The 285,751-nt window shown below is 34.0% G+C and overlaps 7 protein-coding genes across 11 annotated transcripts; 2 read left to right on the top strand and 5 right to left on the bottom strand.

Annotated features, from left to right (window-relative positions):
* Positions 1-54,345: 54,345 nt before the first annotated feature.
* Positions 54,346-238,952, bottom strand: LOC143346032 (arginine kinase). Of its 3 annotated transcripts, none has more exons than XM_076773753.1 (5): positions 238,581-238,952; positions 90,570-91,137; positions 86,058-86,223; positions 67,025-67,326; positions 54,346-54,922 (listed from the first exon to the last, which is right to left on the bottom strand). In XM_076773753.1, exons 2-5 carry the CDS (start codon positions 91,083-91,085, stop codon positions 54,758-54,760), a joined length of 1,149 nt encoding a protein of 382 aa, XP_076629868.1. In that variant the 5' UTR covers positions 91,086-91,137; positions 238,581-238,952; the 3' UTR covers positions 54,346-54,757. The 3 variants fall into 3 exon arrangements, with proteins under 3 accessions (XP_076629868.1, XP_076629866.1, XP_076629867.1); XM_076773751.1 differs by lacking the exon at positions 238,581-238,952 and adding an exon at positions 95,796-96,298; XM_076773752.1 differs by lacking the exon at positions 238,581-238,952 and adding an exon at positions 95,761-95,797.
* Positions 107,021-129,306, top strand: LOC143346034 (uncharacterized). The gene is made up of 7 exons (XM_076773755.1): positions 107,021-107,080; positions 107,156-107,278; positions 110,604-110,666; positions 114,128-114,190; positions 114,337-114,378; positions 114,454-114,528; positions 129,232-129,306. Exons 1-7 carry the CDS (start codon positions 107,021-107,023, stop codon positions 129,304-129,306), a joined length of 501 nt encoding a protein of 166 aa, XP_076629870.1.
* On the bottom strand, positions 200,363-201,892 carry LOC143347185 (uncharacterized). Its single transcript, XM_076776158.1, has one exon. It carries the CDS (start codon positions 201,890-201,892, stop codon positions 200,363-200,365), a length of 1,530 nt encoding a protein of 509 aa, XP_076632273.1.
* Positions 238,944-241,428, bottom strand: LOC143346030 (leucine-rich repeat, immunoglobulin-like domain and transmembrane domain-containing protein 2). The gene has a single exon (XM_076773749.1). The coding sequence runs from the start codon at positions 241,227-241,229 to the stop codon at positions 239,229-239,231; it is 2,001 nt and encodes a 666-aa protein (XP_076629864.1). The 5' UTR covers positions 241,230-241,428; the 3' UTR covers positions 238,944-239,228.
* A 9,869-nt stretch (positions 241,429-251,297) lies between these two features.
* On the bottom strand, positions 251,298-259,934 carry Me31b (ATP-dependent RNA helicase me31b). The gene is made up of 8 exons (XM_076774274.1): positions 259,634-259,934; positions 258,410-258,578; positions 258,059-258,265; positions 257,797-257,968; positions 257,560-257,710; positions 257,273-257,468; positions 256,999-257,169; positions 251,298-256,468 (listed from the first exon to the last, which is right to left on the bottom strand). Exons 2-8 carry the CDS (start codon positions 258,548-258,550, stop codon positions 256,172-256,174), a joined length of 1,335 nt encoding a protein of 444 aa, XP_076630389.1. The 5' UTR covers positions 258,551-258,578; positions 259,634-259,934; the 3' UTR covers positions 251,298-256,171.
* Positions 259,935-260,469: 535 nt separating this feature from the next.
* On the bottom strand, positions 260,470-262,816 carry LOC143346502 (uncharacterized). The gene is made up of 3 exons (XM_076774641.1): positions 262,659-262,816; positions 260,927-261,581; positions 260,470-260,749 (listed from the first exon to the last, which is right to left on the bottom strand). Exons 1-3 carry the CDS (start codon positions 262,717-262,719, stop codon positions 260,584-260,586), a joined length of 882 nt encoding a protein of 293 aa, XP_076630756.1. The 5' UTR covers positions 262,720-262,816; the 3' UTR covers positions 260,470-260,583.
* A 2,175-nt stretch (positions 262,817-264,991) lies between these two features.
* Yl (Putative vitellogenin receptor yl) lies at positions 264,992-278,955 on the top strand. 3 transcript variants are annotated; one of them, XM_076776327.1, is made up of 32 exons: positions 264,992-265,180; positions 265,704-265,770; positions 265,851-265,981; positions 266,878-267,015; positions 267,751-267,856; positions 267,934-268,083; positions 268,207-268,323; positions 268,466-268,588; positions 268,798-269,013; positions 269,133-269,304; positions 269,566-269,767; positions 269,845-270,036; positions 270,116-270,236; positions 270,335-270,475; positions 270,744-270,999; positions 271,133-271,335; positions 271,532-271,684; positions 271,772-271,899; positions 272,032-272,156; positions 272,249-272,451; positions 273,141-273,316; positions 273,970-274,214; positions 274,648-274,955; positions 275,098-275,337; positions 275,406-275,558; positions 275,936-276,081; positions 276,169-276,260; positions 276,409-276,646; positions 276,875-277,056; positions 277,776-278,063; positions 278,153-278,264; positions 278,338-278,955. In XM_076776327.1, exons 2-32 carry the CDS (start codon positions 265,707-265,709, stop codon positions 278,449-278,451), a joined length of 5,235 nt encoding a protein of 1,744 aa, XP_076632442.1. In that variant the 5' UTR covers positions 264,992-265,180; positions 265,704-265,706; the 3' UTR covers positions 278,452-278,955. The 3 variants fall into 3 exon arrangements, with proteins under 3 accessions (XP_076632442.1, XP_076632440.1, XP_076632441.1); XM_076776325.1 differs by having other exon boundaries at positions 278,332-278,955; XM_076776326.1 differs by having other exon boundaries at positions 264,993-265,180; positions 276,875-277,052; positions 277,772-278,063; positions 278,332-278,955.
* The last annotated feature ends 6,796 nt before the right edge of the window (positions 278,956-285,751 follow it).

Genomic DNA, 285,751 nt, shown 5'->3' with positions numbered 1-285,751 from the left:
TCTCGAGGTTCTTATAATATAATCGCGTATTTATACAATGCATATTGGTAGAAGGCGACAAGAATGCTTTCGTTTATCGAAATTTTAACGAAAATAACGATGTCGTGATGTGTATATTGGATATACATATACATATATCGCGGCAAAGGGCGGATACTGCATTAACGATGACTATCGCTGTGTGAACTACCAGCTACGAAACTCGTGAATATGATGACGCTCGTTAGCGACATTTGTACCAATCGCGTCAACCATCTATTTTGATATTATTTGTTGAAGTTCTTTCCCCCCAATTATGGTCACCAACACCTGATCTATTCGTAACTCTGTTATTTGTTATCTTCTTTCTGTCATTTCTACAAAATAGTATTATAGTTCGAGTTTACTAAATTCTCAAGCTTAAGAAACGAGTAAAATTTTGAATTACCAGTAAAATATTTTTACAATTTATTTCTTTAAAATTGTTCTCTGGACAATTTCAATTAGTATTACTTCCTTGTATCGTCGACACAAAAATGTGAGAATATTGATACTTAATGCAATATTTACAATATATAAAATTCTCAATTCTATTCTGTCGGTTTATATTTTGATGCTATCAAATTTATATTTTGAATTTATTCAGTACTAATTGAATGATGTAAAATGTAAAAGGTCTTCATAAAATATTATTACGATTTATTTAATTAAAATCATCCTTCTATTTATTATTGACCAGCTTCAATTCTTCCTCTCGATATTTTAATTTATGCACTTTGTGCTTTGTGTGAATCATTTGAAAATAACATTTTAATACCAAATTGCATTATGCGTTTCCGTTTACTGTAAAAAGTATTTCAAAGTTATGTAAAATGTAGAGTATTGACGTTACGATACGTTATTCATAAAATATTATTACAATCCATTTTAAATGATCCTTTTACCGATTCACGTAAATATCCATTGTCCCTCGATATTTCAATTAGCACGTTCATTGCATCGTATGCAAGCAACAATATTTCTTCATATCGTCGTTATGAAAATTTGGGTTTATTGACATTTTAAAATCAAGCTACGTTCTGCGTGTTTATTTGTTTTCGTGAACGTTCTCGAATCGCGTAAACGTTTACAAAATATTTCATATTCGCAATACTGTTGTTTCAAAAATATTTCTTTACAAATTGTGCACACCAATATTTTTCAGACTGATTTGTCCACTTAAGCGATAACTGATCGTTGCAACCCTTTATTCTGAGGCTAAATAATAGCAAAACAAAGAAAAGAATTCAACTGTTTTTCGTCGACTATTATAAGTGTGCCAATAATTTTCTTACGTCAATCGATGTTTAGAATCGTTTCGTTTCATCAACTATAAGCGATAATAATATTATGGTTTATGGTTTTTGGTTAATGGTCAATGGTCAATGGTCAATGGTCAATGACCAATAGTCAAAGGCCAATGGCCAATGTTCAATGATTAATGGTCAAAGGCCAATGATCAATGGCCAGTGGGCAATGGCCAGTAATCAATGGTCAATGGTCAATGGTTGAACGTTATACTTTTTAAATAACAAGAGAAAATAACGTTTTATCTTACATCAATCGGCGCATAAAATCGTTTCGTTTCATCAACTATAAACGGTAATATTATTAATTTTACAATATCATTATATAAGTTGATGATATCAACTATATATTTTTTAAATAACAAGCGAAAACGACCTTTTATCCTTTCGTTTATCTTTCATATTTCTATCGCTTCTTGCGCGTGCCGATAATTCTGTAACTCAGTAACTTGCAACGTAATAACAATGCCGCGAAACATAACATGGAGACAATGTAAACAAGGTATGGTAACATGCGTTTTGATAGCAATGCCCGATTCTGTTTAACGATACAGTTGATAATTATAGTACGGTTCGTAATTATTGCACGGTTCGTGATAATGTTCGGTTCATTAAATATTGGAAAGTATAATTCATTACCAGTTCCATAAAATTTGTTTAGGATTTACTATTAACCCTTCAAACATTAACAAACTTGTTCTCAAGTAGAGATTTGGTATAAATCGTGTTTGCTATTATTAACAGGAATATACATGCAACAAACGAACATTACAGACATACTGTACACAATGTAGACTATGTTAAACGATTTTTTAAAATTGTCAATAGTACTTCAGTTCAACGAATAGTATTTACTGAATTTTTATCTTTAATAATACTTCGTCCATAATCTGTTAGTTTTAAAAATTGTTCGAATAGGTCTTGATACAATGTGCTCGATAAAAATTCGAACAGATATATCACCATCCTTCTGTAATATTTTCATGAATAACAATACTACAATTTCCAGTAAATACCGAGAAATCTATGTTAGTAATTTGTCCAACGAAGAAGATAATTAAGAAATACAAGCAGCTTTATAAAAGGGAGAAATGATAATGTAACTGAAAAATATTGCACTAACTCCTGATTATCGTGATAATCGATTTCGCTGTGCTCGTAGGGCAATAAAATTGATTTATTCGTTCGATTCAAACTTTAATTACCACAATTGAAACTTTAACGCAAAGAGAGAGAGCGATACGGACTTCGCGTTTGAAATGATTTTAAAGCACAGCAAAATGAAAGAATACTAAATGAATGTTCAGAGCCGGGGTGAAGCACATCGCGTGATTGGTGCGCGCCGCGCTCTTTTATTTGTATTCGCTCGATCAACGTTAATGTAGGAGGAAAGTGAGAAGAAACCTTTCGATTAAATGCCATTAGGTCAATTGTTCTCCGCTGTTATCGCTAATTTCTCTTTAATCCGAGCTTTCGTATGGGTTTTCGAACTTCTCTGTGATTTTCGGAGCCGATCATTTTTTTTTAAATCCGCGTACCCGAAGCGGTCAACGTATTTTTAGAGATTTATTTTCCCATGGATTCTGAATTCAGCAAGAAACTGTTCGGGATATCGAACAGAGCCCCAAACAGTGATAACGAAAATAAAGAAAAATTATTGGGCAAATTTAATTTTTCGACTGAAATTATAAGTGACCGAAATTTGTTTTTGCAATTAAATTCAATTACACTCATTGGTCACTGCATACATTTGTTTTAACATTTTGTTTGTAGATTTGGTCGAACGAATCTAGGAATTTTCCTGAAAAGGCAGAATTAAATATTTGATATTTAAACTTCTATAACAATTTATTCTCAAATCGCGACTATATTAATTCCTCGAAACCCATAGATACGTACATTCAAATTCTGCGAAATAAGGAAAGGCTTTAATAAATAGTCGTGATTGCGCAGAAAAGGAAATATCTTTTCAAAGATCACACCATTTTATAAAACGAACACGAAGGAACCATTTACGCGTGCGTTTGGTTTTTATGTTATTTTAAATAGCTTAAAAAAATTCTAATTAAATTTGAATTAAATTTTACGTTAATAAAACATGGAAAATTATAAGCGAGAAGGTTTTCTATCGAGCTTTCTCCATCGAAAAATCCACACGTTCCTACAACTGATCTTGCAGAGCGTAAACTTCTAATACGTTTGGGATCTGGAAAATATAAAGGAACAAATTACTATCTAGCAGTTCTCGTGGCACTGACCTATAAACAAAAAATTCAAATTTCTAAAGAATGCAAAGCTTTACAAATCTACCGTTGCAATAAATGGCACGCTTCTTAAAACCACTATGGAAGGAATCTTTAAAAGAAAGAAAGACATTCTTTCCATTTCTTTGCGTCGAAACAACGTTTAAAAGGATTTCCGTAGCACATGTATGGAATTTTGCTGTAACGTAACAATATCAAACCAGATACCACACGTACCGCCGCAAGAACCATTACGAAGTTGAATTTCACCTACCCCGTCCGCCATTCCGTTCCGATTGGACGTCATGCGACTTTAAATTGAAAGAATGCTTTCACGGTGGGTGTAAAAAGTATTTGTACAGCAATGAATTTCAGTAACTGTTCAATAAGTGTATATAACTTTTATTGCGAAATTATTAAAGTTGCGTTCAGAAAAATAAAATGATGTGTGAAGCAAATATTGGGGCAAGATGTTATTGAGATGAATTGATGTTGCTTACGAATTCTTTCTCAATGAAAAGCAAAGAGAAGAAGGAGAGATAAGAAAAGACGAAGAAAAAGGAAATAAATTCAAAGAAACGGGAAAATATTTCTGAACGATTATTGTAAAAAACAATGTAAATGCCAAAGTTGGAAAATTTTATTTTTTCGGTTTATGTCTTGGGATCCATTCTTTGTTATGTGTGACATATTATATCGAACGCTTCAGTTTAACGTATAATAATAAATTACAAATAAAATTAGTCAACGATTATGTCACGTTGGGTGTACCGGTTTTCGTCCGAGTTCTCGTCCGTCCTCCAACGGTGGTGCGTCGGTTTCTCGTCGAGTTTTAAGCAAACGAGCTGTATTAGGCGTGTATAGAGTGTATTATAGCACAAAATAAGATAATTACCTCATAGTAAGAGTCGCTTGCATAAGTGTAGTAGTGAAGTGGTGTACAATTCGGAAAATTTAGGGATTCTAGATTATTATAGAATCCCTAACCTCAAAGTCGCGCAACGCGTCATCAAATCCAGATCTTGGACAGAACCACAGCAGTACGAAGCCGCAAGGTGAAAACAGCCAAAGGAGTCCCCCCGTATACGGGGAAGATGGACAAACAGATTTCACCACAATTGTAGGACATTCATTAAAAAGAAAGTGGACCGTAAACGCGGACGAAATGCACGCTTCAAAAAAAGCAAGCATGCCATCTATCACCACTGCGAATAGATTTGCTATTCTGCAAAATGAAAATATAATGGATACAGAAAAGGAGAACAAGCAGAAGCAATCAACCACAGCCGCACAAGTCGTAAATAAGACAATTAAGAAGCTGCCACCGCTAGTTATGCATGGTAATGTGAAAGACCATTAGACATTCATTTCACTGATAAAAAATATAGCAAGGAATAGATTCCATGTGAAATATCAGGGAGACACAGTCAGCGTATTCCTACAAAATACGGAAGATCGCGATAACCTAAAAAGAATTTGGAGGGAAAAAGGTTTAAATTTTCACACTTTCACCAGGAAAGAAGAGAGAAAAAGAGTGTACGTCTTGAATGACCTGTACGGAGAAATCACACCAGCAGAAATTAAGCAAGAACTCCTTCAACTAGGGATAGATGCAGACAGCGTCACAAAAATGAAAGGAACCGTGAGGCCCTTATACATGATCTCAGTTTCAGGTGCAACTAATTTGAGGCACTTGCAAACAAAAGTGCTCTACGTATACTACACTAAAATTACGTGGAGCATTTACATAGGAAAGCGTAGAATAACGCAGTGTCATAATTGCCAGGTCAGCGGCAAACAAGACAGACAAGCACAAGAGGAAACACGCAGGCAATGGACATAAGGAGTAAGGAACAATTTCCGGAACTAAGGGAGCACAGGAGAACCGATAGCAAGGACAAGGTAGTCAGATAGAACCCTTGGAAACCCATTGAATCGCACAATGACAAGCATCAAGCGCCAGCTGGAAGTCAAGATCAAATACCACAACTAGCATAACTAACAGAGTAGATAAATAGACTGAACAAAACAATAAATATCACGCAAATGCTAAGTGCAGTCAAGCAGCTCAATATAAAACTAGCAAACTGCCGTACGGGCATGGAAAAATTTGAACAGTTTGTCCTATTCTGCCAACAAATAGACTAATGGCGCCGTTAAAAATTTGTAGCTGGAATGCCAATGGGATCAGAGGCAAAACAGGAGAACTGATTCACTATCTAAATAAACATAAGGTAGATATAATGCTCCTTAGTGAAATTAGGATTAAGCAAACAGATAGTTTAAAGATTAGGAATTATACTGCATTAAAGAAGTGCATGCAAAATGCCACAGGAGGGTGGCTATGCTCGTTAAGAACAATCGGCCGTTTAAAGTAAACTCGATAGCAGGGGTCTCTATTGAGCACATACATATCACATTGGCTAATAACATTGACGTGGTAGCAGTGTACAATAGCCCCAGAAATAATTTTAAGGATAGCGATCTCACTAGGTTATTAAGCAATAATAAAGTAATATTAATGGGAGATCTAAATGCTAGGCATAGCGGATGGAACTGCCATGTTAATAATGCCAATGGTAAGACACTGCATAAATACATTCAGAATAATAATTGCATCCCGCTATATCCAAATGAACCGACACATTACCCAATAAATAATATGACGCCTACAACCATAGATATTGCAATAGTAAAAAACATACAAAACATATCCCAGATAAGAGTGAGTAATGAGCTGAATTCAGACCACAGGCCAGTTTGATATGAACAGGCAACCAAATCAGTATATACATATAGAAAAGCCAACTGGAACGAATTTCGCAGGATACTGGATATCACGATGCAAATTAATAATAAAATAACTACCCCTGCAGAGCTAGAAGAAAACGTGAAAGCTTACACTAGTAATATTAAGAAATGCATGGACAAAGTACTAAAAAAGAAGAAATTAAACTCAATCAAGGAAGAACTACCCACTGAAATCCTAAACCTTATCAAGGAAAGGAATAGAACTCGCAGAATCTGGCAACGCACGAGACAGCGGGAATACAAACTACAATTCACAGCCCAAACAAGACTAATACGCACAGAGATAAATAAACATATCAACAAAAGATGGAATGATGAACTTAATAGCTTAAAAGTCACAAATAATACGTTGTGGAAAGTGACAAAAAAACTGAAGAAAAAATACAATCCAATACCAACGCTCACATGTGGCAATAACGTCGTGTTCGTCGATAAGCATAAAGCAGAAATGCTTGCTGCACAGTTGGAGGAGGTACACGAAATAGATGTCACAAACAACACATATGAACAAGAGAACATTATAGAACAGGTCTTAGATTACAAGTGGAAGAACAACGTAGTAATAACAAAGGCGTAATAATTACACCAAAAGAAATCATGAAAATAAACAAGCAACTTCCGCCGCTAAAAGCTCCGGGGCTCGATGGCATTCAAAATATAGTATTGAAAAACTTAAGTACCAAGACTATTGTTCAACTCATGTATATCATGAACGCAATGTTTAAACTCAGCTATTTCCCCTCCACGTGGAAAAGTGCAGACATAATACCTATACAAAAACCTGGTAAATGTGGAGCAAGTCCAAGCAGCTACAGACCCATAAGCCTGCTGCCATGAATAACAAAGCTTAGAAAAAGTAATACTGGTAAGAATGAAGAAACACGAAAGAAATAATAGGTTAACAATAGACGAACAATTCGGATTTAGGGAAAAACATAATACCACGCAGCAGGTTCTGAGAATCACTAACGACATCATCAGAAATTACAATAACGACAAAGTATCGGTAATGCTCTTGTTGGACATAGAGAAGGCCTTTGATAAGATTTGGTGTTTAGCGTAGAATACAAATTTCGATTGTAAAGCCATTTCATTAGTGCCCTTAAGGCAATGGACCCCCTAAAGCCATTAACGACACTAAGTGACCGCGCGGCCTGACATCACCGTTGGGTCAGGGTTTTTCCGTCGGTACCTGAGACGTGCCGACCACCGTCTTGGGTGCAAAAATCAAAAGTAACAGCGCACCAATCAGGAAAAGGAAATTTTTTGATTGGCTAGCAGCTGACACCTCAAGTCACATTTAAACCGCCGCATTTTGTAATCTAAGGTCAGATGTACAACAGACGTATGAGTAATTGGAACTTTGGCAGCACACAACGTGCAACGCATCAATCGAACTTTGGCAGCACATAACGTGCAACGCTGGTCCTTCGAGCAAAGTCAGCACTTGACGTGCAAGTTCACCAAAGGCTTGAAGATCTCACGATCACCGCAAGCCCCAATATTTGGATTGATGGATTAATATACAAACTTATACAGCACCGATATCCTTGTGCAATAATCAAACTCATTTGCTCATACTTGAAGAACAGAAATTTTAGGGTAACAGTTAATAACAAAAAATCAGCACTAAAACAGATAGCAGCAGGCGTACCACAGTGATCAATCCTGGGTCCGCTATTATTCAATATCTACCTGAATGACATACCAAAGTTCCAGAAAACCCAGCTAGCAATGTATGCAGATGACACGGCTATCTACACTCATTCGTTCAATGTAATAGTAGCGGCAAAGCAGGTATAAATACATGTAAATATGCTGGAATCATTCTACAAGAAGTGGAGGATTTCAATCAACACTGGCAAAACCGAAGCAAAAATTTTTACAAGGAAACGTGCGGGTACAAAAATTATGCTGCGAATTAAGGTATTCGGCAGTAATATAGACGTAAAACAATAAGTTAAGTATTTAGGTGTAACAATGGACTCAAAGCTGACATATAGACTTCATATTAAGGCAATAATCAAAAAAGGGTATGCGGCCTGCAAAAATCTTCATTCAATACTAGCACAAAATTCAAAGTTAAGCTGCCATAACAAAATGATCTACTAATAAGTATGATGATCTACAAAATGTTAATCAGACCCATATTATTATATGCGGCACCAGTGTGGAGAAGCGCAGCCGCTAGTAATCTAATACCAGTTCAAAGATTCCAAAATAAGTGCCTTAGATTAATCCTAAGCTTAGATAGATATGCTAGAATAGTAGAAATGCATAATCTTGCAAACATAGAATACATAGATGAGCATATTAAGCAAAACTCCATAAAATTCTATAGTACGCAATTAAATATAAGTAAAATTACCAAAAGTATTATTAAAGATTACTTAGACTACATAGCAGTTAAGAGAGTAAAATACAAATTCCCATTTCAAGACATTATAGCAGATGTTAATTTAGATTAAAACAATAGAAGAGTCGTAGACATAAATCCAGGTTCCTACGCTGTACCTGCACTATGTAAAAGTAGGTTTTTTATTACATATTTTTCCTACAAGTAAATACAAATCTCTTTGATAACCTCAACAGAAAAATGTACAAATACCGTAAGTCTAAACACTCTATTGTGATGCTAGTTATTATATGCGTGGTATAGTGTAGCATTAGTAGGAGTAACGAAGGCAATCGAGTAGGTTAAGCTTCTTGTAAGTAGGGACTACTAAAGACTGTACACGAGAATTTATTGCAAACTTGTTATCTAGTTATATATATTTTGTAATAACTGTTATGTGTGTAAATAAACAAACTTAAGAGAGAGAGAGGTTTTCGTCCCATCACCGAAGTGAAGCTGCGTTCGCCGCAACCAGTACTAAGATGGGTGACCGCTTTTTTAAAATAAAATTGAAATGCAATAAATTAAAGTAAAATAAATTAAATAAAAAACAAAAAAAGACTACTCCGTAAATAGAGAAGTAACTACAGTTGTAGTAAATCAATATTTGGTAAAAATAAATAGAAAGATTCCACTTATAGTGAATCACAATTATATTGTGCGAATACGAGTGGGCGTAACTGTATATTAAATGTTATAAATGTTCGAATATATCGTCTGATCCCATTTTCTCCTAGCATTCGATTTTAAAGAACGAGGGTCTGATCTCTCCCTTCGATCCAAAATCACTAGCCTTTCCGTCACATAAAGGGTGTCCCATCGAGCCCATAAAAAACTGTCAAAGTATTTCATCGTTAGCTTTAATAGTATCGGAGAAGGCAGCTTGTAGCGCTTTAGGTAGAAACGCCCTATATAAAACGCGAGAAACACGGTCGAATATAAAGCACTAGGAATAGTTTGGGGTACACAAGAATACCCTACTTTTTGTCCGAGCAAAACAATCGAACAAAGCACGCGCCGGTGGGAAAATTTAAAGTCCAATCGAGAAGAATATTTTCTCGCCCGGGTTCTAAACTATATAGCACGCGAACCCTTGATGGACTTCAAAAAAAGTGGCCACTTCCTCTGGCGCACGTCAAAGCGAATTCGATGAAGCAGCATATCAAAGCTACGTCTGAAGAAAGTGCCCGCTTCAAGCACCTTACCACTAAATCCGAAAGCACTTCGCGCGAAAGGCTTAAAGGCGGTATTTTAATTGGATTTGAAACTCGCAGACCGATGACAGAAGTTTCAAGAACCGCGAATCCGGCATTCGGAAGACAAGGGCGTATCGATTCGAAACGCTTTGTCGAAAACCTTTGATTACCACTGGAACGTTTATACCGCCATAATATTTACCGCATTTTCTTTGAACTCTGGTTTATCGTGCACTCGTTTAACTTCATTTAGGAGCAAACATCTCCAATAATTATTCACTTCGATGAAACTGAGTATCCAGAATTAGAATTTCTCTATTTATTTCAGTTCTATTTTTTGAATTGTGTTTTTCTAGCTACTGTTTTCGATAAAATAATTGTATCGAATATAAAACTTGGAGACAATTTTTAGTTTAAGATTAGGTTCCAAGCAGAAAGCTCGAATTAAAGAATTAATGTACAAATATTCTATGTTTTATGCATGTACAAACCAAGATTCTAGATTCATATAAATACAAAGACTGAAAAGAAAGAAACAATTTTAAAAGACCAATCGCGATAAAAATATCAGTCGTTGTTTGTTTAAAATGCAATCAGCTTCGGAGCACGTGGAAAATGAAAAGGTAACCGTAAGTGCTCGAATAAAATGTCATCGGGTACTAAACCGGAACGAAACTCGAGCGAACCAACAATGATCGGCGTTTCGTATTCGTCGCTCATCGAAGGAGTAAATTGTATTCGATAAATTGAACAAACGACGCGGGCTGGATCGACGAGGCTTCAAATTACCGGCGTTTTATCAGGCTCCCATTTCCATTCCGACGATTTCAAAGCGTCACCGATAAGTCGAATTATCCTAACGCTCGTAGCATTTTCGATTTCTCGATTTTGTAATATGAGCGCCATGCCGTTGCTACGGAACACGCGAAATTTCAGCAATATTATTTATTTGTATACGAAAATCACCATTATAATTAGTTAAAGATATACAATATCGTTCAAAGTTTAAAGCGAAATTTCTCAAAACCAAAAGTCCACTTTAACAAGTGTTAGCTATATGTATACTAAACAATAATTTCAAATTTTATCCTAAAAGCGATTTGGATACTATTTGTAAGTTAAAACTAAAAATCCAGAGATGAAAAAGTCAGCGGTGCTACCTAGTTAAGGAGACAGTAAAATTTATGAAGTAATAAGAATATGAACAGTGAAAATGTTAAAGAATTAAACAAAGTATTTCTGCAAAGTGATACAAGAATTTGAAAAATAATATAGAAATAAATATCTTATTCTAATTAGTATATCATCAGAATTCATAAAATACTATGGAAACAAAAATGGTATACAAATCAACACAATATTTCGTTATGTATCGAAGCAGACATAGCAATTCAGAAAATATTGCGAATGTAGACATAGAGAAAGAAGACATATAATGATAATTAAATAACACCAGATAGACAGATAAAGTTGAATCAAGACCAAACAATCAAATATAATGAACAGGTAAATTTTGTATTAATAATATAGATGAGTAGAGTGGACTTACTACTTGTTGTCAGCAAATTGAAGAGGAAAGGAGAGTTTTAAATAGTTCTTACCACTGGTTACCATTGGCCCAGGAATGGTCAGTAGTGATCAGCTTTGGTCGCCGTTTGTCCACAAAGGTCAATATAGTGGCCAACAATCCACGAATGGTTACAAGCTCGCGAGACTCGATCCCCCTGAAGGTTCCAGGAGTACTGAAGCATTTCTGCATTAGCAGTTCTACTTACAATCCTTTGTGGAAAGACGAAAGTGTGGGGAGATACAACGTAAAAGTCGGCAATTTGATCTACGGAAGAACTATTTCGGTTGGTCCTATTTCTTGGCCATTCCTGAACCTTCACGCTGACCCCTTGGTGCAAATTTAATTATTGACCATTGATGTCCATAAGCTGACAACTTTTGACCATTGAATAATCAATGGCCAATTTATGCCATCACGAATATGACGATTAAAGCTTCCTTTTTGTAACATAAAAATCCTCTGAAAGAGGCGTTAATCTTTGACTTTGTGGTGACTTTAATTGGTCACTGGTTAATCAATGGCCAACAATGATCATCAATGGTCAACAATGGTCACCGATGATAACAGTGATCAATAATAGTCAACATTTGGGTTGGCACTAAAGTGTCAATTGCCCAGTGAAGGTCCAAGAATCGCCAAGAGTTAACTTTGAAGTTTTTGAAAAATGACTTATCGCAGTTAACACCGAGATAATGGTCGTGAATTTAGAAATATTGTTTAAGATATAAGAGAAAATGTAAATTGTTGTAAATTTTAAGAATACATAGAACTCTTATATATTTAATTATAAACTTCTATCGTAAACATTATAAAAAATAAATAGCCTATTTTGATAGTGCGAGCTTCTTTACAATTTTAGTGCAATATAAATTACTGTTAATTTCTTTCTAATAATAAAATAGTATCTGCTATTTGAAAATGTGTTTCGCACAAATCTTCTCCCCTCTTTTCCCTCATGGTTTAAAAAAAGGTTGGAAAGCACAGCTCTAACGGACTAATTGAAATGGAACTAAAGTTTTACGTCGCGTTGGTAAAACCAATTCGCAAATGCAACGATGTTCAAGGAAAGGGTTGTTATTCATAAAAGTAAGCCAAATTATCTTGTCGAGAGCAATTTTAATTTCTCATTTTTTGCAGTTCGATGTTCCGGGTATCGGATGCGTCAAACTCGAACGCGCCGATCTGGACGAAAAGGACATCGAAACGATCCTCCATTGGCATAATTTTTATCGCAACACCATAGCAAACGGAGACGAACACCGAGGAAAGCCGGGTCCTCAACCGCCTGCGAAATACATGATGGAAATGGTACCACCTCCCCCAAATTTCCCGGAATTCTGTTTTGTAATATTCACTTTACCTATTTTTTTTTAACAATTTTTTCCCAAAGAATTACGGCGTTTATTGAGAAGTGGTGACAGATGTCTTATATCTTTAAACTGTTGCAATAATTGGTATTACGAATTAAAAATTCAACAGAAATCACTGTTGAAAAATACCAACTTTATTGAAAACACGCAAAAATAAATATTTAAGTAGGTTCTAAGTTATTAAGTATGGTTACTTGTATGCACACAATGTATTCCAATACTTTTGCAGCTCGTTGAACTTAAATTGAAAATATGCAAGAAATAAAAATTTGACTAGGTCCTAGGTTATTTGCTATGGTTATTTGTATACACACAGTGCATTTCAACACTATTGGACCTCGCTGAACATAAAATATAGATAACGGGTGTGTGACTTAAGAGTTGTACCGAGTTTCAGAGGGTTACCGTAAGTCACCGGATATTTCGTTCGTCCGCCTTGAAAAATGCAAATGAAGGTAGACACAATTTTCTGAAGCGGTCTTATTGAAAATATACAGTGAAATTTTCATCAATGAATGCTTCGTTTTCAAGAAAATTGATTTTGAAAATTATACGCACATACTAACGAAGACCTGGTGACCATGTCTAACGATTATTGGGCATTTCTACTTGAAATATAAATTATTCTTAAATATTAATTGTTTTTTAAAATGATTTTCTCGTTTTATACTTGAAATAAACTATATCGTAGCAACATTGGTGCTTACAAATACCAAAACAATAGTAAACAAGTGAGTAGATTGATATAAACTCCGAACGCAAGTAGAAATAACAAGTATTGGTTCGACCCAATCAATTTTCAACATCAATTATCTACGTACGCAACACTCGCATAAAAAAACTTTATTCTATATTTTCGATTCAATTTTCATTTAGAACGATCACAATCCTGCTATTTTCATGTTCATTAAAAAATTTGTAAAAATTTATTTTCATGGTATGTCAAATTCTGACCCAAAGTTCATTTATCTCTTTGATAAATCGTCGATGATATAAACAATCTACGAACAAAGAATAGAATACAAACGAAGATTAACCCACTTTCGTTCAGATTCGAATTCTACAAATATTTTATTAAAAAAAAAAACATATTCTTTTTCGACGAGAGAAGATTATATTGCAACTCTGTTTCCGGATTTGTGTTCGGGACAAGATACTCTACGAGCACCACACCCCAGTGGATATTGCGAAACAGACAAAAGCTTTTTATTTGTTGGACAGCGTATTTAATCATTCGTATCCGGACCCGAATCTGACAGCGATATTTGTTTCGACAGATCTGGGATGACGAACTCGCTCACATCGCGGACCGATGGGCGTTGCAGTGTAACCTCTTCGAGAAAGATCAGTGCCGAGACGTTGGCAAGTAACTCCCTCGGATATATCCCATTTTTCACTACCCTTACTCGTCCCTATCATTTTTCAATATCCAGTATATACGTTCGAACGTGAGATTGTTCCACCCGGCAACGCTGCACGTCGGAACGGCCCATGTCTGCGCTCTTTTCTTTTTGTTTATCGTTCCTTTATCTTTTCCGGCTACCCCGTCTCGTCTTGGTTTGCAATTGCAAACTCTGCGACATCCTCTCGCTTTTCGTTTAATGCCTCACGCGCTGGTTATTGACTGCTGCACATGTTCGATTTTTAACTATCGTTTGCACGAGGTGCAATTCTTTTTGGTACATACAGCAGTGGACAGTGAATTATTATGAAAGTGGTCTGGGCCACGAAACCAACATAAAAATTGAGATTTTCGTTTAGTATTACGTCGTATTAACTACATTTCATTGTTATGAATTTTTGTCAACCTCGAAATGGGAAATATAGGGTGTTCCGCATTTTTCCGTACACACTTCACAGTGTATTCTACAAGTAAAAATAAGACTAAAGTGTTGTATAACAAGACATTCATAAATACTTTGTTAAGAAGTTATAACAAAAATATGAAATGTGACGTGTTTTTCGTTATTAAACAAACAAGTTTATTAAAATTTTGTTTAAAGAGAGCAACTGCTAGTTGAGGCACGAAAAAATATTTTTAACATGGAATTATGTGGATAACTTAAACATTTCTTTATCAGAGTTTAGTTTCTATCATTTAGCTTGTGTGCTGATGTATTCTGTCTTCGATGATAACTTTTTGTTGTCATAAAATTTTGAACTATTGTTCAAGTTTATGTTCAGTTTGCAAAGAAACTGACTATATCTAATGCTTGCAAAAGATTGATTTTATTTTATTATATATTTTTTCTTATTTTAACGTCTTGAATTTTAACCGAGTTTCACAGTTCATATTTTTGTTATGACTCCTTAATAAAGTGTTTTTTGTTATACAGGGTATTCGGCCACCCTTGGGAAAAATTGTAATGGGAGATTCTAGAGGCCAAAATAGGACGAAAATCAAGAATACCAATTTGTTGATGGAGGCTTCGTTAAAAAGTTATTAACGTTTAAAGTTCTGCCCGTACTGAATTTTTTTCTAGAAAATGCGCAGAATTTTGGGGGTATGTCTATACACCAAAAGTGATTATAATTGATCCCCGCAACCGAAAATAATTTTTCCAGAACGATATGAAATTATTTTTTTTTCGCCGAAAAATTTCAGCAGCTACGACCCTGTCGATTCTTCTTAAAAATTCGTTTTTCATGTTTACTGATTTTGTTTGACGCCCTATAGATAAGTTGTTTAATACTTTTTTGTAGGTACCTATGATCTCTACTTCTGAAGAAAGTTTCATTGAAATATATTCACTGTTGTAGGAGTTATGGTTGTTTGCAAATTGGACCATTGTTATGGAGTTTTTCTCATTTTGCGGGGTCAAAGAATAACTTTTCGAATATTTTTGGAATGTCCATATATTCCTCATCAAAATACGCGTTGTTTGCATTTTGAAACATTAAAATTGTCCAATCCGTTCAGAAGTTATGACATTTTAAAGACTCGCATGAAGTTTCAGGGAAGCATTCTGGCCTCAGATTTTTGCTAAGGAATTTTTTTCTCGAAAGTACGTAGGAATTCGGGGATATGTCTATTCACCAAAAATGATTATAATTGACCCTTGCAACCGAAAATAATTTTTTTAGAACGATTTGAAAAATTTCAGCACCTACTCGAATTTTTTTCTTGAAATTGGGTAGGATTTTGGGGGTATGAAGAAGAATTTGATAAGAAATTGATATTCTTGATATTCGTCTTATTTTGGCCTCTAAAATCTCCCATTAAAATTTGTTCCAGTGGTGGCTGAACACCCTATATAACATTGTAGTCTTACAATTAGTTTTACTTGTAAAACATACTGCTGAAGTGTGCACGGAAAAATGTGGAACACCCTGTCTATGACTTAAGTCACTTACACAGTAAATGTATTACATAGTAAATAAATTTTATCTTATATTCAATTCTTTGTGGCTTGCCTAAGATAGAAATTCTATCATAGGCCAATATAATACCATCAAACGTATCTTCCTTGAAAAATATCGTACTCGTCTTGCACCCCTCTCGCATCCGCCATATTTGAAACGTTTCCGCGAACTGTTGAAACGCGCAAGGAAACAGTTTTTCCCTTTAATTAAAATAAAAGTAATTCCAGTAAGTTAGGGAATAACAAAGTTTCAAAAGTACGGCGTTTGTAGAAACTATTCGTCGCGTTACGGTTCGTACCCGAGATAATAAAAGTACCGACAACTTGCGGGTAACCTTTCTATTTTTTCCTCCTCTTTTTCGCCGTCCCGGTTAAACAGCAGACTTTGTCAGTTAACTGGAAAAAAACGCCGCCGAAATTTAAACGTTTTCGTGCCCTTTGAGCCCTCCCGGAAGCGTCCCCGATAAAATAAGCGTTCTCGTCTTTGGCCCCGTGTTACGCTCACGGATTCAAAGCGGATCGATAGCCTCGCAGAAAAATCGCGGCCGGAACGTTTCAGCCGCCGGTCTAGTTTCGCCCACGGTGCATGAAACGAACGATCGATCTGACTGATGAATTTAGTCTATGTCTATGTACTAGGTACCGTACAAACTGTCGCTCGTGTGCCCGTGAACGATCTGTGCTGTTCTTTTGCAGAACGATTCGGAGTATGGCAGAACGTGCACGTGCTCGATGTGAACAGCATGGGAAACAGCATATCCGTCGCGAGACTTCGCGTTCATATTCAATCGTGGTACGATGAAGTGGAAGTCTTCGATTCCGCGGAATTTGGGTAAGCTCACTGTACACACTTTCACGCGAGCTTTAAAGCTGCGACGCTTTCCGGGGCTCGTTGTTTTTCCACCGGCCGTGCGAGGATTAATTTAATACCGGGATTTGCTAGACCTTTCACAGTCAAAATATAAAGTCCCCGGAGCAAACGGATGACCAGTTTAACTGTCTAAATATTTGTCCATCGAAATATGAAAATGAATATGTATGCGATGTTTAAGCAAGCAACGAAGAAAACGATTTTCGAACAATTTCTCCCGCTTTTCATTTTACTCCATTCAACGATTTTATTGCGACGATGAAACATTGTCAAATCTTGTATGAATTAATTTTGGGAGAACAGCGAGCGTTTAGCCCTCAATTTGATTTAATATTCGGGAAAAAATGAAATAACATGAATAGAAACTGTATGAAAGGGAAAAGAAATACTATTTGTCAATCTTTCTTTTTTTTAAGTGAAATCAAAGAAATTTTCACCGATCACAAATTCTTTCAGCAGTCATACCACATAATAATCATAATAGAAAATTCAGATAACAACAGTTCATATAACGAAGGTTCTGCTGTATTAAATTATGAACTAAATTTCAGCACTGTTTTCAATAGCTTTAATAGAAAAAAGAAATACTGTTTGTCAATCTTTCTTTTTTTTTAATGAAATCAAAGAAATTATTTTCGTCGATCACAAATTCTTTTAGCAGCCATATCGCATAATAGAAAATTCAGATAATAACAGTTCATATAATGGAGGTTCTACTGTATTAAATTACTGTTTTCAATACCTGATGAGTTAGAGATGAAATAAAAAACAAAGTCAATTAAGCTTAAAAGTATCTGAACCAATATGAGGTGGGGAATATTTAATTTTGAATAAATTTACTATTGTAATTTAACTTAATTATCCCAACACTAGGATATATTCGTCATTCAATTCAACCATTTTTCTTCTGCATTTTTTGAGATAACATACACAACTATAGCATCGCTAAAATTTTTCAATGATTTGGACATTTGAATAGTAATTGAAGAAAATTTATTATATAAGCTGCAAGAGCATTATGAATAATTTCTTCCATGCAAATCTCATTGAAGTTACTTTTATTTAAAAAGTGGCGTCAGTATTTTTATTTTGTCTACATAAATTCATGAAATTAACATTGTGTTGCTCCTGTCAAAGGTTGTTTTATTACCCAAACATGCAATGAATAGAAAATTATTGAGTCCTATGTATTAGGTGTACCATAAATTAATAAAATTCGTAACACAGTAGAAAGAAGAAATAAATTTGTCCGCTTAGAGAATTTCTACAATTTTAACCATATTAATATCAACAATTTATAGACATTTGAAACAAAGAGAGATTCTATCAAAACTCAAAATGTTAGCTTACAAAACGAAACTTTCTTTATCATATGACTGCATGAATATTTTTATTTGCATATAATAAAACCTTTCTTAAATCATTTAATAACTGGAGATTAGAAATGAATTTTATTCAATTCTCAGACTCTTCGGTAAGTAAACAATTTGAAAATGTTAATATACTAAAGAACAGCATTGAAAAACATTAAAAAAAAAAATTAAAGTAGTTTTATAATGGCAATATAACGAAGAAAAGGGGTTACTATTTTTCATAAAATTCTATATTTGAAATATTGCTTTAAGTTCTAGTATAAAACTTGGTTTACACTTATGGGATGACCTAATAAAAATTGTCTCTTGAAAAATTTCCTATGACTACCTAAAACTCAAATTATGTTCAGTTTCTGAAAAAGAGTTATATAATAATGCAATAATAATGACATATAAATCGAAAGGTTTGTTTGTGTAACTAATCGAATTACTTACATGCAGACTGTAGTGAATAATCGAAAAAGCGAAATGTAATCTGATTACTTATTTATGAATATGATTTCAAAGTAATCCCATGACAATTACACTGTAACGATGGGTAATAATTATAAATCATCGAGTTGTGTAACTGCCATGTAATACAGTGTAATTAACATGCAATTACCGTGTAATTACGCATGACTACTTCGAAATCATAATCGTAATCAGGTGACATTTTACCCAACTCTGACTGGAACTAATAGCTCTTTAATCTCTTTGTTTGATCTATAGCTTTGACCATTTTTGCCATTTTGATCGATAGAAACTGTTCATTTTATGATCATTAAAAGTTTTGGTTTTTATTTAACGACAATAATAATAGTACGTACATGAATTTCTAAAAATAAACGGTAATAATAAACAAAGAAGTTACAAATGCAATACAAAAATATTAAAGAATTGCGAGAAAAAGTATATTGTTACTATTTGTCAACTAATTTTTCTTTGCACTTTTGATTAGAAATACATTTTTAAAACTCCACTGCTTTATTTTGTATTCTTATTTATTTTATGTGTCATCCTAATATCTTTGTTGCCTTCATAGTTACTGTAATTTTAAGAAAAATTTTCATTTGAAAAATTAAAAAAGAATTACATATGCTTCTTGAATTTTATGCATGCAAAAGACACTGACAAGTCGATGGAACCGAAGATAGAATTTATTGAATTTTCCTTTCTCTCCGCGAAATCAAAGCGGCAATATAGTACATGGCTCGGAATTATTGATATAGAATGGTCCCCGAAGGACTATTCAGTTCGCGGGAAGCTAAGAATTCCTAAGTTTGAAAATTGATACATAAGTTATACTACGTACAACTTCGAATGTAAGTACAATTGATTTCCTCTCCAACGTTTGGCTATTAAATTGTTGTGAATTACGCATACACAAATACTATTCATGTTCTTTGCAAATTTATAACACGTATAACAGACGATTTTAAACAGAAGGTAAGTCACAATCATATAATAAAATTTATGTAATATGGATGTAATGTACAAAATATTGTTGAGGTCACTTTTATACAATTTTAAGGTTTTCGATGTTTTGTTAAAGAAAATTATATTCTTTCTTGTACCATTTTATACAGAATAAATCAATAAATTATAAATTCATTAGCCTGCAATCATGTACAATTTCATTTCTATTCATCATGTATATTTCATTCCTATTATACTTCTTTATTATTAAAACGAACCGTAAACCAGTTAGTAAAAGTAACTTTAACTGTTTATTATTAAAATTGCAGTTTTCAACATTTACTTTAGTAGACGTAGATAAATTGTCAACAGACTAAAAATATTTTCTAAAATATAAAAAATATGTTAGAATATAAAATGATGTGATTTTAACCAATTATATACAACTTCAACACATTCTAATAAAATTTAAATATGTTAAGATTAAATAGTACAAATGGAATGTTCGACAAAAAGATGAAAACAACGTATGATTTAATATAAAAAAAGTATCAGTGGCCTTAAAATTTTGAAACAAATATCTTTCATTTTTTTCCATCATTTTCACGAACTGCCTTGCATATTAATTCTGTACTGAAAGATGAACTTTCCGCATTGTCGCTCGTATAATGTAAAATGATTTTGAAAAACGCGTTCGACGCTCTTCTTTCGTTGAAACCTATAAAATGTTAACATTCTCTGTCCTGATGTTTACGTTTTCATAAAATTGTAAAATATGCACAAGTGACAAATTAACGAGCACGAATGATATGTCAGGCAAAAAGAGCATGTTTTTATACAACGAACTCCGGTGGAACAAACGAAACAGTTAATGAATATAAACAGTTTCATTATGTCGTAAATCTATGTTTACAATTAACAGTATTTTACAATAGAGAGAAGAGAATATAAAATACGCGTCGTTTTATGATGTCATTGTAGTTTGCGCATGGTATTTAGTTTTGAATTGTCGAATGCAACGAAGTATTGAAAACTACAAAAGCATGGAAAATAAAAGCACGCGGAGTGAAGAATATTTTTTATATTTTGTTTGTTTTTTCTTCAGTAATTTTTAGTATTGTGGTAAATCTCAGTATGCTGTATTGTATATAACAAAGGGAACATACGTTGTTTTCTCAAACGACTGTGCAAAGTTTTTTTCTGCAACGTTTACCGTCGTACGCGGAGATTTATTTACTTATGAAAATAAAAATACAAGAAAAGAATATCGTGGCGTTGCAACTTATGTTTGTCGATGATGGAATGTTTAAATAAAATTTGAAACACGAAATTTTCCCTTGAATGTATAGATCGTATAACGTTGATTAAGTATTATTAGAAAGGAAAAGAAAAAATTAAAAAATTTGTAATTTTGTAACAAAGGATTTATAAAGTAAATTTTATATAATATTTTTTTGTCTTTTGGCCTGTAGGAGACGTATTTAACACATATTAATAACAAAAGAATGACTGAAATATTAAGTTTGTAATACTTCTTGAAATACTTAGTAAAAAGGAATCTAGATTATATTTTATGAGTTGAGAGTGGATTTCCCTGTGTGCAATTCCATTTAATTATAAAGGACCATCAATAAACAGGAACAGTTCCAAGGGAGTTGAAAGGTACAAGATCTTCCGTTCAACACGTATTGTCATTCCGTGCAGCATGCAATACCCTAAGTTGAATTGATCGAAACGACTCTTATGTGCCAAGGCTTTCACTTTGTGAATAGGACTGTTCGATCTGTCGTGTGTAGACACTGCTAACTCACCTCAGAATTTAGGGTGAGGTTTACCAGTATCTCTTTCTCTTTCCACCCACACCTCTTTTCTTTAACTTTTCTCTCTGTCTCGGGTTCCCATCCATCTACGCGACAGACACGTGTCAACAAAGCGATCCGACTGCTTCAGGAAATAACAAAAGACCGATTGTGCTGAAGTTCCGTGACAACGAAAATCCTATATTCTCTTAGTGGATTGAAAATTTCGACTACCATTGTACGTAAACGCTTTGTAAATTGCTTTGCTCTGAAAGCTCGTCTACTCGCGTAATATAATCCAATAAACCCCCTTTGATTGTCGCAACTCGATCGACGAGCGTCCAATTCTTCCTTTTTACAATATTTCAATTAACTCTTTCATTGTTGATCTTGTCTGTATCAAACGTCAACCATTATATACCAGTCACCCCCACTCGTATTCGTACACTACCATGGTGTAAATGAAAAGAAACTACTGGGTATTTCTTATGAAATTTTTCCATTTATTTTTACCAAATATTTTTATTACTGTTATATACTTCTATTTAAAAAGTACTTTTTTTCTCTTTTTTTAGTATTAACGAGCTTTAATATTAAGTAATGTCCAATTACAAAACCGATAGAGAAATATAATATAAAGAGTATATAATAATAATAATGCCAACGATATATGATATTTTTGAGAGGTCACCCATCCTAGTCTGGTTGTGGCGTACATAGCTTAACATCGGTGATCGAACGAGAACCTTTTTTTTCAACAACGATTTATTAACAATATATGTACAGTTGTACATGTATAGACTTAACCTAAGTCTACCTTATACAGTCTTTTCGCATATCTGATGTTTGAAAGTCACTGCCTCTCTTTGTGGCTTTACCTTTCATTTTAGAACAGTATAGACATAGTATCTATTTTTCTTTTAAAGTTATCTCAATGTGATGTCTAAAAATATTCATTTTCTATTGAAAGAGTATTAAAAAAGTGTATTAAAAACCTGTTTTTGGAAATTGCAAAACGAGAACCAGTGTTTACAGAATGACAAGATCATTGACTAATTTTATTTTTAATGTATTAGTATATGTTAAACTGAAGTATTTGATATAATATGGAATGCACACATATAACAAGGAATGGATCCTAAAAAAATTTTCCAACTTTGGTATTTACATTGTTTTATAAGAAACAATTTTTTTTTTTAATTTGTAGTGAATTACCATTATAGTGTATGTGCGATCCGTGGTCGAGTGTTGCTCGTTTCGGAAATTGTAAATTTGCACGTGGTGTGCCGACTACTATACACAGATGACTTGACGGCTAGGCACGCTGATTGGCCGTAGCGTAATAGCGACGCCCGTCCTCACATGCATTATCGTTATTGGCTGGGCCGCTCACAATTACAATTCCATCGCGTAACAAAGGACGTGAACAAAACGTATAGAGACAAAGTAGGATAGGACAAGACTGAGTGACATTGGTGTAACCGTACGCTTAAAATACTAACCGTGAATAGGACAAAAATGTATCTCTCGTGGTTATGGAGACCCTACTACCTCCAGTAGAGCCTCTCCAGTGGGTATAAAGCGGCGCGAAGACCTTCTCTCCTTGTCCTTGCCCCGTTTAGTTTGTAGGTGCCTAGCCAACAAGTCATCACTGGATAGTAGATACAATTCGAAGGACCACCTTCTCTGAAGGAAACTAATATTCCGTATTCGGTGTTTATTAATTTCAACAAGTGATACAGTGACGTTTCCAACTATAATTTTGTTGCTAATCTCACAAGTTTTTCCGATGCTCTTCTTATATACTAAAGTTGCCGTTGAGGCGTAACGAAACTGACTAATCGGCCGACGTCCCTGGTCGAGGGTTGGATTTCCGAAATGCGCCTAGTCCAGGTTGCCGCCCATCAGTCGGGGTGCAAACTGGACCCCCCCCCCCCCAAATGGATATTTCCCAACACCCGACCGGGGACCGTGTCCAGGTACCAAGGCCGTTAATCGACCACGCGACTAGTTGGAAGGTTTATGACACGTCAATCGCTATTGAGAACGATGGAGCAGGGCCCTGGTATACAGAGTGGTCCACGCAATTGTTTCAAGTCATAATTCCGTTATTATTGCATTTACGAAAAAATGCCAAAGGAGAAAGATAAATGGTTCGAAGAGCACTATATCTGTAGGTCTTTAAATTTTTTTTAGATGCAGCAGTACATGTGCAATTAACAATTGCATCATTTCTTTAAATAGAAATGCATATTTTTTTACACAGATCGATTCTTCTGTTCATTCTACGTAAAAAATGATTAGAGTACCATAGCAAAAAAATTATTAGATCTCGAGATATTTTCAAAAAATGTCTTTATTGAAGAAGATGCTCAAACGCTTCTCCATTACATTCTAAACATTTCTGATAACGTTTTTTTATTGTTTGCATAACTGCGTTTAAATTATCTGCAGTTATTGCTGCACATTCCAGTACGATTCTTTCTCTCAGATTCTCTACAGAATCTATGGGATCTGAATAAATTCTATCTTTCAAATAACCCCACAGAAAAAAGTCAAGGGGACTTAAATCAGGTGAATGGGCTAGCCAACGTATTGATGTATTTGTTGCGATAACGTTATTGCAAAACTTATTTTTTAAAAATCGCATGGCCACTTGTGAGTTGTGTGTCGGTGCACCGTCTTGTTGAAAGTATTTACAATTTAGCCTGTCTCAGAGAGGAATGTCGTCGAGAAGAGATGACAATTCAAATTCCAAAAAGTGCCGACATTTTTCTCCGTTTAGGGCACCATCGATATAGTATGGACCAATAATATTGGTATTTAAAATCCCACACCATACATTAATAGTGTACCTTATTTAGTGATGTATGTTCCTCTTAAGGAATGGATTTCTTCTTGTCCATGTATGTTCACTATGACGATTAAAAATACCATTGTTGGTGAACGTACATTCATTCGTCCACAAAATCTGCAGCGGGAAATCTTCGTTCATCTGAATTTGGTTTAAAACAAATTGACAAAATTGCATACGTCTTATTGAATCTCCAGCATGCAAGGCATGCCTAACACTAAATCGATACGGATGAAGTTTCTCTGATTTTAAAATTCGTTTCACACTACCGAGGCTCACATTGCATTCTCTCGATATTTCTCGTGTAGATGCTTGTGGTTTCCACTGTAAATAAGCGAGTATGTTCACTTTGTTGTTTTCATTTCCTACTACTGGTTTTGGAACTTCTCTTTTGGGTTTGGTAAATGCACCATAGTGTTGCAAACTGTTATTCAATTTGAAAAACAATTGTCGCGATGGTTGTCGACGGTTTGGATATTTTTCCTGGTACAGTCTTGCGGCGGCATTCGTATTTTTGTCACAACACAAAAGTGTCGTACATATCTTGTTTCTCACTGTTAGCAAAATACATTTTCTTGTATTTAGTGAAATACAGTTACACTTTTTCAAATTTTTAGTTTTCGTACTCGAGTTACAATATGTGAATTGCTACTGAATGATGAAATGCTTACTCGTACAAATCAGTTTCTGTTATGATAACAATGTCGAAAGGGTGTTTACCTTTACAACATAGTCATGACGTGTTTGAGTATCTTCTTCAATAAAGACATTTTTAGAAAATATCTCGAAATCTAATAATTTTTTTGCCATGGAATTCTAATCATTTTTTACGTAGAATGAACAGAAGAATCGATCTGTGTAAAAAAATATGCATTTCTATTTAAAGAAATGATGCAATTGTTAATTGCACATGCACTGCTACATCTAAAAAAAATTTAAAGACCTACAGATGTAGTGCTCTTCGAACCATTTATCTTTTTCCTTTGGCATTTTTTCGTAAATACAATAATAACGGAGTTATGACTTGAAACAATTGCGTGGACCACCCCGTCTACGAGTTCCTAATTGCTTCAATTTTGTAATGATTCTTTAGGGTCCTAACTCCTTAGTTTAGCTGTAACTATTAACAAGCGAATTGAAATTAGCTATCCTCAAAAATAGCGGTATTTACAAGCGACCGTATCGTAAACCTCGCCAAGTTCCTAACAGTGTACGACTACGAGGGAAAGTAATTGGTATATATTTCTATAGTTTACACATTTCTTTTTGGAAATAGTCTGCTATAAAAATAGCACATGTAATAACATTTTATTTAATCAACATGCAATCGCTGATATACATCTGATATTAAATTGCTTAATTAAAATGTAATTGGTAATATAAATCTATCGAAACCTATTTCATATATTGTTTAAATTATTACGTTGTTTAATTAAAATTTAATCGGTAATATAAATCTTTCGAAACCATATATTATTTAAATTGTTGCGTTAATAAAAAAAAGATACAAAATGTCTCGAAAGAATATTTATTTTTCTTTTATGAAGAAACTAATGTATAATAAAGCTGCGTCTCCACTGCGTCGGCACGGCCGGGCCGTGCCACTGCTATGCACGTCTACGTGACAAAACTATTTCTTTCTCATTCGATTAATAGTGAAACGCAAAATCTCTTTCATAAACGATGTTGATTTTTCTCATTATAACAATTTTTTTATTCAATAAAAAATTAAGATCACCGTGATTTTTTTTAGTAAAATTGAATTATTTGTTTTTTTTCATAAACCGATGCATCTTTGTATCCTTTTGAAAAAAGTATTAGAGGCTTTAGGTCGAAAATTGAATAGTTTAAGAGTTATTAGTTTAGTCCCGAACTCCCATATACAGGATGTTCGGCCACCTCTGAATGAAATTTTAATGGGAGATTCTAGAGGTTAAAATGAGTCAAAAATCAAGAATACCAATTTGTTGATGGAGGCTTTGTTAAAAAGTTATTAACATTTAAAGTTTCGCCCGTATTGAATTTTTTTCTCGAAAATGCGCAAGATTTCGAGGGTATGTCTATTCACCAAAAATGATTGTAATTAACCCCTGCAATCGAAAATAATTTTTTCAGAACGATTTGAAACTTTTCAATTTCGCCGAAAAATTTAGGCACCTACCTTGTTGATTTTTCTTAAAAATTCGTTTTGATTTTTAATATTTTTGTTTGACTCCTTACAAAAAAGTTGTCTAATACTTTTTTTGTAGATACCCATGGGCTCTACTTCAGAAAAAAATTTCAATGAAATACACGTATTATTGTGGGAGTTACGGTCGTTTGAAAATTGGACCATTTTTATGGGGTTTTCTCACTTTACGAGGTTAAGGAATAACTTTTCGAACATTTTTGGAATTTCTACATATTTTTCGCCAAAATACGCGTTGTTTGCCTTTCGAAACATTAAAATCCTCCAATCCGTTCAGAAATTATGATGTTTTAAAGGCACGCATGAAATTACAGGGAAGCATTTCTGGCTTCGCATTAGATTTTCGGTAAGGAATTTTTTTTCTTGAATATGCGTAGGATTTCGGAAGTATGTGTAATGATCAAAAATGATTGTAATCGACTCCTGCAAACGAAAATAATTTTCTTAGAACGATTTAAAATTTTTTAATTTAATTGTTTAATAACTTTTTAACGAAGCTTCAGTCAAGAAATTGATATTCTTGATTTTCGTCTTATTTTGGTCTCTAGAATCTCCCTTTAAAATTTTTCCCAAGGTTAGCCGAACACCCTGTACATATAGTCCGGGCTACGATATAGCGAGGTCGAAAACTCGAATAGGTGTCAATGTTTACATGTTTCAGCTTCCGAAACAAGGGAATTGACAGAAATACGAGTAGCTAAGGTCCTTCGTCTATGATCAGGGCTTAATTTGGTCAGGTCAGAAATTAATTTGTTTTTGAATTTAAGCAACTGCAATTTCTTGTCGATTAGATACTGACTAACTTCAATAGGAAACATTTTTTTTGTCAGTTCATCGAAAGGAGCTGGAAAATCATGGGGACTAGTTCGTATGCCTCACCCTGTATAATAATAGATGAATCGCGTTTTCAATCAGATACGAATACTGACTCTGATTCAGATGTAGGCATAATATAATATATAATTGATTTAAAAAATATATTTAATGAAAAAATTCAAATAACTGTTAATTTTTTATTCTTTAACCCTATATTCTATGTACTCCAGTGATTAATTCGATTTTTTCAAGAATTCTCGATAAACTAACAAAAAATTTTCCAATAAAAGTTACTCAGTAATTATGTGACAACAAATGGTAAACGAAAAAATTGGGAAAAATCTTTTTATTCAATAAAGAATTAAGATCACCTTAATTTTTGTAATAAAATTGTATCTTTGTATCTCGATGATGGTTTTGGAACGAAATTGACATGAATCTCTGTACGTTAAGGACTCAACAGACTACTTGACTGATGCACTCTGCATTTTTTTGATTGTATTTTGGAAATACAGCAGCAACAAAAGTTAATTGCCGGTCTTGGCACGATCTTTTTTGATGGTTACCGACATCGTGCCGATCGGCTGGTCGGCATGTCGTTCGGCTTTTCAAGCTATGCTATCCGAGACGATGCAGGTCTTTAGAGTGTTTGGCTTTGCCGAGAAGTATATACTTAGGGTGCCGATCGGCCGTGCTAGATGACAAATGCCGACGCAGTGGAGACGCAGCTTAACAGAATCTGAAAATCATTTATTTTAATAAATATTACATAATTCTCTGTATATGATTTTTCTGGTGTCAACAAGAACAGATTTATAGCGTTTCTCCGATTGCTAAGAGCAGATTAATATTCCTTAAGAATAAATGACTCATATTACTATGCCCAATATACATTGTTTGGCCAAGATTCTTTATGTGCCCAAGGATCGATCTATCAATTGGGCTACTCGACAGATTCTTCTCCTCTAAACCTAATATTTGAAAATGGCGTCTGTAACAACACGTCCTTAAGAGACGTTAAGTGTGAGAATCGATTCATCAAATGTTAAGAACCGAGCTTTATGCGTATTGCTATCGTAACACTCGAATTGTTATTGTTTCTGAGCGTCACTTGTCGTCCAACGTCCAATAAGACCTTATTTTCTCTCAAAACAGGTAACCAATTATGTCGAAAAAAATATAAGGTCGGTTTAACGTCCACCATTTAGGCTACAACGTACTATGAATAAATATTCACGAGTATTGTTCCAAGCACTGCTATGAAATCATTTTATTTAAACGTTACGAGCATTATTTCTTTTGTGACCCACTAGAAGAACAAAATAGTACGATTTTATAATCCAAAATGATTTAACATATTTTTGTTAATTGGTGGGTAATTAAATTAACAGTAATTTTACTATTGATAAACGAAAAAAAACATTTGAAACGTTTTTAAATATTTTTAAATTATTTAAAACAAAAATTTGTATAAATAAACCCGTGTGCCGTTATAAATAAGTAAACCCGAGTCGGAACATTCCCGATATCTCTTTTCAAAATTTTTGAATAGCTGCAAACATTGTACAATATCTCTCTATCTTACAAGAAGACGCAATCTGGATGAAAGCTTTCAGAAGAGAACTGGGCTAAAGTTGTAGGCTCCACTTTCTAACAAATCTATTGATCCTAAAACGATAGCACTCGACGAAGAGTTTCCGTAGATTTTATCCGTTGAATGCCTATAACAAAAATGTTACTACTTGTCGATTACAAATAATCAAAAATTAGTTTATAGTGTACAAAATTTTTCAAAAAAGTTTATCTTTGGGAAACTATTTTCAACGTTAAAAACCCTTCGACCAAATATCTTAATTCTTATAACCGGCAGTGTGCATCAATCCGAATAAAAATCATGACTTTAAAACTAATCAATTTTTGACCTAAGAATACCAATACTTTTGTAAAAGTATACAAAGATATATCAATTGATGTATAGAAAAGTGTACTTATTTAAAAGTATCAATATTTACAAATATTATTTTATTTTCGTTAAAAAAATTCAAGTAACCTTGATATTTTATTGAATAGAGAATATTTTGCTAATTTTTACTGTTGCAGATTCTTGTCAACTGATTACTGACTGACTTTTATTCGAAAAGGTTTTCTTTTTGATTTAGCGTAATAATGAAATATCGTAGCAATAATTTGAGTACAAAACTTAACTTTCCATCTATGTAACATTTCTTCTGTAATTTAAAAAATAAAATATAATATATGTGAGAAAAAGAAATTCTTATCTCTTGAATATATTTAAAAAAACATTGTTTGTAATATTAATTTTTACGTCTTAATAAGCAAATTTGAGTAACTAAAATTTGTGTTAAATTAAAGGGTTAATATACCCTAAATTAATATTCAGAAAATTACGGAGGTATTTTTTGGTATTTTTATCTAAACTCAATTCAAAACTGATAAACATTTAACATGAAAAAAATTGGTACAAATTATTAATATTATAAAAAAATTATTTTGCGCTTTAAAAGATACTATAGTACTAAACATAACATTACAAAATAAAACATTCAAATGGAAAGTGTTTAAAAAAATGCACCGAAAATTGCAATAAATTTCTGGCATCATTTCCTACAACAAACTAGCAAATTCAGTAAAAATGATCGTTAATAAAATTTACGTTCCTTTTTTATATATTTTAAGATACAGGAATTTATAAAACATAGACTTCCATTTCTTGACTTTTAAAATAGTAAATGAATTATCGTACGTATTTTTTTGCAGTTTCCAAATGTAGTAACGTGACAAGGGAAAATCTGAAATCGACACTTTCGAGTCCACGATTCTCCGTTTCAGATTGGTGAACTTCACAGCTCGGAGCAACCTGTCGTACATCGCGTTCGCCTCGGCAACAATTAGCCAAGTCGGCTGCGGCCGTGCAATTTACACGGCCAGGCTAGACGAACCGACGAATCGAGGAGAGTTCACGACGATCGTGCATACAATACCCGACGGAATCGAGGTTCGAGTCGAGACCCTCGTGTGCAATTACGGGCCTCTCGATCGGAAGACACCGAGGGAACTCTACGAAGACGGTGTGCCAGCTCTTTGTCCGCAAGGGACCAACCATAGCTCGCAATACAGAGCTCTATGTCGTAAGTGTTTCCACCCCCGCCTTCCTTTCCTCGTTCATCTGTGTGTCCAGTTGCGCGTGATTGTTGTCACTTCCTCGCCACGGTCGTTACCGCTTCCTTGGCTACGCGGGGAAGTTACGAGCGACGAATTTTCGGTTACGAGCAACGGGAGAATCGTTGCTGCATGAGCTTTCGAATTCCTCGTCTCACGAGAGGCCACGCTGTTCTTGTAATACAGCGACACTCGGATAACTGCCAGTTGCTTTCGATCGGATAACTCCACTCACCGATTTTAATGATATTTTGCTGGCTTGTAGATTCGTATGTACGAGGGTCGTTCAATAAGTCCTTAGAAAAAGATAGAAAAACAAATTATTTTAGGTAGATTTTTTTTGTATTTTTCAACATAATCTCCTTTCAACTCTATACACTTTTCCAAGCGTTTCTCCAACTTTTTTAAGCCATCTAAAAAGTAAGATTTCGGAAGGTCCACAGAATAGGTATCTGTTTGGGCGGTGACCTCCTCGTTCGACGTGAACCGTTGTACACCGAGCAATTTTTTTAAGTTTGGAAATAAAAAAGGTCACTGGGAGCCAAATCCGGTGAATACGGTGGATGTTGTAATAATTCGAACTTTAATTCCATGATTTTGGCCATCGAAACAGCACAGGTGCGCACCCGTGCATTGTCTTATTGCAAGAGGAAACCATGTGGTGGATATAACTGAGACTTTGACAGTTGTCTAGTGAGTCATGATGCTTAATAAAAACAAACCATTTTCGATGCTACGAGCACCAGGTCTTGGAATTTCTAAGGGCTTATTGAGCGACCCTCGTATGATAATCGTATCCGGAATTATAGCTATGGATGGCCAGTTAATTACGGGGGAAAATAAGTGTGAAATTTGGAAAAATCACTTAAGTATATTTTAGTGATAGATCACTTTGTTCTAGGATGGTCGTAATGGCAAATATAGGAGTTTTGTGACGATTAAAATTCTTTTTTCATTTTTCCTACTCGGTACAATCATATATGTATACAGGGTGTTCGGCCACTCCTGGGAACAATTTTGATCGGAGATTCTAGAGGCCAAAATAAGACGAAAATCAAGAATACTAATTTGTTAAATGAGGCTTCGTTAAAAAGTTATTAACATTTAGAGTTCCGCTTCTAGTACCACATAGTTTCGGTAAAGAATTTTTTTTTCAAAAGTGCGTAGGAATGCGATGGTATGTCTATTCACCAAAAATCATTGTACTTGACCCCTGTAAATAAAAATAATTTCTCCAAACCGATTTAAAAATTTTTTCTCCCGCCGAAAAATTGCGATACATACCCCCTTGTCGATTTTTCTTAAAAATTCGTTTTTTATTTCTAATAAATTTGTTTGACGCTGTACAGAAATGTCCAATACTATTTTGTAGGTACGCATGAGCGCTACTTCAGAAAAAAATTTCATTGAAATATATTCACTATTGTAGGAGTTATAGCTATTTGAAAATTGGACCATTTTTATGGGGTCTTCTCACTTTACGGGGTTATGGAACAAGTTTCCGAACATCTTTGGAATTTCTATATATTCTTCACCGAAATACGCGTAGTTTGCATTTTGAAACATTAAAATCGTCCAATCCATTCAGGAGCTATGATGTTTTAAACATTCGCATGAAATTTCGGGGTAACATTTCTGGCCACTCATTATATTTTCGGTAAGGAATTTTTTTCTTGAAATTGCGTAGAGATTCGGGGATATGTCTATTCACTAAAAATGATTATAATTGGTCCTTGTAACTAAAGATAATTTTTCCAAAACGATTTGTAAATTTTTTTCCCCCCCCCGAAAATTGAGGCATCTGCCCCCTGTTAATTTGTCGTTAAAAATCTGTTTTTCATTTTTAATAAATTTGTTTGATGCTCTATAGAAAAGTTGTCTGACATTTTTTTGTTGGTACCCATGGGCTCTACTTCCAGACTAAATTTTCAATGAAATACACCTATTATTATGGGAGTTATGGTCGTTTGAAAATTGGACCATTTTTATGGGGTTTTCTCACTTTACGAGGTTAAGGAATAACTTTTCGAACATTTTTGGAATTTCTACATATTTTTCGCCAAAATACGCGTTGTTTGCCTTTTGAAACATTAAAATCCTCCAATCCGTTCAGGAATTATGATGTTTTAAAGGCACGCATGAAATTACAGGGAAGCATTTCTGGCTTCGCATTAGATTTTCGGTAAGGAATTTTTTTTTCAAAAGTGCGTAGGACTGCGATGGTATGTCTATTCACCAAAAATCATTGTAATTGATCCCCACAACCAAAAATAATTTTTTCAAGATATTTGAAGTTTTGTAATTTAATTTTTGAATAACTTCTTAACGAAGTCACAATGAAGAAATTGACATTCTTAATTTTCGACTTATTTTGGCCTCTAGAATCTCTCATTAAAATAGTTCCCCAGAGGTGGCCGAACACCCTATATATTATTAACAAAATTCTTGATACTATAAATATGCACGACTTTATCATATACGAATGATACAATTATTTGCCTGAAGAAAAATTCAAATCCAAATGCATTTTTATGCACATAATTATTTTAACGTTATTATTTTATTGTAATATGTTTTCCTAAATTGTGAAGGACTATTTTGCGAAGGAATCACAGTTAGTGAAGTTTATCGATTGAAGAATAGCCGGGACTCGTGAAGTATAGGAGTGTCTCGCTTTAGGCGTCAATCTGTGGTCCGGATACTTGCAACGGAATCATCTCCACCACTGTTTACGTTTCTCTAGCTCCACCGCCCACTCGAGTAACCGTGTATAGTAGAACGATTCTTACTTTTTAATCTCAAAATATCTCTCTACTCACCAATCACTATGATTCTAACAAATAAAATAGTGATCCCTGTAAAATTTTAACTCTTAAAGTTTAATGACTTTTGAAGTAATTCGAAAGCGCAGTCCTGATTTTTATTTTTAAATTAGTGTTTGATAAGATATATTGTTAATTAATCGTGTAAGAACGATGGGTTTCTAGATTGCTTGTTAAAGAGGATTTACCATTTTAAATAATTCTTAACTGAAACAATATAAACATATATTTTTTGTATTTTTTTAAATTTCTTCAATTCTATGTGGGATATAATATTAGTCAAATGTATTCGATTCGTCGAAAATGTTTAGTTCGATAAGAATAATGTGGCCCCGTTTGGTGGTTCACCGTGAAGTACATAACCGATTATGATACAGATTACGTTAACTAGGACGAAAGTTTCGTATGTTCGTTTCAAATGATACAGCTGACTGCGAAGTCACGATACACACGGATCCGAAGAAACGTACACGTAAAGTTAGAAAATTGGTGTCCAATGAACCACCTTCATGGCATAGAGCTATAAACGAGAATTCTAATTTCTAAAACATGAACAGCTATATCCGTTGGCTTTATGACTTTACTGTTGCGATGCAACAGGTTAAACCTTAATTGGTAGAGCGAGGTCAGAATGAATCATATTATTCCTTTGACGTTCCACCCGATTTCTTGCGTTGAACATAGTCTCAATAACTGTTATTCTAACAACTGTGTCTAAGTTAAATTGTTTGAAACTTCTCTTACTGTAAAGTAAACGGTATAATGATTTTTTAATTATATTCATATGAATGTTAAAAGACTTCCTATTCCCACTGCTCTAATAAATCAATGGACAAAAGTATATCTGTGGGCTTGTAACTTTCCACTTCAAAATCTACTTTAAGATAAGGATTATTTGCTTTCATTCTTACTCAAGAAGTTCTTGTAAGCTGAATCAGCGAAGTTTTAAAAATAAGATAATACGTTTAAAAAAAATTTGGTCTTAACTAGCACTGATATTTCTCATGCACACTGAAGTCTTCCATGTCCTCCATTGATTACAACTTTGTATTGTTGATCTAGCTTATATTACGTTATTACATTTACTTAAGTTATACATATTAGTACCAAATTTTTTTAAAACAGAATTATAAAATAAACCATTTTTTATTCATTCATAAAAGAAGAAGATTAACGTATTAATATTAATATTAAATCATTAAATTATTTTTTTTACATAGCTTAAAAATGTGATGCGACTTTAAAAAAACACAAGATGGGTCTTGCTCTTTTTTATGAAATATACTTGTGATACCAATGAATACTTGGTTAAAAATATTGATTTCTAAGCATTAGAATTAGATGAAATATTTTGACTTGCCCCATCTAACCTCTAACATAAACTGACTGGATACTGGTTCAACTCTACCCCTAAAATTTAGCTTTAAATTTTCTCTCGCCGTACTCTCTCTACGCTCTAAACCCCACTAAACTCTCACAACACACAGGCCATCCTTAAGAACTTATTCAACCCCTCGCACACACCTACAAACACGCACATCCCCTAACATTATTATCCTACTCACCCAGCTATTACGCATATATTTGAATTACTTTCAAAGAACTTCCTCGCACTTACAGCTGTAGTAACTTTATTTATTGTTTATTGGCGCCACCGTACGTTGATTTTCCAACGTTAAAAGATAAAAACCGGATGCAAGAGTGAAAATTAATTCTTTCAGGTTCATTCTGACACGGATACTTCATTTATATTACAATTTGTAATTATACCAATTAATATATAATTTGGTCAAAGAAGTAAATTTTTCAAATATACAAAAAAAAGAAACGTTCCTATATTACTCAAAATTAAATGAATTATATTGGTAAAAAATTCCTTACTCGTATTTCTTTTTATTGATTTAAAGATTTTTGTTTTTTTATTGTTGATTTATATTGAAAATGTTTTCTATGTGAATAGAAAGAAAGTCAAGGTAACTTGCTTGTCAACAACCTCGATAGTTAATTGCAAGTAACAAAAATCATGAAATTCTGGATGGCAACGAGCCTGATGGAAATTCTACTGCATTGCCAAACTTCGTTAAATTAGTAGACTGAAATAAATGTTCGAAAGCCCATATAAGCATTAATTTTATCAAAAGAAATGCAATAAACGTATATGACATATACAGTATGTTTTGACATATATTTTTAAGGACCTCTAGTGATGAAATAAACTTTTATCTATTTCCTAGAAACATGCATTTGCATAAACATCCGCAGTCTAGTGATCATACATCACTTGAACACGCATTCAATTCAATATCCTTCATTACTATTTTCTTGAACTAGAAAATTATCAAAAAAGTTTAGACGTAGGATTCTAAACACATATTTTTCAAATTAAAAATTAATTTTATTTGTTGACTTCTCGAAAGACAAAAACAAACGTAGAATAGAAAAAAGTATTTAATTTGTTTCTTTTCACAATCGCCATTATAATTTCGTCGGATCGTTTTACAGAATACTCTCAACGGGTTTTCTGATTTGTAATCCTCAAAGTCAAAACGGGAAACGAATATTTCGATCGAATAATCCGACGTTCATCCGATTCCGCGAAACTAACGGTCAAAGTTTAATTAATAACGGGATATATTGATTCATTAGCGTGGAAACGCGAATAGATCTTATCAAATCACCATTTGCGCGGTTAACATAATTCTTTGCCTGTCAAGCGACGCAAACTGTTTTTGAACGGTAAGAAACTAACCGGGATGACGAATGGATTAATTTTGTACGCAAGAAACTTAGCAGTCGTTCCGCGAGAGTTTCGGTTCTTCTTTTTCAGGAATACGCAATTAACCGGGAAACGACCGTCTAATTTCGAAAAATAGTCGATCGTTAACGCGCTCACGATTATTCTGCGAACCTATCGATTTTAATCCGTATTATTATTCCCTCGAATATGAATCGTTTCGCGACGAGAAGCGAGACAACGTTCGATAGGAAAATATTTACACTGTATAGAGCGAGTCACGTAATATGATTCTAGTAAAAAAAAAGTGGCGAAGGAAAAATTGAATATGGTTTTTCTTTTCCAACATTTCTAAATTCCTATTAAAGCACACGATATTTTTATTCTTCTTTTCTATTTAAATAATCTGTTTTGAAGTTTAACAATTTGATAAGGTGCTGTACTATTCTTTAATTTCGAGTAAAATTTTCGTTGTACAGTTTTGTTTTTGTACACAGTTTAATTTTCGAGTTAGGTATCTCGGTAATCATGGATTAATTATAGAATTTTATCGCGTTTTCAACTATGCGTTCATCAGAATCAACATCGTTATCTGAAATTTCCAATGGCATAAAACTGCAGTTGGAAGTTCCCAGTTTGTTCTTCTGCCAGAATGTTCGAAATTCCTAAAGTATTAGTCAAACAATTACTCTTTAACCGACAACTACTGCAAATGTACTCAACCAACTCAAAGTTTAGACACTTTGTGTCTGGGTATTGCAAAAGGATTTTACCTCTTCGCGGACGACGCCTGCATATAGGAAGGATCTGTTGCCATTGTACCAAATTAGCCAAAAATGAATTTCCTGGAAACGTATGCAACGTTTCGTTAAATTAAAATAGAACTTAATTGAAGTAGAATTTAAAATCGAATTTAAAATAATTTTCTTATATTTCTCTGACGTTTACGCTCCAAAATGGCTGCAATTATAACACTAACAAGTATTAGGTCCTCCCATAAGTTCGTAGCGAGTTTTGTACTAGAACTTCAAGCATTGTTTCAAACATTGAATGAAATTTTACGAAAATCAGTAAATCTTTGTTCGATAAAACATAGACTTTACATTCGAAATTTTCGTATTATGTACTCGCTATAAGATTTAAAAAAGATAAAATCTAATTATTGAGTGGTTTTCAGAAAAAAATGAAAAAATGTTTAGATTGCAACGGATTTTGTTTTTCTTATTTAACTTATGGAACGACTTAATAGAAAACAACGAGTGAAATATTCGTAATATATCGTCGATGTTTAACACGTTGACTACCGCGCGCATTTTACGTGGTTTTCCCATGGTGCCAATAAGAATTATTTATTATGCGATGCATATTATGTTGAAATATTATTTACAGCAGGTAAGGTGAGTTGTATAATCATGTTTAATGCATTTTTCGTGGTGGGGGTCACCGGTGACCTCCGAGACGCTGTAGACTGTTTTTGAGATTATCAGTTTTTTCAAAGTGTTATGCTCCAGTTACTAAGCAGCTACTCTGATTATTTAGTCTTGTTTAAAGTTAACGATGTATTTAGTGAAATGTTCTGTCGATGAAGTTTGCATTTCATCAAGCAATTGCGTACAGAAGAAACCTCGTCACAAATTTTAAAAAATACCGGAAAATGCACGAAATGTAAGACGATTTTACAAAGTGTGCTACGAAAAGAGTTCAAAGCAGCTAGGGAGAATAAAAGCAAAGAATTGTTCTGGTAATCACCTTTTCTTTGCCTAGAGTGTTTTAATATAACTCATCGCAATATGCACAGATAATATGTATATTTTTTATGTATTAATAAAATTATTTTTGTATGTTCTATATGGCATTAATTTCTTCAAACCATTATAGTAACAATAGTATTATTGAAAAATGTATCAGTATCGATATTTAGTTTTGTTTAATAATTATGTATTTTTACTATTGGTCGTGTCGCCGGTCACTGGTGACCCCCATCGCGCTGTAGTCAAGTCGAGTGCCGGTCACCGGTGACCCCCACGGTAGTTAACGTGTTAAATAAGAAAGAAAATTTTCTGTGCTTCCCTAAAATTCATTGCTTGCAGCTGTCGAATGCGAAGAGAGCAAATGGTTTCTATATCAACCTAAAGCCATATCTAGAGGAACATGGCTCTGGAAGATTAAACAGACGCTGTCCAATCGACCTCGGATGAGGTTTTGGAGGTTTCTCTCACTGGAGGAAGCCTAATCGCGCCATCCGAGGACTCTATCAACCCCTTACGCTCGAATATTTTTCAAACTTACAATCCTAAATGTACAAAGTTTTTTTTTGCATAAACGATTATTTTAAGTATTTCAGCCAGAATAGAGATCGATTCTGTAAAAGAATTTCTCGTGTAATAGTATTGATATACTAGATGGACTATCTAACATAATCAACTTTGTTGAAAGCCTTTTTTTGTGATCGAAGTAGTCAAATTATTCTAAAGTGAATTTTGCAATTCGAATATGAGTGGAATGTTGTTGAACTTGTCCATAAAGCCAATTAAAACGCACGATGGCTGCCAATTTGAAAACGTGTTGTTTATCCAAATAGTCAGCCCCTCCGGAGGCGATAATTTTGCCTCAAGCAACATAACATTATTGGCAGCCGATCTAAAGCTAGACGTATGAACCAGCAGCTGTTTGCAACTTTTCCAACGTACGAAGAGCTCGCTTGGGCCAAGTAACTGCTAAACAATATTCTAATCTCGATCCTTTGTAGATTGCAAGAACCAGGTTACTCGAGGTATAATGTTTAGCAATTTATCTGACGACGAGAGCACTCGCTCTCCGCCACACTGTGAAACGCATCTATGGTTGTACAGTCGTGCTTGCGTTTCGCATTCACAGATTCTATCGCGCCACAAAATGCTCGCGCAGCCGTTGCTCGATCGAAGGTATTGTCCGGGCGCCTTATAAGCTGTCCAGTCGGGCATCCAGTTGAAATACAGCTAGAGATACACGGGTTTTCGATAAGGGCGATACAACTTTCAATTGTCATAATCGACACGCTTGTTATTCGCCTGACGTTCGTAATTAAATTATTTAAATTATCTAAATTCTAGCTCGATTCGAACCAATGTTTCCTACGTTCGATTCGTAGTCGATGGAATCAATAGAGCTTGTGAATCATCACAAAACAGAGCAAACTCATCGTTTATGGTAAAATACTTTGCTTGGAGTATGAGAATAATTTTTGATAAAAATTGTTTTGAATTTCTACTAGTTTAGAATCGTGATTTAATTCATACAGTACACCATGTCTGAGATGTTCATGTTTGTTAACTTGTTAACCGAAAGTTATTGACCATAGATTTAGTATCAGCATGGAAGACTTCACAGTAATTCAAAAGAAAAAACTTACGAACGTATGGATACTTTGCTAATGGTCGAACAGTGGTGGGGATAATTGCGTTTCAGTTATCCAGGTCAGAGTTATTACAGTTATCCGAACAGTACGCTAAGAATAACATTTAAAATAATTCTTTCGCGTTTCAAGAAAAAATCCTTCAATGCTTTGGAACTATAACAATTAATTCTCAAATTGAAATGTTAAAGGAAATAAATTTCAAAAAGGATTCGTGAACTTTAACCGAGTTACGAAAAAAGTACTAATTTTAAGTTATATAGTTTACGATTGTCTAAAATCAAAGTTTTGGCCAGGCAAAGTGTTAAATTTCTCAATAGCAACAAAATATTTTTGTTCCCAAGAGCACGTAGAAGCTATGAAAAAATTTATTTATTTCATTTTTAATTTTACGCTATCAAAATTCCACCGAAGAACGCTATGACGTCGCCTTAGTGTTTCACTAAACCATCCAAGAAGTCACGAAACCGCGCATGGATCTCTGTTATTTTTCCAATTTATGTCGACAGAGTTCGCGGGCGAGATTTTAACGAGATTATACCAGACGCTCTTTAAAGTTTTCCATGAGATAAAAAAAAAAGAAAAAATTGACGATTGTATTAGAAAAGTTGGAGGAGTGGTCGTCGCGAAGGGTGCACCGAGGGACTCAACAAACCGAAGAGAAAAACGCGGTGCAGACGATGACCAGCGGCACATTCCCGAGTAAGCGAGCAGTTTATCTTGTTCAGCTGGCGTTATTATTACTGGCACGCTTGTCGACATGATCGCCCGTTATCGTGCATCGCCCGTTAAATGTCGCCTGCTATAACGCTATCAATAAAACTCGTTTTCCCCCCTCCAGGTAAATGCTTTTTATTGTTTCCATGCGTACAAGTTCGATATATGTTATTAAAAATTTATTTAGTATCGTCAAAACGATTCGCCTCGTAGCGTAAAAAAATAATTGAGTTTAACCGTTAAATTGCTCGACTCTATTCGGTCGTCTTGTTTCAGTAAATAATTATGCTTGCCAGCACGTGTTATTTTGCGCTCCCTTCGACCGCGATATATTATTTCACGCAATAATTGTTAGTACCGCTCGATTTGTTAACGAATGTATCGAACGAAACGTTTTCTGCGTTCAGAAACGCACAGACAGATAATATTTTTTGTTCTTCCGTAAAAACATTCGCAATAACTTTAACATGCTTCGCTAAAATATTTATTATTAAATGAGGAGAATTATTTTATGGCTTTGTTCGATAACGCTGAATTTTTTGTTAATACATCTGAAGAATGTTCTAGTATACAGGGTGTTCGGCCACCCCTGGGAAAAATTGTAATCGGGGATTCTAGAGGCCAAAATACGGTGAAAAGCAAGAATACCAATTTGTTGATTGAGGCTTCGTTAAAAAGTTATTAACGTTTAAAGTTGCGCCTGTAGATAGGCAACCTGCGTACAGCTGCGTGCGTGCGATAGTGGTTCTCACTCAACATGAGCAACTCTACTTACAATTAGTGACGTATCGACAACCTTATAGTTTTCTGATATTTTTATATTTTTAATATTTTTAATATTGTTTATATCAAAAGTAATAATTATATTTTTATTATTCAAAAGAATTTTTTTTAATCATTTTAGCTCTCTAGACCGCCATTTTTTGAACGTCTTTGCATCGATTTAAAATCTGTATGGAGAAATAATGATTCCACTATTACTATTAGAAAAGAGTTTCTGTTTACCTTTTTAACCCTCCAAATCTTCATTTTCTTTACGTCTTTGCATCGATTTAAAATTTGTATCAAAAATAATAATTACATTTTTACTATTAGGGAAGAGTTTTTTTTAACTCAGATCACCATTTTTTGGAACGTCTTTGCATCGAGAAATAATAATTCCACTATTACTATTAGAAAAGAGTTTCTTTTTACCTTTTTAACCCTCCAAATTTTCATTTTTTAAACATCTTTATGTCGATTTAAAATTTATATCAGAAATAATAATTACATTTTTACTATTAGAGAAGAGTTTATTTTTAACCCAGATCACCATTTTTTGGAACGTCTTTGCATCGATTTGCGTTCTACTTTGCTTAGTGCAATTAAATGGCCGCGACGAAGGGGGTAAAAATTGATCCGACAGATCGTCCGATAATCGAAACAATCAAGCCAAAAAAGAGAGTCGAACGCGACCGTTAATAAATCAATATTCATTGCGGCGAAGATTCGCGAAGAATTGCAAGGTGGAAAAGAGGGAATCGGGTTGGTGGTTGCCGCGAAGGGTGAGAAGCGTGAAGAACGTGTCGCGGTCGTGGTTGTCGTCTTGCGCGAGGAAATCGACGTTTTGTAGAGCAAACAGCCAACCTGACGTTATTTTCTTGTTTGCTCGACGTCAAAACGTTCGTAACGTGTTTCCTCGCGCGTTCCGAAGCACTGTGTCAATTGGTCGACGGTCGACGGGCATCAATAGTTCCCAACTTTCTCCGACGAAAATATACGACGGCGATTTGCGCTTGCACGTGAGAGGATTAGCGATGACACTGACACGATGTTAGTCGATGATGCTCCGAATCTCTATCAAAAGTACTTGAAACATTACGGGATTAAGATCAAACGATGAGTAAAACGTTCTTCGGCCATTTTGTTTTAACCCCTCGCTGGTAATTTGGGGTATTCTTTGTATTTAAGCTATTTCAATCTCCATTGAAATTATTTTGCATTATACCTAAATATAAATCAGCTAGTAAGAAATTTAATCAAATATTGTGGTTGAAAATATTTAATTTTGAATAAATTTTCTATCGTAAATAAACATAAAACCAGCTTTTTAGTTTCTTTGACTTTGTTAATATATACAGTTTTTTTAACATGAAAAATTACAGCACATGATGGAAACAAATAACAGTATATAATATCATAGAGAAAACCAATAAACAGTTATATTTAAAATTTTTAATAATAATGAAAAATAAAAAGTATCTGAATCTTTGGATCGATTGAAAAATGACAGAAAATAACGATTTTGTTAAAATATACATTTTAGTTTCTTTAAGTCTGATAATATATACAGTGTCTTTAAGATAAAAAATTACAGCACAGAGTATGAAATAAATAAAGCTATATAATATCATAAGGAAACCAATGAATTTTTATATTTAAAATTAGTGACAATGAAAAATAAAAAGTATCTGTTAATATCGTTAATGAAATAAAAATTAAATAAATAAGTAGATATCAAAATGTTCTTTTTGGACACTATAGCAATGTACCTGTAACGTTTCATGCTATATAGGAAGATATAAGGTTAGTAAATACACATGAAAATGAACAAAAACGAAGAAAACTCAAACGTTATTGAATATTTACAATCGCTAAGCGAGTGACACGATTCTCGTGCGTGTCACGGATGTGTCGGTGATTATGAAATTGGCCTAAGTCAATATTTGTTAACATTTCTTCTCCTATAGTATTATAACGTCGATCGATGTAACACAGAACGAGTGATAAATTTCATTTCTATAGATCTTTCGCATAGCATACTTTTGTAATTGCTGGCACAAGAACAATGTAAAATAAAAAAGAGACCATTAATTTTTTTTAGATACGAGTATAATTAAGCAAAATCGATGGAAAAATAATTTTTCTTTACTTCGAAAAATATTTGCAACTACTCGAAATGAGTGAAATATAATAAATAACGCGTTAATAGTGTAACCCATGGAAATTTACGAAAATTATACAAAAATTAAAATTATCAAACGTGTAAAAATCTGGAGTATTTGTAATATATTTTTAATAGATACTTTTAATATAAAAATATTGCAAATGTGTCAAACATGATAAAAATAACGATGTGTGATAAAGAACTGGCGGTTCCAGAAATCTTTTAATGCGTGTAAATTTGTAATTTGAAAGTTTCCTAATAAATATAAATCCGGAATTTTCGAAACGGCGACAATTAATATCGCGATAATATTAATAATACACAATGTCCCCTGTAATTAATACGTATTGATTCTTTTGTGTGGATATTAAATAGACCTTTGCTTTAATACTCACATAATTAAAACGGTTTTGATATAGAGTGATACTTTATTCACTGGTATCGTTATTATTAATTCGATATTGTACAAGAATACACGAAGCATTACGTATAACAATGAAGCTGTTCAAATTGATTTAAAAATAGTTGAATGCTTTGATATTCATTAATAATGTTAAGTACACAAGTGTTGTTTAAACAAATTTCTGAAACAACACTTTGTAATTTAATTCGTTCGAAAATGAGCTTGGGTAAGAGATTTTGTTTAAAATGTTCGAATCATTTTACACTCTGTTCTATAATAAAATTAGAAGAAACGCGTTAGCTATACTTCGTCCTCATATTATTTTACACATTTATCTTATGTGTACACTTTCACGTGTCTGTGCAATCGTTAACGAAATAAATTAGATTAATTTAACAAACGTTCTTCGTTATTTTATTTAGTAACTATATTTTTAATCTTGTACACAGGATTAAAACTAAAATAAACGTAATAAAAAATAAAAAATAAACAAAATTAAATTAACAAACGTCGTTATTTTATTTAATATTTTTAATACTGTTCACATGATTAAAGCTAAACTTATTTACTAGGCAATCGAAATACGAAATGGTTGATAAATTATTTCTTTTCCTTTAGCCTTGTGATTACGAAATGCATTAAAGAAGATTCGAGGAATTCGGGGATACACGACAAATCATATTTTTTTGCTACCAATTACGAACAAAGAAATTGTCGAGTAATTCGAGTAATTTACTTGCCACGGCATATCGTGAATTCCGTCTTTCCGTGACGAGTTACAAATGTAGTTTCAGCAGTTCCCTTATACTTTGGTCAATGTTAGGCGACATTGAGATCGGACTTTCGGTGAAAAATGGTTGGAACGAGGTGGCCCCAGACAGTATGGCCTCTTTGCTCTCTTAACCTAGATCCTTTGAACTTTTCTTTATGGGGATGCTTAAAGAGTCCCGTGTACCTTTCTTTCGCAAATGATTTAGTGAACTTAACTGCGCAGGATAACTGTCGACCGAACCGAATGGAGCCAGAAAATGTTGAAAGTGCGCTTAATTCAATGTCGGTATTTCATGAATGGGATATGCAGCGTTAAAGGGATGAAATAACACATAAGACATGCTTTGCAGATACAGGGTTAACGAGCACGCACAAAAAATACTCTTGACGAACATTAACACTTTAATATTACACTACGTCGCAATGCGTATCTTGAGTCGTTTCGAAACGGGAAGACGAATAATGAAAAGTTTCATAACTTCGAGGTCTTTATTGCATTATATATCAGGAATGTAAATCTTATTCTAGTCTAGGCGTCAATTTTTTACGCGCTTCTTGGAATTTAAAACGAGTAAAACACATTTTTGTATCGAATTTCGTCGCATAATTTTGACCTATATTTAAGAATGCTTTTTTCGTATAAAAAGATTTTGAGTTGGAGATACGATTTCTGCTTATTTAAAATAAACAACTCGGAAACCAAAATTGTGCAAAAATATTAAAAAATAAAATTTTGACAGTACAAAATGTAAAGTATCGTTTGTATCGTATTATGTAATAAATACTGACTGTTTAAAGATTAAAGTAATGAGTCCTCGAATTCCATTATATTTATTGTAAATTATAATAATTTTAATACGTTCTGAATTTTTTAAATTTGTTTAAATTATGTAACTGTTGAAAATATTTTTAAAAGAAAATTAGGGTCAAAAGGTTGGTCTCGTCAGGAGAGAATGATTTAACACGTTGACAATCGGCCACCGTCTTATGGTCGACTTCCAATTTAGTATGAACACGGTGAACTAGAAGGCAGCTCATTTTGCGAAAGAAGGGCTTGGAGTCTCATTAAATTATTCCACGACATTTCCAGTGATAAGTAATATTAGTCTGATATTCGTTTCTCGTGACATTAAACAATTTTTCGGGTCGATCTTTAGCAACCTCGAAAGTCCAGAAAAATGGCTTCCGTTCTTTTTCACCATTCTCGTTTTTTACCTGATTTTCTTTGCTCGTTATATGGGATTTAACAAAACGAAATATTGCCTTTTATAAAACACAGGTGAAAATAGATGAACGTTCTAATTATAACCATATTTTTGGACAATAGTCTCTCTGAAAGTTCATTATTTTTTTCTACATTATAGTATAAGAAGATAAATCAATTGTATAAATATCTTTTAATTTTTTTTTTCGGGTCATTAGCGACGACTTGGTGCTGGATTCTCTTCCTTTAATGTGGTTACATTTTATGGTAGGTGTTGGTTTCTTTTAGATATTTCAGAGTATTTTCTATATGTTTCTGTGACATGAAGGTTATAGGTAATGTTATCTTGTATATTTGTCTTTGGACATAGCATCTTCTACATTCGTATAGTAGATGGTTGCATAGGTTACAGGTTGGTGGTTCATTTTTTTCCATTATGTTTCAATTATATTTAAGAGGAGTCACTTTCTATTTCCGATTACCAGTTTGTGTTTTGTTTTCTTTGTGAGTCTTGAGTTAACTTATTTTGCAGTCAATTTCTCCTGTTTTTTAGGCTGCGCTCTTTGAATAGAGGGCGAACTTTTTATAGCATTTGTGCCAAGGCTAGAGTATTCTTTTGACATTTCTATTAGGTTTGGTGCTCCGATAGCATTTTCTAGAAAACTTTTAATTTGGAGGTAGTTGCGTTCTTGGTCTTCTATATACATTTTGGCTGGTTCGAGCATATCATCAATTTTGTTAAGGGTGAAGGCGAGGGATGGAGGTCGTTTTGGTTCCTTGATGGTTTGTTCAGTGGGTTTAAGGAGTTTTTTCGTTGGTTTTAAATCTGTAGTCTTGAAATTTAAATCACTTAATTTGTTTCGTGCTGTCTTCTGATGTTGTGGATAACGATCGTTTGTTTCCTGTTTTGTTTACGTTCGAGTCTACTATTTCTATTTCTCTCTGTTCGGTTATGTTAGAGACCTCTTATGTTCCTGGTTTTGGGCATTCTATTGTATTTAAGGTATTTATTTTTATTTTTTTGAGGTGGTTGTTGATATGGGGTGGAGTTTGAATTGGATTTGAATTGACCTATATACTAGCTTTGTTTAGATTTGCGTTATGTGGTACAAGACTGCTTTTAATTTTTTAATAAACGTCATAGTTAATTCTATATTAAAATTTTTAAGGAACGTGTCACAAATGTCCCAGTAGTTGATAATGTCCATTTTAACATTTGTAAAATTAAAAACAAATTAAAATAATAATACCTTGTATTCACAGTTTGTACATGTGCATGGAGTTGGGCATATTTTATTCACGAATAACGAATACAAATTTTATATTAACTCATAAATTTCTACTTGCATTACATTAATAAATTCATTGATAAATTTATGAATCTATCAACGAATTGTTTAGATCGTTCAAATGAAGAATAAAATGAGAATAAAATTTGTCCAACTCTACATATGCATATATTGTATAATTCAAAGATTTAATTTTAAACATCGAATCGTGCAAATTTCTTCAGTGAACTCGTACAATTCGCAAAACCAATTTTTATTTTAACTGTATAATTTTAATCCATGTTAATTTAACAGAAACCAATATTATATCTTGAAAATTTTTTTTGCCTTTTCCTTGGTAACACCGTATTTATTTCAACTATATTTTATAAATTTATTACTTAACTCCCCATACGATCCAGTAATCAGATGCTTAGCAAAGTTTTTCCTTAATATTAAGAGAACAGGTTGCACCTGACGTTATCTGTGAACTTTATGGGACAATATAAAATTATTAATTTCACATGTGATCACTACTTTCGAACATTTTCAACGCTGATAGCGTAAGTGCCTCAGTGTAAAACGCGTTATCGTAAGTGAAGAATAATTGCTTGCGACGTTTAGCAATAAGGTTAGCAACAACTTTTATAGTTTCGTAGCTTTAATTTAATTTTTATCTAAATGAGTTACCAAAACCATACGTTCCCTTTACACTTGCAGGGACTGTTCTTTGTTATATTATTCAAGACACTTTTTGTCCATCGATTCTTAATTCTTTGTTGAAATTAAATGTTATTTGTAATTAAATCTACGTTTCTACTTTTCACATTTCTGTATGTCAATCATATTCTAAAATTACTACAGATATGATAATTCCAAATTAACTACAGGCCGTAGAAATCACGTCTGACAGTTGTGATTTAATCTATTTATTTTCTTAAGAAATTTTCTCGTTCGTTTCATTTAATTGTTACAGAAGAGACATATGGAAACAATTTTCTTGAATTTCGATGATCACTGCTAATTAACTTAACGGATCGTTTAATGTCTCGAAACACGAACGTCAAACGTTCCTTATTCTGCGCGAATAGCTAATGCAGTGTACATTAAACGCTACCTAGTTACAAAGTAGCTGGCGACCACGTGCAATTACGTTGCTTTAATTGGAAGTGTCAAGTGTTTGCGCATCCCTAAGGAATTATCGTTTACTGAGTGAATTAGTTCCCCTGTGTTTCTTATGGGTAGAAAGCCAGAAAGGGATCGAATCTGGAACAGGCTTGAATAAAATCAAGAGACACACGCGAACGATATCGTTTAATTCGTGCATTCGTTTCCGAGTTATGACCGTATCGAGTCAACAAATTCCAATTTATTTTTCGATGGGCTATCAATTTCATTTATGTTTTTCACGATTTTCCAATAAAATTTGCCATAGATAATTCTACATTTACGAATATTCTGGGGCTTGTAGAAAGATTAGTAAAATTTTAGGTACTTAAAGTTGCAAATTTGATTCTTTGTGAAGTTTAAAACATCCTTATTGTAATGTAGTGCGTTATTGTTATTACACACTCAAACCAGATTCTCCATCATCGATTCATAATATTCTCGAGAAAACGTGATTGTCACAGTTATTCTTTTGTGAATTTCGAAACATGGTTATTGTAATGAAATACGTTATTATTATTACACTAACAAACACACATACACACACACACCAGATTTTTCAACATCGATTCATAATATTTTTAAGAAATCGTGTGATTGTCACAGTTATTCTTTTGTGAAGTTCGAAACATGGTTATTGTAATGAAGTATGTTAATGTTATTACACAAACAAACACACATACACACACAACAGATTCTTCAACATCAATTCATAATATTCTCAAAAAAACGTGTGATTATCAAGGTTATTCTTTTTTGAAATTCGAAATATGGTTATTGCGTTGAAGTACGTTATTGTTATTATACAAACAAACACACATACACACACACCAGATTTTTCAACATCGATTCATAATATTCTTAAGAAATCGTGTGATTGTCACAGTTATTCTTTTGTGAAGTTCGAAACATGGTTATTGTAATGAAGTATGATATTGCTATTATAAATAAAAACACACATATACACACGTCTTTGAACATGTCTCAGCATTCCTTCGATGTCGGGAGTAACAACTTCTCAGAATTAAATAACAGGAAAGTTGTCGACCAACTCAAGGTCCGAAGGTGTATCGGCAATAGAAAGAAGTTAAAAGAAAGGGATCGTGGTCTGGGGGATTTCTTCTCTTTCAAACTGCAGATAAAAGAAAAGAAGAATACACCATGGAGGTTACAGTGGTTAAAGGAAACTTCCGAATGGAACGCGCGCGGCAATCAACCGTTGGATATAATATAACTGGAATTGCTACTCTTACAAACCGTATTCTGCTTCGAATATAACTATGAAGTGGATATTAAAAGAATGAACATAATTCACATGATAATTAGTATCGTTGAAGAATATTTTGCAGCAGTAAAACGATTGTTTCTATTTCTTAAAGCAGAAAACATATTTTGTATTTAGTTTTATAAGATTCTGCTTTTTTTTAAACGAGGCAAATTATATTTAATAAAAAACTTTGTGTTTATAGAAACGTTTTTTCTATTTAATTTTGCAAGATACTGCTTTTTTAAACAATAAACCTACCACGATCGGTTGAATTACCGTTTTCAAAATTTCGTTTAGAATTTGTAATGTACAATGTTATTTTAGCATCATTTAATTTCACGACTTTTCTTATAATATACGTACAACGAATTTTTCATCATTCACTTCTATTCTTATTGTTTATTTTCAGAGAAAAATATTTCTGACAACACATTTTAATCAGAGAAATCTGGAGAAAACTACGAAGAATAAAATTTTGTATGTCGTATAATTATTTTCTTTGCCATAACGGTATTTTTCAATTCTATAAAAAATACGCTACTCTACACATGTAATTTGCACTGTTGGATCTCAAATCTTACTAAAGCTAAACGTGCATTAGTGTAGAATTGTAGTGATTAATGTTTTGATTCCGAAAAAGTTTAATTTAGAAATTTTTCGAATACGCATGCGATTGCACATGATTTTCCTGTTGCGTCTGACCAATACTCGATATTTCTACTTGCTATGTCGCACTCTATTTCGTGCGTACTACTGCACCTAACATTCAAAGTCAACTTTTAAACAAACAGCCATTTTCGTACGAGTTCCAAGTGACTCAGTATCAGTCATTCTAAAATTCATGAGATTTTACGCGTTTCTAAGTTGTAAAATGCAAAAACTTTCATTACTGGATTTTCTTACGAACTCTACTAAAGCTTTGTATGTAACCCAAAGTTACGACCTGCTTGGATTAGGGTCGAGAGAGTCGACAAATATAAAATTCTTTACCATGATCAATGTCAATAAACCTTGCATACGTATAATGACATTCGCGTAATATACGCGACATACTACACTGTTGGTTGGATCACTCGTGTAACTTGATACTGAAAATCCCTATTTCATGAAAGTGCTGACTCATCAGGCTCCAATATAGAAAATCGTGGAATAGTCAGATTCGTTACAGTCATCCACAAACTCCGGAGAACATGATATGGAAACGTGAGACTCTTTGGATACGATATCGATCACTCCTAATTCGCAAAATTGAACACAGGCCACCTTAGACTAGATGCTGCTATTGATAATATTGAAACATTATCGAATATACAAAATGTATATTAAACCTGACTTCGAATAAAGAGTGTTTTAAATAATTTTAAAAAATAGATATTATGGCTCTAAACCATAACATAAACATATATAATAATAACAAAATAATAATGACACTAAATCTAAACTATTTGTAATTATTCATATATATTCACTGTAAGACTTAGGGAATAAATAAAAATAGTTAAACTGTGCATGGACTTATTGAAATAAAATATTAAAAGTGTTTTAAGCTACAAAGGGTTAACGATCACGAACATACAGGACTCGTTACGGATAATTCTAAAACACTAAATGGCTACAAATCGAGGTCAGTGTAAATAAAGATTTTAACTCTCGGACATAACACAACAAGTACCAGGAACAAACGCTACGACACCAAGTGCAATTCTCTAAGTCCCTGAACCTTCTAGGACCCTCTTGGAATGTCTAAATCCGCTGGAAGCTCCTGAGTTTCCTCGCGCACTCGAAACCATTGAATCCAGCAATGACCCTAAAATCGCCGAAATTATCGAAACCTCTTAATACTCCCGGAACCCCCAAAATCACTAGAATCTCCCAAGATCCGCGAAACTCCCGAAACCATCGAAAGTTCTCAAGATCCCCAAAAACGGCTGAAACTCTCTACAATCTTAGGAATTTTCCGAGATACCTGGATCTCCCAAACTACGAAAAGACATTTGCATTTTGGGTGCCTTCGAAACCCATAAAATCACCTTCGACTCACGGTGCAATAAACAATCAGAAACTAATCATATTTCTAATAAAATTTTCTCGTTCGAAAATCAGATTTCCGATTTATAATTAAACTATAGGTCTCAGTATCGATTCTATTTTGTTCTATGCGTATTTCTGTATTTATAATACTTATAAGTACTGCTCTCTACCTCAACTGTAGGTCCAGATGCCTTAATATGGAATACTTTTTTTTTATACACATGTTTCACTTATTTGCAGAACTTTTATAAAAACTTAAATATTATGATTTTATAGGAAATTTTATGCTCTTTTGACTGTTACCAGTCAAATTTAAAATATAATAACGGTTTAGGAAATGTTTACTTTTTTATATTAAATATATTTATATTTATATTTGAAGAAATAATCGAGCTAATACAAAGCTGATGCACGTACCTTATTATGTATAATATTAGGTCACCTTGGAACAATTCAAATTACGATATTTTCTTCAATATTCTTTTACGAACACGTGTTGCTTTGGAATTCGGGCATATGCACGCTAGTTGCAACAAATGACAATCGTAATCGACTGCATTCATCGCCAATAGATGGCAAAATCACGATTCTTTAATGTTGCGGTGTTCCATATTAGGAACATATTCCATATTAGGGCAACTAACCCTATAAGTATCATTATATTTTCTCTTGTACACTAATAGGTTTTTACGTTATTAAATACAATATATCAAATAAATAAATATTTCTACACTCTTCATAACATTAAAACAAAAGGTAAAGAAACCGTTGCGTGTTTATAAACAAAACTTTTCTTTTTTGAAAATCTGAACAAAATAGAATTCTCTTAAAATTGAGATTGATATTAATATTAATTATTTTTGGCTTAGTATTTAGTGGATTCTCTCGTGTTTCTTTTGTTATTCTCACTATGATGATCTATTACGTATTAATTGTGTTCTGTATTTAGACAAATTTAATAAACGCGATTGTCATATATAATCACTTACAGACACGCGTGAATGCAATTACTGTGGATTATAATCACATACAAATACAGACAAACACGATTACTGCCACTTATAATCCTACACAGGCACACGTAAAAGTCATTATTGTCACTGATAATCCTGGATAAATACGCGAACGCGATTACTGTCATTCACATTCAAGTGCAAACGTACGTGAACACGAGTATTGTCGCTGATAGTCGCATTCAAACACAAATGAACGCGACTGTTGTCACTTGTAATCCATATACACACACGTAAACACGATTATTGTCACCCAGAATCTCATTCAAACGCATGTAATCATTTAAGGACACACACGAATGCAATTACTGTTGCTTGTAATCCCATACAAACACAGACAAACACGATTATTGCCACTTATAATCATGCACAGACATACGTAAACGTCATTATCGTCACAGATAAACACGAAACAAACCGCAAATGCGATTATTGTCATTTACAATCAAACGCAGATGTACATAAATACGATTATTACCACTGATAATCGCATTTAAACGCAGATAGGCTTGCACAAGCGCATAGATAACGCGCGTCTCGGATCGTTCGTGTCAAATCAACCTGACACGTATCAAATCTCACTGTTTCGTGCCGTCTATATCGAATTAGTATCAGGATCAGTAATTACCGATATAGACTATCGTTTATTCAAACTTCGCTATACCGAATCCCTCGGAACGTTCGACGTCGCTTTATTTTATTTCAGTTTTTTCATTTCATTTAACAATTTCATTTACCAAATAAAAACGAAAAATGCAAAATGTACATACAGTAACCGTATTGAACGGGGCGAAAGGTTTGGGAAAATAAAGTTGTTTTACAACCTAACCCAAATTATTGGATTCTACCAGTTTCGAGTACTCTAGTTTAGTATTACTGTCAGATCACACGAATCCGCTATTATCTGCGTCGCGTATCACAAGTTTGGTGTTGTTTGCATCGCATGTCATCCCGATTTAGTTCCTGTTGCGCGGAAATAATCCCTCAAGTCGTCTCTAAGAGAACAAGTCCCACGTATTTGGCGTCATCTGTGCCAGTTATTACGGTTCCGGTGTCGTCTGACGAGCTCTGGATCGCGTTGTCTGTGCCGTATCATCCACATCCCATGTATTCTGTATTGAGTTACACTAGTGACTTACCTGGCGGAGAAAACATCGCTCATACACGACGCTACGGGCTTCGAAATCATCTCTTTCTCATTTGCAGCGTTTCAGTTGAAGCTAAGCATGCGTCCAAGCTCTTTGAAGACGTGAAAATAGACCTTCGTTCGGAGTAAGAAAGAGAAACACTGAATGTAAGTTTACATAAAAAAATTTAATGTAATAATTGCAACTTTAGGCACAGTGTTTGTTAGAAAACTTTATACCTAAATATATTTATTTTTTATTTCTTGAATATTTTATCAGTATATTAAAGTGTCTTCTTTTTCCTTGTAAAATGATTCCTAATAAAGTTGATCTTCGAATGAACTTGAATATGCTGAATAAATAAAAAGCAAATAGAAATGAAAATATTTTCGAGATATTTACCACCCCTAACCCTAATTCCTATTAAGATGTGACTCTATTATTCAAAAATGTTGGACAATCACCAGTACTTTAATATTCCTATTTATAATTTTTAGAACTGGAATTTTCGAATATTTTATTTTTTTTATCAGTCCCCCTTCTCTTTAATTCTAATTCATCATTGACTCTACTTAGATATTTTATACACTATTACGTTACAAAATAAACAAAATGAAATTTCTATGTAAATTTACCCCACAGTAACTTAAAAAGGGTTATTTGAGAACAAAGAATAACGAAATCGTTCGAAGCTTCCGAAAAGTGGCACGTACAATCAAAACTACCTGCTTATTTTAATTATTATAACGAGTATATTTATTCGTTGAATAATTTCGTACACGTAACAATGGGCGCGAAACGCAATCGTTTTTCATATTACAACAAACATCGAACACCGTGAACTCCGTAACAACAATATCCAGGGAACAATAACAAATTGATATTTCTTTGGTCCGAGTTCGAGGGAGAAAATGTGGTGGATGTTTCGAGCATCGGAATGAATGAGCATCGGTTTAACTTGTCGATAACTGCGCTTCGAAACAGCCCGCGTTCTCCCTGGTCTCGTAACGGCAACATGTTGACGGCGCACAGAAACATTAATCGATAAACTTTCAGACGTTGCGATTCGCAAGAATTACAAGAACAATGGTATTGAATCTAATATAATCGATGAAACGTTTTGCAGGCAGACGTTACGAACACTTTGCCCCGACACCGAGCATTACGACTCGCTTTCTTCCAGTTGTTTCTCCTGTTTGATCAACTCGAGTACGCCGTTTCTCATCTCGAAAACCACTTCTCGCTCGGTCAGACCCAGCCGTCGTTTGTTGCTGATATCGTACACCCCTCCTTCGCTCTCGGTGTGCTCGCCCCTGGTGCCTCGAATCTGAATATTTTATGCACGGTGAATTTTCGCTCGGTTATTTTTAACTAGTACTCGGTAGATTAATAGAGAAAAGAATTCCCACGCTCGAAACACAGCGGTGGACAACAAGTACAAACGCCAGAGCTATTGGAATCAATTTCTGGCGTGCAGGGTAAACTACCCTTAATCGTGACAACCCTTCAATTATTAACACCGATTTAAGAGTGACTAAAATGTAAGAGTACTTCTAGGAACTAAAACTGAAATTGTAATCAATATTTTCGTAATTTACAGATTTTTATATTGATTTTGTTCAATCTTGAACATACAAGACCAATCGTGATGAGTGTCTTTGTAACTTGCTGATTTTTATATTGATTTTGTTCAAACAAACAAGAACAATTATGATGACTGTTTACTACCTTGCAGATTTTTATATCGATTATTATTGATTATTATTTTTATATTGAACTACCTTAAATCGTGACAATCCTTTAATTATTATCATCGATTTAAGAATGACTAAAATGTAAGAGTACTTTTAGGATCTAAAATTGAAATTGTGATCAATGTTTTCGTAATTTACAGATTTTTATATTGATTTTGTTCAATCTTGAACATACAAGACCAATCGTGATGAGTGTTTTTGTAATTTGCTGATTTTTATATTGATTTTGTTCAATCAAACAAGAACAATTATGATGACTGTTTACTACCTTGCAGATTTTTATATTGATTATTATTGGTTATTATTTTTATATTGAACTACCTTAAATCGTGACAATCCTTTAATTATTATCATCGATTTAAGAATGACTAAAATGTAAGATTACTTCTAGGATCTAAAATTGAAATTGTGATCAATGTTTTCGTAACTTACAGATTTTTATATTGATTTTGTTCAATCTTGAATATACAAGACCAATTGTGATGAGTGTCTTTGTAACTTGCTGATTTTTATATTGATTTTGTTCAATCAAACAAGAACAATTATGATGACTGTTTACTACCTTGCAGATTTTTATATTGATTATTATTGATTATTATTTTTATATTGAACTATCTTAAATCGTGACAATCCTTTAATTATTATCATCGATTTAAGAAAGACTAAAATATAAGAATGCTTGCAGATGTAAAGCTAAAATTGTGATCAATGTTTTTGTAAGTTACAGATTTCTATATTGATTTTGTTCAAACAAACAAGAACAATTATGAATAATATAAAGGAAAACAATTGTAATGAATGTTTCTGTAACTTATATAGATTGTTATATTGATTTTGTCCAAATTTGTATTAAAAATGTTCTTGTAATTCTTATTGGTAAAACTTACGATTGTTAAATAATTCAAATACAAGAAATATAAAAATAATTATGTTTGTATACATTGAATTCATGTGACAAAAATCGCGACAAAATTAGGAAAATCAATGTCAATAATGGGCAAACAGTTGTATTCATAAAAATCAATTTGAAATTACAAAATAAGATTATAATGTTTAATTTTTAGAATTTTACTAGATGGATAATATAAAATTTTAAAAATCGAAAACTCGAATCTGATCACTTCTTTTATGCGACTTTTAGTTATGATGATACACTAAAGTGTTAGTAATTAGGTAGTTTACACTATGTTTATTTACAGTTGAGGAGCTCATTGAGAAAGTGGTACAATTATATTTTTTCCAAAAACAAGCTAAATACAAAAAATGATTTATGTAATGCTATTTTACATTGAATTTATTCTTTGCACTTTGTACTTCCTTTAAGTATTTTATTTTTAGTAATATAATCTGTATCATATTATTACTTATTCCTTCAATTTATTAATTAAAATTATTACAAAATTCATATTTATCTAGAAAAAAAACAATATAAATATTTTTAATAACAGTGGCATTAACTGTGCCAGTTATATTAATCAGAAAAGAACATTATTATTTGAAAGATATATGTATAATATGAGAAGAAATTATTATTTTGTATTTTCCGGTCATCCGGTTCGAAGGACCAATGTTACGGTTTGAAAGGAACTGAGAATTCCACTAGTAGGACCCCTTTTTTAAGGGGCGATACTCGAGGAAGCCGGCTTTCGGATTGAGTGAAGAAATGAAGTTTTTATCACTTTTAATTATGTATTTACAATGTACACTAAAATACTTAAATATACAATTTTACACACACTGAACGAAAGAACTTTGATTTGATGTCGATTTGAACAATACACGAATGACACAGAGGTCGGTTTGGTTTGGAGGTTATTGCTTGGCTGTTCGAAACGAATCTGAATGTTACAACGGCCTCATGAGCCGCGTGTTCGAGCTCGCGACTTGTAAGTCAATATTTTGGCACAAGAGTCCGCGTATGTCGATTTACAAAAGACGCGGTTCATTCGAAACAACATTAATTAAAAAGACACAAAATTACGTGTATAATAGTGGTGGATTTTCATAATTTTACTGACATAGAAAATCAATTTTAATAAAAAAAAATTCAAACAGTAATGATTATCCAGAACAAGTAATTTTTCCAATAAGAGATCTACTAAAAATTTTGATGGAGTGTTTTTGTTTCACATTAAAAATAGGAACGTTATATGCATGTATAGGAGTTCCAATCATTTAGTATCATTTTTGTGGAAAGAAAAATGTAATAGCAGTCCCGTTTCGGCATTCGACGCGATCGGACGTGTTATTAAATACTTCGTACCGCTGACGAGTGAACATACAAGTGACGACGCCAAGCTGTGTTGGTGAGACCAACAAACCGGGTATACATACGTGACGTGTGTGCGCGTGTGTGTGCCACCATGTCGCTGAATAAGATTCACCGCAAAGAAGAATCCGCTACCCGCGAAGATTGCCACCAAAGTGATAGAAACCCATGTACTCCAATGGATAAAAACCATAACATTTCAAACAACTCCACCGATTCAAAAGTATCATACACAAACATCATGAAACAAGAATACATCTCAACCCAAGACCATGCCATAATACTACAGTCAGTTGATGGCATTACAATAAAAGAATACGCTCGAGCCATTGGAAACATAGTAGAACCTAAAGCAATCAAATTCCTATCAAGAATATCCAACAGTAGAATTTGCATGTACTTGGATAGTAAACACATGGTTACAAACCTAACACATAAACATAAATCGGTAAACATAAACAATATAAATGTTGACATCAGACCGATGGTGCTACCGGCCCAACGAATTATACTATCTAACGTTGCACCTATAATTCCCAATCCTCAAATCGAGAACATCTTTAAAAACAACAATATTAAACTTCTTTCGAAAATTACTCCGCTAAAAGCAGGAATTACCGATCCAGACCTGTCTCAGATTCTAAGCTTTAGGAGCAGGTTTATGTCGACCCGGAAGAAGCCAAACGTATACCGAGCTCCTTCACAATTACACTAGATAACAACACGTATAGAATATTTTCCACAACAGAAAAACAGACATGCTTCAATTGTCAACAAGAAGGACACATTGCAAAAAAATGTACAAACACGACAAACACTAACAAATCAGATTCATACATCCATTTACACACAATTTCGAATCTATCCCCATACTCGCCTCCTACCGACCACGCACCTGAAATTGAAATGCAAACTGAAACAGACATTACTAATGAAACCGCACCACCAACACAAAATATCCCTGAAATAGTCGAACCCAGGAATGAAGAAACAGAAGGTCCAATAGAAAATAAGACAGGAAACAAGAGATCACTATCCTCAACGTCCGAAGAAAGCATAATAAACCCAGTAAAATTAAGTGATCTCAACCTGGATACCAATGGCCCAACTCGGCAAATAATGGAAAAACGTCTTAAGGCCCCCGAACCAATCTTCAAAAAACCCAAAGCCCCCAGTCGCCTGCCTTCTCGATAGATAGAATTTACGAGATGCTCGAACCAGCAAAAGAGTATATCGACGACAAGAAAAATAACCAAGTTTTGGATTACCTCCAATTGAAAAGCTTTCTGGAAAATGCAATAGGGGCACACAACCCGAAGGAAATTTCCAAACAGTACACCAGCAACATGCCAGCCTTAGCTGAATTAATAATTAGAATCCACCCCCTACTCAAAGAACGGTCAATCAAAATTAGAATACGCAAGTTGCACCAGAAAATGGTTTGGAACCCATCTGAGCAATCACAACTCAACTGGTCATCGGAGGTAGAAGATGATCTATCAAGCTAGGTAACAACTAATTATTACCAAGTAGCCTACTAATCAACAGCCAGTCACACTATGAAAACAATTATTCAGTGGAATATAAACGGATATCACGCTCACTTCGAGCAACTTGAAATTATTGTCAAACAGCACAATCCAGATATCCTATATCTTCAGGAAACAAATTTCAAAAAAAACCATAATCCATCACTGAAAAATTACAGCCTCCTTGTCAAAAACAGAGAAAACAGCAACTTCGCCAGCGGTGGAGTAGCTATTGCAATTTCCAACAAATACTCAATAACTGAAATTCCGCTAAAAACAAATCTGGAAGCAATTGCAACGACCATCCACTTTCTGAATAAAATCAATGTTTGTAATGTTTATTTACCAAATAGCCAACCTCTTCATCTCCAAGATATACAAAATTTAATAGAATAAATACCTCCACCTATAATTTTAACCGGCGATTTCAACAGCCACAACCCTCTGTAGGGATCATCTAGATTTGACGCCCGTGGAAAGATAATTGAGAAGTTACTGCAAGACCCAAAACTAATTTTACTTAACACAGGGCATTCCACACACTTTAAAGCAAGCAATGGTTCCTTCACTGCAATCGACTTAACCATCTGCGATTCCAAACTGGCTCAACGCATAGAATGGAGTGTGATAGAAGACCTACACGATAGCGATCATTTTTCACTCACTGTAACCTATGATGACAATACCACCTACTGTCAACCGTCGCAAACTCCTAAGTGGAATTTGAACAAAATTGACTGGGAAATATACCGAAACCAAATCAATAAATCTCTTACGCCAATAATCAATAACACAATTAACCCTACTAAAATTAACGATATCGTTAGTGATTTGGAATCAATTATTACTAATGCAGCAAAAGTGGCCACCGGTTTCACTGTAATAAAAGTTCCAAAAATACGCAAAAAACGTTTGACTCCCTGGTGGAACAAAGAATGCGAAAGTGCGTTAAAGAACAGTCATCACGCCTTCAACAGGGTCAAGAAGAATCCTTCTACCGAAAACCTAATAGAGTAGAAAAAACACCGTGCCAAATTCCATAGGGTAATCAAAGAAAGTAAGAAACAATCTTGGAATGTATATGTTTCATCTATAACAAACCAAACTCCCCCTAAACAAGTGTAGCAAAAGATCAAACAAATAAATGGGAACAACCCTTACTTCGGAATTCAATACCTCAAAACGGACCAAAATCAAATGGTGACTAGCGCAAAGGAAATTGCCAACACCCTCGCCGAGAAATTTAAATCAAACTCTAGTAGTAATAACTACCCCACAGCCTTTCTTTCAAACATTACTGAACGAGAGAACGAAGTAAAGGAGAAGCTTCGCCGTAGGGACAAAAAGGCAATAGACCCAGTAATAAACTCCGATATATCTATGAAAGAATTAACCATCTGCCTTCAATTATCGAAAGACTCATCGTCTGGCCCAGACAACATTCCTAACAGACTACTGAAAAATCTCCCCATGAGTGCGAAAAGCTATCTGCTTCAAATACACAACTGCATATGGTCACATGAAGTCTTCCCTGATAACTGGAAGAAAGTCATTATAGTCCCAATCCTCAAACCTACGAAAAACAAACACGAACCTGAGAGCTACCGCCCAATTGCACTAACTAATAATATGTGCAAACTATTTGAAAAAATTATCAATAGAAGGTTCTGCTGGTTCCTTGAAAGTAACAATCTTCTATCTCCAACTGAATGTGGATTTCGCGAATATCGCTCCACAATGGATGTACTCACCAGTGTGCATACAAATATATGTGACGCCTTTCAAAATAACGAAGCTTTAATTGCAGTATGCATGGATATTGAGAAGGCATACGACATGGTCTGGAAACCAAAAATCATAAACTCTCTCATCGAACTAAACATCAACGGTCCCATGCTATCCTTCATCATTAATTTCTTATCGAATAGGTCAATCCAAGTAAGAATCAATAGCACGCTATCAGATCCGATGGAAGTCGAAAACGGTGTACCCCAAGGTTCGGTGCTCAGTGTCACGCTATTTTTGCTTGGAATCAACGTCATAACAAACGGCGTAAAACCACCCGTAAATGCTGATTTATTTGCGGACGACCTCACACTAACGTGCAGGGGGAAAAATATACAAACCCTAAAAGAAATCCTACAAACATCAATCGACAACCTACAAGAATGGTCCCATAGGCCTGGTCTCAAATTTTCTCCGCAGAAAACCCAATGCATATTGTTTTTCAACAAACCCCATCGAGAAACGCCAACCTTAACTGTAGGGAATAATGAAATCAATTTTGTTGACAGCATCAGACTCCTTGGACTAATTTTTGATAGACGACTATCCTGGATCTCCCATATAAAACACCTAAAATATTCCTGCCTAAAAAGGTTAAACATCATCAAAATTCTGGTCAGTCACAACTGGAACTTCGACTAAGAAATCCTACTCAAAGCATATCAAGGTTTAATCAGGTTCAAGATTGATTATGGCTGTATCGTATACAATTCAGCGAAACCGCATATTTAAAAAATGATTGACCCCATTCATAACGCGGTACTGCGATTGTCTATGGGACTATACCGCACATGTCCTATCAGTGGTGTGCTATTTGAAACTGGTGAGATGTCACTGGAGCAGAGAAGAAAATTCTTAAGTATAAAATACGCACTGAAAATGTCATCTACTCCCAGCAACCCCACCTACCACTATATATTCGACAATAGATATTATGAGTTATACGAAAAAAAAACAAATTTGCCATCACTACTGTATGTTACAATTAAAAAATACCTCCCTTCAATTACGATACAAAAAACAAGTACTATAGAACGGAAGCAAGACAAAATCCCTCCCTGGCGGACCAAAACCCCGGAAATAGACACTACTCTAGCCGACTGCAACAAGAACCTTAGATTAAGCCTCGAACATAAGACCAGGTTCCTAGAACTAGAAAGAAAATACGCATCTTGCAAAAAATTCTTCACCGATGCATCCAAAACTAAACAAGGAGTAGGATACGCCATCATTACAGAAGATAACGTTATCAAGAGACGTCTACCTACTCAAACATCTATTTTTATCGCTGAAGCCTACACAGTACACGACGCACTTATACATATACACGCCTCCGATTCTCAAAACCACGCAATTTACACTGATTCCATGAGCGTAGCCCAAGCCTTAACGAACACCGCCAAAAGAAACCAAAACGAAATCATTAAAAATAGCTTAATGCTATATACGGAACTCGTCTCTTCCAAGAAAAAGATATCCATCATATGGGTCCCCTCACACCAAGGAATAACTGGCAACACACAAGCTGATTCGAGGGCCAAAGAAGCAGTCATCCTCCAAATGGAACAACACCCAATCCCTATCTCACTTCAAGAAATTATTCATCACGAAAAAGGAAAAATTAAAGATGAATGGAACAACACCCAATCCCTATCCCACTTCAAGAAATTATTCATCACGAAAAAGGAAAAATTAAAGATGAATGGAACAACATATGGAAATCGAAGCCATCAAAAATCCATAGTCTAGTTACAAATTTTTTTCAAGATATCCCCCGCAGCCACATGAGCAGAAAAGAAAGAATAGTACTCTCTCGTTTGAGAACTAGTCATTGCAAGATAACACATGAATTTCTTATAAAGAAAACCGACTCTCCCTTCTGTTGCGAAGTTCCACTTACAGTACACCACCTTTTATATAACTGCCAAAAACTTTCTACTCAGCGACTCAAATATAAAATCAATCCTAACACGGCCCTTACGTCCGAAGAGCATATAAGAAACACCATAGAATTTCTTAAAGAAACCAACCTCTTCCACAAAATCTAAAACCAACACAGAAACCCGTCGCTAATGACCACGATGTTGATGCGACGTAAAACTTTATATAAAAAAAAAAAAAATGTAATAGTTGTATATTAATCATTAAAGCAAGATGTCGTTGAGAATTGAATTCACCACTTGCGTTCATTAAACAGCAGAGTTTTCGCGGTGATCTGATAATGTTGGTTTAATGTATTTGTTATCGTGAACGTGGCGCGTCGAAAATTCACACAAATTAAATATAGGGAAATTATTATCGAGGGAACACGAGAAATTCCGCGTTTTGCCGTGCGTTTAACGCACAATTGACTAATTATATATTCCCTTCGGACGGTCAGAACTTTATTCTTCGAACCGAGAATGAAAATTTTGTAATCGACAGCTCGATTATTATTTGAAAATCAGTTAAAAATGAGGGGGAACAATTTCAATCTAATTACACGTTTGAATACCAGAATATTTCATTCAGAATATGATTTTCGTTACGTTCGTAAACGATGAAAACAATTGACCGGATTTCTATAGGTATTCACGCGTTCGATCGATATTGACGATTTAGTAAGGAAGTTTTCTTTTAATTCGTTCAAAAAATATTCGTTTCACGATCAAACCTTCCACCGGGAATTGAAATAGATGCGATGAACCAAATAATTCTGATCTCGATGCTTTCGAGAGTTCATACTTTATTCAATACTAACTATTACCTGCGGCTTCGTTCGCGTTCAGATCGTTTCTACCAACAGTTTCCCCCCTCCCCTCCAATTGTGTTTGTCGAAAATTTATATACAACGAAAACACTTTTTAAATTTAATTGCCAACAAATTATGTCGTCAATGCTTTTGCTACGTAAGCAAATTTAAACAGGATATCGTACATTTTATAGTTGGTATTTTAAGTTGGTCCACTTTGGGTTGTTTTCCCGTAACTCTATAACAAACAGACACAACTAACTTTTATTTATAATTCAGTATTTATTCGGAGTGAAACTCTATCAAGAGATATTTAAATTTTTAACTTTTCTTTATTTATAAACCTGGGGCATTGATAAAAATCTCATACAATGGATAAAAATAACCAAAGAATACATGTATATTTAGGTCTTTTGAACGTATGAAATTAATTAAAATTACTAAAAAAATAGAGTTACTCGATCATATTTTAAAAAAATATTTTATAAGAATTAAAAATGGTAATAAACATGGACGTACAATTTATCCTGTTCCAAAACCTGAATAAATTATTTCTTTTAATAATAAAATCACAACAAAAATGTTACATTTACAGACAGGATATTTTATTTACACGAGATTGAAGTCACAATTTTAACATTTATTTCTTTTTTTCGACGAGTTAAACAAATTTTAAACGATTCGACAATTCCGACAAGAATTGCGGAACATTTCGAAACGAATTTTCTCATGATCATTAATATTTTCTGATGTTAAAAACTTGAATCGCGAGAATTCGTTCCAATTAAATCAAATCAATGTCATTAACCGTGCCCGGGAATAATTTTAATTTTCAAACTTGATCGATGTGAATCAAATACGATTTTAATTCGAGTTTATGCCAAACTATGGGAACACGCATGTTTTAAGCGCTCGTGTGCGCTTGTATGCCTATATCGCGAAGAGAAATTCGTCGACGCGCAACATTTTTTTCTTTTTTTTTTATTTCACAGTATTTAGTGTACAGTGTCAACTATATTTTTGTCGCTCGAAATCCCATTATAATTCTGCGCAGAGTGACGATAAAATTCGATAAAAACACGCCGCGGCCGGTGGAAAAAAGTTCACGCACGCGCGAAAATAAAATTGTATATTTTAGTTTTATGTGTTTTGTCCACAAGCAACGTAGATCCAGTTCAAATATTTTCCTTGCAAGCAAATTATTCATTGTTAGCGATTTATATACGCCCGATTCGTAACGATAGTTTATAATGTGTACGCTTGGGATTTGTAAATGCATTAACGACGCGTTCAGTCAATAATACGAAGATATAGACGTTTAATACAGGCAGTTAATATTAATTTCGTTTTCGAACTTGTTGCGCACGATGCGTTAAGTTTTCAACGGCCGACAGTGTTTTGACATCGACGACACGAAAACTGAAAGCCACGTGATATGATTTATTAATATTCGTCGATCGTGCACGCTTTACATCATTTCAAATCATTTAAATTTCATTTGAACTTTTTAATTGTTTCAAATTTGTATTTTATAATGATTTGGAAAAATGAATTTCGGGAATTTTGATTTCTTAAATTGAACGAATTTCGAGATACTAAATGTTACTAATTAACAGGATTCGAATGGATCGATGCGGTATCATTTTACATTCGACATGCGCGCTTTAATTTGAGATAATGTGTGTGCATAATCAGTTTAGAATTGATGTATGCAGTTTTAAACGGTATATATTAAATGTTAATTATTGGTAATGTAAACAATAGTCACCGATGCCTAATTATACGCTTTAACTTTGAATTGCTCGAAATGAACAGAATATCCTACTTGTTAAAACGAACATACTATGTTGCGAAAATTACTTTCATCCGAATTCGTTGGGCAATAAATTCTACGGATTTAAATAAAATTGAAAATATGGGAAAAATGTGAAAACCATTTCACGTTTTTAGTTTAGAATTTTGAAAATGTATGACGTGATATATTATTAACCGAAACTGAAACTATTTTACTTAAACAAACAAAATTTAATGTTACCCATTGATACCAGTACATTTAAAAAAACATTATTTTGTGTAGACAATATCTTCGATTAATATAGTATAAAAATGGTTTCACGAAACGTATTACGACGTATTCGTCTCTGTTCATTTTTCTTTGTTCGATGAAATCCACAAACCACAGACGGAATGTTTTCATTATTATCATATATCCACTGCACAAGAATAGACGAACAAAGATACGACACACGTTTTAATAGTACCCCAAATGATTATTTTCGTATAAAAAGGGCCATAGGACTAAAACAACGACACATTAATTGAAAAGACGTATCATATTTCGCTAGTGTAATCGCCAAATTTTACATTAATTCGTGTACCCTTTCCTGAAATTTGATTTCACATTTTTCATCATTTGTAATTAGCGTGTACCGATATATTTGAGAAGTAAACATTGTTTGCGTGATTCACAGTAGTCGAACGACGAAGGTCGTGGGGGCGATGTGGATTCTAAAGGTTGAAGAGCATCGTGAAAGCACAATTTTATGGACAATAGAGAGCTGAACGACTATGGAGTAGAAAGTTTCAGAACCAACGTTTAGGGACAAGATGATCTCCTGGACAGCGTGCTGAACACGAACGTAAGAAAATGTACCGTGCACTTTGTCATCGTTGCATTATTTTTAATACCGTTACAAAATATTATACTAAACTCTTAGAAGTGGAAGGTGTAGTCAGTTTTTATTATTTGTATATCTACCATACGTGTCTTTTTTTATTTTGTTGATATTTAATGTCTCTGCTGCAGGAGAAAAAATAATACGACTCTCAAAATCTCTATTTTTGTTTACAAATCGTATAATTAAGAAAAAACAGAGTGAAAGATGTTACTCTCATCCCTAATCCAATTACTGCCATTCGAACAATCAATTATGACTTCGTTCCATTGTTTTTACTATTTTAAGACATTTATTTATTTACAACATGTGTGTCTTTTTTTTTATTGATACTTAATATCTCTGTTGCAGTATTGTAGCTCACATTTCCGTTTATAAATTAGAAAAAAACAGAGTGAAAGATATTATTATCAACCCTAATTTAATCACCGACACCGCAATTAACGTCGTCTGATCAAATACTGTCAAAATAAAATCCCCTGGCCGTCGAATTCCAGTATCGACGAACAATATTTGACGATACTTTCTGTTCACGGAGAATTGCAAATAAAAACCAGAGTTGTAAATTATAAATTATGTAGTAAATATTTATCGCGAGGGGGTTGTTTTGGGGCCACGATCGTGTACGCCGAATACGTTCATCTCGTGAACGAATAAAAAAAAAATTCGCCAATTTCGTTTCTCACCTGGAGGTTGTACATGCCAGCGATTTCTTCGAATTTCGGATAATCCGCGCTCAATTTCGGCAGACGAGCGTGAACGGAGGCTCTGATGGTCGTTCCTAGGTTGGTCGGGCAGAAGGTGAGGAAGCCGAGCCTTTGGTGCCGCGAGAATTTCAGTTTCTTCCCGACTTCGGTAACCGCTTTAACAAGTCTCGCGTACACGGACGACAGGTTTCCACCCTTCTCCATCGATATCAGACGCATGTGATCCTCCTCGTTGCACCAGACGAGAAAAGTTTTCGCCTCGTTAAAATATATTCCTCTGCCTGGAAAATCGATACAGTGAGGGGAAGAAAGAAAGAGACGGCGGTACGCAGAAAGTTATTTCTTTTCGTTAAACTTTCAGAAAACGGGACGCAACCCGCCGCTTCGGAACGCGAACGTTCGTTACATATTCAATATGTCGTCGCGTTCTGCGTTTCGAACCGATCCTTGTCCCCTCCTAGACGTCGCAAAATCAGAATTTACTTAATACGCGTCCACGTTTTCGTCGTCGAACTTATATTCCATTCGGAGCCGAAGAAAAATTATTATTTGTTTGTAAGCATTCGATGAACTATTACTTGGTCTGAATTAATAAACGTACTGGGAACCTTGGTTTCGTAAAAGACAACAAGTATATGTATATACATATGTATACTTTTCTTTTATTTTCTTTTATTCCTAAATCAAACCTTTATTTACCTTTACTTCTAAAATCTAATGTATAAAATCTCTCTCTAAATATACAGAGTGTTGGGCCACCCTTGGGAGAAATTTTAATGGGAGATTCTAGAAACCAAAATAAGACGAAAATCAATAATCAAGTATTACATCGAGGAAAAGTTTGTTACAAAAATCATCTTACTTGTTAGATAAATGCAAATTTTATCCAAGTCTTAAAATTTACTTGCAGTAATAAGTTTGTTTATTTAATAAAAGTGTAACTTCTGGAGTCGCAACCAAGGTAGCCATATTTCACACACGAAACAATAGATCCATTTCCACCCCCCCTTTTTGGCTACAAAAGAAAAATAGAATTAGTAAAGAAAACGTATTTGTAACCTTGTGGAATCGTAGTTGACCAAACAAAGAACCCAACAACAATGGAAATCCATTATTCGTGAGATGTCAATTATCTTTATTTGCAAAGATTAATTTTAAATTGCGTCCAGAATTTCAATTTCATCCAGAGCCGTTCCATATTTTATTTCAATGCTTCTTTTCTTTATATCTAAATCTTTAGTTTTATTTCCTATAGTTTCCATCGAAGCTGTATTTATAAATTTCCAATTTTCTATGTTTATGCAATGCAACCGTGCGTGAAAATGATTTCCGATCTGGGCTTATACTAGGGAACTCATGAGTAAGGCAATTCTAGCAGACCCTGCCTTATACGCTAGAACATTGGATAGTCGATCGAGGAGTGTATACAGGGTGTTCGGCTAACCATGAGAAAAATTTTAATAGGAGATTCTAGAGGCCAGAATAAGACGAAAATCAAGAATATTAATTTGATGATTGAGGCTTCGGTAAAAAGTTATTAACTTTTAAAATTCTGCCTGCAGAACAGCAATCTGCGAACAGCTACGTGCGCGGGATAATAGTTCTTACCACAGATGAGGTATACGAGTAGACCATACATCCAATGTATTTTTTCACTATTTGAATTTTGAATCGTTAAAATCCTTCAGTCCGACCGGAAATTATGATTTTTTAAACATACGCATGAAATTTCGGGGAAAGATTTCTGGCCACACAGTATATTTTCGGTAAAGAATTTTTCTCTCGACAGTACGTAGGATTTCCGAGGTATGTGTATTCACTAAAAATGATTGTAATTGACCCCCGCAACCAAAAATAATTTTTCCAGAATGATTTGAAACTTTTCAATTTCGCCGAAAAATTTAAGCACTTACCGCCGTCGAATTTTCTTAAAAATTCGTTTTTGATTATTAATAATTTTGTTTGACGCCCTACAGAAAAGTTGTCTAATACTTTTTTGTAGGTACCTATGAGTTCTACTTCCAGACTACATTTTAATGAGATACACCTACTATTGTAGGAGTTATGGCTGTTTGAAAATTGAAGACCATTTTTCTCGGGTTTTTGTCACTTTACAAGGTTAAGGAACAACTTTTCGAATATTCTTAGAATTTCTACATATTCTTCACCAAAATACGCGTTGTTTGCCGTTCGAAACATTAAAATCCTTCAGTCCGTTCAGAAGTTATGGCATTTTAAAGATTCGCATGCAACATTTCTGACTATAAATTACATTTTCGATTAGGAATTTTTTTCTTGGAAATGCGTAGGATTTCGGGGATGTGCCTATTGAGCAAAAATGATTGTAATTGACCCTCGCAACTAAAAATAATTTTTCCAGAATGATTTGAAAAATTTTTTTTTTGCCAAAAAATTTCAGCACCTACCCGAATTTTTTTCGCGAAAGTCGATAGGATTTTTGGGTGCATGTGTATTCGCAGAAAATGATAAATGGGTAATTAACCCCCTCAATCAAAAATAATTTTTCTATCGACTCTCCTTAAACATTCGTTTCTAATTTTAGTAATTTTGTTTGACGCTCTACAGAATAGTTGTCTAATACTCTTTTATAGGTACCCATGAGCTCTACTTCAGAAAAAAGTTTCATTGGAATATATTCACTATTGTAGGAGTTATGGCCGTCTGAAAATTGGACCACTTTTATGGGGTTTATCGCACTTTACGGGGTTAAGGGACAACTTTTCGAACATTTTTAGAATCTCTACATATTCCTCAGCAAAATAGACGTAGCTTGCATTCCAAAACATTAAAATCCTCCAGTCCGTTCAGGAGTTTTGATGTTTTAAACATTCGCATGAAATTTCGGGGTAACATTTCCGGCCACTCATTATATTTTCGGTAAGGAATTTTTTTCTTGAAAGTGCGTAGGGATTCGGGGATATGTCTATTCACCAAAAATGATTATAATTGATCCTTGTAACTAAAAATAATTTTTCCAAAACGATTTGTAAATTTTTTTCCCCCCCGAAAATTAAAGCATCTGCCCCCTATCAATTTGTCGTTAAAAATCTGTTTTTCATTTTTAATAAATTTGTTTGACGCTCTATAGAAAAGTTGTCTAACATTTTTTTGTTGGTACCCATGGGCTCTACTTCCAGACTAAATTTCAATGAAATACACCTATTATTGTGGGAGTTACGGTCGTTTGAAAATTGGACCATTTTTATGGGGTTTTCTCACTTTACGAGGTTAAGGAATAACTTTTCGAACATTTTTGGAATTTCTACATATTTTTCGCCAAAATACGCGTTGTTTGCCTTTTGAAATATTAAAATCCTCCAATTCGTTCAGGAATTATGATGTTTTAAACATTCGCATGAAATTTCGGGGTAACATTTCTGACCAGTCATTATATTTTTGGTAAGGAATTTTTTTTTCAAAAGTGCGTAGGACTGCGATGGTATGTCTATTCACCAAAAATCATTGTAATTGATCCCCACAACCAAAAATAATTTTTTCAAGATATTTGAAGTTTTGTAATTTAATTTTTGAATAACTTTTTAACGAAGTCACAATGAAGAAATTGACATTCTTGATTTTCGACTTATTTTGGCCTCTAGAATCTCTCATTAAAATAGTTCCCCAGAGGTGGCCGAACACCCTATATATTATTAACAAAATTCTTGATACTATAAATATGCACGACTTTATCATATACGAATGATACAATTATTTGCCTGAAGAAAAATTCAAATCCAAATGCATTTTTATGCACATAATTATTTTAACGTTATTATTTTATTGTAATATGTTTTCCTAAATTGTGAAGGACTATTATGCGAAGGAATCACAGTTAGTGAAGTTTATCGATTGAAGAATAGCTGGGACTCGTGAAGTATAGTAGTGTCTCGCTTTAGGCGTCAATCTGTGGTCCGGATACTTGCAACGGAATCATCTCCACCACTGTTTACGTTTCTCGAGCTCCACCGCCCACTCGAGTAACCGTGTATAGTAGAACGATTCTTACTTTTTAATCTCAAAATATCTCTCTACTCACCAATCACTATGATTCTAACAAATAAAATAGTGATCCCTGTAAAATTGTAACTCTTAAAGTTTAATGACTTCTGAAATAATTCGAAAGCGCAGTCCTGGTTTTCATTTTTAAATTAGTGTTTGATAAGATATATTGTTAATTACTCGTGTAAGAACGATGGGTTTCTATATTGCTTGTTAAAGAGAATTTACCATTTTAAATGATTCTTAAATGAAACAATATAAACATATTTTTTGTATTTTTTTAAATCTCTCCAATTCTATGTGGGATGTAATATTAGTCAAATGTATTCGATTTGTCGAAAATGTTTAGTTCGATAAGAATAATGTGGCCCCTTTTGGTGGTTCACCGTGAAGTACATAACCGATTATGATACAGATTACGTTAACTAGGACGAAAGTTTCGTATGTTCGTTTCAAATGATACGGCTGATTTCGAGGGTATGTGTATTGGCCAAAAATGATTGTAATTGACCGCTGCAATCAAAAATAATTTTTTCAGAACGATTTGTAACTTTTTTTAAATTTTTTAATAACTTTTTAACGAAGCCTCAATGAAGAAATTGACATTCTTGATTTTCGTCTTATTTTGGCCTCAAGAATCTCCTATTAAAATTTTTTCCCGGGGGTGGCCGAACACCCTGTATATACAGAGTGTCCCGTAGCATGTGGAATCCACTTCAGGACTAGATTCTACACATGGAAACAATAAAAAAAAGTTCATATAAATATACGTCCTATTTGTCCTTGTTTTCAAGTTATGGTGAGTTTCTTTTTTAAGATACCGTATTTGCTCACCTTCACAACAAATGTTCGAAACGAGTTCCTTGCATCTGAACACAGACCTAAAGACGTTTTATCATTGACTGTCTTACCCTTTCCATTTGTCCTGAAATTGCTCGAATTTCATGGAAGCCTTAAACAATTCTTTCGCGTAACATTCCGACGTTATTAATAGGCACTTTGTACACAATGGATTTCAAATAGTTCCAAAGATTATACCAACATACAACTAGTCATAGCTCGAAATCAAGGTCGTATAGGACATATGTTTATAAGAATTTTTTTTATTGTTTTCATGTGTAAAATCTAGTACTGAAGTAGGCCCCACTCTGTATACTAGTATAAGTATAGTAAAAGTATAAACATACAAAATTATTGGCACTAATGAGAGGAGATTTGGTTACAGTGCGAATTAATAAACATACTAGGAACTTTAATTTTATAAATTGGGACATTAAAAAAGTATAAATACAGAAAATTAGATTTTAGAACTAAAAATAAATGAAAATTTGATTTTGGAATAAATGAAAATAAAAGAAACGTTTTTGCAGTTAAGCTAATACCTATAAATTAATCTATACAATTATAAAATTATTTAAAAATACAAATTTTAAATAATAAGTAATATAAATTTTTGGTAAAATATATTTAGACAATATCTCCTGAACGAACCCAAAAATTTACTTGTTTTATGGTTCTAAATTCATACCTCAAGTCTAACCATTTAAATCCGAAAAGTCTTCTCAATTTTGGCCACAAAGAATTCGTTTGGTTTTTTCAACTCAGTACTAATCATAATGTTTATACAATTATATTTTACGTATCACAGAAGATAGAAAATATACAAGGATTCGCGATTATTCTGGTTCTTAACATGTATAAGTGTATATTACGTTCTTACGTTTTTTACTCGTTTCGATCAAAAAAGCTTGCCAAACTCTGATTGTTGAGAATTCCAACATTTATTAACGGACCTCATTTAGTGAATATTAGTTAAATTACTTAATTACCAATTTAGCGTACGCCTTATTTAGTTTAATAGTAGTTTAAATTACTTAATCAGCAATTTGGCAACCTTTTGTACCTTATGATACAATGCAAATTGCCGTATTATAAAGCCGTAAAAGAACCATACTTGTCCCTTGGGACCGCGGACACCTACCCCTGCACCACCCTCAGTGAATAGGATTTCGAATGTCTGAGGACTAGCCCACGAGGGATGGGCAGGGGTTTGATTGACGACACCGAATCTCCACCTATTTTGGAATAGGTATAAAATCGCGGGGCATGAGATTTTAGATGTGAGAACACTATCAGAGCTCGATAAGAACAAGTAAGAACATTGAACACCGTAAGAACATCATTAGAATCGAACCACGAACATTAAAATTTAAACTGGTAACACATGTATATATTGTAAATAAATTCAATTATTGTAAATAATATTGGATTTCTATTTACTAAATAAAACGGCTCCACGAACATAGTAGGAGCCTACATTGATGTATACGACGGTTTGCGTTAGAGAAAACTTCAAGGTCTCCGTGGTGTTTCTTCGTTTCCGGTAAACGTACTCGCGAATGTCTCGCTACATCCGTACGTATGTTACAGCCAGAACGGGGCATTAATAATTCAATTTCGCGTTGCTCGAGGCAAACGGAAACACAGTCGGTATACCGCCTTTCGATTACATTTGTATCGGTATGGGATTTACTTATGCAATTTGTTACATAACGCGTATATCAAGAAACCAAAGAAGGGGGAATAACTGTATCGTTGTACGCCTTTACTATTTACAATGGCTAGAATATAAATAGAAACATTCTTTCTTCTTAAAATGATCCTACGTTTTTCGAAAGAAAAAAAAAATTGAATCCTATGATCTTTCAATTATTCGTTTTACATTATGAAAAACAATCGATGAAATATATAAACTATAAATATCTACTATTATCTTAAAAACTCATTATATAATATCTATTAATGTGGTTAAAAATATTTAATTTTGAACAAGTTTTCTTATATCGATGTCTATTGAATTTGTATTGTTTCCTAAATATCTAATCTAAAATATCTAATAAAAATAGTACTCGCGACGAACACTTAAATTTGAACATTTTAAAATAGCATTTTTGCCAAAAAAAAAGTAACTTCACTTCTTCAAAATATTCTAACATTAGATATTACTCAAAAGAATATTATAACTTGTCCAATAAAGTTATTTTTAAAATTTAACCTGCATAATAAATTTTATTTAATTTCATTAAAAATTAATTTTGAAGCAGATATACCTACAAAATTCTTTTTTTTTTTTTTTAGTATCGTTAATTTTAGACATTACATAAATTGGCTGTTTAGAAACAACTTCTTCCTTTTTCTAAAATTTAATGTTTTTTAGTCATCCTTTTTTTTATGGATGACTACTTTAAATTAGAGTGATTCGCAAAAGATGTTAAAAACATTTACTGACTATCCTCGTAAACATTTTCTACAGTTTAGTTCTAAATCTATTTCAAGTTTAACAATTGATACTAGTTCTGCAGACTGAATTTGAATATAAATAAAGGTTATGAAAATGTATTGACTAAAACAATTAGCGGACGTTTCCATGCAGTTCGAGGCAATGAACCAGGTATGTAATAAGAATGACAGAGATACGATGGATTTGATATATTAATATTTAACGTCAAAATCAATTAATAGTTGAAATCACCGCAACGAATGGTCCTCTAATTGATCAAGCAGTATGCATAATATAATATACATATACCAGCTATTTTTTAAATCAGTGGCCAAACATTAACAAATATATTCTAATCATTATACGAACAAACAAAATTTCATATAAACTTATATTAGAAAATAGATATTTTAATGGTATTTAATGAACGCATTCGATCGTGTATTTCGTTAAAAAGGAATCATGAAGATATTACATTTTTTTGTCAAATGTTATTAAAATATCGTGAATTAATTTATAATTAAAATACAATCAATTTATATTACAAGGGAGCAAATAATGGTTTCTAATAGTGCATTATTTAGCGAGTAATTATCTTATGTTTGTACAAAACAAGTATGAAGTCTTATTATTATATGTCCAAGAATATTTTCTCTTCAAATTGCAGATTTTAAAAATATAATTTTTATAAAATACAATGTGGATAATACAGGTTAATTATAATGTTAAAAATTATATATTAACAAAATGTAGAAACAATTTATCTAACTATAAAAAAATTACATTATTCTACAACGACGTTAAAATTATTGTTACATTTAAAGACACGGAATTTTTTTTACTTCTAGTTGTTTCTGAGGTTATGTATCTTTTAAAATCTTCAAGGAATAAAATTATAGTAACAGTAGAATCATTTAAAGAAAACGTCAGCTTCAGAAATTCTTGGTATCGTTACGCAAAGAATGAGCAGAAAAGAAGATTTAAATAAAGAAGATTCAAAGAACGAAGAACACAAAGTTAGTAACCCTTGGAAAAAGAATAGAATATTGAACAAGTGTTCTTCGCTTTTCAATATCGAGAAATATCTAAGGAAAAGAATCTTAGAAAATGTACAAATACGGAAGAGTTTCAATTATTCGCATTAACGAAGAGACAAGTTAATCCGATAATAGCATTTTCGATTATTTGAACTGTCAAAACATTCTATTATACAGGGTGTTCCACATTTTTCCGTATACACTTCAGCAGTGTGTTTTATAAGCAACAATAAGACTAAAGTGTTATATAATAAAAAATTCATAAATGCTTTGTTAAGAAGTTATGAAAATAATATGATATATGATGTTTTTTTATTTACTAAACAAACAATTTTTACTAAAATTTTGTTTAAAGAGAGCAACTGCTAGTTGAGGCACGAACAAATATTTTTAACGTAGAATTATGTGGATAACTTAAACATTTCTTTATCAGAGTTTAGTTTCTATCATTTATCTTGGTTGCCGAAGTATTCTTTCTTCGATGATAACTTTTTGTTGTCATAAAATTTTGAACTATTGTTCAAGTTTATGTTCAGTAAATTGCAAAGAAACTGACGATATCTAATGCTTGCAAAAGATTAATTTTATAAATTTGTTTTCTGATTTTAACGTCCTGAATTTTAACCGAGTTTCACAGTTCATATATTTGTTATAATTTCTTAACAAAGCATTTATGGATTTTTTGTTATATAACATTTTAGTCTTAGTTTTACTTGTAGAATACACTGCTGAAGTGTGTACGGAAAAATGCGGAACATCGTGTATAAGCGTTCCGTATAGTTCAATTATATGAACAGGAATTGTTGAAACTTCTTTGGGCACATAGCGTCAAAATAAATTCCAAAATAAACATTGAAAATAGCATAAATTATAGTAGTTGGTGCATTCTTCGAAGAGAGGATTAAATGCCCTTAAAAATGAAATTTGTTTCCAGTCGATAGCATAATTAGTTCCGGAGATATACCAAATTTTGTTTCGAATCAATAGGGTAGATGATTCCGGAGGTATAAGATTTCAAAGCATTTGTTTACTTTTTATTGACGCACGTCAAGGTCGTTGAGATTCTTAGAAATTAGAATTATTAGATTCGTAAAATTAAAAAAATTATCCTTTCCTTTACACGACGATATCTCCAAAACGGAAAGTTCGATCGACATAAAACAAAACCATTTCAAAAAGGATGCTTTTCCGCTTCCAATAGTGGCACAGTTACTAATAAAACATACCTGACTTCGAAACTGTACGCGTGTGAAATTTGAGTACTTTCAATACGCTTTGAAATAATTCTAATAAATGTTTTTGACGTTTACTGACTTGTTCCATGAAATTTCATGGAACTTAACAGTCTGCTTTGATAGTCTGTTAACCTCTATATAAAAAGATAAATACGATTTCAATTAAGCTGGTTAAATGAGCTGTCGAAATTTGGATTTGCAGTCAACGAGAGCTAAATCGGCTTTGTGGATGCAGACTGGTCACAAAATATGATCGATACAAAATCGAACACTGGTTTTGTGTTTCAACTTTTCGAGGAGACAATAAATTGGGGTTGCAAGAAACAAACAAGCGTTGCACTGTCATCGGAAAAGGCGATTCTTGTAGGAAGGCTTGCAGATACATTGTTTTTTAAAAAATTTCGAAAAAAGAATCCAGAAAGAATATTATTATGTACAAACACAACAAAAGCTGTTTGAATTTTGTAAGCATTAATGAATTCAGCAATAGAACGAATATAGATGCAAAACTTCACTTTGTGAGGGACTTAAAGGATCAAGAAATCATGGAAAAAGTGAAGCTGAAATACAGAGTGTTCGACCACCCCTGGGAAAAATGTTAACGGGAGATTCTAGAGGCCAAAATAAGACGAAAATCAAGAATACCAATTTGTTGATTGAGGCTTCGTTAAAAAGTTATTAACGTTTAAAGTTCCGCCTGTAGAACGGCAATCTGCGAACAGCTGCGTACGCGTGACAGTGATTCTCGCTCAAAAAACTATAAGGCTGTCGATACGTCACTAAGTAGAGTTTCTCATGCTGAGTGAGAATCACTATCGTGCGCACACAGCTGTACGCAGGTTGCCTATCTACAGACGCAACTTTAAACGTTAATAACTTTTTAACGAAGCCTCAATCAACAAATTGGTGTTCTTGATTTTCGTCCTATTTTGATCTCTAGAATTCCCCATTACAATTTTTCCCAGGAGTGGCTGAACACCCTGTATAAAGATATACATCGAACAATTAAAGAATGATTAATATTGCCGTTATCGTTGATCACACACTTTAAAAAGTTTAAATTTGTTGCACAACCGAATGGAGAAACTGAGAAATAGTAATTGAATAACCATAAACACGATCGATGTTTGAAACATTGAGTTTAAAAGTCCTTTTAGAATGCCTTTGAATTAAATTGTATTTAAATTCAAATTGTCTGCTTCTAATTGGCGATAAACACATTAAATTGCCTATTTCAGTGATATCTTTATTACAACTGTTTTTCGCGTTTAGTATACGTCTTTGAATTTTCAAATTATCAAGCTAAAGTTTCATATTCTCTTTAGTTCACGCTCGTGAACTCAAACAAAGGTCGCAGAAACATTAATTCATGGTTAGCCCAAATTCCAGCCGTCAACAGTTTATATTTAAACACAGACGAGTTCCATTTAGGTATGCATATCCTCTAAACGACCTTTGCAAGAATCTTCGTTGTTCAATATTTAAGCAACTATAAGCACCGTCGATTAAATTACTCTATTTAAACGTCCAACTTTTTAACAAAACTTTACTATTGAAATATTAAGTTCTTGCACATGAATTGACGTGGACGTTAGTATATTAAAATCAACATATTTTTACATTCTGTTCTTTTCTGTGAACGTTGCGTTAAATTACTTGAAATTAAATCGTACGTCAAGGAGTTAAACTGTCATAATTTAGTTGAAAATTAATTAAAGTCAATGGATTGCTCTCGAAAATAAAATTCTAACTATTCGAGACAGACAACTTTCCCTTCCTTGTTGATACATTATAGCAACAAAATAAACTAATTTTAAATTAGAAATAAAATAAGAGACCTCGTGCACCAATAGATCTATATTTATTCTTTTGCTTTTATTATATAATACAATCTGAAAAAAAGGAGTTGTCATTTCTGAACGACTAACGCAAAGTCTAACAGCTACCATTTTTACCTTTTTGGCAAAAATTTGAGTTTCTGGAACTATTGAATTTTTCAAATGTATTTTTAAATACTTTTTCTTTACTATAATATTACCATAATAAAGTACCTGAGACGTTTGAAGAAGAACAAAGAAAAAAAGAATAGGAAACCAAAGTTATTTTAAGTTAAAAGTTTAAATTAAAATCGTATTATGTATTTAAAAAAGTGCAATTAAATATACATTAGTACACCTTAGGCAACGTTAGAGAATTGTGTAAAAGACGATAATCTCATAGGTTTATACGAACGCCAAGCTCATTTAGCAGCTTACAAAAGTAGAAATTAATAAAGAATTATCTCTACCGTTTCTTTACAGAATGTTTTCTTTATCAAAAAATGGTTGAAGAAGATTTAATCGATTGGTGACAGTTTTAAGTTAAAGAAAAAGCTCTTTTGTTACGCGAAAGAAAATATATGAATGCTTCGGTTCAATGTGTACGTTTCTTCGTTAATACGTGGGAAACCCATTTATCTAATTGTTTCACTTTCCTAATGGATTCTAGATGCTGAGAAACTGTTGAAAAATGCACGCCCGGTTTCCCTGAAATGTCTCATACAATTTCTCGTATGCCAGTCTCAGACGAAACTTTCATTCATCGTAATCTACGATCACTTTGAATGTAACCCTACAAATCTGCCTAAACCTTTAATAAATACATATACTCAAATAATAAATCCTAAAACTTTCAGTATATAACACAAATTATTTTTAAATGATTTTCTTTTTAGTCTTTAAATTAATCCACATCCTGGTCAAATTGGGTTGGTCGAGATATTAAAATAATTATTTCTCTTACTCGAAAACGGTCAAAAAATATATTAAGTCTTTTAAACGTATCAAATCAAAATTGGTTAGAAAATAGAGGTACTAAATCATAATTTAAAAAAAAATGTTATATTTAAAATTTATATTTAAAAGAATTGTTAAATGAACACTTTAAGCAGTGTAATGTAATAATAATGGTGAATGGCACAATGTACATATCCTGTTCCATTACTCGAATAAATTATTCTCTTTAATAATAATAAATAAATGGTATAGCTCGAGTGAAAAGCTCATTCGTCTAACATCTCTAAATCAACGTTCCGTTGTCCGTCCATTTGCTTTCTCCAACTACTACATTAATGTTAGTATTATAATACAATCTAATACATTAACGTATCTCTGCTATAATATTTCCAAGTTTAAATTTAAACAAGGAAATTGCTCAAATCTTATACCGGGCCGTTGTCCGTTTTAATACATTTTTGACGAGATTAAACCTATTTCATTAACAAAACAAATAATGACGTAAAAACAATAAACCGCGCGAGTTAATTTAACGTACAACTGATGACATTTCCTGACGATCTTCGTTTATAAAATCACACGCGGAACATGTCAGTCTGCGAAATTCACCGCTTCGTGTGCAGTAACCTAATATCAAAATTTTGAATATTACATAATTACGTGTCGACTGATTTCGGTGAAATGTGAATTTACGTCGTAAATATGTTGGTCCTTGCGTTTCTTAATGACATCTACTAGTCGTTCTCATAGAAAAATATAATTGTATAATAATTTAATAGTGGATCCCAAACATTCAATAAATGATTTTAAAAATTTCTTTCAAAGAAGAAATATATCTTCTCGTTCTTGTTTATAAATATTCTATAATTATATCAATAAATAATTCTTAACGAAATGATACATCGGCTTAAAAGAAGTAATTTTTCCGTGTAAATTTTTCAATGTCTTCTACAGTTTGCTAAGCATGAAATAAAAACGAGAAATAATTTCGCCAGCAAAATAAAACTATTCAAATCACATTTTGAAGACGAAAAATTAATACCTGATCAATTTAGTTTTCGCAAAAAAAAAAGAAAATACAATATCTCGAAAGTATCTGAAAATAAAAAATATAGCACCGCGGTATTTTTTGTTGTTGAAAAAGCCTTCGACGAAGTGTTGCATGAAGGTTTGTTGTACAAACTAGCAAGAAACTTCCCTTCGAGCCATTATTTGCTTAAGTCCTACGTAACTGATGGAACTTTTGCAGTAAAAATTCCACGCGTAATCTCTGACACTTTTGTAATAAAAGCGGGACAAAGAAATCTATCAACATTCTCAAGCTATAAAAATACCCAATAATAGAATCTTAGATATAACATTTTCTGTAAATAAAAACTGTTGACACTAATAGCTGGAAACAAAAATTTTCTAACACTGTATAATTTGCTTGTTTAACAGAGACTGTTCTATAGTATTATGGGATGAAAGCAGAAGAAATTTTGATAATTAAAATGATTGTAACAAGTGGTATAAAACAATTTGTCTAAATTACAGGAGAAACATTTCGAGCAAATAACCCCTCGCAAGAATCTTAGCGAAAATTCTGTTGAAACGTTTAATGGAATGAAATGTTCGATTGAAATCAATCTAGCTAAGTAAAGAAAGATTAACGAGACAAAGCAACAATGAACGAAACGAAGTCTATGCCTTCGTAATTCAATTATCTGAAAACGGCCGACTAACGGAGAAAAATAATTTCGCCTAAGAGTACCGATCGTACGTAAATATTAGGTTGGTTTAAACGATTTCTTTTTGTATAAAACTTTATTTCAAATCAAAAAAAAAAAACAGCATCTTTCCTATATAAAATATAACATGTTTGTCATCAAACTTATTTATAATTTTTATTAAAAATAATTTACACGTCCTGAAGCTTTAAATTCTAGATCATCTCCAAATTCATTTTCTCAACATATAGCAGTTTAAATTTGACAGTGACTTATTAGGAGCTGCCATATACACGGTGTTCGGCCAACCTTGGGAATAATTTTAATGGGGGATTCTAGAGGTCAAAATAAGACGAAAATCAAAAATACCAAATTGTTGATGGAGGCTTCGTTAAGAAGTTATTAACAATTAAATTCCAAAATTTCAAATCGTTCTGAAAAAATTATTTTCGGTTGCAGGGGTCAATTATAATCATTTTTCGTGAATAGACACAACCTCGAATTCCTACCCACTTTCGAGAAAACAATTCGAGAAGGTGTGAAATTTTTCAACAAAATTAAAAAATTTCAAATCGTTCTGGAAAAATTATTTTCGGTTGCGGGGGTCAATTGCAATTATTTTTGGTCATTAGACATACCCCCGAAATCCTACGCACTTTCGAGAAAAAAATTCCTTACCGAAAATCTAATTAGGCGCCCTTTTTCGACGAAAAAAAATAATTTCAAATCGTTTTGAAAAAATTATTTTCGATTCCGGGGGTCAATTACAATCAGTTTTGGTGAATAGACATACCCCCGAAATCCTACCCACTTTCTAGAAAAAAATTCGAGAAGGTGTGAAATTTTTCGACGGAAAAAAAAAATTTCAAATCGTTTCGGAAAAATTATTTTCGGTTGCGGGGGTCAATTGCAATCATTATTGATGAATAGACATACCCTCGAAATCTTGCGCGTTTTCGAGAAAAAAATTCAGTACAGACAGAACTTTAAACGTTAATAAAATTTTAACGGAGCCTCCATCAACAAATTGGTATTCTTGATTTTCGTCATATTTTGGCCTCTAGAATACCCCATTAAAATTTTTCCCAGGGATGGCCAAACACCCTGTATGTATAACATTCGATGGAGCAAACTAATTTTGAACGTGCTATTTACAAATGATACGTGATATTTCGGTCAAATGTTTTCAATTTTCAAGTGAATTATGCCATTATTCGAAAAGTATCGATAACAAAGTTCGAAAAACCAGTGAATTTTAATTAGAACAATATCGTGGATTTTTGATATTGGAAAGACGTATTTCGAAATGAAAAAATATATCAAAGCTACCCGGTGGTTATTTCGACTAATCAAAATAATTTCGAACCTGTGTAGTTCGGTTTCCACTTTTATTTGACAAATACGAAAAACCTTTCGCAGCAACCAAATAACAAGCAATGGCAGCCAGTAACGAAAATCAACTGTTATTAGAGCAGATCAAAGAAACAAAATAGATAGTTTCCCGTACATAGCAATCGGAACCAGAGAACAAAATGTTCGATTACAATATATCTGTTTGACATAGTACGGAAAAACTAGCACGTAACTATTGTTTCTACAAAATTTTTGGAGGATTTGCAAAAGAATTCGAAATACCGCTATTGAAACCTTAAACAATAAATATACGTTAGATTTAAGCTCTGAGAGTAATTTTGTAACTACTATATTTGAAGAACAGAGATATAGTTAAAGAAAAACACATATTAAAAATTTTCCATAAGTCGAGCGTAACTAATGATTCCTGACTTAAATTTTATTCTTATATATTAGTAACTCTTTATATTTTTGAAAAGTTTTCTCTAACCATGCCTTTGTTATCCTCAACATCTCATATGTGTCAAACCGAATGTATTAAAGAAACGAATCAGAAGGTACTAATAAATTATGTAGAACAAATTAAAATCTCGATGAGAACTTGAAACAATAAGAAGCGGTAGAAGCCACAACTGTTGGCTAATATAGAGAAAATAATGACGAAGTACACCCACACACGGAAAGCGTGTATTAACATCGTAAACAAAGTCGCGGAAAGAGATTGAAACGCAAGAAAACGTGTATTATAGATCTTTTTGTTGATACTATGTTTTGGGATGAGGGACAAGGACAATGAGTCCTTCGGGTTACTATCGAAAATTCTCTTTGAATTGCTTTCTCTTGAATATGTGTCTTAAGCTGTTTAATATCCTTTAACCCTCTCGAGCAGTTTCAGCAAAGAGATTTCCCAAGGCCATCGTGATGAAAATCACTAATGCAAATTCACTTAATCACGTGACCCTTGGCTGGGGCTTTCTGGCATATTACGAAACCACAAGCCAGTCATTGGTCGCGACATTTTCGAGTTTGCATTTCGGTTGGAGTTTAGGGGAACCATACGCTTTTAGCACCGTAAGAAATCTGATCATTCTGAAAATGCAAAACACGTACACTTCTCTTATTCGTATTCATACACTGTAATGGTCATATGTGAAAACAAACTTGTCTCTTGTGAATTCTTTTTCCATTTATACTATAATAGTGTATAAGTAAACTATAATAGTGATTCACTATACGTAGAAAGAAACTTTTTTATGAATTCTTCCTATTTATTTTTACCAAATGTTATTTAACTATAACTGTGGTTACCTTTCTTTACTTACAAAGTAGTTTTATTTTGTTTTTCATTTAATTTAATTTAATTTATTTTACTTTTATTTTATTTTATTTAAAAAAAGCGGTCACCCATATCCTGTACTGATCGTGGCCAACGCAGCTTTACTTCAATGATCATACAAGAAGCAATCTTTACAACGTAGCACTACCGTTGATAAGTATTATTTTTATTTTGTACCAGTTTCAAAAACAACACAATTCATTAAGAAACAATTTTTCTAGCTTTGAACGACACGAAGCATTAAAAATGTCCCTTGAATAACTAAATTTTGTAAATTTTATTGTTCTCTATATTAGACGTCTAGAACTTTCAAACTTGAAGGTAACTTTAGAAGTAAAAATGTTCTTATTAGAAAGTCTGTACATTAATAAAGACATGGAACTATTTCTGTTTTTCAGGAACATAATTTGAACAAATGTTGAGAATATTCCAAGACATGAATAAATCAATGTTTTTGGTTGAACAAATTACTTGATCTTTAGCAACGAAAGTAAACTAATTTTTGCACTTGGTTGATCTCAAATGTTCATTTAACAATGAGAAAACAATTTAATATTTTAGCTACGCGTCTCAAAATTTGTTAAATTATATCCCACTAATAAAAACTATTACAGAAAGTATAAAACACTATACTTTGTAAAAATACCATTAAAAATCATTTTTTATGATCGAAGTATTGAATTTGTTCGATAAATGATTTAGAATTTTCGCTGATTTATATAGATAATTTCATTATTCTTTAATTTTGTTCTCAAAATGGCCACTTTCTAAAGCGATAAACTAGAATCTCGTTGAATTCGAAACACAGTGGTGCAAAAATCGGTGTTACAATCACAGCGCTCGTCAACTCACCATTTCACTAACCTGTCCTTCGCCGAATGTGCCTTAATCCTATAAACTTTCGGCTTAATCTTCGTTTAAACTTGAACCCCCAATTTCGACCGTTTAGCTTACCGGGGATTAATGTTTTCAAACGAGCTGAAGGAACTTCAAGCATTGTAATTGAATGTTTTACGCGAACTCTCGTCGAATAAAATAAGTTTAACTTGTTAGCTGTTGTACGACGAGTGTACGACTGCGTATGACGAAAAAAACTAATTGACATTTGCCATTTAAATTGAAATTGTACCGTAAACAAGATCACATTTTAGAATATATTCAGACAAGAACGAAATAAATAGAATCAAAATGATACGCTTGATAAATATTCCAATAATATTTTTGCATATTTTACGCATTGTTTAAATTCCTTTTTGCAGTACAAAAAGAATACTAGGAAATTATTACAGGGAAACACAATGATGTCAGCGAGATAATGAACTCGATAGAAAACGTAATGAAACTTATCCATTACAACTTGAAAGTAAAAGAATTCAAGTCTAAAATTCAAAACATTTGCTATCTTAAAATACCGAATAAAGAAACGCTGAAAATTTCTATTTTCCATACATTTTTTAAATCTCTGGATTTTTATAAGGTATATTTATCATTTTAAGATCTAAGCTGCTCAAGAACTTTTTTAGATTATTAACAATTTGTCTCAGCGATTTGAAAAGAATTAAAAATGACACGAGCAAGGCTAAGGGTCTTAATTGAAAGCATAATGACACGTATCAGTTTTTTAAAAGACATTAATATATGTATATAACATCTTAGCTGTTAATCAGACCTTAAATAAAATAAACCTAAGTTCATCGTGAATCTGTTAAAATAATTCTATAGCGTGGAAAAGAGAATCGATTTTGTTGAAAAAAATCATGCGTTAAGGAATTAAGCAAATGTCCACCGTTGCAAACTCGTCCATTCGTCTCTGTGAAATCCCTAACAAATACTTTTCCCTTATCCCTTACGAACGTGCCGGTTCTGCTGAAAAGAGTGGCAAATAATCCCGTTAGAGTTTCACGGATTTCCTGTTAATAATACATGATTCGTAAAAGCAAGAGCAAAGAGGGAGAAGAAGATAACTATAGTGCGATCGAAGCGTTCCAGTCGGTTTAAAGTAATTTCAAGTTTAAAGCTGACTTTTAAGTATAGATTAAGGTACTCGTACGAACAGTTTATAGTTATTTCGGATTCACGGTTGACTTTAATCTATAGTTTATGAAACACACACACCGCGCGGAACATTGCGATTGAAATCACTTTCAATTCGCCCTGGAAAATCCGTCAAATGATAAATTTCGAATAGTTTTAACGCCGGTGCCGACGATCAAACGGTTAAAGTTTCCGACGAAGTTAGCGACGAAAGAGAGGTTGATCATTACTCACCAGCTGGCCAGAACCTATTGGAGTTGGCCGCCTCCAGGAATCGATCGCCCTCTTTGAACAGAAAATGATCGTCTATGAGCTGTTGTTGTGTTTCTTTATCCATCGCGGCGAGCGTGTAATAACTTCCTTTCAGTTCGCCTTCTAATGAATTTAAAGCCTCTCGCACCTAAAAGTACGAAAGATTCACCGGCGTAAACAGATTAGAGAGGCCATTTCAGCAGTTTGTCGAGTATTTATATACTTTTCCCTGATCGTCGTAACCGGGTCGACAACGAGGCAGATAAAATGCGATTTAAAAAAGTAATTATCTTTCTTAACGAAACGGGGACCTTCCGAACCGGCAGAAAACAATCAGATGCTTACGAACACGCGAATAATTACACTTTCGTTGCCCCTATTATGTCGTAAAAATTGTAATTAATTTGCATTGTTTCTTATGTATTAGACTGTTGGAAATATGGCGGTCCTTTTTATACAATTCAAATTTACCGCTTTTAATGTACCTGATTCAAAATCATTTTAATTTATCATGGCAAAGAATTCAAATGATTTCCTTCTATTTCTAAAAATACTAGACCTTTTAGTTAATTAATCATGGCCAATAAAGTTAATACAAAACTAAACATACGAATATTCAAAATACATTTCTAATAAATCTGTATAGTGGCGTCACCTCCCATACTCGCCACCAGAGGCGTCGTGCTCTCACAAGCGCTCGATCGAGCCCTCCATTGCTACACAGGGTGGGGCGATAACTTTGTCCACCTTGAATATCTCAGTTATTTGTAATAATATGAAAAAATGTTACATACAAAACTTGCACGATACAGAGGGGGACAAATTGTGAAACAAACATTTTTTCATGTGGGTGGAGACATAGAGGAGATTTCAAGGTCATCTTCACTTTTTTAAATGGAATACTATATTTTTTTTATCGCGATGTGGTAGCGGGTGTTCAGACGACTTCATCCAGCTATCCTTGAAGGTCATGCAAGGTCAAATGTGGTAGTAAAACAAACTCTCTTACATTACAGTGCAAAATTGCAATTTTCGTATCGCTGCATCACGTGCCTGTCTTATCGTCTCTGAACTTATTCTAGCACATGCTGCAATTATCCGTTGTTTCATATTTTCTGGTATAGTGGGTACTTCTTGATAAACAACATTTTTCAATGCTCCTCAGAGAAAAAAATCTAATGAAGTTAAGTCTAGAGAGCGAGCTGGCCAAGAAACTAATCCCTCACGTCCTACCCATCGATTTGGATAAAGTTCAATAAGTGCATCTCTTACTCTCCGAGCATGATATGCTGGGTATCCGTCGTGCTGCAACCACATCAATTGGCGAATGTTTAATGGTACATTTTCTAATAAAATCCCCAATGTATTTCGTATAAAGTGTACATATCGTTCGCCAGTAAGATGTCCATTTATAAAATGTGGTCCGATTATTTGATCATCAACGATTCCGCACTACACATTAACTGACCACTGTCGTTGATGCTCAACTTGTCGTAACCAGCATGGATTATCGGGACTCCAATAATGCATATTATGCAAATTGAGATTTCCATGGTTAGTAAAGGTAGCTTCATCGGTGAACAGTATTAAAGAAATAAATGTTTCATTCCTTTGTATTTTTTGTAGAGCCCACTGACAAAATGTAACACGATTCATAAAATCCACACTGTTGATGGAGACTAATATGGTATAGATGAAATTTATGTCGTGCAAGGATTCGTAGTACGCTCCTTCAACTGATAGCCGATTCACGTTCAATCTGTCAGGAACTAATCTGCGGGTTTCGAGCTACAGTTGCAAGAACAGAAACTTCATTTCTTTCGACAGTTGCTCTTTTACGACGACTGCTCTTAGGGGTACCCAAACTTCCGGTTTCCTTTAATTTTTTGCACAATCTTTGAAATGTTCGGTGCGAAGGATGTGTACAGTTTGGATATCGTTCAGCATACAAGGCTGCAGCTCTTATCGAATTTTGTCGCATTTCTCCATAAATGAGGATCATATCCACTTAGTCTTCAAAAGAAATCTTCATTTTGATAATCACACTGTTACTTGATTTAACAATCCACTGAGACTGACTACCGATATTTCATGTCATTGTTACGAACTGCCGTAATGTTTACATTTCTAGCTACACGCGATGTATTGCCACAACATAAACAATGTTACAAGATCATTCGTTTTCATGAAAGTAAGGATTTATGAAGTACAGCATGTGCTAGAATAAGTTCAGAGACGATAAGACAGGCACGTGATGCAGCGATACGAAGACTGCAACTTTGTATTGACGCAAACAGTCACCATTTCGAACATCTTCTGTAATGTAAGAGAGTTTATTTTACTACCACATTTGACCTTGCATGACCTTCAAGGATAGCTTGATGAAGTCGTCTCAACACCCGCTATCACATCGCAATAAAAAAAATATAGCATTCCATTTAAAAAAATGAAGATGACCTTGAAATCTCCTCTATGCCTCCACCCACTCGAAAAATGTTTGTATCACAATGTGTCCCCCTCTGTACCGTGCAAGTTTTGTATGTAACATTTTTTCACATTATTACAAATAACGGAGATATTCAAAGTGGGCATAGTTATCGCCCCACCCTGAATATGTATACATTCATCGACCGACTTTCAAGATTCTACCACCAGCAAAGCAGCGCCACATGCTATTTAACATTTTGCCGATGAACGTGGGTCAATTTTGACCCATATTCTGTCTTTATAATCGTACGATTTATAAATTACTTATACAGTCGACGTTTTACCAAAGTATGAAGTTGAATCAAAAATAAGTTTGGACGAATTTGAAGGTGGTCCAATTTTAATCCGTATTCTGTCTCCATCGCCAGACAATTCATAAATTATTTATATTAACGCCGATTTACCACAGTATTACATAGAAATTCAGTGAAAATAAATTTTGAAGAGTTTAAACCTTTTTCTTTTATATTTAATAATATAAAATGTGAACCAATAAAAGTTGTGTGTTTTCTCTTTCTTTAACGGAAATAACTTCCCGGCACCACGGACTTCATTCAATTTACAATCGATCGTTCAATGTCCACCAATTTTCTCTTCCGCAGTAATTTTTCTCTCAATTTCTTCATTAATTTGTTTTATTAGTTCCGTTGTTGATGCTTTCCGTTCGTTCCATTATCGAAGAAATTAAATAAACAAAATGTTAACAAGATTCTTTGACTACTTTCCCCCAAGTTTATGCATCAAATCAACATTTTAATCGAATAAACTAACCATTGCAAATATTAGTGTGCGAAATATGATTCTAAAAATGCTTTTCGTGAGAATTCAGTCTTTCACGTTTCGTGTTCCTCTACAAATTCCTCCCTTTTTTCCACACCTTTTCCACATCTTTTACAATTCTGAAAAGCGTCAAAACTGAAAGGTCCTCATCTAAAGCTTGTAAGTAGAATGCCAATAAGACGTTCAAAAAGCTCTTTCAACGTTGCAACTTCTAAACGAGACTTTGGAACGACGAACTCCGCGGTACAACCACGCATTCAAAACAAATATAATTGGATCCTCGCGAACGTTGCGATCCAACATTCTCAAACTTCTTAAACTGTTCGATCAGATATTGCCAATGTTGTAAATTATATTTAGAAAATGGTAAAACAAGTGTAGAAGAAAGAAACGTTTGTTAAAAATGTTCTGTCTTTGAAAATATTAGTAAAATACAGATATAGTCAATTCTATCATCATTTAAATACAACTGAATGAGAGAAATGCTGAGCAAGCAAAAAATCATTTCTATTTTTGTATTTTACCTTCAAACGATTCTCTGGAATTTTTATTAATAGAAAAACATAAAATAAATTGTTAAAATTGAATTGACATAGAAAAAAAAGTAATTTTGAAGCTGAAATTGTTAATTCAAACAATTTCAAACAAGTTCGTATAATTTCATGCAAGCCATGAACATAAGGTATAAAGTTGGAGTACCAATATACTGAGATCCAGTTTCAGAATAAAACGATTTTACCTGAAATAGGTGAATCTTCTTTACTGATTATTTTTTAATTTTTCAATCAGATTTTGTATTCATAATTAATTTTTAATTTTCATTACTTTGATTCACTGATTCAACAATGTATATGTAGCATTCTTTCATTCAATTATAGTTACTATTGTTAACCCTTTAACTGTGAACAGTCTCGATCAGTTGACGGTGTGCGTTAAACGTTTACCAGACAGAACTCAGTGCTCGAGTGAAAAGGTCAACTGCTCATATTTTAGGCATCAATTTCTCTCATTGATAATCCTGTGGGATCTTACACAGCATAATAAATAAAAAAAAGAACAGAGGGATTAATGAAACACGCCGTTAAATTTTAACCAAAGGAAGGCCCCAGTCTGAAAAGATCCAACGATTTTTTTTACGACAACCATACAAGCGTTAAAATCGAATTCTATCCCGGTAGCATCGAATGCCCCGTTCATATTACAATCGGCTTTTCAATCTTTATATACCTTTCTCTCCAGTTCTATATAGTGAGCCTTAGTCATGGTGGGATTTAACGGATATCCTTCGACCGACCTGGCGCAACGGATCCTCGTCGAGATCACGTACTTTCCGTCGGGATCAAGATCACCGAGCTCCTCGGGCGTTCCCCAGTCTAGATCAGGATGAACGTCGTCGGACGCAAAGTTAACGTGATACTCCTCGATCACGGGATTAAACAAATCGCCGAAAACGTCGTAGGCCTGTTGATCCGCGGCGTAAATGCCGACGTGGGAGTCTGGATTCTTCAAACCGGACTGAATCACGTCCATCAAGGTGGATCCGTTGCTGGTCACGCGTGCCTTCAGGTTATCGAAAATCGCTTGGCTCAAGTGTTTCTTCAACAAAGACCCGCTATCGATCGTCGCGTACTCTGAGTAGGCATCCTCGAGAGCCTTCAGTCTCTCATCGTCTAGAGCCATGAAGCCGGGTATCGTCCGCGCCTTCTGTTTCTTTTCACAAGCGCACAAACGCTTGTCGCACATTTTGCTTACCACTCTTCTTTCCTGTCGTCTAGCTACACCCCCGATCCAGGTACTGGAAAAGCACAAAATAACGATCCTCGGTGAGGAAGTAATTTTTACGCACGGTTGCATTGCATGAACATAGAAAATCGGAAATTTATAAATGCAGCAATAAATGGAACTACAATTTGTCACTTTATATTTTCTGAGGTGGGTTAAATAGCCTAGTAATCCGAAAGTTTAAGAAGAAATAAAATGACATTTTTTCTCGTCTCCTTTTGATGTTTGGGGTCTTAAGAATTACTTTAAAATATTGAATTAAAATTTGCAAAGTTGACAAAGTTAGAGAAGTTTTGGTATACAGAGAAGTCGTAATATATGTATGTGACGACACCTTCTGCGCTCACCACCAGGGGGCTACACTCTTGTCTCTCTCGCAAGTACTCGACCGACCACCTACAAGTATATGTATACAGGGTGTTCGACCACCTCTGAGAAAAATTTTAATAGGAGAGTCTAGAGGCGAAAATAAGACGAAAATCAAGAATATTAATTTGTTGATTGAGGCTTCGTTAAAAAGTTATGAACGTTTAAAGTTCCGCCTGTAGAACGGCAATCTGCGAACAACTGCGTGCGCGCGATAGTAATTCTCACCACAGGCGAAATATACGAGAAGACCTTACATCCAACGTATTTTTTCGGCTCATTTTTATGGGGCTCTAGATATAGATCCCCAGATACGCATTGTTTGAATTTTGAATCATTAAAATCCTTTAACCCCTCCAAAAGTTATGATTTTTTAAACATACGCATGAACTTTTGGAGAACCATTTTTGGCCAAAAATTATATTTTCATATAAGTGTATTGATCAAAAATGATTGTAATTGACCCCTTCAACCAAAAATAATATTTTAGAACAATTTGAAATTTCTTAATTTCGTCGAAAAATTTCAGCACCTACTCGAATTTTTTTCTCTAAGGTGTGTACGATTTTGGGGGTTTGCCTATTCACCAAAAATGATTATAATTGACCCCCGTAACCGAAAATAATTTTTCCAGAATGATTCGAAATTTTTTAATAACTTTTTAACGAAACCTTAATCGAGAAATTGATATTCTTGATTTTCGTCTTATTTTAGCCTCTAGAATCTCCCATTAAAATTTTTCCCATGGGTAGCCGAACACCCTGTATACACTCCTCGATCGACCATCCAATGTTCTAGCGTATAAGGCAGGGTCTGCTAGAATTGCCTTACTCATGAGTCCCCTAGTATAAGCCCCGACCGGAAATCATTTTCACGCATAAACATAGAAAATTGAAAATTTATAAATACAGCTTCGATGGAGACTATAGGAAATAAAATTAAAGATTTAGATATAAAAAAAAGAAGCATTGAAATAAAATATGGAACGGCTCTGGATGAAATTGAAATTCTAGACGCAATTTAAAATTAATCTTTGCAAATAAAGATAATTGACATCTCACGAATAATGGATTTTCATTGTTGTTGGGTTCTTTGTTTGGTCAACTACGATTCCACGAGGTTACAAATACATTTTCTTTACTAATTCTATTTTTCTTTTGTAACCAAAAAGGGGGGAAAAATGGATCTATTGTTTCGTGTGTGAAATGTGGCTACCTTGGTTGTGACTCCAGAAGTTACACTTTTATTAAATAAACAAACTTATTACTGCAAGTAAATTTTAAGACTTGGATAAAATTTGCATTTATCTAACAAGTAAGATAATTTTTGTAAGAAACTTTTTCTGGATATAATACTTATAAAGCTTCAATTTTTTCAAGCATTTTATATTGTTTTGACTATGTGTATATTCTCCAAATTCTAATCTTTAGGCAATTTGGTACGGCGACATTCCCATTTGCGAAATTTCCCTCAAAACCGCTCGTTTAACTTTAGTAGATAACTTCGATGGCTTAACGGATCGTTTATTCTGTCCATAATTTTCAATTCCTTTCCATGGAAACTTCCTCTCGACATTTTGGGACCTCCTCAAAGAGTCCATAATTTGTCTTTGAGCATTTCCATCGTGTCTTAAATTCGGAATTCGTTTTTCCTCGATTCAAGAGAGTTCCTATTAATGTTAATAGCCCTTGTAACGAAAAAAACGATGATTTTTTAATTATTTCACAAAATATTGTAAACTCATTCTAAAGTCAGTCGAGAAAGTCTCTGTATACCGTATTAAAATTTACTTAACTTCATATTATTCTAATAAAAAACGTGAAAAAAATACATTTTTACGGTACTGTATTCGATAACATAAAATTTATTATTATCAAATAAATTCTTTATGCGAATTAAGAAATAGATAATTCTTACGTTAGTATATTCAATAACATAAAACTTGTTGTATAAATTCTTCAGAATAATTTTCGAATAAGAACTGCGAATGAAAGGAAGTTATTTGAATAAATCTACGAGTAAGAGTACCATATATCAACGTCATCAACAACAGTATCGATATATCGACATTGACACTCGATACGAACATACGTAGTGGCGAATGTGCTTTTGTAAATACATAATTGATCGATCACTAGATGTTTTTTTGACGACGAAAAGAAAAGTTATGGAAGGCCATCGACGGTATCAAAAACACGATATTTTTGTGTACAACCTCCGACTCTTGATTAACAACGTGGAAGGTTCTCCGGAAGGTGCCAGTGATGGCGTTTCAAGCGTTCGCGTGAACTATAATCATGTAGAAATACTGAGAGAATGAAATTGAAAAATTACATTCACAGACAGAAATTCAATCTGAACGGTCCTGATGGTTTGAATTATAAATATTATCGAAAATTCGTCAATAACTGGAGAATGAAAATGTAATAATTTGGGTCGGAATCAGGAATTCCGGTAAGATCGAAAATTATTTATCCATGGTAAGGTAAACAGCAGAAATTAATTAAATTTGATACAAAAACAAATTAATAAAGACGCAGAACGCATTTCCGAAAGTAGATCCATTTTCCATCAAAATGAAGCATCTATTCATGCAAGACTTGTCCAGGCTTATTCCAAAAATGAAAATATATATGTTTCGCCGTAACAATTTGCTCGAGCAATATACGATAACATTAACAAATTGAAACGATCTATCGTAACGGAATGGAGCAACTTAATACAAGATAATACTGTAAAAAACTTTTTAAATCACTGTCAAATCGTACGATCAAAATAACAGCAAATAAAAGAGGATGTACCTGATTGTTAAACAAATATTGGTTGATATGTTTACGTTAATATAACGTTAGACGTACGTTTATTACTTTGTGTTTTATTATTTTAAGGGTTGGGAAAATTACTCAGAAGGCGAGGACTTTTGGTATATGTAAAATATTAAGTGTAGATATTCAATAATTTTTTAAATATAGATAATTAAAGTTACATGCTTTAATACTGTATTTATTTTTTTTACAAAGAGAAAATTTCTTCTATACATGACTAATATATATTATAGTCACTAATAAATTTGCAATATTGAATATTTGCCAGTTTGATGTTTCTAGTAACATGTATGATACTTGTCATTCTTCGTTGTGTAGTACAATTAACACGTTGATTGTTAGACTAAAACTGCAAAATTTTTTACGATACCAAAGCTTTAATTTTTACACAATTGTAAATTACATAAATTAAAATTTGTTTCAGTACTCATTTTCATTACCTCGCTAAAATTTATGAATCCTATTCAAATTTATTTCATTTAACATTTCAGCTTGAGAATTAATTGTTTTAGTTCCAAAGTCAAAAATTTTGTCACCCATATATGAAATTAAAAAATGAAAGAAGTATATTCTGTATGAACAGATTCGATCTGGTGCCTCGAAGTTTATTGACTAAACTATATTTTTCCAGGGGTGGCCGAACACCCTGTATATAAAACAGAATCACTCTATCATTCTGCAAAAACACATAAAAATCGAAGTCGAACAGTTCGTGATCCCATGTCAGTATCCTACTTTTTTATTTGCTAATATTTTCTAAAATGTTCAAGATTGCAAAGAATTTTCAAGAATCCAGAATTATTTAAAAATTGTATTATCCAAAAACAGGAGGCATGGACATTTGAGCATGGTCGTCGAGAATTCTTGATACTATTCTTGTTTAAATTTTGTAAACAATATGTATTCGGGCCGTAGTTTGCCCAGCATTAACGTAGTCAGTTTTAATTATCTATATATTTATGATATTTATAGCGGCTGACTACCGGTAAAAATTACATTTTTGCATTTTCTTTTAAATCCTGAATGACTGTATTCTTAAAACAACTATAACAAATTTAAAAAATACAAACTCAAACGAATTCAGTGGTATAAGAAACGATTAGAAAATAATATATTGTGGCGACACTTCCCATACTTGCCACTAGAGGGCTACGCTCAACTTGTACCTTTCTCACCAGTACTTGATCGACCACTGAAACAGTCAATTTCCTCGTTGATCTCTTTAAATACTTTTCTGCAACATTAGTTCAAGTAAATGAAACTAATAATAATATAACGTCAACACTTCCTATTCTCTAAAAAAAAGGGGGGATGGAAATTTATCACGTCGAGAATCCTTGATACTATTATTAAAATTTTGTGAAAAATATGAGAATGGAAGGATCGAGAAGGGAAAGGGTTAAGTCTTTGGGCGAGACTGTTTCGAGACTTAACATCGTTATTACTTGAGATCTCGACTGCTGATTATTCCGCCTCTAACCTTTCGCTGGTCCCGTCGTCGTCTGGATGCCTCTATCGCTTCTTAGCCGTCTCGCTTTCGCCCCTTTTCGTTTTCCCTTTCCTCGTGTTCCCGGAGCATCCCCCGAAGCGTCGAGTTTTAATTACACATATTTTTTGTACGAGCCGCTCTCAAGACTCGCGGTATGCGCCAGAAGGGCTCTCACACGACGGCGACGTGAATATTCTGAATTTTGACGGACGCTCGACACTTCTGACATAGCCTTCTCGACGCCGAGCGGCCACGAAATCTCGTATCCCCGCTTGTCGCGAAAAAAAGTATTCGGTGCCTAGCTTCAAGTCTCCGTCATGCCTGGGACGCGACCGAAGTTTGTTTCGGTAAGCACGAGTTTCCGTCGCGATGGCTGCGAACGACGAGTTTCAAGTGCTGCCCCCGACTAGCGATGGGACCAATAGCAGACTCATTACCACTGTATTCTCGCTTCAAACGTCTTCTTCCGTCTGACTTTTACGATTTAATGTACCCTCCTCCAATTAAGGTTTATCAAATCATCGACATGATGATATCTATTCTTCTATTTAATTTTATTTAAGAAAAGTGGTGATCATACGAGAATTGGCGTTTCCAACGTGGCACGAACGTTGACAAATTATATGTATACATATATTTGAGAATGGTATGCGAGATTCGATGCATTTGACCGACGAGCGTAGCAAATCGTCGGTGACGATGCAAAACAAATGCCTAACGTTCGACGAAGGTTTCCGATGATCCGCGAAGAGTGCCGATCAACGGACAAAGAATGGAGTCGCGTGGTAACGTTCGAGGCGCGAACCACGTATTGGCTTTATGAATTTATGTTACGGTCGTGGTGCCGATTTAGTATATGTACTTTATATCTGTTCAGTGTGGTTTCTAATTTAAATATATATATGTATACATATATACGGGGTGTTCGGCCAACCCTGGGAAAAATTTTAATGAGAGATTCTAGAGGCCAAAATAACACGAAAATCAAGAATGCCAATTTGTTGATTGAGGCTTCGTTAAAAACTAATTAACGTTTAAAATTCTGCGTGTACTGAATTTTTTTCTCGAAAATGTGCAAGATCTCAGAGGTATGTCTATTCACCAAAAATGATTGTAATTGACCCCCGCAATCGAGAATAATTTTTCCAAAACGATATGAAATTTTTTTTTCTGTCGAAAAATTTCACACCTTCTCGAATTTTTTTCTAGAAAGTGAGTAGGATTTCGGGGATATGTCTATCCACCAAAACTGATTGTAATTGACCCCCGCAACCGAAAATAATTTTTCCAAAACGATATGAAATTTTTTTTTCTGTCGAAAAATTTAGACACCTAATTAGATTTTCAGTAAGGAATTTTTTTCTCGAAAGTGCGTTGGATTTCGGGGGTATGTGTAATTACCAAAAATGATTGTAATTGACCCCCGCAACCGAAAATAATTTTTTCAGAACGATTTGAAATTTTTGAATTTAATTGTTAATAACTTTTTAACGAAGCCTCCATCAACAAATTGGTATTCTTGATTTTTGTCTTATTTTGGCCTCTAGAATCTCCCATTAAAATTTTTCCCAGGGGTGGCCGAACACCCTGTATACATATGTATATGTACATATATCCATATTACGCGTCAGTGTTTGATTACGATTCCTGACTTTCCCGTAAGAGACTACTACATATATTTAATTTATTCAAATATTAACCCTTAAATATCTCAATGTTTGAAAAAATGGATTCATACCACTTTTTCTAATTTATAGTGAATCACTTAATAATGATTATAGTGTACGAATACGAGTAAGAGTTACTTTGCTTTTTCCTTTTCCCTGTTCACTTTTGTTTCCATAAAGAATAAATGTTATTTATTAAATGTTATTCCTCCAATTACGGTTTATTAAATCATCGACTTTCTCATTGGATTCGAACTACGTTTCGTAAGATTTATAATCAACAGAATTCACTATTTGTCTATTAAGAATCCTTTATTAATTTCGTATTCTCAAAAATTAAATTTCATGCAAATCAAATTCATCCTTTTGGAAATCAAGTTTCAATAGAATTTAAAAAATCTAACGTAAAGATGTTATTTCTAAACAAATATTATACTGTCTGTATGTTATAATATTTAAACAAAAAATAACATAAAACAGTTATCAAACTCTAATAGTATCAATTGGTCATCCTTTGTGTTTTAAATACAAATAAAATCACAGAAAATGACAAGATGTATTGCTTCACTTTTGAGTCACTTACAAAATGATTCCAAAACTTGATTTTTTATTTTAACAAGATCTTAATCAACAAATTTGATTTTAAAACGATTTTAAAATTTGTTTTGCAGTATAATAAATATAATTTACAGAAGGGTTAATTTTTAGTGCAATGATTTGTAGGATTAATTTACCACAAAATGATTCTGAAACTCGACTTTTTTATTTTAAAATGATTTTGAACAACAAATTTTATTTTAATATGATTTTAAAACTTGATTTACAATAAGATAAATATAATTTGCAGAAGGGATAATTTTTAGTGCAAAAAGGTAAATATGATTTGTGAAAGGATTAAATTGCAATGACGAAATGTCAATGTGATCTGTGAAAGGGTTAATTTGCAAAACTTATAAGAAATTTCATTCTGCAAAACTAAAATTTACTCCATTTATGATTTATATTTGGTCCGAGCGGTCATAATCGATGTTTTGTTAACTGCGTAATCCGAGTTAATTAAAACACCAGACTAGGTTTCGTTGCAATTGAAAGTTCGAAGAAAACACGTTCAAAGTAAAAATTGTGAGGATTCGAAAAATATTTAGAAAATACGAAACTCAATTTCTTTGGCGTATTTACATACACAGGTCAAGGATATAATAATATGACCTATATTCCTCTATTATCTGAGATGAATTCAATAATATTTCAACACGTGTACGAAACAATGGAATAATTTAATACATCCTCAAAGGTAGTAGCGACAACAATATTCGACATATTTAATTGCACGGGAGATAATTAAAATTAAACAAGTCTATAGAAAAAAACAAATTGAAATTCGCTTCTTCCATAATTAACAAACGCACGGATTATTAAATTCAAGCACGACTTGCACATTTTTATAATTGACTCCTGGTATACTATAACAATATCCCACGCAAAAATGTATAAAGAAATAAAATAAAATCGTGGCGTAAAACAAAACCTTATCGCGAGTACAATTGTTTACCATTTTACGAAATACCATATTTTACACAAACCGTATTTCACAAAAAGGACATAGATATTCTTATTACGTAAGATCCACGATTAACGGTAATCTTCGTGGCTGCAATATTTTTTCAAAAGTGCTACTTAACTTTCGTAATTAAAGTATACATGTAAACTGCGCATGCAATATAAATGAAAAAGTTATCTCCTGCGGTTTATTCGCCGCTCAGGTGGAACATGCTGTACGTTACGAGATTACTATCGTAAGTAATGCTGTAAGTCTCTGCACTCCATAGTAATAAAGCAACGTACGAGGGCATACACATTCGTGCATTTCGAAACGCGTTTCACACGAACGCCAAACAATAACGAATAAGTATTAACCTCCAAACACAGAACGTCGTGCATTTATTCGAGACTTTGACCGATTAAATTAAACATCCGCGTATCCCAGAAAAGATTTGCTTCTACGCGCAATCCAAGATAATTCGAGAGCTCACTGTACTTGAATTTAAACTCTATGCCATTGGATACAGCGCTGACCTCGTCTCCAGAATGTGTAATTTTGCAAAATCTCCAGAATTTTCTAGATCTACCACGTTTCAGACGGATCCAATCAAAATTTTATTGCATTATTCACACGGTGACAATACATAATGAACATAAGTGGTAATGTATGGTATTGTAATCTACTTGAGAAAAGTCGAATTTTAGTTGGATTGTGAAGCAGTTTCGCTGAAGGAATTACTTAATAAGGATAAAACGATATGTGCACTTTGCGATAAACCAATTTGTGAAAAATTTTTGAAACTATAAAATTTAGAAGTTTTTAAAATTTTTAATTTTGAAAGAAGGTACCCTTTAAACAAACCTATTTAGTAATATTTGTCTACATTGAAACAGTTCTAAGCTTGGAATAAAAACAGAAAAAATGGGAAACCGATGAATGAAAAATAATCGAAGTTGCCAGCGTAAATAATTTGTTGACGAATCCGATATAATAAATTCTGTAACTGTACCGGTTCAAAAATTTTATATATTTTCGGTAATCCGTCTATGTATTTGGTGGGAGTTTTTCGCAGAAAATATTTTTCAAAATTAGAAGAAGAACGTAACAGAATTTAAGCGACTTGTCAAATGCATTGTTTAAATTGGAAATCGGTGGTTATCGGGGGAAAAGCAAAACAATAACTGGGCCAAGTATCCATTCTTCACGATTTTTGTTATGTATCCCTCCCTGGGGCGCTTTTATTTATGGCGTTTGGAATTTGTTTTAATTTTATCCGACGAACCGGACTTCCGACATCGCCATTCCGATAGCGAACAACCATGAAATCCCCTTTCCGGCGCTAACTGTATGTCGCGAAAATATTTACCTGCTACCGTTGGTCAAGATTTTTCAAAAGAGAATAAATGTCACACGGTCGAACACGTGTACTTCGAAACGTATTTTCCCGCCTTTGTTTAACATATCAATCCACGAAAAGCATTTTTGTTTCCATAAAGAGATAAATGTCGTTTAAACGGGCATATACAGGGTGTTCGGTCATCCCTGGAAAAATTTTTATGGGAGATTCTAGAGGCCAAAATAAGACGAAAATCAAGAATACCAATTTGTTGATAGAGGCTTCGTTAAGAAGTTATTAACTGAAATGAATTTTTTTTCTCGAAAATGCGCAGGATTTCGGGGATATGTCTACTCACAAAAAATGATTGTAATTGACCCCCGTAAATGAAAATAATTTTTTCAGAACGATTTGAAAAAATTTTCTTTTGCCGAAAAATGTAAGCACTACCCCTGTTGACTCTTCTTAAAAATTCGTTTCTGATTTTTAATAATTTTGTTTGACGTTTTACAGAAAAGTTGTCTAATACTCTTTTATAGGTACCCATGAGCTCCACTTCAGAAAAAAGTTTCATTGAAATATATTCACTATTATCGGAGTTATGGCTGTTTGAAAATTGGACCATTATTCACGGCTTTTTGTCACTTTACGAGGTTAAGGAACAACTTTTCGAATATTCTTAGAATTTCTACATATTCTTTACCTAAATACGCGTTGTTTACTATTTGAAGCATTACAATCCTCCAATTCATTCAGAAGTTATAACATTTTAAAAATTCCCATGACATTTTCGGGCAACATTTCTGGCCATAAATTACATATTCGATTAGGCATTTTTTTCTCGAAAATGCATAGGATTTCGGGGATGTGTCTATTGACCAAAAATGATTGTAATTGACCTTCACAACTGAAAATAATTTTTTTAGAACGATCTGAAAAATTTTTTCTTCGTTAAAAAATTTCAGCACCTACTCGAATTTTTTTCTCAAAAGTCGATAGGATTTTTAGGGGTATTTGTATTTACCCAAAATGATTGTAATTGAACCCCGCAACCAAAAATAATTTTTTCAGAATAATTTGAAATTTTTTAATTTAATTTTTTAATAACTTCTTAACGAAGCCACAGTCAACAAATTTATATTCTTGATTTTCGTCTTATTTTGGTCTCTAGAATCTCCCATTAAAATTTTTCCCAGGGGTGGCCGAACACCCTGTATAGTATAAGTCACCAAAGAAGAATCATAGTATTTTAAATAGTAGTAGACTGGGTATTCTTCGTATTATACGAGGAAATTTCGAGCTATTTTAATTATCATTTGAAATTAAACGAAAAATTATTATAAAATTACTAACAAATTGTACTGGTTAGAATATAATCGTAAACCTCTAAATTCGACAAACTAATTAAGCTTTTCCGAAACTTTTGACTCATCTAATTTTAGTAATATTGAAACTTATAGTGATATTCGATGAAACTTGAACCCAAGAGAATTGGCGTCAATGATTGCTCTTATTAATTGACGTTTAATATTAGTAATTATGAATACTGGAATAAACAGTAGTAATAATATATTGCGGAATATAAATACATAATTATTCTCAAAGCACTTTCTCTACAGTCACGATTCAGTAAAAAATATTTACAACAGTAAATTACATTATATTCATACAATTTTTTTATCACGAATCCTTTAAAATTATATTCGAGTTCCATAAATACAAAATTAAAAATTTTGAATAAGCATGGAACCGAAACTATACATTTTATATCTGAGCACGAAAACAGGGATAGCCCGGTTGTTAAATAAGCGTGAAAATTTCGATTCCAAACAAAAGGATTACCGGAAAAATATTAACAGTTGGTTTTTCCCGGAAACTTCTAAAAACTTATCTTTACGTTCGACGTGCTCTAGTAAACAGAGCCCATTTTCCCTCGTTTCGTTCTAATATCCAAAACGAAAGAGTCATTTAAATTGCTAAGCTATAGCGACTCGACCTGTAAAATGATCAGAAAATAAAAGGCCAAGCGAAACTTTGCTGAAATTCGAAGTGCCAACCGTGCCGGTGAAATGTTCGCTGAAAAGCAAATACCGCTTCGTACCTTCAAAACATTTTCAATTTACGCCACAATTTACAGGGACGTCTTTTATACAGCTGCACTGTATTCCGCGGCACGGCTGATATCCTGACTTTCCATTGGAATGTTCAAACGTTGCCAACAAATAGTCATGAAATTCTATTTCCAACGCCATCGGCTTAATGCGAAACGGTAGGACGTTCAACGTAGGCGAGATTCGAAAGAACGTGATAAGCATCTGTTTACAGTTGCCTCGATGATCGTGTGCCTCGTCGGTTCGGTTTTGACGATTCGATTTTCTGCCGTTAACGCGCCTGAGCCGAGTCATTAAATATTTTCATCGTCATTGACAACCACGGGAGAAGAGGCTCGACTGGAAAACCCCGATGTGTCGATTTCTGTTTCCACTTGGACAATCGACCGGTCCATTCACTTTGGCATCGTCAACAATTCGGGGGAATCTCGAATGAAAAATCATAGTAGCTTGCTGAATCAATGCCAAAAATGTACAGTAACGGACAAAAAGTTTAAGACTATCTTCTCGATTATACATATATTATAGAGAGTCTTTTAGATTTAAAAGGGAATTCTAATTTAGAGTTTCATTTTTTTGGTCTTTTTAGGGATTTTTTTTTAGAAAAAGAGTATATGCTTCTTAATTTTGACATTTTGTGTACATATTTATTTATGTTTTAGGAATGTTCACAATTTTTGTCAAGTGAAAATAATTCAGACTGAATTATATGTAATTTCAAATTTTTTAGAAATACTCAATTCCTTTACTCCTTTTTATATTTATTTACTTTTTGTTTATAGTTCTTTTTATATATTGTTTATTCATGAAATTTCATGTTTTGCTTTGCATATATTTTATATTCATTTAATTAACTGTAATTTGTTTTGTCCCTTTTATATTGTTTCTGTACGTACATAGAAATAAACTGTTTTGTGACAATTTAGTCTCGCGATAGGCAAACTTTTTTGGGAGTGGAGCAATATAATTGATTATAAAAAGCAATGAATTCTTGTTTCAAAATCTTATTTCTATTTTCTTTCTTTGTAATTTAAATATAAAAACAAATAAGTATATTTTAATAATCTTATGCACGTTTATTAGGGCGAGTTTCATTTTATGCACATGTAAAAGTTTTTATAATCAATTTCTATATAAATTCTCACAACTATATTTTACATACGCGAAAAAGTATTTTTTCTATGGAAATTTTCGCATATGCAAAAAACGGAACACGCCCTTAAATCGGCCGGATAAAAACTCTAGGCGGACCGTAGTTTGCCCATCATTGACTAAGTTAATTTTAATTACCTACATATTCATGATATTTACAGTAACTGACTATCGATAAAAATGAGGTTTTTTATTATTTTTAAATATTTTAACTACAATTGACTACGTTATTAAAAGAACTATAATATGTTTCAAAAATGCAAACTCAAACGTATTCAATGGTATAAGAAACGTTTAGAGAATAATATATTGTGGCGACACTTCCCACACTCGCCACCAGAGAGCTACGCTCAACCTATACCTTACTCACAAGCACTTGATCAACCACTGAAACAGTCATTTTCCTCGTTGATCTTTTTAAATTCTTTTTTGGAACATTAATTAAAATAACTAAAACTAATAATAATATAACGTCAACACTTTGTCACCCGATATTTTCTAATGTAGGCAAGCTAGCCCAGGAATCCGAAAATTTAAGGAAAAATAAAATGACATTTTTGTTCACCTTTTTTTAATGTTTGTGATTTCAAGAATGACTTAAAGATAACATAGTTACAAAAATTTTAATAAACAAAAGAATCGTTATACGTGACAACACGTCTCGGCGCTCGCCACCAGAGGGCTACGCTCTAGTTACTCTCACAAGTGCTCGACCGACAACCTATTCGTATATACAGGGTGGTTTTAATGTTCAAACTTTATCAGTATATTCTATGGCATTAAATGAGAAACAAATGTTTATAAACATAGGTCATTTAAAGCTTTATTAGAAGTTACAACACAAATACAGAATACAAATGGAATAGTAATCAACTTGCTGCTACTTCGAGTATTGGCTCGAATAGATCAATGTATTTACTATCTGATATCGTCATCTCCAGAGTTAATTAATATTCTATGTCAAAATGTCCACCGTTCTTGACGATACATGATTGAGAGCGATCAAACATTGAATTTATAACTGTGCGAATTTCGCTCCTATATTCTGTATTTTCGATTCGTAAATACTTATGGCATTTCGATATGAAGTCCAATAACTAATAGATATTACTGGTGAAAAGTATTTTAAAAATCTTCGGCGACTTCGGATAGTAAACACAGCTTACATAAACACACGAAATGTAAATATTCCTGATCTATTCGAGCCAATGGTCGCAGTAACAGCAAATCGGTTACTATTTCACTTGTTTTCAGTATTTGAGTTATAACTTTTTAATAAAGCTTTAAATGACCTCCTTGAATGATTTCTTAACTTCAATATCCCGACGTTTAAGGCAGGGTCTGCTAGAATTACTGATAATTCCCCTAGTATAGTCACAGACGCAGAAAAACGTTCCCCTCTAATTAATATTAAGAATAAAACCATGTTGTAAGATGAATTTTCATGACGCCTTAAAAGGCCTTGATTACTGATGAAATTTTTACTCTTCATCAATTTCCACCAAACCAAAGTTCTAGAATGCTACACTTTCGTAACATATAATATTTAACACTAAACCTACCGGTACTTTATGTATACCCATTCGTACCATGGCCGGTCAAATGACCAGTCTTTCTTTTTCTCTTTTACGAGGCAATGTACTTCTAATTTTTCCATTATATCTATAGAAAGTTGTGTTTTGATGTTTATTCGTAAGATATCCTTCTCTTTTATGTCAAAAAATTTTTAAATTTTCATCGGATAGAAGATAAAACGCCCTTGAAAATGAATTTTGTTCCAAATCGATACCGTAGTTAGTTTTAGAGAAAACAATTATTTAAGAAAAAGTACTGGCTAGTAATTACGCAAACATCCTGTATTTAAATTAATCTTCAATTAAATAAATAATTTATGGTCCAGTTTTATCGTATACTAGTCGTACGATCAGTAAGAATTTCTGAAACTTCTTTGAGTATGTAGCGTCAAAGTAAATGTCAAAATAAACATAAAAGATAGAAAAAATTATAGTAGGTAATATGATCATTGAATAAAGGATGAAATGTCCTTTAAAACGAGCGTTCGAACAAGTCGGTAGGTTTATTAGTTCCGAAAATATAGCAATTTTAATTTCAAGTCGATGCGGTGGCTAGTTCCGGAAATACGAGGGTCCGAAACGTCTGTTTATGTTTCATTGAGATCAATGAACTCGCGCGCGTGAAAATATAATAGTAAACAGTGCGTAGTAAATTCTTGGAAATACTACGACTTCTTGGTCACGTGACTGTCTCGACTCACGCGCGACGGAGAGGTCCGACGCGACGCGACAGACGGAAACAGAGATAGCCAAATTAAGAAAAATACCCTTTTACATAAATTACGATATCTCGAACATGGAAAGTCCAATCGACAAAAACCGAAAACCATTTTAAAGGGAGGCTTTGCCGCTTCTAACGGTGGCTCAATTATGGATAAAATACTAGTAGTATCGTATCTGCACGCGTTTAAAGTTTAACTATTTTTAATACGCGTTCTTAGTCTTTGCTATACATATATTTCCTATTTATATCGGAAGTTAACCAGAATTTGGTACCAAATTTTGTCCAGTTTTTTTACAAAAAAATATAAATCATTAAACCGGTCATCTGACCGGTCGTGGTAGGCAAGACAGACTACATATTTTTTTTAGAAAGCAAATAATAAGAATAGAAGTGAATGTTGTAAAATTCATTGTACGTATACTATAAGAAAAGTCGTGAAGTTAAATGGCGCTAAAATAATATTGTCTGTTAGAAATTCTAAACGAAATTTAAAAAGCGGTCATTTGACCGGTCGCGGTAGATTTAGTGTTAATACTAACCTGTAGGTCCCAAAATTAAGTAAACGTCTTCACGATTATAACGAAAGAACGTGGTGATCGCCGTTGGGAATGGAGCAGCGTTCTCGTAGTCTGTACAAATATCAAAGTGAAAAGGGACCATAGAACGTTGGGGGAAGAGTGGTGTAAAATAGAACTCATGGATTCCATCGAACAAGTGTTGTGGGAGCCACACGGGATCGGTGGAAAAGATAATGTCGTTACGAGGGTGTCCGTTCTTGCCGTGGACCCAGTCCCCGGATTATCGTCATCGTCACCGACGTTGTTTGAATATGCCGCATCAATTTGTACCGTCGATGTTTACTGTTATCGCAGTCCGTGATCGATCACTACGTGGGTGGTCACTGCCGTCGGAGGGACGACGAGCCCCCGCGCGCGTCGAATTCGCCATTTTCTGTCAAACGGTCCGTCAAAGCTGTCAGTTTTTTTTTTTGTTCCATTTCGTTCGTTTTTTTTCTCTTTTCGCCCGGTTCAATTCACACGGAACAAAATTTACGCGATGCCCCGTGACAATCGCGACAAATTGTCAAGTTTACGACGCTAAGACGCACCATGGACGGCGCAAAATTCTACAAACACTATCGACCGAAGAGTTTCAGGCCCAGTTGGCTGGTCAATTATCTGTTATTTTTTTTATCCTCCAACGACTTTGTTTCGCGACGATTAAAAACGATTTTCTGCTTTCAGATCTATCGATTGTTGCTAGCTGACGCAAAACTGAGACGCGCGATTAATTTTGGCACGCACTGCGGGTTCGTCACGTGTCTCACCTGGGTTATGATCTTGATCGTCCTCGTCTTCTTGTTCGCGGTGAGTCGGGTAATCACTATTTTCCGTTCTAATCGAAGTTTCTCTTCCGGTAATTTTCGAGATCTCTCGTTTCACAGCTATTTTGATTGTTTCGTTATTTTTTCGAATTTATTTATCCGGGGACGATGGTGAATCGAGAACCACCGATACCATTTAGGTTAAATGCACATTGAACGCAGGATGATGCGGCGCAACGTGATCTCCGAGTAGCGCAACGTAGCATGCTGTGCATCGCAGGCCGCACGTTGCAACGCAATTTCTATTTCATTCGTCGTTTCATACATATTTCATAGTGTTTATCAGTGCTGTTCAACTTCAATTAAAATAATAAGTCGGGAAACGAGGTTGCTTTTGCAGCACGGTCTATAAATACACCGGCGTCGAAATTACTTAATGTTTTTTAGACTTTTCAGCGAAAATATAAAAAATCGAATTTTTGCGTATGAAATGTAGCGCTAATTAAACCGCCGTTGCTCTGAATTAAAAACTTCTACAGTAGGGAAATAATAGAAACAATTATACTATTCTAATTATATTCTAGTAAATTTAAACGAAAGAAATTGATCTGGATTTACTCTATCGTTGTCTATGTAGTTATTTATATATACAAAATTAAACTAAATATAAGTACAGACAGCCCTCCTACAACACGGCATCCTATAACACGGTTTCGCTTTAACACGATAAGAAAATTGCGAAAACCTTTATACAACACTGCACTCCTATAGCACTGGATAACATGATTTTTACTTAACATATTTAAAAACTAAATTACCTTAAAATAATGACGCGAAGGAATAATGAACTATAACGGCTTTACATGAAAAAATATAAACAAATTATAATTTATTAAAGTAAGGTTGCGTTAAGTTAAAATATTTTTTTTTTTGTGTTGTACATACATTTATAATTTCCATAAAAATGAAGTTGCTTATGTAGAATTAAAAAAAAATATTTGTTTTTAATAGGTTTTCGGAACATAACTCCCCTTTTTATACTGGTTCTGGGTCTCATATAACACGGTTTACCTGTAATTAATAATGACTGTATTTTTATTTAAAGAATATTTTGTTATAGCTTTGTTTCGTTTTCCATTTAAGCGAATATAAATATAGAAAACGTGTCTATTAACAAAACACAATCAACAGACCACCTATTTTTGTTTAATATATTCAATAAAATCCATTTACATACTGTAAACATATATTTTAATATTACATAAATTGAAAAATATTTAAAAATTTCATACAATCGATTCCCAGGGACATTGCATTTAACGTTTTAATTATTTTCAATATTAATGTTTTTACAAGTGAATTTATAGTTTTAATGGTTGCGAAAAACAATTGATACGATTATTATATCGACAAGATGTCGTTCCCTTAGTTACTAATTAAAACGAATCCCGAAGAAATATCGACTGCCGCGAATTTCGAAATGAATAAAGGCTCACGTCTTCGATTACTAACAGTGCATTCTTTCCTCTTAGATTTGGTAAACAATTATTACGGGCAGGAATAATTGTGATTATACATGAAATGACAGAAATATTTCCGTTCAACACTAATTTAATGGATCAAATAACCCTTTAGAATTTAATAGAAATCTTTATAAAATTTTATTTCATCCTTAATTTATAATTAAAGACTTAATAAGACTTATTATAATTCTATTTATTAATTTTATCATTATTATACAATTTATTATTTAAGAGATCCAGACAATTTTATTATAGCAAACACAACTAAACTTGAATATTTTTTAGTTACTTATTCCATACTTAGAGCAAGTCCCAATAAATTAGGTGTATTAATATTATTTATATCTATTTTAAGTTTTTATATAATATATGTATTAAAGCGTATGGGATACCTTACAGTTAAAAGAAAAGAAACTTGTTTCTTATGAATTTTTTCTGTATTTATTTTTATCAAATGTTGTTTAGTATAACTATGTTACTTCCCTATTTACGAACTAGTTTTGTTTTGTTTTTTATTTAATTTATTTTAATTTATTTTAATTTATTTTAATTTATTTTATTTTACTTCAATTTATTTTATTTCAATTTTATTTTGTTTTATGTTATTTTATTGTATTATTGTTTTAATGGATTCATACCACTTTTTTTAATTTATAGAGAATCACTTAACAGTAATCACTTAATAGTGATTATAGTGTACGAATACGAGTAAGAGTAACTTTGCTATTTCCTTTTCCCTTTTCACTTTTGTTTCCATAAAGAAGAATCATAGTCTTTTAAATAGCAATAGACTGGGCATTCTTCGTATTGCACGAGGAAATGCCGAGCTATTATAATTATCATTAGAAATTAAACGAATAATTGTTATGGAATTACTAACAAATTATACTGATTAGAAAATTTGACTAGAATCACTATTATAGTGTACGAATATGAGTAAGAGTAACTTTGCTATTTCCTTTTCCCTTTTCACTTTTGTTTCCATAAAGAATAAATGTTATTTAAACAGGCATATATATATAGTATGAATCACCAAAGAAAAATCATAGACTTTTAAATAGCAATAGACTGGGTATTCTTCGTATTGCACGAGGAAATGTTGAGCTATTGTAATTATCATTAGAAATTAAACGAATAATTATTTTTATAATTATAATTATAATGCACGAATATGAATAAGAGTAACTTTGCTTTTTCCTTTAAAATGACAAAATAACAAAAGGAGACTAAAATTACACTCAACAAGATTTAAGTCCACTCCTTTTTCGAAACCTAATCAAGAAAGATGATTTCTTACAAAAAGAATATCAATGAATGAATTATTATTATTTCGTTTCTTTTTGGAATGACAAATATTCGAAATTCAGTTTATGAACGTTCGATGTATCGCATATGTGGGCCTTAAGTCAGAAGAGAATACGCGGTGTCCAATTATTTCTCATCGTTAGGAAAATATTGCGCCGCGTCACCCTTGTACTCGACGCGCGTCTAGCCTCGAGTGTGTCGGTTTAAAGTACCCCTGTCAGGATCGTTCGCGCTCGTCGAGCCTTGTATTTCTTCGTGTTTCCTGAACTCTGGTCAACGACAGGATCGAAAGTTTCGCCCGACGTTTAACGACCGGAAAGGTTAATTCGATTGGACGCGAAGTTGTCGGCGCGACAAGTGTTCCGCTTTACTCGACTCGCGTTTGACCGAATTCGTCAAAGTGTCCTTTATTTTTAAACGCGAGCCAGCCTTGAGTCGCGCGACCGTGTTAAGGCCGATGAAAGCAAAGAACCGTGTACCCGTTCATTCTATTTACGAAACCCGTTTATTAATTCACCTCCCGTTCGATATCGATCTCAGGGTACAATGGCGACCGCCTCGATCGAAAAGGATTTTCTGACGCTGCAAAAGGAAACGGAGAAGGTATAAACGGTTGGACTACGAAAGATTGCTTTTGAATGGATTCAAACTGAGCGTTCGGAATTTTTTAGAAAAATTATTTCACTTAAAAACTGATCGAAATTAAAATATATGCAAGCAAATCGACGATTAATCCTAGAACAGTATTTCCCAAACGGGGGTAGTCACCCTTAAGATTACAATTTAAGGAAAAATGTACAATTTTTAATGTAGGAAAATGTGGATAAAGACATTTTGAACGCGTAAACAATTCTGTGAAAATTCATTGAAATACAAACGTAAATTAACGATTAATTCTAGAACAGTATTTTCCAAAGTGGGGGGGGGGGGGTGTCACTCTTAGGATTACAATTTAAGGAAAAATGTACAATTTTTAATGTAAGAAAGTATGGATGGGGACATGTAGAATGCATAAAGAATTCTGTAAAAATTCATTGGAATACATTTACATACATAGTTTAAATTGATAAAAACCGAATATTTAAAATAAGATCAGGGAATCTTTTTATTTGCAATTATCTCAGAGTAGCCAACATCAGTATTCTACAGAAAAAATTGTACTTAATGACATACATAGTGAATAATAAAAAATGGTTCTAAGGATTTATATAGAAAAGTTAAATTAAATTTATAAAATTTGTAATAAGAAATTAAATCTTTTCATTGTATTAGAAAAATTTTAATCAAACTAAAATTCTATATGCATATAAAATTATTGATTAAAAAATATTTACAACCATTCTATTTAAATTTAATTTTTTTTGTATATGACTCGAAGCGCCTAGAAAGAAGTAATAAAGTAAACTAAAATTATACTGATTTTGACGACCTTGCTAACTAAAACAATTATTATTTGTTTATTAAAGTACGTTTTAAAATTTCAGTGTCTACAGCTATAATACATTACTGCGTAAAAAATTAAATTTTTCTGCAGTAATATGTATGTCCAATGTACCTTTCTATTTACACAATAATTAATGCTGTATAATTGACACTAATTTATTTGACCTCTTATAACTTTGGTTCTCTATTTCGGTATTTTCATTACATATATCCACTTCCGACCCACATCATAATGCATCCACCATATTCGTTCAGCGACAGTTCAATAATTTTTCCAATTATTCTACGTCATATTGCTAATAATACTAATCTGACTCGTACCTTAATTTCTTGTACAATTTCTTCAACATACGTTAAACAATTTGAATACCGAGCCTTGCATCAAACTTAAACAAATTGTACTCATGACTGACGAATATATACTTTAAATTAATTCGTAAACTAACTTCCGTTGCGTTTCATTTGTAAATTCATTCGTAAATTAAAATCCATTAATGGATTTTTAAACTGACATTCAGCCAGTTTTCAAAACTAATTATAAACTTCATATTCGTTAGACAATGATAACATTTACACGATTCTGTCTGACACTATCTGATTCCATAGTTTGCTTTTCTATTGCAATTAAATTTGACATACACTATTGAACGTACAAAAGTTTGCAAAAATAACTTCACAAAGATATAATCCAACGAATACATCAAATTTTAAATAGATATGTTGAATTACACCTAAACTGTTAGAACCTTAAATCAAGCTCAGAACAGTATAAGACGTTCTGTTTGTAAATAAATCACAGAAAAAGTTAAAAATAAAGATTCAAGGAAATCAATAAAAAATTGACAAAGTCACAAAACTGTAACCAAGAGAATGAATGAAAAGTCAGCTGGTGAAAATAAAATGGATAGAACGGAATTCCACGAAATGGAAAGTAAAAATAGAGAGAAAAGATGAGAACGATAACTTTACTATGTCAAGAATATAGAAAGAAGGAGGTGGGGGTGGTTGTAGGGGAAGAAAAGACGGTGCATTGACAACATCTTTACTGTGCCAAGAATAAAGTAAGAAGAAGAAAGTTAGGGGTCACAGTGGTGATGCTTGAGGGATGGGAAATGATGGCGGGGAAGGTGCGTTGACATATTTACTATGTCAAGAATAAAGAAAGAAGAAGGAAGATGGAGGTTGACACAAGCTAAGCGTCACACCGGGGGGGGGGGGGGGGGGACCCCCCAGTGTTGCGAAGATAAACTAATTTAATTTGTACATTGTGTATAAAATTATTAACCCTTCTTCGTCGATCACACAATATTCAGTTAACGAGCGTGTAAATTATTAAACTCCACGCGAAATACATTATATGTTTGATATCTGTGAGAGTATATTTTGTTTGGATTATTTTAAACTTGCTACTAATCTAAAATACAGAAATTTTTTTATTTTTCAAGGGGTAGGGGTGTTCCAAAAAATTTGAAAATTATTGGTGAAGAGGCTCGTGAGGTTTCCATATTTTTTAACATATGGGGTTGAACGGAAAATACGAGTGTTTTTATTCTAAATAAATTCGACTGTATCGATTTACATAAAATGATTTAATCGATGACATAATTTTCATTAGTCTCTATTACTGTCTTCCACTGTTACACTAGATTTTAATCTCCATCATTCGTAAAATTTATGTTTTAACTTCTTCGTAATCGTGACAATTAACTATTCCGTTTCTAGTAAATTCGGTTTTATCAGTAAACAATACAACAAATAAAAAATGTCTATCTACGACAGACATCTACCGCAACGAAGTACAAAAGTTAACTCTCGGAGGAAAATCATCTTCGTTAAATGCCTGTACTCTCGGAACGTGGTAAGGATAAAGCAGTTGGGCTCTCAAAACTTTCCACACTGTCACGTGCCCGACGTTCTTCATTGCTGCTATAATTCGTGTAACGATGCCATCATTTTCTTCAACGTGGTTTAGGATTCTCTCTTCGAGATTAACAGTTTCGAAACACAATTCAGAGTACCTTTTTTCGAACGACGTCTGGGCCTTCTACCCTATCGACAACTGCTCCGAATCGTAAAATGGCGATCTTATTACTAAAAATTAATTTTCACGTATAGATACCCAATAAAAGAGTTTCTATGAAAAATGATAACTGGCATAGGATTTTAAAAAAACTATTTATTCATATTAACCTGAAATTATGCTTTAGTAAATATGTAATAATTGTGACTCAATTTTCTACTTTTATTAATTTTTTTAAATTTATTATTTTTTAATAACAGCGTCAAATATATGATAAAATATGTGCAAGATTGATTAGAATGAAATCAAATTTCCAATTAAAAATGATTCCCAAACGAGTTCTGAACTTTACCGCGATAATATAAACGATCTTATACGGAGATATAATCAGAATCGACCCACCTTCGTCGGAAAATTGTTAAAATTGTTAATCTTTCTAGGGTTAATCGCATTATTGTAACAAACATGCACTTTTTGGACGAAAATAAATGTTTCTTTCGTTCAGTGAACATCATTCGTGGGCAATCTTTATAGCAACTCGGCGTAAATTCGGCGAGATCGAGATAAAGCCGAAGTAATAACAATTAACGTTAATTTGCAGAAAATCCCGCGAAAGAAAAGCGTGACGGACATCAGACCAGCTTACAACTGCATTCAAAAGCACGTAAGTTTGTTGCGGACAGGGCCGAGCAAACCTTTCGCGCGAACCGAAAGTGCATTTCGTTGTTTTGCTCTTAGTTTCGCCTCGACTGCCGAGTCCTTTGCAACAATATGGTTAAAGTAAATGGTAAATTGCTTTCTGATTTCCAGCTGCAGCAGACCGACGTGTTTCAGGAGAAGACGAAGAAAATGGTGAGTCCGTTCACCGTTTAGAATAAATTTCCCGTTTGGCGACAAACTTAACAGAGAGATTCTTTATTTCGACAGATCTGCAAGGAACGTTTGGAGCTGGAAATCTTGAACAGCAGAATCAACTGTATCAACAAATTGTTAAAACCAGAGGTATGTAAAGAACTCGCTACCTTTTAATCTCCTTGTCTACAGAATACTAGTTTTCAGAACTGCGTGTGTCAAAAATTATCGAATTTAGTCTATCTTGATATACTGGGGTTTTAAAGATTTTCTGATCACGAATTTTGAATCGAAATTGAATAAGAATAAATTACACACAGTAGAGCAAATATTCAAAATTAATATTTTCAAACTCAAGATAATTCGTTCGAAAACACATTATTCCTCGTTTTAAATTCGTACCATCAGTTACAATTATGTGTAATAAATGTAAAAATCTTGTGATTAATAATTTTCCTAATCTTCTTCGAAAATTTTGATTCTACTAGAACACATGAGACGTTGTCAATCTTCAAACTGTTGCAGTTCCATAAAAATAAGTTGCATAATAATCTACCTTGATATACTGAGGTTTTCAAGATTTTCTGGTCACGAATTTTGAATTGAATAAAAATAAATGAGACACAGTAGAGCAAATATTCAAAATTAACATTCTCAAACTCAAGATAATTCATTCGAAAACACATTATTCCCCGTTTTAAATTCGTACCTTCAGTTAGAATTGTATGTAATAAATGTAAAAATCTTGTGATTAATAATTTTCCTAATCTTCTTCGAAAATTCTGGTTTTATTAGAACGTGTAAAACGTTGTCAATCTTCGAACTGTTGCAGCTTCGTAAAAATAAATCGCATAATAATCGTTTTGGAATTATTTTAGAGGTCGAACCCTCGACTTTCAAATCTTTAAATTGAATTTCCTCAAAATGAAAACGATTTTACTCTAAAACATTCTTTGAAGAATAAAATTTACTCTTTACAAGCACTCCTATAAAAGTTGATATTATAATTTTTCACGAAGCGTTAAAGTACTGCGAAATCAAGTTTGAGAGACACTGGCGTCGAGCATGATTTTCTGCTTTGGTGGTAGAGCACTATTGTCGCCTATAAATGGAAGTAATTGTCTACGTATAAGTTCCTATTGTGTGTCTCGTTCTGTTTTGAATTATGTTTCCATATAAGTCGATTGTTTAACCAGAGTCCTAGATAGGTACTTTGCTATCCTACTTTGTGTCTATCGCGTAGTTTCGAATTATAATGACGTTAATTTCGTTTCTGATTTACTGTCATTTGTCGTGAATTTTTAATTGGTGAAGTTCTCTGCGACTAGTTTGAATGAGTTTGAATGTGTTTAACTGCTCGTTTAATTCTCCACGAGATGGAGAATAAGACTGCGACACCTGTATATAGAGGGAGACGAGAATTAGGACTTCTTGGAATGTCATTAACGTATGTATCGAGAACAGAATTAGGCCAAGTATTACCACCCGTAGCGAGCATTGTTCTAGAAATTGAGGTACTGTTTTTAATGCAAACTTCGAGTTCTCGATGTATTTATTAATAATTTTGCTTATACAACTTGATATATCGATCTTCTGTTAACTTAAATATTAACCAAACTTATTTTATAAGTTCTAAGATACTGTAAATTCTGACTTAGAATGATCATTTCTAATATTCTGCATGATATGTTTTTTTATTTTGAAAAAAATAATTTTCCCATTTTTCCAAACTTGAAGAAAGTACCTACACACCTGCCAATGTCATTTCTTTCAGATCATCTATTGTAGTTTCAGGTGGCACATTTTTAACACTAAACCTACTACGACCGGTTGAAGGATTTATATTTTTCTATAAAATAAACCAGACAAAATTTGGTATCAAAATAAAAATGTACAGTAAAGATGAAAGGAGAGAATCTTCAGTTTCCACTGTCTTAGAACAGTCTAACAACGCGTATTAAAAATAGTTAAAGTTTACTACACACGTGCAGTTCCGAAACTACTAGTGTCTTCTCCATAATTGAACCACTCTTAGAAGTATCAAGGCCTCCACTTTAAAATTATTTTTATTTTATCCAACTTTCCGTTTTGGAGATATCGTAATTTAAATGAAGGGGCAATTTTTAAAATTCAACTATCTCTGTCTCCGTCTAACACGTCGGACCTCTTTCTCTCTCTCTTTAGCACGTGCGCCGAGACAACCGTGATCGAGTGACGTAGTATTTCAAAGAACTTACTATTTACTACGTGCACGTGCGGTCAATGACCTCGCGACGTAAACAATGAAAAGTAAACAAACGCTTCAAAGCCTTAGATCTCCGGAACTAACCACACTATCGACTTGAAACAAGTTTCATTTTAAAGGGGGTTTCATCCTCAACTCAACGAATATATCAACTATTATTATTTATGTTGTCTTCTATGTTTATTTTGAAATCTGCTTTGACTTTATGCGCCCAAAGAACTTTCAATAATTCCTATTGATTATACGACTGATGTGCGATAAAACTCGATTATAAATTATTTATTTAATTGAAAATGAATTTAAATTTGTATACAGGATGTTTACTAGCCAGCATTTTTACGTAAATAATTGTTTCCCTAGAACTAACTACATAAATTATTTTTATATCACTGGAATGTGATTAGAAAATGGATTCGTATGATTAGAAAGTATTTTGGGAATAATAAGAAAAATGTCGATACTGTAATATATGGATTGAAATAATAGTTATTATTACCTGTATGATAATTTGACATCTTTTCGTTCGCGTTGATATTAATATTATTCCACGTGGCGTGTATTAAAGTTGCCATCTATAATAAAATTTCCTAGAAAGTTAGCGATTGCATCTGAATTTTCTGTTGTGGTTCTGTTTCCTAAGATTGGAATAAGCTGCTTCAATTATTAGTTTACGTTCATTGTTAAACCTCGTAAATATTAATTCGATGTTTCCCGAATCGGATTGCTAAATAATCTCATGATTATAACTTTATGTACGAGGATTGTTACAGTGTTTTTCCGACTATTGGTACTATTCCTTTCCATTATACTATAGTTATTGATTCTGTGACAAACGTTAGGTTGCAGCCATTTTCCTAAGATTATTTTTGTATTATGCTATAGTTATTGATTCTGTAGTAGACGTTACATTGTAGTCATGTTTCTAAAACAATATCCACGTGTCCATTCGATGGGTTTCCAGAAAAAGTTGTAATTCTGAGTGTTCAAGTACAATAGTTAACGTTCGATTTTCCCGACCAACGTTTCATTCCCGGAATATTTTTATTTGTTACATAGTATCAAATAAATCATAAAATAAATACAACTAAAATAAAATGTAAATATTTTGTGAATTCAATTAAAAAAAAAATTTAACATGAAATAAAATTGTTATTATTATTCGTTCGAAGAAATATTTTTGAAAAAAATGTGCGAAATTCTGGAAACTGGAATCTTTTAAAATTCTTGGAATACTATAGATAATCAATAACAGTAATTTGTGGGATATATGATCTATTTTAATCTGTGTAGGTTTCTTCCAGAATTTATGTTGATTATCGTGAATCTGAATCAGTTTGATACAATAGGAAATAATATGAAATAAAAAGAAACGAACAAAAAGAAACATGTAGGTTTGTTGACAGAAGTAAATACGTAGATATATAAAAGAAATAGAATAATATGATCGAGAATACAAACAAAAAAATAAACGTTTTGCGTTATAATAATATAATCTAATTAGTAGAAATGGTACACTCCAGGACAAAAAGATAGCACATTTTATAATTTCTCCCGTTTGGTATTATAAACTGAAAAAAATGAATATTTTAATATGTTCACATTTATGGTCATGCTCATATGTATAATGTATTGAATATCATCCGCAGTATTTACTTCAACAGAATTCCAAGAATGAAAACCTAAATATTTTGGTCCGCAAGCGAGACGATATGATAGCACAAGTAGCAAATTTGCGCTTCTCAGTTATGTATAAGTTACTGAATATTTGATAATGTGTGTCCTACCGTTCTTCGTGCTTATTTGATAAAAAAAAGCGCAGTAAAGTTTTAAAAATGGGTCGTAGAAAAAAGCTAAATGAATGTGAAATACATACGGCATTGATGTTAAAGAAATAACAATATTCAATTGCACAAATATCGAAAGTTGTAAATAGAAATCGTAAGGTTATTATGATTTTATTAAAAAATCCCGAAAATTACTGTTGGGAATTCCAACACTTATTAGCAGACCTCTCATTTAGTTAATATTAGTTAAAATTACTTAATTAGCAATTTGGCAAGTGCCTTATGATACAATGCAAATTGCCGTACTATAAAGCCGTTAAGGCACCGTACTTTGGGACCATACCTGCCCCTTGGGACCGCGGACACCCACCCCTGCACCACCTTCAGTGGATGGGATTTCGAATGTCTAAAGACTGGCCCACGAGGGATGGGCAGGGGTTTGATTGGCGACACCGAATCTCCACCTATTTTGAAATAGGTATAAAATCGCGGGGCATAAGACTTTACGGGAGAACAAGTTATAACACAACAAGAACCGTTACAAATTAGAATCGAATCAAGAATTAGAATCAACCAAGAACATTGAAAATTAAACTGTTAACACCAATGTAAATATTGTAAATAAATTCAAGTGTTGTAAATAGTATCGAACCTTCTATTTACTAAATAAAACGGCTCCACGAACATAGTGGTAGCCTACAATTACGGAAAAAATAAGAGTTCTGGTCGCCCACGAAGTTTAAGTACTCGCAAAAGACGTGCAATATTGAGAATAGCATCAAATTCAAGGATGACTGCGAGACAAATTGCAGAAAGTGCTGGTGTAAACACTAATGTAAAGAATGTGCGTCGTGGTTTACAAAAATGTAAGCATTTGCAGAAGAAACCTTAGATGAAGAAAGAGCATAAAGCGTTCCGCTTACAATTTGCCGAAAAGTATTATAAATATGGCAACAAAGTGGAAAAGAGTCATATTTACCGACGAAAAAAGATTTAATTTGGATGGGCCAGACGGCTTAGGTTATTACTATCATGATTTGAGAAAAGAAAAGCAATTTTTAAGTCGTCGCCAAATGGGAGGCGGCAGCGTAATGATTTGGGTCGGTATTGGATACTACGGTAAAACCAAAATAAAATTTAGAAAAGAACATAAATATATTTTATAACAAGATAATGCCACAATTCATACAGCGAAAGCGGTAAAGAAATACTTTTCTTCGCAAAACATTCGTACTTTGAATTGGCCAGCAAGATCCCCCGACCTCAACATTATTGAAAATTGCTGGGGACATCTTGTCTGAGCCGTATACCAAAATGGCAGACAATTTCAAAATATTAACGATTTAAAACAGTACATTTTGGGCGAGTGGGAGACTATTAGCCAAAAAAGTATTAAACAATTGTATAAATCTTTACCAAACAGATTGATTGAAATTATTAAATGTAACGAAGGTTACAAAAGGTCTACAAAATATTAAGCATTAATTTTTATTCATTAATTGTTTTATGTTTAAAGTTTTTCGTTAAGTGTGCTATCATTTTGTTCCTCTATATCTTGTCAATAATTGTATTTCTTTAAATAAACGTAGATAGATTAAGGAAGGTTCATTTCATTTCATTCATATGTATCAACAAGGACAGCCTGAAAATATATGCATACAAAAAAAAAAGCTGAATTCGTAATGTTTAATGAACAGAAATTACAACAATTTGGAAGTGTGCTATATTTTTCCCCGGAGTGTATTAATGTCAGATGTGAACCTGTTCGTGGCGTTAAATTAACCTAATAAACGTTCAATATAAAATGCTAAAGAATTTATCACGTTACTAATATATTGTAAAATATCACGACACGTAACATGGCAGTTAATCGATCTGCACAAGAATAATAAGTAAACTATGATTCTGCATTTTGTCCAGAGATATTAATCGTAGCTGCAGAAGTAGGAGATTATAGTTGTGACATATTACTGACGTAGGGCCACTCAGTTTATAGGATATAAATCTAAGAAATTTCTACCGAATACGATTAATTAGAACAATGATGCTGTTAAAGCAACGACATCGGATAATTGAATAATGTTCACCATGCGAACTAGAGTGTTGTAGAAAAATTTTACTGTGGATATGTTTCTAAAGTGACGAGAAACGCGGATAATAAGACCAAAAACTTTAAGAACTTTCCTCATTATATCGTAGTAACACTCGTTAAATGAGAAAGATGAGGCAAATAAAATGTCGTGGCCTCTTATACTATTTACACTGGTTAAGGATACAGAGTACAAAATATAATTATAATGTATGATCTTACTCTTTTTAATTTGGAAAAGTGTATTATATTACGTTTCAAGAGGTTAAAGGAATATTCCCATTCGAAGCCATCGTTTTTAAAACGATCTTTGGTTCAAAATATTTGTCATATCTATGGAATAATAATCTCAAAACTTTACACACGTATTTGTACATATTTCGAAAAAGTGCTGTTAAATTTTCACAGTGTTATCTTTTTTAATTTCTGTAAAAATCAAAACTATACTATATCAACTCAAAGTATACGAGGTGGATCGTTAAAATGGAAACGTTTAAATATACCTGTTACTTATGGGCACGTGTAAGAACTGTTCAAAGGAACAAAGTTAAAGATAGAAAAAGAATTGGCATTAAAGTCTACTTTTTCAAGATTTAAAGGTCATCGATGTTTTATAAATGGAATTATATTCTGAAAGGTGTCGCTAAATGTCACATAGAATTACTCTACAGACGAATACGTTGTACACGATCGATTGATTCGTTGATATTAATCTTATCACCTTTATCGTATCATGCGAACTTGTTATGATGTCCTTCCAATGGTATTTTTTATTCATCAACCTATCTGTACATCAAGTGTTCTACTAGTTAACAGAATGTTTGAATATTTTTTCTAATTGTCAATACAGTGATTCGCATTAGACCACCTTTATGTATTGCAAAAATACTGCGTCTTTGGGAAATTATTTTTTTTCACAACAAAAACACATTTTTCGACAAAAGATCCAGCAAGATTAGTCTAACTATAAGGACCTGGTTCCTTTATATTATATACATTATATAAATTATATAAATAAAAAAATTGCATTATATAAATTCTGTTGTATTCCTCTTGACCACTCTTTATTACCGTCGGAATACTAACTTGTATGGACTAACGGCGTACAAAAACAATTAACTATTCTTAGATTTAGACTAAATTTTACTTGTTCATGAAACTGCCAAAAATGAGAATTTGCTTTTAGGGAAAAGCGCGGGATATATGTATATGTAGAGCTGGAAAAGTGGGAAAGGTGGGGAAGAAAGGGCGAAACAGAGAGCTTCCAAAAATAAGTCAGTGGTCAATGTTCGGGTGTGAGTCAGGATAAATGATGAAATCACCAAGGAAAGGAAGTTATATAAAAATGATACATTGAAATTAATAATGTAGAATTACGGTATTATACGTAATAATAATACATATATCTACTCGCCATTGCAATGCTTAAATCTTTGATCTTTCGTTGCTTCGTCTTATTCTTCGAAATAAATTTTATCTTGAGTTTCTGCACATTTTCTCAAAAATGTTTTCAATGTCACGAAACACTTTACGCACATTTCTAGCAGTTTAATTATTTTTTACACGCCTGTCTATAATGCACAAGAAATTAAGAATAAAAATACTGTAGCACTGATAATACACTTAAAATAATACTACTAATAACACACTAATGATAATAGCGTACATAATAACACTAATGAAAATGTCTCCACTCTGAATACTGAATACGAAAATGTTTGAAACAATTATACTATTCCAACAATAATAAACCATTAAACTTGTGCAATAAAATAAAATAAATGTAAACTCCCAGTAAAACTCGAAAGAAATTGGCGATCGCCCAAGATTGTGTACTCTATCGCTTCTAAGACTGTTCTGACCTCTGTAATTTATCCAACGATTTTCGAGAACCATCACCGCTCCCCAGACATGCAGTTAAGTATACAGGGTGTTCGGCTACTCCTGGGAAAAATTTTAATAGGGGATTCTAGAGGCCAAAATAAGACGAAAATCAAGAATATCAATTTCTTGACTGAGCGCTCGTTAAAAAGTTATTAAAAAATTTCAAATCATTCTGGAAAAATTATTTTCGGTTGCGGGGGTCAATTACAATCATTTTTGGTGAATACACATACCTCCGAAATTCTACCCACTTTCGAGAAAAAAAATCGGGTAGGTGTTGAAATTTTTCGGCGAAAAAAATATTTTTCAAATCGTTTTAAAAAAATTATTTTTAGTTACGGGGGTCAATTACAATCATTTTTGATGAATCGACATACCCCCGAAATCTTGCGTATTTTCGAGAAAAAAATTCAGTACGGGCAGAACTTTAAACGTTAATAACTTTTTAACAAAGCCTCCATCAACAAATTGGTATTCTTGATTTTCGTCTTATTTTGGCCTCTAGAACCCCCTATTAAAATTTTTCCCAGGAGTGGCCGAACACCCTGTATACCTGGCATAATCAGCAATGTCAGGCCCCTAAGCAAATCCAAGTCTCTACGTGTTTTCATTTAAAGTGTCCTCTATGATACCTTCATAAAATCATTTCCTTTATTTTCATTTTTCAAAAGTACATACATTTAAAATTGCACTGTTAAATTTTTAAAGAAAAATTGACTGCATGGAGAATGAAATGGTCAAGCATAAATAAGGAAAGGAAAGTTATCGATCAATAGCGTAATACTGAACTACGATGATTAAAGAGATATTCTACTCTGAAACCTTAAAAAATTAATTTTTTTTATTTCATTTTCCAAAAATGTATATCCTCTTAAATATTTCAGTCAATGTACACTACCGATTTCAGAAAAATAACGAAATTGCCCAATAATGTACAGTAATGATTCTTAAAATGAACTCCATATATGAAAGACGACATTTAACAAACGAAAGACAATGCTTTCTTCTCATTCACTCTCACTCGCTGTCCTTGGCTCAATGATATTGTTGTGTATAAAAATCTGCTGGTGTCGCATTTCGCCTCCGCTGTGCGAAAAATGAACCTACCAACTTCGGAGCGATGTTCATTTTACGAATTATTAAGATATCTTAAGTTCTAATGAACCGATTGTTAACAAAATTTCGGGGGATCTTTAGTACACGTGTTCCTGACACCTAAACAACGATTTTCCAAATACGTTGCTTTTTATTACTTTTTTCTGCACGTTAAATACAAAAAAAAAAAACACAGAAGATAGATTCTCTGCCTTTAAAGTATAGTCAAATGTCTATTTTTTAATATCTTTTTATTATTCTAGTTTCGGCTATAGTCACGTCCATACCGAACAATATGCCTTTTGATTTTTTCATTTTTTACGAACAGAACAATCGGAAATGTGGCAAACGTGGAGCCATCTTTTTTCTGAAGGACTTTTATTAAAATTACCGTAACTTATAAAATATTGAATATTTTTATACGAAAGCAATTGTGGATATTCTTCGAATATACATCTAAATACAGAGTGTTCGCGTTAAATTTGACCAGAATATTTTTCGTAAGAGGTAAGTATATGGAAAAAACGAAAAAGGGACAAGTTTTAATACTTTTTATGCATTTTTTAAATTGAATAATATACATTTTTTTTACTTGGCATGAAAGCGGTTGTCAATATGACCTTTAAGATCACACAAGGTCAGGAATGAAGAAAGTAAATTGAAGAATGCTGAGTATTGTGCTTTTACTGCTTTGTTGTATTGATGAAGCTAAATATCATGTTCAATGTAATTTCTATTGATTGTTTTGAGAGGGCTAGGGGGTAAAATAACAACCCAACAAGCTACCCCAGAATTATTAACTGTTTATTCGCAGGTGTGGGTTGCATGCAGCCACACGTAGGTTAAGGATCTAATAATTACAACAATGATATGAACTGTAACACGCGGCTATGTCTTCACCAGACTGCGCGTAACAACGTCTCTAACAGGACCGCTCAAGGTAACAACATCTTTACCAGACTGTCCTATGACACGGTCTCTTACGGACTGTACTATGACAACGTCTTTGCCATACTGCCTTTCTTTCTTAACGCTCTCCTCCCTATATACACAGCCTTACCCTAATAGCAAAGGGAGAGAAAGAGAGATAGGACAGAAAGACAGAAAAACGAAACTGGAAAATATTTAGTGTAGGAAAAGTTTAGCTAGAGTGAAAACGAGTAATAAAAGTCAAGAGGCTCGCCGGGCCCGGATCGAGGTGGTCCGAGGCCCAGGTGAAACCTTGAAGGAAAACAGGCGCCTCGTACAGTTCTAGTCGCCAAGTGTTTAACAGGACGACCAGGCTCGCACGAGACCCTTCGAAAATGGAAAAATAGAACGTTTAAAACTATCACATTCCATTCCCATTCATACTCTGGCAAGGGCGTAGTGGCTATACAATGGCCGCTACAGTTTCAATCTTTAGTTATTTTATCAGCTTTCATGTTGAGTAAAAAAATGTATACCATTCAATTTAAAAATTGAAAATCACCTTCGTTTCTCAAAAAACATTGCACATATAAAAATCGATATCATTCATCATATTATGCATAACAAATATTATAATTTTTCCCTCTTTGGATTTTTTCATATACTTACTATTTGCGGGAAAAATTCCGGTCTTTAACGCGAACGCCCTGTATGCAGGGTGTTACGTTTAAGTGCGAATAGTATTGAAGTGTTGGAAATTCCGACACTTTTCCCCTACACATGAGGCACGACGAGAGGCAAGGCGTCGCGCAGGCAAGCGGACCCCAGCGACGAGCGCCAGGCCCCGCCATAAACCACCCCCGAAGGCCCTTGAAAGGCCTTCGTCAAGAGGGCTGCATGGCGATTTGGGCGAGACCAGGAAACACACTTGCTATCGAGCAATTAACGGCGACGCATCGTGCGCAGCTCCGCAGCTTAGCAACGTTTTATTGTATTTTAGTATTGTTTCTTACAGAAAGTATCAAAAAAATATTGTTACAAAAGTTGTTTTATTTAAAGGGGCAAATTATGTGATATAAATAATTTTGGTATAAATGGAGTGATGGGGAAAATTTCAAGATCAAGCTAATTTGTTTAAATAGAACCATATATTTTTTTGTTCATAATATGATAGCGTTTATTAAGACAAATTCAACGACCTACTAGATGATATCATTACTTGTCATATCAACAGAAAGTACTAGTCGAACCCTACGTACTGCAGCGACTGACGCACCGAATATTCCCGATTCGATTCTATGGTATAAACAAATCGAGTTCTTTTTCCCCACTTTGGCTTCTAAGATTATACTTTCGGCTTCGAATAGTCACTTTAAAAAGTACCTTTTTAGAGAGTTAAGAAATCGAAAGAAAGAACATTTTAATTTATAATATTAACATTTTTATATTAGTTTTTTAGTGTTTTTAATTATACTTAGCATACTCAACGATGGTGGATATGTTGAAGAATAAGGTACATACAACGTCATTAATTGATTCTTATTATTACAAACTAGTGGTAAGTAAAAATTAAAAACAATTATTTATGACATCTGGAATGATTCAGAATTTCTCATATTAATTGTAGGATTAACATCTCTACAATCTCAGAAAAAACTGATTAAAAACTGAATGGACAAACAAATAGTATAGTCACGCAGGATTCATTTTAACCAACAACTCACAATTCGCTTTGATCTGACTGCTTTGCGTCTCAATAATTATGGCTCTATAGCAAAGAATGATGTCATGTAGTCGTTGAATTTGTCTTAACAAACGCTATCATATTATTAACAAAAAAATATATGGTTCCATTTAAAAAAATTAGCTTCCTAGCCACTCCACCTATATAAAAATTATTTATACCACATAATTTGCTCCGTCAAATAAAACAACTTTTGTAAGAACACTTTTTTGACACCTTCAATACCTCGTGAGACATTCCATCATTCGCACTTAAATGTAACACCCTGTATATATTCAAACTTGATACAAAAATATTTAACCTTTTCCTTAAAAAAATTCCAAAAAATTGCAGTCTAGAGTAGAATGCCTTAAGTCTCCCTCCGAGATCTTCTGCTGGTATTATGCTCCGTGATTTTAACAATAGATTCTCCTACAATTACAGCAGCGTCCGTAGAGTCGTTCATCATATTTTTAACAAAAGCATGGCACCGCTAATAGACATAATATATCATATAGATAGGACGTATGATGCTCATTCAGGGCAGAGATGGCGCCGAAACGTTGCGTGACAACTTAACTCGCTATTCACCGGCGCCCCGTTAAACGGAATTCATTGCGAGAAACGAACCGCCGGAGGAAAAATTGAGATTTTACAACGCGATAATCACGAAGTCTGAGGCAAAGGTACGGCAGCCGTGGCCCGAAATTGGATTAAAACAATTAAAAGTGGTCGCGCCGAATGGGACGCGATTCTCATCGTGTTAATTCGGATGAACTTGCGGAAATTCGCGGTGTTCGCGGGAGGGGTATATCGCGAAGCTCGAAGTATATCTTGCCGACGGGTTTAAAACAGTCTGAAAAGTTTTCTACGCCGACGACGGTACGCGAGTCTCGCAGAGATACAATATTACATTTCTAATTACGTTCTGTCGTGTCCGGGGTTGCCGCGGCGCTGATGAAAACGTGCAATTTATCAATTTTCTTCGTTCGACCGGCTGCAATAAGGAAAATATCCGCGCGGGAGTATTGAATTTTCAATTACCCGGATGACTGTGTTCGTCGAAATCGTCGCATTAAAATATAATTGCGACAGCATTCACGCGCTGTACTTGATTACGCTTGCAAATAAGCTACGATAACGAAACGAAACGGCCGAGATCTATAATCCGTGAAACAAAGAGGAAAGGGAGACATGAATGTCGATAAATGACACGCAATTTTTCCTCGAAACCTCAAATTCCATTCAACCCTTCGACGAATTCTTCTTTCAAAATTTCAAATGGAAAGCAAGCTTTATTTGACAGTGTATGTGTTAACCCTTCGACAAGATTTTCTTAAAAATATTCAAATAGAGAGCAAGCTTTTGTTTGACAGTGTTTGTTGCATGTTTATATTCGATTGCACGCTTTGATAGTTATTCCAGCGACTAACACTATACATAAAATATATCATTGTAAACAAATTTAAATAGAAAAATGTATTTTGTTACTCGACCATTTAATTAAAAATAAATTTTTTCTATTATTTAGTAATTTTTTTATGAATATAACAAATTTTCCCTCGAACCTCAAATTCCGTTTAACCCTTCGACGAATTCTTCTTTCAAAATTTCGAGTGGAAAGCAAGCTTTGTTTGATAGTGTTTCTGTTAACTGCGTATTTAGTTCGTGGAGTTGAATTATGGAGCAAACCAATTATTTTTGATTTGGAATAAGAATTTTATTCAATAACAAACAATAACAATAATAGACATGTAACAATGAAGGAATAATACTACTATTGTTGTCCGATCACTTGTAGGGTGATATTATTAATAAAGCCGAAAAATAGAAGAACGAGTTCTGACCTGAAAATGTTCGTGAAAAGTTATACAGGGTGTTCGACCACTTCTGGGATAAATTTTAAATCGTTCTGAAAAAATTATTTTCAGTTGCGGGGGTTAATTACAATAATTTTTGATGAATACACATATCACAGTTATGTGGTCAGAAATTTCATGCGTATGTTTAAAACATCATAACTTCTGAACAAATTGGAGGATTTTAATGTTTCAAAATGCAAACTATGCATGTTTTGGTGAAAAAATATGTAGAAATTCTAAGAATGTTGGAAAAGTAGCTCCGTAACACCGTAAAGTGAGAAAAATCACATAACAATGGTCCAATTTTCAAACGACCATAACTTCTACAATAGTGAATGGACTTCATTGAAATTTAGTCTGGAAGTAGAGCTCATGAATACCTACAAAAAAGTTATAAACAATTTTTCCGTACAGCGTCAACCAAATTTATTAAAAATCAAAAACGGATTTTTAGGAAAAATCAACAAGGGGTAAATGCCTAAATTTTTCGAAGAAATTGGAAAGTTTCAAATCATTCTAGAAAAATTATTTTTGGTTGTGGAGGTTAATTGCAATCATTTTTTGTGAAGACACATACCCCCGAAATCCTATGCACTTGCGAGAAAAAAATTCGTATACATGGACAAATTTTATTAATAACTTTTAACAATAATTTTGTTAATAACTTTATTCTAACTGTATTCTTGACTTTCGTCTTATTATGGGCTCTAGAATCTCTCATTATAATTTTTCCCAGGGGTGGCCAAACACCTTGTATATTTCTCGTTTGATAAGAAACCAATTTTTTGGTGTTCAATGTCCGTGAGAAACCAAGTTCTTCTAAAGAAGGTACAACGAATGTTCAATGTCTAATGTTCTGTCCTAGAGGAAGACTCCGGGTCTCCCTCTTGGTGCCTTCCTAGAGGCGTCGATGTCCGGATTTTGGACAGTTTTTGGATTGTGCAACCCCCACAGCCTGGTTTATTTCATCCAGCAAATCAAGGACTGGAAGACGTTGCACGTTGCAATTTATATTATTTGTATTATGTTTTGAGTTGTCCTTTTATATCGCGATAAAAAATAATACAATTTTTCTCATAATAAATTCTTAACTTTTTTTTTCAAAAAATCTAAACTGTGCTTGCAACTGCTACTTTGTTCGTTTGTTATTTAAATGTTATTATATGTCGTATGATATAATTTATAAATGTTCTATTCTTATTTTCAGAGAAACTTATACGTATGGATATTTTCATCCCCAACTGAACACGTACATGTTTCAGGCGCAGTCTGAATGGCGACGAAGCAAGTTACCGAAAGTGTATTATCGTCTCATTAACTCATCCACATCGAAGTAATGGCCAGCAGCGTAACATTGTAATTAACCAAACACGAATGCGTCCGGTAAATAATTGCATCGACTTATAACGCGCAGACGCGTCATCGTTTCGCCAATGTTCGCGCCAACGTTGCTATCGAACCATCGAATGTATTCGTTAACTACAAAAAATTTTTAAACAATCAATAACCACAATAAATATTTGCCCTTTATCGTAATTACTTAATCCACGTGTCTATCGACAACCAATTGTTCAATCAGGAATTATCAACTTTCCTCGTATTTGGTGTTAAATGATCTGAACGCAATTTAAAGAGAATATCTTCAATATCAATATTGAAATAATAAATCACTTACTTCCCACTTTCTGGCAATTCTCTCTGTTATACAAAGTCTCCAGTTCTTGGATATTAATTTTTGTTTAAGTTTCTATCGTAATTAACGATATTAACAAATCGAAAATCTGAAGGTAAGTTTGGATTTAAAATTCTTGTCGTGATATAGATCGAAGCATTTGATTTTAATATCGATTCCAATTCATTGTCGTGTTTCCAAAATATGTTCAGTGTCGATAATTACTTGTAACTTTTACAACTGTTAGACTAATAGTTTTACGATTGCGGAATGACAGCAGTCATATTTGTTAACCACCGACTTCAACGCTTGTATCGATTATTTTATCCTTGTCTTTCCGTTCATTCAATTAACTTACTTTTCCACAATTTAATTCCAACTTTAATCTCCGACCAATATACTCCAGACGTTCGTTATATTCGTCCAGTTATCCTGCAATAACTCCCGCAAATATTGTTTTGATCTTGAACAATACTATCAGATTGTCCTGGTTTCGTTGATCTCAGATCTAAAGCCTCCCGATGGAGCATCGAGAACTGATAATTGCGTCGACTCGTTCATTATTTCTACAAATCTTTATCTTCTCTCCTATGATTCACGACCGAAACTGTTTCACGCCCTATTTATCATTTTGCAAGCAATGTGTAGACAAAAGTAAATTGGAAATGCAAAATCAAATTTCCTCGCACGAGGCTTTATTTTCGAGCAAACGCAATTCAATTTGAAACTTCATAATATTTCTATACAAACTGTTTATAACATATCAAACGCCTCATTTAAAATGTTTGTGAAGAATCAAGCTACTTTAAACCATTTACAACTCATCCAAAAGAAAATTCGACGAGTATAGAATAGATTGGCTAGGAATCAAGTTGATCATTGCAAAGGTCGTGTTTCAACTGTTCGTGAGGATTCAAACTACTTCAAACCATGCATAACTCGAGACGTGATATTTTCAGTGCTTGAACTAACAATAAGTCAAATAATCGTGAAAGATCATTCAAAAGAAAATTCGACGAGTATGGAATAGATTGACTAGGAATCAAGTTGATCATTGCAAAGGTCGTGTTTCAACTGTTCGTGAGGAACCAAACTACTTCAAACCATATATAACTTGAGACGTGATATTTTCAGTGCTTGAACTAACAATAAGCCAAATAATCGTGAAAGATCATTCAAAAGAAAATTCGACGAGTATAGAATAAAGAGTAAAATATTTATCTCCGAAAATTTGACCGTGTTCTGTCATTTTGAGGATGTTTGATTACATTTGCGTCAGACTACGAACGTTCACGAAACGCAAACGTTGCGCCCGAATCTTTGATCGGCACTGTATGTCGTTAGCCTCGCGAATCAACTTCTGCGTTTACCGAGCGTGCATAATTCATTCGCGCGTTTGACGTATGTAATAATAGAAACAATGGAACAACAGGCCACGGTAACGCGACAGCAATAACTCATGGTTGTCCCTGCGTGCATAACTCCTCGGGCCGGCTATCTTTTGAGACACCGGCGCGTTGTATGTTGATTAATCAAACCGAATAATCTGGTCGAACTGAATTCAAATAATACGCTACACCCGCCGTTTCCCTCCGACAACGACAATTTCGGTCACCGCATCGTAAACATTAATAACAACTGACAACGGAGGCGATAGAACAATTCCGGCGAAACGATCGATTAGAAAAACTACCAAGCTGGTTAAAATATAAACGACGCCCGTTTTCGAAATTTATCGCGTAAATTTCAGAAGAATAATTTCAATAAATTTATCGCTACTGTTGTTATCGATGATAATTATGCGTTACAACAGTCGCGTCAAACACACGGCCCGGATTCGCGACAGGTTTGTACAAACATTATTCACCTCGTATCGCGTTTTCTATCTCCGCTATCACTTGTTTTTCAAGTTACCTTTTTACCTAACGTTTCAGTTAATCTTTACGTTGTTGTCTCATTTTTCTTTATATGTTAATGGATATTGCACGAAGTTTTGAAAGAATAAGAATTATAAATATTTAAATTACTACGAAATTTAATTAATATTTTGCCTCTGTCAATGGATATTGCAAACATTAAAAAAAAAATATTATTGTAAATACTTGCTCAGATAAAGAATTTTTGATCTTAGTTAATAAATATTTGTTTACTCTTCTTCTATTTAGTTCACAATTTATACACCTACTTAATTTTTAAATTATTATGGAATATAATTAATATTTTTTTCCTATCAAAAAATATTGCACAAATGTAAGAAGGATTATTATTGTAAATACTTGATCCCCTAAAGAACTTTTATACTTACTTTATCGGGCAATGAACTTATTTCTTGCGTCTAGACTTTGAATTATCCTAACACTGTAGAAACTTAATTAAGTGTTACCGATTATATATAATCGTTAAATTTACCGTTCGATAAATTATACATTCCCCATACTGGCGATTTATCATTTAACTCTATGTCTGAATATCCGTTTTCGTTGTCACAGATCTATTTTCGTCAAGTTTCGAGTGTTCGTTATTCAACTTGTCTGTCCAATGACAGCTGTCTATCGATGACGCTTGAGCGGAACATGCGATTTCCAACACTTCCATCATTCACTAAAACGGCATCTAATTTAATTCGTTGGGTCTATAATTGAATTTTATGCTTAAATTTGAATCATTGTACATACCGACTAGAGAGTGATATCTCACAAAAAAATGAATCAAAAAGAAAGAATAAAATTTTATTACAGAAAACTTCATTTTTGAGAAAATCGAGTATGAAAACTTGTCATATATGTATGATGTACCAAATATAGATTTCGAATTATTTCTGCTCGTATTTTTGCAGAAATAGTTCCTAATGGAAATCTCTGAGAATGCAGGAATATACAGGGTGTTCGGCCATCCCTGCGAAAAATTTTAATGGGAAATTCTACAAGCCAAAATAAGACGAAAATCAAGAATATCAATTTCTTGACTAAGGCTTCGTTAAAAAGTTATTAAAAAATTCAATTAAAAAATTTCAAATCGTTCTGAAAAAATTATTTTCGGTTGTGGGGGTTAATCACAATCATTTTTGGTCAATAGACGTAACCGCGAAATCCTACCCGCATCCGAGAAAAAAATTCCTTACCGAATATAATCTGAGGCTTAAAATGGTTCCCCGAAATTTCATGTGAATCTTTGGAACATCATAACTCCTGAACGGATTGGACGATTTTAATCTTTCAAATTGCAAACAACGCGTATTTTGGTGAAGAACATGTGGAAATTCCAAAAATATTCGGAAAGTTATTCCTTGACTCTGCAAAATGAGAAAAGCACCATGAAAATAGTCCAATTTTCAAACAGCCATAACTCCTACAATAGTGAATATATTTCATTGAAATTATGAGGGAAACTAGATTTCATGGATACCTATAAAAAAGTATTAAACAACAGTTCCGTAGAACGTCAGACAAATTTATTAAAAATGAGAAATAAATTTTTAAGAAAAATCGACAGGGAATAAATGTATAAATTTTTCGACGAAAAAAAAACTTTCAAACCGTTCTCGAAAAATTATTTTCGATTACGAGGGTCAATTACAATCATTTTTGATCAATAGACATACCCCCGAAATCCTACGGAGTTTCGAGAAAAAAATTCAGTACGGGTGGAACTTTAAACGTTAATAACTTTTTAACGAAGCCTCCATCAACAAATTGGTATTCTTGATTTTCGTCCTATTTGGGCCTCTAGAATTTCCCATTACAATTTTTCTCAGGGGTAGCCGAACACCCTGTATAAATATACTATCTTTGATATTTACGAAAATATTAACCAGCTATCATGATTAAATAAACTTGATACTTATATGTTTGTTTTATAATAAAACTATGTCGAGCTAATATTTAAATATTTATAAAATGTTTAATATAAAATTATCATGAAAATCGCCAAGACAGGTAACCGTCTTTATGCGAAATGTACAGCCATTAAAATGTCAATAAAAAGAAAAGAAAATAAAATGAAGTCGATATCCTCGTTGGTGTTTTTAGAAAATAATTTACTACAGTTTATTTCGATCTCACGGTACAATACAAACGCATATTACGTAAACAATTTTCTTTCTCGGCCAGTACTAAAATTTCTCGTCCTTTTCAAAGTCGATTTCCTTAAAACGGAACGCTTTTGTAAGAAAATTCTATTTCAGATTTTCGATTAATTTTTATGCGTGGAATCGGCCATTGTCCGATTATACCGAGCGTTCAAAAGTATCTTACATATTCTTTTAGTGAAACGACGACTGTAGCTATTGGATTCACGGCACAAAGGACGATCGCCTCGTCAAAATTATAAGCTCGATTTACCTTGTCCGACACGAATGTTTGCGACAATAATAAAAAATCGTATTTGCTCAGCTCGCGTAGAATTGTTCTTTGAATGTTTATCGCGCATTATTATTTATTATTCCTAACGAAATTACCGTATCCGCGGATAGTATGAAATTACTTGTTTGCGCAATTCATCTCGCTCACCGCGCTTTGTTTACCAGACCGGGACGAAAATATTTCACATAAGCCGGTCGGAGCTTAAAAAAGCATAGCAAAATGTGATTGAATAGAGACGTGAGCAATGTGGTAACCGAACGACCCGAATATTTCTAGACAATCTTGAATTTTCGCCCATTTTAAAGCAATCTTTCGATGGTTACGACTGCTAAATCGTTTCTTTATTCTTTGTTATACTTCACACAAGTAATCGCTAAACATTCTTTTTTCCAAACAATTTTGAAATCGATATTTTTCAGAAGCGTTCTGAAAAGTTTGCTTTAGGCTTTATCATTATTATCCTCGATTTAATGTACAATTTTTTTTTAATGATACTTTTTAGAGTAACTATTATTTTTGGACTGAAATTGAGCCTTTGTCGTTCATAAAAAAATTTCCACCATTTCGTCGGTTCATTGGAGGTACAATATCGTATGAACGATACATTTACCAAAAAGAATTCATAACGCAGGAAAAAATGTTAGAACGGACAAGTAATAAAATTTTGTCAGATCAAAGGCGGATTGAAATTATCTTTCATTTTAATATAACGATAAATTGCTTTTTCAATACATTTTAAAATTACCCCTTGTGAATAACATATCTACGGATATCAAGGTCCGACTTAAAACAAATACATTAAAGATGGTATTAATAAAAAAGGGGGTAAATTTTTTTAAACGAATGATGATACGAATTTTTTATTATTTGAATAGCTCTTATCGAACTGAGTAACGTTTATTTCAATTACTTTTTCTTATTATGAAATTTATATTACTTAAAAAATTAAAGAATATAACATTCAGATTGGAACTGTCGTTCTTTCAAATGTGAATAAATCACAAAAACAGGAATATTTTTCTCCTTGTTAATCTATAAGAGCAGTAGAAAAATATTGCAGATGTTTGTGCACATCTTTATTATTTTCATAATGTTTTACCTCTTTTTCTTGGGACAATAAGTGCATGCAGTGCTAAAGAAAAAGTATGGATTTTGCACATTTATTAGACATTACGAAGCGAAAAATAAAGCGTGAAAATATGCATAAAGTATGAAATAGAAAAATAACGATAGTGTGAGAAGTAAAGAATAAAAAATGTAAAGAAGAATACGAAGAATAAAACGTAATATAATGTGAAATTTTAGAACAGTAAAATATAAGATGAGAATTGAGAAAATAATTTTATATCCGCGAAGAAAATAAAGTAACATTAGTTAAGATACCGTTATCGTAGAACTGTTTTTGGATTCCTATTTGGAAAACCGTATATTGACATTGCAGAGTCTTATTTTTGTCAAATTATTTTTATATACGACCAAAGCATTAAGCTATAATGTATCACTATATTCTCGGTTACGATACTTTCTTCAACCTAAAGTCATAATTCAAAGGATAATAACATTACGTAATATCGATTTTTCGTGATTCTGCAAGTAAATTTGATTAAAGATTATTATTACAGCAAGTAGATATCTCCTTCTACCGCTATAAATAATATTGGTTGTTAAGAAAACTGTGCAACATTTTTCATTTTTCTTCACGAATAAAATTTCAGAATAACAGTTTATATTACTGCAATACAATTACTGAATAACATTTTCGAATATACAGGGTGGGGCGATAACTATGCCCACCTTGAATATCTCCGTTATTTGTAATAATATGAAAAAATGTTATATACAAAACTTGCATGGTACAGAGGGGGACATATTGTGATACAAACATTTTTCGTGTGGGTGGAGGCATAGAGGAGATTTCAAGGTCATCTTCATTTTTTTAAATGAAATGCTATATTTTTTTTATTGCGATGTGATAGCGGGTGTTGAGACGACTTCATCAAGCTATCCTTGGAGGCCATGCAAGGTCAAATGTGGTAGTAAAATAAATTTTCTTACATTACAGAAGATGTTCGAAATGGTGACTGTTTGCGTCAATGCAAATTTGCAGTCTTCGTATCGTTGCATCACGTGCCTGTCTTATCGTCTCTGAACAAGACGAATAGAGATCAGAACGTTCCTTTCTACGAAGCAATTAACGCCTACAATAATTAATAGGAATTGCTGAAATTTCATTGAGTGTGCAACGTCAAAGTTGATTCCAAATTAAACATAGAAGATAGCATAAATAATAATAGTTGGTATATTCGTCGGCTAGAGGATGAAAAGCTCTTTAAAATGAAATTTGTTTCAAAACAATAGTGTAATTAGTTCTGGAGATACAACGATTTTTGTTTTAAGTCGATCGTATGGTTAGTTCAGGAAATATAAGGCTTCGAAGAGTTTGTTTACTTTTCATTGTTTACGTCGCGAAGTCATTGACCGTACGTGTACGTAGTAAATAGTAAATAGTAATTTCTACTAAATAGAAATACTACGACTTCTGGTCATGACTGTCTCGACTCACGTGCGAGTGAGAGATCTAACGCGTTAGACTAAGACAGAGATAGTTGAATTTAAAAAATGACAAACTTTTTTTAAACACCCAGTAAATTGTATTGTTATTAGTATACAAGAGATTTAGTAACGTCAAAGATTACTATGGAAATTTAAGTTTTTTTGATCTTAGAAATTTTTATAATTTTTTTCAGAAATGTTCATCGTCAGTATGAGAAATGTTTAGTCAAAAACTCGTTAAATTTTATCCAAACTTTCTTAAAGTTTTGTTAATAGAAGTACTCGAAAACTTTGCTTCTAAACGGCCAAATTTTAATAAAAGTTTAATTGAAGACTATATGGAAACTACGAAAAGTAATGAAATTAGCGAGTCGAATAAGTTTGGAAAATTTAGAAATTAAAGCAGATACACAATATATAAAATTTTGTATTTTTCAAACGTGTGATAACGTTTGCAATGTTGATTCGATACAGTAAGAAATGCAATTATAATTTGTTGTCTTTAATATGGAATTTTTATGTTATTTATGTTATTTAGTAATAAACTTAATTTAGAATACTCTCTCATATAAATCTGGGCATATTTTTCGTTTATTTATTTGTTTTTCCGTACAATGTGAATGGAAATTTTGTTTAAATTACTGCGCTAGTGTAATTTTGTCTTACATAATCACCAATAATTTCTTTATTGTATTGACTTTACCCTATTATTTTTATACAAGAGAAAGTGTTTCATCGAGTAATACTCATTTTATCGAAAGAAATCTCCACTTATTCCAAACTTTGTCCCCCAGTTTTCGAACGAATTACAAAATGGAGTTCTGTCTGTGCAACTCTTTCATTTGCAATCAATGGTGCTTCCAACATTTTTAGTGTTTCCTAGTATGCAAACTGCATTCGATAAACATCGTACGCATCGAACCTGAATCAACCGCCGGATCATTCCGGCAGAATCGAACGATGTTCATAGAAACCAACCTTTTATTCGTTGTACTTACAGAGTACAATGAAACCTTTATTATTCGAAGTTCTGTTATCCGAATATTATACCGTCTGCGCATTATTCGAACATCCATTCAATCTTCTAGAACATCCCCCCTCTAAGCTCTCTAAGGACCCAAACTTATCCCAGTCATACTTTAAAACTCAAGTGTCTGCCTATCACCTTAAATAACGAAGATTTATTAGGATTTATTATAATTTTATTTATTAATTTTATTATTATTGTACAATTTATTATTTAAAAGATTTTATTACCTATAGCAAACCCAATAAGTACAAGTGAACATATTAAACCTGAATGATATCTTTTAGTTGCTTATTCTATTCTTTGAATAATCCCAAATAAATTAAGGGGTGTGTTAATATTATTTATATATACTTTAATTGTATTAAACATGCCCAACTAACATAAATTTCCCGTGTGGAATCATTCATTTTCCTTGCGGTCATCCACTTTACTATTGGTCGCAACCAACGCAGCTTAACTCCGATGATCGGACGAGAATCAGTGTTGTTCACTACGCTGTGTTGTTACTTCTATTTACAAAGTAGTTTTTTTGTTTTGCTTCTTTTTAATATTAACGGACTAGTAATACTCAATTTCAAAATCAATAGAGAGATATAATATAAATAATATATAATAATAATAATGTCAACAATACGCGGTGTTTCCAAACGGTCACCCATCCTAAGTACTACTAAACGCACCCAACGTTGCTTGACTTCGTTGATCAAACGAGAACCGGTGTTTTCAATGTGTCTCGATCGTTCATAACTTTTGTTCTCAATTCATTCAAATAATGTACCTAAAAATGGACTTGTGCCGATTTTAAAAACTTCCCTTTCATTTACAGCAAATCATCATTATGGTCTACGAGAGGAGCAACTGTAAATCCACAATTCCAGTAAAAATACCGTTTAACCGTACGTGGTGTATAACGTTTCTGTTGAAAACAATCGGTGTATAGTTTTTTACATCCTCCGTACTCCGGTCCACTCGCGCTGTTAACCGGAAACGTTCTCGATCACCGAAACGTGCGGTTAACGGTCGGCCAAATATTTCAAGAGCAGCCCGCGTTATTGATTAATAAGCTGGCCGCTTTTCATTCGTTGATGCATTAAAGTTACACGCGGTACCGATAGAAGAAGCCCGTGGGCAGCATCCTTCGGGCGGGAGGTGCAAAACGCTCGAAAGTTTCGTCCGTCTAGGGTGAACACAGAACCGTGATTTTCTCGTTGCGCATGCGCGACGCCCGGGAGTGGGGGGCGCTCCTTTCTTTTTGCACGTTTGCAGCTGGTCGCGGAATGTAGATGTCGCTACTAGTGCCATCGAAATCCTAACCCTCGCCACCGCCCCCTGTCCCCCTGTCGTCGTCTATTTTCATTCAGTCCCCTTCGCCCGCTACCACCCTCGTGCACACCCCCGCTCCCCCGACACACACCGGTCGCTGTTCGAGGCGGTTCGACCGCCTCTGGCGCAGAAATTGAACCACGGCTACGTGGTGCACGAGAACAGGGTCTTTGCTCCCGTTTAATATTTCAACCAGTACATTGGCTGCCTTGAGCATCGACATGCGCCTTGCCTTCAGCTCGCCTCCGTTCTCGTTACGTCAAAGCCCGATGCTCGAAATCCCAATGATAATCCACTTAGAGGGGCGGAGAGGAGGATGGCCTCGGCGTATCGATACACGGAAATACGAAAAATCGATTGGCCCACCGCCGGTGGTCACCCCTTGCACGCGTATCGGTTCTATGGGGGAGCCGATAGTTGGCCTAGGATATACGTACAGGATGCCCAAAAAGGTTAGGTCCGACCTCATATAGGGCTTTCCAATCAGAACGATTGAACTTTCGATCGCCGTGACCGCCATATGTCTTATTCGCTTATTCGAGTCACGAGTCGTAGCGACAGTTTACCATAGAAAAAGTCAAAATTTTCAACCGCGATATTTCATTGAAAATAAATTTTTTCTGTTATTTAGTAATGTTTTACGAAAATAAAACCATTTAATACTAATTATTGCTCAACGAAATTATTGAAAATTATCAAAACTGTTCGATTCGAGGTTCGTGGTCGCCAGGACCTCAGAATTCGTGGAGTAAATTTATAGTCACTGGTTCGGTTGTTGATCCACACGTACCAACGCATTAGGAGTATATTTCTACTGTGAAGAAAATTGGTATATCTGAAACGGTCGAATAAGGAATAATCTGAAAATCCTAATCATAACAGAAAAAATTATTGCACACACAACACGATGCATATGACGGAAAACCACTCTAACCAGATAATAGAAATTGTTGAAAAATTTTCAAATTTTATAAAAATTAAATATTCAACAACAGTATTTAATCTCAAGAAATAAATTGTTGTAGGCACACAAAATTTTTAAAATTTTACAATATACAGGGTGTTGGGCCAACCCTGAGAAAAATTTTAATGAAAGATTCTAAAGAGCAAAGTAAGACGAAAATCAAGAATATCAATTTGTTGACTGAGGCTTCGTTAAAAAGTTATTAACAAAATTATTGTTCAAAATTATTAATAAAATTTCTGCAATTACTAAATTTTTTTATCAAAACTCCGTAGGATTTTGGGGGGTATGTTTATTGATCAAAAATTATTGAAATTGACCCCCACAATTAAAAATAATTTTTCCAGAATGATTTAGAAACATTTTTTTCACCGAAAAATTTAGGCACCTACCCCCCTTTGTCGATTTTTCTTCAAAATTCGTTTTCGATTTTTAGTAATTTTGTTTGACGCCCAATAGAAAAGTTGTCTAATACTTTTTTGTAAATACCCATGAGCTCTACTTCAGAAAAAAATTTCATTGAAATATATTCACTATTGTAGGAGTTATAGCCGTTTGAAAATTCGACCACTTTTATGGGGTTTTTCTCACCTTAAAGGGTCAAGGAACAACTTTTTCAATATTTTTAGAATTTCTACGTATTCTTTACTAGAATACGCGATGTTTGCATTTTGAAACATTAAAATTTTCCAATCCGTTCAAAAGTTATGATATTTCAACGATTCACATGAAATTTCGAGGAACTATTTCAGGCTTCAGATTATATTTTCGGTAAGGAATTTTTTTCTCGAAAGTGGGTAGGATTTCGGAGGTAAGTCTATGGATCAAAAATGATTATAATGGACCCCTACAACCAAAAATAATTTTTTTAGAACGATTTGAAATTTTTTAATTTTGTCGAAAAATTTTTCGGTCATAACTTCGGTTCATTTTGGGTTAATAACTTTTTCAGGAAGCCTCAATCAACAAATTAGTATTCTTGATTTTCGTCTCATGTTGGCCTCTAGAATCTCCTATTCAAATTTTTCCCAGGGGTGGCCGAACACCCTGCATACTGTGTGGAATTCCAAGAAATCTTAAGAAAAGAAAACGTCCTATTCATCCCGTATGTACATAGAACAAAAAAACATTAACGACACAGATAGAAGCAAATATTCCTTTTTTAAATTTAACAATAACATTCGATATGTACCAAATACCCAGATCGCAAATTATACATCTAATCATTAATAAAATAACAGAAGAATTATTACGCATACCTCACATTATCTATGTAAACTTCACTTGTCATATGTATATATGATAAAAAAATAATTTGTCCTTTTATTATATTCTTAGAGTTTTAATAATACTTTTCTACTAATTGTATACATTTATATACAATTATATTGTTTCAATAAAGGCAACTATTCGTAAGTAACAATACATTTTTGTTTTATTCAACCCAGGATAATTTTTAAAAGCAGCAAAAGAACAAAAGTATTTATATTTATTCTTTCTCGGCTATTTTATGATTGCTGGAACACCTGGTATATGAGATGTCTCCACAGGTCACAGTAGTAAATTTGACAAGTGTTCTCTGCGACTTAAAATAAAACGGAAGTATCGTAAACATTGGCCAATAAATGCTTTATAAAAAAGTTATAACAAAGTGTGAAAGAAACGATAACAGTCTTACTGTATGATGCAGTAAAACTGTCCTATTAAGAGCCCCTTACCGATACTCTTTTACGACAGGTCGAATACTTCTAGCGCGAAAACCATAAACGAAACGTGTGGGCGAGTATTCCTCATTCGAAAATACATTTAGCATTTATAAGATCGTAAACTATAACTTCGCGGATCCGTTAAAAGTAAATTACTAGAAAAGTATATCGTCTGTAATCGTACTAAGCCATTTCGAAACAGTAAATGTAACTCGTGATAATAAATAACATAAACATTATTTGTATTCTTATCACTAAACTGTGAATGCTTATACGAGTAAGATATACACAAAATATATAACATGTTTGCACTCAAAATATGCTAAATATTCTATAAAATATTGTTAACATATATGACAGACTCGTTAAATAAAAGTTTACAAAAGAAGAGACATTGACCAATTTCTAATTTTGTTAAATCTAAGCACACAGGAGAAACATTAAAAAATATTAGACCCGTATCCTTTTAATCTAGAGATATTCCTGTCCAAAAGGTATAAACTACCCCCAATTTCGTGGATGAAATTTCTCTATAAATTAAACATTTCGAAAAATGGAGATAGGAAAGCTGTTGCAATATGCAAAAAGTTTGGTTTTTCACGAGCAATCACAGGGTGCGAATCAAAATTTCATCAAATCATAGCTGGTGCCACGCAACCAATCAGATCGTCTTTTTGTAAATATCTAATTGATTACGGCGCCGTCAACTACGATTCGGTGCAATTTTTACTCACGTATCATTTTTGTAGCCTGTATTATTATTTTACTTGGTCTAATTTTACAGTCTTCTTTAAATTACACTATGAACTAACTCAATACGTGTTGAAATTAAAAAGGAATTATTTTATAAGATAAAAAATGGTGAAAGTGTGACGAAATTGGCAAAAATATATAACACTGGCAGATCTAGTATTCGAAGTTTTAATGAACAGAAATATACAATCCAAAATCATTTAGATGTCTCGGCAAGTAAAATTGTAAAAAACAGAAAACTGAAGATCTGGACTTAGCTATATAAAATGCTCGTATTTTCACTAAAAAAATTAATCAGCTCTTAATCAGAAACTTTTTTTTATTTTTATTATTTGATTCCTTTTTCTTCAGTTAAAATTCTTTTCCTCGCTCTAATAATCAATATTAAATTTCTAAATATAATAATGTAAAAATTATTTATTTCCAACCTTTTGCATTTAAATTACACAACGTCGAGTAAACTGTAATACGACGTACAGACATTTTTATTTTCTCCTACCATTTGACATAACAAATGTAGGCTCTTATTACGATTTCCTTTAATGATACAATGTCGTGGCTTATTTATCTTGATAGTAAACAAATCATTGCTGCTTATTATGTAGAAAAAAATCGTATAATAGAGATCTATGACGAAATCAGTAACATCAAGTTGCAGTCAAGTGCACACGTACTCGATTAGGGTTGCAAAACAGCAATTCGTCGAACCTAGCTTTCCACCTCGCTTTCTCTACTGTGTGTCGTGTTTTCATATACTTGAACTTGTTACGGTGAATAAAATCGACGCAAAAGTTAATTTTCACAGCAACTTTCCAAAGTCTAAATAAATATTTTACAACCATCAAACGAACTTATGCGTGACCGATTTTTTGATCTTGTTTGCTTCTGGAAATTTTTTAATGTACGTTGCACCGTGCACTTGCATTATCGTGTTGAAATATCAAATTTTCCGGAATCAACTTGACGAACGTGTTTGATCAATTGTTTCTCGATCATTTGCGCACAAATCGTGCTATTCGTTTTATGATGAATAAAGTTAATATTACTCTTACAAGAGTAGTTTATTACTGTCTAAACCGTAATACCGCTCATGCCCATTTGTCTTACCTGATGTAAAAGTTTCTCCTTCCTCGTAATCATGAAAATAGTATTGCAATTCATCAAGACCATCTAAATCAAAAAAGTATTCTAGTCTAGCTTAAAAAATTGATATTTTTAAACAAGTATAATGTTCTTCTTTGTTTTATTTAGTTTATTTAACGAACGACTTTAAAAAAAAATCCACTTCTATATGTTTTTATCAACAAAATTATGATTGTCTCTGTTTAAATATATTATACATTAGTACTGACATATTAATTAAAATATTTTGTACCAAAAATCTATAAAATACTTAAACTTTCAGCATAGAATGATCATATATTACTTTTATTTTCATAGGTAATAATACTTTTAAGACTTGAATCTTTAAGAATGTGGAATAAATATTAATTCTTTTATCTGAAATTACCTCATGTCGAGAAATCGATTTCTAGTTTTGCATTCTCTTAAAACAGATTTGAAAATGTTTTTTAATAGAATGTATATTTTATTGCAAGATTTTTAAAAATTATTCGAATTTTAAAGCCAACAATTATAAGAAGAATTTCTGAAAAAAATCATCGATAAGGGAAACCAGAAAATTGCAGATTCTAAAAAAGTAAGGCATGAAATTATTGGTAAGTTGACAGTGTATTTTGGGTCAGCAATCAGAAAGAGTCGAAATAAATGGGATGACCAAGTTCCAGATATCCCGGAAACCAACCATATTGCAGCTGAAAATGGCAAGATAATAATACTTGCATGGATTCCATTGCATATGGACATTACCAGGAATGAAATAGCGGACAAAGCTACAAAAGAAGCTTTCACTCCACCACTAAAAGACCAATCGTCAAAAGTATCTTCCAGCAACCTCCAACGATACTGTAAGTACAAACTTCTGAATCTATGGAACGATGAATGGAAAAATTCTGCGCCCTCGTTTGCTTCAGAAGTAAACGAAATATTTTCCAACGTGAATAAAATCATGGTTTAATTTTACTCGGAAACGCGAAATTCAAATAGGCTAACAAAAGAATATTCAAAGATATTTATGATTTATTCTATATTCGTGTATTTCGTAAATTCAATTTGTGTCGCTGTAAATGGAACTTGAATCGAGCTTTTATTAAAACCCACCTTTCGAACGAGTTTATTAATATTTTGTCATATAAATTCCTTTAGAATTAGAAAATACGGATTGTAGAGGATGGAGGGGGGCATAGTAACGTGATTAAGGGCAATGCGAAAAGATTGAAATTGGAGTAATTTTTTCAAAACTGATTATTGAATTTCTACCAGGGCTAATCTTCCTTTCTCCTATCTATATGTTCGAATTCCGTTTCCAAGTCAGATTTCCTCCCATCCTCAACTTCTTTGTTTTCTCCCTTTCTTCGTTGCTCGCATTATTGTTCTCGACTCGCGCAGCGCGTGCACCATTTTTTCGCCGCGGAAAATATGGAACGATATCGGGGTAAGTAGATTATTTCACTCGGCTGAAAACCAAGTCCGACTTGGTGGAAATTTCGCCTGTCGCGGCTACCGTAGTCTGTTGGAAGTTCCAAACGCGAAACTCGCCGGGGGATTACTATATTAACCGACATGAATTTTTCTCGGCGCGTCGTCCCGCGTAAAAGGAAATCTTTTCTCTCGCCGAGGGACTCTTCCAGAAGTCGCGGACCTTCCTTTAACGCAGAACCCCGGCCGCCATCGTCGAAGACAAAATCGACGAGCGTCTCTACATTGTCGTCTGTTATTCACTCGACGTTAGGGATTTCTTGCTGCATAAAATGTTTCATTTATTCATATTGCTACACGATACGCTTTCGCGGCATCGACTTATCGGAACAGCGAACAATCCATCCCTGAAAATTATTCCCTCCGTGTACTCGTGACCTCTCGTTTCCTATATTTCCTCTATTTTGTTTCTTTTCTTTATATCGTTGCAAACAAAATTTAAAAATGTTCGTAACGAATTATATACTAAGTATTATTTGGGATAATCTTTGCGAAAAGAAATTAATTCTATTCTTCCACTGCATCGATTCGAACCGAATTAATTAACTTTACACCTGACGAAAAAATTTCTGAAATAGGATAACATAAAACTTCGTTAGAATTTTCAACACTATTTCTATTTTCCAACGGCGACTCAAATAGTAATATTAAATTAGTTTGCAAAAGGCTATTACATTATAAATAAAATAAAATAAATTTTGCTACAATTTTTAACACTATTTCCCAACGAGAATTCAAACGATAATATTGGATTAACTTGCAAAAGGCTATTCAATTGTACATGTGCATTCCATGCCATTCGTAAAAGTTTAACAAACCATTAAGCTGATTTAAAATAAATATTATTATGCTGCAATATTTTAAAGCACAGATTAGTGTTCGATCCAGTTTAACGTGTTTTTTTCTCTTTAACCCGTAGCTTGGTATGAAAATAATTTGTTTCATACTTTGGACACATGTTTGTTATAAGAAATTCGTCTTTGGTTCCGGCACGATTTCCAACTCCGCCCCGTAAAGTTATTTACTCCTAGTCTAGGCTGCAATCCAACCCAAGGGGAACGTAATGCCACTTTTTAAAAAAATCAAGGGCGACCTCCGACGCCCTTTCGACGAAAAAAAAATTGCGTGATAAAAGAAATTGCGTCGTGCTCGTTTTATAGGCTCGGCCGAAATCGTACCAGCCACATGCGAAACGTTTCACTTTCTGATACAAATAAGAGAAATATTTCAGGCAGTGGAGTTTGCTCCCTCGACCCTTGCCATAGGACACCCCAAAACGCGTCCCGCGAACCCAAAGAAAATTGTTCGTCCCGAGAAGAAATAATATTAATCCAGTTTATTCTGCAGTAATTTATCGCATTCATTCTGAAACATAATTCTCGAAAATGTAGATCTCGAAAGAAATATCATTTTTTTTATTGGTGTGATACAGCTTATGTGCTACAGTATTCCACTAAATGCAATCATGGTGGTCGTTATTATTGTTAGATTAAGGAAAAGAAACTTTATGTTTTAAATACGAACTAAATTTGTTTATTGAATTTAAAAAAGGGGCACACACAAACGTATAACAATATGTATATGTATATTTAGCTTAAAGAGTCTATTTTAATTTCGACATATATTTAGCGCCATCTTGTGATACATTGGACCCATATCTAGCGCCATCTCTTGAGGCTCAAAGCATAGCGAGAATATGGCGGCTGATTTGTAGACTGAGAATCGCGATTGCAATTCCAATAATTATTATTATTTATTTATTTATTAACGAGAAGGCTCTTTTAATACAAACAGAAGTAATATGTAAGGAACGACAAAATAAAGATTATACAGAAAAAATATTGTCGCTTATAAAATTTTGCAAAATAATCAATGCATAATATGCAGCAAGGGTCATTTTAGACTTCTTAAAGATTGTTCGATTATATCTGTTTGTGTATGTTATATTTTTATGTATTATATTTCACGTATAATTGAACGTACGTCAAAATAAAACAATGAATACCGGATTATCTTTCGTAGTTTCTCTACGTAAATTCCATCGTTCTTATTAGAAAACAGAAATCAGACTTAAATTTCGCGTACTTCAAGCCACCCCGTGGATACGCTTTGGGTAAGTGTATTGCTCCGTAACCGCCGTTAGGCTATTACTGACGAACGAAGTTCATTGCCCGAGAGGAGGAACAGGCGCAAAGGACGTAATATCCATAATTCACTTTGGAATTAAAAGTGAGTAGAAACGGAAGGTTTAGTGGCTCCTTTAAAATTCCATTGCCGTCCCCCACGGCTCGAGAAACGTCGATTTATGGAAAATTAAGGGGCGCGAGGTCGTGTGACGCGTGAGTTTCGGAGTCAATTCCAGGAAACGGATGAACGATACCCCGGAAATGTAACACGTGATTTCACCGTTGGAAACAGAGAGAACCTTACGGCGATTACGATTACGCGCCCCCGCGCGGCCTGATAAGCTTCCACCGCCCCCGCGGTACAATCGATTGAACCTGGGGAGAGAGCTTGTTGTTTATGCAAGTGTCGGTTACGTTACCACGCCAATAGCCTGGTTTTCAAACTGTCTCGCGCTACTCCGCCACATGGCAATAACGTATGATTACTTTGTCATATGACTTAGCCCGAGGAACGAAGCCAGAAAAGCGGTATGACGGTGAAATGATACTCTTTACACGTGGCGAACTTTTCACCGAGCTTTCTCTCTACGACACCTAAATATATCGCGCGTCTCTGGCATGCTTCTATGAAAGCTTCATCCCCCCTCCCCTCCTCGTACGACGCGGAATATTCCACGCAACGAAGTCGAGCGCAATCACTATAGGGGGTGTCTGACAATTTTCCCGCCCAAACTTTGGCAGCACGTACCCGTGGCCAAAACCGAGAAACTAATGTTCTACCAAATGTGTTTCACGAACTGCTTTGTTGGAAAATTACAACGAAAGCATGAAACGTCAAGGAAAAACTGAAGAACACGTAGCGCTATTGTGGGACGAGGAATGTAAACGATAATTGTTTTCCGTCCTTATTGGTAATGTGTATATTAAACGGTATTGGGTGTTATGGTCTCTCTTATAAAATGAATTCAGATTTTCTATATAATATATAACATTTATTTGCAACGGAGAATACAGAAAAAAAGAGAAACGCCATCTGATGGGAGAAAAAAAAAATAAAACAAAAGAAAGCAAACTTTGTGTTCGAAACAAAAAAATGTATATATAACATAATATAGAGAGATAAAATTTACTCTTTAACAAATGGGTTTTGGAACGATGACATACATAAATATAGCACCACAGATATTTTCAAAATTCTTTTAATATTCTGACGACTTTTTTGTGAACGAGATAGCATGAGGAAAGAAAAGGAAAGGGAAACGTTTTGTCCTGTTCGGATATTCCGGATAACCCGAACTCTACTGTAATATACGTGGCCGAATATATTAATTTGATTCTCTGTATACGCGAAGTTTAAATAGACACGAAATGTTCTTTATCGTTATTTTCGTAACAGATTGCAAATGTACTTCGAATTTAGTTTTTAAAAAAGAACACATATACATATATCAATGGTCGGTCGAGGAGTGTATACTGGATGTTCGGCCACCGCTGGGAAAAATTTTAATGGGAAATTCTAGAAGCCGAATTAAGACGAAAATCAAGAATATCAATTTGTTGATGGAGGCTTCGTTAAAAAGTTGTTAACGTTTAAAGTTCAGCCAGTTCTGAATTTTTTTCTCGAAACTCCGTAGGATTTCGGGGGTATGTCTATTGATCAAAAATGATTGTAATTGACCCTCGTAATCGAAAATAATTTTTCGAGAACGATTTGAAAAATTTTTTTTCGCCGAAAAATTTCAGCACCTACCCGATTTTTTTTCTCGAAAGTGGATAGGATTTCGAAGATATGTGTAATGACTAAAAATGATTGTAATTGACCCCCACAACGATTTGAAACTTTTGAATTTAATTGTTAGTAACTATTTAACGAAGCCTCCATCAACAAATTGGTATTCTTGATTTTGGTCTTATTTTGGGCTCTAGAATCCCCCATTAAAATTTTTCCCAGGAGTAGCCGAACACCCTGTATAGGAGTAGATCGTCGAGTACTTATGAGAAAGATAAAGGTTGAACGTAGCCCTCTGCTGGCAAGTACAAGTGTCGGTACAATATAAATGTAAAATTCAATAGAACGTTTCAATAACTATGCTTTAACATAACAGGAAATAAATTTTTAATAATCCATAAACGAACATATAAAATACATAATATAAAAAGTAAATTGATAACTCTCCAATTTAAATAAATTTCTTATTTTTTGTATGTCACTTTTCGAATTTTCGGGTCCAGTTTGTCTTCAAAATAGAATGAAATTTAAAAAATTTATGATTCAGAACTCTAACGCGATGTGTTTGAAGAGATTGTGCACTCCACCACATTATTCAATTAAGGTGAGACAACACCTAAATGAAACCTTCAGAAAGAAGTGGATAGGACGAGGAAGTCTAGTAGAATGGCCTCTTCGATCACCTGACCCTAATCCTTTAGATTTCTTTTTATGGGATCGCTTAAAGACTGGTCTACTCATCGTCGATAAATAATGACTGGGATTAAAACGTTGGATTTACAACGAACAGAAAATGCACGGAATATTTGAAACTAAACATCGATCCATGATCCGTGGATACGAGATTTGCATAAAAATGAAAAAATTATTATTAATATTAGTAATAATATTTCATCGACAACCTTTTGTCCCCTTCTTGATCCTCTCAAGGTGTTTATAATCATGTTTCGTATTGATTCCGATGTTGTTCGAACGACTGGCAGGCGATAAGCAATCGTGACACTTTTCCAATCTGAAATGAAGCCAGCGGAAATCGCAAATTGATTCAATTCTCTGAGAATGACGGTCCTTGTTGCTAGTAATCTACTGAAACCGTTTGATGGTACGGTACACTGTCATTTTCGAAGAAACGAGTTATTTGCGATTTTAGTCGACTTCGTTCCAGATTAGAGAAGCGTCAGAATAGCTCCTCGATTGCCAGCCATCCTAACAATAACGGAATCAATATGAAACATGACTATACCGATGGACGAAATTCTAAGACACCCTCTAAATTACTGAGATAAACAATGTTATATGTAAAACAAGATTTTCAAATAAATCTTCATAAACTAAAGGAATTTTCAATTCAAACCAGAATAATACAGTATTTTATAATTCTAAAGCATGAATGTTTTTAATCAATTTTGTATCATTGTGTCTGATTGAAAATTATTTTCCTTGCGATATTTTTTGTATTTTTTTTATAACAAGTGAAAGTATGTGTTCTTTTGTTATTATTTACTCTACACTAATCCTCCCTTAGTTTTCCATCAATATTAACTATACTATGTTTTACTATTTTAAAGCATGAATGCTTTTAGTAAATGTATTATTATATCTCCATACGAATACTGAGCTACTTACTACAAAAAATATGAAAAACAAAATATGTCTGTAGATAAAATACGAAATATCCCGTGTAGAATTATAAAAAAAAATCATTTTATATTTATACTAGAGGTCTTTGTTTCACGAATACCCCTTAATTAATTAATGTACCCATTTTTGAATTCGTTTATAAAACATAAAAATAAAAATCTTTAAAATTCTAACACATTCTTGTGATATTTTTCTTCTTACTTCGACCAATAGAATTCAATCTTGAGCCGGAGCATTTCCAGGCATCTCAAACAATCCGTCACACTTAGCTTTATCGCCCAACATATCTTTTCTGTGCTTAGAATTACAAAAAATTGTTTCCTACGAAAGTTGTATAATTTTCTGCGCAACGGAATGGCGGACTTGACTTCACGCTGTGAAAAGGATTTTATTTACGATGACTAGACACGGAACGGGAGGAAAGTGGTCGAGAAAAGTAGCTGCAAAGACACATGGAAAAGCACCGTTTGATAATATTCCAGAAATTACCGAGCCTCTTGATAAATCACACAAAGAGTATTAGCGACTGAATTTATGACAGTAAACGTATATTGCAAAAAAAGTCGTTTTTTAAAGCATTGTTAAAATCCTCGTTGACCAATAAAGAATAATCGATATTGCTTCGAATTTCTCTTTATTCCAAACAAAATAATTATTCCCTGAAGAGATTAAATGGGGACTTAATTATATTCCTATAATCGGAATCTAGCTTATAAATAGTTAATTTCAATCATAGAAATTCATTTAGTACTAAATTATTGATACATTATATTAAATGCGTTGATTTATATTTAACGACTCTTAACATAGAAAAGGTTAAAAATGGAAGGATGGAGATAAATTATCGAACAAAATGTCGAAGAACGGGACCGTGTCCTCGTGAAAACGTTTCTATAAATATATAAAACCGGTCGATCTCAATAATTCAGCATAGTTCCCTATGGAATATAACCTGGTCAAGGAGAATGGAGAATATTTCAGATTTTACATTCAGATTCAGAAGTGTCGAATTCTCGGTGTACGCCAGAAACTCCGTTAACTGAATACCCTACTGTTCGAACATTCTGTTACTTGAATAGAGTATTTCCTTGCAGAATATTCATTCACCTATTGAGACACTCTTCAATAAAGGTCAAAACCAAGTCTCAATATAACGATTTAACCTCTTCAGCCCTGCTATGCATTGCAATGATGACTTTGAGATTATTTCTCAACACAAAATAACCAATTTCTCGAAGCAATAATCGTCAAATACCCTCAAATCTTCCTTCGAACGTCTTTTCTTCAAAACTGTCGACACGTGTTAAAAAATTAAAATAATATTTTCATTACAAAGTATATCATACTTTCTGTTTACTTTTCATGCAAAATAACTAATTTCTTAACGCAATAAACCACGTAAATATCCACCGATCGAACGTCTTTTTTTTCAAAACAATTGACACGTATCAAAAAATTAAACGAAAAATGCAGAGTCTAAAATAATAATAAATAATATTTTCTACTTACTCTTTACAGAAAACTTTTGTACATGGAAATTCATTATGCTAAAAACGTGTGAATAAATATCATTACACATAATTATTAAAATCCTTGTGTACGTTCTATTTTCTTAATTTTTAATGTAAAAAATGAAACAAATAAGTGAGTACGGCGAAGTGGCTTTTTAATACTGTTTGACGCTAAGAATTACTGTCCTAGAAGATGTATAGATCCTATTGGTCAGAGTCGTTGTCTCCCACTCTGTCCTAATTCGCAGACCTTCCAAAGAGTGCCATCTATGGACCGATGTTGAGTTTAGACTCCTTTTTGACGTACGATTACCAAACCTGGTATAAGAAAACGCAATCACAGAGAAACATTCTCCTTAGTTCGTGCCATCCCTCAGGACAGTCCCTTTCAGTTCCCTAACAGCACTTCGTGTTTTATGCGACAAAGGCAAGTTATTCTACCGTGTATTTGGCAGACGCCTATTGGGAAAACGATCCACGTACAAACAGTTTGCTTTGACTGTGATTTGGGGACCAAACGATAGAATACAACGTTAAAGAACAAAATTATTTATCACAGAATTAATTTATGTATCTCTTATTCTCGTCCTTTAGCCGCCAAAAATATAGAAAAATTTCGTTTTTAATTTTCCTTTACTTCGAGAGTAGCTAATTTGAAAGAAATTTTTATTTTACTAAATATCTGTTTGAAATGGAGTCTGTTAAAAATATGTGCCATACAAAAGTTTCTGCTTTTTGATACGAACGTAGATTTCTGTTCAAAGGAGCAAAGTTGACCTTTGAGTAACCTTGAAAACGCTTTTTTAGTTTTGTGTTTAATATTTTTCTTAAAAATATTGGATGTTTTAATAAATAACGGTGATCTTTGTTGCTCGAAAAAATTTAAAACTGTATGTTAAAAATGGTCAAGATTCGAGAGTTGAAACGATAAGATAGGAGTACAGTGATCAAAATATCGTGATTGAACATCGATACTGGAACGAATGGATGAAAATACAGATGTAGAATATTCAATACGATAACTATGTACAGACGAGCTGATAACGACTTGAAGTTTGAATATCACTTCGATAGGAGTTGGATAGGTTTCCCAAAGGTTTTCGAGAAGGGCTGAGTAAATTTAGGAAATCGTGTTCTCGAACATGAATCAAGTTTGAAGTATGGCGCGCGACGAAAATGACGTAAACTTCAGATCACGCACGATTCGAATGACGCAGGATTTTGATGACCCGTGGAAAGGTTGAACATTATACTAGAATGTACCCAGAAGAGTCGGTACATTATATAATGTGCTAGTAACTTTGTGGCTTTCGACTGTTAGATTTCAGCAGCGTAACATCGTATTGTTTAATTTTGGTCTTGTGCAAACCTACATCAGTATTTTCGTAAGTATAATTATGGCTCTGCTAAGTTTTGACTTTAACAACTAGGAACGCGAATTTCGCAGATGTTATTCTGCGAAGTGACCCCCGATATATATAGCAAGTAGCATAAATGAAACAATGTTGGGAATATTTTATGTGAATCATTATTTATTACTGCAAATATTAGTACTAGAAATACTATAAGTACTATAAATTATTATAAGTACTATAATTATTATTGTTATAAGTACTACAAATGAGCGTGTCCTGAATAAAAGGTGAAAAAGAACTATTTATAATTAGATATCAAGATCTCAACAGAGAAAGAGAAGAACAACTGCACCAAAAAATTAAATTCTCTACTAACAAAACTGAAGAGTATAAAATAGATCTAAGAAAATAATAAAAAAAAAAATGATTATGTCAAAATAACAAAGGAAAATGCTCCAAAATGTACAAATTAATCTCAGCATGAAACATATTAAATTTGAATGCAATGATTTTCATTATAATAGAGGAAAATGCAAAATTAAAAATGACATGAGCTAGGTAATGAACTCAATTGAAAACATAATTACACTTATCAGTGTTTTAAAGAACATTAATGTATATAACATGATCTAAAATAAGAGTATGTAAGTTATTGTCGTCCATAACCTTAACTGTTAATAAATTAAATTAAATAAATAATACAGAAAGTAAGTTTTCTACATATATAGGGTGTTTCAGTATCGATGCTACAACCGAGAAGGGGGTGATTTTACGTGAAAAAACAAATCGAAAATAAATAAAACATTTTCATTTGACAACTGGTTTCCCAGAAAATTGACTTTCAAAATTCCAACATAAGGCCAGATGCGCACGAACGATACGTCGCCTTGGGTTTCTATGTTTGTTCTGGTTTCGTAATTAAGATAACGTAAATACCAACTATATTAAGAAAAAACAAGAAAAAACGTAATTCGTGCGCATGTTGCTTTAATAAATCGATAACAATTAACGAACATCGAGCAAAGGTATAAATTGGAAATGTTATATACTTCGATACAGTGCTCGTCGCTTCAAATTAATTCCATGCTTATTGTTCTGTTAAAGTACAATTACATTCGTGTCTTTTTTGACATAAAGCTGTCGTCGAAACCTAGAATGGCGTCATAGAACGTTAGAAATTAAACTTTCGAGCACTTAGAATTTAGTCAACATCTCGAATCGCTGGGGACTCTAGTTTTGTTACAGACGCGCATAAATTTCTGTACTTAATAGGTAAACAGCAGTCGACTCGTGAAATTGTTATTTGTCTTCGTCGCTTATCGTCGAAGAGTAACGATGTTTAGCTGTAATCGACGTCAACAATCTTGTTTATACTATTCTTAGTAAAAATTGTTTCGTAACCGATCGTAAAATTACATATTTATAATAAAGTATAAAATATATAAAAAATATTTTATATATTTTTTGTACCATTTTGATAACAAGTGAAAATTTGTTGGTTTCTCTTTAGTTTTCCATCAGTATTAACTATAGATAAGAATATTTTACTATTTTGAAACCTGAATGCTTATAGTAAACTTCATATTATTATGTCTGATTAAAAACTTATTTTGAGTAAAAATTGTTCTGCAACCGATCATAATATTACATATTTATAATAAAATATATTTTATATATCACATATGTTGGCAGAACGACAGAGAAGACATTTCAAACAGTATTCGTAAGTCAATGAAGAAAACAAAATAATGTAAAACAAATTTTAAACAAATTTTAAAAGTGTAATGTTTGGAATTAATTTTCTCAAAAAAGAAGCCTTGAACGCGAAAGCTTCGTACCAAATTATTTGTTTACTTTTCAATTAAGCCTTCTTTTCGGTTGTACCACGAATAAATATGTAACAAATAAATATTCAATTACCAAACACCGTTGAATCGCATGTTTAAATGCACTTAAATTCGTCGTTCCGGTTCTCGAGGGCCAAACAACGCATCTCATCCGATTTATAAATAAGAAATACTTCGGCAACAGCGATGTCGTAAACACAGACGGAAAATCAATTTCTTCGTACGTGCGGCCGCCGTGAAACAGCGGGAGAAGTTTGATTCGATAAATATCTCGGCCGGAAGACGAAAGCAAAACAGGGTGCGGGAAGTCGGTTGTATCGCGACGGCGCGGAGGAATTCCACAGCGGGGAGAAGTCTTGCGGTTACATAAAAAGGGACAAGGTAAAAGAAACAAAACAAAAAAAAATGAACAAAAAGAGAGAGAAAGAAGAAAGTAAAAATAAAATAAAAAAACTCCTGCAGCGCATGTAAACGCGTTTAAGCGCGCCTGCACGAACTGCGAAATATTTCCCCGGGGGAATGATATCGGCTAGTCCAGGAATGTAGAACCTGCAACCTAAAGACTGCATGATGCCTTTCGAGGTGCTTGATTTTCTAAATTTTGTCGATTATGTGCACACCTTCGATTAGAAACATTTTACGTGTGATAAATACCATATTTTTTAAAATTTCTGATTCTCCTTTGGTTTTATTAAGATTAAAAATTAAAAATAAAAAAAGTTACATCTATTGCGATGGCTTGTTTTTGTAAATTATGTCAATTGTATACACCTTACTCGATTATAATATTTTATGAGTGACAAATACCACAGTTTAAAAATTTTCTAACTTCCCCTTGGTTTTCTCAGAATTAATAATTAAAAATTAAAAAGTTAAATCTATTACGATGACTCGTTTTTGTAAATTATGTCAATTATATACACACCTTACTGGATTATAATATTTTACATGTGACGAATACCACATTTTTAAGAATTTCTGACTACCCTTTGATTTTCTTAGCGTTAATAAATAAAAATAGAAAAATTAAACACACTCCACTGCATTATAATATTTTGCATATGACAGATGCCACATTTTTTAAAATTTCTAACTCCCTCTCGGTTTCCTTAGAATTAACAATTAAAAAAAGAAAGATTACTATTCTACGATCCTCCAATATTGTCGAATATTCTAATAATAATTATATGTATATTTCCTGCAATGCAAATCTTATTTTACGTCTTTCTTAGAGTAGATAATAGTAAAAATTTATAACGTTTCACTTAGCAATTTAATGTGAATATTTTTCAAATCACAAGAAAATGAAAAGCATTTTGTGAAACTTAATATTATTCTAAGCATTATTTAAATAATTCCCTGAAAAAGGGCGTATATTTCATAAATTTCATCAAGAAATAAATAAAAATCCACTAAAGAGAATTTACAAGTCACATCGTAGTGACAATTTCGCAATAAGAGTAAAATTCGAACGGCTATTTTCGAATAGGAAAAAATGGCGTCATTTTGTGTGTGGTGCCGTTGTTTCGTATTTCCTTGAAACTTGTGATGGAAATTCATTGAAGGTCGCTGGTACCCGTTATCGATACACTCTGTAAAATTTTTTTATCGCGTGAAATGGACGAACTGGTGCCTCGAAAATATGTGGTTCCAATAGGATGTGTAAAAGACACATTTCCAGGTCGTTTGACATCCAAAAATGACGGCATCGATTAGCCATCCACATCGTCGGTCAGCCCCCGATCTCTATATTTTGGGGTTTCTTAAAGAGCAACATCTACGTTAATAGATCGATAACTATTCAACGATTTAAACAGAATATTTCCTGCGGAAAGCTTCGGAAACGTCGTGCAAAATGCACGCCAAGGAATCCGAAATTGTGTCGCGTGCAGATCTGACTAAATGTCCGATATCGTGTTTCACGTTTAACCCTCAAGCTTCAATTCTTAATACGCATACTGTGGACCGAGAATCCGTGACACGAGGGAAATTCTATGTTTCAAAGTCGAAACGATATGAGTAACTTTTTGTCCTTCGAAGTTTCAGTTTCCAGAATAATAAATTTGAAAATCAATCGAGCACGCATGCGTTAGAATAATGCCTGGCGTAACAGATTTTGCTTTAGACCGCCACTATGACTGCTCCTGCACACGTTACACAATGTCAGAGCTTGTTTACTATCAGGATTATCGCGAGTATTACTGGTATTAACTATCAGTTATTACCGAACGACAGGCCGTGATACGACGGAGAAGAAAGAGTTTCAATAAAGGCACCGTAAATGTTTGGGTCGGAATTATTAATAAAAATATCGTGGGTTATCATTTTTTTTGTTAAATGATTTACTAGCTGAATTGTATTTGCTCGTTCTACATGACAAACTAAGCTTTTAGAAAATAATATATTATAAAAAATGGTAAATTAAGGAATACTATAATAAACATACGACATGAAACGTTAGAACAAATACAGTAACTCGCGATACTATTTAATGGACGTTTGTATTTTTAATAATTCATTAAAATAAATTCAAATGTAAGTAAACACAATGAATTTTAGTAAGAGAAATACATTTATTAAGCCCTTATGATGCTAACATAACGAAAATTTTGATTTTACAACGAAAAATTATAATGATCTCATAAAATCTTGGAAGTCTATCATTTGGAGTGATGAGTCAAAATTTGAATTGCGATCAAACGAGAAAAGAAAAAAACATATTGAGAAAAAAAACGGAGTGATAAAACAAACACTTGTAATACCTACTGTTAAACACGAAAATTCATATTAGATCACCCTATAATTTCGTGCCACCCAACATTCTCAGGAAAGAAAAATTCTCAAATAGGAAAAGAAAAACAAAATTTGTCGGTTCAGGGGACTTCTGGTCGCCCAATATTTTTCGAAAAACCGAAATATCTCGTCCATGCCCGTGACAGTATCCCTTGATAACTTCAGGAATATTGATTGTCCATAAAGTGCACGTCCTTATGAGGAATCCGTCAAGTGATATATTGCCTTTCCAATGCCGAAAGGTTCTCCACCCTTAGGATGGCCTTTACGACGCACGATAACCGCTGGCGATCGGTAAATACAGCCAACCCTCGCTCGCGAGGATTAAGGGGAGGTTTCGGTCCAAAACTTCCGTTTTTTTTTTACGTTTCTTACTTCTCTAATGCTCGAAGAATACGTATATAGTTAATAGGAAATTTCAAAATTTTAAAAACGTAGAATGGCAATTTGCGAACAGCTGCGTATACGCGGAAGATTGCGGCAGGTCAGTGCTAGTGGTTCTCACGCATCATGAAAAATTCTACTTACGGACGTTATCGACAGCCTTAGATTTTTGTGTCCACTCATGGGAATGCGAACACCTTACGTTAAATGAGATTCAGCCTGTCTTATGAAAATTCAGAAGAACATAACAAAACTCGCTCGACGAGATTTTTACACAGAGAGGGTGAATACCACTTTCAATACACAGTGTTGTGCACAAGTTACCTACACGCGAGCATACATATCCCACAATTGTCCACAATATCTGCGAGTATCTACAAATAATCCTTTCAGGCACTAACCACTATGCAATTAAATAAATACGACCGCCAAACGACGAATTGGCGGTCGTAGAATTTTTCATGCTGCGTAAGAACCACTAGCATTGGTCTGCCGCAACCTTCCGCGCACGCACAGCTGTTCGCAGATTGCCATTCTACAAACGGAACTTTAAACGTTAATAACTTTTTAACGAAGCCTAAATCAACAAATTGGTATTCTTGATTTTCGTCTTATTTTGGCCTCTGGAATCTCCCATTAAAATTTGTTCCAGAGGTGGCCGAACACCCTGTACATACTAAGTCATCGGTCGAATGCTTGTGAGAGAGACAAGAGCGTAGCCCTCTGCTGACAAGTATCGGAAGTGTCGTCATATGTTTCCATTTACAACAGTGGGTCTTCTAGTGTAAACTGCGTTTTTTCTAGGCTTTCTTAGGAAATTTTTTGTGAATAAACGATAAGACCTTTTGCAGTAAAATTTACAAGGATTATTTATACATATTTCAGTGACATTTAAAAAAATTTTGGGCCAAAAAAAATTAAAATTGATGTCACTGTATACTATCAAACATAGTCGCTTTTAAAAAAAGGTCATCTCACAGTGTCCATGGTTTCCATCATTCTGTTTGTTTGAAATGTAAAAACGTGAAAGATTCTTAATTCGTATGAGTTTGAGGTATAGCCGGTAGCAAAAGAAAAGAAAAAAAGTCGATAATTAAACAAATGGCAACACTTTAAAGTTAGATTAACGATTTCGTCATGTTTTTTTTTAACTTCGAGGACCTAGAGTTGATTTTGGTAGGAGCTGTAACTATATAACTATACACGTACTGAATTTTCACCTAACCTTTTAAGCCAATTGGTCAAGTAGAGTTTGCTGTATCATGGACACCTTTTTGGAAAATACAGTTTCAAGAAAAACGCTTTTAAAATTAACAATAACGTTGGCTATCACGTTCTTTCAACAAACCATAACTTCGTTAACTTTAGTAGTTCAAGCATAAGGATTTGCAGATATATTTTCCAAATTATATTCTTTAAAAAAATGCAAAAAGAAAAAAGGTCGATCCTTTTCAAACGTTCACACAAGAAGACCCCTTTAAAGGAAGCACAATAAGACACCAAACCCACAGATTGTTGTTCCGTTTGATTTGTTACAAAAAGGAAACATAAAAATAACCATTTCCAAGCCTTCTAGACCGAAACCACCTCTCGAGGAGGGTGTCTTTCGGCCACAGATCATTTACGAACATCGTTGCCTGCCGGCACCCCCCCCCCCCCCCCCCATTGATACCGAATAAATTCCTAGGTTCGATCGGGCTCGTAATAAATAGCCAGCGCATGATCGCAAAATCTCTCGACAGCGTAAGGTAAAAGTGGACATCGATTTTGCGTTCGGAGGCTCTCCAGGCCCGCGATATCCCGCGCGATTGTATCGGCGCTTTCTGCCAGCGACCGATCTGCCCCCGTGTCCGTGACAAATGTCCCGTTTAAAACAAAGAGCAGAAAATCCCGGTGTAATATCGACGGAGAGGACGTAGAAGCGTCGACCGGGGCAAACGGAGACCCAAAGGAATCTAAAAAATCGATCCGCGTTAGAGGACTGGGCGTCGCACGACACTCGGTGTCTAGGCAGCTATCGAGCTTACGGGGGTAGACGTCTGGATGGGGCGAAGGGCGGCGAGGAGACGAAAGGGATGCTGGGACACGCTGGTCGACAAGCGGCTCCTGAAAAATGCCCCTAAAGCGTGACTACCCTCCGTGGCAACGTTTCTTTTTTCCTCGTTCCCGCTGCTGGTCCCGTCGGCAGAGGGGGAGCATTCGAAACGAATGGGCCACACGTGTGCTGCGCGTTCTCTTTTTTCCACCCCTCCCATTCCCTTCTATTTCTCTCTTTTCTTCCTTCCTTCCTTCCTTCCTCGACCAACACCCCAGCTCCGTGTTCGCGTACACGTCGCGCCATCCCCCGATCGCTACCACCCCTCCCGCTTGCGACCCCTGCGTTCTCCTCGTTCCTGACGTTCCCTCTATATCGGCGATTTCGGGCTCGCAAGACAGTTCGGAGAACTTGCGAAACTCCCAATGGCGGCGTGATTTACGCGTGTCACGGAGCATCGTACGCCACGTGCGGTGGACGTTCGCTGTTTCACTTTCTCATCGGTCGGAAGAAGTTTCGGAATCGCTACCCCGTTTCGGAAGAGTAACGCCCGCCGAGCCGTTACCCCTCCGTCCGCCCGACCACCCCCTCCCGATCGCTCGTAAACTAACAATGATTCCGTGGAAACGAAACCCCAGAGAACGGCGCTCCTCCGCGATCGAACAGACGCGATTCCACCGCGGCCACGAAATCCATCGGTACGCTGCCGATACTTTGCGGTTGTTCCGCTCCCGTTATAGGTCGATTCTGATCCATCGTTCCGGCAGAATCCATGGCTCGCGTGGGACAAGTCCATTCAAATCTGGGATCGAAAATAACGGTCACTAAAGGGGGCATTCTAGTATGGAAAGAAACTTTTTTTACGTTTTCTGGGAAATTTTTTGAAAAGACTGCTGTAACACCTTTTGCAATCTAATTTATCAGGTTTGTGTATTTATATTTAAATAACATTCTAAAATTGTTTGGCCTAAAAAAAGTTACAATTGATGGTACGGGATCCTGTCAAACACAATCCAATATGAGGAAGTCTTCTAGTACGAATTGGATTTTTCTTACGTTTCTTCGGGAATTTTTTGCAAAGACTACTACAACACCTTTCACAGTTAAATTTATAAAGTTTGTGTATTTACATCTGAATCAACATTTTAAAATTGTCTGGACTAACAAAAATAAAACTGGTGGTACTGGATCCCAGTCCAATATGAGAGAATCTTCTAGTATGAAATGGATTTTCCTACGTTTCTTTGGGAATTTTTTGCTAAGATTACTATAACACCTTTTACAGTCAAATTTATAAGGTATGTGTGTATTTTTGTTTGAATAACATTCTAAAATTGTTTGGAGTAAAAAAAGTTAAAATTGGTCGTACTACCATTTAGTTAATTTGAAATGAGAAAACATATAAGATTCTTATTTAATATGAAATTGATTATAGCAGTTTCTAAAACATAAGGAAAAGGTCAATAATTAAAAACATGGCGACATTTTGAAGTTTAATTATCGATTTCTCATGTTTATTTTTCAATTTTAGGAGCCTAAAAAAATAAAAAATTGAAATATTGTACCTAATAAAATAAAAACCTCCTTAATAGTAATAATAATAATAAAAGTGGTTATAATCAAAATTTCATATTGTTTGCTAATGGAGAAGCTATATCTGATGATCCAATTATTGAAGGAACCAGAACAAAAATTATAATAAATAAACAAGCACTAACCATCGAATTATAGATATGATCTTAATTCTATTCTAATGATTATTCCTAAAGATGATTCAATTATTCCTGTTCGTATTGTAAAACAAAATATACCAATATTTTATAATTAGTTGAATAAAATCATTTTTTATAAAATATTGAAATATATAAAAACTGATTATATTAAACTTTAGAAGTTAAAAGTTTTTTTAATTTTGCTTCCTGATGTAATTATTAAGTAGTATAACGAAATCCTAGTACCCTAAACAGTGTCGAGATATCAATTTTTACAAATATAAGAATGCTAAAGGGTAATTTAATATGAATGGGAATCCAAATAATCGACGATAAATAGATTACAATTTCGTTGTATTCAATCTTATATTTCCTCGTACGATTAAATCTAATGGACTACTTTACGTAATGAAGTTGAGTGAAATACCTTGTACACGCTTTAGTACAATTATTACTCTCGCATTAATAGCTCAACTGGAAGAATTATCGGTTCTGACGGAATCATTATTCCCGACTTAGAAGTGTGATTCACGCGAAGAACCAAGTCTCCAGTTTCAAACTTCCTGCGCAAAAATTTAATCGCGAAACTTCTCTCCTACTTGGCGAGAGAAAAAGGAACCTGAAAGACGATTTAAAAAAAAATTATTTACTGCACAGCAGCTAAAAATTATTACCAATGGAAGCTCGTTTAATTTGTTTATGACAAATTTCTTTCGTACTATACATAATATTTATTTTTACATTAATACTATCGCCATGAATTATCAATTGTCAACTAGAAATTAGTTTGTTTATGCATTTTGGGAAGTTATAGTTAAAAAAATATGTGTGTGCTAATTGTCTCTCAAGAAATAATTACATATAAAATATAGAGTTATTTAATACTCTGTTTATTCCTCTCATTTTTTTTTTTCTATAAAAACTAATCAGCTCGTATTATTCTAATACTCTATTCTGTTTCCTGGAGAATGGAGGTAAGCTTCTCATTCATCTAACACGAGTACAGGAAAATAACCTCTTCATCCGACTTTAATATTGCATTTAGAATTAACCTACTGTATATAATATTTGTTTGACCTCGTTAAAAAGATTCATTTTTAATCTTACGTTAAGAAGTAATTGTTAACTAAAAATAATATTGAATTCTACAATCCAGAAGTTTAAAGTTAGGATGTGCATGATATTGTTATAAAATGTGCTTTGTATACTATATTATATACTATATGTATACTAATACCAGTTTAAATTTCAAAAGTTGCAGAATGAAAATTATCATTTGATTCGGATTTCAAATACTCTGAAGTCTATAATAGAAAATCCTAAAAATATACGACGTTACATAATAATGTAACGTTATTTATTCATGTTTCCGTTTAAAACTTTAATACATAGAGTGGACCAAGAAATTAGGACAGATCGTAACTCTTGTTTCGTTGAAATTAAAGAAAAATGGTATAGGAAAAAGTAGCAGCCGTATTTTTTTTTTAGTGGAAGTGTCGGGAGTTTTCACATAGATCGATATTCCTCTGCGAACGAAAGCATTAGAAAAAAGCGTTTGAAAAATGAATACTTCACGAGATGTTTCATTTTAACATAAATAATATTTTATTAAATGTTTGAATATAGAACGTAAAAACATAAAATATATTCGAAATATTGGTCTGGCCCCCTTTTTTACTGCTCGAAAAATATTATAAACATAGAAAATCAACATCGTTATTATATTGATTATAAAAGAAAAACAGTAGAACCTTTTATACGAATAAAACAATTGTTTTGTCATGTCATTTATTAAGCGTTGTTTCTTGCAATATAAACCTGTTACCATAAAACTGGCGCAGTCATCGCTGAAGCACAATTTGATTATATAAACAATTCGGTGGAATGCAAACACACTAATTGCAGAGAAGAAAGTCTGGTCGTGTAATAACGGCTAGGTCAGTCGCAGACTTTTCTCTTAAAACACAGTACAACTCGCGAAAGAGTTGAAAGTTGTTTTATGCGGAATCTTGCAAAAACTTGTCTTCCGTTTCTGCCGTTCCGTCGACAAAATGAAAATGAACCGCGAGTTATTCCTATTGTCAAATTTAATCGTACGGTCGTACTTCGAGCAACACGATGTTCCAGCTTTTAACGGTATTAGTTTCAACGGAAATTACTTGATTAATGCTTGCAAATTAGGAAGAGACACACGCGCAAGGACGCGTGAAAGAAACTTAAAACCTCCTGTCACAGAGAAGCTTAGGCGAATTTCCGTTTCGCCGTTTCCGGTGTCCTCCGTGAAACGGTTCGAAGATACATAGTCTGAAACCCGGGGTGGAAAGTCTTTTTAACCTTGGAACAAAGTCTTTTCTGGAAAAATGTTCTGTACAAATAAGTAATAATTTATTTTATAAGGTCGCCATTCTGTAAAAAAAGCTTAATACTGATCTGAATACTTAAATGCGTCAATGTAATATATTGAATACAAACAAGGTTCATTAGATACATCAGTTCAGAGTTATCAAAGTATTAATTACTAATATCAACGAAACTTGTTTCATAGACTCAGAACTTGTTTGTCACATTCGATATGTCTTTCCTTCATTTCAACGCAACTTTCCGTATCTATGGACCCCTCTATACCCCTTCTGTGGTTTGTTTACTATTAGTGAATTTTAATAATTGGTATGTTGACACTTTTAAACTAATGTACATCTAAATTTATTGGAAATGGGGACATGTGACGACACTTCTCACACTCGCCACCAAAGGGCTACGCTCTTGTCTTTCTCACAAACACTTGACCGAATATCAAGTGTCCAGACGTCTAAGGCAGAGCCTACTATTAAGATAACTCACGACTACTGTATTAGTGATTGCAGAAACTTATTATCCTATTGTATATATAATATATATGAAGTGCCTGAATATACAATATATATATGTACAAATATACAATATCTGTTAGTAGTTACAGAATAATATACAGTAGAATAGTAAATTTCTGTAACCACAAACAGGCATCCCGAATTATGTTAATAGAAGGCCCTGTCTTGGATGCTGGGACACTCGATGGTCGGTCGAAGAGTGTATACAGGGTGTCGCGCCACCCCTGGGAAAAATTTTAATGGGAGATTCTAGAGGCCAAAATAAGGTGAAAATCAAGAATACCAATTTGTCTCTCCAATGCAAATTATATTCAATGCAATTGAAATACATTCACTATAGTAGGAGTTAAGGCTGTTTGAAAATTGGACCATTTTTATGTGGTTTCTCTCACTTTACGGGGTCAAGGAATAACTTTTTCAATATTATTAGAATTTCTACATATTCTTCACTAAAATACGCGTTATTTGCATTTTGAAACATTAAAATCCTTCAATCCGTTCAGAAGTTATAACGTTTTAAAGATACGCATGAAATTTTGGAATGACATTTCTGGCCTAAAATTATATTTTCGGTAAGGAATTTTTTTTCTCGAAAGTGCATAGGATTTCGAGTGTATGTCCCTTCATCAAAAATGATTGCAACTGACCTCCGCAACTGAAAATAATTTTTCCAGAATGATTTGAAACTTTTTAATTTCGCCGAAGAAGTCCATCTTCTATTGATAACCGGGTGCCGGATAATCGGAACACTACTGTACCAGTTTCCTTAATTTCCCGATAAACCATTTCTGGGATATAAAACGATACAGAGGTCGACATTCGTACGTTTCGTATTTTTGGACGCGGAGTATTTAAAAATATCGAGCAATACAAAACACTGGAGGGGGAGAGACAAATTTGCATTGGAGAGACTTCGTGCGCGTGATTATGGTTCTCACTCAGCATAAGAAACTCTACTTACAATTAGTGACGTATCGACAGCCTTACAGATTTGTGAGTGAGAATCACTAGTAGCTGGTCGCAGATTGTCGTTCTACAGACGGAACTTTAAACATTAATAACTCTTTAACTATTATTTTTGATTTTCGTCTTATTTTGGCCTCTAGAATCTACCATTCAAATTTTTCCCAAAGGTGCCCGAACACCCTGTACATACTAATAGGTGATTGGTCGAATGCTTGTGAGAGAGATAAGAGCGTAGCCCTCTGCTGGCAAGTATCGGAAGTGTCGCCATATGTTTCCATTTACAACAAATATAAACAAGAATTGATTCTTTAGAAGTGGGTACATTAGCTCAAGATTATCAACATACGAATTATTAATAATGCCTGAATATTAACAATATTAACATAAATTAATGGCCGTTCTTAATGGCAGTTCGTACAAGACTGTCTGTGAGAATAAGACGGCAATACATGGATAATGCATTTTACATATATACATATATAAATACATACGTTACTTATACAATCTGTTATACATATATTATATTTTTACTGTGTTCTAAGATTATTCAATAGAAGTTATCTTGATCAGTAAAATAATTAAGTTTGTAAAATAAGAGTCTAAATTGAAAGTTAACGAACGGCCATTTCATTTTCGGACAATTTAATACAATAGTAACCTAAAACCCAGGAAAAATTACTGGTAAATATATACTAGGTATTCCCGAATTTCTATAAGGATTTCGGAGGAAAGCAGAACCGGAAAAATGCCTGGTATTTTCTATTCCGTTATAAATATGGCTGCCCTTGAATCGTCGCCGGAAGTCGCCAGGCGGCCTCCGCGTTAATCCGCGTCAGCGTTCCGCGCTATAACAAGAAATCCGCAAGAATCGCTACATGGCGGATGGGAATAAAAAAGAAGCAACGAGAACCGGTGGGAAGATAAAGAGAGAGGAGAGAAACATTTCTCTAAAATTTATTTAATCCAGCGCAAGAGGTGAGACACGTACGAATTACCGGGGCCAGCTAATCCCGCCCAAAGGCTGATAAATATTCATTCCCCCTACGGTGTGGTTTTTTCGTTTAACAAGGTCGCGGCGAAGAGGATCAGAACGTCAAACAACCAATAATTCAGGTCCCCGGGATTCCCCGGCCCGCAGTTTTTCTGACGCGAATAAATCGTCTTCGACGGTTCGAGCCCCGCCAAACGGTGCGCGGCTAAATGCGAAACAAAAAGAATACTCCGCGGGGCCATCGCGGTTACGTACAACGACGAAGGTAGAACCGACGGGTTGCATATGAGTGTGCAAGGTGTTTCCGCGACCCGGGGATTCAGCCCCCGTAGGTATGTATGCACGTTTGAAAGTTTTCTCGTGATAAGTGCCGGATGATTTATTCATCTCACGGCGCTGCAGGCAGCGGTACAAATTACGCATCCCGTTCAGAAAACCTTCCCGCTACGTGACAGTAATTCATACGTCTGCATTAACCTACGCGGCCTCCCTTCTGCTACCAGAGACACGGAGGGTCGGTCTAAGCGCGACCCTTCGTCAGGTAATTGTAATTCTTTCGTCCCACTCGTGCCGCTACTCCTTTCTTCGAGGAAGACTGGTACGCGCGCGAGCACAGCTGGAAGCAGGAAATCGCAAGCCAGGGGCTCTGAAACCGTTCGAATAATTTAATATACAGTAGTGAATCGCGTAACTTGACCAGCTTTATTTATTCTATTACTGGTGGTCCGATCGAAATGTTTTTTTGTCTAGTATAATATGTTATAGGTGTTTTAATAATATAGTTTTGTGCAGTTGCAATGTTTAAAAATATGCAATTCAGTAGATTGAGTACTTGTGAGAGAGGTACAGGTTGAGCGTAACCCTCTGGTGGCGAGTGTGGGAAGTGTCGCCGCAATATATTATTTTCTAAATATTTTTTATACCATCGAATTCGTTTGAGTTTGCATTTTTCAAATATGTTATAGTTGTTTTAATAATATAGTTATTTGTAGTTTAAATGTTTAAAAATATGCAAAAATGCCATTTTTATTAGTAATCAGCCACTATGAATATCATAAATATATATGTAATCAGAATTGACTAAATCAATGATTTAAAACGATAAAATTAAAAAATAATAAAAATATAAAAATATTGAATTTCAATGTTTTAAAAAAATTCAAATTAAGGACATGTTCCATTTTTTGCATATGCCAACATTTCCATAGAGATTTTAAATATTTTGACCCATTCCTAAAAAAATTTGCCCATCATTGATTTGTGGAGAAATTTAGATGAGTACATTCTCATCCTCACAAAGTTATACAGAATAAAATTTAACATACACTTACATATAAGTGTCATTAATATACCACAAAAGACAACAAAATGTTTACTTATTTCTTTGACTTCTGTTGGTACTGTATTGTAATGACTCCCGGTACAATATGCAAAAGAAATTCATGAACAATACATGAAAAACAATGGAGATCTCTGCCCTCGCGTTTACGGTTATTGTTACTAGGCTACACAATTCCTGATTTCAGAACAATCTATTCCCAAGTTATAAACATTTTTGCATACATGTGTTGCGAACTGTTATAACAATGTTTGTAACAATGATTATCAGAAAATTTAGAAAAAGAAAAATTAATTTTTTCAAAGATTCACAGTAGAAAAATACCCCCTTAAAAATACTTTAGAAACAAAGCACTTTAAGAAAAAATGTTTCAGAGAAAAATTGTTATTATAGCACTCAATCTGTTCCCCTCTGATTTAAAATTGCTTCTGAAAGACGGTTCTGGATCCCTGTAGCTGTCTGTAAAATATTAAGTGCAATAACTCGACAATTTCAGAGATATAACTAATTAAAATTATATAGCTTGCAATATATACTGGAAATATCAATCACTGTCATCGAAGTAGCTATGGCGCAGATGGTGTAAGCGAGCAATTCATCTATTCGAGGTCACGGGTCGAATTTTGATTCACAAAATACATTTTTTTACTGGATTTCTATTACAACAGCTTATCACAATATTTTACATATACATTAAAAGCATTGTTCTCGAATTTTATACTAAAACCACTTTGAGCGTTTACTGTTAACGTGAGCAGATACAACTCAAAAACAAGATTATATAGAACCCCGTGTATAGCAAAACGTTCACAGAATACATTCTTTCTTAAAATTCCTTTTACAATTTAAATGCCTTTTTATAAATTTAAATGTTTGAAAATAATTATCAAAAACATTTATTTTAAATATAAAAAATTATGTACCAATTGAGTGTTTTGATGCTAAAATTTTAAAAAGTTAAAAGTGGAGTTAGTAGCTTTAGCTAGTAAACGATTTACATATTAAAACATTCGTATAATGGGTATTTCGAATATTCGGATACTCGATGGGTCGAGTATACGCTAGTATTTGTTTTATATTCGCCTAATATACAAGCCACGCGAAGCATTAGAATATTTAAGCATGAAAAAATTGGACAAGATTCCCGGTACTACTTTCAGCGACCGACCTGTCGCTCCCGACTGAGGAAAAATAATTGGACGATTCTTATATAAAGTGTGCAAGCTTCGAAAAAGTCGACGGCTTTCGGACGGAAGCGGCTGTTTCGTAATTTATTTTAGGGAGACGGGGTAAATCCTCGCCGATGGAGAAAAATGCCACGCTACTCCGTCCGTGCTTCTTTTCTGTTTGAAAACTGTACTGTTCGAGGCGATTTAGGGAATCGCGTTTCCAGGTAGTTCAGAAGAATGTACCAAAAACTCTGACTTTTAGGCAAGGTATTTAAATATTTAATTTTATTTCATTTTTTCCCATGCAAAAATATAATGATGCAACAGAATCATTATAAAAACTGATATGCAATATGTTTTTATACTAATACGTAACTATTCTCTAAACGAAAATTAAAAGGTACAAAAATAATATTTCATATTTTTGTCCTCGGACTTAAAAATTGAATTTTCTTGATAAAATTTTATTCATCGCTCTTAACTCTTTTTTGTCAGTTCAAGATCGATTCGAATCTTCAATATTCTTGCTTCTCGTATTTCAATTATTAGAAATATATACTGTTTCTCTAATGATAAAAATAGTTAATATGGGTGTAATTAGGTACAACAAAAAAATGTTACAAAATCAACATTTCAAATGTCAGAAATTTCAATTTACAAGTTCAGCATAATAAATCATAAATTCAACATAATTTCCGTTAATCGAAAAGTCCTTTAAAATACAATAATTACCTTCAAACTCAGTGATATTTAGATTTGTTACCGCGTGAACGCTAAGAGAAATAAAAAATTAGAATCTGGTTTTAATGTTTATCGAACAAAGTAAATATGAAAATATTAACAAACCGATAGGAACCAAATACGTATTGAAATTAAAAATACACATTCGATAACAGAATTAATCTGTAGAAGATAAAATAAAGGGTTGGAAACTCCAAAACGTGAATCTGTATATTTAAATATGAATAAGTAAAAAAATAAAAATATTAATGAAATTGTAAGTGGAGACGAAAGTGTCAGAAGTCCGGTTTTACCGAGACATCTTGATGCTTTCTAGTTGAAATAATTTTTTAAAGTACAAGTATATTAATTCTGTTTATTTTAGCTAATTGAAAGTAGAAAATGGATGTTGCAGAAATGAATTTAAAAGATTAATTTCTACGTGCTAGTTTTTATTTTTCTTTAACCGTCAAGTAGAACAGTTCACTAGAACAGTTCACTTAATTCAGAGAAGGCAAAGAATCTATCAAAAAACACGTCACTATAAATTCCTCCTTTTTCAATATTAAATAGTAATTTGATCTGGTAGATTAATGATTAATAATTTAATCGTGTCTGGATACTAGATTTACGTGGATTAGTCCTATCACCCATTAATTATGGTAACTTAGTAATCAAGTATTAATTGCTAATTGCTTATTCGATATCCATAATATCATCAATCGTTAACTTCGATCGCAATTGACCAAATTCTGTGACTCTTAGCAGTTCTGTCTCCAAATTTGTAACGTCTAAATAACTATATAATCTATATTGTAGAATAGTTTATCGACTCCGTTTCAGCATATAATATCAACTTAAATGTTAATTAAAATTATACGAACTGTGTCAAAATATTGTCGTTGAAAAAAAGGAAAAAAATGTCTTGTTATTAAAAATCAACAGGTGGCCTACTTTGGAGACCAGACGTTTATCGATCCAATCCACTGCAATATGTACGTAAACAATTGAGGACTTTTCAATTAGTATTATTACATATTACCTAAGGCTTCTGAAATGCATTGAACAGTATTCGATATTGAAGTACGTAGCAGATAATGCAAATCAAGTGCTTCGTCCGCAAACGCTTTAAGGGATCTCTCGCTCTAGTGTTTACGAGAAATGTAGCCTCTTTGACAATTTATTCTGAAGAAAATACGACAGCCACGCGTTCCCACAATTTTAACATAAACTTTCGTTGATCATTTAACGAGGTTCTACCACTTTTTAAGCCAAAAAATCTTCCTTAGACGAGCAACGCGATAAGAAATATTTCAGCGGGATGAAATTTTTATTTTTTCATTTTCAACAGCGTGCTTCGCCCCAAGTTACGAGATTTTAGCGTACGCGTTTCCTTCTTCGCCAAGCTCTGAAATATCTTCATAAAATGTTTGGAGGATGAAATTCTGTTTTAAGATGTAGTATTGGGTTTTGACAATATTGGAAATGATAATCATTGTTTTTTATATTTTTAATTTTTATGTAAACTCAATTTCATCGAGCTTCGATATTTTTCTAATTTTGTCTAATCGTCTGTTTACATTGCAACTGTAACTATTTAACATTTCTGCTTGTTCCGTCGAGCCGAAAGGCGGCAAGCGACAAAGGAAACGGCTTTGACTCGCGTCGCGTTAAACACCGCGGAGCCGGCGCGACGCGGCGGGCCGCGCGCGACAATCAACGAAATCGGCGAGCCAAGTACAAAAATCGATAGAAGGCACGTGTTACAGAACTTGGTTCTCGAAGGATCGAGAACAATCGAGAACGATCAGGGGTGTTCAAAGGAAAAAGAAGATCGGAAGAGCGTAAATAGCGTGTTCGGCCATCCCTGTGAAAAAATTTAATGCGAGATTCTAGAGGCCAAAATAAGACGAAAATCAAGAATATCAATTTCTTGATTGAGGCTTCGTAAAAAGTTATTAAAAAATAAAATTTAAAAATTTTAAATCATTCTAGAAAAATTATTTTCGGTTGCGAGGGTCAATTACAACCATTTTTGATGAATAGACATACCTCCGAAATCCTACGCAGTTTTGAGAAAAAAATTCACTACTGAGAATATAATGTATGGCCAGAAATGGTTCCCCGAAATTTCATGTGAATCTTTGAAACATCATATAACTCCTGAACGGATTGAAGGATTTTAATATTTCAAATTGCAAACTACGCGTATTTTGGTGAAGAATATGTAGAAATTCCAAGAATGTTTGAAAAGTTGTTTCTTAACCCTGTAAAGTAAGAAAACCCCCATAAAAATGGTCCAATTTTCAAACAGCCATAACTCCCAAAATAATGAATATATTTCATTAAAATTTAGTTTGGAAGTGGAGCTCATGGATGCCTACAAAAAAGTATTAGACAACTTTTCTGTAGTGCATCAGACAAAATTACTAAAAATTAAAAATGAATTTTTAAGAAAAATCGACAGGGGGTAGGTGTAGAAATTTTTTGGCAAAATTGAAAATTTTCAAATTATTCTGAAAAAATTATTTTTGGTTGCGGGGGTCAATTACAATCATTTTTGGTGAATAGACATACCTCCGAAATCCTACGCACTTTTGAGAAAAAAATTCTTTACCGAAAATATACTGTATGGTCAAAAATATCTTCCCGAAAATGAGTATGTTTAAAAAATTTAGACGGATTGAAGGAGTTTAATGATTCAAAATGCAAACAATGCGCATTGATAGAGCTCTAGAGCCCCAGAAAAATGGGCCGGAAAAATACATTGGATTTTATAAGTGTATGTATATGTGTGTGGACCGTGGGACTGTCATTGTTGTCGTCGAGTGAGGCGTTAGGTTTAGGCTGAAATGCGTTCGGGGTCTGCGCCTCGAACGTGCGTTTGTTTAGATTATTATGTTATTATGGATATAGGAATAGAGAAGGTTTGACTTTGACTGCTGGAATTCACTCTACGTCGAACGCTGATCGAGAGCAGTTACAGTTTTACGCTTATGGTTTTCTATGTTTACGTTTTATGTTCTTTTTTATGTTCGTTATGTGAAATAGTTTTTTAGTAATATTAGATAATATAGTTTATATAGTTACATTTATTATCCAAGTAATTGAATCCGTCCACACGCCTCTGACTATCCTCGTCAATCTTTACAATGTAAGGTCTACTCGTATACCTCGTCTGTGTTGAGAACTACTATCGCGCGGACGCAGCTGTTTGCAAATTGCTGTTCTACGTGCGTAACTTTAAACGTTAATAATTTTTTAACGGAGTCTCAATCAACAAATTGGTATTCTTGATTTTCGTCTTATTTTTGTCTCTAGAATCTTCCATTTAAATTTTTCCCAGGTGTGGCTGAACACCTTTTACAAGGGCAACATTCCCGATCGCCCGCGTCAGAAGCAAATCAGTCAGAATCAGTTAGAATCACGAGAGAATCACACCAACAATTAGAGACAACGTTCGAAACGTATATATCAAATAACTAATCAGAGTAATCGAATCTCAACCTTGATCACAAGCCGAGTCTTGACTTATCATAGTCCAAGTCTGCGATACGCAAACCTACGCGACATCACATTGGCATTCAACCCCTAAACAAAATTATTGGTCGATCTTGATTTATTGAAGAGTTCCAAAAATACCATTTCAAAATGTGGAAAACCTTCGACGGTTTCTGACGTTTCAAAAATATTCTCCCCGCGCGTGACAAATATTTTTAACGGTGTCTTTGACCGTATTGCTTTTTTTAGTAAGAAACATCGCTCTAAATTCGACTACACGTTTCAGACGAAATTTCTGATGCGACTAATATAATATTTTCATTATAATCAGCGTGCAACGCTTGGACGACGTTTTTCACAAATAAATCGTGACGCATTTCCCCGGCAGAATTTTCTCAAATCGTTGGATATTCGTTTAGTTAATTAATAAGTGACCTGCACTGTTCGAATCGCGTTGCTCATATTCGATCTCGATTTTCGGGGTGCGATTTCACATATTTCTTCTGTTGCTGCCAGACACTCCGACAGAACCGTAGACGGGAATTCAGCTGGCTAATCGAGCATAGCGAAATTCAGTCACTTAGAAATTGACGAGCGAGATTGACTGCAGTGTTCAACGCGGCATGATTCAATTTTGGACGCTAAAGGACTGGCATGACACGCGCGAGTGACAACGCCCGGGCTATTCAGAGTGCAGAAGGTTCGCTAGAATCGGGCCACAATATGCTGGTTGGAATTATTAATAAAATACGAAAGAAACGAGAGGAGCGCGCGAAAGAATCGCGAAAATAAACGCTACCCAGCAAATTGAGGGAATGGAATTCTTTTTGTTCAAATTTTTCAGATAATTCGCATTGGTTTTCCGTGTCTTTGAGACCGTGTATATTAAAAGGGAAATATTTTCCACGGAAGTATGTTCGCGAAGCTGACGTAACCGCTTCAACGCGACCATGCGCTGCAATTAAAACCGCTCTTAAATCCGTGCGCCGCAAACAGTGGAATTTTTTAATACGTTTATATGTTTGGGCAATCTCCCGCAAACGTTACTCGCGTAACACTACGTCCATTTTTAAATCTTATATTATTTACTGACGAATCAACATGGTAAGTGCCCCTAAACCAAATACAACTTTGGACGTATCGATAGAAAATTTTTTCTGCAGCATATTAATCCGCTACTAGTAATATTGGGGTAGTTATAGGATCAAACGTAATTTTCAGTTTAAGTTACATTTTTGTTGTTGTATCGACTTTAAAATTCGAAAAAAGATCATGAACATTCTATCCGAAGGTGTACACATTTCTGAATTTTAAACAATTAAAAAACTTTCAAAATGTCAATTTTATATTGAAGTTATCAAGTGACTATGTTTATATTTTTATAGTTTTTGGGCTTTATTATGGCTATTAGTATGTAATTTTTTCAGATTTTTGAAGTGTTGGAGCATAGTTAAAAAAATAAAAATCCGATACTTGTTTAGATTATTGTTTAAAATATCTGGTAGACCATGTTTATATTATTACAGTTTTAATAAATTGTTATGATTAGTAATTCTTTTGTTGTATCGAATAAAAAATTGTGAAAAAATCATGGATATTCTACTCGAAGGTGTACACGTTTCTCAATTTTTTTCAGGATTTTTGACCAGAAAACGGTATCTTAAACAATTAAAAAAGTTTCAAAATTTCGATTTTATATTGAAGCTATTGAGGAAGTATTTTAGTTCGGAGTTTTATTTTTTTACAAAAAACGTATAAGTTTCATAATTTTGACATTTTGCATATACATTTACTTATGTTTTACGAATCTTCACAATTTTTTTCAAACAAAAAGAATCATAACTGACTGGATTATATCTCATTGAATGAGCTTCCTTTAAAAAAAAAGTATCCTACCGACTCACACGATTCCCGAACATTCTGTTTATCTGAAATGGAAAAATTAAAAGGATTCTTCATTAGTATGACTGTGATTATAATGGGAACCAAAATGAAAAAAAAATAGTAAATATTCATAAAATGACTTTGAATATTCAAAATCACTTTGAATTTTGAATATCAATTTGCTCGACTCCTTTTAATGTTTAGCAAGCTAAAAAGACAATAAAGAAAATTCTTTTTTTACAATTTTATATTACATTTCTATACCTGCAAAGATCCCATTTCACTCGGCCAAAAAATATACAAACACCAAAAAAAGAATAACGAGTAGAACAATTGAAACGTTTCAATATTTTCACGAAAACCGAATAATCCATAAAAAAAAATCTGTTGTGTTTCACTTTCAATTACATAGCCGCGCGTATTTACAACGCACAAAACACGTAAACACATAGAGTTATGGACGCACACGTTAACAAAACTGTGTCTGGCGAATACTCGAAAATCATTTTTCAAATAACAAAACCTCGGCGTGAAAACAACTGTGTTCCACATTTTCGACTTTGCTAGAAAAATCCCCCTTTCTGGATTATACCGAATTACGCTTCCACGAACAAAGTCGTTTCCGGCCAATTAGAGCCGGAAGAGGCAAGCAGAGTTAACCCTTATGCCAGAGCTTTCCATCCTTTCTTAGAAGAAATTAATATTTATGCAGCATGCTTTCCCAAAGAACGGATATCGCGTTAACATTATAAATAAATTTGTATTATATTATAAACAAATTTCTTTTATTAAAATAAACTTCGGCTTCTACAAGGTTCACAACGTTATAATATAAAAAAGTATACTTGAATCGGTGAATTGAAGAATAGTATAAGTCTGAAAACCACATTTTAAGACACTTCAAAAAATAATTTTAATATTCATGTGTACTTTTATAATAAATTATAAATAATTGAATAGTACAAAATTTATAATGTTCTAATATAAAACAATCGGTGAGTTGAAAGACAATGCAAGTCTGAAAACCACATTGAAAACATTTCAAAAAATAGTTTTAATTTTCATATGTACTTTTACAATGAAAAATTTTATGATTAATGGTTATACTATGACTAAACATTTTTCAGGATTTAAAATAAAATTATTACAGATTGATCCATTAAAAAAATTATTTTCTAATATTTAATGCTGTCGATATTCTTTTCTAAAAATATTATCAACAAGAGTAGAAGCTTTTTCCCAAAAATCCAGACTTTTCAACGGGCACGTGAAAAGAATCCGTCTCCTCGATCTTTCGTCGCCGGCGTCTAAAAATATTGAAACGTTCCTGGCGAATTGTCAGTAATCCGTAAAAATCCCTAGGATTAGTAGAAGATATAAATCAGGAAATGAATCACGCGTTCGGGGTTTCGTTCCCATCTACACCGGATTTTTTTTTTCTAACGAGATGAGAATTTAATGCAATCATATTTCCTTCCGTGGAAATTTAACTTCTCGCGAAGTTAATTTTCGTTCGCTAATACGCCATTGTTTCCGCGAAGAATGAACGAAGTAGAAGAACCGAATCAAAACCACGGTTTGCGCGCCGTCCTTATCTCTTCAACCGTTCCTCCCGGTCAAACGTTTCTGCGAGCACCGTGAAAATCGTCGAATTTCCCGCGTAAACTGCGCTCGTAATAAAACACGGAATTCAAAGTGGTATTCGTCGATCTGAAATATTGATAACGCTTCCCGTCCGCGGCAAACGCCGGCGGAGATTACAAATGCGGAGAATCCGTGACACTTGCAGACGTCATCCCCCGCGTAGTCCGGCAAGAGGATGATAAGTGGGCGCGCGGGAGAGAGAGGTTGACGCTGGGAGGGATGAAAAATTTCATTTTAAAGTGCGCCAGAACGAAGCCATTCCTGTAAATTAAACTTTAATCAAAAATTCCCTTGAGTGAAGGCTGGCTTGAGCGGGTTACGCTCTTGCGGTGAACCATGGTTCCTCTGAATTTGCCGCAACGGAACAAGATATCCTATTTTCGCGGAGCTTTGTTTCGAAACAATGTTATTAAATGAAATTTTAGTTATTCACGACCGACATATGCCTCGTGATTGATCCATCCGGGCCAGAGTTAATCCAGATTCACCGTCGAGATCTGATGTGTGCGTGAAGGAGAAGCTTATTAATTTAAACTCTAAGAGATACGCTCCGGAACGAAAAGATACCACGTTTTATATAGCGTATTTCACTATTACTACAGAGTGATTCCTTACGGCGAAATAAGTTGGAAATGTGATATAACAGTTTTTCTTACGATGCTTCGTTTTCGAGATATTTCAAAAGAATTTTGATTGTAGTTAGAGTAGTCCCTTGTTAATGTTTGCTATTTTCTCCTTCGATATTGTTCGCGGACTGCATCGACTTTGCAAGCCTGGACATTGAATGTTGTTGAGACCCAATACCATATGAAACTATAGGAAGATCACAGCGACCATCGCAATTTTAGGCTTGGTAATTAAGAATTTTCACGATCAGAATTGTCCCCATAAAACTCGACCTCCTTGACAGCTGCACATCACGTACAAATCACCTCAATTACCTGCTATTTTGACCGACCAACATTTCCCAAAATGTCTAGACAACCAAGCCCCACCTCAAGACTATCTCAGATTTACCCTCGTAACACAACCAACTAATCAGAATTCATACATTTCACCTTTCCACAAAATAACATCAACCAACCACAACGTTAACTGAATCGATAAGCGCGTAACACACACCCATCAAACAGAACTCACTCAACCAGCACACGAGAATCACTTAACATCATACAATAAAAACAATCAGCGAATCCAACCTTTGTACAGTTTATTATTTTCGTTCAAGTTTAAATAGTGTTAAAGAACTGTGAAACTGTGTCAAAAACCATCACCCTTCAAATCACATCTTAAAACACAAACGATCCGTTGAGCAACTGATAAATCGTCATCTTGCGTCGCAACAAATGTTCATATATAGGACTAATCAAACTTCCTTGAAAAAGTGAAAAACAAAGTTCAAAAATAACGAAGAAGAAATACACATACCTAATATAAAACGCAGTAAAAAAAATGTTATGTAATTAAAAATGCTATATAAAAGACTGATATCGCTGGTAAATGTGCTCTAAGGCGTAACGTTATCAATAAATCAACTTTCGTTTTAGAGTTGGGCTACCATATCATGCAATTTATAAAAGAAACTACACATGTATTTTAATTTCTGAACGATTTTAGAATCTGTAGAATAAACAATCGTTGAACTCCCTATTTCACGCACCCTCAGCAACGCTAACAGAGAGAATTCCTGGAATTGTACACCTCCCTTGGCAACATTCGCGTCGCGGGCCTGAACCACCGAACTTTAACAAGGGTTCACTGTAATACCTAATAAAGAAGATGCTTTAAGACTTAGAATTGATATTTAACAAAGATGATTGTTCCTGTAATTTTTGATTCCGATTAGATCACAACAAATAATAATTTTATTTTCTATTTATTTTTTTTTAAATAGGACCACTGTTTACTTTAGCTGAATCGTTACTTTCTGTTATTTTACAGATAAAAATTTTAGATATTTTTTTGTATTTTATTGCCCATGAGAATTTATAATATAAAAGTTTTTCTACGATATTATTATGTACTCATCTTTCCAGTTAATTTTCTACTCTACTTGAACAAACTATTCCAAATAAGCTGGACGTTCCCCACTCAACATTTCTCGTGGACGTCATTAATAATCCCGTGGGTGGTTAATATCGTAGTAAATAAAGAAACTGAAAGAGGGGAGACCCAGAGGATGTCGGAACACAACGATGGTGAACATCGATGTCTCGCGAACTCGGTCAGCCCTGGCTGGACTTCTTTCCGAAACGTTGAAAGGGCCCCGTGAAATGCCTGAATGAGCCATTCAACGGACACAACCTTTAACGCTTTAATCACGCTGGCCTGTAATGAATTCTCGAATAACGCGTCAGCAGGCGACCTCGTCGCTCTTAAATTTCTAAAGGTGGAAACTTCGCCCTTTCCTTATCGCGCATGCTTCTACGGCTCGAATGCCTGGGCCTCCTCCCTACCCTTTATACGACAGTTAGTCGCAATATCCTATTCGTATCTACGGCGAACTTTCCTACGGAACCAATTTAAGACGCGAAATTTATACAGACCCCTCCAAACCGCCCCTCCAACCCCCCCTTCTTCTACCACCGTTCGGAAACTCGTTCAAGTGCGTCGAGCTCTCCCCGTCTTTTCGACGGCGACACAACCAACGACTGCGCGAAATGGCTTCCTCTCCACCGTCGACGGAACGAGTTTTTATAAGTTTCATATGCGCCCGTTACGCGCGATTTCCTTTACGCCCGTTACCATGTTACCTTCATACATTCTATTTACGGAGTTCCTCGGGCTGTTTAAAAGTTCCCGCTTCCGGGGAGAGGGCACCGCCATTTCGTTTCATCGTAATTAAATAACAAATTTTTTTGCGCAGCCGAAACAGTTTTTTCACTCAATCTGTATCTGACAAGTTCTATCGCAATCATTTTAGTCCCATTTCAAATTGATTTTTCTTTAGACGTTTCACCATATTTTCTACAATTTTTCTTAACAATTTTTTCATCATCTTGTTAAGGATAAACGCTCGCTAATACTTTTACTTTCACCAAATTTTTTGTTCATATAGTAGACGGAGCACTTCTAGTGCAGTTTTTAATATTTATTACGCAGTATTACTTCTATTTATGAAATAGTTTCTTTTTTGTTTTCTTTTTGTTTAATATTAACGGGCTAGTCATATCCACTTGCAAAACCGATAGAGAAGTATAATGTAAACAGTATACAATAATAATAATACCAACAATACGCTGGGTGTTCCCAAGCTATCACCCATTCCAAAATACTGTACTTGACCATTTTTCAAATTTCGTTTAGGATTTCTAACATACAATGTTACTTTAGCTCCATTTAACTTCACGACTTTTCTTATAGTACACACAATGAATTTGCTCAATATTCATTTTTATTCTTATTGTTTGTTTTCTAAGAAAAATATATAGTCTGTCTTGCCTACCACGACCAATTTATATTTTTTTGTAAAAAATCGGACAAAATTTTGTATCAAATTCTAGTTAGCTTTCGATGTAAATGATACCTTAGAACAGTCTAACAACGAACACATGCAGTTCAGAAACTACTGGCGTTTCCTCCATAATTGAGTCACTGTTAGAAGTGACAAGGTCTTTCCTTTAGAATGGTTTTTGGTTTATGTCGATCCGACTTTCTATTTTGGAGATATCGTAATTTAAATGAAGGGGTAATTTTGACTCAATTTTGACTATCTCTGCCTCCGTCTAACGCGTCGGACCTCTCTCTCTCTCTCGCACATGCGTCGTGACAATCGTGACCGAGTGACGTAACATTTACAAGAAGGCCAATGACCTCGTGACATCAACAATGAAACGTAAACAAACACTTTGAAGCCTTATATTTTGACTCAAGACAAAAATCATTATATCTCTGGAACTAATTAAGCTATCGACTTGAATGAACACTCATTTTAAAGGGCGCTCCACCCCTATCTGATAAGTATGTAAACTATTATTACTTATGCTGTCTTCTATGTATATTTTCAAATTTACTTTGACGCTATGCACCCAAAGAAGTTTCAGCAATTCCTATTGATTATACGACTGGTTTGCAATAAAGCTGGATTATAAATTGTTTATTTAATTGAAAATGAATTTAAATTTGTATACCACATGATTGCATAATTACTATGTCAGTATTTTTACGTAAATAATTGCTTTCTCCGGAATTAACTACGGTATCAACTTGAAACAAGATTTGTTTTCAAGGGCGTTACCGTAATTTTCTATAAGGGAATGAATAAAGATTTATTTCCATTGTACTATATATTTCTTCAAGTATATACCGTTTTAATTTCTTTGGTACAAATAAAAACACCATAATTTTCGGCAGTTCTAGTATCAAGGGGCCTTTCTACTTTGTGGGATTTAAAAAATCGAATTTTTTTTTTTTTTGCGTTTTCTTTTAGTATGTAGTCTCGAAAATATATCTACCAAATATTAAATTGAAATTCGGAAAACTAACGAAGTTATAGCCTGCTGAAATGTACCACGCGCAGGTATAACTGGACGTAAAACTTTAAGTTGCATTTCTACTTTGTGAGATTAAAAAAATTGAATTTTTTTTTGCATTTTCTTTTAGTATGTAGTCTCGAAAATATATTTACCATATATTAAAAGTGAAATTCGAAAAACTAACAAAGTTCTAGCCTGCTGAAATGTACCACGCGCAGGTATAACAACTGGACGTGAAACTTTAAAGCTGTTTTTCTCGAAACTACATTTTGCGGCGCTGCATAGACGATAACATGAAAACTATTCAAAATATGAACATCAAATTTATACAGTATCTTCTGAACTGGCTTCTCTATGGCATGAACTATGATAATTGCGATATATGCAATACTTCTTCTTGTATTAACAAAAAAGCAACCGATTATATGAAAATATTCAGTATTTTTTCGTACAATAGCTGCCATTTTACCATTTTTCGTTTTTTTGAAAATATCCTAATTCATGCTATAACCAAACTTACCTATATTAAGAATATCTTTGGTTTTTGGATGTCGGATAACTTGTTCGCAAGATCTCACCTACACAGTCGGGCGCCGTTCGTAAAAACTGTTGTTCGTTGATCAACAAAAACAGCGTAATCAATAGATATTATGTGTTACAAAAATTTGTAAATATAGTTAAATATATAATAAATATATCCACAAAACCCGGAATTAATCGTTCTTTAATAGCCCGCAAAACAAAATCATAAAGAAACACGTATTTTTCTTGTCTACTAACAAGGAACCTCCGCGAACGGTCCGGCTTCGATTTTGGCGAAACTTCGTACACTTATGAAGCAGCGAAAAATAATCGACACGTATTTTTTTTAGCTGCGGTAACGCGAGTTTAAAGGGTGAAACCACCCCTTGAAGTTTTGGCTCGAAACGGCTATCTCGAAAACGGAAAGACATACGAAAAAATTGTTAATGGGCGAGGTTAATGGTTTCTTATGTACAATAACATGGTGTTAAAAAATTTAACAAAATACAATTTGTTTATAACAAAAAAAATTTATTAATTTAATTTTTCATTTTATTGAAATTTTCATAATGACAAAAAATGACAAGCATTTTATTCCAAATCCATTGGTATGTAACATTTTAAAATTGCCTCTTATAGTTTTGCAGATTTTTATGATTTACATCTTGCGCGTACATCCACTATGGTAGTAGCCGTTCTAACTTTGATTTTAATGAAGCACTGTAGGCTTGCACTAAATTATACAGTAACAAGTAACAAGTAACAATAACAGTAACAAGTTTCTTAACAGCAATGAAAAGATTAATTGTTTTTATTACCCACCTATGACATCGTGGCAAAGGTGGAGCGATTTATAAATTACAAATACATACAGTGTATATAGCAATTACTCTATGTAGTTTTGATAATAGTGGTACTCATCGAAAAAATGTTTGAAACATAAAGATTTCATTTTTAACAAAATAGCAATCCTCAACAGGATTCTCTAATGCATTTGGTTTTTCATCTATACAGGGTATTCGGCCACCCCTGGGAAAAATTTTAATGGGAGATTTTAGAGGCCAAAATAAGACGGAAATTAAGAATACTAAATTGTTGATGGAGACTTCGTTAAAAAGTTAACAAAATCAAATTAAAAAATTTCAAATCATTCTGAAAAAATTATTTTTGGTTGTGGGGCTCAATTCCAACCATTTTTGGTGAATACACATTCCTTCGAAATCCTACGCATTTTCGGGAAAAAAATTCGAATAGGTGAACAAATTTTTCGACAAAATTAAAAAATTTCAAATTGTTCTGGAAAAATTATTTTCGATTGCAAGGGTTGATTATAATCATTTTTGATAAATAGATATACCGCCGAAATCCTACCCAGTTACGTGAAAAAAATTCGAGAAGGTGTGAAATTTTTCGACAAAATTAAAAAATTTCAAATCGTTCTAAAAAAATTATTTCTTATTGCAGGGATCAATTATAATCATTTTTGGCCAATAGACATACCCTCGAATTCCTAACCATTTTGGAGAAAAAAATTCCTTACCGAAAGTATAATTTCAGACCTGCTTCCCGTAAATTTCATGCGAATCTTTAAAACACCATAACTTCTGAATAGATTGAACGATTTTAATGTTCAAAAAACTAAGCGCCGCGTATTTTAGTGTAGAAAATGTAGCAATTATAAAAATATACGAAAAGTTGTTCCTTGACCCCGTAATGTTAGAAAACCCCCATAAAAATGGTCCAATATTCAAACAGCTATAACTCCTACAATAGTGAATATATTTCAATGAAACTTTTTTCTGAAATAGAGTCCATAGGTACATACAAAAAAGTATTAAACAACTTTTCTGTAGGATGTCAAACGAAATTACTAAAAATCAAAAACGAATTTTTAAGAAAAATCGACAGGGCACCTAAATTTTTCAGCGAAAAGAAAAAGATTTCAAATCGTTCTGGAAAAATTATTTTCGGTTGCGAGGGTCAATTACGATAATTTTTGGTGAATAGACCTACTCGCGAAATCCTACCCACTTTCTAAAAAAAATTCAGTACGGGCGAAGCTTTAAACGTTAATAATTTTTTAACGAAGCCTCCATCAACAAATTAATATTCTTGATTTTCGTCTTATTTTGGCCTCTAGAATCTCCCATTAAAATTTTTCCCAGGGGTGGCCGAATACCCTGTATAGATAAAAAGCCAAATGTATTACAGAATCCTGTTGAGGATTGCTATTTTGTTAAAAATGAACCAAGATGCCATATTTGTGATGACGTGGCAATAATTAAATGCGCGTAGTGTAAGAAATCTTTATGTTTCAAACATTTTTTCGACGAGTACCACTATTATCGAAACTACATACAGTAATTGCTATACACACTGTATGTATTTATAATTTATAAATCGCTTCACCTTTGCCACGATGTCATAGGTGGGTAATAAAAACAATTAATCTTTTCATTGCTGTTAAGGAACTTGTTACTGTTATTGTTACTTGTTACTGTATAATTTAATGCAAACCTACAGTGCTTCATTAAAATCAAAGTTAGAACGGCTACTACCATAGTGGATGTACACGCAAGATGTAAATCATAAAAATCTGCAAAACTATAAGAGGCAATTTTAAAATGTTACATACCAATGGATTTGGAATAAAATGCTTGTCATTTTTTGTCATTATGAAAATTTCAATAAAATGAAAAATTAAATTAATAAATTTTTTTTGTTATAAACAAATTGTATTTTGTTAAATTTTTTAACACCATGTTATTGTACATAAGAAACCATTAACCTCGCCCATTAACAATTTTTTCGTATGTCTTTCCGTCTTCGAGATAGCCGTTTCGAGCCAAAACTTCAAGGGGTGGTTTCACCCTTTAAACTCGCGTTACCGTAGCTAAAAAAAATACGTGTCGATTATTTTTCGCTGCTTCATAAGTGTACGAAGTTTCGCCAAAATCGAAGCCGGATCGTTCGCAAAGGTTTTTTGTAAGTAGAATGGCCTCTTAAGGAGCTAGAATGGATAATTTGGAGAGATTTCAATTAAAATAAATTAAATTAGTTTAAGTTAAAAGTTGTACCCGAAAGTTACCCTAAACCAAAATGCAATTACTACATGCAATAATAATAATAAATGTTCAGTTCAATGTCCTTGACTATTATATCTTATAAGAAATTATAAGCTTCCTCGACTAATGAAACACAGACTTTGTAAACTTTCAAAAAACCAATTCTAAAAGGCAGCTTTCACAAAAGGAAAACGAACAATTTCTAAGATAACCCAGACTTCCGTCCAAAATTAAAGCAGTCTAGTTGCTAATAACCAGGCCATCGAAGCGACTTCAAAACGCAATGAGAAAAAAAAATGGGTTGATTTCGATTTAAAAGACCAAGTGAATTTTTCCGCCGCGTCGTTGGTACGTCGTGAAGAAATGATTCGTCTTCTACGTGCCGAACGAGTAACGTTCGCTCTTCCACGCGCGAGAACTTGAATTAATTGAAGTGAACCGTGGCGTACAATGAATTCTTTATAGGCTTTCCACACCGTGCTTGATTCCGGCTCGATTGCGAGCTCAATTAAATGCTGCTGTTTTAAGGGCGTTCCGTTGAAATTCATCTGCACGTTCGCGAACACGAATTTTCATTTACGCGATTTTGAGCATCGAAGAGACGCCCGCGACGACGTCATCGAAAACGAACGCGTCGACGAGACGACAATCAATACGCTTTGATTAAATTAAACACGCGCGATGAAAAATTTACTCGAAGAGACTGACGAAGTCGTCTCGAGTTACTCGAACGTTTAAAATTGATCTTTTATACGCAGGAATGGCAATTACGGAGACTGTGCAAACCTATCTTATCTACCAAGAGTTTGCCACAAAATTAAGCTGAAATATAGTTTAAAACTATCTTTTGTTTGTAAGTTTTATTTATTTTGTGTATTGAGAGTTTTTATGGAAAGTGATTCATTTAGTCAAGAGTATAACGTCTATTACTTTCTATCATTTTGTACCACCGTTCCGCGAATTTCGTAATTTTATTTTTGTAAAATTTGTAATTGAACTGAATCTAATTATAATATTTGGATCACCTGCTCAAATGAATGTTTGATACTTTAAAAGTTTTACTGTTTTAATAACAAAGAATCTCTATTTTATTTCGTGTTTCTTTTACTTTTCTGTATTACGAGGAAATTTATTTTCATAATCATATCGAGGATCGATCGGAAGTTCTATACTTTATGGTTTCAGTGGGCCGAAAATTTGATATTCCGCGATTAGAATTTCATTAGCGCCCGTTTGTTCCTTATTTCGTCGTGAAATATTTATTTGCCGACTGTGCTCCCAACGACTTTCGATTTTCTCCGTTCGGCGAGCGAGAAGAAAAATTTACCAGAAGTTAGTAGAAAAGTTTGTAATTACCTTGTTCCGTTTATTTCAGTGTACCCAGAAAGGCAGATTCGCTTGAGCGCGCCTTTAACAGCTGTAATGAAATAGAATGGTACAATCTTCTCTCGTACAAAGAAAATATGAAAATGAATTGACCGTACGCTGCGAAAGTGGGGGCGAAAACTCAAACGTATTAAACGAAGTACAGTGATTATTGCGTGAGGAACGTTTCCAATGTTTCTAAAAAATTTTAATATTATGTTTCCAATAATTATTACGAGAGTAGGAATATTCTAATTCCAACGTCTGTCACGTTTCTATGGATAAAGTAAAAATCAATTATTCGATAATTATTTTCTACAAATACCTTTCCTCGATAACTTTGTATATTGATTATGATTTCAGTATATTTTTGACATCTTTTACATTTATAGTTTTCATGCCATGATATACTATGTATCTTACCATGCGCATTTATTATCTCTAGACTACGGATGTTTATGCATTTATGGAAAATTTTAATTCTCAAAAAACTACAAAATGCACTTAATGTGCAAAAATATAAGAAATACTTAAAGTAAGATAAGAATTATTATATTTAGGGGTTGAGACGACCATCTACAAAGCTCCATTAAAATTTCATTAATAAATACAGGGTGTTCGGCCATCCGTGGCAAAGATTGTAATGGGAGATTCTAGAGACCAAAATAGGACGAAAATCAAGAATACCAACTTGTAGATAGAGGCTTCGTTAAAAAGTTATTAACGTTTAAAGTTCCGCCCGTACTGAATTTTTTTCTCGAAAATGTGCAGGATTTCGGGAGTATGTCTATTGACCAAAAATTATTGTAAATGACCTCGCAACCAAAAATAATTTTTCCAGAATGATTTGAATTATTAATTTTGTCGAAAAATTTCACATCTTCTCGAATTTTTTTCGAGATAATGGGTAGGATTTCGGGGGTATGTCTATTCAGCAAAAATGATAGTAATTGACCCCCGCAACCGAAAATAATTTTTCCAGAACGATTTGAAACTTTTCAATTTTGCCGAAAAATTTAGGCACTTTACTTCCCATCGGTTTTCCTTAAAAATTCGTTTTTTACTTTTAGTAATTTTGCTTGACGCTGTACGAAAATGTTGTTTAATACTTTTTTGTAGGTATCCATGAGCTCCAGTTCCGCCCAACATTTCTATGAAATATATTCACTATTGTAGGAATTATGGTTGTTTGAAAATTGGACCATTTTTATGAGGTTTTTCTCATTTTGTGGAGTCAAGGAACAACTTTTCCATCATTGTTAGAATTTCTACATATTCTTCACTAAAATACGCGTATTCGCCTTTTGAAACATTAAAATCGTCCAATCCGTTCAGGAGTTATGACATTTTAAAGATTCGCATGTTTTAGGGAAGCATTTTTGGCCTCACATTAGATTTTTAGTAAGGAATTTTTTTCTCGAAAAAAAAAAATGATTGTAATTGACCACTGTAACCAAAAATCATTTTTTCAGAATGATTTGAAATTTTTTAATTTAATTTTTTAATAACTTTTTAACGAAGCCTCAGTCAAGAAATTGATATACTTGATTTTCGTCTTATTTTGGCCTCTAGAATCTCCCATTAAAATTTGCATAAAGATCCGTAGTCTAATTATCACTGGATTATTTTGTTCTATTGTAATATTTTTAAAGAGGCGTAGAAAATAATTGTGGTAGAATAAGCTCGATGTAGTTCGATAGAAGTAGCAAATTTTAAGATGACACTTCATATATATCGTCGTTTAATTAATATTTAGCTGTAGGCATTGAGAATAATGGCGTTACTGTTACTAGTACAGGGCACTAGCATCCACCAGAAATGAGATAAACGGACTATGGAGAAAACCGTCCAGGGCACCACCCACTGGCGCAAAAAAGCAAATCACAAAAAAGGACTTCTAAATGTCCTCGTGTCTAAAGCAGAGTCTGTTAAGTAAACCTTACTGATGACTCCAACTAATAGACCACGGACGAAACTCAAAAAAACTTTACTTTTTCTTCCTCTGTCCCTAATTACACTGCCCAAAATAGAGGATCGCCCGCTTATATTACGTCATCCTTCAGTTAAGTATCTGATACTTTAAAGTCTCGAAAGCGCCACGTAAATGAAACATTGTCAAACTCTCGATAGAGTTTAATAGAGGATTCTTAATTTAATGGAAAAATAAGTCTGACGACGAAAAATATATTTCGAATAATTACAATAGCAGAAATTCGGTAATTGCTTTCGAAGCATAAATTTGACGAGGAAAAAATTCACTCCAAAGCCAATCCATTAATTTCTATAGAAATTAATTGCTCTTATTTTTTTTTTTTTTGTAAAAAATGTTATATTAGTAGTTGAAGTCCCTATCATTAGCAATTATTGTTTGATGATATATACTTTCAACCAATTTTTGGGAATATGTGACAAGTAAAGACATTATTTTCCAGACACAATAAGAGTTTTCAGAGCTAAAATACGTTTTCCCTGAAGCTTATGCTTCATAACATATCACACATTTTTGAATGGGTTTGTATCAAGGGATTGAGATGGCCAGGCATCCTAATATCGTCTCTGGCTTTCTACTCGGTGAAAACTTTGATGTTTCGATGTTTCGGATCGTTCTTCCCGAAAACTCCATTGGGAGTTCTCGATATTGTTAAATCAATGATCCATAGATATCCAGAGACCACTTTCGTGCAATTCAGTATCTTTCTAGGCATTTAAATTGTCTAAATAGAGATTCGTTGTTGCTAGATCCATGTTTGCCAAAGATCACATCAAAGAAAATAATCATATAAATAGATCATCAGTAATAGTATTACACTAAGTTTTCAATTTTATAAAATTCTGTTTCACAAATTATTATGAATTTCTGGAAAGTCAAAATAATTATAACGATTAAATGTCATGGCATCAAAGTAACGTATCGTGAAAAAATCATATACCGAAGAAGATGGTGGAAACGAAGAAAATAATTCCCTATAAAATTCTTTAAATTGATAAAAATTCCGTACCGAGAATCATTTACAGAAGTTCATATTTTTCGTATCAGAAATTGACAAACTATCGAATAAACAGGAAAAGGTAAAAAAAAAGCAATAATCTATCGCGTACGATAATTTATGAAAAATGTAGATCGGTAAAGTACTCGACTCTGCGTCGAATCAAAATGGCCAGTGCAATAAAAATTGTACGAGTAAATTAATTAGGAACTCATTTGAACAGTTCGAGAGAAAAGTTTTGCGAGATCCAATCCTCACGAAATCTGTCCCGATTTGATTGCCAGAGGAGAGACAGCACTATGCATCGAGTTTCCAATGAAAAATTACGTACTTGAGCCTCTTTTCATCCCGACACCTGAAAAAACGAACGAGAAACCGCGGTGAAACCCGGTCGGTGTCAGGCATGAAATCGCGAAACGACCGCAGACCGGCGAGTTACGGCGTCGGGACGACATGCAAAAGTAACGAAGCCGTCCGTCGGTCTCGCGGAATCGAAAATAATACGGTCCCGAAGGATTAATTTTTTCGTGGAACCGACGCACGTTTCACAAAGGCGTCCCACCCTTTCTCAGAGAACGTCGACGCAGAGCGCCGCGACGAAATTAAAACGGAAAGGTTGCCACAGCATCGGGGGAGCACACCCACGGGTAATTGAGCGAAACAAATTCGACGCAACGCCGTCGAGTTACCGCAGCCGCGGAAAACAGTGTTTGCTTCCTCGTAGAAACAATGATCGCCTGTTATGAGCCTTGAATGAGCTACCTTTGTCCGCTATCCGCGAAGGGGACCGGAGAAACATTTTTTTTTTGTTTTATCTCCTTCGTTACGATGAAAAGAAAAACTAGGAGCAAGATAAACGAGAAGTAATAAAAATATCCTGGTTTTTATATGGGTAGAACACTAAAATTGAAGGCTACATTCTTCGTAAATTGTACTGTATCATAGACATTAAATAGTCAATTTAAGTGTTTATAATTATCGAGACGTATTCAATGGTGTGAGATACTCTAAAGCTTTTATTTAAACTTTTTCTTGTTATTGCAATGGCTTGACAATTTTATACTGTGCAAATATTTCGGTGAATTTTTATTATTCAGTTGAAATTTGCTATTTTTCATTTTGACCCAAAAACTGTTCTAAGGGTGTTTTCAACCCTTCAAAGGAATTTTCATTTTGATATTGAAAAAAAGTTAAATATCAAACGTTATATACATAGTCTCTAATGCTCTACATGACTGTGATAAAAGATTCCAGAAAAAATCTCCTTCCTCGCACGCTCAATGCGAATGGTGAGTCTTTTTGGACCCAGATAATACTTATTTTTCATTCATTCTTTTCCCCTATTTTCCAAAACGTTAATGTTTCTGGTATTCGTATTAGCAAGTATAAAAAATCAGAATTTCTTTAAGGGGGTGAAAACGACCCTAAAACAGTTTTTGGACCAAAGAAAATGAATTTCAATAATACACATCGTATATTTATAATTTCTTCTTATTCATTTTCATGTTGCTTCCAGGTATAGAACAAGAAATATTGTAATAATTTATAATGTCTCAAATATGTTGACAAAGTTTGTTGAATATTATAAACGTTAAAGTTTTAATTCTTTCGTGTATAAGTATCTGTCCAGGCACCACTATACTTGGAGTCAAAAAGGTGTAATTTAAGTACCTTTTCCCGATGATACGAAGCGTTGAGAGTACTTCGGGTTTCAACCCCTTAATAGTGAAGCGACTAAAGGATGGGTAACTCCTTCATGATCATCGGATCAATTAATTTTAGACTTGAATAGCCCGAATACACGTGTTGACACATTGAATAAGATATTATTTCCTTCCAGCAGACCTCTTTTAGGCCAGTTTTAACACATTGAAATCCCGTCCCAGATGGTGGCTCGATAATTTCGTCGCGTCACAACAAAGGCGCGAAGAACACTCGACGAGGCACTACTCTAATTACAACGATCAGAACCAATTTCAGGCGTCAATTATTAAATAGTCCGCGCCTGCGGCGATACGAGGTGTAAAAGACAGAGCTAGTTAGTGTTTTGTACTTAAAGCAATATTTCAAGTAAATCATTTTATGAAAAACAATAAACCCTTTCTCGTTTGGCAACTCCCTTCCTTGGTGATTTATATAAGGTTTGATTTTATTATATGCTAACAAAAATAACATAAATATAACAACCTCAAAATTTCGTTCGATAAGTGTGCCATAGTTCGATCTTTGACATAATATCTATTTGTTTCAAATTTTTACGTATTGATGTTATAGCGACACCTCCTGCACTCGCCACCAGAGGGCTATGCTCAACTTTTATCTTTCTCACAAGTGCCCGACGATCTATTCCTATATACAGGGTGTTCGGCCACCCTTGGGAAAAATTTTAATGAGAGATTTTAGAGGCAAAAGTAAGACGAAAATCAAGAATATCAATTTCTTGACTGAGGCTTCGTTAAAAAGTTATTCAAAAATTAAATTAAAAAATTAAATTAAAAAATTCCAAATCATTCACGGAAAAATTATTTTCGATTGCGGGAGTCAATTACAATCATTTTTGATGAATAGACATGCCCCCGAAATCCTACGCACATTCGAGAAAAAAATTCGAGTTTGCTGACATTTGTCGGCGAAAAAAAATTTTTTAAAATCGTTCTGGAAAAATTACATTTAGTTGTGGGGGTTAAGCACAATAATTTTTGGTCAATAGACATACCACCGAAATCCTACGCACTTTCGAAAAGAAAATTCGTTACTGAAAATATAATGTCTGACCATACATTGACATGTTTCACTGAAATTTCATGCGTATGTTTAAAATTTCATAACTTCTGAACGGATTGGAGGATTTTAATGTTTCAACATGCAAACAATGCGTATTTTAGTGGAGAATATGTAGGAATTCCAAGAATATTCGAGAACTTGTTCCTTAACCTCGTAAAGTGAGAAAACCCCCGTAAAAATGGTCCAATTTTCAATCGACCATAACTGCTACAATATTGAATATATTTCAATGAAATTTTTTTGGGGAAGTAGAGCTCATGGGTACCTACAAAAGAAGTGCTAAGCAACTTTTCCGTAACGCGTCAAACAAATCTAATAAAAAAAAAAAACGAATTTTTAAGAAAAATCGACAAGGAGTAGGTGCCCAAATTTTTCGGCGAAATTAAAAAATTTCAAATCGTTCTAAAAAAATTATTTTTAATTGCAGGGGTCAATTAAAATCATTTTTTGTCAATACACATAACATCGAAAGCTTACGCACATTCGAGAAAAAAATTCTTTACCGAAAATATAGTGTGTGGCTGGAAATATTTCTATAACTTTTTAACGAAACCTCAATCAACAAATTAGTATCCTTGATTTTCGTCTTATTTTGGTCTTTAGAATCTCCCATTAAAATTTTTCCCACGTGTGGCCGAGCACCCTGTATACACTCCTCAACCGACCATTGATACACATATTTCTTTTTTTTAAATTAAATTCAAAGTATATCTGCAATCTGTTTCAAAAATAAAGAAGGCAAGCAGAATTTTGTGACTATTTTAAACTTTGCGTGGATAGTGAATGGAATTAATATTCGGTCACGTACATTATATTAATTTAAAGTACCGTAGTTGACAGAAAGATAACAATTATTTACACAAACCGTACTACTTATTTTATGTATTTTAAACGAAACAATGTCTGATTTTAATGTGAAATTTCTGTCAACTATTAAAGATCTATTTGTAAACATTATGGACTGTACATAGTATTCCGAGTCTTAAATTATTTCAATTTTAGCATTCGTTATGACTATAACGAATATATAGTAATTGTCTGATTACAAATTAATAGTCGATTATTGGTCAACTCTGTCTAGATTGCCTCGACACAAGGCTAGACAAAATAAAGGATTTGTGGCGACGCTTCCCCCACACGCCATGAGAGGGCTACACTCTCGTCTCTCTCACAAGTGCTCAACTGACCACCTATTAGTATATATACTCCTCAATCGGGCATTAAATGTCCCAAAATCTGAGGCAGTCGAATGCACCTGCTATCTCGCTCACTTCAAATTTCTGGGAAACCCCCGAACTGTGACTAAATTACAACCGCTATCCTCGTCAATTACAGAATTGTCGAACATCACTTATGGTTGACAACCTAATAGAAAAGAAGGATAACGAGACGAATGAGGGGAAAAAGAGGGAGGAAAAACAATGGAGAACGCAAGACACGAAAACGAAGAGGGAAACAGGGGAGAGAAATCGAGATAGTTGTCAGCTCGTCGGTGATAGCAGTCCGGATGCATTATGAGGCCTCGATGTGAATTTTCAGGCCGCGGCTGAATTCGCATTTTCCAGCTGAAAAATGATGCGTCGCATTCGCGGATGCAGTCAGCCAAGCCCCAACCAGCCGCCCCCGCCTCTCTATATCTGTTTGTTCTGTTCCCTGTTCGTGTGTCTGTGTGTGTGTGCATCGAGGTATTTACAGGGCTCGAGAATGTGCATCCGTAGGCGCACACAGGTCTGTTTACCAGCATCTCCAGAGCCGCGTGTGTACGCGTGACCGTGCCCGGAGACGACGAGAGGAGAGTGCGTGCGCGTGAACGCTGATGACTTCTTGTTCGAGCACGAACACGCTCAAGAGTCCATCGGCGCCATATGAGACAGGAATTACTACGGCCGAGCGTCGATTGCAACCCCTGCGGGAGAAGAAGAGGGGTGAGGCATCAGTGGGTGGAGGGGGTGGCGGCAAGGAAACAGAGCAGGCGAATGAAGAACGAGAGACGCGATCGAAGCGAGCCCGAGAGAAAATAGGAGACGCAGCGCTCCGAGAAGAATGGGGAAAGAAAGAGCAGCGAATAGACGAAGAGGAACACAGAACGTGGGACAAGGGGGTGGGGAGGAGGGAGAGAGAACAAGTAGGAAGTCCATTCGCGCCTGCTTCATTAACGGGGGAGGCAAGGGCATCGTGGTTGAAAGAGATTGGAAGGTCGGCTGGTAGAGAGAGAAAAAAAGAAGGAAAAGAAAAGAAGGACAGGCCTTGAGGGTGGAAAAAAAGAGACAACGAAGTCGTGACGGTCAAGTCGTGTTTCAGCTTAGGTAGCTCAGGATTGGATCGGAGATATAACCGCGAGGACGTGGGCGGAGAAGCTGGCTGAAGCTTTAGAAGCTTTAAGCAACCCCCATTTTTTTCCTCGAGATTTTTCGAGAGCTGAAAGAGCATCCAGATTTTCTTTGACTCCCTTACCGGAGGACCAAAAAAAATAATAATGGGAGAAGAGGGGCATGAGTAGAGAGTGAGACATATATTCGTGGGTGTGCCTTGATTGTTACGATTTCGGGATCTGTCTTATAGTATAGGAACGTACGCAAACGCCGTGTTACGTTTTATCGACGTTTCGCGGGGAACGACTCCGATGTGACACAGTGAGAAATTTACGCGATAGTTTATCCTGATGCGAGCGATGTGCATAATTTAAGAGAATAGCGTAGCGTAGAATGTTACAAAAATCGAATTACGGTGGAACATAGATTTTCGGAACTCCTTATTAATGAGTTCGAAATACGATCGTCGATCAAGGGAGTATTCCAAGTCCGATACTTTTCATTTCTCACTCTTTTGTTGCTTACAATTTTAAAAGTAAGCTGTTGTAATTTTGTTTAATTCATGAGAATAACGTAACTAGAAGCGTTTCACCGTATAAATGTAAAATTTATTGAAACTTGCAACACCAAGACATTTTAACACGTTGACTGCCAGACCAAAATCGTAAAATTTTTTGCGAGACCAAAACTTTGATTTTAAACAATTGTAAACTATTTAACTTAAAAACTGTCTTAGTATGTACTTACTTCTGTAACCCTCGGTAAAATTCATGAATTCTATACATCCTATAATTCGTATAGCATTGAAAAGTAAGTATCTTTTTATTACTATCTAAACCAGAATTAACACGTATTGTATATTCAAGAAATTTCTATTTAACTGCATTAATTTTGTAATTTTGTGTTAGGATTATATGCTCACGTATATCATCGATGCTCGACATGCGATGAGTAGTAAGTAGTAATCAGTCTTCTCAACAACAATGCCTTCCTTGCTGGTCCTCTTGATACATATGTATACAAGGTGTTCAGCTACCTCTTGGAAAAAAATTTAATGGGAGATTCCAGAGACCAAAATAAAACGAAAATCAAGAATAGTAATTTGTTGAACGAAACTTCGTTAAAAAGTTATTAATGTTTAAAGTTCCGCCTGTAGAACAGCAATCTGCGAACAGCTGTGTACGCGTGATAGTGGTTCTCACTCACAAAACTGTATGGCTGTCAATACGTCAATAAGTAGAATTTCTCATGCTGAGTGAGAACCACTATCTCATGCACGCAGCTGTTCGCAGATTGCCGTTCTACAAACGGAGCTTTAAACGTTAATAACTTTTTAACGAAGCCTCAATCAACAAATTGGTATTCTCGATTTTCGTCTTACATTGGTCTCTGGAATCTCCCATTAAAATTTTTCCCAGGAGTGGCCGAACACCCTATATAGAACGTAATTTTTCCCATACTTCACTTTAAATCTCACATCCTTTTATTTGTTTTAATTTCGATGAACTCATGCATAATATAAGATTCGATTTTGCTTTCTGGTATATTTCGTCCCATGCCACAGTTATAGATTATGAGTTGTCGGCGATAATTATAGGATGCTTTACTTTTTCACTTAAATATTTTCAGCCATCGCTCTCCTTAAGAAGTGCTTCCATTTGGATACACGGCGTGTCATAATTATCTCTGTTGAGTGTATCAATTTTCGACATATTTCCTACACTGTACGACATTATTTTTTTCTTTCTTCTTTTTTTTCACGCCATATGTAAACTTCCTTTACTTTTATGGAAATTTATACGTTAATTCTGAGCCAATAACCTGTTAGGATTATATGTGAGAACGGTACAAAGAAAGATACCATTGATTGCACAGATATAACCGGATATTTTATTCTTATACCACAGCATTGATCAAGATCTACACGATTTATCAAATGATCAACTTACGCGCGGATGGCACGGTTGATGTTCCAGACATTTGCAAGCATATGACCGCCACTAACAAAAAGCATACAGCGTTTTAGTAAAATATTTTACAGATGCACAACCGAGAAATTCGTAAGCATTTTAGAATGCTTTTGATATTATCTATTTAGTTCCTTTCATTCCTATATTATTTTGTTGAAGATAGAAACATTAATGATCGTATGAAATACTCGTATGATAAAGAATGTATAAAAATTCAACGTATTATTTACTTTGACACGCACAAAGTGACAAAATAGATCGGTTTTTAATTTCTTAAACAATAACTGAGGAATGCGAAAAATCTGGGGAAAAATTGAAAATAATACCAAGAATAATATACACTCTCTGTAAAAAATATGGTTGCACCGCTCTGACAGCTTCGATAAAAAACAGGCAAGATTTTTTATTTTTTACAACTTGGATTCGCAATCAAAAAATCTGAAATTGTTCTGTAATGCGTGCCTTTGTGACTGGAATGCCTTTCAAATTTTTTTATTTTTTATACTTCAAATTTCCGTGAAAAAGAAATTGAACAAAAATGTGATTTTCAATTTTTCCCCATTACAACCCCCCCCCCCCTTCCATCTCCAAATTCAACAAGGTTAAAATTTTTTATTGGTTTTTTTGATAATCCATATATGAGATCAAATAATTGGATAAAATTCCATATATTATTCTCTATATTAATTCTCTTTTTATTAACAGGAAATAAATATTATTTTTCTTGCTATCTGAGAATATTTTCATTTTGCAAAATTTAAAAAAAAATAATCGATTTAAATTTTATTTCTTGAATCTTACTTTGTAAAAACATGTCTGGTTTATAATAAAGCATCTTTATTTTGTGATATGTCTTAAATTGAATTCACAAAATAGTTATTTTCTACTTTCTTAAAGTCCTGTTTATTTTATAATTCATTTTGCTTATGTATATAAGTGTGCAAACAATGCTAATAAAAAAATAAAAGCCAAATAAAAATATGATACATGTTTTTTGTATAAACAAATACAAAACTTATACGTAATGAGAATGAAAATAAGACCAAGAAAACCAGACACTATTTACAACTACATATGGATGATTTAAAATTACTACAAAGTATAATTAACAACATTAAAATAAGAAAAACATTTTTTCATATCGTTAAATACTGATAAGCTATCCTGAAAAAGGCGTCCTAAATTACACTTACAATCGAAGATAACCTGATTTGTTCTAATTTTGTTCACACTACCGATCAAAACAGTTGCCTTATACTAATTTAATAAAAACTAATAAATAATAGAGCTCCCCTTTTTAATACATTAAATTTAGACACGGGAAATACACTAACCTGTCTCAACTATTCCACCATTAAACTGTAACATATGAAATTTAATTACTATACTGCAATTGCTACTAATTGTTTTTTATGTATAAAATATCATTCATTAATCTTTCAATATAAACCCTCGATGACAGTTCGTTGTACAGAAATTCAAGAACGTTGACGCTTTATTCTGTTCCCACCCCTACATTGTATTACTTTACTCGTAATAAAAATGTACGAAACGCTAATATTTGCCAGGTCCCGTGACTTTTGATTTAACATACCACAACTTCTAGACCCAGAGCTAACTGTACAAATCCACCGTGGCCCATTCTTTTTCTAAATATTTAATTAAGCCTGGGCGCCTTGAAATTTGAATTTTTCGCGATTTACAGTTCATATATTCCCATAAATGTTCTATTAAAGTAACATCAAGAAAGTGGGGCAACGTTTTCAGGCATTTTCGCGCGTTACTTCCACCGCCCAACCAACTCGCCTTACATTTTAAATCGCTGTCCCGGTGGAATATAAAATTATCTTCAAAGTCAAGTTTAGACGTGCCTGCATTTGAAATACCATCCAAACCAAATGTGAAACGAGCATTAAATTAACGTTGAAATAAACATAAATAAATTAATTGCAATCCCTCCTCCAACGTTGCGAGCTGCAATTCAATTACATTATACTTTAATTGCATTGTATTTCAATTAGATTGCATTTCAATTACACTAATCGTTGGAATAATCAGCAATTGAGTAAGCTGAAAAGTTCGAATTACGATGTAATTAAAATACAATGTAATTAAATTGCGTAATTGAAACACGATATAATTATATTAGCACAATCTGTTCAAAATGGCAAATGCTGAAGCGACGTTATCTCGAACATAACACGCTGCTGTAGATATGATCTGTATTCTTTGTTGATCTAAATTTAAAATTTGACAAAACATGATTCTATTCTCGCCGAGATATGTTTGATGAATTAAAGAATACTAAAATGGCGACAATTTCAAGGTTTCTATCGTTGTTTCTGACTAATATTTAATGAACTATGTAATCAATAATGAAAATCATATTCTGAATGAATAAAGGAAATACTTGGAAATATTTTTTGCCATATTTTATTAAGATTCGATAAAATATGCGATTATCGTCTATAGCGTTTCTGGAACAATGGTTTTGAGTGAAACGGGATTAAAGTTTTCGAAATTGTCATTTCGATAATAAAATTGGAAATTTATGTTGTACCTTTACTCGGCCATTCCGACACTATAATACTCTTCCTCCTTAGCAGCAAGAAGTTTACTGCTGGCCAAGTTCTTCCGTCGTTTGGCTAGAGTAGCTCTTTTATAGCACCTTGCTATAAAAGGATTCGGACTTCCACGATAGAAATTCACGTTAGTCTCGTTAAAATTTTTTAGCAATATTAGCAAAATTGCAAACGATAATTGTGCTGACCATTATGAGAACAAGACAATAATCTTTAATATTTTTTTCTTATATCAGGTGAGATAACGTTCAGCAAATGGAGCTTAAAATTACAATACATTTTTGGCATCACTTTTCACAATAAATTGGAAAATTCATTAAAAATTATAGATACCTGTTATTAAAATCTATATTCCATCATTGGTATTTTGAGATATAAGAATTTATAAAACTAAGTCTAATTAATATTCTTTTTTTATTCCAGATGAGAAGGCATTTAACAAATGACACTTAAAAGTACAATAAATTTCTGGCATCAATTTTCACAATAAATTAAAAAACTTACTAAAAATTATAAATACTTGGTATTAAAATCTATGTTCCATTATTGGTATTTTGAGATATAAAAATTTGAAAAACACAGTTCAGTTATTCTACCTTTGTCCACTGCTGGACATTCTTTATGATGATCGACCGGGTCCGATGGCGATTATCGAGGGTTTAGTCAACCGTGATTGATCCTTGGATTTTCCAGAGGAGGAAGACCAATGTATTCTCAAGGACAAAGCGTATTCGGAACGTAGTCGCTAATTAAAAGGGCTGCCATCTAGAACAAGGGCTGATTGTCAGGTCTGACTCGCCGGGGTGACGTTTTACAATTGTATTGTTCCACGAACGTCATGACTGCACAACAATACACGGATTTTTCCCAGCGCGAATGAGTCGGTCTACTGTTTTGATTCGTCACCTTGCAAGAGACAGACTCCCACCGAATAATATTTTACGTTTTTTTTTTTTTTTTTTTTTTTTTTTTTTTTTTTTTTTTTTTTTTATTTCGGGTTTTACGTCGCATCATGTTTCCTTCTTTTCTGCCCGGTCATATGCAGTGGTAAATGTTGATGTCTTTAGGTAGTTTAGGGTATTTCTTATGTATTTCTTTGTCGTTAGAGCTCCTGTCGATGTTATTTTATATTTTTGTCTTTGGGTGTTGTACCTTCAGCATTCGAATAGTAGGTGGTTAGTTGTAATGATTTTCATGCAGACAGTGCACATTGGTGGTTCTGTTTTCTTAATTAGGTACTCATGTGTGAATTTGCAGTGACCAGTTCTAAGCCTGGCCATGATTATCCTGTCTTTCCTTCTCATATTGTTGCTAGGCATTATTTGGAAGAAGTCTTGGGTAACGTCGTGTGTTTTTATTTTCTTAGATGTGGTCCATATTTTATTCCATGATTGTTGTTCGATATAGCGTAATACGACAATGAGGTCTTGGTATGGGACTTGTCTGCGGGTGTTATTTGGTGGAAGTGCTGTTGCTTCTTTGACGGCTGTGTCGGCTGCCTCGTTTCCTTTGATGTCTTGGTGGGATGGAACCCAGGCTAGGGTTATTTGTTTGCCGTTATTGATGAGGTCCATATAGGTATATTGGATGTTTAGAATGACTTCATGTTTGGTTTCGCGATTTACGATTGCTATTGCCATGGGTATACTCATTGAGTCGGTGAAAATGATGTAAGGTTGGACATTGTGGTTTCGTATGTGGTTAAAAGCTTCAAGAACTGTAAAAGTGGATAAGGTTATTGGGAGGTGGAATTTTTTGGTCGTGGTGTCACAGACGATGGCAACTCCTACTCCCTGGTCAGTCTTTGATACATCAGTGTATATCGTTTGGTGATTTGGGTATTTGTTGCATAGTTGTTGGAAGTGAAATCTGTGTTCTGTGCTGCTTATTTGGTCTTTGGGAAGCTTTGCGAGGTCGACGTTGGTTTCTGGTGTTTCTAGGATCCAGAGAGCTGTTTTCCTGAATTTACATGGAATAGTTGGTGTTGATATAATCACAATGAAACTATCGTATTTGGCAATTCTTCCGTAGAATGGATTTGGAAACTTGGGTTTTTTAGCTTGTAGGTAGGTATATCGGTTTGTAAATATGTTGTTGTAGGTAGGATTATTTGGAGTAGAGGACATTTTGGCTGCGTATTTTAGGTTTAGGTATTTCCTTCTTTGTTCTAATGATGATTCTTTTGATTCAAACAATATGCTATTTATTGGGCTAGTCCTGTAGCTTCTAGTAGCTATTCTTAGAGCGGCGTTATGAATTGAGTCGATTGTTTTCAGGGTATTAGGTTTAGCCGAGTTATAAACTATTAACCCGTAGTCGAGTTTGGATCTGATTAAAGCCTGGTAGGTTTGTATGATGATCTCTTGGTCAGCTCCGCAGCTATAATTTGCCAAAGCTTTTATGACGTTCATTTTTTTTGTGCATGTAGTTTCTAGATATTTCATATATGGCCCCCACGTTAGCTTATGATCAAAGATGAGTCCAAGTATTCTAATGCTGTCTACTTTTTCGATTCCAGTATTTGGGGAAAGTATGGTTGTCTTGCGTTTTCTAGAAAAGATGGTGTATTTTGTTTTTTGGGGGGAGAATTTAAATCCTGATTTTTCGGACCATGACAGAAGGTCGTTGATGCTTCCCTGTAGGAGCTCGATGATAGTGGATAGGTTTTTCCCGCTGCAGGTCATTGTTAGATCGTCCGCGAACAGGGTTGGATTGAATTGGCGGCTTGATGTTATTTAGAACGTCGTTAATTACTATCAGGAAAAGCGTAACGCTGATTACCGAACCTTGTGGAACTCCATTGTGTATGGTGGTTGGTTTGGAAAAGATTCCGTTCGTTCTCGCTTGGATGGTTCTGTTTGTTAGGAAGTTTTTGATGAAAGCTAATATGTTGCCGTTTAGCCTAGTTTTAGTTAGGGCATTGATGATTGTAGTCTTTGGTATTGAGTCGTATGCCCTTTCAATATCCAAACATACTATGATGAGGAATTCATTTTTCAGAAATGCTTCGCATATGCTTGTCTCTAAGGCTATCAGTACATCAGTGGTCGAGTGGTGCTGTCTGAATCCGTATTGGTTAAGTGATAGCATGTTGTTTAATTCGAGGAACCATCTAAGCCTTTTGTTAATTATTTTTTCTAGAAGTTTACAAATGCAGTTTGTTAAGGCGATCGGCCTATAGCTTTCGGGTTTGTTTTTGTTTTTACTTGGTTTAGGTATGGGTATAACTGTAGCTTTTCTCCAGTTGCCCGGGAATACATGGTGCGTCCAAATGCAGTTGAAGATATTGAGGAGATGATTAATGCCGATTTGGCAGTTCTTTTATCAGTTTGTTAGGTATATTGTTAGCTATCTTACGTGTTGCTTCTCGAACAAACGCGCCATACTGGAATAGTTCATCAATTTTATTTTATATTATTTTTGCATGACTTAATACAATAAAGAATCTCATACAAAAACGAAAAATAAATATATTGAAATTTCTTTTGGTGTTGAATATTATCCAATGCAAATATTCTGACTAGTGAGAATAAATACTTAAAACTTTCTTTTGTCCATTTGTTTCAAGCAGAGAATACTCGTTTCTTTCCACGAATTCTGTTCAAGATTGCAAATAGTCCTTATTACACGACGAACGTGTTTACTATTTCGAAGAGTTTTTCGAATTGTTCCCGCGCTCGGTTGAGTCTTTGATGTTGCATTAGCCGTCGCATTTATATAAGAATTTTCTTTTACCACGCGCACAACAGTTTTTTCTTTGCGAGTAGTACGCTTCTTCAGACAATGAGTACTGCATACGTTCATTTTATTCGTTTTTTTTCCTCCGTAAGTATGTAACCTACAGTTGAACAACGAAACCTACTTTTTCAACGAAACAATAGACTTACTCGTATAGGGTCCACGTTCCATGCGTCCATTGTGTCATTTGATATTAACATTGCATTCCCTTGATACCATATTCCCTGTACATTCAACTTCCATACTCCAGATTTTTGTGATATTTCAGCACAGGAATGAACGATAAGAAACTTTAATAAAACGAAATTGTACCTACAATCTCTTCGAACAATTCTTCTCTCAGTTTATGGATGTTCTAATTATACAAAGAATTTAAGTACATGTTAAATCAGAAGGTTAGACATTATAAACAAAGAAATTAGAGATATTAGAATCACTTTACTGACAAATATGCGTAATTTTTCCAATCGAAAACTTCTGAAATTTGACATTTTTTATAATGCATGTAAAATTACAATATATTTCAAAATTGTATGCAACAATTGCGTACCATGAATTTAAAATATGTGGAAATTGTAAATATACTACAAAATCAATGAAATCTCTGTCCATTGTTGTCTATGATAAAAAAAAATTTTCAATACACAAGTAACCGCGATGAAACTTTATTGATAGTCTAGTAGGTATACACATGGAAAAGTGTAGATTTATCCAAATTTCAAATATTGCACGATGCAATATTAAATGAAAAATCATTCAGCCAGATTTTAATTTCAATATTGGAATATTTTGCTGACTACGTTGATTTTACTATTAAGGTTATTGCAACAATAATTGACAGTGCATTAACAATATATAGTTTATTAAAAAAGCTGGCAATAATTATTGTTATAACGATGTTAATGAATACATTGTTAAAAAGTTACTTTTTAAAATTATTAGCAAGATTAATAACGAAACAAATGCTCTGCAAAGGTAGAGTACAAAGAAAAGGCAAATTCGATAACAGAGAAGCCATTTTCTAGTTCAATGATCTGGTACAGAAACCCAATAAGAACCAAAGAAAATATAGCAATTTATTTCTGGGGAGAAAAGTTTTTCTCGTAATTTTATTTCGTAGAATTTCTATTAAATTAACACCTACGTACCACACAATATAGCTTTCCTCTATAAAAACGTTATCTGTGGCATACTCTTCGAAATTACTGGGTTAATAATACCTATAGAAGTATAATACAAAAAAGAATATCAAACGTTTGCTATCTTGCGGATTTAAAAAAGGCAAAAGACTCGAAAGAAAATAATGTACAGATTCAAATTAATGTTTCTAATAAAAACATTCACATTAAAAAACTGGATTGCTGGATTTTTTCAATTTTAATATATTAAAATTTTTGTAATTGCTCGATTATTATTATATAGTTTCGTGAAATGCAGACAAAATTATATTCCTTCGTTTCTACACTTAAACTTTATCCTTGTTTTAAATTCAAAACCACCACATACCATGGTTTCATCCTTCCTTTGCATGGAGTAGGATTTCTTAGTCTTTCTCTTTTATTACGGAGAATTCAATTTAACTTTTTAATTAGTTGATGCACTGCAAAACTACGGGAAGTAATATTTGTTTAGTATTAATATGTTTATATTTTTCTGTGTTGTAGCTTACTGTATTCCATTCTGCCCCATTATTTTATAATTCTATATTATTCCTTTGTGTTTGTTTTCCCTGTCTAAAACGAGGCTGGAAAATCAACTACCTGAAACGGGTATAGCTGAATACGAGGGTCAAATGTGCCCCCAAACCGAATTGAACGAATGATAGCTTATCAATTCATTCATCAAGTCATTCGATAGCTTATCAAAAAAAACCTCTATGTGCCAATATTTAACTTGAAATCTCGACCGTGGGGGTAGTAATGAGGTGAAAACGAAAATCATGTTTTTGTGCAATTTCTCTTGACCTATTGAGTAAAAAATTGTAAAAAAATTCAGAGACATCTCGGGTACCGGGGCACATATTTTGGGAGATTTTCAGATTTTTTGATTGAAGAACCAGGTAGTAAAAAATAAAAACCCGCAAAAAATGCCGAAAAATGCCGATTACGTATTGAAAGAGGTGCGTAACTACTTCTATACTTCTACAGTAAACAGGTATTGCTATTACTATTATTTTCAATTTTTTTCATATTTTTCATTTTGGTGCACCGCAGTGAAAAAAAAATAAAAACCGATTTTTTCCTCATTTTCTGCGTATTAGAGTAACTTACACGTTGAATTTGTATGCATTCTTTAATATATTGTTACGACGGATTGAAGATGTATCGTTGCGACAACGTGAAGGCTGTTCCGCAAGGATGTGAAGCTGTCCCTTCGAACAAGCGGAAGCGAGGTCCCGTGTCTTCCGGTTGCTATTTGAAAGAGATTTGAAAGAGAGTATCGCGAGAGTCCTCATAGTGGACGATCGTTTCATTTATGTATTAATAAAGTTTCTAGTTTGTGTTCATAAGTTGTGTGTTGTATTGTGTTATTATGAGTTCATTAAGAAACGCCTCGCCCCGGCACAACAATATGATTGTTTTGTACACTGTTTAATGTTTCTACACTAAGCAGAGTTACATAACAATTGAAAGAAATAAAATAAAGTAACCGTTGAGCGCAATATATTTTTCAACAACGTCGGTGGCGTTCACGTTAATATATTCACTTTTTAAATAATAATACTAATTTTTAAATCTAAGTTCATTTAAATTGCACAACTTTTCAGGTAATATGATTATGTTGTTCAACAAAATGGTATACACCATCGGAAACAAATTTAAATACAAAAATATATTTTTATGTTACGAAATACAATAGGCAACAATTGTGTCACTTTTAAGAATAAATGTAAAAAAATAAAGAAGTTTATTTCCTACTATTTTAAAAACAAAGTTTGAAATTTATTTTTAAATTAGGAATAGTAGAAGAAAAAAATGTTGATATTGGAAAACAAGTTTCAGAGACAAAATTAAACATTGTAAATCGAAACTATTAGAATTCAGAAACAAAATTAGTGATCAACCTCAAAAGAGTGTAGAACTAGTGAAGAACGATCGATTAGGCCAGACAATGGAGAAATGAATTGCAGAAGCGTTGCATTAATATCCATTATGGAGAGCAAAAATTTAAAAAAAATAGGTACTTTTTAATTCCAAGAATTATTAATTTACTGTTTACATTACAAAATTATGTGCAAAATTATTTAATTATGCAATTGCAACTTTGGTGTTTCTGGATTGATTATTCTACTCTACTGCAATACAGGGTGTTCGGCCACCCCTGGAAAAACCGTAATGGAAGATTCTAGAGGTCAAAATAGGACGAAAATCACGAATACCAATTTGTTAATGGAAGCTTTGTTAAAAAATTATTAACATTTAAAATTCCGCCCGTACTAAATCTTTTCTCGAAAATGCGCAGGATTTCGGGAGTATATCAATTGACTAAAAATGATTGCAGTTGACCCCCGCAACCGAAAATAATTTTCCCAGAACGATTTGAAATTTTTTTTTTCATCTAAAAATTTGAGTACCTATTCCAGTTGATTTTTCTTAAGAAGTCTTTTTTGATTTTTAGTAATTTTGTTTAACGCCCTACAGAAAAGTTGTCTAATACTTTTTTGTAGATACCCATGAGCTCTGCTTCAGTAAAAAATTTCAATGAGATACCTTTACTATTGTAGGAGTTATGGCCGGGTTTTTCTCGCTTTACGGTATTAAGGAACAACTTTTTCAATATTGTTAAAATTTCTACATATTCTCCTCTAAAATACGTGTTGTTTGCATTTTGATAAATTAAAATCCTCCAATCCATTCAGGAGTTATGACATTTTAAAGATTCGCATGAAATTCCAGGGAAGCATTTTTGGGCCTCACATTTTTCTCAAAAGTGCGTAGGATTTCGGGGTATGTCTATTCATTTATTTTTTAATTTCGTCTAAAAATTTCAGTACCTACACGAATTTTTTCTCGATAGTGAGTAGGATTTCGGGGGTATGTGTATTCACCAAAAATGATTATAATTGAGCCCCGCAACCAAAAATAGTTTTTCATAATGATTTGAAATTTTTCAATTTAATTTTTTAATAACTTTTTAACGAGGCCTCAGTCAAGAAATTGATATTCTTGATTTTCGTCTTATTTTGGCCTCTAGAATCTCCCATTACAATTTTTCCCCGGAGTAGCCAAACACCCTGTATATTTACAAACCAGTGTCAATCACCAATATTAACACTTACAATAAACTGATTATTTTTAGAAAATTTAAGTTGTCAATTTTCATATTAATAAGTTTTTTAAGTTTTATTTATTCATTATATGTATTTAAATATATTCAACATGGTTGTATTCAATTTTAAATAGATTTTTCTATTATAAATTTATTTTTAATGTATTTCAATTGCATAAAATTTATTTGGCAGTTTTGAAATATATTACGAATGCAAAATACGTTCGAATATTCGTAAAGCTGGCCGTTAAAAGGAAGAGAAGGATATCGAAAAGAAAACGATGCCGTGCAGATTCGAATTTATGTCCCTAATTAATAATGCACAACTGTACAGCTGTTACAGTTTCTTGTATCTACACGCGTGTATCTAAACGACCCGATGTCATGTCACGAGCGAGAATCTCACCAATTTCTTCAATGAAAACAGTCCATAGCGTGCACACACTTTTCAACGGTATACACATTACGAGACACGTATGTTGCAGTAAATACGACTCTTCGAATCGTGATAGGGAATTCCCTGGAATTGAAAGCAACATTGCCCAGATATAAATTTCTTTTCTTTTTTTCCCCCCTCCCCTCTTTTTTTTTACCGAAAATAGAATCATAACAGGGAGTGGACTCACGAATAGAATGATACCAATCACGGTATTGTTGCGATAACGCGATTGTCCGTTATGAAGTTTTCGAGCTCACCCGTTACCCCTCACCGCCCTTTTGCGATTTCGAAACCGGAGACTCTGTCCGACCGTTTCTATCCTGTTCGACACACAACCTTCAGCCGCCTGATGACCTTTCTACCGGAAACGCGAATTTGTCGCCAATTACGAAAATATCGATTCCACCGAGATACCGTGCCCGAAATCGTTCGCAGAGACTCGAAATAGTATTTTCGCGCTCGATCTTCTGGAGATAATCACCTATAAAAAGGCAGCACGTTAACGTTCATTTTGTTATTCGTTTAGTGTTTCATCGAAAACAAACGTGCTCTCACTTGGATATATTCGTAATTTATCGTCCGAAAATAATATAAAAGAAACGAGAATTTCGTATCAAAAAAATTAATATTTTCGTATTCGAAATATTTAAAATTAATTTTGTATGCATTCTATCAGACTCGACAATCGCTTCTATTCGTCTTTGAATTGATTTTATAAATTGTTGTATGGCTTTTAATGAAATATTTGACCATTCGTTTTTCAGTCATTTTTATTTTTCTGATTTGTAATTCTAAAATATACCACAGATTCTCTGAACGAAGTAGAATAATAAGTTGTTTGGACAAGTTATAAAAACCCCATTATTTTGTTTTTCTATTGCAGTATGTTTGGAATCATTATATATTCCCTTCGAAATCTAATATTATACAGGGTGGAGCGATAACTATGTCCACCTTGAATATCTCCGTTATTTGTAATAATATGAAATATGTTATATACAAAACTTGCATGGTACAGAGGGGGACACATTGTGATACAAACATTTTTCGTGTGGGTGGAGACATAGAGGAGATTTCAAGGTCATCTTCATTTTTTTAAATGAAATGCTATATTTTTTTTATTGCGATGTGATAGCGGGTGTTGAGACGACTTCATCAAGCTATCCTTGGAAGTCATGCAAAGTCAAATGTGGTAGTAAAATAAATTTTCTTACATTATAGAAGATGTTTGAAATGGTGACCGTTTGCGTCAATGCAAAGTTACGGGTACTCAAACTTCCAGTTTCCTTTAATTTTTTGCACAATCTTTGAAATGTTCGGTGCGAAGGATGTGTGCGGTTTGGATATCGTTCAGCATACAAGGCTGCAGCTTTTATCGAATTTTGTCGCATTTCTCCATAAATAAGGATCACATCCACTTGATCTTCAAAAGAAAACTTCATTTTGATAATCACACTGTTGCTTGATTTAACAATCCACTGAGACTGACTACCAATATTTCATGTCAATGTTACGAATTGCCGTAATGTTTACATTTCTAGCTACACGCGATGTATTGCCACAACATAAACAATGTTACAAGACCATTCGTTTACATGAAAGTAAGGATCTATGAAGTACAGCATGTGCTAGAATAAGTTCAGAGACGATAAGACAGGCACGTGATGCAACGATACGAAGACTGCAACTTTGCATTGACGCAAACAGTCACCATTTCGAACATCTTCTGTAATGTAAGAAAGTTTATTTTACTACCACATTTAACCTTGCATGACCTTCAAGGCTAGCTTGATGAAGTCGTCTCAACACCCGCTATCACATCGCAATAAAAAAAATATAGCATTCCATTTAAAAAAATGAAGATGACCTTGAAATCTCCTCTATGCCTCCACCCACACGAAAAATGTTTGTATCACAATGTGTCCCCCTCTGTACCGTGCAAGTTTTGTATATAACATTTTTTCATATTATTACAATTAACGGAGATATTCGAGGTGGACATAGTTATCGCCCCACCCTGTATATTGAATTTGCTTTCGTTGCTGAGAACGTTTTATGCGATAAGTACGATGGTACGAGGAAGCATATTTTGAAGATAAACGCTTTTAAAAGTCAAAGTTCTCGTGGAAAATGTTACACAATAGTTGGAATAAAATTAATGAAAATATATTAAAGAACAATTATCGCCAGAATTCCCATTCAAACGTGATACACATATAAAACGAAAATTTTATAAAATTTCGATGAAATCCATTATACGAGTTACGTTTCCTTTACAGTTTAATCGATAAATAAGTGCTAATACATGTTTATCCGGAAATACAAGACGCGGCACTCAAAGTGTTAAACAGTTAAAGAGAAAAGAGACTGTTCAGACAGATTCTACCAAAGTGTTTGTAGGCAACGCTCGATAATTCCTTGTCTCTCGACGTTGTTGACTTATTCCGTTTCACAAGTCAGTCTAGACTCTAATTCGTTCTTTTAAGAAGAGCACTCGATCGTTAATTTGTTGCGCTTTGAAAGGAATAACGAAGAAGTATTGAAACCAGGAAATGGTAGACATACATTTGATGCATGAGCTTGCTGAATGCAATTCAACCGAAGCACCAGTCTGTATGCGAATCGTTTCTCCAATAGACGTCTGCCAAACAAGGGAACGTTTCAGAGAATACGCAAATGCTTTTCAGACAGAGTCTCGTTTAAAAAAAGCTTGTCGAAAGACGGTAAACCAATCAATGTCGAAACTGGTAATCTGGAAATGAGAATCGTAAGACACATAAAAACGCAAAATTTAAAAAAAATAACACATATTTTTAAAAAGATCTTCAACTCGATCGAACGTCTAGTTTGCTTCTTTTTTAAATATTAGATCTACCAATGGGGGTCAAAATAACTTGTTCTATTATTTTTAATTATGATTATTCATTTTTAGTAGATTCCATTTTCTGAAATTTTGTTTGGCGTACATAAACGATTAATTTTGTAAAGTAGCTTTTTTCTCCTATTTTGCGAACAAAATTCATATGTAGTGTTCCTATGTATATGTATGCATATACCGAGTAGGGCCATTTTGTCCCTTTATAGAATTATGAACGAGTGTAGTATGAAAAACTGATAGTAATTTCATACAGTTATTCATATAATAATTGTAACAATTTGTGGGAGTAAACATTGCAGGAATATCATTAATTACAATCTACCTAATATTTATGATTCGAAGGATTTACAATGCTTGGTATACAATTTGATTTTTGAAAACAATTCTTCGATGGTAGAATATGGAGCATGCATTGTCTGACCAACGAGATCAATTTCTACTTCAAAACAACAGATTTAATTTACAAAAGAGTGAACTAGATTTGCAAAAGTGTGAATTTGATTTACAAAAAATTGAGTTTAAAGTGCACAACTTGTAGGTATCATAGTATATCATATGGTTCGATATATCATACACATTTTTATTGGTCGAATGTTATGAACGTGAGCGTTCGAATACTTTCGTGTGGGAGTGTAAGTCGACTATAGATCTAGAATTTAAAAAAAAAAAGGTTAAATCGAAGAAGTCTGTTTACTCTAGGTCGTTTAGCTATTTCGATACGCGGAACAGAATAAAGGTGTGTATCTCATATGTTACTAATACGAGACGCCTCGACAGACACTTGGGAATTGAATTTTTATTCAGCTGTCTGGCGCCAGGCATTTGAGATTCATCGTAATTTCTCACTTAGAACCAATGTGACTGATCGATCTGACGTCGACCAACCCTCCTGGTACTGATAAAACGCCGCTTACAGTAATGACGGATGGGGGGATTTCCCTTCGCTGCAAGTGTCACGAGTGTGTGTTCGTCCGCCTGTGCCTTTAAAACGCGTCATCTTTCTCGGTTTCGCTCGTCAAACGCTCGCCGGTTTCAGCATCCCATTGATTATCACTTTAGCGGAATATTAAATCTCTTCGTCAAACGTTTTGCTCAAACAATTGAATTCTTACGTTACGAAACTATTTCGATAGGATTTAAAGCGTGTAGAATCCCAAGTTTTCGCAGAGGTGATCGATAACTACGTATACTTCGAAATTGTCAGCCATCTTGAAATTCTCTTACTAGACGAGCATCTCGAATGCCCAATTAATTTTTAAAAATTTTCACCCTTATCCATTCCATGATATTCAAATCGGAATTTCATATCCATATATGTAATGATATCTTTTATATCCATATATAGGGTGTTCGGCCACCCCTGGGAAAAATTTTAATGGGAAATACTAGAGCCATTAAATGCCAAAAGTTATTAAAACATTAAATTAAAAAATTTCAAAGCACTCTGAAAAAATTATTTTTAGTTGCGGGAGTCAATTACAATCATTTTCGGTAAACAGACACACCCCCGAATTCCTAACCATTTCCGAGAAAAAAAATTCCTTACCGAAAGTATAAATTCAGAAATATTACTCCAAAATTTCGTACGTATCTTTAAAACGTCATAACTTTTGAACGGATTGAAGGATTTTAATGTTTCGAAAGGCAAATAATGCGTATTTTAGTGATGAATATGTTGAAATTCTAACAATATTGAAAAAGTTGTTCCTTGACCCCGTAAAGTGAGAAAACCCCTATAAAAATTGTCCAATTCATTGTTTTTATCACTTCATATGTAGGTATAGTCCAAGTATCCGGCATCGCCTCAGTCCCGAGTATGCCGGATAATCGGAATTTTACTGTATATAATTGTGTAAATATGGACCATTAATTACTTGCACGAATTTAATCCAGTGAATATAAATATAATTCTCCGTAAAGACATAATTATGCACCTATTAATCGAATTTATTTATGAGTTATTGATATAATTCGTGTATTGTACTTGTTTTTGTGATTCAATTTGTTTCACATTTTTATCGTTTCTTTTTTTATTTATTATATAATGAATTCCTTTATTTAATCTTGGTTGAAGAAAGAACACTAAAAAGAACTTGTCCAGACCACATCAAGGTTATATAATTTATAATTTTCCCAGCCCTAGATTTTGTATTTCTTTAAATTGTTAAATCATTCTCTAAGCGAAATATTAAATCTTTTCTCCTATTTTGTTTTCAAAATCAATAAGGAGTTTCTTTATTCTGAATCCTGTTGATACATGTAAAGAGTTTCTTGAATTAAACGAATTTAATTCTGGCGCGGCAAACATCGATAAGTGGTGTTCGCACGAACAAAAACCCTTTGGAATTACATAATTACTTTTAGAAATGTAAAAGAGTATAAAGAATTTAAAGCAGAACAATTTTACTTGCCCTACTTTATTTAGTCCAATGCAACGTTGTTTAATGCGTATTTCAGAGGCTTTGCGAAACTCGCGTAAAGAAATTAATTAAATTTCTTGAAAAATTATTATCAAAAGCTTTAATAAAAACTTATTTCTAATAACTTCGTTAAAGTTTAAAGTTTTTATTCGACAAACACCAACAAATATAACATGGTAGAATTAAAATATCTTTCAAAGATAAGTACTAAAGAAACGGTTTATAAACGCCCTTTATAATTAGTGAAAAATTAAAAATTTCGATTGAACTATATTTGCCAAGTCCCTCGAGATTTCGAAAATTATTTTACCCAAGTTTCTCGTCTTTCGTTTCAAAATCAGTTTTTCTAAATTATTCTAAACATCAAGAGACGAAATTCGCGCAAACGAAAATCTCTTTGAAAGCACACGAAGACCAAAAGGTCGAAACGATTTTTAAACGTAAGTCCTTCCTTACTTGTTAGTCCAAAGTACGCTTAATTTAACGTGCTTTAGTTAATTTCGAGTTAAATTAGAGAATTTATTCCGGTTCCTAGAAAAACCTTATGCAACTCTAAGCTAATGTCTTTTTGTTGAAGATACCGTACACAATGTCTTCAGTTTACTGTATATTCTTAAGTACATAGCCTGCAGTTAAAGTGTCTGTTTAGTTGCATAGGAGAATGCGTATGTTCAAGTAGGACGAACAAAAAAAGATAGTTCTGCCGTGGAAAGGTTCATCGGTGAGGCTAGTCATTAAATAGAAAACACTGTATGAATTTTAATAACACGTCTCGTTAAACTGCTGATCGTACTCGTTACTAACGTTAAATTTATACAGTTTATAATTGGACATAAAAATGTTAACTATAACATCAGTCATAACAATTATAATAATAAGTGATAATTTAATATGTTCAATTTTTGTTCCATGTTTTAATTATGAGTTTGATGGAATCCAGTGTCCATTTTGGTTACATTTTAAAGGGCGAAATTTTATCTTAAAACGAAAAATAAAATTAGCTAGAAAATTTAATAAATCATTAATATTGCAACTTATTGACTGTTATTTTAATTTTTTTGGGAGGATCGAAACCATTTTTATAAAGAAAGGTCAAATAATTTCTTCGGGGATCGATTATCGAAGAACGAAGAACAAGACCGGAATTAATTGCTATAATTAAAATAGCAAGTTTTTGACGGAACCAAATTTTTTTATTCGCATTTATCAAGTATTTTAATGTATAAATATAAAAAGATTAAAACATAGATGTACAATTTCTCGTTTTTACGGTGGAAATGATCGACCGTGGTGCGACAGTGGCCATTTTGGTAGCCTGTACAAGGTTTGAAGAAGTCGGGTACATTGAATGAAACACAGACACGTTAAGTTTTTGATCGAAAAAAATTTTATTTCGACAACTGTCGTCATAGCACATGATTAAACGTACGTTGTGAGTGTGTGAGGGCAAACCTCCGCCATCCTCACGCTCTCTTTCCCTCGCTGGTGGTACGTAATCTGTTCTATATCATGTATACGTTCAAAAAATGTGTAATCATGGAAATATAGGTACGCCTAGGTTCTCTAAAGGTTCACCTGTATGCGCGTTCTTCTCGCTCGTAAAATAAAAGTAAATATTTTTTTTTTCTGTTTAGTATCTTCTTCCGCTGTCGTGTCACCGCGCCGTAGACGGATTTCTCTTGCGACACTAAATTACACATTTGTACATCGTTAACATCCCTTAAAAGTGGTTTTCCCTTCTTTTTTTTCTTTTTTTTACCCTCGTTCACTCTCCGACTCTTTTTTCCCGGTACACAATTCTTTTCTCCGAGTTCACCTTAAACATTTACAAACTAGGATACTCCGATTCACTGTTTTTAAAGGTTATTCGCTTACACGCAAACAAACGCATACACGCACGCACATACTTTTTCACCGCATATTTATTCACGCTTTTCTCTCTCTCTCTCTCTCTCTCTCTCTCTCTCTCTCTCTCTCTCTCTCTCTCTCTCTCTCTCTCTCTCTTCGCCGCCAGTTTTATTAATTGGGGCACTCGCAATTTCGTTTTACTCTACCACACAAACATCGTACCTCGATATGCATCTCACCGTTTGATATGCACAAGTGTATATGTATACTTTGGGAACTTTCAGAAAGGATCGAGGATGAGCCGGATCCTAGAAACGGAATACAAGGTGTCGCTCGATCGTTAGATCTCGCGAACCGTGATTTTTAACGGGGTCAACACGGACGCTTGAAATACAACGCTCTTTTTTTTCTCTCTCCCCTCTCCCCGCTCTCTCTCTCTCTCTCTCTCTCTCTCTCTCTCTCTCTCTCTCTCTCTCTCTCTCTCTCGTGCCTGACCTCTCCAGGTTTCGACGATATTGTAACAGGAACAACCTCACACAGCAGCACGACGGATGATTTTTTACAAATCACGCGTTCAAGATGTTCGCTGAAACGCTCGTTAGGCAGTTAATTGTTACGATTATTAACGGGGTAACTTTTGGTGTGCTTTCCGCGCGGAAATCGACTGCCCGACGAAGAAAATTGTTTCTAGAAAAAGGAAAATAAAAGAAAGAAGTGTCGTCCCGGTTGGAACGTTATGCATGTATAGTGTACAGAGTGTTATAGGGCTTATGGAGAAAACGAATCGGGACTGAACCGAGATTCGAACTATCTAGCGCCATTCTTTTTCTCCATAGGGCGCTACGACCGTCACGCAATATGGCGGTCGAATATAGGTGTACAGAGTGCTCCAGATCTGCCAAGATTTGTCGACATGTTCATTGTATTTAAATGAACAAAAAATGTTATATAAACGTACCCCGTTTATGGGTCTATTCAAGAGTTATTAGTATTCTGATAACATCGTTTCGATATAATAGGTTATAAAAATGGCAACAGCCCTCTTGTAATACGACTTAATTAATAAACTTTCGAATAAATTTGTTCATTTTAATTTTTATCTCTGGGGAACTCTGAAAATCATTTTTTTATGTGTTATGAGAGGGTTGACTATATCGCGATACAATATAGAAATATATCAACAGTTTAGATAATAATAATCGATCCTGAAAAATTGCCAAAAATATCATAACACTTTTGGCAACCTCAGATTATAAATATTTAGTTAGACAAATTTAAATAGACTAAGTGTACATATTGTTGATATATTCTCACATTGTATGGCAAAAGTACTATTTCATATTTGTATCATAAAAGTTATAGAATTCAATAGAAGTATATCAATGTCCCTAAATATACTGTTAAACCCAAATACATCGCTGACAATTTGGCCCTTAAAGTCTGGGACAAAATCCCTGTAGATATATACATGTACACTACTGTCCAAAAGTTTGGAAATAATAATAGTCTTTAATGAAACCTCTAAAGAAAACAAAATTTCTTTTCTAAAAAAATTCTGTATTTTTTCGTATCATAATATTATCATTTATTCTTTCAGACAAAATCTTACAGAACCATTTTATCCATATCTTTATCATTTCATTATGTATTTCAAAGCATTTAAGATTAGCTTCTCAATCTTTACATGCAAAATATCTTAAGAAATAAATAAATGATTTGGAAGTTTGACAAGTCTTCTTTTTACTTTTAAGCTTTTCAGCTAGTATCAGATGCGTCAATTGCAACAAATCATCCGCAACGCGACCATACAATACAATCCCAACAGCTTCCAAACTTTCAAACCGTAGCGTACGTCGTAATTCTTCTTTCTCTTCTTTAAAACAACTATGCACGTGGAAATATTCGTTCCACGCTAAAAATAACATCACTTAGTCGAATATGCGTATTGCTCGTTTACACAAAGCTCGACTCTCCTCGGTTACAGAGTATCCCTGTTTGACGCTCCATCAACGAAACGGAACTACACTGATGCTCGATTATCGTTAATCATACATCACTCTTTTCCTGTTTTTCTTTCCCTCTAATAACTAAAAATTAAATCTTCTTTGAAATCGCTACCAACATACGTAAATACATTTCTCCGCGTTTAACATGACCCGGTTAGTAAAAAATTGGCGTAGAACATCGTTCTTTCGTGAACACACTCAGGGAGAACATGACGTACGAGTGTTTGATGATTTGCATGAAACCAAACAAGAAGACGCAGACCCCGCGGGGTTAATTCAACACGCTTATCGGACGTGTTCAACAAACAGCTTCGAAACGCATTAAGAACACCTATATACAATCGGCGAGTGTGCGTGATAGTGTTTATCGTACGGTTACGGTCATACGTTACTTTCATCGTGACAACGTTCTCAGCGTTCTTTATCGTTTGCGTTCATCTTCGGTTCCCCTGCTACGGAACCATCCGGTATTCACATTAATTCATACTATATAATACACACACGCATACGCGCACACACATATATTATATGCAAAAGCTACGGAACACCAAAAAATAACATTTGTTATTCACGTTTTCGCTCGTACGACAACAAACACACGCAAACATCCTCGTTTTGGGCAAACTTTACTTCCGAACGACGAATACAAATCTCAAATTCGTTCGTAAATTTGTCTTTCGAGCATAACCGTTGTCGAAAATTTTCAAGTTTTATACGATCGATCGCTGTTTGAAGCTAAAACATGACCTACGAACAAGCTGTTTACGACTATTCTCGTGGTAGCAGAGACGGTTTATATTAATATATTAATATATGTTTTTCGAATTAAAAGTTTGCTTTCGATTTATGGGAAGCCCAAATTAATTTTGAATCTGATTCAGGAATAAGTTTACGAACGAAACGCGAGGGGAACTGATTCACGAACGAATGAAAAATATGTGTTTGTTATTTGGAAAGAAAATTTAGCCAAGTTTCGTGCACGTTGTGCTCGACATATTGTTTCGTGACATCCTCGGGGCAGATATAAGAAATTATTGCTGGCAATCGTTACGAAAGGAAGTCGACGCGTCTCACGGTCGCGTGATGTCGGCGGTGGAACGCCAATAGGAAATACCGCGTACCCTTCTGTATAATTAACACTTTGCCGACCAAACGAGTTACGCCTGATGCCACGCCGAGCGCCAGCAGAGTTCCGTGATACGTCTATAATTGCACGCTTTAACTTAAACTGTCCTAAGTTCTGTAATATTTGGTTTAATAAACTGGAATTTCTAAATTACCCGCGTCGACGCTTACGGAAACTCTCCAAGAACAAATTTGCTCGAAATTTTAGATTATGTGTACAGCTTTGGGCGAAACTATTAAACAGAACACAGTTTTTAGTGCACGAACTAAAGAATAGAAATCCTCGTTTAAAAAGTCATTATTTTGTACCAGGGTCGTTCAGTGAGCAAGGAGGCAGACGATTATGTATTAAAAAATATCTAAATGAAATATATACTACTTTCAGAATCGTAAGTTGGCATCTTCACCACCTATTTGATAATTATTTCATTACCCTCGACAAATTTGCTCTTTTAAATTATATGTACAGCTTTGGACGAAACTCACAGTACTATTTAACAGAACACAGTTTTTAGGGCACAAACTAAAGAATAGAAATCACTATTTGAAAAGTTGTTTTGTACTAGGGTCGTTCAGTGAGCAAAGAGGCAAACGATTACGGTTTGAAAAAAGTATCTAGATAAAAAGTATGCTGCTTCCAAAATTGTAAGTTGTCAATATGAAACATATATTTGATAATTATTTGAAAATTACTCACCCCTACGATTTTCAGAAACTTTTCAAAAACAGATTTGTTTGAAATTTTACAGTTTTTAGGACATACATGGTCAAAACTACGAAAAGAGTTGAACCAACTAAAGAATAGGAATCTTTTTTTCAGAAAAAAGATTTTTAGTTTATCATTTAAAAATCAATAACATAAATAGGGTGATACTTGTCATTTTAACTATTCATATAATTAGAAAAATTTTTCACAAAAATTGTATAATTACTTTTTGCTAGAAAAAGGAGATCCAAAATGAATGCATGTAACTTGCAATTTATAATAAACTCGTATTCATCGACGACATAATTATTAAATTCACCATCATTGTTGTTACTATAATTATTACTAGTATTATCATTATTATTATTAGTAATATTAATTACTGTTAAACGTCTTGATCGTGCACGTAGGTGTACAAATATTGTCATAGAAGAATAATTAGCACAATGGTGAAATACAGTCGGAGGCTATTTTTTAACCTAATCTGAATGTTGTCGCGCAAACACAAACAATTCAGGTAAGAAATGCAACTTAAGATAATATATGAAGTGAGATGAAATATAAGAAGATCAAGATTGAGTAAAACAGAGAGCTATTTTGGAAATACAGACATTAAACGTTTTAATTATATTAGTTAATGAACGAACAGATGAAGAAACATGCAGAAATTTGATTTTTCAACAATGGAAGCGTTCGTATATTAAAGTGAACGAATGCTTCGAACAGCGATATATCAAGATTTTAGAATAGCAGAATATAAGAGAATATATACTGAAGAAATTGGAAACCCATTAGAACCAGCTACACCATCACAAGTAGATGTTTCAACATTTAAAGAAGGAGGAAGACGTTATTTATGAGATAAAGCCCGATAATAAAAGCACAATAAAATGTAACAGATGTACAAAATTTAAACAAGGCTATTGCTCAATATGTAAAACACGTTACAAATAAATAATTTGGCATAATATATTGTTTTTCTATAATTAAAACTATAACATCACCTTTGAGTTTCTGTGACATTATAAAATTGAAAATACTAATTTCGTAAGGGTGGGTTATTTTTCACCCAAATGCACGAAGGTTTAAGTTACTTTGAACGTACTTCGAGCGTTTGTACAATGATAAAAAAAAGTGACGTTTTCCCTTGGCAATGAGTTAATCGTAATTGAACGCTATGATCGTCAAGCGTTCCGTGATTCTGGAATGCTCGTAAATTTCGAAACACATGAGCACGGGATAATCGTGACGTGGCTCGTGACTAGACAACAGGGGGCGGTTTCCCGGCGAAGTTCTTTAATTAAAAAAAAAAAAAGTAGGAAAGTAAGAAAGTGGAACCGAAAAAAGAAACTTAGGAAAACAACGAAACACCCACTATTCCGTGTAGCGATGTTTGTAGTCCCCCCTTTGTAATCGTTTTGGCAAGGTTTCAAGTATACATGTATATGTATATATACAATATATATCTATGTCCGTGTGTACCGTATATATGAAACCCTCGTCACGAAGATATACAGCACGAACGAGGAACTATTGTCTGCTTCTTCCCTTTCTGTGCGTCGTAAGACGTTGTTTGTACGTGTACGGAGTACCAACATGAGTCTGAGTAAACGCCACAATATGAAAGGTTGCATAGACGTAAAAGGAAAAAGTTGCTTTTTTCCCAGAGAGCGTTCGTAACGAAGATCGAGCCCCCAGCCAGACTATTACTTATTCTCCCGTTGGGAGAAATAAAAGTACGAGTATCAAGTTCTTTAATAAAACGAAAAAAAAGAAACAGCAAAACGCCCGACGAACAAAGCGGAACGTAACCTCCCGATCCGGTTGAATTTTAGCGCGAGCTGTTAACTTCTCAATGGCTCCGAAAGCTTTAAATTGCGCGAATGTGGTGCTCGTGATTCGACTTCGATATTCCCACAAAAGTGAGACACTTCGAACATCGACGACGAAAAATATAACATTAGTTATAAACAAGACTTTTCTTTTAACACTTTCACTGCCACGCCACCCATATATGGGTGCCAGGATTTACCATTATAATACTAGAAACATTAATTCTCAAGTTAAGACGTTGAGAAAAGTAAATTTGAAGAGAATTTATGAATTTTAACAAGGTTACAAAAATAAGTACTGAAACAAATTTTAGGTTATGTAGCTTACAATGGTCTAAAATCAAAATTTTACTTTTGCGGGATATCATAAAGTTTTGATCTGGCAGTGAACGTGTTAAATTGGATATACAGGGTGGGGATAGGACAAAATTGTAAAATTGCGTTGGAAGGTAATTCTATGTGTAAAAATAAGTAAAAAGGAACGAGTAACATTTTTTCATCAGAACCTTCGTTTTCGAGATAATTGAAGACCACTAATTCTGGCGGGTCTGACTATTAATCTGTTTTTCTACTTGCACTGAAGTTCAAGTAGTATTCTGTTGTATGGATGACCCATATAGGTTTTGTATTCTAAATTAACCCTTTTGCAAATCATATTCACGTTCTTGTTATAGTTATAAGTTCTATAATGCATAACTATAAAAATGGGTCAATTTTTACTCATATCATTGTATGGCAGAATTGCGATAGAAATAGTATCATTTATGTTTTACTACTGTCTAATCCATTTTACTTGTGTTTTGTTTAACGATAACATTGTTTATATTTTCTATTAAATTGAAAACTAAATTTCAGGCACATAACTCAGTTATTTTGGAAGCTACTGAAGTTATTGAAATTTACTATTTCTTTACTGAGAGAATGTAGTTGTCAACGTTTGTTCGACATTTTGTATAAAAACTGTGTGTTGTTTTGTATAAAACTAATCTTGTGACGCAGAAGTGTCGTTGAAATTCAACCGAGGCAAGAAACGTATGCTAATTAAATTTGTTGCATTTTCGACCGAACCGAGCACTGATCGAAGGAAGGCGCAAATAAAGCACGAAAAGAGACGCCAAGCAATTGCCGTAGTCGCAATTGCAAACTACTCAATATACACAGGATTTGCTTAATTACTTCGCCTAATTGATTTGTATTGCTGTTTAAAGGCTGCCTCGATCTGTTTGCTCGGAAGTTTACTCGTAAGTACGGAATGTTGCAGAAATCTGCCTCGATGATCTGCAGACAGTCTCAAGCAATTTGAAGAAATTGTTTTCCCGATTTGCTTGAATTAACGCACAAATATTTCCAAAAAAATTTTTGATATGATCGTGAACAAATTTAAACAAAATTATATAGAATACGTTTGAAAAATTCTAATTAAATTGTACGTTAAGGGATTAACATCTTTATTGCATTATAAACAATTTCGAAAAAATGTGTAAGTCATGAAATTTACGTATAATTTTGTAAAATCGACTTAAATTATTGTAATTAATTATTTTAACAATATTCACTCCCAATTTTTACCCAAATCTCTATAATTACTGATGTTGCTATTTTTTAAATATTAGACATAAATAAAGATAAATTTTGTTTTTTTCCTATTAAGTTACGAATTTTATCCTCGTCAATTTAAGAAGAACGAACAAAAGAATTTATATGAACTTATTATGTGATTAATTCCACAAGAACATCTTCATTTTAGTTCATTCAAAGTATTTACATGAAAAATTAAGTAATCGACATCAACAAATAAATTTAAAATTATTATTCGTTGGACGCGAATAAAATTTGCCTGACTCCGACCTGCTTTTACCGTAAACTACTTTCTCATATGGGCGTAAATTTGTTCTTTGAAATTAACGAAGTAACTTATACCACTATAGCAAAGTTGCTTTAGAAAGGTGGATTATGTCTTAATATCTTACCATCAACAACAAAGATGCTTCTACAAACTTTGTGTTTTTGTCTCGACCACTTTCGCATAAAACATCTGCTCGAAAATTACGTGCATGCAAGCGGCTTAAAAGTAGGTTTCGTTAAAGTGTAGAAGTAACTTGAAAGCAGATAGAAAGTAGTTCTTTGACATAACTCGCAGAATCTTCTTTGGAGAACACGCAATTTCGTAAAAATTTGTGTACCAAAGGATAAAGCGTTTTGCATCGTTACAACTTCTACCACTGTTTATACCACAATTAAAAAACATTTAACAACGTTATAATATTCAAAGTTCTGCAGAATTTTATATAACGGATAAAAATCAGGAACATTTTATTTGCCTCGAATAAGAATTTATTCGAATAATTTCTTGTTCGAATAACTTGTTCGAAGATAAATTAATTTATATTACAAATGGACAAAATAAAAATTTTTTAAATAATGGAATGATTAATTTCCATTTTGACATGGAAGTTTCTTTCGCTTCTGGAATGTTTTTAAACTATCTAAACATAAAACATAGAAACAAAGAAAGATCGAAAATAAATTAAAGATGTTATAATTTTCTCGTGTCTTCGATGGAACTTTCATAATAATACATTTTAAACTAAACTGCACATAATTCTTTAGTTAAAGTATATTAATTAAACTTTATATTAAAATGAATTAGAATTAGTAATTCTAACTTTGAAATTTATTGAAAATTTTACGCATTTTACTTGCATGGCTGATTTTATTTTACATGAAACTGCTAATAAATATATTTCCCGCGGCTCATCAAACTTTTCCGCTTGATCGTAAACGTACTGGCTAATAAGTTCACCGTAATTTACAACTTGAACTTTTTTTAAATTGAAACCGCGTATATGAATCTTGACAATGAAAAGAACGCTTTATTTATGATTTGGCATTAACGAAGAAAAAATATTCTAAATTCTATTTTAGATCATTTTGCTTCTTTTAATCCAAATGTTACATTTTTATTTTGGTAAACACGAACGTGCAAATCTCAGTGCACATAAAAATAAAAAATTACATATAAAATACACAGTAGCTTGTAACTTGGTTGGTCCGCTTTGGTCCTTCCGCGACTTTAAATTATTTGAAAATCAGAAGAACCCGCGAAATTGTTTCGTTTGCATGTTCGTTCGTTTGAAAAAACACAGGAAATTGTTTCATCGTTAATTAATAGTTTTAAATAAAAGAGTGATAAAGAATTAAAAAACAGTCTGTATTATATTTTCTGGTATTTCTTGACATTTAACCGCCATTCGTGTGCCATTATCTGGGGAAATTCTATATAGTAACACTTCCATTATTTAACTGACAGAAAGACATGACGTTTTATATGAGAGTCGGTCGAATAACAGAGCACGCACCATTCCGATCCCGTTTTCAGGTGTAAACAACTAAATATCAATATCAGAAGACGGTACATACATATTTAAACGCTCAGAGAATTTATTAGGATTTTGTAAACCTTTGCAAATTGCAAATTCATTCGTTTCGTGTCTTTAAAAAACTGGACGTTTATGGACTGCCCAGGTAGAACGTTTGGATAATTCAGCATTCGAATAATGAAGATTCGATCGGATTAATATTTCTAGGATAATCCTTTCAAAGTAATTACTCGATGAAAAACGCGCGCAATACTCATAATATAAGTAGAGACATGGCCAAATTAATGCGATCGCGCAAGAATAATGACACTTTTTCGATAAAATAGTTCATTATCTCAGGAATTATAATAATCTAATTGATACTTTACGTGTCTGCTTTCAGCCTTAATTAAACATTCTATCTTAACTGGCACACTTTTTTCACACATTTATATATTATTAATGCAATATACTAGGCCACTTGCGAATTTTTTACACAAGAAGTTACAAAAAGTAGCACTCGATTTTTGTAAAAATCAAAACAAACAGCTCGACCAATTCGGATAGTTCTGGACTATAACTAAAATATAACTATTAAAAATTTGATTATTTTCGAGCATGTACTTTTCAATGTTTAATCAGTTTTTTTAGCCTTTTGATTATGATTTAAAAATTATGCACCTTCCTCCATAAAATTTACAATATTTAATTATCAACATCTTCTATTACAAGAAAGGAAAATGTCTACCACTAGCATTCTCAAGGATGGAAAGAACTTAAACAATCTTTATGAATAAGTAAAGATAAAATTTACAATCCTTGGAGATTTAGAGACAAAAATTAATATATAACAAAAGTTATGACTTTTCCACGATTGCATACGCGTTTTGATGCACTGTGCGCCATTACGCTCTGGGAAAACCGATCACAAAATCAAAATGGCCGTCGCATCGAACTGTCTCCGAGAAGGCAATACTTCTCTTGACCTCCGGACTATATTAGGATCCGTATAATTGTGCGCGATATCTTTCCGGTACAGCTCATTGTCAGACATGTCAGCTTGTCGGCTTTTGTGCCGTTAAAATGATATGGATCGCAATATTGTAGGCAGTAACATCAGGAGAGTCGTATTGTGGATGTTCATTAGCTACCGCTGTGACCGCGCGCCATTGTGTCTGAGATTCGTAACGATACAAAACTCCCCTCCCCCAACCCTCGATAAAAAACCAAAAAAAAAGAATTATACCGAACGTATTCTTTTCGAAAAAAGTATCTTTAAACGCTGAATCTCTTGTCTCTTGGTTCCCATTTTGTTTTTTTCTCCCGTTTCGTCCTTTCAATCGGATTACAGGGAGGCATAATTCTGTTCTGAAAAATCTCGTCGAATGGTGCGCGACACGTGGAAAAAAAATCCTTTTTTCCCCCGTCATCCGGCGTAGAATATACGCGTCGCTTGGTTTTCCAACTTTGGAAAACGTGACGTCATTGTAGTCGTTGAGAAATTGGCGAACCGCGCAACGTTTGCGCAACCAAATATTGCCCGTCGAACCTTCGCTAATCAGCCTATCCCGGATTAAATCCGATTCGGCCATTCAGTATATTCATTAAGCGACGCGCGCATCGTTATTTTACAATTAATTAGCCCCCGCGGTTTCGTCCACGCGAATCGTTATCGGCGTTCGCGAGGAAAGAAACGTTAACTGACCACCCGGGGGGGGGGGGGTCAAAAATGTTGGGAATTTTGGTCGGATTTCCGGTTGATTGTCCTTGTAACGCGGGAATCAATGTGTTTGGACATGGCAGAATCTCCTACTGTCCGAATTTTATTCGCGAATAAATTTTAGATATTACGATTCGGAAATTCATTTATAAATTAGAAGCTATTAATTTTATAAACTGATATCCAGATGAACAAAATCACGTACTTAGAAGCTAATTTACGAATGGATCTAAAAATTTTATTCGTTATTCGAGAATAAAATTGATGAGATGAACAATACTGGAAACTTCCAATTGAATTGATTTATAAAATTTTATTTTTCAGGATAATTCATCGTCATTAAACAAGAAAGATATGTATTTTTAAACTAAACTTTGTGTTTTTAGTCAAAGTTTCTGATAAATCCGATAAAAAATTATTGTAATATAATTGGAAAAGCTATTATCAGGAAAAAGTCGAGAAAATTAAAATACAAATACTGAATAATAGACATTTGCTATAGAAGGTATTGTCGTTTTCAATATTTATTGTTGAAAAATATTATTCCATCGTGTCAAATAAATACTATAAACCTTCATCGTGTATCGTTCTTTTGCAAAAACATACTTGCAATCTCGATCAAGAATAATTATACTAATTATTTAAAATAAAACTATACATCGTATTTTTGCTAAAACTAGTGAAATACCAATTAATTTGTCGATCGTACAAATGAATTTGGGAATAATGCAATAAATATTTTTCAGTATTCAGATAAGGGAATTTTCGGTTCAAAGAAATACTCTTGTGACGTTGAATTGTATACATTTTCGACAAAGTGAAACAAATTGTAACAGGCACATGAAAGCTTACGAGTACCGTATCTCTTTCACGGTAAGGTCGCATGAATTTTTTAATACGTTCACTGTATTTGCATTCCTTTTGTGCATCGGGCCGTCTTGTTCCTTTTTTTAGAACAGTGGTTCTTAACCTGTTTAAACTCGCGACACAGTTTAGAACAGTGCGATGAAAAACGAATGGCACGTTGAAAATTTTCGGATAAATTTTTTTCTTCAAAAATTTTTGTTTTCAACCGAAACACTCTTGTGATTGTGTTTTTTCTAGCAAATTGACGAACGAAGTCACCATTGTTTCAATCCGTAGTGTATTCTTCACATCCACCGTATTAACAAATAAATATAATACTGTTACGTTTAGAATATTAGCTCGTATAAGAAAAATATAATGCTAATCAGTCTAGTTTGTAACATTGAGGATTGGAAATAAACGTAAGTATTGATTTCTTGCATCGAAAGATTCTTCAATTTGCGAAAAATGAATCTGGTACAGTTTTTAATCATGAATAATTATAGTAAAAGCTATACAAACTTGTTTAACTCTATATCTAACAAAGACGTTGAATTTTGTAGAATATTTTTATCAAATCAGGCAGAAAAGAGAATACTGTGTCATTGTGACGCACTCAGACAAGATACAAGAGAACAGCAACCCTCCACCTTGCTACAAATATCTATTTTTAACCAATAAAATTGTCGTACGCGTAACAAGGCGAGAATAACTACCGGACAAGAGCAAGTCGTAAGATCTTCAATTGAAATTCTGTATTTCGTTTATGACACGCCTTGTTTACGGCACGTCCATCTAAATAGAAGATGATACATTTATTTTCTTCTGCGAAAATTACGTCGTTCCGTCACTCGTTTCTTTCACAAATAGAATTCCTCGCAAAATTTAATCGCTTGAACGAAATACAGAATTGTATCCGACGCTGGAAAATGACTATTATCAATGATATTACGAATAAAAACAAATATTTAAATGTAGTACAAAGTGGTGAAATAATTAAGTTATAAAATTAAAAAGTGAAGCTGATAATAATTGGAAACTGAAAATATATTATTGTCTATGTTTCGTTTCGAGTAAACACTATTCATTCTGCAATCGATATAAATACCTCTATCTATTGTTTACGTATCAATATGTAATTAAATTAATTTATCGATTGAAAGTTTTTCTGCGTGACTCATTTTCAGAGAAAATTAGACTTACATTTGGTTTCTGTACTCTTCATACGTAGAAAGCAATTTGAAGCACAAAATTGTGAGAGATTATAAAGCAGGGTGACGAATTTCTTTTCTGCCAGAAGCCACGAGAGCCCCATTATGGTCCAACCACTTCTCCCACCATCAGGTTTCACACTACTGAGGTGCCTAGCGAGCTTACGGCCTAACTCTGCAGAGTGGACATAGTGGGGACCGTTCTGCGCTTGCGTGGTACAGAAAACTAGGGATAAGGCCCACAACAGGCTCGCGAGCCGCCATTTCGTCACCCGTGCTATAGAGAATATATTATTCTAAAACCAGTTTAAGAATGTAACATCTTCCAACAAAATAGGAACCCCAAATATATGACAAAACGTGTGCAAAATTAGTTAGTCCACAGTTATGGGAACTAGTTTACCAACAATGGTATTTAATTATTGTAAAATTACGTAAAAACCAAGATCACAGTATACCAAAAAAAGTTGATAAAAGCTGATAGACGAAATATTATATTCCAGATTGTACAAAATTGAAACGCAAATAAAATCTTGTAACGAGTTAATTAATTAGCATAAAATAAAGTTGTTACACATTATTTAAAGGAGAATGTGAGTAAAATAATGTGTATAATCCGTTCTTGTAAAATCTTACGTGATTTTCTAGAAAAATATTATTCAATTTTGTACTTTACTGTATTTCGACACCTTTGTATTTGGATGCCAATAATTGTGAACGTGAATTATATTACTTTTAATATTATGTTATCAAGTAGAAACGATTAAACTTAGAAAATAATTTCAAGTTAAAATTTTAAAATGTGTTTTTTGAAATAACATTAATATTATGTCGACGCCATATTTCGCGCAATAATATAAAATAAACGCGTCGAAAAGTATTTGTAATTTTTAATTGCAAATGTCACTTTTCTAATAAAACATTCATGTGACTGAAAGTTCGAATAATGGGGGGACGGGGGGGGGGCGGGGGGTGCTATAAATCACGGCGAATCACGCGCACGGATATTGATATTTATTAATGCTTCTTGTCATGGATATTATTAATTCGTGACGCAGAATCGGGAAAAATCTGACGCTGAACGAATCCGATTAAATTCGTTATAATTGACGCTGTCGCCGATTTCATTAGCGTAAACGATTCTGCACCATTTCCGAGTTTAATTTTTTATCTTACTCTCAATAAAATACGAGCAGACCGTACCCTCGTACAACTGCCATTTATCTTTAGTATCGCTCGACCTCTTGCTGCCCGATTTCCTTCTGCTTCGTTGAAATTAACGAAAATGGAATTTTGTAGTCACACGACCACTCGATACTTCTTGTCGAACCTGATCGAGATCTCGAAATTTTACCATTATCAACGAAAAGAAAAAAACAAACCAAATAATTTGCTGGTTTGTGTCTGTAGTAGATTGTACCAAAAACAAAAAATAAACACTCTGCTTCGGAAATATATAATGAAAAGTTCCAAATTTATGTTAATCTCTGTAAAGAGAATGTTAGATTTTCCTAGATATCCACATTTCTCCTTGTCTTCACTGTGATTTACATCGTAGAAAAGCTATGTTTTAGAACATTTCAAATTGAAATTTCTTGTCATGTTTTGTATTCCCGAAATTATCAAAAATAAACACGAAATCATAGAATCAATATACAAATAGATTAAATAATTTGTTCTAAAGCTTTACCATGTATTATAACCACGATTGCAACGACTGAATGAAAATACCAAAATTACGATTCTTTTAAAAATTTCATTGATAATTCGTCCCAGTACACGCGGTGTTACAAATCAAATAACGTTAATAGTTTTCTCGATACATCGGTGATCCAAATATGTTGCCCTTCCACTATAATTGGAAACATTGAATAATAGCCAGACGCGTTAGCCAAATCGTATTAAATCTCGAGAACGAAGCATTATGAGGCAAAATCTTGTTCTATGTTCTGAACTTATTTTACTTTGCTTATTTTTCTTCGACAAATAAATGGATTATCAACAAACGAAGATCGTTAGTAACGCTACCATGCGAGAAACGCAACGAATTTTTCGAGCCAGTATTACTAAGGAACCCGATGAAGAGAAAGAACGCCAAGTTGAGTTAAGAGGCAAAATGATAAAAATACTCGCGACTTCATGCACCATCGATAGGAACAAAAGACTTGTTAGGAACACCTTTTCTTCTTTCTCGACTGACTGCTACGTCAATGCGGAAATTCAAGGAATACGAAAATTTCAACGATAAAACACGCATACGTCGTTTCTCTTGCACTTTAAAAGATGATGTACGCGGGCATAAATTTCTTCCACGCCCGGCATTAACGGCGCATTTCCAAGGGAAGAAGACGGCAAATCGACCATTCTGTATCTGCTTCTCGCGCCAGGTAATCTAGTTTTCGCGACGGTGAAAAGAACGGAACAAAAAAATCTCTAGTTTCTTCGGATTCGCTTGAGTATAGTTTGTAGGTCACACGGAACCGGGCCAGAGGTATCGTCGACGAACAAAGAGTATAATTACCGATGCTCGCGAATCGTGCGAACGGAAGTTCGGGACAACTATGGAGAAGACTTTCATCGCCAACTATAACGCGCGAAAAACAAAAATTCTAGTCGCGCGATCGGATTTGATTTAAGGGAGTATTCCGCTCTAGAAGTTTCACAAAAATCGATGCTTTCTTTAAGTAGATTTGAAAACGTCCCTGCGATACGATTTGTTCGAATTCGTATAATTTACGACCTTACAGGTGTTTGAAATCTTATTCTTTTATGTATTTTATTTATTTACGAAATAAACCCTTTGATACGGAAAATAACATTAGAGAATGGATAGAAGTGAGAGATAAGATGCAAGGAAACTTAACGAGAGTGTAAACAAAGAAAAGAAAACATGATACAAAAAAAGAATAAAGTTACAAATCACGTTTACAAACATGTTGTACAATCGATAATAATAAATTTTTGTTGAAAACTTTATTTAACTGAAAATAAAGATTCGTCATATTACAGAATACACCCTGTATATATAATATATATTTATTTATCATATCAAATGAAATTAGGACCTATAGTCTATTTATGTATCTACTGCATAGTCTATCTATTGTCTTCTTAGCGTTTCAGATTGGCTAATAACGTTCATTTTGTGTTTGCCTAACTGCAATTCAAAGCCAAACATTCAACCAAATTACCATAAATTCAACCAATTTACTTTTGCGAGTTCAAATTGGGATATAGTGCAGTGGAAGCAACACGAAACATTAACAAAGTGTTTAATATAAACACAACAATTTGGAACAGAAGAAACAAACCTATAAAACGAACTGTATAGTCGATCACAAAATGAAACATAATGCACATTAAAATGTTTGAATTTCTCTCGTTGAACATAACGAATCGAACATTCAACGAAAAATAGATCTTGCATAATAATCTTTCATTTTTGATCAAATTTTGTTTTTAAATTTAATTAGAAATTAAAGAATAAACTTTGACAAAGCCCAGAAACATACAGAACAACAAAATCCTCATAACAAAAAATTATAGTGACAATTTGATGATGGATTTATACTCTTATCTTAAAACAGGCGAAAATTTTATTTCTGAATATGTATTTTTGCACAATTTTGGTACCGACCATAGCCACGTTCATACAGAACAAAATGTTTTTCGGTTTTTTTGTTTTAAATAAGCAGAACGGCCGGAATCGTGGCAACCGTAGAGCCATGTTCAACAAAAGAAGCTCCACTGAAGCAACCGTATCCTTAACAATTCTAAATATTTTTACGTGAAAAAAATTGTGTACACTTCTCGAATATAGGTCAAAACCATGCAACGAAATCAGATACAAAAGTGTCATAGTTTCTTTTTTTTTTTTAATTCTAAAAAATACATAAAAAATTGACCATTAAAATGAACCCTTAAATCCCAAAAGTTTGGAAGCAATCATACTTTTAAATATAACATGATATATTCCTTTGTTAACAGATTAAAAGTAACCATCTGTAAAATGACTATTGCATATTTTAACGACGCTGTAGATAAAATTTCTTTTATTAAGCTCGTTTCTAAAAAATTCTATATTGTGTTTTTCGGCATATTATATTCTGTGTTTTTCTTTTTGAAATACTGAATATCATGCTTTTTAATTTTTCCATTTTTAAGGAATCATCTTTTTCTGAAGGATCTTTGCTTTAATAAAGAACATCACTCGAATGTCATATTCCAATTTTGATGAAACTTGATATACTAATAGAGCATTGAAAAATATTAGTCACGTATTTTTTTCACCCCTACTTTGCGGATGGAAAACACATTTCCTTAAGTATTTCGAAAACTAATGAAGGTAGAAAAAATATCAAACGTAAAAAATGTATAGTTTTTTATGAATAATAAAATTGTGTAAATGAAAATATCGCTAAATCATAAATAACGCCACTGTTTTCGATTAAATGGTTTTTCCACAAATATTTCTCATCAAATAGATTCTTCTTTGCTAACTTTTTCATTTTGTCTAATAATCACACACATCTATTCCACATCCCAACCGTGGAGGTGAAAAACATGAATATCAACAGCTGAAAAAAATACGTGTCCAATATATTTCAATGCTCTATCAGTATATTAAATTTCATTAAAATCGGAGTATGACACTTGTAAGGGGTGATGTGTCCCTTGTAAGGTAACTTCTAAAATATTGAATAGTTTCATACGAAAAATTTTGTGAACATTCTTGAAACATAGATTTAAATATTTGCGTTGAAACTTGATACAAAAAAATTTCACCGTTTCCCCCGAAAAAATTCCGAAGGACCGTTGAAAGATTCTAATTTCAGAACACCCCCTTAAGAGCGTGGAGAGGAACGGAACGGAAAAGAATCTGCGTGAATTTCATCGATCTGCCTCCCGGTGTCCCACTGTCACGTGCTCTGGGGTACGATTACCGTGATTCGTTCAAAATACTGCTCGCGAAACAACCAATAAACCCGTGGGCTCGTTCGCTGGCGAATAAAATGACCGCTAGAAACGTGTCCTGTCGTGTTCACCAACCTATACCACGTATTATCGACCCGAGTAAAATATATATGATTCGATAGGACTGGTCGGTGTATCTGGCTGTATTTTTTCTTGTTTTTTTTTTTTTTTTTTTTTGCTTTCTACCTCATCACGGATACGTCGAATGGTTCTGGGGATCATTGAGCAGAGAAAAGCGGTCGGCCTGAACGATAGGCGATAAACCAATCGGTAGCAATTGCAAGCACTGCACTGCACTGCATAAGCTATCTCACCCTCGTGTGCGCGCTCTCCCTCTCTTTTTCACGACCGCCCACATACACGAATTGAGACACGTCACACTTTCAATCATACCACGTACATATTCATGCATATACATATGCGAATATATATGTATACTATACAAGGTGTCCCGTAGCGCGTATAAACTGCCTCAGCAATTGATTTTGCGCATTAAAACGATAAAAAGTGGTCTTGTAAACGCGTGTCCTGTTTGACCCTGTTTTCGAGTTGCAGCTGAGTTTTACGTTTGGAATATTTCTTTCGAAAAATGGAATAATTCGTCCAACGAGACGAGACCGGAAATATAAACAAACGCCCCGGTTAATGTCAACGCTAGATTTACGGAACCCGTCGCGATTTGACGAGCATCAGACTCTATAATTAAAGTTAGAGATTTCGTAAATATTATTTCTTAGCGATTTATGTTGATTTTTATTGACTTAATGATATGAATATATATCCTAATTAAAAGAAAAGCTATAAAGTTTCGCTAAAGATATGTCTAATCAGTGGCCGTAAATCTACTGTTGATAGTCTCATCCAGTTGGACGAAATTTGACTATTTAACCCTCAAATGACGAATGCAACGAACAAATGCAGAGTCATAATAACCCATAATGAAATTCTCATTTTACGTAAATTTCCATGCTGAATTATACACAAAATTTGATGTGTACTTTCGACTGCATATGTTATATTTACGTGTAACAACGTATGTACGAAGGCTGCCGCTGAATGAAACCTGAGTTGTCCGACTTCGTGGAACACCTAAAGAATCCCATAAGTTTGTCGATAACTGACAATACAGAGCTATCGAAGGCAAGATTCTACCTCTTTCAAGTAAACACTGAACGAAGAATACGAAAACAGCTTTACCTGGGTCAAAATGATCCTGCATTCAGCTGTTCGAGGGTTGAAAACAGAATTCGATAACCGACGAGTCCAAAGTGGCGGGTTATTGAAACGTATCATGCGTGAAAACGGGGATTCAATAACTTGGAAGTAACATTTGGAAATTACTTTAATTCAAAAATGGTGAATACGCGCTCAGTGCATGGACTTGCTCAGTTTGATCAAATTGAGACAATGATACAACGTTTGGAAGTCTGTCAGATGCTGTCTCGTTTCAAGAAAACTCGCTATAAGACAAATAGGACATACGCTTATGTGAACTTCTTTTTATTATTATTCCCACGCGCTACGGGGTACCCTGTATACATATATATATACATACGTACACATATACTCTCGTCCATAAGTCACCAAACACTTAATAAATGCAGTATAAAGATGCATTGCTATTATAAAATAAAACTAACTTTTATCGATTCTTCGAATTATATTTTTGTCAATGATTAAAAATTTATTGAACGATCTCAAATATTCTCTCGAACTAATCGTGGCATTCTATTGATTTCTATATATTTCGCGACTAATTTCGCTTCAGTCTTCCTGAAACATTCTCTGGTATCGGTTTGATTTTAGATATGTTTCTTTTAGAAATTCAGTTACGCGTACAATTTCTATTTATTGCATATTTTTTAACATCGTATTCGTTCTCACGTCGAAAAGAAATGGATTACGAAACATTTGAACACGTTGAAAAATAATTTCGAATGAGAAGGTCGGATCAATGTCAACTGATCCCCTAAGCACAATAATACACTTTTTAGTTGCTTAACATGAAATAAAAATTCTTTTCATTGTAGTAAACAAAAACCACCAAACTAAGCTGTTAACTGTAGCACTTAATCATTTACTCGATAGATGCGTCATTAATTTCAAAACTAGCTTAACTTCCACAATTACAAATATATCATTAACCTTTTCGATATTACAATGATATTAATAGTGTTTTGGTAATATCTGATTGTTTTTGTGGTTTTGTGTACGTGCACCATGTACCATTCTTTCACGAGAAGAAGGCACAGCGTGTTTACATCCCCACTCCTGTCGCAGTCCGCTGACTCGCAGGATTGGTCGAAAACGATGACAAAGATCAGTGCTAGCCAATTAGCGGACTGCACCAAGAGTGGGAATGTAAACACGTTGTGCCTTCTTCTCGTGGAAGGACGATACGTCTAAATGACTGTTACAATCATCGATAGTATGAAATAATTTTAGATCGTCCGCGAAAATTAAGAAATAGCAATATTCGAAATATAGATGTCATTTATAAAAAAAAGTAAAGAGAGAAACTACATCAGATTTTGCATCTATTTTATCAGAGATATAACTACTATATTTCTTTACCTGTGTGCTATCAAACAAATAAAACTAGCAGTATTTGGCTAGAAAGCTAGTGTATATAGCAATCTTTTTCAACATTATTTACCAAATGGTATAACAAAATCTGTCGCGATTTAAGTTTAGATGTGGAATTTATTCAAATTTGAAACGATATGATGCTGTTTGCAAGTGTTTAATGACGTATGAATGACAATGTAAATATATATATATATATTTATATGTATGTTTAGACACGCTCACGAGGTACTCAAAACACGTACGAAGAGCACTCGGTCGAATAAGCGCACGCACACACCTACACGCACAAAACACACACACACACACACGGACAAAGGGTGATAACCGACCGATATTCGCAATTGGCGTTTTGGCTTACCGCTTACCGCCAAGTGTCCAGATCAACACACACAGACTCACTTACGTAAGACACTAACGCGAGGCATGAGCCGGCGAACCAATCGCAAGCTCCTCGTTTTCAGTGTTTGAGCAATAGTTTATATTTGCTTGCAATTGGGTTACAGGCTTCCCGTGCTTACTACACAGTCTTATGTAATTGATTCTATTGGCTTCCGGGTGATACGGAAAAAAAAAGTAAAGTGAACAAAAAAAGGAAAACAAAGACGGAGATCTCGAACTACGACGAATACATTCTGGGATCGCAAATCTCTCGTTGAGCATCGTTCGACAAATGTATAACGGAAATACGATGGACGAAATTTCTATAAAAACACCGCGATTTACTGTCAATATTCTACAAATGTAAGTAACTTGCGTGTTTTCACTTTAAAAACAGAAATATTAAAATGGTGATCGAGCTAAGAGATCCGTATAAGAACAGTATGTTTTCTTCGGTTCTGTTTAATCGCAAATAAAAAAAACATTAACCATGGGGAAGATTTTATAGTATTTATAACTCAATAAATAGTATTCAAAAACTTATAATATCAGCATGCAAAGTCTCCTCTGGCGAGGAAATAAAAATAAAAGAAGCAGGATTCTATATTCGAGAAATAGCAAAGGTTAATAGATCCAAAGCTTGCGTACAGTATTTTCTACAATTTTCAAATATTACAAAAATCATTATACAGAGAGAGCAAGATAAAATTCACGATAATTAGTCACATATATTAAAGGAATAACGAATATAAATAAAACTGCTAGCGAAGTAACGAAAGTTTCACAATTGCCTCTCTTTACACAGCGTGAACAACAAATATTGTATGATGAAACACAGTTAAAATGGATGAAAAATGCAACAAAGCTGCGTCTAACTCAGAAGCACAAAATTGCAAGAATTCGCGAAAAATCACAGAACCTAAGACGAAGAATGGAATATTTCCTGACGAGAAAAAAATTTAATCTAGACGGTCTTGACGAATTCAAACACTTTTCGCATGATTTACGCAATGTTGAAACCGCAAACGTGAGTAGAAATTGCGGAAGTTTAACGTGTTGGCAGCCGACAGGTAAAATTTCTACGAGAATGAAACCAAACAAATATATCAATTTTTTCGAAGACATTTTAATTTAAACAAAAACAATTTCGCGGTTACTCCAATCTAAAGTCAATAGAAAATGTTTCGCGTGCAATATACAAAAACAGAAAATAATATAACGACATTAAAGATTTAAAGAATTCAGTAAGATGTATGTGAAAACAAATCGAGGATTCAACGTTGCAAAAATTATTTAAGAGCATAAAAAAACATAATATTTAAAATAATTAAACATAACTGTGGTAGTATCAATTAGTCACATTGTAAGTTTAGTTTCTTTAAACAAATTTAAAAGACTGTTGTGTATATTAAATTTTAATATTCTGTTTATAAAAGAAATAAAATAAAATTTTCTACTTTTCGTTATTCTTTAATTATTTTTTAGCATTTTTTAGATATTATCATCGAAATTCTTACCATTTTTATTCAAAATAGTAGTGTTCTTATAGAATTCTGATTTTGAAACAAAAACCCTTTGCACTGCACTGGCGTCGCCATGATGGTAAAAACAATACATCGATTCGAGTTTCATTAATGGTAACATACATTGAATTCACGAAGTACATGAATGCAATTTGAATTATCCAGACAACAAATTGGTATTCTTAATTTTCGTCTTAGTTTGGCCTCTAGAATCCCTCATTAAAATTTTTCCCAGGAGTGGCCGAACACCCTGTATACATTTTCGTGAAAAGAGAATGTTTTATTTTTAGAAATCACGTTATAAAATTGCATTGCTAGTTGTTCGTATTAATAAAAATCCTTCGAGTGCAAAGGGTTGAAAGACTTCTTGTACTTATATAAACTTCATCGCTCTTCTACACGTTAATATTTTCTTAATAACAGAAACAAAACAGTTTTCTTACGATTCTATACACTAGACATTTTTTTAATGTCATCATCGAAATTCCCATTTTTCTTGAAAACAGTTATAGAAATGTCGTCCACAGTAGATACACCAATGGCGATCGAACCGCGTTTCTATGTATGTATTTCTTTGCTTGGAATTGAAAACAACCATAGGAACGCCGGTCTTGTTTGTCCTCGTTGTTTTAATTGCAAAACAAGGAAAAGCATAGAAACGCAACGACAACGCACCGCTCGTGTGACCGTAGCCTAAAGGGCTGAACTTTTCTCGATGACGTTACGAATCGATATCGAAAAAGACAGTGTCGTTACTGTTATTCTGAACAGTGTCTAATGCACGGCAAAGTAAATCAATTTACCGTCAAGAGAATTGCGACGGCGGAACCAGAGGTATACCCGACGTCATATTTCACGCTCTATCGTTTCCGTGAATTTTCGTCTGGAACACGAACGTCAATAACTATCCGAGGTGACAATATCGGTTCGTGCGTCGCGCTCGTTCGTTATCGCGTATCCACCGAAAGATCGATTCTCGCTCGACCTTACCCCCCAGCGTCGGATCTGCCGTCAGTGATTTGTAATTAAAATTAATAAAAAAAAAAAAAAAAACAAAAAAAACGAAAAACAGCGACCACGTTCGGTAGTCGCGTGCATCGAACCGGAATTACATTCTTTGCGCCGATACTGAACAGTATCGCTTGGTCGCACCCGTATCCAATTCCAATCGTCTAATTACATCCTCGAATTGACTATAAAATCCACGTCTAGTATAATACGGCAGCCAACAACGGCAGTAGAAATTATTTTCCCGCATCTGTCTATCTACACATCCTTCGGAACATGCACTGCAGTCTTTGTGTTCGTTATCTTAAGAAACATGTGTCTTTATTATTATTATTATTATTATTATTATTATTTTAACGGTAATCTTTAACATTATCGACGTTCGTTCGTTCTCGCGTACGAACAAATTCACCCGTTCTCATATATGTGTGTATGTGTGAATGTTTTGTTTTTTTTTTATTATTCTCTTGGTGTCCGCCCTTAGCCGTTATAGAAAGTATTACCCGTCAATATTGTGCTGCGAGACCACCGAACGACGACCGTAGGCTCCGTCTACACCATGGCGCGTCGTCGTTTCCGGTCGTTAGAACGTCGGATCCCTCGTACGTCGTGCACACGGAACAGCCTCGAATAAACGCGTCGAGGCATTATTCCTCGAGCAGGCGGATGGCAATTCGGTTTCATCGATCGGTGCCCGACAGATTCTTCGTTTTATGTGTTCCGTGCATTAGTCACGAGGACACGTCCAACTATTTCATCGACCACTGTACGGTAAATCTCGCGACAAGTGGACGTTCGTTTCCACCGTTTGTCGGCGTCGACGACTTCGTACGTATATATACACACGTACCGTGGAACATCTCGAATCGTTTCATCGATCACACTCTCCCTCCCTCTCTCTCCCTATATATATATATGTACGACTGTTATATATATATATATATATATATATATATATAATTATATGTTTATGTATACGCAATCCACGTGTCAACGCGACGAATTCCTCGCAGTCAAGTATAATCGTAATCGTTTCACTACCGCTCGTCCGGCATTGGACAGGACGTCTGCTAACAGTCAGTGTCCTCCTGGTGGCGTCTACGGAGCTCCAGGTAACGGTGCCGGGCGTCGCAGTAATGAAGCAGCGGTACCTAGACGTCGGTCCCAGTCCCTTCCTGGTAGCCCTCGTCGGGGGAACTGCGCGTCGAGCCGAGGACACGCTTCAACGCGGAGACCGGTGGCAGGACCGGCAAACCCTTCTGCCAAACTCGTATCTGCTTGGCGCCGGGCGGGAATTGCTCGGCCATCGGCGCCACCACGGCCAGCGCCTCCTTCGAGGGGTACGTGCTAACCGACACCGACGTCCTGCACGCGTCCCTCGTCTCCCACATGCAACTCGAGTAAAGGATCTTTGCGTCGTCCACCATTTCCATCCGGCTGTAATCGGCACCGCCGTACGGCGTGATGTCTTCCGCGGATCCGCGTCGCGTGTCCCTGATCAGATCGGGATTGTCGATCGGCATCAGCGTCGCGGTCGAGGAGAAACAGGCGCCCGGCGCCACCATCACTGACGGCTGTTGTTGGCTCTGATCGTCGAAACGACTGATCGAAGAACCGTACTCGTGCTCCATCTGCAGCGACGCCGGCTGCGGCCTCTGAACGTAACTCAGGCTCAAGGACACCGGCGGTTTCGATTCCGCCCCGAACGATGTGGTCTCGATTTCCTCGTGCTTCTTGCGACCGGTCGACGTCGCCGACGTCGGGTTCTCGTTGTTGACGGCGTTGTTCCCGTCCCCCGAGACGCCCTCGGCGGGCACCGTTGATTTCACGTCCTTTAACGGCATCCTTCTCAAACGAATGAACAGCACGAGGATGATCAGGAGTATGAAGAGTATCAGGACGACCAGCGCCGCAGATATCCCCGCGATCTGACCAGAACCGAGCGTCGACATCCCGGCGGTCCTCAGCGACACGTGAAGAGTGAAGTTCGCCTCGACGCTGCCCGCACGGTTCTCTGCCACGCAATAGAACTCGCTCGAGTCCGCCTCCTGGGCGTTAGTCAGCACCAGGGTGCTCCGTTTGCGAAACTGACCCTCCTCGTAGATCAGGATCTTCTGGTAGCTACTGAACGCCGAATGATTGGTCAGCAATCGTCCGTTCCAATACCACTGCACCTTGGCAGGCGGTATCGCGGTCACTCGACACACGATACTGGCGTTCTCGCCTATCGTCGCCTCGGCGTATCGGCTGGCTATCTGGAGAATAGGACGACAGGCGAAATCGTCGACAGCCAGGTCCGTGAACGTTCGATTCAGCAACTGCTTCGGCCCGTGACACTGGGGTGCTTGTAGGGTCGGCAGATTGTGCTTCACCAGCCACATCTTCATCTCGCGCAGATGACAGTCGCAGATCCAAGGGTTCTCGTGTAATTCTATGTTGGTAAGTTTGTTCAGAGGTTCAAAGGTGCCCGGATGCAGCGTCGACAGCTGATTGTTATTCAGCTTCAAGCTCTCCAGAAGATCCAAGCCACGGAAACCTTTCGTCTCGATCTCCACTAGCTGCGTGTACGAGAGATCGAGCTTGACCAGGTTCGGCGTATTCTTGAAGGCGAACGAGTGAATCCTCCTGAGTGGATTGTTTGAAAGCACGAGGTCCCTGAGGAACACAGTATCCGAGAAACTGCCGACAGGGACTATGGTTAATAGGTTGTGACTTAAATCGAGCTCCACCAGGTTCGTAAGGCCCGCTAGTGCCTCGCTATCGATTCGGTCGATACGGCACTCGCGTAGGTAAAGACGTTGTAGATTCGTCAAGCGTACGCGTACGAAAATGTTGCTCGGCAGAGTCCGTATGTCGTTACCACTTGCGTCCAACACTTGCGTCTCGGGATCGACCCACTCCGGTATGCTGGTCAGGGCACGATTTACACACTCGACCGTACGCTTCCCGCTCTTCCACTTGCAGGAACACTTGTCGGCGCACTTGTCGCTGGTTACGATTCCGAGCAACGTCGTCGCGTAAAGTAAGAACACTGAGATATCCATGACGATCCTGTTTATTATTGTCGAACGGTGGTGTCGGAGTCGATGTCGGTGAACGTTATCCTCCTCGAATCTACGACGGTTCGAGGACGCCGACTCTATAAGACGCATCAACGAACGAGAGAATCTTTCGTAAACAAAACTCGAGCCCGGTTCCCCTCTCTTCTTTTCTCCCCCGTTCACTTTCCGAATTTCATCTTCGGTCGCCCACGTCTTTTCTTCCCAAAACTTCACGCGAACAGTTCTTGCAGCATACCGCGTCTAATTATGCAAACTAGAGGGTCGGGATTAAGCGGTCTCGGCTCGTCCATTCGTGAATCCTGCCTCGACTCCGATGACTGCGCGACTTCTCTCTTCGCTTCCCCCCCCCATCCACCCACCCACCCCCCTCGAAACGGCTCGTCGCCGCTGGCCGTGCGACTATTTTCGTGGCGAACTCGCGAATCGACGAAAACTACCACAGTCTTCTTTCCCGTCTGGCTTTTCCGTATTTGTCGGTACTCGTCACACACGCGCGCGCGCACATTGGAATACGTCGTACGTACGAGCAGATCATACACCACGAGCGTCCGTTCTTACGTAAACGAGTTGATCAACGTGCGCACTATCCGCGCTGCCTGGGCTCCTTCGAAGATACGCTGTCGAAAGTAACACCCCCGTTATCGTCGCACTACGAACAACAGACACCGTGTAACACCCGAATTTCACGCGATAAACCGTACTCTGTCTCACCCTCTCTCCGTGTGGTATGTGTGCGTGTGCGTGCGCGTGTGTACGTGTGTGTATGTGTGTATGTTTGTCGCGCGCGCGTTCTCACAGCTATTGCCCGAGGCGTTGTCCGTGCTAGGTGATCTCGGCTTTTTTTTCCCCGATTTTATTTCCGACGAACGTGCGAAACACTCGAACCGATGGCGCGGACGCTCGTCGTGAAATGAGAGACTATGAAAAGCCCGGTACTGAACCGGAGAGATACCCTCTCCCGCCTTCTCTGTCTTTCTTTCGGTACGTCGTTGCACACTGCCAGGAGGGAAAACGCCGACGCGAAGTAGGGCGCACCCTTCTTCCACTCTGGCCAGACTATATACAGGGTGTACACACCACCACCGTGATTCCGTGCACCCCTTACGGCGCCTTTCCTCTCCTCCAGCGTCATCCGCCAGCATCCTTCACCCCCTTCGCGAGCCTGCTGTTCCCTGCAAACCCTCCCCGCCGCTCCCAGCCAGACAGCTCGTGCGCTTTCCACAGCGGCTCGGGTAGGGATCGTTTCCACCCCTACCATCGCGGACGAGCAACCCCACCTTCGTCCCGTCGCTTTCCACCCCCTCTAAATGGATACACGGCGGGCGCGCGCACAACATTACCAATGCCCGCTCTCTCTGCTCTCCTCTTTCTCCAACCTGCGCCACGTTTCCTCTTCGAAGCTTCCTGACCTCGCCCCGCGCCCCGCCGCTCACGTCCTCGCGCGCTATCCCTTCCGCCGCGCCACCTTCGACCCTCCAACCTCCCGTTTTTCGACGTATCGAATGCTACGTCACAGCGGCTAGATATACGGCTATTTCACAAAGTGGTTAAATGCACTGCCAGATTACGGATTGAAGGAAAGAGGGGGTGGCAGGCAGGCAAGGCAGACCAGCCAGAGGGGGGGGAGGAGTTGGATGAGAAAGAGAAAAGGCCGTCAACGACGGGGCTAACGGTGCCGGCTACGATATCGTCTATCGGCCACCGTCAACTGCCAGAGGACACTCGTCGTTCCTGGCTCTTATAATCGGACCTGGAGAAGTCATTTTACCCTTATTTTTCCTCCTTCTCTCTCTCTCTCTCTCTCTCTCTCTCTCTCTCTCTCTCTCTTTCTCTATCTCTATCTCTCGTTCTTTCTTTTTCCTCAGTACCCCTTTCTTGCACGTCGTCTTCGCTCGAGCGTTTACGCTCTCGAGAAGTCTGCACCTGTTTCCACGACCCTCTCTGTCCCCTACTCAAGACACGGAGGAAGGGCATCTCTCCCCTTCTCTTTCTGTCTGTCATCTCTCGTGGAAATTATACGGAAAATGAGGGTATTCCTTCGCAGAGTAAAGTTAGATTCGGTCGAAGAAGTTGGCGTCAGGGAAAAGGAACGGGAGGGTTGGCTAGAGCCAGAAGTAAATGTGACACTGACGACGGAAGACGACGAAGAACGCGCAGCTCAGCCAGACTGTGCGCGAATTTTCCCTAAAGGATCTTTTAAAGGTAATTGATCGTCCGAAACCGATACACGTGTCCCACGCTCGCCACGTGTAATGGTACCGTTAATGGGTACGAACCTTCCCCTCGGCGCGCGATCAAAGAACCTTCGCCGTTAACCGTTTGAATGCCAAGCAACGCGATCGCGTCTGCTGTCATTTTGTGTTCAGAAGCGACAACGTATTGCACCCGAGGACTTCGCACCGTTATTATTCCAACAAAACTATACCGAGAAATCGATCTAATATCGAAACATTGATCCCTTTCTAATACCGAACACCAAAATAAATACCGGTATCGTTTCGATATTCCTATTATGGAAGTTGTCAAACTCGAGAACCGATCTTCGTCTGTTTGTATTCCACATCTTTATTACCTGGTCTGATATCTAGTATACTGTAAAGTAAACGTGGAATCGCTTTAAAATACGTTTTGTCAAAAGGTGGCACCAATTGATGGTAATTATTTTGGTATATTTGGGATAAGAAAATAGTACTGATATTAGGTCTCTACTTGAAATAAATCTTGAGAATTATAATGAAACAGAGAAACCGAAAATATTGTCGGTAAGTATTAAAACCATCCCTTATCAACGTTCGCTATTTTTCCCCTCGATATTGTTCGCAACCGTTGCAAGCCTGGTCATTAAATATTCATACATGAAACTAATCATGCTATATCGAAAACGTGAAAAACGAAGTTTAAAATTAAGGAAGAAACAATACATAAAAACCAGATTTTGACCCGATGAATGTGTTAGAAGGCGTGACGTTATTAACAAATCCTGCACTATTTTTAAGGTGAACTATCTACAAAAATCATGCAATTTGTAAAACAGTTATTTATGTACTTTGATTTTTAAACGATTTTAGAGTCTGTAGAATAAACAAACATTAAACATTGCTCTCTAATTCATTCGTGTTCAATGCCTTTCACTTTTGCCTGCAGTATAATCAAGCTTAACAGAGATAACAATCGACAATTTCCAAGTACCTCCCTCGATAACGTCCGCATCGCAGACCCCGAGCTAGCGAACATTAACGAGGGCTCGCTGTATTTCGATATTTCGGTTTTTATAAATGTTACGACAGTACAATCGATATTTACCACCAAAGCTATACCAAAACCGACATAATATCGAAATTTCTTTATAATGCCGAAATAAATACCGGTATTATTATATTTTATCACCTAAAAACTGTGCAGTAAGTGTCATATCCTATGTTTTTAACATCTTTTCTGTGACGTGATTACTTGAAAAATCACTCGAATTTAAATGACAAGCTTTATTACATTCCTTGACTTTAGAAAGTTGCGTCGTACCTAAAGGTGTTAAATTCAAAACTTTTTCAAAAATAGTGAAATCATTAAATATTTTAAAGAAGGTAAATTGAAAAGTATTACTATTACATGATTTATTATTAAGTATAATTGTTTTTGTTCAAACATAATTATTTTTTGAAGAGGCTGTTAAAGATGTCCATCAATGCATACGAGTCTGTTAAAGATGTCCATCAATGCATACGAGTCTGTTAAAGATGTCCATCAATGCATACGAGTCTGTTAAAGATGTCCTGATTTCAAAGAGTTTGTCAGATGTCTTGAAGGGGATATTTTGGTCAAGAAATTTGAAGAAATTGATCTTTCCTTTCTCATTTTTTTAAAAGTCTACAACACGATTTGTTTGATTTCGTAAAATTAACAGCGTTAGTTGTAAAACTTCAAAAGTATTCTTTTGAAACCTCATTTTTTTAACTCGTGTACAGAATATCTCAAGTTCTATTTAATCGAATGACTTGAAATTTATACAGAATCTTCAACACACACACTGCTATCGCGTGAAGCACAAATTTTAAAAAATAGCCAAGTTTTTCAAATTTGTTTAGTACACTAATGCTCGTGTACTTTGGACATTGAACTTCAGACACAACATCAAGGCGAAATGAGATAACGTTACAATGTTATCGCTTCAAACTTCGAATCTCTTCTTCTTTTGCTACCCTTCCCCCCCCCCCCCCCCATCCTTGAACCGATTCTATCGTACAACTGTTATCGAAACTCTTAACCCTACCAAATCTATCAAGACACTCAAGGCATTCAAGACATTCCATGTTCCAATCGATTCGAATTTTTCGCCATTGTATATAAATTCGAACCGATTCAAGAGTGGTTGGAATTCCATCACCAGCTACGATACGCCCCCGCGACTACGGCCGGGACGCGAGAACCCCGTAAACCTCGCGCGTTTCCATTTTCCCGCGCACACTTGCGATCCCGCTTTCGAGCATTTATCGATTTACTATACGGAAGGAATTACGCGACTGCGGGGCGAAGAAGGAAGGGAGGACCTAAGCGCGAGAAAGAGAAATGTCGTAAAGAAAGTTGAAAGGGCAGAGGGCAGGCAAAGTAACGGGAAGACGGGACGTAGTGAGAACCGCGTCGGTTTCTACGGCTTAAAGTTCTCAGCCGCCCCGTCGAGAGTTTCGCGCGTCTCTGTCGGTTGCACTCGATGGCACCGTTGCACAGGCCACTGACGCTATTTAAGCGATTACTTAAAATCAATAGCGGTCGTCCATGCCGCGCGAACAGAGCCACGATAGTATAATTCTTATCCGAAACTCCGCTTCCGCCTATTTTTTCTTTTTTTTCCTTTTTTCCCCCGACCATCGTCCCAGCTCCTCGTCCCCTATTTCTGTTTTCCCGCGGAATACTCTCCGATCAAAGCTTGGAAGGGTGAAAGCGAGGAAGACAAAAAGGGGACAACTACGACGGAGAAAGAAACACTCCTGAACAAAAGGAACGTTGTTATTAGGTTCTCGGAGATTCAAGAATCTCTGGGGTCTTTTTAGACCCATATCTTACTTGCAATGTTTATACATTTAGATTTCTAACCTATAATAATGTAGAATATTTGTTTTACCCAGTTGTTAGAAGACACAATGATTCTAATTTTGTCCTAAATATTTTTGAGTTTTATTAAAAGAATGCATATTTTATTAGGCCCTTTTAAATTCCAATGAAATATGTATACATGTACAGAGTGTATAATGAATATCAGAAACATTAACGTTTTAGAAAATAGGGGAAAAGAATGAATGAAAAAATAAGTGTCCGGGTCCAAAGAGACCCACCAACCGCCATGCGTAATATTTTTGAACTGATCAACATGCTCTCCAGATTTGAATTTCACTGAAAACCGTCGAAGATATCTTAATAACAATTTGAAAATATTGATGCATTAAAAAAAGTGCTTTAATGAAAAATAGAGTAACTTGTCGCATTATATATATGTATACTGGGTGTTCGGCCATCCCTGGAAAAAATTTTGATGGGAGATTCTAGAGGCTAAAATAAGGCGAAAATCAAGAATGTCAATTTCTCCATTGAGGCTTCGTTAAAAAGTTATTAAAAAATTTTTAAAAAAGTTACAAATCGTTCTGAAAAAATTATTTTTGATTGCAGCGGTCAATTACAATCATTTTTGGTCAATACACATACCCTCGAAATCCTGCGCATTTTCGAGAAAAAAATTCAGTATGGGCGGAACTTTAAACGTTAATAACTTTTTAACGAAACCTTCATCAACAAATTGGTATTTTTGATTTTCGTCTTATTTTGGCCTCCAGAATCTACTATTAAAATTTTTCCCAGGGGTGACCGAACACTCTGTATACGCAAATTATTTAAATCTTTACCAAAACGAATGATCAAGGTAATGAAGAACAAAGGAAAATCCACGCATTACTAAATGACAAAAAGTACTGTAGTTTTCATCAACTTATTACAAAATAAACTTTCCATTTTTAAAAAACGTTTCACCGACAGTATTTCACATATTTTTGCTAATAAATATAAAAGTCAACAACAAAATTCAATTTTATATTACTACAAGGTAACGTATATACAATATACAGTTACTCCTCACTCGTATTCGTACACTATAATGGTAATTCACTATAAATGAAAAGAAACTATCTTATGGAATTCTTTCCCATTTATCTTTACCAAACGTTGTTTATTCCAATTAGTTCTATTTACGAAGTAGTTTTGTTTTATTTTTTTGTTGTTTCTTAATATTAACGGGTTAGTAATGCTCAATTACAAAATCGATAGAGAGGTATAATATAAATAAACAATAATAATGTCAACAAGTATCGTAAAAACAAACCTTTAAATATCTCAATATATGAAAAACTGGACTTGCACCAGTTTCAAAAACAACTCAATTTGTAAGAAACGAGTTTCTTTTCATTTATAGTGAATCGCCATTACACCGTACGAATACTTAAGGGGTAAGACCACTGTAAAAACCTGAAATAAAGCGTTTCTTTGCGATTTTTTTTTGGATGGATGGAAAAGTAAAAAGATAATGATATTCAAGAATGTTATTAACCATGTGGTTAAGTGTTAGAAAAAAAAATATTTATTCAAAAATAGTGCAAAATGACGTGTTTTGAATTTGAGTGGCTCTGACGCAATTTTGTATCTGGAAAATAACAAAGAATTTTCTCTTAATCTACATGAGTATAGCTAGAGAAATACGTAGGGGATTTATTGGAAATAGGTGGTGGAATAAGAAAAAACAATTATAAAAGAAATAACTTTTAACTTAGCTTTTATTGGAAACACTAGGAAGGCACGTCTTTAACGCTTTGAAAGGAACATACAGAATAAATAGGTCAGTGACGAAAAATTCGTCCCGTACGCTCAGACTCAATCGGTCCTATACTTTGTCTAAACAAGCCAAGCTAGGGACACAGCTACACCCTCTTGACTTGTATTTCGAGACGCTAAACGCAACATGCGCGTCGATGGTTTTTGTCACATAAAGAAAACTTTCTCTTTTAGAAGAGAAAAACCAACAGGATTTTTGTATGATTGACGAGCATTTGAAGTAGAAAGTTCAATTTTGTACAAAAAATGGGGCAATCATTTGTCAATAAATAATGTTAAAATTTAGATTAAGAGAAAATTTTTTGTTTTTTTCCAGATACAAATTTGCGTCAGTTACACTGTGTGTCGCAGACCGCCTCAAATTCAAAACACGCCTCGCGAGAATAGCTCCAGCGTCGTAATTTTGCACTATTTTTGAATAAATACTTTTTTTTTAACACTTAACGACATGGTTAATAACGTTCTTGAACATTAGCCCCTCATTTTTCCATCCATGCAAAAAAAAAATCGCAAAAAAACGCTTTATTTCAGGTTTTTACAGTCTTACCCCTTAACAGTGTTACGCGTATGCTGTCTTTTTGTTCAGGAGTGTACATAGTCGCCTCCAGCTGGATTTTTGCCGAAGGGTTTATCGAATCGCCGTGGTCTCTATCAGGATTTGGCTTGGCTTACTACATTTTTCAAGCACGCCCCGCCGTACCGATGTAACGTGGCCCGACACGCGTGCATTACGGCCGCTAATGCGATTGTTTTGTAGATTTACGGTGGCCGGCGTAGGCAAGTATGATCGAGGAGCGAGAACTTATCACCGCTAGGACGTTAATTGCCCGTTACACGTGCGACGTGTCGTGATGTTTGTCACGATATAGTAACTCCTTAAAAGTAACGGAGTCATCTCCCGCCACTGTTATTGTTTATTCAGCGCGAGCGAGTCGACGAACAGACGAGAAATAAGATACGCTCGTGGTATCCAATCTCATCCATTAACGAAAACTTTGATACATTAATAATTTTATTGTATCTTCGTGATATTATTGCGAGCAGACCTGTGACATTTTTCCGACGAAAATAAGTTCAAACATAACGCGATGTCGCAACAATGGCGGCCGAAAGATAATTTCAGGGATAAAACCACTGTAAAAACCTGAAATAAAACTTTTCTTTGCGACTTTTTTTTGGATAGATGGAAAAGTAAGAGGATAATAATATTCAAGAGTGTTATTAACCATGTCGTTAAGTGTTATAAAAAAAATATTTCTTAAAAAATAGTGCAAAATGACGACGCTGGAGCCATTCTCGCGAGGCGTATTTGGAATTTGAGGCGTTCTGCGGCACGCAGTGTAACTGACGCAAACTGGAAAAAAACAAAAAATTTTCTCTTAATCTACATGAGTATAGCTAGAGAAATACGTAAGAGATCTTCGATAAGTTAATTTTAACATTATTTATTGACAAATGATTGCCCCATTTTTTATACAAGATTGAACTTTCTACTTCAAATGCTCGCCAATCACATAAAAATTAATGTTTCAAAAACCCCCTACGTATTTCTCTAGCTATACTCATGTAGATTAAGAGAAAATTTTTTGTTTTTTTCCAGATACAAATTTGCGTCAGTTACACTGCGTGCCGTAGAGCGCCTCAAATTCAAAACACGCCTCGCGAGAATGGCTCCAGCGTTCTCATTTTGCACTATTCTTTAATAAATACTTTTTTCTGTAACACTTAACGATATGGTTAATAACATTCTTGAATATTATTATCCTCTTACTTTTCCATTCATCTAAAAAAAAAATCGCAAAGAAAAGCTTTATTTCAGGTTTTTTCAGTGGTCTTACCCCTTGACCCTTCCGCAATTCGAAACATTTTTGATACTTCGTTTCGTTATGATATATAAAACGTAACATTTCTCGACGAGTATTTAACCATTTTTGAACGCGTAGACAATAAATCTATGTACGTTGGCCTTATTGGTTATCTATTATTCGAATAAAATTTCATCCATCTCCGGTAGTCGGTTACTTGAAGCATCTGCGCGTTCAGCCGGCAACAGATTGCAAGAATACAAATTGCCTGATCACTTTTTGTCCAATGTAGAATCCAGGCTCAACTTATTTAAACGGAATTGTACAGATCGTTTATGCTAACTTGACTATAGAAAATACTGTTATGACAGCATGGATGTATTATTAATAACTTTTACAATTTTTATTATTTTCTATTCAAACAATTTGTGCGTATTCTCGAAAGATGAGTTTAAGAAGTAAGTAAAATCCCCGTCGAAAAAGTTTTATGATTTTTGTACAAAAAATATACAATGAAAACTTATTTTTTCGGCTGATTTTGTTGGTAACCCCCTTAAAGACCTTGATATTCCAAACATCTTTTACTCCAAGTATTTGTAATAATAACAGAGTTTAAGTATTGCTCGTAACACCTCTACTTGCATTCAAGATATGCACAACGTCGTGATTATGATTCTCTTTGTTGATATTTGCTCTTTTTTTTACTCCGCTTTGCCTGGGGCTTTCTGAAAGATAAAGTACGGCTCGTTAAAGTATGAAGGATAGAATTCAACAAGCTTATGCTGTTATCACGCTACAAACGCCTGCAAAAATATGACGTACGCTTTCTCGCACGAATAATTATTCAGAAATTTGGCAGATAAAATAACGCTATTTCAAATAATGCTTCGATTCTCTGTAGTTTTGTACGGTTGTTTTATCATTAAAAATGTTTATCGTTATAAAAGTTCTTAAAATTTGTACGAATTTGTCTACTGTTCGATTATTAATGTTGTACTCGTCCTCCATTTTCTATCGCCGTATGGTATACAGCGGAACAGAATTAATTAGAATTAAAACCGATTTCAATGATGTGTAACTATTGTAATTAATTTCATCTTTGTTGCTTAAACTGTCAGAAATATAATTCCTGCAATATTAAAATTAATAAGATGACATTTTTATATTATAGTAGTAGTTCCCGAAAGTTACCAACATATTCAGTAATATTTCTCTGAATTAAAAAAATTTTTTTTTCTAATAATTTACAAATAACTGTTTTTCTTAAATACAAATAGAGAATCTTACAAACTACATTTGATAGAACTTCGGAAAGGTTCACTGAAAATTAGGAGTATTAATTATTAAATTAGATTTCTGATCGATTGTCAATATGTTAACATATTATATTGTTTGCTTCACAATCTAAATAAAAACACATAAATGATAATTTCTTTTTAAATGTTCGATTAACGGGATGCCGGGAAGAAAAATACATGCGTCGTATACTGAACCGGAAATTTTATTAAGGACCAAATTTGTTTTGCTATTTTGTTCCTTTTGAAAACAAATCTATTGACATGCGTTTTCAATTAGATCGGGTCTGTGCTCGGAAAAATCAAAAACAAATAAAAAAGGTTCTTTTTTTCGTGATCTGGGCACAAACCTATCTTCACAATTGACAAATAAACATATTTATATTCCTGAAGAAGTAACAGATATCATAATTTTCGAATTTTCTTCTCGCACGCGTAAGACTCTGACAATTTTTTTTGAACATGTAACAAATATATAGGGGTTACACAAATGCTTAAAACTCTGAGGTACAAAAAATGTTTGATCAAGACGCACGATCATACGGAGGATCGTACGTTCCTTTTGTTCCTTTTTTCTTACTTCTTTTTTTTTCTTTCTTCTGTGAATTGTCATGCAAGTCGGTCAGTACCACGTAAGTGTTTCATAATGCACAACACTTTTTTTTATTGCTTTATGAATCACAAGATCTTAAAGTGTACATAATCGTATATAAAACATTAAAAACAAGTGCACAGTAGTGTGCGACTTGCATTTACAAGAATTCATAATACAATTTTGTTGTCAGGAAAGTAAACCAATTCGTTTGAGCGTGTCGTAAAGAATTTCTTGCATCACTCGTAAGGTAGAAAATGGCGTATGCTTGTAAATACGATTTCCAATTTACCGTCTCTATGGAGCGTTTAAGTATTGCACGAAAAATGAAATGGAACTTTGAAAATAAATTACAATGATCATTATACATTTGATGTGACGGTACTTCTTGTACTCGAATTCTAGTTTTTTTGTAATTTTTTCTTGCATCTTTTTTTTTTTTTTTTTTTTTTTTTTTTTTATTTTTTTTAATAGATTCTTTATAGATCACCGGAGATCGTGTTCCAATAATCTCGATCGAGCTGCTCGAGGAGCTTCAAAATATTTTTAGGATGTTGATTCGAAACCAATATTTTCTTTCTTGCAGTGTGAAAATGTAGTATTATTGTAAATATATGCAGCTCGTTGCATCGGAATGAACCGATGCAAATTATGGTGAAGGTACGAAACTGTTGACATGACATCTTCAATTTCGCAGAGTTGTTCTTCCTTTCACCCTATACGAATTGAATCGTATATATTTAAGTGTTAATACAACCCTTTTACGATGACTATTAAAGGGTTTATCGTAGATATATCCCCAATCCAGATGTTAACACAGCACTTCCAACATTGCACATTTATATTATAAAGGTGCCACTCACAAATTGTTTTCCGCATCATGGGTATTTTCTTCTCCAAGATAAGGTGCAGGAACTTCACTTGGAAATGAACATCTATGCGACAGACATGAGGGAAAACTTACAAAATTTTCAAGAACAAACTCATCTTGAACACTTCTATAAGCAACCTTCGACACATGTATGTATGTGTATATGTACCCTAAGATTTTACAAAAAATTCCATGTACAACATGGAGAATGACGTAATTTTGATGTTAAAATTACTCATCAGTTTCAACTGTCGAACGAAACAAACACATGTGTGTGTGTGTGTGTGTGTGTGTGTGTGTGTGTATATACACACACACACACACACATATATTCCTTCAGTCTATGCGCATAGCATTGCTTTCAACAACTTTTTATCACCCAACTTCTACTAGAAATTTATATTTTTATCTCACATGAATACCAATCTTTGAAAAGAGTCAAGATAAATATGATAACCATTTTATGATTATAGGTCTCAATGACGTATTTAACGACGTATCTTCGACTCTCAACATTTAATAGTCGTAAAACTGATAAATAAACTAATATCTAATTATATAACACCTCACGAAATAGTGTAGAAACAAACGTTAAATTATTAGTGACCGATTTTATGCAATGTGTGCGAAAATTTATTTAAATTTTAAGATCTTTCCTTCGTTGGCACGTTCTTGACTCTTTTAAAGATTGATTAAAATATACTTCACAAAATAGATTCCATATCGGATCTAATGATGTTTCAAATTATAACTCGGTAACACCGATGGTATTACTTTCCTAGTCTGTACAACTTCGCCAAAAGAATCATTAATAACTTTCACAAACATACAACACAAAAGCGAAATTTTGTGGTGAATATGCAGGAGAGTATTTGTTTTTAGAACTGACACATCCGAAATACTGTCTAACTTATTGAATTCTATGTCCCTGCATCGAGGAAATAAAATATGAGAAAAAAAAAAAAAAGAATGATTATAATATTACATTAGAACTGAATCATATGCGATTTTACTTTATCAAATAAGTATCAAATTGTTCAAATTTTGGTTGACAAGTAACAACGCATACGAAAAGAACATAATAATCGATAAGATAGAGCCACATAAAAAACACCGGACAGTGTTTTGTTTCTAAACTGTTATAAATACAACGCTTACGTAATTATTTAGATAAATCACTGCCAATTTTTTTGTAACTGTTTCTCTATTATCAATTGGCTTTCTCCTATCGCTTCAAGCATCATAATGTCTGATTCTCGCAACAACACGATGCATACTTTTGTTACGATCAATTGGCTCTACATCAACGTATTCTCAGATCACATTCATCTCAAACTGGCAAAAAAGTGTAAATCGATTGATAATGCCTTGCACGCTAATAACGTACGTCACAGACATATTTCCAATACTGAAACATTGTATGTATCAAATTATAATTTGCGTTAGCACAAAAAACGGTTTTGAATGCGTTTAATACCATAATACTAAATCACAGAATTCGTGCTCGAATGGTGACACAAGAAAGATATTCCGTACGTCAGTGATTGATAATTTTACAGCATATCAGTAGTAAAATAGAATTGAACAATGTTTGCGTAAAACGTATTACCCGATTATTAACTAATGCATTCACAATTTCAGTAACGGGTAATAAAACAACGAAAAGAAAACAATCTTTCATGTTATCCCTGACATCCATACAGCCAGTACATAGAATACTCGTATCAAATATTTTTATTTCACCATTATATGGTATGTAATATCATACCTTGTGATTGTATTCGATGTCATCTATACCAAATACTAAATCAAAAGTCAAACATTTTTAAGTAAACAAGTGAATTTTATACGTGACTTTACGTGGAACTATATATTAATTCGAAAGCTTAATATTTTGTTTCGCAGTTTTATTTGACAGACATTTATAATCATCGCTAGTTTTTCATACCTTTCTTTGTAGGAAAATTTCAAATGTTTACGCTTTCTGTTCCAGTAGTCAATCTTTCTCGTCATAAAACATCTCCCCTGTTGACAACCATCGCCAAAGCAAAATATCCCGTCAGAACTGATATTATTAGTCTAAAGGCATTCCAAACCGCTTTTTATAACTTCCATTAATATCTCTTATTGAAATTTTTACTTCAAATATGAAATATTCTATTGCCTATTAATGTATACGCGTTTCGTTCCATAAACCTAGGTCGTCTTGGCTGGTGGTGCACTTTTTGTTCACAAGAATATCAACAATACAATAGAAATTTGATATGAAATCATTTCTTACATGCTCTTATGTTGTTTTGTTATTTATACGGTTAACATGTACACAGATATCAAAGAGAAAAACCAAAACTAAAAAGGGATTCCACGATGATACTCTATTATATTTTGGCAGTTATTTTATCTGTCACAGAAAATGGTATATTATGCTATTTTATGTACATTTTTCTTTATTTTTGTAAATTTACCTAATATGTGTCTTAAAGAGTAATAAAAAATCTTTACTGGATAATTTCATTACTCATACATTAGTCGATGTATCAATTTTGCAGCAGACACATAAATATTTTAATAGAAATCATACATCGAATCCCTAATGTTGACAGAAATGCCACCAGCCAGTTATTTATAAAAAATAATTATATAAAACTAGTCAATTTTACAATCTCTGATGCTCAATCACAATTTCGTGAAAAAAAAATTCGGATGAAGTTAAAAAAAGTTTCTATTATCGTTTTACAAAGAAAAAAAATAAAACTTGCTTTTTTTTTTGAAAAGTGAATTGAATTTCAGAGTTGTATGACAGCATTGACAGGTAGCAAAATCAAGCCATGATCAAATATTAAGATCAATATAATATTTAGAATTTGTGATTGTATATTTAAGAAGAATTTATATGTAAATATGATGATGCAAAAGTAATGGACACATAGATTAACGTACAATTTTCGAATACTCGTGAACAGCACTTAAGCATGAATTTGTTTTCACTCTTGCTGTTTTCCTTTAAATCACGCATGCTATCACGTTTTTCTTAAAGAACAAAAAAAAAACAATCTTGGAAGTATGAAGCCATTGTATAAAAATTTACTATTAAAACGATGGATACTCTTCATGTAATATTTACAGTTGTGGTAAAATGCAATGATTATTATATTTACTCATGTACTCGTTTACATATTGTGCTCTTGATAATGGCTTGACTCTGATGCACTTTAGATTATGTACATTTATATGTATTTATGTACAAAGAATGACTCGCACCGGCATTCGCATCACTTCATTGAGTTCATTGTTTCATACTCAGTATGCCTTATTTACAAGTAATTCATGTATCCACTGCTTATTATGATGTTAATTGAAATTTTCAATTTCTTTTTTCTATATAGACCACTTTTTTATCTAAATGTTTCATAGCACTGTTTTTTTTTCTTTATACACCGTTAATCACACCAGACAATTCATTAGAGACTGAAGCAACATTTCACTCTACGAGTTCAAAGCACAGCAATGTATGCCTTATATGTACGAGTCACAATCACTATTTTACACTTTAAACTCTTTGAGCGGATGTAAAACTTCATCTTGACGATGTATCGAAACTACTTGGACACATTAACCTCTTCCATACTATTATTGTCTTCTGGTCTTGCTACATACAAATTTGGATCTATTACTTTTGGAATAGGTTTAATTTCTGTTCCAAGCTCTTGTTCGATACGATGTAAGTTAAAACGATCCTCATATGTGATTAGGTTAATTGCTATACCTAAGTGGCCGAATCGTCCTGATCGACCAATACGATGCAAGTATGTCTCTGCCATTTTTGGAAAGTCAAAGTTGATCACGACATTGACCGCTTGTACGTCTATGCCACGAGTAAATAGGTCACTGCTCACCTGCAGATGTAAGCAAGTCATATATTTCGACTTTGGCATCTAAATTTAGTTTTTCCTTAAAATACTTAATTACTGCGTAATGTAAGACAATTGTAAAGAATACAAACAGATAATATTAACTCCTTGCACTATTTTTACGAGTCTGACTCGTAATCGACATTTTGTCCAAACATGAATATCATGAGACGAACTTGTAAATATCGATATTTCGTCGATCGACATATCGTGTTTCAAGTTCCGACATTCGGCTCCTTTCCCGATCATTCGAGCGTACGGGTTAGGCACGGCTTCTTCCGAATTTCAGCGTAGTGCAAGGGGTTAAAATTTCTTATACAAAATGTTTAAAAATACTGAACATGTATATTTCCAAATGTGATTATTAATAATGCTTAATAACGTATTAATCATTTCAACTACTGATTTAAGATATGAAAATTTCGGATGTTATAAATTTCTTCTTAGCGAAGATTAGAAAACATTCTTATAATAAATGTGTATACTATATATAAAATATTTATGTTTTCACTTACCAAGTTCCTACATAACCCTGCTCTGAAATCATGAAACACGCGATTTCGGTGTGCCTGCGCCATTTTCGCGTGTATGTAATAACAGCAGTAACCGAGATCTGTTATCTTTTTTGCCAGTAATTCAACGCGTTGCGTTGAATTGCAGAATATTATACTTTGTGTTATTTGCAACTTAAAAAAAGAAAAAAATGGAAAATATATTATATGAATAAATGAAAGTAATATAGAAGAAAAGAAATATATAAGACACATTACATGTCAAAATTATTCTCACCTTGGAGAACAGCGTATTAAGGCAATGGACTTTTTGTCGTTCTTGTACAAAGGCATAATATTGCGTTACACCTTTCAATGTGAGTTCTTCCATTAAATTAATCTCGTATGGATCTCTTAAATGTTTTTCCATGAATTGCTTCACTGTCAGAGGAAATGTAGCTGAATACAGCAGTATCTGACGTTCATGCGGCAATCTACATTTAAATGTAATAAATTAAAAGTAAATTATTTTTTAAATACTGTGCTCAAGATATAATGCACAATAAAGAAATGTGCTCAACATACCTAGAAATTACATGATCCAACATTCCTTTAAAATCTTGCGACAAAAGCTTATCCGCTTCGTCCAAAACTAGAATTTTACAATGCTCCATATTTGCAACATTCTTATCCATGAGATCTAGAATTCTTCCTGGCGTTGCAATTATTACTTGCACTGGAAACAAATATACGATAAATGAAAAAATATTTTCTGCGACCGACCACCACGATTAGATATAAACAGATATGCTTAATACAGACCTTTCTGATAAATCCTTAGAATGTCATCCCGTAAGTTTGTTCCTCCAGTAGTTACCATAACTTTTATGTCCATATGTTTGGCCAGTTCAATACAAATTTGTGATGTCTGAAGAGCTAACTCCCTAGTGGGTACAATTACCAATGCCTGGATCACATCTTTTCGTGGATCAACCTATAACAATAAATTAAGACTTGCTATAATGCAAATAGGATTCAAATAAAAAATGCCTTAAATTTGGAACCATAATAAAAAAATATATACCTGTTCTAGCACTGGAATTGAATAGGCACCAGTTTTTCCAGTCCCATTTTTTGCACGAGCCAAGATATCTTTACCGGACAATGCAATAGGAATACTGGCTTCTTGAATCGGGGAAGGTTTCTCCCAACCTTTTTCAAAGATTCCCATCAATAATTCTCGTTTTAGGCAAAACTCCTCAAATTCATTGCCACGAGTATCGGTAACATCCTACAGATTAAAAAATTTTCTTAAAACGAATACTCCAAGTTGAAATTGTAACAAAGAAGATTAATAATGTAAAAATAACAATACTATGAATACACGATTAGTAACGAGAATAATACTATGGGTATAAAGCATTATAGAACTTACACTAGTTTTAATTCGTTTGTCCTTTGGTGGAATTTTTAATTTGGCTTTCCAACCTACATCGTCCATTTTGTCTATCTCTGATTTGGTAGTCAAAGCAGAACTTAGGACATGATTGGAATTCATGTGTGTTTCTGTCATCATTTTGGAAATGATAAAATATACCTATTTCCTAAAAATAAATTTTTATTCATAAATAAACTGTAACTGTTAACAAAACTAATTAAATTTAGATATTGTAACTTTGCCTGTATATATCAAGTTATAAAGACAATTATTTTATTTAAAATTCTTTTACAGGAACAATGAATTTAGAATAAAAAAAGGTAAAAATTTAGAAATTTAAATTCATGATAATCAGATACAAGTTGAACAGTTATAGCACCAAAGGTAGGCAACTAATATTAATGACCTACTGGAAAGCGTACAGTAGAAGGTAAACATTACATGTACTCTCATTGGAACAATAACTCGTTTTTATACACTTGTCTTACAAGGAATTATAAGAATTCTTGTTATTGGTTACTGACATTGCCTGTAAAAAATTTGAATTTTTCCCAATATATATATATTAAAGTAAAACACATTGTAAATTATATTATCAAATGGGATATCTAAAATTAATTTAGAAACGAGAAACGAATAATGCAGAAACCGTTATTTGAACAATATATAGTATTTAAATCAATAAAATAATTACTCCATATTGTAACAGTTACAATATATTTCGTAATCTTTACGTAATTTCAAAACGAAATAACCAATCGTATCAATAAATTATTTTTATAATGAACAAAACTTCCAAACGAAAATCAGACGTGCCACATTCATGATAAGAAGATACATAATTTGCTTATTTGGAAAGTTGGCTTGAGATATTGGCAACATTTTCGAATAATTTGTACACGTACAAGCAATTGTAAAATTTTTCGATTTCAAATCAATATTAATCATACAGAAATTGTAGTGGTGCCATTTTAACGCGCTAATAAGACCCTTTGATAAGAGAAAAATTTCAAAACACCGCGATATTACCATCGGACATACTCGGACAAGATGAAAAACAGAGCAGCAGAGTAAAACCATCTGCGCAAAGTCGATCTTTCTCTCGAGATAATGGGATAGAAATTTTTCGAAGTAAATATGCACAAAAGAACGGAAAGCACAAATATCATAAACGCGTGATTGCTTGTTTACCAAAATGTCCACAACTACAAAGCCACTTACCTTGAAATGGATGGATATCGATGCTAAGCTGAGCACTCGATTAGGAAACAACACGCCAAAATGGCCGTCCAATGTCAAGTTTTCTTTGTAGTGCTTAACCGCCGCGTTTTTTTTTTTTATGAAGCACTAACACGAATTACTTGCTCGAAAAATGTATCGCGTAATACGCGGCACTATATTACGTTCTTTTCCGTTTGTAATATCAGACTAACGCACTGCGTCAAATGCGAGCGATAATTATTCCTCGTTGAACGTACACGACATGCGCCATGAAAGAGTAGAAACACTCAAACCAGAAACCGTTACATCGTCGTGCGCACTCTATGGATAGCGGCAACCAATTGCGTGCGAAACTTTAAGACGCATTTTCAAATCCCCCTTCCGATATCACCCGAATGAAGGCCCACTTATTATTCATCGTTACATCGAAATTTATAATTGAAATTATAATATAGAAATGTAAACGGATACAAAGAATTAATATTTTTCTGTTTATACGTTTTTTTATTATCTAAGCACAGCTTGAAAATAATTTATCTCGTGTAAAAGAATGTTTTGCGAGCAATAGAAAACGTATCAACAAAGTTTTATGAAAATCAAGTGATCGATATCTCATCTTGGTGCTTCTACTTTACCCGTGGTTTACACGTTTTGTCTTTCGACGATGAATTGGATTTATTTACTCGCAAGAATAAGAATATCGATTTTATGGTTCTGTTAATTAAAAATTTTATATAGGATGATTATAATAAAAATAAAAAATTGTTACATACAATATTTCATAATACTATATCACGTATGTATGTAATTACATTAAAATTATAACATAACGACACTTTGAATTCAAATTTCATAATACTGAGAAACAAAATACATATAATATGCTACATGCTCGTACTGATGAAAAATGTATATATGTATATATGTATTAGAGAAACAAAATTTGTCTTCTAACTACAGTTTTGTTCTCTCCTTTGTGATATTCTATATTTCCTACAAGCTTCGGGACAGTGTCGTTCTAGATATCGTCTTTGAGAAAATGCTTTGAAACATTCTCCGCATCGCCATTGCCATTGATGATGATTTCGTGTCCTTTGGTGTGCACGTAAATTCGATCTACAAAATATATACGTTACGCCATAGCTTTGAATCGAACAAAAATAATTTAATAATTGTATATTTAAAAAAGTAAAGTAGAGGTTGGTCAGTAATTAAATATTTAACTTCAATTCAATCATTTTTACAATTATTAGAAAAAACAAATAGTATATAAAACCAAAAAAGAATATATACCGATCGGCGAAGGATTTATGGCACACTGGACACTCGAAAGGTCGTTCGCCAGTGTGAAGGCGTAGATGACCCTTTAGCACCCACGGACGATCGAAACTTTTGCGACAATAAGGACAATAATGCATGGTTTTATTTCGTTTCCAATTCTGAGTATTTTCCACTCCAGATGTTTTTATGTTATTGCTAAAATATTGACTCTGAGAAGCGTCGATAGGTTTCTTGCTGGGAGTTAAATACAATGCTTGGCTTTCAGCTTCGTCGAACGTTCTGTTCAAATCCACTGCTACTTCGATTTCATTATTAGTTACATTTATCGGGTCACTTAACTTTTTCGTATTCAAAGACACCGGTATTTGCCCTTTCTGTGGTTTCATCTTATCTTTCGTATTTATAATTATTTGGTCGGTATTGATCGAAACATTACCAGACGACGATAATGTGTTTTTGATTTCCGAAAAGTACGTGACGCCTAAGTCTACGCCGCCGGTCAATTCCTTATTCCATAACATGCTATTCTCTTTGTTAAAGCTGTACCGTGTTACGATCGGTAGTTTCGAGGACATCCAAATGTTATTGCATTTCGACGAATTGTCTTTCACCTGGTGCTTTCGTTTGGTATCGTTCGACGACGGTGGAATCCATGGTGTTTCAGTCTCTACGTATATAATACGTGAAAAAGATTTTTTTTCTTTGCATTCGTAATTGATCTAACAAGGAGAACGCAAGACATTCGGGTCACCAATTTAATTCTTTATACGCTGGTAGATAAAATATACCATTGTAGGAACAGAAAATATTTTTTGAGTTATTCACGTTTCAATTATAGAAATCGACAATTACTATCGTGGCTCTCCTTCGAAGTCAGACAAAATTTACGATTAAAATAATTTCACCAAAGTGTACCCTATTGATACAATCTCTTATTTTTGTAAATATTATGAAAACAATATGTAGAATATATATTAAAAAATAATTACTCGATTAATGAAACTTTTCCTTGTTTCTAAAACATGCAACGACGTTACACACAATGTTAAATCCTGTGATAATTATATTCTTCTATAATTCGCTTGTTTCAATGAGAAACTGCATTCTTATACATAATGATATAAATCGTTTTTATAATTTTTACACCTCAAATAAATATAAAACTTACTGCAAATAAAAACAAAAATATATTTAATATTTATAATAGATGTTTTCATGGGCAGTTTAATTAATTTCAACAAATAAATACAAAAAAAAGAAAAAAGAATGAAAAACGATGTATGTCTGACCAGAGAGAGAAATAAGATTTGAACCCAGAATCATACTGGAACATTTCAGATCGCTACTTCTGGGGCCACGATACTACTTACCTAACGTTTTAATCGACTATATTCTTAAAGATAATAAAAACTTTAATAGCGAATCACTCAAAAAATGTTAAATTTCTTATCCTATAGTGGTACACTTTTGTAGAAAAAGGTGTCGACATCTACCAGCGTACAAAGTTTTAGTTAAATCGGTGCCCCGAAGGTCTTGCACTCTTCGAAGATACGAGATTATCGTGAAACGCTTAAATTTCATCGAACACGTAGCAAAAAAGAATATTCAATATTCACTCCTCCAACAATAACGTAATGGAAATGCATTTTTCCATAACCATGCAAAAATTTCACTGTCGTTAGATTGGTGCACTGTACCTTATATTCGAGTGGAAACAAAGAGAATAAAATCATGGGTGTTTTACCTTCGGAAGAATTGTTGGTTTTCCTGTACCTTGTCATCGATTTGATCAGGCAACGCGGCATATTTTCAGGGAAAAATATGAACACAGAACTTGGCAGAAAAAAACGAAATAGAATTAAGTGCTATTCGTTGCAACAGCTACGAAGCAAAACCACTGTCACGCGGTGGACTAGCATTTGTTTTTTTCCGTGCCCAATACCGTAATATCGAAGGGACCGCCCATGGCAAATGCAAAAAAAATATAGTACTATTAATAATTATAAACTCAATCATATTTTAAATAACATTAAAACAAAAGTTGAAGAAACCGTTTGTGCATTTCTATATTGCGATATGAAACAAAAATATGGAAAATAACTATTACTACTTATATGGCTTAAGTATTCACATTAATAATAACAATATTAAGTTATAAACAAAAAACTGAATGAATCATTATGCTTACGAAATTGTTACTTTTCTCAAATAACTGAACGAGAGTTGTCAGTTGATATTATAATCTTGTTCTTAAGCGAACTTTGAATGTAGACCCTATAATTCACTTTCTTAGCAATTCGTTTAATTCATTTAATTAATCATTAATACAAATTTTTTAAAAGATGATTAGAATTTCTGTTAACATTCAAATTATATATTAAATCAAATAATACGGAATGTAATCATTTTCCAATTGCTGTATAACAAGTTATAATGTATATTGAATTGAGATATGACTACATAACATTAATAATACAAGAATATCCTGCATATCATTTCAATCCAAAGTTTTAAATTTCATTATCTAATTCTTGACAGATCTTATAATTTGTTTTATTCTCGCGTAACTTGTGTTACTTTCGCTTTCATGTATACATATATGTATTAAACATTCATTCGATTGAATAATCATTGAGATAAGTGTTTTTCTTTATTTGATGAATAATAAATTCCTTTATTAGTTTTCGATTAATTTTGAAAAGGTTAAGTAAATTCAAATTTAACGTGCGAGAAGATTTATGGTCGAATATATTTCTATTTCGTTTGTATACATTTCTTATGGCACACTTGTACACGACTTCTTATACTGTGCGGAATTTACGGCAATGAATAAATTGTAGCTAAATGGACAACGTATCATTTTTCGCTGTATGCTATAGAAAGAATTTTTCAAAATTTTTGCTCGTATATTTAAAGTATGATTTCAAAAGTATTGAAGTAACAAGAATTGTAATTTAATTGTTTTAAATCGTTGCAAATAAAAAAGCAAATATTCGAAATTCTCTATACTTAAAATTCAAAATTTATGTATTAAATATACTGTTTTTCAAAATATGAATAGAAGAAACCTAAAAAGAAATCTATTTATCGATCTATAATTAATATATACTAGAAATATAAATATTTTTTAAATAGTAATAATAATGTTTAAATATATATAAATAAAAGACGTAATTTTGATTGTAATTATTAAGTAATCAATGATATATAAATGTACATTCAATAATTAAATTGAATGGATTTAACGATTCATTAATTATAAAATAAAGAATCGGGTACGAAAATACCATTTGTTTTTAACATTACTATCGTTTCGAATATTCCGTTGTATAATTAACTTAATTTCGGTCCCTCTACCATCGTTTCATAAACGACCGATCGTTCAACGAAAGCTGAAAAAAATAATTACAATATTGTTTTAAAGAGATTATTGTAAATACATAATGATATATGGAAAGTAATCTGAAGCAGTTTCCTCAAACTCAGCCAGTCAACCGCCCATTTACGATATTAAATTATCACAAGAATAGCAGACTTATTGCTACAAAGTTTTCATCTGCAAATATACATACATATACGACACCATTATCATTCTGTATGTATATTATTACGTTTTATTGGTTCTAGTAAAAATTAGTGTAAGTTATCATTTTATGATTACAACTTGTTGGTTAATAATCGCAGATTACAAACTCAGTAATGAATTATAAAAATAATAAAGAAATAATCAATTATCAAAGAAAACTGAATTTGGTAAGAAACATGAATTTACTTATACATGATTTTTTATCAAAACAGCCTTCCACATTATTGCAAAATATTGTTAATCGATTTTGTAAATTGCAATTTGAAGATAAATAAAGCAAATTTTTCAAAAGTTGTTTGGAAAATGAATTTTTCACATTTTGCTGTTCTCCGCAAGTATCGATATACATTAACATTGAGATTTCAGAATAATTGTAATAATATTAGTAAATCGAAAATAATTTCTTTGGTATTTATAACAATTTATTTTAATATTTCAAAGAATGGAACTTGTTAAACAATGAAACCCAGGCTACAACCCCCTCCTAATCGCCCTTAATCCATGTTCGACTATTTCCCAACGTTGCCTGTACCAACTTTTAGTGCCTTGATAACAGTCGTAGTGGTAACAAGGACCTGGCAATTTCAATATCTCACCAATATTTCGTAAACTCAGAATACTTCTATAATACTACACATATTCACTTATATCTTGCTTCACACATAGTGTGAAGAACCTCTGTAAGTATATCTAATATTTATTTCTTCGTTATTATATAAAATTCATTCACAAATTAAATACATTTTACCAATATATTATTACTTTTACACTCCTTGTTCGTAATAGAAAACCAATTAAATTTAATTACATTTTTATAACATTATTCGACACCAAAGATTAAAATAGTGGATAGTGTTTTATAAAAATAAGGGTAGAAATCGAAGAAATAATTTGTACGATTAAAGGAAAAGCTTTTGTGAGGACCATTAAGCTAAATATTATTTGCAATTTAATTTTATTATATAAAATTAAATTAACGTACAGTAATCTAATGAAAGATAAACCGACGTAGAAAGCCATTTTATATTGTTCACGTTCCATTTTCTGTAAATTATTTTGTAGAATTTTCTCCGGATCATGAATGCAAATATATTCAATAAATATGAATACTAAATTTAACGAAATGATTAACACCAGTGTTTTGTATGGCTAATATTAACAATTTAGTACCAGATGGTAATCAATTTAATGAAATTGTTACAGATTATGTACCGTAATTTATTCGCGTACCTCGTTCTAACCATCTTCTATTCACACGTCGATTCCCGAGGTAAATTTGATTACATTCCAATTAAACACAACGTTCGATCAAGGTGACATTTTAATTTGTTTTTGTTTTCAAATTTGAAGTTAACCGCTGTGAGCCACCGGAATGGTTCTTGTGCCATAATGAGGAACGATGTATCGCATCCTCTTTTTTATGCGATGGAGATAGCGAATGCAATGATAATTCGGACGAAATAAATTGTCTCGAGTTCAACGTATGTATAATAATTTTAAAAGAGAAAAGGAAAAACATCATACAAAATAATTCAACAATCATACTGCAATCAGAAAGAAGCAATTCTTCGTACAAAAAAAATCGAAAGTACAGAATAAAATTGTTTCGTATGATATTTGAGAAAACCAATTACCCTAATAAAATTAATTTTAAATTGTAATTATCTTATTTTTATTTACTAAACGTTTCTAATAAATATATACAGAAATTCATTATATTAAAACTTACAATTACTCAAATGCAGACACATCCGACGGTTATAATAATGAATTTCAGTATAAACTACATTTTATTAGGACGGTTTTATAAATAAAGGTAAGACAGTTATCATTTGAAATTAATTTTATTAAAATGATTATCCAAAATGCTAAATATTCGAATTAGTTTTAAACGAAGAATCATCCCTCTCTTAGTTGGTCTATGTATATTAATAATTTTCCTTCTATAAGAAGGAATAATTGTATCGAAATGAAAATTAGCGAACGTATAACTCTTTTGTTAATATACGTGACTTTTAAATGGATGCCACGTCCAAGTTCAACAAATTACAATTCAATTAATTGTTATTATTAATAACAAATGACAAAGTTAATTATTAGTTTATACACAATTTATATGCTGCTTACTATAAATATTACACTTTATTAAAATTTAAATATACAGCATAAAGATATCTTGAAGATGTGCTCGTTTATAACAAATGAAGTTTAAAAGATGTCTTTAAGGCGCTATTGTTCTGTCTTTGTGTTTGTATCATACCAAAATTCATACAGCGCAGTAGACAGACTTATAAAATGATGTGACGAATAATAATATATAATTAGTAATATCTAATGCATACTAAATCACATTTTACATTTTCTTTGTGTGAATCAGTCTACCATATCCATGGTTCAATGCGCAACGGACGAATTTCAATGTATAGATAAATCTTGTATACCGATTGATAGATTTTGTGATGGAAAAATCGATTGTCCAGACAAAAGCGACGAAGAAAATAGTTGCGTGATAAATGTAAGATCATGTTTAAATTTTTATTCGTTATCTTCCAATGTGATTTCAATTTTCTGGAGTACAAAGCAAGAAAGAAATATACAACATAAAGAGTGCGCGTGAATTTTACTTTCCGAGTCGGAATAAAATAAAGAAAAATAATCACATACTTTCTAATAGTATTCATTAATATTACAGTATCTCTTGAACTCTGAATAAAGCAAAATTTTACATATTCTGCTGTAACCGATTGTTATTTTTTGTATCCTCGTAACTAGGAAAATGAAACCGGGGCAACGTGTATTTACATAACGTATTCTTTCTTGTTTTATATTATATAAAGTTTTTGCTCTCCAAATTAACCCTTTTGCAGATCATTATCACCTTTTTGCAGAGCAAATTCACCTTGTGGATGACTCAGAAGTGAAGTAATAAAACGTAATTTTTTCATATTTTGTGATTTTATTTACAATTAGTGAGCCAGCATTCAAAAGGGGACCAATTGATACTTTTAAAGTTGAATAAGTATTTTATGTTAAGTAATAATAACGTTATATCGGATTTCATTGTTATTGCAATGATTTAAGAAAACAAATTTCTAGAAAAACTTGATTTGTAAAAGAGTGAATTTGGAGTGTAAAACCTGTATTCATCTCGTATAATATTAGTATTTAATTAAGAATTACTTTTTATATTTCTTTTTCGGTACGAAACAATTTCTTCTGGTCCATACATTGTTAACAATTTAACGTACAGTTATCATGCGATGGTTTTCATTGCACCGATGGTCATTGCATAAGAAAGGAATGGGTTTGCGATGGCGTTCCGGATTGTCTTGATGGCAGTGACGAAAAAAAATGCGGTAATTTCCATAAATTTTCATAATTATTCAATATCGGGGTCAATTTCACGATCTATGTATCAATTGATTCCTCGTAGATAATAAAACGATACCGGCCAACGAATGTAACAGCGAAATCGACCGATATTTGTGTAAAAATGAAAGATGTATCCCTTTGAACTTAACTTGTAATGGAAAAAACGATTGCGGCGATAACTCTGACGAAAATGTCACTGAATGTGAGAAGGGTAAGTGTGTACCGAAGGTAAACATTACTAAAAAATATTATATGCGCGTAATCACAATGCAATTTGCATATTAAAGAAATGATTTTAACGTAATAATTATATTTTAACTATTTTAATTTGTAGCCGATGCTGTGTGCAAACAAACAGCGCACTGCGAACACTATTGCAGAAAAACACCCCAAGGTGCTCGGTGTTCATGCCGTTTGGGTTACGAATTATCGAACAATCGTACATGCACAGGTAAATGCTCGAAATGAAAAATTATGTATCAACTTAACGATAATTGAATGCATAATTTGCAGAAATTTAAATATTCAGTAATCATGCTGATAAGTATTTAGAATTGTTGCATTTAGAATTCATTACACATATTGCTTTGTAGATGTGAACGAATGCGAGAATTATGGTACATGCGATCAACAATGCATAAACACTGTTGGGTCCTATAAGTGCGCGTGTCAACCTGGTTACACCTTAAGCGACGATAAAATTTGTAAAGCCGAAGGTATTTATAGCCGCTTAATTACACGATTATTACGCGAGTAACATGGTTAAATAAATTTTAATTCATAAAATTATGAATTCTCCTACACAGGATACTTATAAAAGAGTACAGAAATATTATAATAGATGTCTGTCTTGTGTTTTCAATTTGTAAGTTTATTAAAATATCCTGTACGTTTTATTAAATTATCATATAATGTTTAATTATAGGTGGTGAAGCTTCGTTGGTGTTTTCGATAAAAACAGAAATACATGGCATATATCTTAACTCTGAAGTATATTTCCCGATCGCTCGTAATTTGCAACATGCTGTAGCCGTTTCCTTAGATGCAAATTACGTATATTGGTCCGATATCGAAAATGGAAATGAAGCAATAATTAGGAGTTTAGAGGGTGGTTCCAAGAGAGAAGTCATTGTTACAACAGGTATATTATCTAAATTACTTGGCTATTATATCTAGTAATAACACATAATGTCGTTGTTTTATTTATTCGCGCAACATTGGAATGCAAGCATTAAATTTGTTATATTTTATATTTTGAAGGTTTAGGTAGTCCTGACGATATAGCTGTAGATTGGATAACAGGCAATATATATTTCACCGACAGCGATTTCATGCAGATTGGTGTATGTAGTAATGACGGTTCTTATTGTACCATTATAGTTAAAGAACAAAACGATAAACCAAGAGGCCTTGCTTTGTTACCATCAAGGGGGTGAGTATCTTAAAGAGGTATTCCAGTCTAGATATCAATTTTTTATATGTTCATTAGAATTAAAAAAAAACTATGAATATACTCTCATAAAATGGAATTTAAAATAATCGATTTTTTGAAGGTTCTAGACTAGAATATCTCCTCAGTATTTTTTAATCGTTCTAAAAGTTACACATCTATAAAGTTGATTCTTGTCAAACGATGGTGTTCCTTAATGCATCATTGAATATTAACACGAACAATAAGATTATATATTTTTAGTTTAATGTATTGGACTCAATGGGGCTCAAATTCGCGCATATTAATGACAAGTATGGATGGAAAAAATAGCACCACGTTAATTACAAAAAAATTAGAATGGCCAAACAGTTTATCTATCGATTATGCGAACAACAGATTGTATTGGATAGATAGTAAATTAAGATTAATCGAATCGATACGACTAGATGGTTCTGACCGCAGGGTACGAATCTTCCACAATAATATCTAAAGTTACGATCTTCAGAAATTACAAATTATTTTAATTTCATATATTTTCAGACTGCATTAAACGGTGTAGCAAAGAAACCGTTTTCGTTAGCAGTATTTGAAAATAAACTCTATTGGAGCGACGCGATATCCAACACCATACAATCGTGTGACAAATTCACTGGTAAAGATTGGAAAGCTTTAGTACACTCAAATAACTCTATTTATGGGATGCATATATACCACTCTGTTTTAAAACCCAGGGTAAATACTATTCTTTTATGTTCCTACTGTTCTCTAATAGAAATAAATTATTAACAATTCAAATTATTACAATCTACAGATTTCAAATCCGTGTAATTCAAACCCTTGTTCGCAATTGTGTTTACTAAATTCAGAGAGTGGATTTACGTGTGCTTGTACATTGGACAAAGAACTCAATTTAGATCAACATACATGTCGTGGTAGGTACCAATGTTATTGCACCTTATCATGTTAAATTAGAATTAATTATGTTTCGTCAAAAAATATGTAAAATATTATAAAATTATAAAAATTTCAGTTACCAAAAAAAGAATGCGTCTTATTATCGCTTCAGGAAATACATTCATAAAGTATGACCATGAATTGTTGGGAAAACCAAAAATGACAAAAAGTATTACATTAAAACACATCACTGCGGCTGTTTATAATCCTCTTACTGGTAAAATTTATATAATTAATTACTAAATTTATAGACAAACATTATACTTGTTTTAACAAATAAGCAATAGTTTTTATTACAAAAATTATTGTCTCCAAACGGTATAAAAGCTTTTGAAGCTGAATGTTATCATCGATTTTAGTTTACCTTAACTTTACAATATATCTAGTATCGTAGTATGTTAACGTTCATCATTTATGTCACAACAGCTATATTTTCATATTTTTATAAAATTTTTCTGATATTACTCAACAATATATTGACATAGGTGATTTGTTTGCGAACGATCAATTGTCGGATACCGTTTTCAAATTCGACCGGGAATTTACCGGTGGTCTAGAAACCGTAATATCCACAAACGATTCAATAGTGAGTGGAATGGACATCGATTATATTGGGAATAATTTGTATTTATCGAATATGAAACTCAAAACTATCGACGTTTATAATTTGAATACCTACAATAAAACGGTTTTCTACTTCCAAGACGAACCTCATGATATCGTGCTCGTACCGGAAGAAGGGTAATCATTTCCATAGCAAATTACAAAGAAAAATAACTTAAATCTCTTTATAATATACAAAAAAACAAATAAGTTTCAAGCTAAACGTACAAGCCTCGCATTTATAATCGTTATAAATATCGTAATGTTGCAGTGTGATGTTCGTCGTTTTTTGCGTGAATGGAAAGTATCGCATAGATACAATGAAAATGCATGGAATTGGGGCCCGAGTTACAGTCGAAGGAAATAAAACCCCTTTGTTTGGACCGAAGATATCATTGTATTACGACAAAAATTTAAAACGACTGTTTTGGAGTGATCAACGCACTGGTCGTATTGGCAGTACAACGATCAATGGTTCGTATTCGTAATACGATTAAGAAGGAATCCTGGTTTAAAAGGCCAATTTTTAAGCTTTTCTCGAGAATTTTTTGCAAAAAAATATCATAGAACTCATTTTCTTCATCTTTCTTTGATATAAAACATGAAAAGACTAGCATACCCCCTTAAAGCGATTTAAAGTGATCCATAAAAATGATGATCATTTCTTAAGGTTTCGAGACCAACATCTTCCGCACTGGATTGACAGAACCTGTAAGTCTCGCAATTCTCGGCGATTATGTTTTTTGGACACAGTATAAATCAAATCAATTGTACTGGACTAGTAAAAGCGAGACGCAACATTATCAGAAACGCATCACGTTAGGTGAGTTAAACAAACCAAAATAAATATAATAAAGGACGAACGAATATATTTACAATGATTTGTGAAAAAATTATTCTTCTTCTTTAGACATACCAGAAAGTTTGGATATATTGCACTTAGTCGGGTTACACGAAACGTATGTAAATGATCACAACTGTCGCAGAAACAATGGAAACTGTTCTCATGTATGCCTGGTGTCTAATCTTCGTTCTCACGTAAGTCATAAATATTGTAATTAATATAATTTCCTAGGCAGATTCTAATTTATAAATGAATGTACGAGTGAAACATATATAGAAGTTACTTTACGAATCGATCGAAAATTTGTAATTCTTGGAAATTTCCAGATTTGCGCGTGTCCACCCGATATGATGCTGAGTGCAGATAATCGAACGTGCATTCCTCAAACCGCTTGCAATCCGGGAGAAATAAAATGCGAAGAACACGATATATGCATAAAATTGCATCAAAGGTATGGTGTTAGAATCGTTATTGTACGTTTATAAATAAAATAAAGATATATTTCGACTTGTTACAACAACAGCGTTTTCGTAACAATTGCAGATGCGATGGCGTAAAAGACTGCCCTAACGGTGAAGATGAATCGGGCGTGTGCGATGAACTGGAACTGTCGAAGTGTACAAAAGACAACCAATTTCAATGTAAAAGCGGAGAATGTATAAACAAGACGGCACGTTGCGATTCCCATTATGACTGTATAGATCGATCAGACGAGGAGGACTGTGATAAAAAAGAATGCAACTCTAGTAAATCAACTCATTTACTCAATATTATTTACAATATCTTCATTGTTTACAACAATAAGACTGTTTAAATTTAGCGAAACGTTATACTAGATATCATATACTGTGTATATAAACGAACAATATAATGTAGATACGATCAAGGATAAAAATTATTCGATAGCAGTGTTCGTATATAATTATATTACGAACAGAAAACTCGATTATTATCTGATTAAATAAATTAATATTGTTTAAAACCATAGTGTAGTTGTGCTTGTATGATTATAGCATATGAATAGATCAATCGTTACTTAAGCTTTAGTTAAAGAAATTATTATTGAAATACTTCGCGCGTAAAAATTCATGACTGCTTTGCGGATTTCAAATCTGGATAGAATAAAATCGATTTTATTCGTACTCTTCCTACGCTTTAACTACTCATTCTTTTGAAATTTTATTTGAAAAATATAGAAAGGTTGGATTTAACCGATATGAGCACTTCAATACCTTATTAAGATTAAGTTTAAGATCTCTTCTATTGGATTCTTACATCCAATCTGTTTCGCGCGATAAGAAACGTTGAGTTCGCATACCTGAACGAATAAATAATATTGTCGCAATTGATATTCGACACAGTACAAAGTTAAATAAAGCTCCGCGATGCTTCGATAACCAACGATTACTCATAGTGAAAATTTTGTATCTTTCAGGTGAGTTTCAATGTCACGAAGGAAAATGCATATCAAAATATCTTTTATGCGACGGGCAACCCGACTGTTCTGATTTTTCTGATGAAATGCATTGCTCTAAACATGTTTGTGACACAGATAGTTTCTCATGCGACATGAGAATGTGTATTCCGAAATCGTGGAATTGTGACGGTGAGGTGAGTCCCATGATTTCTATTAATATTATAGGACAAGTCACGGCGTGCAATGCGTTCTTTTAATCCAAATTCAATTAAACGTCGCTGGACAGAAAGTTGTTTTTCATGATCGTTCCTTACGTAACGTGTTATTTTGATTTCCATCTATTTTTATACAGGGTGTTCGGTTACCCCTGGAGAAAATTGTAACGGGAGATTCTAGAGGCCAAAATAACACGAAAATCAAGAATACCAATTTGTTGATGGAGACTTCGTTAAAAAATTGTTAACGTTTAAAGTTCCACCCGTACTGAATTTTTTTCTCGAAAATGCGCAGGATTTCGGGGGTATGAGTATTCACCAAAAATGATTGTAATTGACCCCCACAACCAAAAATAATTTTTTTAGAATAATTTGAAATCTTTTAATGTAATTTTTTAATAACTTTTTAACGAAGTCTCAGTCAAGAAATTGATATTCTTGATTTTCGTTTTATTTCGGCCTCTAGAATCTCCCATTAAAATTTTTCCCAGGGGTGGCCAAACACCCTGTATGTTTGAATGCTTAATAGACAGCATTAATTGAAACGTCAATTTTTCATTACGAGCATATACATATAGCATGTTCTGCTTAAACTCTCGATCGTAATCTTTTTGTTTTGTATTTTAATTCAGATCGACTGTCCAGACGCTTCTGACGAAAGTGAAACGTGCCATAGAAAATCGTGTCCACCTGAAACGTTCACGTGTAGTAATGGTCGTTGCATAGACAAGACGTTAACGTGCGATGGAATCGATGATTGCCAGGATTACAGCGACGAACAATACTGTACACAAAAGGCTAAGGACAATATCGTCAATTGTACCGCGAACGAATACAAATGTTATAATACGGAAATGTGTCTTCCAAAACAAGTAAGGTGCGTTATTTATTACCAAAGTCACTCTCAAGTATGGGCGACCATCCACCCACCCCATAGATCGGTCCTTGAAAAGGAAACCCACTGTTACAATTGAAAATAAGATTTTCAAGATAGTTTACGAATAATTTTGAAATCTATTTAATAAATCTCTAATATTTTCAAAGAGTATGCAGTTCTTAAACTACTTGTAAAAATTTCATATATAAACATTAATTGTTATAGACATAATAGGAATTTTCATTGCAAGTTCTGAAACAGGAAATCACATCATTTTCTTAAACTATAAGATGGTAGCTTCGATTGCACGTATGAACTTAAAAAAATATGGTGGAAGTTTGAAAAAAAATCTTGAAATCGCATGAAGAAGTCAATGTTTCTTTTAACGTCGCGTAGAAATTAATTATTAAATCGAAAATTCCTTATTTTATAGGTGCGATGGCGTCCAGGATTGTCCAAAGAACGACGACGAACGTAATTGTGCTCGATGCCAAAAAGGAGAGTACGCTTGCGACAATCGGAATTGCATCGACAACTCGTGGGTGTGCGATACGGTCAACGACTGCGGCGATGGATCCGATGAAAGAGATTGCGACGGTAGTAAATCGAGAAATATCGTTACAAGCACCGTTTCTAATTGCAAAGAATTCAAGTGTTCTAACGGAGTTTGCCTACCATTTGAGAAAGTGTGCGACGGAATAGTGGATTGTTTGGATCGAAGCGATGAATTTGGAGAGTGTAGTAAGTATCGTAATAATAAAGAGATACACCATGACTATTAACGCATTAAATAGTGAAAAATATTAATAGAGGGTCGGGTGCAATTTAAATTTACCTCGTTCGTTGCAGTACACCTTTCGTCTTAAATTTATTATTCTTGCAGCGCTCTCCTGTACGAAAAATAATCCCTGCGAAAATATATGCTACAAGACACCCCTTGGCCCAATGTGCGGTTGCCCAATCGGATATCAATTGAGCAACGATCAAAGATCGTGCGAAGATATCAACGAATGCGAACGTAACATTTGTCCGCAATCTTGTCACAACAAGGACGGATCTTTCATTTGCTCTTGCTACGAGGGATACGTACTTCGAAGTGACAAAATCTCTTGCAAAGTAGCTGGTAAGGGTCGAAGAAAGAAAAAAACGTAATCGATTATTGCTCAATTTTAATGCGACTTATTATAATAGGGCCATCGATGGAAATAATCTCTGTCTCCGGAAAACACATCAGGAAATTGTCGCAGAGCTTAAGTTCGACTACAGTCCTGTACAAAGAATTAAATTCCGAAATAAGTGGCATCGACGTGAACGCAAGAATGGAAACCATCTATTGGAGTAACGGTAAGACCGCGATAAGGTAATGCGTATATCAGTATAAAAGAAATATGTGTCACAGCATTTGCAAACGAATCAGCGTATCCGAACAGGTGAAAACAGGTACGAAGCGTTATCAAGACTTATGGATTAAATATTAAGCCTGCGAGAAACTGAAAATCAATTGTGATGCAAAACCAATTTCACGAAAAAAGTTTATGTTAGCCAAAATAATAAGAATAACACGATCTTTGAATTTTCGTTGAAAAGTCAGAACATTGTACATGTCACTGTGTATTTAATTTTATTTTTATTTATATGCAAGCGTTGAATAATATTTCCTACGACACCGTGATAATTATATCGTTAAAAAAAAGACATGAAAATATTTTTATTGTTCTCAGATGTGTTAGGTATGATAAATAAATTACATATAAAGAGCAAGGAACGAAAGACTATCACCGGCCTTGGAAGACCGGAAGCACTCGCCGTTGACTGGATCACAGATAATGTGTATTTTGGCGACAATGATCATGTGAGCAGCATCAAGGTACAATATTGTTATTAATCGATTCGTATGAAATATTTGTCCGATCAAGTATGTTATGAAAGAAATTGTCTACTGATAATTTTTCAGGTATGCAATCTAGAGGAACGAAAGTGCGCAAACCTGGTTACGATCGGGTCACGAATCAAGCTGATGTCTGTTGCTGTCGATCCAAAACGGGGGTATATTTGAGTTTTTTAACTGCTTTGCGTTATCTTTAATTTAAAATAACGATAACTCTCCTCGAATTGCATGCAATGTTGAAAAGCGAATGAACTTATTGTTGGACTTTAATATAATGTTTTATAATTACATAAAACTGTGATGCAGGTTGCTATTTTGGAGTCAAACAAGTTGGATAGAGTACAACCAGCCCACCAGTGCAATACGTCGGTCCAGTACAACGGGTTCTAACGTAACAGCAATTGTTTCACGAAAAATTGGTATTGTCTATGCAATAACGATCGATCACATGAGATCTAGACTATATTGGACAGACACTCTCCTCAAAACTATTGAGTCTTCAAATTTCGATGGTTCTGATCGCGTGGAATTCTTGAAGACGGATGTAAGTATAGTCGGAACGGTATTAGCTTATCTAAAAATAACTGCTTTTTTATGTATCGATGCATCTAGAAGAGTACTATTCCAAAAAATACTAAAGTACTTATGCTCTAAACCTAATAATTCAAAAGTTATTACAGTTGAAAGTTTACTAAGTTATTTCGATATATCTGCATATTTTCATTAAGATATTCTTAATACACACTTGCTATTCTCGTGTCTAATTTCACAGGGTTATCAAGCTCTAAGCATAAACGTATACGAAGATAATTTGTATTGGCTGATGGGTACTACCAGTACGTTAAAAAAATGTAAATTATTTGGTGACCAATCTTGCTCGTCGATTTCCCTTGGTAAATCGAATATCGACAAATATTTTACAATTTTGCATATATCAAGGCAACCTATCGGCAAGTACATAAATGATTAATAATGTATCACTCATTGAAAAGTAAATAATATTAGCAAGGAAATATCGTGAACGTTCTCGAGGTCCAACTTAACAAACTTTTGTTGCCATTTTTTAAAGAGATTCCTAGATCGCAAAAAATATTGAAACATGTTTCAAATAATAAAAGTCGTACTGTTTCTATTGAAACTAGACGACGATTCACACTATTCACGATGTCCTTTTGTAATACAAGTTTCCCACTTAAAATTCTCCGTTTTGCGAATCAAGTTTTTCTAAACAATTGTTTCCTTAAGCTGTTGTAATAAAAATTGAATGTAAATTTATTGTTAAAATATTTCAAATTCTACTTTATGTACTACAAAGATATACGCGAATTACTTATTCAATAGCAATTATCAACTCATTAGATATGGAATTCATAATTATGTACGAGTATAGTATGAAAACTATGCAGCTGATGGTAATTTCACGTAATTTATTTATATAATAATTATGACGAAGGAATATCATTAATTACATCTATCAAATACTTATGAATTCTTCATTGAAGAATATAATGGTAGAAAATTGCATTGTCTAACCAATAAGATCGCGACTTTAAAACAGGACGAATTTGATTTAGAAATAGTTGAATTTGAACTATAATATTTAGAAAGTAAAAGAAAATACATTTTTGTTTATTCTAATAATATGTTGTTTTGCAACTTTTTTGAATAGGAAGAAACACTTGTGAGGATCATAAATGTGATTACATGTGCGTATTGGGTAGCAATAATTCTGTATGTATTTGCCAAAATGGACACCCAAATGATTCCAAAGGCACTTGTACAGAAGACATAAATACAGGAATTAAATTTCATTTGAGTACGGATAATAAAAAAAACAGTCGTCAACAAAATGGAGCGTTAATTGGAATAATCGTCGCGTTATTAGGATGCGTTAGCATTATGACTGTGTATTTGTACTATGACAAAATCAAACCCACTTTTACGAAAAAAAATACTCTGAAGTAAATTAGTAAACCATTTTCAAATAATTCATAAAAATCATTCATTTTTTTAAATTTCTATATGGAAATATTATCTTTCTCATTTGTAGTATTCATTTCCAAAATCCAAGGTACGAACGACGAAGCGAGATCCCGTCACATATATCCAGTTTACCTCCAGGGGAACACGAGTACGTGAATCCAGTGATTAATATACCAAAGGTAACATAATTGTATCGCTTTTTAATCGAAAAATACGTACATATATTAATTTGCATTTTTTATTTAGAAACAGCAGAAGGATGAAATAGAAAAAAATGAAATACAGAAAATAAATTTACATTCTGATCTGTCGGAAGACGAGACTACAGATTCAGTATATAAGCATAACTCTCGTTTAATTTATTAAAATACAAATCAAACTGAACGTCAAATTAAAATGAAATATTTATAAATATTTAATAAATATTATTTCAACAAATCGATCATCGATATAATTTTTTTAAAAATTTATTTAGCTAATATAACCTCTACATAGCTAAAAAACATATAAGATGTGTGTGAATTGTGCGATTGGGCACAACTTTGAACACTTAACCCAATGTTACTCGATGGCGACAGATGTCCAGAGGAAACTGCCCCTCTACTTATGAATGACTTGGTAAAAAAGACAGTCGTCAATTAAACCACTGATATCAGTAAAGTTACCAAACGTAAAAAAGTCTTTCCTTACATGATCTACAGGATTGCTTTTATTAACAATTTTATCCGATACTTAAAGAAACTATTCTAAATTCGCAAATATTAACACACATGGAGGTGCTACGACCGGAAACCCGAAAGAAGATATGTATGTAGATGGAATCCATAAGTTCCATCGATCTCCTTTCACATTCTTATACTAAAATATACTTTAGAAACATAGAGAAATAAAAGTTAAATTATATCAAACAGTATAAAACAAAATATCACATCACAAATCTACTAATATTACACATAATGAAAATGTCACAAAAATTTTTGAAATAACATGAAAATAGAAATTTTTTAAAGAAATCGATCAAAGTATTTTACCTATACCTACTTAACGAGAAATACAAATTTGCAAAATACTAAATGGTTACAAAAATTATCACCTAACTAAAGGACCATAAAAATTTCAGAAACAAACAGAAACGGAAAATGAGTAGAAATGAACAACATACTATTATAAATCTTCTTCCATCGATATATGTTTCATTCTTACGATCATAAAAGGAAGCGAGAAAGTAAAAATAGAAAGTAATTAAACAGAATAACATACTATAAATTATAGTCTTTTGATGATATAATTAATTAAAGAAATATAAAAATTCCCAAAAGAATGCTAATTATAACAGACACGATTAAATAAAATATTTCAGTCTGATTGATTTTGGTTCAAAGATTCGTCTAATTCAGTACATTATTGATATGCATTTCATTATCTGCGGAAATTCGTTATTTTTTTATAAACTTGTTGTAAAGTTACAGTAGAAAGTAAGGTTAAGTACATTTTTTGACAGGTTCACAGGTAGAAACAAGTGACTATCGTTACTGTGTTCAAAATGCCAGGTAGTCAAATGCTAATTTGTTAAACATTTATTGAATGAAATTTCTGCTATTTCTGCTAATATTTCATTGAATAAATCACCATTTTACTATTAGGTACATTTACTAAATACATAATGGCTCAGGTATCCAATAAAGTTGCTCTTCTTGAAAATATAAAATATTGATAGTATTATATGTTATAAAAAAGATAAAAAAATGTGTGGCATGCCTCCAAGTGGTTTCAATTTAATTTGTGTAAGCATCAGTAATAGGATCTTCAAAAGAAAAAGAAGGGTATAAACACCTCACCGTAAACCATAGTTTACATTTTAAAGACCCAAAAACAGGTGCTCATATAAACACAATTGAAACTACATGGAGGCATAGTAAACATTTTTTGCCTGAATATTGTCGGTTAGTATTTGCAATTTCACACGTTTTTTAATATTTTTTGTAACATATAATACCATAAATATTTTCTATTTTCAGCAAAAAAGATAATTTCATCGGGTATCTAAGCTATTATGTATTTTACAAATCTTACAAGCAGGAGAAAGATGATTTATTTAATCAAATATTAAAAGAAATTTCTGAAATTTCTTTTGACTCTGTAGAAAATGAAAATATACCAGATCTAGACGATAATGAAATTTAATAATAAAAAAAAGTTAAATCAACGCATTACATACAATTGTAATTTATTATATTGTCTACCCATAATCAGTGTCAGAGGGGGGTGGCAACATTTTTTACTGTTGCTGCATGTACTGTCTAACTATAAGTACTGTCCGAGTAGGTCTGGGTTATATGGGTGGGTGGGGAGAGTAATTGTTGCTGCACATACTATCTACCTGATCGATTCATGAAAAGTCTATGCGTAAAAAAATGATTTTTATGCATACACGTTCTACAAATTCTCATTTGACAATGTAGCATTATCAAATTAGATCAATCATTTATAATTTGTAACATGAACGTAGCAACGATAGTCACTTGTTTCTATCTGTGAACCTGTCAAAAAATATACTTAACCTTACTTTTTACTGTAACTTTACGAAAAGTTTATAAAAAAATAACGAATTTCCGCAGATAATGAAATGCATATCAATAATGTACTGAATTAGGACGAATCGAATTACGTATAAATCACCCCGATCGGTGAACGGGCCGTTTGCTAGGAATGTTCCAAAGAATTATATAACCTCACATAATATGGAAGAAATAGAAATAATAAATGGTTAAATGAAATACGATGTAATACTTACTTAAAGAAGACGTTCATAGTAATTCATAACGAACGAAACAAATTGTTAAGGAAATTAAAATCAGGATTCGATAATCAAAGAAGCAAGTAACTATGAGTATATATCAAAGTTAAACAAAAAAAAGAGGTAATAGTGATCAACAATAGCTAGGTAGTGTAGACAGTTGGTAATGACCAGGAAGATCAGTCAGTCAGAGTTAGATGTTATCCGAGGATGACTAGAAGACAAATCCAACATATCCTTTTCCCTTGGAGGCCTAAGCTAGAATCAGTGTGGCCCATAGATGCCAAATTCAGCATCCGGTGTTTTACTCACACATGGCAGATCACGCGTACGTGAGCTCGTGGAGTTTCGGAAAGTCGACAAAGGCAAACTGACACATGCCCTCTTTCTCGATTATTCCGAAGCTGCCCGAAGTAATTTCGGTCCGCCTCGTGGGAGTCGAGAGAGAAAGGCTCACATTTGCTTTCTCGCTCTTTACAACTGAAATCCGACCTCCCGTCTACGGCATACGATTTGGAATCAGAGATGCCAGAAAAGCACCGAAGGTGCTTTCTCACACTATGCTAGATCACGCGTACGTGAGCTCGTGGAGTTTCGGAAAATCGACAAAGGCAAACTGACACATGCCCTCTTTCTCGATTATTCCGAAGCTGCCCGAAGTAATTTCGGTCCGCCTCGTGGGAGTCGAGAGAGAAAGGCTCACATTTGCCTTCTCACTCTTAACAACTGAAATCCGACCTCCCGCCTACGGCATACGATTTGGAATCTCGAGCCATGATTTTCAACTGCCCAGGCATTTTTATTTTCCGACTTATGTAGGCGCACATAAGCAAAGTACCCATAATGGAAAAAAAATTTTGTAAAATTTATTTTACGGAAATACACGTTTTAAGACCCCCTGATCATATTTTAATTATTGAAAAAAAAGAAATTTTTTTTATTATTCCCATGTATGAGCGTACATATGTATATTAATAATACGATTTTTCAAAATCAAAATTCTTTAAGATTGAAAATTAATAAATTAAAATGAGAGTCCACTCTTTGCCAGTATCGTGCACGTTGTGGCATTTTTCAATAAGAAGAGTTCTTATTTTTATAACATAAACAAAAAAGTAGAATTAATAGTTGCGGAAGTTAATTAATAATGATTTTCCTCGATATATTTTGAGTTAACCGTATCAATTTGTTATGACGAACTAAATATTATATGTTTGATTTGGCTTAATTTTGCATAAAAGAATGATTGTATCGATCCATAGAAATTAATAACGTGCACGATACCGCTCAATGGAAACCACGGGAAGGTTGTGGTCTCTTCGATCAGGAGGGAAATGTAAAAAACTGTTATTTAATTATGCAATGTGCAATATTGAAATGTTTAAACCAATGTAATGAAAAAAGAGCTCGTAGATACATTAATGTTTGATTAATGTACATACGAGCTATAGTCACGAGATCCCCACCATCAAACCGTTTAAAAACAAAGGAATAGTGATCCCGTTTGTCAGTGTGATACAAAGTATGGGTTGGATTTAAAATTTGAAAAGGACATAGTCGAATATTTTTAAAGGTACAAAACATAGCGTTTCATTTTAGAACAGTAACATGAGTTAGCAGGTACTATCATAAAACTGTTTTAGCCAGTTATATCCCTTTTTACCTGAAGTATAAGGTAAAAAGTACGAGGTACAAGTAAATCGAAATCCGAAAATCATTCACATTATATCAATGTAAATGAAGCGGCCTTTCCACCAGAGTTAAATGCAAAATTTTGTAATTTCTGTGAAAACAGAATTTTCATTAGATGTACGTGGTGTTTAAAATTTTTATGTTTTGACTGTTTTTACGAAAAATACCATCCAGATTCATGTACTTCATATATTGAAAATAACACATGTTAAATGTAATTGGTAAATTCAACTTTAAAAAAAAATATTCGAAGATCAGACAAAAATATAATGTCACATTTAGTGTACGATTAAAATATAATTAAAAAACAAAAAGATTTCTTTTAGCAGGGTTCGAACCTGTAAAGCAAAAGAAGCTCGAACTTGCAGCCAAACACCTCATTATTCATGCCACGCTGGTTGTTAGTGAATTTGGTTTTATTTTTGAAGATAAGTAGCTGTAATAACTTTAATAATATCTTGCAGTAAAACTTAACCCAAAACCGGGTACCATTCCAACTTTCCCTTGTTAGAACCGAGTTTTCAATTTGTTGAATAATAAAAAAAAATTTCTTTTTTTTCAATAATTAAAATATGATCAGGGGGTCTTAAAACGTGTATTTCTGTAAAATAAATTTTACAAAATTTTTTTCCCATTATGGGTACTTTGCTTATGTGCGCCTACATAGGTCGGAAAGTAAAAATGCCTGGGCAGTCGAGAATCACGACTCGAGATTCCAAATCGTATGCCGTAGACGGGAGGTCGGATTTCAGTTGTTAAGAGCGAGAAGGCAACTGTGAGCCTTTCTCTCTCGACTCTCACGAGGCGGTCCGAAATTACTTCGGGCAACTTCGGAGAATCGAGAAAGAGGGCACGCGTCATTTTGCCTTTGTCGGGTTTCCGAAACTCCACGAGCTCACGTACGCGTGATTTGGCATAGTGTGAGAAAGCACCTTCGGTGCTTTTCTGGCATCTCTGGTGTGGCCAGATCGGGCATAATTGAGTGCATCGAAATTGACAGTAGTGACGACGAAGTTCCTTAGCGTCTAACAGAGTGGTGGGGATAGCAGGCATATACTACCGCACGAGTCACCTGTACGTGAGCTCGGCATTTCGCACAATTTCGGGAAAACGATAAAGAACGCTACTGTGAGTCTTTGCTTCTTGCTCTTGTAAAAAAGAAACAGCTGAAATACGACCTCGCGATAATCGGCATACGATTTTAAGTCTCGACTTTCCAGCATTTTTACTTTCCGACCTATGTAATGTATGATATAATGAAAAAAAAAGTTTCGAAAATTTTTTTTAGCGGAAATACACGTTTTAAGACCCTCTGATCATATTGTGACCATTAATAAAAAAGACATTTTTTTGTTTCTATGCTATTAACATGATTGCGTCTAAACAGCTTAACGAATTTCAATGAAACTTTACATTTAAATTTTATGTTCTTATTTCAAGGTCTGATTAAATTTTGAGCGTGATCTGCTCCTGGATAATGATGATTATACGTCTTATAATTATATAATTATTTCGATACATATACATTATTTGTAAAAAATTTTTAAAACGATTTATATAAATCTTAAGAAGGATTAAGATCAAATAAACTTTTCTCCTATTTTTTCTAGAAAGGAAAAATTAAACGAAATCTTATACATTGCATACCTACCTAAACCACATTAAAAACGTATTCCACAAATATTTTAGAATAATGTTGTTCAAAGCAGTCCCACTCGTAAAGGGTTAATTAAGGATTAATTAAAACGAAAAACCACTCTTAGCCAGCACCGTGCACGCTGTAACAATCTTCAGTAACAAATATTTTGTAAAGATATAATTTAAATAGGAAAATGAATTGCTACAGAAATAGATTACTACTGACTTTTCCCACTATGTTTTTCAATAACCGTATCAATTTGTAACACAGAATCAAATGTTATATATTTGACTTAACTTTACATAACAAAATAATTGAAATATTGGAAAAACAATAACGTGCACGTTACCGTTTAATGGAAATCTGATGGATCTCAATTTCCCTCCTTCCATTAGGATGTAAAAAATCCTTAGTTATTTGTAACATTACCACTCGTCGTATATTAAAACATCCACATTCGTCTTGCCTTTTTTTTATTCTCTACTGAATTCATTACTGGAATACATTAAATTAACTGCTATTCATGCAATAGAATTTTATTTTTAATTATTGCTCTTTAAAAACCAACGGAAACTGGGTTATATATGTATATCTACGCCCCTTCTTTCTCCATCCTCGTCGTTTCTACGACCCAGCGACCCGCGAGGAGTATAACAAAACACTGTCGTAATCCTGTATCAGTCACTGCTGTAACAGCAGATAGAAAAAATAGAGATAAAGTTTATTTGATTTTGAACCTTCTTAATGTAAGAATGTTGATATTACGGTCAGGAGAGCGGTTGGGCGTTTTAATAAAGATTAAGACACGATGGACTTTCCAAAAACTATATTCGATGTATATCTGCTCGCGGCAACAGCCAACACAAATCTGTACCCTGACAGAGAACCAGGGTCGTGAGGACACCCTTGACAGTACGGCCCTTCTTTGTCTAAGTGTCCTGGCCGATCCTCCTTTAAGAGGGGGAAACGCGCCAAAGAGAAGCACATGGCCCGCTTCGGGCATTTATCTATTTCAACGTTTCTAACATTCGGCCATACTGACAATCAAGTCTGCCCTCAGACTTTACAATAAAATTACTCCTTTGATTTTGTCTGAAAAAATAAAAAGGTTGTTGTCGTGACATGATACCGTTGCATCACTCACGATCAACTATGGATACCGTTGTATCCCTTACTGACAACCATCCTGCCTGAGACACGCCTTCGTGTCCGTCTGGTTCGGTATCCTTCTCGGCACAGATACCGTTGCACCTGGCGAAGGATATTTGCCTAAGGTACCTGCATACCTATACCCAGCATCTTCGACACCGTATGTGTCCGTTTGGCTCAACGCCCTTCCTCGCTAAGATACCGTCGTATCCGCAAAGGATAACTTTCTTGGGTCATTCCCGTTAGAATGGTGTTAGGTGACCCCTTTTCGTCCTTCTCCCTCATCAGGTGCTTAGGCCGTTGCCCTCGCTCGCCGGATTTTGCCTGGTTGCCGGGCAAAGTCCCTCCTGATGCTTATCGAAGCCTTAACGCTTTCGATCCACCCTGAC

This window comes from Colletes latitarsis, chromosome 10 (assembly GCF_051014445.1).
Source record: "Colletes latitarsis isolate SP2378_abdomen chromosome 10, iyColLati1, whole genome shotgun sequence".
Lineage (NCBI taxonomy): Eukaryota > Metazoa > Arthropoda > Insecta > Hymenoptera > Colletidae > Colletes > Colletes latitarsis.
This window is presented reverse-complemented; position numbering and strand designations above follow the sequence as displayed.

Coding starts and splice junctions, on each gene's coding strand:
- Me31b (XM_076774274.1), bottom strand. CDS start 258,550: ATGATGACAGAAACACACATGAATTCCAATCATGTCCTAAGTTCTGCT. Junction 258,266..258,409: donor ACAAACGAATTAAAACTAGT/GTAAGTTCTATA, acceptor TTTAATCTGTAG/GATGTTACCGATACTCGTGG. Junction 257,711..257,796: donor TCTAAGGATTTATCAGAAAG/GTCTGTATTAAG, acceptor ATTTGTTTCCAG/TGCAAGTAATAATTGCAACG.
- LOC143346030 (XM_076773749.1), bottom strand. CDS start 241,229: ATGCGTCTTATAGAGTCGGCGTCCTCGAACCGTCGTAGATTCGAGGAG.
- Yl (XM_076776325.1), top strand. CDS start 265,707: ATGTACCGTAATTTATTCGCGTACCTCGTTCTAACCATCTTCTATTCA. Junction 265,771..265,850: donor TTCACACGTCGATTCCCGAG/GTAAATTTGATT, acceptor TCAAATTTGAAG/TTAACCGCTGTGAGCCACCG. Junction 267,016..267,750: donor AAAATAGTTGCGTGATAAAT/GTAAGATCATGT, acceptor TTTAACGTACAG/TTATCATGCGATGGTTTTCA.
- LOC143346032 (XM_076773753.1), bottom strand. CDS start 91,085: ATGTGCGACAAGCGTTTGTGCGCTTGTGAAAAGAAACAGAAGGCGCGG. Junction 67,327..86,057: donor CAATAGGTTCTGGCCAGCTG/GTGAGTAATGAT, acceptor TCGATTTTCCAG/GCAGAGGAATATATTTTAAC. Junction 54,923..67,024: donor CTGGCATGTACAACCTCCAG/GTGAGAAACGAA, acceptor TAAAATATTCAG/ATTCGAGGCACCAGGGGCGA.
- LOC143346034 (XM_076773755.1), top strand. CDS start 107,021: ATGGACGGCGCAAAATTCTACAAACACTATCGACCGAAGAGTTTCAGG. Junction 107,081..107,155: donor GTTTCAGGCCCAGTTGGCTG/GTCAATTATCTG, acceptor TTCTGCTTTCAG/ATCTATCGATTGTTGCTAGC. Junction 114,529..129,231: donor ACAAATTGTTAAAACCAGAG/GTATGTAAAGAA, acceptor TACATGTTTCAG/GCGCAGTCTGAATGGCGACG.
- LOC143347185 (XM_076776158.1), bottom strand. CDS start 201,892: ATGACCTGCAGCGGGAAAAACCTATCCACTATCATCGAGCTCCTACAG.
- LOC143346502 (XM_076774641.1), bottom strand. CDS start 262,719: ATGCCGCGTTGCCTGATCAAATCGATGACAAGGTACAGGAAAACCAAC. Junction 261,582..262,658: donor AACCAACAATTCTTCCGAAG/GTAAAACACCCA, acceptor TTATATACGTAG/AGACTGAAACACCATGGATT. Junction 260,750..260,926: donor CATAAATCCTTCGCCGATCG/GTATATATTCTT, acceptor TATATTTTGTAG/ATCGAATTTACGTGCACACC.